Source organism: Salvelinus fontinalis, chromosome 40 (assembly GCF_029448725.1).
Source record: "Salvelinus fontinalis isolate EN_2023a chromosome 40, ASM2944872v1, whole genome shotgun sequence".
NCBI lineage: Eukaryota > Metazoa > Chordata > Actinopteri > Salmoniformes > Salmonidae > Salvelinus > Salvelinus fontinalis.
Window position 1 is genome coordinate 21776671 of NC_074704.1, and position 288358 is coordinate 22065028.

General features: G+C 44.4%; 11 protein-coding genes and 1 pseudogene across 19 annotated transcripts in view; 4 read left to right on the forward strand and 8 right to left on the reverse strand.

Annotated features, from left to right (window-relative positions):
• Positions 1-23365: 23365 nt before the first annotated feature.
• LOC129839757 (sphingosine kinase 1-like) lies at positions 23366-49519 on the forward strand. The gene is made up of 5 exons (XM_055907388.1): positions 23366-23905; positions 37778-37927; positions 43681-43775; positions 44098-44213; positions 45395-49519. The coding sequence occupies exons 1-5, from the start codon at positions 23473-23475 to the stop codon at positions 46320-46322; spliced, it is 1722 nt and encodes a 573-aa protein (XP_055763363.1). The 5' UTR covers positions 23366-23472; the 3' UTR covers positions 46323-49519.
• Positions 49520-49628: 109 nt separating this feature from the next.
• LOC129839756 ((E3-independent) E2 ubiquitin-conjugating enzyme UBE2O-like) lies at positions 49629-93130 on the reverse strand. 2 transcript variants are annotated; one of them, XM_055907386.1, is made up of 20 exons: positions 92647-93130; positions 74412-74471; positions 73918-74028; positions 72166-72263; positions 72006-72069; positions 71253-71396; positions 70984-71093; positions 68860-69001; positions 67085-67190; positions 66426-66768; positions 61469-61623; positions 59762-59874; positions 59361-59492; positions 59030-59128; positions 57785-58667; positions 57427-57563; positions 56959-57162; positions 56236-56293; positions 55014-55168; positions 49629-54069 (listed from the first exon to the last, which is right to left on the reverse strand). In XM_055907386.1, the coding sequence occupies exons 1-20, from the start codon at positions 93031-93033 to the stop codon at positions 53488-53490; spliced, it is 4083 nt and encodes a 1360-aa protein (XP_055763361.1). In that variant the 5' UTR covers positions 93034-93130; the 3' UTR covers positions 49629-53487. The 2 variants fall into 2 exon arrangements, with proteins under 2 accessions (XP_055763361.1, XP_055763362.1); XM_055907387.1 differs by having other exon boundaries at positions 59039-59128; positions 92647-93129.
• A 2562-nt stretch (positions 93131-95692) lies between these two features.
• aanat1 (arylalkylamine N-acetyltransferase 1) lies at positions 95693-98284 on the forward strand. Its single transcript, XM_055907102.1, has 3 exons — positions 95693-95986; positions 97427-97581; positions 97979-98284. Exons 1-3 carry the CDS (start codon positions 95821-95823, stop codon positions 98282-98284), a joined length of 627 nt encoding a protein of 208 aa, XP_055763077.1. The 5' UTR covers positions 95693-95820.
• Positions 98285-101561: 3277 nt separating this feature from the next.
• LOC129839451 (inactive rhomboid protein 2-like) lies at positions 101562-142596 on the reverse strand. 3 transcript variants are annotated; one of them, XM_055906922.1, is made up of 18 exons: positions 142467-142596; positions 134517-134673; positions 124950-125111; positions 123191-123345; positions 122464-122668; positions 117966-118178; positions 117400-117528; positions 113897-113997; positions 113443-113652; positions 113134-113245; positions 112882-112956; positions 110711-110872; positions 110331-110416; positions 110068-110131; positions 109654-109824; positions 109444-109544; positions 108349-108502; positions 101562-104310 (listed from the first exon to the last, which is right to left on the reverse strand). In XM_055906922.1, the coding sequence occupies exons 3-18, from the start codon at positions 125097-125099 to the stop codon at positions 103891-103893; spliced, it is 2508 nt and encodes an 835-aa protein (XP_055762897.1). In that variant the 5' UTR covers positions 125100-125111; positions 134517-134673; positions 142467-142596; the 3' UTR covers positions 101562-103890. The 3 variants fall into 3 exon arrangements, with proteins under 3 accessions (XP_055762897.1, XP_055762898.1, XP_055762896.1); XM_055906921.1 differs by having other exon boundaries at positions 101563-104310; positions 113443-113655; XM_055906923.1 differs by lacking the exons at positions 134517-134673; positions 142467-142596 and having other exon boundaries at positions 113443-113655.
• A 440-nt stretch (positions 142597-143036) lies between these two features.
• LOC129839251 (peroxisomal acyl-coenzyme A oxidase 1-like) lies at positions 143037-170161 on the reverse strand. 2 transcript variants are annotated; one of them, XM_055906558.1, is made up of 14 exons: positions 170043-170161; positions 168261-168420; positions 158403-158563; positions 156554-156661; positions 154645-154764; positions 154383-154498; positions 152744-152913; positions 151638-151800; positions 150224-150414; positions 148837-149013; positions 148462-148567; positions 148142-148285; positions 146832-147038; positions 143037-144862 (listed from the first exon to the last, which is right to left on the reverse strand). In XM_055906558.1, the coding sequence occupies exons 1-14, from the start codon at positions 170149-170151 to the stop codon at positions 144812-144814; spliced, it is 1983 nt and encodes a 660-aa protein (XP_055762533.1). In that variant the 5' UTR covers positions 170152-170161; the 3' UTR covers positions 143037-144811. The 2 variants fall into 2 exon arrangements, with proteins under 2 accessions (XP_055762533.1, XP_055762534.1); XM_055906559.1 differs by lacking the exon at positions 158403-158563 and adding an exon at positions 161964-162124.
• A 269-nt stretch (positions 170162-170430) lies between these two features.
• Positions 170431-171791, forward strand: LOC129839252 (CST complex subunit TEN1-like). Its single transcript, XM_055906560.1, has 3 exons — positions 170431-170531; positions 170806-170963; positions 171034-171791. The coding sequence occupies exons 1-3, from the start codon at positions 170443-170445 to the stop codon at positions 171195-171197; spliced, it is 411 nt and encodes a 136-aa protein (XP_055762535.1). The 5' UTR covers positions 170431-170442; the 3' UTR covers positions 171198-171791.
• Positions 171792-172176: 385 nt separating this feature from the next.
• Positions 172177-186651, reverse strand: LOC129839250 (envoplakin-like). The gene is made up of 22 exons (XM_055906557.1): positions 186439-186651; positions 183049-183148; positions 182775-182929; positions 182302-182425; positions 181870-182001; positions 181709-181750; positions 181226-181387; positions 180927-181034; positions 180632-180727; positions 180272-180385; positions 179454-179600; positions 178939-179093; positions 178716-178816; positions 178220-178380; positions 177557-177693; positions 177290-177428; positions 176805-176998; positions 176486-176636; positions 176286-176369; positions 176066-176173; positions 175822-175914; positions 172177-175702 (listed from the first exon to the last, which is right to left on the reverse strand). Exons 1-22 carry the CDS (start codon positions 186489-186491, stop codon positions 172313-172315), a joined length of 5946 nt encoding a protein of 1981 aa, XP_055762532.1. The 5' UTR covers positions 186492-186651; the 3' UTR covers positions 172177-172312.
• Positions 186652-191701: 5050 nt separating this feature from the next.
• LOC129839990 (signal recognition particle subunit SRP68-like) lies at positions 191702-208326 on the reverse strand. Its single transcript, XM_055907756.1, has 16 exons — positions 208174-208326; positions 207754-207820; positions 207506-207634; positions 207112-207307; positions 206759-206841; positions 206356-206465; positions 204051-204133; positions 203643-203783; positions 199020-199118; positions 198663-198724; positions 198323-198476; positions 197257-197351; positions 196908-197037; positions 196010-196085; positions 195775-195827; positions 191702-193372 (listed from the first exon to the last, which is right to left on the reverse strand). The coding sequence occupies exons 1-16, from the start codon at positions 208259-208261 to the stop codon at positions 193145-193147; spliced, it is 1794 nt and encodes a 597-aa protein (XP_055763731.1). The 5' UTR covers positions 208262-208326; the 3' UTR covers positions 191702-193144.
• A 3334-nt stretch (positions 208327-211660) lies between these two features.
• On the reverse strand, positions 211661-216722 carry LOC129839991 (DNA polymerase subunit gamma-2, mitochondrial-like; annotated as a pseudogene).
• An 85-nt stretch (positions 216723-216807) lies between these two features.
• On the reverse strand, positions 216808-223528 carry LOC129839989 (probable ATP-dependent RNA helicase DDX5). 2 transcript variants are annotated; one of them, XM_055907754.1, is made up of 13 exons: positions 223320-223528; positions 221892-222069; positions 221689-221785; positions 221457-221590; positions 221297-221362; positions 221060-221201; positions 220780-220940; positions 220130-220302; positions 219857-219967; positions 219703-219764; positions 219551-219610; positions 217849-218070; positions 216808-217608 (listed from the first exon to the last, which is right to left on the reverse strand). In XM_055907754.1, exons 1-13 carry the CDS (start codon positions 223358-223360, stop codon positions 217163-217165), a joined length of 1893 nt encoding a protein of 630 aa, XP_055763729.1. In that variant the 5' UTR covers positions 223361-223528; the 3' UTR covers positions 216808-217162. The 2 variants fall into 2 exon arrangements, with proteins under 2 accessions (XP_055763729.1, XP_055763728.1); XM_055907753.1 differs by lacking the exon at positions 223320-223528 and adding an exon at positions 222561-222701.
• A 2176-nt stretch (positions 223529-225704) lies between these two features.
• LOC129839987 (centrosomal protein of 95 kDa-like) lies at positions 225705-243772 on the forward strand. 3 transcript variants are annotated; one of them, XM_055907748.1, is made up of 21 exons: positions 225705-226433; positions 230127-230255; positions 230573-230680; positions 232323-232436; positions 233742-233859; positions 234529-234650; positions 236634-236869; positions 238943-239009; positions 239117-239184; positions 239395-239567; positions 239861-239993; positions 240344-240461; positions 240747-240943; positions 241066-241170; positions 241339-241492; positions 241784-241962; positions 242211-242285; positions 242481-242633; positions 242865-243011; positions 243181-243252; positions 243433-243772. In XM_055907748.1, exons 1-21 carry the CDS (start codon positions 226409-226411, stop codon positions 243607-243609), a joined length of 2670 nt encoding a protein of 889 aa, XP_055763723.1. In that variant the 5' UTR covers positions 225705-226408; the 3' UTR covers positions 243610-243772. The 3 variants fall into 3 exon arrangements, with proteins under 3 accessions (XP_055763723.1, XP_055763724.1, XP_055763725.1); XM_055907749.1 differs by having other exon boundaries at positions 239864-239993; XM_055907750.1 differs by having other exon boundaries at positions 225706-226433; positions 241066-241155.
• A 1931-nt stretch (positions 243773-245703) lies between these two features.
• The window catches only part of LOC129839988 (E3 ubiquitin-protein ligase SMURF2-like), a 72373-nt gene continuing 29718 nt past the window's right edge, over positions 245704-288358 (reverse strand). Inside the window, exons 2-20 of one of the 2 annotated variants that reach the window (XM_055907752.1) lie at positions 286663-286701; positions 283573-283681; positions 278920-279053; positions 275958-276023; positions 275278-275362; positions 274620-274703; positions 273372-273589; positions 270500-270584; positions 267190-267348; positions 266873-266962; positions 259646-259859; positions 255909-256012; positions 255455-255569; positions 254904-255082; positions 252967-253104; positions 252036-252156; positions 251575-251776; positions 248805-248880; positions 245704-248382 (exon numbers count right to left, since the gene is read on the reverse strand). In XM_055907752.1, coding sequence (XP_055763727.1) covers positions 248283-248382; positions 248805-248880; positions 251575-251776; positions 252036-252156; positions 252967-253104; positions 254904-255082; positions 255455-255569; positions 255909-256012; positions 259646-259859; positions 266873-266962; positions 267190-267348; positions 270500-270584; positions 273372-273589; positions 274620-274703; positions 275278-275362; positions 275958-276023; positions 278920-279053; positions 283573-283681; positions 286663-286701 — 2318 coding nt within the window. In that variant the 3' untranslated portion in view covers positions 245704-248282. Of the gene's footprint in view, positions 248383-248804; positions 248881-251574; positions 251777-252035; positions 252157-252966; positions 253105-254903; positions 255083-255454; positions 255570-255908; positions 256013-259645; positions 259863-266872; positions 266963-267189; positions 267349-270499; positions 270585-273371; positions 273590-274619; positions 274704-275277; positions 275363-275957; positions 276024-278919; positions 279054-283572; positions 283721-286662; positions 286702-288358 lie in introns of both variants that reach the window. The other variant, XM_055907751.1, reaches the window with a different exon arrangement.

Sequence of the window (288358 nt, forward strand, 5' to 3'; positions counted from 1 at the left end):
AGAGAAGAGACAGAGCCACAGAGTAAGAAATATCTCACCTGAAATGTTCTTTTCCCATCTCTCACCTGCACAATCTCTCTGTGTTCTGTCATCTCAGGCAAACTACCAACACTACATTGTTGCGTGTGTGTCTGCTACGACCTCTCTAAGGGTTACAACTATACCTCGGAAGGGTTTTACTCTTATGCTATGCTACCTTTACTTACGCTGTTGATCAGCCTCTGTATTGTATGCACTGCTATGTAGTATTTGACTGTGTGATGAGGTAACTTAGAAATGTCACTTCATCAAGACGTGAGACTTCTGGGTCACAAGAACCAAGGGTACGCACAGTTACTGGGGAGACATCCAGCATGCGGCTAAATGTTTCATGGCAACACGAAGCGGAAACGGCTCCCTTTGCAAAACTAGGTCTAGTGTGATAAAATGTGGCACAAAGAGATTCTGTTTGGCAACAACGTCTCGCACTCTTTGAATGATTCATGTCCTTGCGTGTCAGCTGCTTATCATCCCCTTGTCTGCCTGATCTCTCTTTTTCCTCTCCATCTCTACCTCTCTCTCTTTCACAGATGTGGGTCCAGGATGTCGAAAATGTCCTCAGTTCAATGGCTAGGCAACTGGTGAGTCGATCCAAGTCTCTGTGTGATTTTGGGATTACCACTACTCTAGCGGACATCTGTGTTGTTTGAAGTTGAATTCTGGAACGTGTTTCAAAGGACAACTTCGTCTTTGGCGATTCCCTGTACAGGGATATTTACACATTGATTTATCCTGTGTCAGCTGATGAAGACTTTGAACCATGTGGTAAAGGAGATATGTCTACAGCCTGAAAACTCCGTACTCAATAGACAAAATAGTTACAGTTTGTAGTAGTATCAAAAAATGTGTTTTGCAGGATGGTGTCGTTGCTTTTAACCTGTGTCACACCATTGTTGCAGACAGTAGCGTTAGTAAGTTAGCTAGTCAGCAGCTAACTTACAAACTAACTGCCCCTATCTTCCCTCTCCCAGTGTGCTTCCCTGGATAAATATCCTCGCCACGAGCCTGGGGATGGCTCAAACCACTTCTCCCCTTCCTTCCAAGACTGGTTTGCCTCCCGTCATCCAGCCCTTACTTACAGACAGCTGTAGGTCCTCTGCACCCACAGACTGAAGAGCCATGGAACATATTGCTCAGCAGCTAAAATGGACAATGGCGGAATGAAGCCTTCATTATTGATTGATTTCAAATGTTTATTGGTGTGAATCATCTAGAAACCACCATAGGTAGTGCTGCCTCAGAGGAGGAGTCAAAAATATTCAGTTATATACCAGAGCTCATGCAAATACATTTCTACCCTTGTCTGACTCTCTCCATTTCAGGGTATGCATTGAAAGCAAAGAGGAACAAAGAGGATGCAACTGTTCCAAAGCATGATGTCTACTCCTCTATGATAAGTTGTTGTTTGGCATTCTGGAGAGGTGTAATCGTATAAAGACACCGATGTTCTCCAAGAGTTGCACTCTAATAAAGGATGATGGAATGTCAAACAGAGACCAGAGTTTACAGTCTGGCCTTCTCTGGTCCAAGAGGCTAGAGACCAATTCTTCCCTCACGCCACCCTCCCCTCAATGAAATGAACTTGTGATTTATCTGAGCTACTCTCTGTTGTATCTTTGTCTGAAAATGTTGGAAATCTGCCAGTGGAAACAGGACACACATATCAGTCTGTACACCACGTTTAAAAAAAAAATAAGAAAAAAAGGCAAGTTCGGGGACATTAACTTTGACCTGCAGACCTTGACTAAGTATCCATTTGAGAAATTATTGATTCTATGGGATGCTCTGTGGCTTAGGAGGGAAATGGGTCTGTGTGGTTGGTAGTTGAATGATTTCTTGGAAGCAGATATGATTTGTTGTCTATATATAGGGTCTCAACAGACGGAGCAGTGCGACCTGTACTGTGTCAGCTGACTTCCTGGTCCCAAGTCTCCTCGGCCCCCAAATGAGATCCAAGACGCCATGCTTCCTGGCTGATTAAATAAATGATTGAATCCTTGTTGTTGCTGTTGATTTTCTCCCGTTGTCCTGGGGATTTCATTGGCTTGTTTGTTTTCGTCCGTCAGCGGCACAAAGGGAAGGTAAAATTAGTTTTTTTTACAAAAAAGTACAAAATGCATTGCCATAAAGGGATTTGGGCGGCATTTGGATCCACTCTATTAAAGGGACATTTTCAAAATCATCTCCAGTAAGTCGGACCCCAGTAAGACTAGCTGTCGCCATTGGCGTCGGCTAATTGGGATTCTAATAAATAAACAAATCTAAGCACCACCCCAACATTAACATATGTGAAAAAGCTGGCTTCTATGTTTTGTAGCAAAAAAGATAGCGGAAAGTAAGTGTTTCCAAGGACATCATCAACCAGTTAGTAGACAAATACTAGGCAATTATTAGGTAATGCCTACTTATAATTGCTTAAAATCACACTAGCTTCTGTCCTCCTCTGGGTAATTTGACTTCAATACAAAACCTAGGAGGCTCATGGTTATCAACCCCTTCCATAGACTTACACTGTAACTATGACAACGTCCGGAGGACGTCCTCAAACTTATCATAGCTCTTGCAGCATGAACTGACATGTTGTCCACCCAGTCAACGGATTAGGGAATGAATCTAGTACTGAAAGCATAAGCTACAGCTAGCTAGCACTGCAGTGAATAACATGTGGTGAGTAGTTGACTCAAAGAGAGAGCAAGACAATAGTTGAACAAATTAATGTCTTCCTAAATTAAGGAGAGGCACGAGAGAGAGAGAGAGAGATATTTGGTTGTATTTTTTAAACTTTCACTTTCACTTAGCTAGCAAATGCAGCACGCTAGTTTAGCCTACTCAAACACCCGGGTAAAACAGAGAGGGATGCTATGTTACCTAGCTGGCTGTGGCTATCCAACACTCGAACTATTCCAAGTCAAGGAAACTTTTTGGTTTTATTAATTTATTACTGCTAAACTGCTTTCTGACTGTACACTGTACTGCATGATTGTAGCGGGTTTTCTAACCCATTGGTTTTAGTAGTTCTAGTTGTGTAACGGCTGTCAATGTCGTTCTCCTCCTCAGACGAGGAGGAGCATGGATCGGACCAAGATGCGGAGTAGGAGGTATTCATGATTTTAATGGCAAACCAACAAACACTACAAATTAACCAAACAACAAACGTGACTAACCTGCAACAGTCCTGTGTGGCCCAAACGCTAACACAGGAAACAAACACCCACAAAACACCAGTGAAACCCTGGCTGCCTTAGTATGACTCTCAATCAGAGACAAACGATACACACCTGTCTCTAATTGAGAATCATACCAGGCCGAACACAAAACCCCACATAGAAATAGAAAACATAGACTGCCCACCCAACACTCACGCCCTGACCAATAAAGACATATAAAACAAGAGAAAACAGGTCAGGAACGTGACAAGTTGACTATGACATGACAACGATGTAGGCTGTGTGTAGCGGTTAGCGGTTCTAATATGAAGGTTCGGCTTAGACGTTTTTTTCCGCCTGGTCACAGAGAGTTGACGTGTTGTGCACTGAAGTTCACAAGCAAAGGGAAAAGGTAGGAGGAGGAGAGCGTGTAGATAGATAGTTGCGAGTAAAGTGATCATGCTGTTTTTATGTTGCTGCTATGAAAGTGAGCTGTTTTTGTGTGATCGGGGGTGTAGTCCTCCACCAATTCTGTTGAAAAAGGTTTCTTAAACAGAAGCAAACGGAACAGAACGGGGATAAACATACCTGAATTTGTCCAATAGAAACCTTCATTTGCACCTGTTGGACGAATGATTGTAACCCTAGATCAGCTAGATTAGCTAGCCAGCTATTTTCGTCCGCCGCGCTGCCGTTCCCCTACCTAGTCAATACTGCTAGTCAACACCGCTAACACTGCTAACACTGCTAGCTAGCCAACTTCTACCGAATAGCAGCACTGTAGAAACTATTACATTACAACGGAACGATTTGATTAGTGTAGTGTTAGCTAGCTAGTGTTAGCTAGCTACATAGTTGTCTTTGCTGTCCTTGTATCTAGGACAATTGTGTAGTTAGAATAATTATCTGGCCAGTTACCGAGGTTACCTAGCCAGCTATCGAGGCTACCTGGCCAGCTACACTTTCAAACAAAGTCAACAACGCAGCCACTGCTAGCCAGCCTACTTCAGCAGTACTGTATCATTTTAATCATTTTAGTCAATAAGATTTTTGCAACGTAAGCTTAACTTTCTGAACATTCGAGACGTGTAGTCCACTTGTCATTCCAATCTCTTTTGTATTAGCGTAGCCTCTTCTGTAGCCTGTCAACTATGTGTCTGTCTATCCCTGTTCTCTCCTCTCTGCACAGACCATACAAACGCTTCACACCGCGTGGCCGCGGCCACCCTAACCTGGTGGTCCCAGCCCGCACGACCCACATGGAGTTCCAGGTCTCCGGTAGCCTCTGGAACTGCCGATCTGCGGCCAACAAGGCAGAGTTCATCTCAGCCTATGCTTCCCTCCAGTCCCTCGACTTCTTGGCACTGACGGAAACATGGCTCACCACAGATAACACTGCTACTCCTACTGCTCTCTCTTCGTCTGCCCACGTGTTCTCACACACCCCGAGAGCTTCTGGTCAGCGGGGTGGTGGCACCGGGATCCTCATCTCTCCCAAGTGGTCATTCTCTCTTTCTCCCCTTACCCATCTGTCTATCGCCTCCTTTGAATTCCATGCTGTCACAGTTACCAGCCCTTTCAAGCTTAACATCCTTTATCGCCCTCCAGGTTCCCTCGGAGAGTTCATCAATGAGCTTGATGCCTTGATAAGCTCCTTTCCTGAGGACGGCTCACCTCTCACAGTTCTGGGTGACTTTAACCTCCCCACGTCTACCTTTGACTCATTCCTCTCTGCCTCCTTCTTTCCACTCCTCTCCTCTTTTGACCTCACCCTCTCACCTTCCCCCCCTACTCACAAGGCAGGCAATACGCTTGACCTCATCTTTACTAGATGCTGTTCTTCCACTAACCTCATTGCAACTCCCCTCCAAGTCTCCGACCACTACCTTGTATCCTTTTCCCTCTCGCTCTCATCCAACACTTCCCACACTGCCCCTACTCGGATGGTATCGCGTCGTCCCAACCTTCGCTCTCTCTCCCCCGCTACTCTCTCCTCTTCCATCCTATCATCTCTTCCCTCTGCTCAAACCTTCTCCAACTTATCTCCTGATTCTGCCTCCTCAACCCTCCTCTCCTCCCTTTCTGCATCCTTTGACTCTCTATGTCCCCTATCCTCCAGGCCGGCTCGGTCCTCCCCTCCCGCTCCGTGGCTCGACGACTCATTGCGAGCTCACAGAACAGGGCTCCGAGCAGCCGAGCGGAAATGGAGGAAAACTCGCCTCCCTGCGGACCTGGCATCCTGTCACTCCCTCCTCTCTACATTTTCCTCTTCTGTCTCTGCTGCTAAAGCCACTTTCTACCACTCTAAATTCCAAGCATCTGCCTCTAACCCTAGGAAGCTCTTTGCCACCTTCTCCTCCCTCCTGAATCCTCCTCCCCCCCCCCCTCCTCCCTCTCTGCAGACGACTTCGTCAACCATTTCGAAAAGAAGGTCGACGACATCCGATCCTCGTTTGCTAAGTCAAACGACACCGCTGGTTCTGCTCACACTGCCCTACCCTGTGCTCTGACCTCTTTCTCCCCTCTCTCTCCAGATGAAATCTCGCGTCTCGTGACGGCCGGCCGCCCAACAACCTGCCCGCTTGACCCTATCCCCTCCTCTCTTCTCCAGACCATTTCCGGAGACCTTCTCCCTTACCTCACCTCGCTCATCAACTCATCCTTGACCGCTGGCTACGTCCCTTCCGTCTTCAAGAGAGCGAGAGTTGCACCCCTTCTGAAAAAACCTACACTCGATCCCTCCGATGTCAACAACTAGAGACCAGTATCCCTTCTTTCTATTCTCTCCAAAACTCTTGAACGTGCCGTCCTTGGCTAGCTCTCCTGCTATCTCTCTCAGAATGACCTTCTTGATCCAGATCAGTCAGGTTTCAAGACTAGTCATTCAACTGAGACTGCTCTTCTCTGTATCACGGAGGCGCTCCGCACTGCTAAAGCTAACTCTCTCTCCTCTGCTCTCATCCTTCTAGACCTATCGGCTGCCTTCGATACTGTGAACCATCAGATCCTCCTCTCCACCCTCTCCGAGTTGGGCATCTCCGGCGCGGCCCACGCTTGGATTGCGTCCTACCTGACAGGTCGCTCCTACCAGGTGGCGTGGCGAGAATCTGTCTCCTCACCACGCGCTCTCACCACTGGTGTCCCCCAGGGCTCTGTTCTAGGCCCTCTCCTATTCTCGCTATACACCAAGTCACTTGGCTCTGTCATAACCTCACATGGTCTCTCCTATCATTGCTATGCAGACGACACACAATTAATCTTCTCCTTTCCCCCTTCTGATGACCAGGTGGTGAATCGCATCTCTGCATGTCTGGCAGACATATCAGTGTGGATGACGGATCACCACCTCAAGCTGAACCTCGGCAAGACGGAGCTGCTCTTCCTCCCGGGGAAGGACTGCCCGTTCCATGATCTCGCCATCACGGTTGACAACTCCATTGTGTCCTCCTCCCAGAGCGCTCAGAACCTTGGCGTGATCCTGGACAACACCCTGTCGTTCTCAACTAACATCAAGGCGGTGGCCCGTTCCTGTAGGTTCATGCTCTACAACATCCGCAGAGTACGACCCTGCCTCACACAGGAAGCGGCGCAGGTCTTAATCCAGGCACTTGTCATCTCCCGTCTGGATTACTGCAACTCGCTGTTGGCTGGGCTCCCTGCCTGTGCCATTAAACCCCTACAACTCATCCAGAACGCCGCAGCCCGTCTGGTGTTCAACCTTCCCAAGTTCTCTCACGTCACCCCGCTCCTCCGCTCTCTCCACTGGCTTCCAGTTGAAGCTCGCATCCGCTACAAGACCATGGTGCTTGCCTACGGAGCTGTGAGGGGAACGGCACCTCAGTACCTTCAGGCTCTGATCAGGCCCTACATCCAAACAAGGGCACTGCGTTCATCCACCTCTGGCCTGCTCGCCTCCCTACCACTGAGGAAGTACAGTTCCCGCTCAGCCCAGTCAAAACTGTTCGCTGCTCTGGCACCCCAATGGTGGAACAAACTCCCTCACGACGCCAGGACAGCGGAGTCAATCACCACCTTCCGGAGACACCTGAAACCCCACCTCTTTAAGGAATACCTAGGATAGGATAAAGCAATCCTTCTGACCCAAACCCCCCCCCCCCCCTTAAAAGATTTCGATGCACTATTGTAAAGTGGCTGTTCCACTGGATGTCATAAGGTGAATGCACCAATTTGTAAGTCGCTCTGGATAAGAGCGTCTGCTAAATGACTTAAATGTAAATGTAAATGTAGATGCAGGCAAGGTGGTTTTGAATGTGTCACTGTCTGTCACCTTGATTTCTCAAAATTCTCTCAACCTGTGCATCTACGTTTTAGGCTAGGTTGTAGCAACCTCATGATGGGTACAGGGGAAATTAGTGTATCATGTAGTACTGACTGGACAAACTACCAACTCCCAACCGTACATGGCACAACGTCAGCCGCACCCAGCAGAAAATAATTGGGATAATATGTACCCTGTGCATCTCCCGCCCGCCTGCCAAGCGCACATTCTTAATCCGCCTCTGTAATCAAGAGGATGCAGGACATGCATATCAGGCGGAGAGTGGCGATAGCACTGGATGGCACATCTCTCCATCTCGCTGCCGGCACGATGCTCCCTAGTGTCTCAAATTAAGAGGTGAAAGCGAGGAGCTTTTGTGCAGTGAGTGGAGCAGAGCGGAGCAGAGGCTCCTGTGGGTAATGAGCATGGCCTTCCTGCTCTCCTCTCTCTGGCTGGCAGACCTGGAGAGATAATTTAATGGCCAGAACTGAGGACAGGGCCATGCTGCTCTAATGGAACCTGATAGAGAGGGGCCAGGGGACAGAGAGATAGTTAGGGCCTATTATACTGTAAACTGGGTTATCCGAGGCCTGAATGCTGATTGGTATAACAGACCGTATACCATGGTTATTACAAAACATTTATTTTTACTGCTCTAATTATGTTGGTAACCAGTTTATATTAACAATAAGGCACCTCTGGGGTTTGTGGTATAGGACTAAGGGCTGTGTCCAGGCACTCCGCATTGCGTCATTCATAAGAACAGCCCTTAGCCATGGTACATTGGCCAAATACCACACCCCTCATGCCTCATTGCTTAAACAGAGTCTGCACAGCAACTCTCAAATCAATGTATGCCCAGGTACTGGAGCGCATTGCTGGTCACACGTCTCATTAGCCTAATATTTGCGTGGGTCCTAGCCCAAACATTGATAAACACAAACAGAGATGGAGACAGAGAGTTAGGTAGAGACTGGGGGAAAGAGAGAGAAAGGGATTAACTGATTGACCAGTAGGAGTTTTAAGTTCTCACCATGCACAATGTCTAGTTGCTTTTAGACATTAATAAGGCAAGTGCAGAGCACATGAAGGCACTGGCACACATCCCTCGGCCTCCTACTCACCCCCCTTTCCTCCGGTCCTCCTGGCCCCCAGGTTCCTCTCCTCTTCCCCCTTTTCCATTCCTCTATTCCTTTAACTCCTACTCCATTCCCTATTCTTCCTATCCCCAATTTCCTCTCCTCTACCCCCTCTCCACCCATCTGTCCCCCATTACTCCTGTCCTTGTTTTTCCTCCTATCCCCTCCCTCCCTCCAGAGGGATTAAGGCCTGTGCATAACCCATCTCCTGAGGTAATCCTCACAGAGTGGGGCAGCATAATGAACCCTGGGCTGATACAGCAGCCTCCCGCAGCAACCCTCAAACAACTGTCAAGAGGCTCTGCAGGCAATTACATCAGGCTTGAGGGCACTCAAAACACTCAGCCTCCCTCCACTCCGCAAGGGTCACAGGGTCAGGTGTCAGGGACTCATCCTTCTTCTATCCACAATAGCAAGGTATCCTTTCGATTCGGCTTTTCTTCATTCTCTCACTCATAGTTGCCACTTCAGGCACGAGGCAACACTCAGGGGCGCTGAGGAGCTGCATCTAATTGGCCTTGCATTAGCATAGAGAAATTACCCTCTGTGTTTGGCGGTGGAGGGGTTGAAGAAGCCTAGCTAACAACAAACGTTCCAACAACTTTACAGAATGTTCCCTCGTTTTCCTAGGAACTTTCAAGTGATGTGCAAGGACTGTTTCCAAAAGACCATTCCCTAAACTGTCAAACAGAACTTACCCAGAATGTGGTTACCATGTTCTCAGAATATTCAGTATTAATGTTCTTGTCACAACATCAAAACTATGAAATAACACATATGGAATCATGTAGTAATTCCATGTGTTAAAAAAAATCTAAATATATTTTAGATTTTAGATTCTTCAAAGTAGCCACACTTTTCCTTGATGACAGCTTTACACACTCTTGGCATTCTCTCAACCAGCTTCATGAGGTAGTCACCTGGAATGCATTTCAATTAACATTGTTAAAAGTTAATTTGTGAAATGTATTTCCTTCTTAATGCGTTTGAGCCAATCAGTTGTTTTGTGACAAGTAGAGGTGGTATACAGAAGATGGCCCAATTTGGTAAAAGACCAAGTCCATATTATGGCAAGAACATCTCAAATGAGCAAAGAGAAATGACAGTCAATCATTACTTTAAGACATGAAGGTCAGTCAAGAACTTTGAAAGTTTCTTCAAGTTCAGTCGCAAAAACCATCAAGCGCTATGATGAAACTGGCTCTCATGAGGACCGCCACAGGAAAGGAAGACCCAGAGTCACCTCTGCTGCAGAGGACAAGTTCATTAGAGTTACCAGCCTCAGAAAATGCAGCCCAAATACACGCTACGCAGAGTTCGAGTAACAGACACATCTCAACATCAACTGTTCAGAGTAGACTGTGTGAATCAGGCCTTCATGGTCAAATTGCTGCAAAGAAACCACTACTAAAGGACACCAATAATAAGAGGAGACTTGCTTGGGCCAAGAAACACAAGCAATGGACATTAGACTGGTGGAAATCTGTCTAGGTCTGATGAGTCCAAATGTGAGATTTTTGTTTCCAACCGCCGTGTCTTTGTGAGATGCAGAGAAGGTGAACGGATGATCTGTGCATGTGTGGTTCCCACCGTGAAGCATGGAGCAGGAGGTGTGATGGTGTGGGGGTGATTTGCTGGTGACACTGTCTGTGATTTATTTAGAATTCAAGGCACAATTAAACACATGACTACCACAGCATTCTGCAGCAATACACCATCCCATCTGGTTTTCTCTTAGTGAGACTATAATTTGTTTTTCAACAGGACAATGACCCAACACACCTCCAGGCTGTGTACGGGCTATTTGACCAAGAAGGAGTGTGATGGAGTGCTGCATCATATGACCTGGCCTCCACAATCACCCAACCTCACCCCAACTGAGATGGTTTGAGATGAGTTGGACCGCAGAGTGAAGGAAAAGCAGCCAACAAGTGCTCAGCATATGTGGGAACTCCTTCAAGACTTTTGGAAAAGCATTCCTCATGAAGCTGGTTTAGAGAATGCCAAGAGTGTGCAAAGCTGTCATCAAGGCAAAGGATGGCTACTTTGAATAATCTCAAATATAAAATATATCTTGATTTGTTTAACATGTTGTTGGTTACTACATGATTCCATGTGTTATTTCATAGTTTTTATGTCTTCACTATTATTCTACAATGTAGAAAATAGTACAAATAAAGAAAACCCTTGAATGAGTAGGTGTGTCCAAACTTTTGACCGGTAGTGTATATATCTAGTTGGTGGGGCTTATTACTCTATTTTAATGTTACTCCTTGATCACTATGATAAATAAAATAGTTTTTCTTGGGTGTACTTCAAAGTGCAAAGTGTAGCAATACAAGTGAAATCAGTCACTGGCACACATGGGGCTGTAGATCGGAATACTGTGAACCAAGAGGTTGTGAGTTCAAATCCCAGGTGAGGACATAGTAATTAATGTATAAATATACATGCTTGTCAAATATGTAAGTTGGAAGCAATGTTGGTGTGTGTGTGTCCTTAACCTTGCCAACAGACAAAGAGCTGTGAATAGATCACTGGTTCACCAATCAAATAAAGTCACATGTTACTTGTCACATGCTTCGTAAGCAACAGGTGTGGACAAACAGTGAAATGCATAAATATGGTCCCTTCCCAACAATACAGAGAGAAAGAAAATAGAGAAATAATAGAAAAGTAAAAATCATAATAATGAAAGTAATAATAGCTACACAATGAGTGATGAGAACTTGGTTATATACCGAGGTGATTTGTTGGGGTACAATGTAATTAAGGTAGATACTGTATGTACACATAACTAGACATAAAGTGCCTTGATGGGCTTACCAACAGTAACAATGGGCAATGTGTAATGAAATATATACAGTGGGGAGAACAAGTATTGGATACACTACTGATTTTGCAGGTCTTCCTACTTACAAAGCATGTAGAGGTCTGTAATTTTTATCATAGGTACACTTCAACTGTGAGAGATGGAATCTAAAACAAAAATCCTGAAAATCACATTGTATGATTTTTAAGTAATTAATTTGCATTTTATTGCATGACATAAGTATTTGATCACCTACCAACCAGTAAGAATTCCGGCTCTCACAGACCTGTTAGTTTTTCTTTAAGAAGCCCTCCTGTTCTCCACTCATTACCTGTATTAACTGCACCTGTTTGAACTAGTTACCTGTATAAAAGACACCTGTCCACACACTCAATCAAACAGACTCCAACCTCTCCACAATGGCTAAGACCAGAGAGCTGTGCAAGGACGTTCTTGCATGGGACGTTCTTGCAACATCCCATGAAATGTGTCTCGAACATGAACATTGGATATTCTGAGAACATGGTAACCAAAACATGCTAAATAGGTTCTCAGAAGGTTTTTGCTAACATAGAAAGAATGTTCCCATAACTAACGGAAAACAGGACACTCAAACATCAGGGGAACATTACAGGTAACATTACAAAAAAGTTTTCTCTACCTAGAATTGTTAGCTGGGAGGACCCTGCATGCGAACTGCACAAGCAAGTGCCCGAGAGGAAAGACTGTAAAATATGACTTGATCAGTGAACTAGGCGAACTCATTTTAGACCAAGAAAACAGTAAACACATAGAAGTGCTGACTTGGAATAACTGCATTCGTGCTTTTCCACTGAGAGGCACATTAAGTGTGCTGATGGATTCCGGCTTCAGGGCTCCGATCAACACATCACACTGGATCTGGCTGAAGAGATGCCACACATCAGCGATACCCACTGGCCGCGGGTCTCACATCGTTGCATAAACGGGCTGACGTTCAAAGAGTTAAATGGAGTCACTTTAAATGAAACAGGCAAGTCGGTGGCGTCATTTCACAAGACTGCCTCCCACTCATACAGCATGAGTCCACATGACACATATCAATGTGCATATCATCATTTTAGGCTAACCCCCACAAAACAACAAAGTCAGAACAACTCCCAACAACCAAACCAGGTCATGGGAATGAGAGTGACGAGAATGACCCAGTGCCTCTACCACCCACCCACACGCAATGACTAGTCATCCCCCACCTTGGAGGGGAGAGCCTGGGCTTCCCCTGCCTGTCTCCCCTGGCTGTTGTCCCCCTCCACATCAAGGGCATGAGTCACCCTTCTGGCCTGACTCATCCCTCAGGCAGGCAGCCCTGGTTGGGATGGATGGGTGGAAGAGTTGAGGAGTAGGGGGAGAGAAGGCTGAGTGTCTGAAGAAACAGAGCAGAATTAAGGGGAAGGGGGCGTCAGAGGGAAAGCCAGGACGACAGGCGGCAAACCCTCTGTAAGTCCTCAGAACTAAGAGGCCCAGACGGGGGACTTTGTCTTGGTTGACTTCATAACTGTAGAGACATGACAGTCTCTCCCTGCCTCCCGCTTTGTGTGTGTGTGTGCCTGTGTATGTGCACGGGTGTGCGTTTGTGTGCGTGTGTGTGTGTGTGTGTGTGTGCATGCGTGTTTCCTATAGCTGATACAGTGATCTGCCTCAATCTAAGTAACATAATAAAATAATCAGCAAAATCCCTCAATTTAAGCTAGAGATATCAGTCTCACCACTGCGGCTCTATCCACCACATCCGCCTTTGTCGGCCTTCCACATCCCCGGCGGTGTTTGTCAGACCATGAGACATCCTGGAAATCGGTCTTCTCATGAAAACGTCTGTAGCGTCAGAACGGCCTACAAACTGGCCTACATACTGTAATGACCTCTGTATGGAAAGGGGAGACTCACACGAACACGATGGTGAGCTACAAACTATTATGGTCCCACTATGGTAAGGGGAGACTCTCACAAACACAGTAGTGTTCTCCATTATGCTCTGCGACCTCTCGCCTGAAGGTAAACAATAGAAACGAATGGAAGTATGGAGGTAGTTTTGTGCCAACAAAAATAAGGGGTTAAATGTGTCTTTAAAACAACAACAATATTTCCTGAGCTTTCTTATATCTACTTGATATAGGACATACACTTATAAACCTTATTCTTTATGGTGCATTTTTTACTGTCTTTTTTGCCATCTATGTCACGATCGTTAGAATGATTGTCGGACCAAGGTGCAGCGTGGAATGGTTTCATCATCTTTATTCGAGTGAAACGCACAGAAAACAATAAAGAGCAAAACGAACATGAAGCTATGCAGTGCTCACAAGCAACAATACATAAACAAGATCCCACAAAAACCCAGTGAGGCAAAGGCTGCCTAAATATGATCCCCAATCAGAGACAACGATAAACAGCTGTCTCTGATTGGGAACCATACCAGGCCAACATAGAAAACAAAAACACCTAGATAGGAACACCCCCCCTAGTCACACCCCGACCTAACCAAAATAGAGAATAGAAAAGGCTCTCTATGGTCAGGGCGTGACAATTTATGAATGTTTTATTCAATGCTTTTCTATGGGCTGTAGTCGTAAAGGCCAAATTCAGTATTTTATCCAAAAAAAATGTATATACCTAAATGGTTCCCATCCCCTGAGGATTGAATTACAAATGGAGAATAGAGAAGTTCAGCCAGGTAAAACATAATGAGCTCTTGACATCTCTGCACCTTGGCAACCAGATAATGCTCCTGAGTTATTTATCCGAAATCCAAATCAATGAAATTGCTTTTGACCAATGTGGCCTGTTGTGGTTGAGCATAGAGTGCAAGTCTTCAGGGACTGACTATTGTGCTGTGACTACTGTAGCTACATCTCAGAAGTGAATTGGTGATTGAGGCCAAGGTTATCTGAGGAGAATGCATCTGCAGAGTCGTGACTGACAGAGAAAATAGAGCAGGTCATTAGAACGGTCCTCTCGTAAGACTTATAAAGTAAAAGGGGTTTGGACCTCCTGAAAAGGACTAGATGGGAGGCTGCGTCTCCCTTGGAGGCCAGCCTGGTCTCAGAGCAATACAAAATATACTTAACGTATTTCTGAGCACCTCCAAGACATATGATACCTACTAATTTACTTCAGACAGAAACGAAAGTAGGGAGGTTGGTCGGGGAGGATGGGTGGGCGTAATCTGAGACAATCCAAAGGTTGCATGTTCAAGTCGGGAACAACTGTAGCATTTTAGTTAACCCTTGGATTGAAAGTTACCTATCTAAAAGAACAGATGGTTTTTTCTCTAATGCAAATTCGATTGAGTGTGGTGTACAGCAGAGCAGCCAGCTTGGGCCATTTTTGTTTTCGGATTTTACTAATGACCTTCCACTGACCTTGAATAAAGCCTGTGTGTCTATGTACACTGACGACTTAACAGTTCACACATCAGCTACATGTTTTGTTTCCTGTTTGGACCCAGCTAATTGGGAATCCTAATAAAATACAGAAAAATACTAAATACTCAGGTAAATATAAATTCACCTACGTATTTTCACCTAACCTTTGTCATTTTAGCTCTGCTCTAACCTTTGTCGTTAGTTCCCCTGACTGGCAATGTAAATTCTCCCCGTAATTCTCCTTTGTTATTATGTGCAATAAGCAACCTGGTCTTAGATAAAGGCGTGCAATACTATACGTCCTCCAAGAGGTATGATATTGTAAGACCGCTATTCCATTCATAATGTAACCTAACGTAATGTAGCATATCATACTAAATAGAGTGTCACAGATTTACGTACAGAAGGATATGAATTGCCCTGAAACCACATTGCGGAAGGGCACAGGCTAGAAAGCTCACAGCTGGAGTGTTGAGGTAAAAAAGACTCAAGAGTTGCCATTTACAGCCCACTCAGAGAACTTCTCAGCTGCGTAATTTTGTGTCAATGAGGAATCCACATCTTCACGTCTCCCCCCCCCCCCAATTTCAAATCAAAAGCGTCTTTGTGGAGAAATTGATCAGATTCTGTGATCTATATACTCGCAAGCTGGGGAAACTGGCATGTTTCCAGAAATGTACACACACAAGCGCACGCGTACAGACACACACACACACCATAAAACACATTACATAACATATACATTTTGATATTCCCTTCCCTATTAACCTTGAAAGCATACATTTTTTAAACACTCACTATCCAAGCGGGAATGCATTTCATTGGCATCTAACCTTCCTTTCAGTGTGGATTAGGGGGGGACACAGTAGCTTTTAGTAGCACATCATGTGGTACAAGACTTGCATACGAATGAGATCATCTCGTCTCTCCTCTGGGCCCAGGTGTTTACTGAGACCCATAATTTCCATCTGCATAAACTCATTCAACCCTCCCTCCCACAGCAGGCTAGCTAGAGAAATGTGCCAATGGATGCCCAAAGCATGATAACATGGACTCTGATTTTCAAACAAGGGGAGGTCAGATTGAGGGAACACAACCTTGAGTTCAGTCTGCTCCCTGGGTGCAAAATTGTGTTGTGGCATCTAAAATTGTGTTGTGGCAATTCAGTAACCAAAAATGATAGTCTTTCAGTTGGCAAAGCATTATGGCAACATTAGCTTTGGTCTGTTCTCTGATCCAATCCAACACTGCCATCTGTTGGTGAATAGTAGACTATACTGTACCTCAAAGCACCATTAAACTATAACACTAGAGCCATGTGATACTGATATCAGTTACAGACTTTCAATTCCCTCAGTAAAGTGCTTTATTTTCAGTATTGTATGCGACTTGGTGTTCAATATCTCAGTGAGTGTGAACAAAGTATTTGGTGCGATGCGCGTGTGAGTGAAAGGTTTGAGTTAATTGTCTGTTTAAAATGTCCTGAGAGTTCTTAACATAAAGAGAGGAGATTAGAAGAATGAGGTGTCAAATATGTAAACAAGCACAGTACATAGGTATAATCAATGCTTTGAAATGGATTATGAAGATCCAAATGGAATAGGAAAGGGATGCAACGTTCCAAGACGGCGCCACAGACACAGTAAGCTAGCCTACATTTAGAACAAGCTATAATAAGCTTGTATAACGTTTTCATGTACACATTTGGCAATTGTTTTTCTATTTGAATTGAACAGAAACCATATTAGGCCTAATCATAAACGAGTAGGGGCCTACAGGTGTCATGAAAGTGGTGACAGATTTACGTCATAATGGCCAAGGTTCAAATTCCTAATTCTATGGACCAAGGCTGCAAATCAAATCAAATCAAATGCTACTTGTCACATACACATGGTTCGCAGATGTTAATGCGAGTGTAGAGCAATGTTTGTGCTTCTAGTTCCGACAGTGCAGTAATATCTAAAAAGTAATCCAACAAATTCACCATGACTACCTTATACACACAATGTAAGGGGATGAATAAGAATACTGTATGTACATATAAAGATATGGATACGCGATGGCCGTGCGGCATGGGCAAGATGCATTAAATGGTATAAAATACAGGATATACATATGAGATGAGTAATGTAGGATATGTATACATTATTAAAGTTGCATTATTTAAAGTGACTAGTGATACCATTATTAAATCAATTTATTAAAGTGGCCAGTGATTTGAGTCTGTATGTTGGCAGCAGCCTCTCTATGTTAGTGATGGCTATTTAACAGTTTGATGGCCTTGAGATAGAAGCTGTTTCTCAGTCTATCGGTCCCAGCTTTCTGGATGATAGCGGGGTGAACAGGAAGTGGCTCAGGTGGTTGTTGTCCTTGATGATCTTTTTGGCCTTCTGTGACATCGGGTGCTGTAGGTGTCCTGGGGGGCAGGTAGTTTGCCCCCGGTGATGTGTTGTGCAGACCACACTACCCTCTGGATAGCCCTGCGGTTGAGGGCGGTGCAGTTGCCGTACTAGGCGGTGATACAGCCCAACAGGATGCTCTCGATTGTGCATCTGTAGAAGTTTGTGAGGGTTTTTAGGTGACAAGCCGAATTTCCTCAACCTCCCGCTGTTGCGCATTCTTCACCATGCTGTCTGTGTGCGTGGACCATTTCAGTTTGTCCGTGATGTGTACGCCGAGGAACTTAAAACTTTACACCTTCTCCACTACTGTCACGTCAATGTGGATAGGGGGGTGCTCCCTCTGCTGTTTCCTGAAGTTCACTATCATCTCCTTTGTTTTGTTGACGTTGAGGGAGAGGTTATTTTCCTGACACCACACTCCGAGGGCCCTCACCTCCTCCCTGTAGGCTGCCTCGTCGTTGGTAATCAGGCCTACCACTGTAGTGTCGTCTGCAAACTTGATGATTGAGTTGGAGGCGTGCATGGCCACGCAGTCATGGGTGAACAGGGAGTACAGGAGATTGGTGAGAACGCACCTTTGTGAGGCCCCAGTGTTGAGGATCAGCGGAGTGGAGATGTTGTTTCCTACCTTCACCACCTGGGGGCGGCCCGTCATTAATTTCAGTTACCTTTGCTTTCTTGGGAACAGGAACAATGGTGGCCATCTTGAAGCATGTGGGGACAGCCGACTGGGATAGGGATTGATTGAATATGTCCGTAAACACATCAGCCAGCTGGTCTGTGCATGCTCTGAGGATGCGGCTAGGGATGCTGTCTGGGCCGGCAGCCTTACGAGGGTTAACATGTTTAAATGTTTTACTCTCGTCGGCCACGTTGATGGAGAGCCCACAGTCTTTGGTAGCGGGCCATGTCGGTGGCACTGTATTGACCTCAAAGTGCGCAAAGAAGTTGTTTAATTTGTCTGGGGGTGAGATGTTGATGTCTACGACGGGGCTGGTTTGTGTTCGGTCATGATTCCAGTCGCCTTGCCATGATTAAATGTGGTGGTTCGCGCTTTCAGTTTTGCGCGAGTGCTGCCATCAATCCACGGTTTCTGGTTAGGGAAGGTTTTAATAGTCACAGTGGGTACAATATCTCCAATGCACTTCCTAATAAACTCACTCACCGAGTCAGCGTATTCGTCGATGTTATTGTCTGAGGCTACCCGGAACATATCCCAGTCCACGTGATCGAAGCAATCTTGAAGCGTGGAATCCGATAGGTAAGGCCAGCATTGGATAGACATAAGCATGGGCGCTTCCTGTTTAAGTTTCTGCCTACAGGAGGGGAGCAACAAGATGGAGTCATGGTCAGATTTGCCGAAGGGAGGGCGGGGGAGGGCCTTGTATGCATCGTGGAAGTTAGAGTAGCAGTGGTCCAATGTTTTGCTCGAGCGGGTACAACAATCAATGTGCTGGTAGAAATTAGGTAGCCTTGCTCTCAAATTAGCTCTGTTAAAATCCTCAGCTACAATAAATGCCTACTCAGGATATATGGTTTCCAGTTTACGTCGAGTCCAGTGAAGTTCTTTCAGGGACGTAGAGGTATCTGATTGGGGGGATATACACGGCTGACTATAATCGAAGAGAATTATCTTGGAAGATATTGTGGTCGTCATTTGATTGTAAGGAATTCTAGGTCAGGTGAACAAGAGTCATTAATCATGAGGCATACAGCCCCACCCTTCTTCTTACCAGAGAGATGTTAGTTTCTGTCAGCGTGACGCATGAAGAAACCCGGTGGCTGTACCGACTTTGACAAAGTATCCCGAGTGAGCCATGAAACAGAGAATGTTACATTCTCTGATGTCTCTCTGGAAGGCGACTCGTGCCCTATTTTCATCCACCTTGTTGTCTAGAGACTAGACATTGGCGAGTAGTATGCTCGGAAGCGGTGGATGGTGTGCTTGCCTTCTAAGTCTGGCCAGGAGCCCGCTCCGTCTGCCTCTCCTGCAGCGACAACATTGTTTTGGGTCGGCCTCTGGGATTAGATCCAATGTCCAGGGTGGAGGTCTGAACAAAGGATCCGCTTTGAGAAAGTCGTATTCCTGGTCGTAATGTTGGTAAGTTGACGTCGCTCTTATATCCAATAGTTCTTCCCGGCTGTATGGAATAACGCTTAAGATTTTCTGGGCTAACAATGTAAGAAATAATACATTAAAAAACAAGGCGAGGCGAACATCTCCGTCGGCGCCATCTTGTCTTAATTGTACCACTTAGCTAAGCACACACACACACCTCTTCAGACCCTCTCGGCCTCTCAGGAGAGCTGGAGAGAGGAGAAGGGAGATCTTGAGAGGCGGATCAGAGCAGTCGAGAGAGAGTTGGCCGACTATAAAACCTTCGATGTTCTCCTGGAGGACATCAAGAAAGAGCAAGAACTCAAGCTGAACACTCTCCGGGAGACCCTCCGGGCCTTAGACAAAGAAAATCTCCATGCTGCCATGGCCAAGGAGGAGAAGTGGCTGGCCAGTCAGAGATGAATGGAACGAGAAACAAACACTCTCCATCAGGCCATAAGCTCCATACAGGCCGAAACATAAAAAATGATGCGGAAGCTCAAGCAGCAAGAGAAGGGACTTGAACACACAAATGGCCATTAAGCTACAGCTGGCTGAAAAGAGACTATAAACAGAAGCTCAGAGCTCTGTCAAACCATGGATGACTGGAAAAAGGATGAATCCAAAACAATACAAGCCATGGCCCACCTCGAGGCCCAGTCCGCCAATCAGGAGGAGACATGGAAATTAGAGAGAGAAGAGCTGGAGAGGTTGAGAGGCAGAGAAGGGATGGATGAAGAAGGAAAGCGAGAAAGAGGAGGAGGAGATCAAGTCCCTTGTGCTGTCCCCGCTTATGAATATCTGGATTTCAAAAAGCATATTGATTAATTTGTTAAGAAATTAAGAATTAAGACGGGCTTCTTTTGTAAGAATAGGTCACGGCTTTCATTAAATAGCAGAAAACAAATCATTCAGTCAACATTCATACCAGTTATGGACTATGGCGATATTGTCTATATGAATGCAGCCGCCACTGTATTGAAGCCATCGGACAGTTTATCATAGCGCACTAGGCTTTATTACGGGCGAAAGGTTCAGTACACGTCACTGCATTCTGTATCAGAAAGTACTGTAGGTTGGTCCCCTCTCTGAAGTCCCGTAGATCGATTCATAGTAATCGTTTTTTTATAAAGCCTTCCGGCATAAACTTCTGCTGTACCATAGTCCATTGTTAACAGAGATGGCTAACTATGGAGATCCCTTTGATCTCCACTGAGTTAGGTAAATCTGTTTTAAGTTGTTTTTTTCCACCTTACTTGTGGAATAATCTCCGTGGGTCCGTAAAATGTGATGAATTGGTGCCTCTAGGGTCATTCAAAAGGCTGATTGAGGACCTTTTACTGAAGAATGTGTTTGTTTTCTATGATTGTGTTTTTCTTGTTGTGTATTGGTGTGTATAATGTATTGATGTGTATAGTGTATTGATGTGTATACAGGGCTCATCTGTAAAAGAGACCTTGGTCTCAGCATGACTCCCTGTCAAAATAAAGATTCAATAAAATAAATAAAAATCCTTAAAACAGGAGTAGGATGGTCCAGCTGCAGGAAGTTCTGGAAGAAAATGTACAGACATTTACTAATCTTCCATAGATTGACTTATACATGAGAACTTCATTGAAACATGTCAAACAGGATGAGGATGGGGATGATGATGACCTGCAGTGTTTATTAGTGAGGGTAATACTGTGTCTCTGTTTCAGAACCGGAATAGCAGCAAAGTCTGTCTGAAAGCCCTCTGGGTCAAGAAGAAGACGCCGGAGAAGAAACCAGAGGGAACAGAGAAGAAGAAGAAACGGTTGACATAAATTAAGAGGGGGGTGGAGGAGTATTAACAGGAATGGTCTATCGTGTATCAACACTTTGATATGTCACAATAACGACACAAATTAATCAACAGGAATGGTCTATGGTGTTTTGATCCTTTGAAGAACTAACACAGCAAGAGTTGACTGTCCTAGTCAGCTTCGACCCTGTGCTGACGGGGTCTAAGCCAGTTAATATTAGCAGACATAAGAGTGCCCTATCTTAAAATGTACACGGTAAAAATGCTTTATACTCAGTTTACAATACACTTTGAGTAGAGTACTTCAATCCATCAGTTGAAAGGTTCTACCGAGTTATTAGGTTCTTCAACATCATTAGAGCCCAAATTGTCTTTGCTGTTTTTATCCACACAGTTTGGATGACTAATTTGATAAAGGGTAATTACACTGAGATAGATGTTCTCCCGCATTCTAACACGCCGGCGACGGGCAAGTGGTAGAATGAGTGTCTTGATGCCAAAACCAATTAGTCATACCTTTATCTCCAGCTGAGAGAGCGAGAGAGTTCATTATCAAATGAAACCACAGGCCTACTGTATGTGTGTGTAAAATATTACTGTTCAGATTTTTTATTCATAGACTTTAGATGTGTATGAAATTGTGTTTTGTTGCAAAATACTATATATCTATTGTTTAGATGGAATGTAATTTCGTGTCCTGTATGTTTGACTGTGATGTGTGGTAGTTTTACTGAGCCACAGTATCTTAACATGAATGCATTTAATGTAGGTTGCTCTGAATTAGACCATCTGCTTAATGCATAAAAGGTCTAATCTAAAATGTTTTTTTATACAGAGCTCAAATTACTTTATTTAAATATTGACATCAAAGGTATCACTTGTACATGTCTTTATTAAAAATGCAGTTATTTGATACATTTGACTGTAAAACTTGGCACTCTACTTATTTCTCTGAGAGTGAGACATATTGCATTTAGCAAAAAACATGGTTATTTGTCTATCTCTGAAAACGGATATATAGTGTTTTGAAATTAAACTCTTCATTTCTAGAGAAAGCAAAATTGGCCACTGAGGCGTTCACTGACCAAAACATTAAAATAACCTATGATACGCACTGGCAAGCCGCACTAAGTGGCAGCATCCTCCACTCCCTCTTTCTGGTTCTAGTGGTGGACCACAAATGGTGACAACACAAGCTCAGCTTCCTCCAAAGAGCGCGCTGTAGACACAGACCGTAAATAAGAGATTTTGGGATGAAGAGCTGAGAGGAATGTTAGACTGTTGCATTCTTTTCCCGGAAATAACTTCAGGACTGGGTGTCACGTTCCTCATAGTAATCGTAATGTTCCACATCTTTTAAATAATTGAAACTCACCAAACAAAACACAAACACAAACACAAACACAAACACAAACACAAACACAAACACAAACACAAACACAAACACAAACACAAACACAAACACAAACACAAACACAAACACAAACACAAACACAAACACAAACACAAACGTGCCACTACTAGTGTGCCCACAGGCAACTATCTGTAGACAAGATCCCACAAACACAATGGGGAAAATGGCTACCTAAATATGATCCCCAATCAGAGACAACGATAAACAGCTGTCTCTGATTGGAAACCATAACAGGCCAACATAAACCATTAAACACCTAGATGACCCAACCTAGTCACTATCACGCCCCAACCAACAGAGAATAAACAGCTCTCTATGGCCAGGGCGTGACACTGGGAAACATGTTCCGTTCAGTCTGTATAGATGGCGAGGCTGCCCAGTTTTACGCATGGGTTTAAAGTAGCCTAGGACCGTCTTCTAAAAATGGACACTTCAGACTAGTCTAGACAAATTTGGAATTTATCCTGAGATTCTACTGATATGACAAGTATGTTTTGCCCTCCACTTTTCCGCTCCCCATTTCCTGTGCGCTTGGTGCATTGTTTAGCGAAGAGAAGCCCATGTAGACTACATTCTTTCGAAATTACACAATGGTCATACACTTTGTAGACAGGGCCTGATGAAAAATTCTGAACATAATGTAATTCGTTGACAGGTTCAATGTGAAATATACTGTTACAAAATATATATGTACATCTTATTTCGTGGGCAAATCTAGACGATCACTTTTGGTACAGGCGCAGTGCACAACGCTTTAATTGTCGTTCCTCAATTCTATCACTAGAGAGCGACCTGACACATTTTTCAAAGGGCAAAAAAAGCTTAATTGCGTTGAAGTCATTCGCAGTCTCTTGCCCTGCGGACCGCTTGCTTCTTCAGCGGGTACATGACTGTGTGCGTCCCCCTATCACGCGCAAGCAGGTCTGCGGATCGCGTCCCTTCCTCCCTCTGCGCGCAGGATGGACCCGAAGATAACCGAATCGGACCCTCCATCATATCGCAACGGAATCACCAAGGTTCTGCAGTACGGGGAATTCACGGCCACGGGCAACCGAAAGGTGAGGTACGCGGTGAGTTTAACCGAGAGGGACCTCACCATTCAGAAGATCACGTCGACACCTGCGGGACGGAGCAAGGTGGTTTTCAACTTGAGGGACTGTGTCGGCTGCCGGGCTTTCAGCGCAGATGACAACGCGGATGCGGGAGCGTACTTCTCTGTCTATTTCTACCCTTTTAAAAGACGATGGATGAGCTCTGGGGTGGCCAGGCAACGGGTCGAGCAGTGCTTTCGGGTGGCCCTGTTCCAGGACCCACGCACCAACCTGGAGGAGGCAGAGAAATGGGCTGGCACCATCCGGGAGAACTCTGTTCGTCAGCAACATTTGAGAAATCGTGAGCAAGTTATTAATTAAAATTAGTTAACCATATAGTTTCGTATAATTTTCTCATAAGCGGTTGAGGAAAGTGCTCGTTGTGCTTATCACATTCATGTTATTTATGAAGTCGGTATACCTGTCTAGTGGACATTATTTAGTCTTTGACAAAGGGTTGTTTTTGCGTAATCTAGTCTATTGCTGTGGAGCAAGTTCCGCACTTATCAGTCATCTGTCTCAGTCTATTCTATTCCCTTTTTTAAAACCAATTTCCGTTAATGAATAAAATAGGCCTGGTCAGACACTCAAATTACAGAATGTTCACTAAGCAACCTTTAACAGCCCAAAGTAACAACAAAACAGTATACATTTACATTTAACATTTAAGTCATTTAGCAGACGCTCTTATCCAGAGCGACTTACAAGTACATACATTCATACTTTTTTTGTACTATTGTAGTATCTAGAATAACAATAGGCTAACCCCCTCAAACTCAACTCTGGACTTTGAATCCAGTTCCTCTGCTTTTTTCATGTTGATTTAAACCTGGGAATTAATTATCAGATACAACAGAACCAGCAGGCTCCAGACTTCGTAGGGTAAGAGTTGAATACCCCTGGCATAATAGAGAAATACTAACAGAGAAAAAAATATCTAGATCAGTATTTCCCAACATGCTTCTCTTCTTGTTATAACCCTAAACTGGTACACCTGATTAAATTAGTCAAAGGATTGATGATTAGTTGACTAATTGAATCAGGTGTTTAGGATTAAAACTAAAATGTGAAACGTCTGGGGGGGTTGAGAAATCCTGATCTAGACCAGGGCTGCCAAACCCTCTTCCTGGAGATCTACTGTCCTGTAGGTTTTCAGTCCAACCCCAACTAAGCATATCTGATTCAGTCTTGTTGAGCAGGTAATTAGTAGAATCAGGTGTGTTAAATTAGGGTTGGACTGAAAACCCACAAGAGGGTAGATCTCCAGGAAGAGGGTTGGGCAGCCCTGGTCTAGGCAATAGGCCTAAGAAAGGTATGAGTGCTAAGGGATATACGTCTATAATGACTCTGGTGGGGAAAAAAATCACTTTAATTGGAAAGTTCAGAAACAAGGGTCAGCCCACGTCATTGTCTCTTACCTTGTAGACATGGGAACAATGCAGGGAACCAATCGAAGATTGATCCTTTCAGAAGGGAAGTGCTACGTAAATCTATAGCTTAGTCATCCAATCACACTACCTTAACAGATTAAGGTAGCCTATAACCGAGGAGCTGGGAGTTCTTTAGAGAGCCTTTAGCAAAGGATGTGAGCTATAGAAATTCACCAGCAAAGTGAGGTATTTCTATTTGCGCGATACATGAATATATGCCTGTGTGCCGTCAAATCTAATGGTGGGGGAGCAGTGGGCTGCTGCACAATCTAACTACAACTGTTCAAACTGTCCAATGATCAAACTGTCCAATAAGCAAGATAGTGGAGAGATGAGCTGGAAGTCAACTTTGCAAGATACTGTACTATGGATATTATAGTTGGCTTTGAAACTCGACAATGATATCGCCTCAACGTTTACACAACCACTTTATTACCATAAAACAACGTACCATTTTAGGGAGCCTTACTGTCTGTTCATCTGCCTGTAAATCAACATATCCCGCGGCACCCATGTCATTACAGTGCATCTGTAGCGTGAAATGGATCTGAGTCCCAAATGGCACCCTATTACATGGGCTCCAGTCAAAAGTAGAGCACTGTGTAGGGAATAGGGCACCATTTGGGACACCATGCGGATAAATTAATAAGACAGGCATCATTGTCCCACATCTCAAGGGCCTCTCCTTTCAGCAACAAAGCAGGTCACTTCCAGCACACTCGATACCATTACTAATATCGTACCCAATGGCCCCTTCGACAAACCAGATGCACTGCATGGACAACCGCATGCATTACAATACACATTTAGAGAATTTGAGTATAGTAATGAACCGGGTGTAATCATACAACATAGCATATCAAATGTAATTTAATACGAGGATGACAGCATATTGTTATTATATAGACATCGTTGCACACATTGATACTCTATTGGAGTTGACTGGGTGTAATAATATACTATTGTATGTTATTGGATATTATCAATCCTGGATGAAACGGATCAATGTACCACAGATTCCCACTGCTACAGTTATTTTTTTATTCCCGATGCTAAGGGGCACGGTTCAGCTTTTAGTTCTTGGTTTTTCTAGGAAGGAAAATAGGTAGCATTCACTTCTCTGTGTTCATACATCTGTTCCTCTGCTTCAAAAGCAGAAGAGAAAGAGGGAGATGGAAAGTCGTGTGTGTTTTTTCACTCGGAGGCCCCAGCCTTGAGACAGCAGTCCTTTTCCCTGAGGACTCTTGTCAGACGTTCTCCAAGATGAGCCTTGACGTGCTGTCAAGACCTCTGACTAAGCCCATCTCTCTCACTTACACACACACACCTCTCTCTGGGGCCTTCCCTGTTTAGACCCATGGGCTCACAGCAGCTTAGTGTTTCAGGCCACTCAGTGAAAATTATAGAAAGAAAAAGAGGAATTACAACACACACACACACACACACACACACACACACACACACACACACACACACACACACACACACACAAGCTGGATGGAAAATCAGCAAAATGTCATTGTCACTCAATAATGTTGATAGGAATTAGGATCTGTTACACAGAACAACGTACAGCACATTGAATGAGATTTGAATGACGTCTGTATAGCAATGAAAAGAAAGTGGATGTCCTTGTACGTTTATGGCATGCTGTGTTCTTTTAGTGTTCTCTATTCGGCTAATTACACAACAATGCTTCAACCACGTTTCAACAAAGACCAACATTTATTTTTTTCACCTTTATTTAACAAGTTCTCATTTACAATTGCCAAGATAAATGGCCAAGATAAAGCAAAGCAGTTCGACACATACAACAACACAGTTACACATGGAGTAAAACAAACATACAGTCAATAAATCAGTAGAAAAAATAAGTATATGCAATGTGAGCAAATGAGGTGAGATAAGGGAGGTAAAGGCAAAAAAAGGCCATGGTGGCAAAGTAAATATAATGTAGCAAGTAAAACACTGGAATGGTAGATTTGCAGTGGAAGAATGTGCAAAGTGAAGATAGAAATAATGGGGTGCAAAGGAACTAAATAAATACAGTAGGGGGAGAGGTAGTTGTTTGGGCTGAATTATAGATGGGCTATGTACAGGTGCAGTAATCTGTGAGCTGCTCTGGCAGCTGGTGCTTAAAGCGAGTGAGGGAGATAAGCGTTTCCAGTTTCAGAGATTTTTGTAGTTCATTCCAGTCATTGGCAGCAGAGAACTGGAAGGAGAGGCGGCCAAAGGAAGAATTGGTTTTGGGGGTGACCAGAGAGATATACCTGCTGGAGCGCGTGCTACAGGTGGGTGCTGCTATGGTGACCAGCGAGCTGAGATAAGGGGGGACTTTACCTAGCAGAGTCTTGTAGATGACCTGGAGCCAGCGAGGGCCAGCCAACGAGAGCGTACAGGTTGCAGTGGTGGGTAGTATATTGGGCTTTGGTGACAAAACGGATGGCACTGTGATAGACTGCATCCAATTTCTTGAGTGGGGTATTGGAGGCTATTTTGTAAATGACATCGCCGAAGTCGAGGATCGGTAGGATGGTCAGTTTTACAGGGGTATGTTTGGCAGCATGAGTGAAGGATGGTCTATTGTAGTCTATGAGAGGGGCAGTCTCTCACTATATGGTTGTGGGTTTTCATGGTGGGTAGACAGCTTCCTCCACAGCTTTATTTGTAAAGTATCATGGCTATAATCTGCTGTTATGTTGCATGTTTACAGACAATGTACTGTAAGGCATGTAAGGTGCACATCTTTAGTTAAATCTAAGTGATAGAATTAAACTATCAAATGCGAAATTCTTGTCAGTTATAGGTTATAAAAATACGTAAAGTTTTTACTTAAGTCGTTTTTTTAAATTCAACACAGCCATCTCGCCCCACTGCCGAAGTTACCCAGGAGACACCACTCAAGAGGAGAATGACAGCCGGTGGTTAGATCCTCTCCGCTCCTCTCACTCACTTTGTCTCCTGCTGACTTACGCTCTATGTATCTTTATCTCCCGTCTCTCTCTCTCCATCTGCATCTTTGCCATTCTTTCTACCCTTCTTTATCTTTACCTCATCTCTCTCCCTCTCTTTCCCCTTTTTCTTTCCCCCCATCTTTATCTGAATCCCTTTCGCTATCCTCTCTCGCTCTCTCGCTCTCTGAGAACAAATCACCACACCAGGCATCTCCTCCCTCCGCACCCTTTGTGGTCGGTCTGGTTTGAGTCTCAGCTCAGCCAGGATCTGCTTACTCGCTCAAACACACTGCCACGCTGTTGTGTACAAGACTATTCTATTTGTGTTTGTCTTGGTGAGGTACCATCAGACGTAGATAAGATGCATTTAGTTTGGTGAGGGACTGTTCACGTAGGTACACAAAGACGATTTCAGGATCGATATGACAAAAAAAATGCGAGGGGGACTAAAACAGCCTACACAAGACACATCTGATTTGTATCTTACCAGCACAAATGCAGACAGTTAAGCTAACTACATTTAGTGGATGTGCTAGCCTATGACAAATCCATTCAATATCAAGGCTTTAACATCATATCACAATATTTTTGACAGTATGGCGGTATTTGATGTTTCTGAGTAATACAAGTTCTATATATGTTTTATGAGCAGTGCATGGCTCTAGGATGGCATCAAATGAATTTTAAGTGGTTTTAATTGCCTTTCTCCATTCTGATGGTTTAATGCTCAACAAAATATGGACAACTTTTTGTAGAACTTTCGTTTATTTAGCATTTTATCAAATGTAATTATAGACGGTATTGTAAAAATCTTTACCGGTATGTGGATTCATAACGGTATTACCGGCATTCAAGATATATCGCCCAGTCCTTCTCCATATTATACTTAAGATATGTGTTATGGCTGCTAGTGGCCAAATGGGTGATGATAACCTATAATCCAGAAATCCTTTCATGTGGAAACAGGCTTTTCTCGTGATGGGGGTTGGTCCAGATTTAGTACTACCTACATCTGACGTGTAGGAATGCATTGATGGGTACATGCAATAATTAAGCATGACTTGGCTTGCTACCATTGTACTATTTAAGAGTATGTTGGCGTTGAGCTTATAGGTTATGGTTATGTACTTACAGTATTATGTACTAACTCAGGAATTCTTGAAAGACGGGACAATCCTTGTTCGGCAGGGAACCTTTATTTTTATAGTTGGAAAATATATGATTTTGTTTTATTATTTGAGCTTAAAAATTACATTTAGGGGAATTTTACAAGGGGAGAGATTTTCGTTTTGGAATTTTCTAAATATTTTCAATATTATTCAATTCCATGTGGGCTCAATGCCAGGAAATGCCTTTGTCCGGAGCAAAGGCTCCCAATTTAAAACTCTCAAAGTGTTTAAAATTCTAAAACGGGCAATAATGAATATTAACTGAAAAGGATCTTGTGTAGTCTCTTGCAATAGCGCTCTCTGACTTTAAACAAAATGTATTTCAAAACTGGGATTCCTAAAAAATGTGTCTGGAGATTTGGTCAATTCAATTAATCATGAATGAACAGGGTCAGCGACACCATAAGGATGTTCATGTCCTCATTACATGTAGTGCAACAAGACAAATCCTGGCCTGTAAAGCTTTCTACTTTTGATAGATTTAAACAAACAATATTGAAATCACCATTGTCACAACCATAAACTGTCAGCTCCATTTGCCCGATGGATTAAGATAGGATATTAATTTTGGTGCAATTTTTTGCAACTTTGTGCAAATTTTGGTACAACTCCCCAAAGAATATGTCAAAGTGCTGAAAGATCTGATAAAATGGTTATATTTTTGAGGGTTTTCAAATGAATAATTTCTATATTTTACAAATATTTGTATTGAAGTCGTTTTTTTTATAGGCAAAAATATGTATTTTGAGTATTTGTTGTTAGCTCCATCAGTTGGCTTGTCAACTTCATCATGGATGGCTAACCGCCTTAAGATCCAAAAATATATATTTTAATCACTTTTCTGCAACATATGCTTCAAACTATTGACGTATTTGCGGAGCTAGATCCAATGCAAAATGTTTGCTTTCTAAGTGATGTTTTCTGTTCTGAATCTAAAAGAACATGCCAAAATGCTAATGAAATTAGCCCTGGAGCATGATACAGTGCTCGAAAACTAAAATAAGTTTGGAGATTTGCATTACATATATTTGAATAATCTAATGTTAAAATAAACATATCAAGGCCTTTAAACACTTGGACAATACATGTAAAAATCAAAGGCCTTTTATGGTGTCAGAATTGACAAATCCAATTTGTTGCATTTTATGAAGGAAAAAAAATAGAATTAGGAGGTTGTTACTTTACATTGTGTGATAGCTGATACTTTGGTCTATCAAAATATACAGTACCAGTCAAAGTTTAGACACAGCGACTCATTGAAGGGTTTTTATTTATTTGTACTATTTTCTACTTAGTAGATAAATAATGAAGACATAAAAACTATGAAATAACACATATGAAATCATGTAGTAACCCAACAAGTGTTATACAAATCAAAATATATCTTAAATTTGAGATTCTTCAAAGTAGCCACCCTTTGCCTTGAGAGCTTTGCACATTCTTGGGATTCTCTCAACCAGCTTGGAATGCATTTCAATTAACAGGTGTGCCTTGTTAAAAGTTAATTTGTGGAATTTCTTTCCTTCTTAATGCATTTGATACAATCAGTTGTGTTGTGACAAGGTAGGGTTGGTATACAGAAGATAGCCCTATTTGGTAAAAGACCAAGTCCATATTGTGGCAAGAACAGCTCAAATAAGCAAAGAGAAACGACAATCCATCATTACTTTAAGACATGAAGGTCAGTCAATATGGAAAACTTCAAGAACTTTGAAAGTTTCTTGAAGTGCAGTTGCAAAAACCATCAAGCACTATGATGAAACTGGCTCTCATGAGGACTGCCTCAGGAAAGGCCCAGAGTTACCTCTGCTGCAGAGAACAAGTTCATTAGAGTTACCAGCCTCAGAAATTGCAGCCCAAATAAATGCTTCACAGAGTTCGAGTAACAGACACATATCAACATCAACTGTTCAGAGGAGACTGTGTGGATCAGGCCTTTGTGGTCAAATTGCTGCAAAGAAACCACTACTAAAGGACACCAATAATAAGAAGAGACTTGCTTGGGCCAAGAAACACGAGCAATGGACATTAGACCTGGTGGAAATCTGTCCTTTCATCTGATGAGTTCAAATTTGAGATTTTTGATTCCAACCGCCGTGTCTTTGTGAGATGCAGAGAAGGTGAACGGATGATCTCCGCATGTGTGGTTCCCACCGGGGATTATGGAGGAGGAGGTGTGATGGTGTGGGGGTGCTTTGCTGGTGACACTGTCTGTGATTTATTTAGAATTCAAGGCACACTTAACCAGCATGGCTACCACAGCATTCTGCAGGGATACGCTATCCCATCTGGTTTGCGCTTAGTGGGACCATCATTTGTTTTTCAACAGGACAATGACCCAACACACCTCCCGGCTGTGTAAGGGCTATTTGACCAAGAAGGAGAGTGATGGAGTGCTGCATCAGATGACCTGGCCTCCACATTCACCTGACCTCACCTCAGTTGAGATGGTATGGGATGAGTTGGACCGCAGAGGGAAGGAAAAGCAGCCAACAAGTGCTCAGCATATGTGGGAACTCCTTCAAGACTGTTGGAAAAGAATTCAAGGTGAAGCTGGTTGAGAGAATGCCAAGAGTGTGCAAAGCTGTCATCAAGGCAAACGGTTGCTACTTTGAAGAATATAAAATATATTTTGATTTGTTTAACACTTTTTTGGTTACTACATGATTCCATATGTGTCTTTTCATAGTTTTGATGTCTTCACTATTATTTTACAATGTAGAAAATAGTACAAATAAAGAAAAATCCTTGAATGAATAGGTATGTCCAAACTTTTGACTGATACTACATATTTCAAATGTTAATATTTCGAAAAAATATTTGAAGAAAGGGTAGAGATTGTCCCGTCTTTCAATAATACCTGAACTGACAGTATCATATAACTGACAATAATGTACCAGAGTAGTTTTATTTGGTTGTATTTAGATCAGACTACTATGGTCATAAAGGCATATAGACACCTTGTATGAGTTATGACTGTGTCTGAAAACCACGTTTTAAAGGTGCAATACTGGTCAATATAATTTCTTCAGGTCAAAACAAGCCGATCTAAACAACTGTATTACAACCTGAATGTAACATACATTATAGTAAACCGTTTGCTATGAAACTGTGACGTCTGGCCCGTGACCATAAAGTGGCTGAGCCAAAGTGTTGAAAGGCTTAAAGGTGGAGGATGAGGTCCAATTAAGGTCCATTTAAGGAAGACTTAAAAAATGCATCTTTTACTTCCTCCCTACTTTTAAAGTCATCACTGACCTAACTAACAGTCAGATAGATGAAAGCAAGCACGCCTCTGCATTGCTTACACCGCTAATCGTGTTAGATCAGGGATTACTCCAAGGAAGGGAGGAAAGATACGTTTGAGATACGTATGTAAGATACGTATGTTCAAACATTGTTAGAAGTGAGCCTCGGTAAGTGAGGTGGGGGAAAGAGATAGCAGGATAGCAGAACCCCCTGTCCCCCTATCCTCTCCCCCCAGACAGAACTGCCAAAGAACAGAGTGAGCGACACAATGAGAGAGACACAATGAGAGAGACAGAGGAGGAAGAATGGCCACATCAGGTATTCATAACCACATAGACGGCAGACATAAATATATATTGGGCCCAGCCAAGTGTATAAAACACCTGGCACCCTGCCTTCCCTTCCTTCCTATAAAGACAGTTAGGCCGCCTCGGGCTCATTCAGCCGCAATTAACGCTGTGTCATACCTCCCCAGTTTCCACAAATAGAGAACTTGAGCTACAGTCAAAGTAGCGGCATTAGAATAAGTAGCTAATGCATAATTCAAAGGACGTTTTCGTTGGAAGTTCAACCGAAAGTCAAGGAAGTTCAACTGTGAGTCGTCAGTCTTTCACTGCCTGTCCCTGATATGAACATCATCGCTCAGGGGTGAATTTTTCCCCTAGGTACAGATCTAGGAACAGCTTCCTCTCCCCCAATCCTAACCTTAACCAGTCGAGGGAAAACTGACCCAAGATCAGTGTGTCTAGGGGCGACTTCACCCTACACCAACAACATCTATAGTCAGTCGAAGCTGTAAGCCGCCCAGTTCAGATTCGAGGAAAAGTGAGCGTTAGCTAATAAATAAACAAATGCTCCGTCTTCCATGTCTAAGGAGAACAGACACTTCACTGAGTCGCAAGCGGGATCTGTCACGCAATACTGTGCAAGTTTCCTATTCTAAGACGCTGTCCTAAGCCTAGACCAGAAAAATACTATTTTTTTCCTCCTTTCCCTTTCATTTCAACTGGAGTTTCCTGTGGCGAATAGCAGAGTAGTGTCACCGCACTGGTGAATTCAGTTGAAATGTCGCTCGGACAACAAGCGCTCCTTTGGTTTTGTTTGGTTTACCACTGTCAAGATGGTTCTACAGTAATCGGGTTTGGATAGTGCCTTTTAATGGCATCTTTAACCATCCCGAATAATTGTTTGTGGCCAATTTGCCTTCGTTGTTCTACAGTAATTCTATTGCCCTTTTTTATTGTGTCTTAGTTGTGTCATAATACATACTATCAGTGTTTATCTACTTAACCAAGGGCAACAGACTAAAACAGATAACAACGGACTATAGTTTTATAGTAGTCTGCTACCACTACATGTCGCAACCATAGGATGTTGAGGATTAAGAGATTGACCTTTAATGAGGATGACACGATTATGACCTTTTAAGGGCATGGCAAGTGTTGTAGTAACTTTATCAGAGCCCCGACCACAACAGGCCAAAACAAACCGAGAGCAACATCTAGTATCACGATTCATTAGTCACAATAAGGATTCTAGAAATGCAGGCTTGGCTTTCCCCCGGGTACAAAAGAGCCATTGTGGGGAGGTGAACACAATGAATAATGTCCGTTTTTATTTCTAACCAGATTGCTAATTTATTTCTCTCTGTTTGGGTGTGTGCTTTGTTGGTTTCGTTTAGATGTGTCATGTGGCAATGAGCCATGTTGTTTAGCTGATGGTGGGTTATACTGGTTGTTCCCCGATTTGACCAGGAAAACCTCCAAACCCTAGATATAGGCTGTAGGATACTAGGGCTATACTATTACTGGGGCCAAGAGCTTTCATGGCTAGAGACCAGTTTCACCTGGAAAAACTCCTGACCCTAACCATTGCACCTTGCTGACAACCAAGACTGTAGGTGGAGGTGGTACTCTCAACCACAGCTAGTTTGTAATGAAGGAATGTTTAGGAATGGGTAGGGTGGCTAAGAGGAAGTGTCAATGGGTCCAGACAAGACGGGCCTTGTGGGTAATGATGATGCAGAAACTGGGGCCCTTTCCAGCTGGGTTGGCACAGGTCCATGCCAAATGATTTATGAGGGCACTGCCCTGGGGCCTCATTTATAAACCGTGCTTAAGTACCAAACATAACCCCAAAATGTGCTTGTGCCATTTTTCATGCAAAAGTTGGCATTTATAATAAATGTACTTGATGTGAGAATGTGCTCACCTCTCCACAAACTCTAGACCATGTGTACACACATCTGCGAGCGGTTGAAATATTGTATTGCAAGCTGGCAAGTAAGTATTTTGTGCAAATGAGGGGGGTATGATGATAAATTGTATTCATAAAAAAACGGAATGCCAAGAGTCTGCAAAACTGTCATCAAGGCAAAGGGTGGCTACTTTGAAGAATCTCAAATATAAAATATATTTTGATTTGTTTAACACTTTTTTGGTTCCTACATGATTCCATATGTGTTATTTCATAGTTGTAATGTCTTCACTATTATTCTACAATGTAGAAAATAGTAAAAAAAAAAAGGAAAAAAAGCCTTGAATGAGTAGGTGTGTCCAAACTTTTGACTGGTACTGTATATTTCAAATGTTCTTCATATTTAGAAAACTATTTGAAGAAAAGTAGAGATTGTTCCATCTTTCAATAATCCCTAAACTGACAGTATCATATAACTGACGATATAATGTACCAGAGTAGTTTCATTTGGTTGAATATAGTAACGAGTAGGTATGTCAACTTTTGACTGGTACTGTAAGGTGACAGTGTGGGTAGGCTACAGTATTGCTGTGTGATGGGAGCGTAATATCATTGTCTGTTTAATCTCAGAGCCTACCAAGGCAGGACATAGAACCCCAATAGTCTATTGATAAACAAAATAGTGAACTACAATTCATCTGGGGGTGTGGGCTGTGGCGTTTAGCCTGCTTTTGAGTTGTTTGACTATGCAATCAATCTTGCAGAATGTGTCAGTGTGCGGACAAGCAGCATGCATGTTTAGCTTGGAAAAGTCACTGTAAAATGTCAATAACTCCCAATATTTTTGTGCGTGCACAGACTTTTCAGAAATGGAGCACGCAGACATTTCGTGTGATATTTACTCAGCGGTTATGAATGAGGGCCCTGCCATCTCCGTCCTCCCTGAACTTCGTTACTTGTTAAGAAAGGGTCCACATTTCATAGGAACAAGATCCATCAGGCAAAGACATCCGATAAACATCCAATTTGGTTGATATTAAAGTGGTAACAAACGTAAATTCAACTTGGAATGATTCGAAAACACTATTGTTGGTATGTGGTTAGAATTTGAGTTAGAATGAGACGTGAAAAACAGTGTGGCTTTTTTTTTTAGCAAATTCATGATGTTGACCATGTTGATTCAACCTATATTTTGTGTGAGGGTGTGTTTTGTTTTAGATGGAAGTGTATTTGGGGCCGCTACAAAGCTTTGTTATCTATATTGAACAAAGATATAGACAATTTCAACGATTTTGCTGAGTTACAGTTCATATAATGAAACAGTCAATTGTAATAAATTAATTATGCCGTAATCTATGGATTTCACATGACTGGGCAGGGGTGCAGCCATGGGTGGGGAGCCAGGACCCACCCAATGGGGAGCCAGGACCAGCCAATCAGAATATGTTTTCCCCCATAAAAAAGCAAATTTTAAAGTGGCCTTTTATTGTGCCCAGCACAAGGTGCACCTGTGTAATTATGCTTTTTAATCAGCTTCATGATATGCCACTTCTGTCAGGGGGATGGATTATCTTGTCAAAGGAGAAATGCTCACTAACAGGGATGTAAACTAACGTGTGCACACATTTTGAGAGAAATAAGCTTTTTGTGCGTACAGAATATTTCTGGGAACTTTTATTTCAGCTCACGAAACACAGAACAAACACTTTTACATGTTGAGTTGATATTTTTGTTCGGTATACGTCAAGCAAGGTAGGAAGCCTATCTAGGTACAATAGGCCATGTTAACTGAGGCCATGTGTCATCAAACACACAAGAAAACACGATGTCGCTTTAACTGCCTTGTGACAAGGCACTACAGCAGACACACCCCATTCCATCTTATGCCCTGTTACGCTAATTAAGTCAAAGCCCCGTGACCAAACTCCACAGATACCACAGATCTACAGTACTGATAGGTGGGGTTTCATAACCTAACCTGTGTTGTCAGAGGTTGCGTCCCTAATGGCACCCAATACCCTATTCAAAAGTAGTGCACTACTATAAAGGGAATAGGGTGCGATTTGGGACACACTCATAGTCTGCAATACACCGTTTACAGTAGTACAGATATGGTAACTCTGATAGGTGGTGTTTCCTAACTTGTAATGGTGTAGTCTGCGATATATGTTGACAGTAGCTCCAGTAGACGTTGGGGTCGTCTAGAAAAACACATCCTGCCAATTAGGTTTGATGTTGGTGGATGACCTCATCCAGGGAGCATCCAAAGCACTGTCCTTGTGCTCCACCCACAGCAAGTCATTCATCATCTGTCAAACTTGTTTATCTTGCTTTCCCACCCTCCGTGACTAAAATACTTTCATTTCCCAGAATGGTTTAGCTAGAGAGGACTGATGCAGAAAGTTAATAATTGGCAAAGAAGCCCTGAGTCATAGTTCTGAGTGTTTGTCTAATCAGTATATTCTGAGGATTAATGGTAGACATAAGGGACAGGAGTTTTTCCTGACTACCAATGTGACCTGAACAGGAAAAACTCTGGGCCCTAGTTATAGGGCCTGGTCATGGAACATGGTCGGGAAAAACTCCGGGCCTTAATAATAGTAACATCAAGCTTCTCCCTCCATTGCCTATTGTTGTAACGAAAGAGAAGAGAAGTCACAGATTGAGTCTATATGGTTTTATTACAAGTTGCAACAGGGACACAACACCCAGCACAGAAGTAGAGAAAATATCTAACTGGCGTCTTGGAGACAGGCCCTTTATGTCCTAATCCGACAGCACCAAATGTTCTGGAAACTCCAGCCCGAGAGGCTTGTAGGAAGTAAAACCCAAAAGGCAATGTCCGCCTGCTGCTACAGAATCACACATCAGTGTGCCCTCGATCCTTGTACCGCCAGTCTGGCGTCAATCACTATCAACAGACATGAGAATAATCCATAACATTCAGTATCATGTCTAGTGACCATCAACCCGCACCTTGAGTAAAACACTGGAAATCATGTACGTTACAGAAAGTGAAAAATATTGAATTAGGCTAAACATTGGGTTAAACACACTGAATATGCACTTTATAATTGTATAGGATTCTATGTTTCTGGGATTTTCTGCCAAGGTCATCAAAAATAGCAGGTCTAACATCTGTCATAACCTCTGTCCATGCATCTCTCTGTTCTAGATGTGCTTTACAGTGAGGTGCACCGTCCCTGCAGCGTCATGCTACTGGTGAACCCCCACAGTGGGAAGGGCCAGGCCCTCAGCCTCTTCACCGGACACGTCCAACGCATGCTTAACGAGGCCGGGGTCCCACACACACTGGTCATCACTGGTGAGTTTAGCGTACTGTACGTGCATATACACACATGCATGCATGCATGAACGCACACACACACACTCGCATGCACACACGCATAGAGGTACACTGCGCAAGCACACACACACGTCATCTCTGCTGAGTTAACCTGTGTGTCAGTGTATGCACATGCATTATCGCAGGTCAATATCCTGCACTAACACCTGCAATTACAGAATAACTTGACTGTCAAAGCACTGCACTACCAGCACCACTCGCACTAACACCTGCAATTACAGAATAACTCGACTGTCAAAGCAATGCACTACCAGCACCACTCACACTAACACCTGCAATTACAGAATAACTCGACTGTCAAAGCACTGCACTACCAGCACCACACACACACACACACATACACACTAACGCTCAGCCGCTTGGCAGACTGGACAAACAAAACAGAAACCATCATTCTGTGTCCCTCCACTCCAATTGGCAATGTCCCACAAAGCAAAGCAGCCAACCGCCGTCTCTCTCAAGCTGACCCTCCTTCTTTCTCTCCCCCCTCCATTATAAATCCTCTGGCTGTTTTCATCGCTAGCTGGAAGTCATTCATCTGCTGCTGGCACATATGTATGTATGTAGATCCATTATGTAATATGTTATGTTTATACACAAACCTCTGTAAATCTGGTTCACCATGATTTGATGTTATGGACCCTATTGATATATATATATATATATATATGTGTATGTGTGTGTAATGTATAAGCCACATTAATGGGGTAATCATTATAATGTGTGCTGCCACAGTCTGGGGACATTGTAATGATAATGTCCTGGTTTTGCATTGGGCTTCTGGTTCAAAGCTGATCAGATGGGTCATATCCATTAGGGCACATCGTAGCGAACCACTTTGCAACTGAAAAAGAAACGTTTGTTGTTGGACAAGTTTAGGCAGTCCCTACTATGTTTTAGTACATTTTCTACCGTTTGGTCCCTAATGAACATGATCCGGATGTAGCTTTTGAAACCCTACATTTCAGCCCTAGTTTTAGGTTATTGAGTTTCTCTCCCTCTCTCTGTTCTTAAATCACTGCAGTGTCAGAGAGCAGGCAAGAAAGTTAATCCCTTTTCCAAAACTGAGAGAGAAATCCTCTGAAAGCATTCTGAAATGCTGAATATAAAAAAAAAAGAGTTCAGAACTACCCCCGACTTTGGGGACACACTTTATGGGAAATTAATCCTGAGAACAAAGTCTGGATAGAATGGAGAATTTAATCTATGTAAAAGCACATTTATTTCTGAGAACAGTCAATTCCCCCATTGAAGAGAGCCCTTGTTCTAGTCTTATGCAGAAGGATGGGTGATCTAGCTTGCCAGATACAAGAGTAGATCATCTCTGACTTTAGAATCTCTCTAGGACATTGTCTATTGGGATGTGGTCATCTTTCTCCATGATCAGCCACAGCTCGGAGACGCTGGGCTTGATTCAATCTAAGATGCCAACACTTTTCAGAGTAAGACAAAAGGTTGTGCAGGCGTTAGTTTGCAAACAAAGATTCTGCATCACCATTGCTACACCTTTTAACACTACAGAGTCCAGCCGAGCCAAGCTGTACTGGGCTGTACTGGTTATCCATTTACTGGAACCATGCTGAAAATGTCAATGTGAAAGGAAAATATCAGTGGCTCTGGGTGCTAATCCAGTGAGGCAGGGCCAGAACTGTGCTAGCCTGGCGGACGGTTAGCATGGGGACGCTAATGAGCGAGGACAGGCCCATTATTGGAGCCCTGGCTGTGTTTGGTGCCAGTGGGAGGGGAAGGATGAGTTCACTCCCCAGAGGGAGACGGGGCAACTGGTCATGGAGGACGCTTGGCAACGAGGGTCTCAAAGGATCTCTGTTTCTCTCTCTCTCAATCTTTCCCTCGCTCTTAGCTATCTCCCACTTCTCTTCCCGGTGACTGTCTTCCCAGTGAGATCAGTGCAGTTGTGACCCATCTACCATAAGTGCTGGCTGTGGTGGTTTTGGAAGAGTAAAAGTCCATAATATAGCCTGTGGCCCGGAAACTAGATAGTAGAAAAAGCCAGTGTTGACTATTAAGAGTCAGTCAGTTTGAGACGTAGGAGAATCGATTGCGGGACGTTATCTTTCCAGTGCCGTTGTGACCTAGCTGTGGTTGGTTTTTCAACACAGTACAGTGAGTTCTATAGCCTGTGGTCTGTTCTCTATGGCTGAGGCGGTGGTTCTAGTGGTTCTACATCCCTCAGGCTGTCCCTGTCCCTGGGTGCTGACTAAGCTGCCACAGCGTGTCCTCCAGCTCCCAACCGGGTTGACTTATCTACACACACACACACACACACACACACACACACACACACACACACACACACACACACACACACACACCACTGCCACTTCTGCTCCACCTCTGTTAACCCAACGTCTCCAGTTAGACACACACTCGGCGTAGCCTTTGTGAACAGGTAGTCACCCACGCACACATGCGCACACGGCAATGAAAAGGATCCCTGCTATTACTGTCAGTGTGCATTATGGAGCCCTGGTGCGATCCTCATCGTTCCTAGACCAGTGAAAGGCCCCTTTTTTTAAATGTCATGTCTGTCATGTCTGTGTCCTTAGCCCAGCAGTATACTGTATATACCCTAGTGAGATGGGTTTGGAACCTCCTTTTGTGGGAGGCAGGGTCAGTGAGAGTGTGGCTGGGAGGAGGGAGACCGAGAAAGGAGAGTGAAGCAAAGTGAGTAGGGACGAGGGGAGTCTGGGGACATGAAACTGCACGGTGGCATTGGAGGTTAAGCCTCGCGCTCTTTCTTTTTTTTGGAATTCGAGTCTGAATTATGGCTTCTTTAGAGGGACAACAATGGCTGCCCTGAGAGACACATGTGCACGCCCACACACACAGTGCAGAGAACAGGATAGTTGTCCAAAACACACGATCATGCACACACACACACTGTAGAGAACAGGATAATTGGCCAAACTCACACACACACCTCCTCTCCACACAAGGGCCAGTGTAGAGCAGAAGGGAGTGGTGTAATGATTTAGTCTCGAGCCACAGAGCTGGGAAGAGGAAGAACAATTACTTTACAGCCCAGAGACTGAGCCGGTCAGTCAAGCTACACTACAGTACTGCCCTGCACCCAGTCCCAGACCTCTATATTTTACCATCCAACCCAACACCAAAACAAACACATAAAAATGACTAAAAGCACCAACTTCCCCCTCAGCTGTCTGTGTGTGTCTGTTTGTCTGTCTGTGTGTGTCTGCACTGCACCCATTCCCAGACCTCATATATTTTAACATCCAACCTTGCGCAAACACTCATAAAAATGACTAAAAGCACCCCCCCCCCCCCCCCCGAGCTGTTTGTGTGAATGCGTGTGAGCACTTTAACACACGTATGCTATCTCCCTCCCTTTTTGCTAGCGGCTACTATCGGCTATCACCATTAACAGTAAAGGGAGTGGGTTAACAACATCTCCTCCTACTTAGCAACCAGCCAACTTAGATTTTCCAGCTGCGCTGCCCTCCACCTTAACACTGACCAGTTATCTATACACACATTACGTTTACAGCCTCTGCGTATGCAAATGTCATGTGAGGAGACTGATGAAGGGAAATTGATTTTCCCTGCCTGTATATACTGTTCTCAGGCCCAGCAGGAGGGTAATGAATGAAAGGTCTCGCTGCATCTCAAATGGCACCTTATTCCCTGCACAGCGCACTACTTTTGACCAGAGCCCTGTAGGCTGTGGTCAAAAGTAGTGCACTATGTCGGGGGATAGGGTGCCATTTGGGACCTGGCTCAGTAATCGGATGCCGCCCCCGAGGCCTATGTTGCAGAGGGAAATGCTCTCTACTGCGGTGTCAAGACCAGCATAAAACGATACACCGAACAATCACACTACTGTATTGTAGACTACATGCACGGAAAGGAAAAATAGAGAGAGGGTATTGCTGTCGGTGGGTTTCAGATGCAAGGACAAACAAGGGAACATCAAGATCTACAAGAGTGTTTCCCAACTCCGGTCCTCCAGTACCCCCAGCGTTACATATTGTTCTCATAGCACCGGACAAAAACACCTGATTCTACTTGTCAAGGGCTTTATGATTAGTTGACAAGTAGAATCAGGTGTGCTTGTCAAGGGGCCACAACAACAATATGTACCGCTGGGGGTGCTGGAGGACCGGAGTTGGGCAAACTGCTATACAGTATCTCTAGACACTGCGATCACACAAGCAGCCCAAATCTGATGTTTTTGACCAAATTAGATCAGCTATGAAAAAGATCTGATGTGATTGGTCAAAAGACCAATTAGTGGGGGAAAAAGATCAGAATTGGCTGCCTGTGTAAACAGCCTTAGCGAGAGGTAGAGATAAGATTCCTTGGGGAAGAAAGAGAGACTTGGCTTCTGCTGTTAAGCTTGAGTGGCTACAACCAAAGAGCTCTTAGACGGTCTGGCCTTTTATAAAGAGTGTGTTTTGAGGAGAGAGGAAATACGTGTGTGTGTGTGTGTGTGTGTGTGTGTGTGCGTGCGTGAACGTGTGCACTTCTCTCTGAGAGCGTGCTGCTAATACTAACCTGGCAGAGTGTTAGGGAAATGTAGGGGAATAAAAGGTGCAATTGAAAAGTAATGGTGATGATACAGGAAGCAGTACCAGTCACTCACTATATATAGACTAGACAGGAGGTTGGTGGCAGCTTAATTGGTTGGTGGAACCTCATGGTAATGGCTGGAGCGGAATTGGTGGAATGTTATCAAATACATCAAGCATATGGTTTCCGTGTGTTTGATGCCATTTCATTCACTCTATTCCGGCCATTATTATGAGCCATCCTCCCCTCAGCAGCCTCCACTGATAGACTACTGCCCCCTAAAGAAAATTAATTACAGCTCTAGGAGCCAGCAGTTTACCCTCACCTGAGCATAACCTTAACCATACAGATGAATAACACAAAACTGACCTTAGGTCAGTGCTAGGGGAAACATTATCCTTCTCCTGGAGGAACGATGGATACAGTTCTAGGATCAGCTTACCCTCACCTAAGCCCAACCTTAACCACTGAGGGAGAAAGACGAAATCTGACCTTAGATCAGCATCATAAGGGAAACGTAATCCTACTCCTGTTGCAATGTACAATCTGCTGATTGCCCCAGTCAAATTTGATGGAGGGCCCTATAACGTAATTTGGCCTTTTAATCTCATTTACAATGTGATACTGCATTTCATTAAGGTGGCATATCAACTGTCCTCTCTGCCCTAAAGACATGTGCTGCTAACCTGGTCACAGGAGGTTGGTGGCAATGTCTGAAGTGGAATTGGTGGAATGGTATCAAATATATAGTTTCCATGGGTTTGCCATTCCATTTAATCCGTTCCAGACATTACTATGAGCCATCCTCCCCTCACCAGCCTCCACTGAGCCTGGTACTGTAGGTGGCATATCAATTGTCTTCTACCACTAACCTCCTGTGTAGTTTACATTCCATGTTCCCTTTGTTTTGTTGTTCAGCTAATGTATTCAAAACAGTTTGTCCGCTGAAGGGTCATACTTGCCCTTGTCATCTCATATTTCTGCACTTTGTCAAACCACACACCCTCTTGATTCCCAAAGTGATTGGAAAGTTAAAGGTCTCACAACTACAAAAGAGAGGGATTTTGACACTACAATTAACACACACACACACACAGTGGTTTTACGGCCACGTACACACTTAAACACATGTAAATGTACTCTTCTTCCTTGTATGTTTTCAGAGCGGCAGAACCATGCCAGGGAGTTGGTGAGAGAGGCTGACCTGTCACAGTGGGGTGCTCTAGTCATCATGTCCGGGGACGGACTGCTGTTTGAGGTGAGTTACAAATGCAATAATCCATTCCTGACAATAATTCAAATTTGCATTCTTACTTGACCTAGTAACTGTCTTGGAACTTTTAGTGCCTACGTGGCATCCATTTATCTTCTAAACCTCAAACCCCAGTTTGCTGAAATCCGTGGTTCTGCCTGACCTTGCATATTGTTGCACAGACACGGATTTCCAGCCTATTTTTGGAGAGTTTCCACTGAAAGTGCACTTCAGTTTCGACCAGGCCTTATCTTGGTCTGTGAAAGTGGCCCTAGATCTGGTGAGTCTCTGACTGTTGGGTGACCCCTGCTCTATCTGTTCCCCCGAGGTTGTGAATGGCCTGATGGAGAGAGAGGACTGGGAGGAGGCCATCCAGACCCCACTGGGCATCCTACCAGGGGGCTCCGGTAACGCCCTGGCTGCCTCCATACACCACTACTCTGGGTGGGTGACACACCAAGACCCCAATGTAGCAGTTAGTCCCAATAATGTACTTTGAAAATGTGTGCTTCCCTACTCCCTTTCCTTGAAGTATCTGGCATGATTACTTGTGGCAAGTAATGCATTGCTTTGATGTTTCCCATGTTGGATCAGTGATTACCTCAAAGAAGGGAATAATTCATTGAAAACCAATTTATCCAGTTGGGTGAGAAATATACTTCCAGGAAGATCGAGAAGAAGGGCCCACTATAGACAACCATCTACACCAGCACAGGGCCTACTACTGCCCATATGTTTGACAAACTGTATTGAGTAAATCCCCAGAATCAGTAGCGGAGAACAAACATACTGCTGCTGGCTCATTCTTTAACCACCACCGTACAGAACATCAACACAATGAATCACAATTACACAACCAGCATGCCCTCCTGTCTATCCATCTCTGCCCCCCCCCCCCCCCCCCCCCCCCACCCCCCCCACCCACCCCACCAGAAGCCCCAGTCAACCAGCCACACAATGAGAGGAAGGACCCAGAGTCTGTTTTGTTCTCCAGAATATGATCTGCTGCGCTGTTTTTGATCAACAGCGGCTTACTGTATCACCGGTTGTTCTATGTATATATGCTGGTCCCAGATCTGTTTGGGCTGTAGGCTATAGGACACAAACGGTAAAACGGGTCAGTTTTGCCTTGAGCAGTGGGATCGGATGACTCTAATAGTTTATAGTTAGAACCCCCTCTACTGGTTGTTAAGAGATGCTACACCCAGGTTCCCTTTTCAGTGACTAAGAAAATAGCTCAAAATGGTACGATGTTATTGTACATAAAAACAATGTACAAAAACCGTGATAAAAGAAAGCCGAACAGAGACCCCAATGGCTGTTATTGAATGGTGAGCCTAATGCCTAGGTTGAATATTGAATGCAAGCTGAATATGGATATGCTGCCATATGGACGTGACCCCAGTCGTATGGAACTCTATTGAGACGTCATTATCTAATAGGCTGTGATGAAGAAAAGACAGCAGGCTGAGTGGTAGATGTGGAGCTGGTGATCCCATGACCTCTCTACCCCCCCCAGCCTCCTCTCCCAGCTGGGCTTGTCTTTGTTGTCTGTCGTGTCTACCGCTAACTCCCCCTTCTCTCTCCCTCTTCCTTCTCCCCCCTCTTTCTCTCTCCTCTGACAGGGCCCAGCCGGTGTCAAGCGAGGAGCTGCTGGTCAGCTGTGGCTTCCTGCTGTGTAAGGGCCTGGTGTCTCGCATGGACCTGGCGTCCGTCCACCTGGGCTCCAGCCCCTCCAACCCCACGCGCCTCTTCTCCTTCCTCTCGCTGGCCTGGGGCTTCGTGGCTGACGTGGATGTTGAGAGCGAGAAGTACCGCCACGTGGGCGCCGCCCGCTTCACCATGGGCACATTGGTCAGGTTGGCATCGTTGAGGGTGTATAAGGGCCGTCTGGCATACCTGCCGGTTGACGAGGTGGATGGAGAGGAGGAGGATGGGCAATCGCCAGTCTCGTTGGAGATGACAAGCATGTCACCTCAACACCAACCGCCATCGTCTGCATTCTGCTCCTCCACCCTCCTCTGCCAACCTTTGAAGGACTCGCCGTGCCAAAACGCAGCCCACCACACCTTCCACAACTCCCGTAACTCAAACAACGCCTTCAAGGCGAAGAAGAGGGAACCCATGTCCGCAAATGCCACCCTAACAGGCCCGCCAGACTCTCTCCTGGTACCCCTGGACCAGCCGGTGCCCAGCGACTGGGTGATCGTGCCCGAGGAGGACTTTGTCCTCATGCTGGCCATGTACCAGTCTCACCTGGCAAAGGACCTGTATGCCGCGCCCGACTCTACACTTGATGACGGCCTCATCCACCTGATATACGTCCGAGCAGGCATATCACGCACGGCCCTGCTCCGGCTCTTCCTGGCCATGGAGAAGGGCACCCACCTGGCCAACAACTGCCCCCACCTGGTGTACACCCGGGTGCGGGCGCTGCGGCTGGAGCCCTACTCGTCAAAAGGGGTGATCACGGTGGATGGGGAGGTGGTGGAGTATGGGCCGGTCCAGGCCCAGGTACACGGCGGGATAGCCAGGCTCATCACTAGATTATAAACAAGATCCACTGGATGGATAGCTAGCGTTAGCATGATATGCTACACTAAAAGCATTTTCTGGACAATGCTATGCTAACAATTAGCATTAGCATTTTCTGCTCACATCTAAAGGGAAGGTGGGATTAATGGACTTTTTAGTCTTCTCTGAATTTCTGCTTTGAATTGGAAGTGCCACAAAGGAGTAACAAGCCTAGAACACAAAAAGTTCACAATGGGTACGTTTTATTCTCACCCCAATGCAAATCCCACCACCATACCCACCCACACATACAAACATTCTCCTTACCAGGGGTACATATGATGTAGTGTCAGTCACCGACCCTGTCCCTCACAGACCCTGGTCATGCTTTATGTCTATGGGAGGGCATTGCAACTTCAATTTTCTTTGTTATGCAACGAATGGGGTATGGATAGATGCCTTCACTGCTCTCTTCCGCTGTGACGTGGAAATACGGAAGATACATACAATCTCCGGGAGCCAGCATTGACATTATTAGGAACCAATTCATTTGAACTCAAGTAATAAGGGGAGTTGCGCCGATGCCGAAATCTACCCTCAACCGTTGATGCTCAATTACCACAGTTGTTTTTGATTACCTTGAAGCTTGAATCTTGAGGGTCAGTAGTTTATCCTAAGGCCTAGACCCTGACCCTGGACTACTCCATGACCGGTTTTTACATTTGAAAAGATTGGAGTTTATTTTGGATCAGGCATTGTTGTGATGAGCTGAAAACACACCGTACTTCCATGACTTCTTCAACCAGCCATCTTACATTGACATGCAAACAAGTATACTAAAGGAGACGTATCTTCACGGAATTTGATATGTGCTTGTTTTATACCTCACATTTCCATGAACCGCTAGCTTTAAAATGGCCTAGAGTGAGAGTCTATTTATTGTGCTGTGGCCTGTCCTGCAATGGACGGCATGCAGCACAGGTCCAGGTTACGTGACTGATGACTTGTAGTGCCTGTATCAGGTCTCCAACTGCAGTCTTTCCCCATACCCCTCCCCCATCCATCCATCCCCTCCTCCCTTTCTCGACACTGCAGTGCACCACAGGGCAGTCTGTCGCTTTTGTCTACCTGCAGCTACAGCTGACACCAACAGTACGCTACACACACACACACACACACACGGTACAGACCCCTTCCCCTTCTCAGCAATCATCACCTTTATCATAAAGCTTTGAAACACACACAGAAGATGAACTATGAAATGATGACAAGAGCCACCTAAGGCTAATGTGATGCTAATACAGTAGCTAGCCTGAGTTGACACTCGTCATAGCCCTCTTCTGGACTGATTCTGAACTCTCGGGAACGAGGGTGATTATTGTGCCTTAAAACACAAAAGGAAGAGAGGTGGCGCTTGATTAAACAGCACATTGGTCAGGGGATGGAAAAGAGGGAGGGATGAGGGAGAGTGTTGACTTGTTAAATGCTGCCTGAGGGACCAGCATTGTGTGGGGTGCATCCCAAATGGCACCCTATTCTCTATAAAGTGCACTACTTTTGAACAGGGCCCATATGGACACAGACATGGTCTTGGCACATAGCCCTTCTCCACAGATAAACATGATGCTCATTCTCCACAGCAGTGTAACATAAGGTTCTGACTTACACTGTGAATGTTCCTCTTGTTCACCTTAGGGGATGATAAGAGGTCATGGAACTGGGGGATACCCTGAATGTTATTGGGCCTCGGTTTATATTTTTTGGAGCCACGAAGTGCCCCTGATATGACTGAGTCCACATTTGAGCCACAAGATTTTCCCAAAATGCAAAAATGTCCATTTCATGTGATATTGTGCAATGACTGTGTTTTTGTTGTAAACCTGTCGTCAGGCAAGACTAAATAATTATAAATGGGGGAAGACCAAAATGACCTATTTAAAGAAATGACAAATGTGATTTTAGCTGCGCTACATGCAAAAGAAAGCATCTTGCATTGATGTTTAAAGTACAAAGATTAACTATGCTTTTAACACTTTCAGGGGCATGAGCTCATCTGGCGTTCCTCGCCCTACTGCTTGCTATTTTAGAGCAGCTGCACATGCCTTTCCGATCCTTACCGTGGTCGCGTTCCCCTGCTCAGAAGATAGGTTGACTGACAAATTGCTAGTATAGCATTTGTGGTTAGCTGATACATATCTAGGAGTTGTAAGCTTTGGCAGTCGTCGGCAACACCTGGGCAGAGGAACGTGCCCCATAGCATGCTAGGAATCAATGAGTCATGAAGCATTATGATGGGGAAATGGAGGTGAGAATATCAAAACGCACATGAAAGTCTCTTATTTCAGTTCCTCCATGAGATCAATTGTTGTTCAGACTCCATTGATTGTGACAGGAATATTCTGCTTCGCTCGGGCTTGAAACATGCTCCTAAAAATCCATTCCTTTAAGCTAGCTTGGGCCATGAGATGTTCCTGACCACTTCACTAGAAAACTCTGGGCCTTACTCATAGTCTATGCAAAGTCTGCCTGCCTTGCTGGTGATGCAGTCCCTGGCGCTTTCTCAATTATTACCCTCTTCATTTTCTCTGCTTGTTTGCACTGATTAGAAAATATTTGGCAGGTGAAAATCATCAGTAGGCTGGCAGCTCATCAGTAGGCTGGCAGGCTTTCACCTGCTCAGTTCTTTCAGATCAGAGCAATGCAGGAAAGGAAACAAGGACAGATTTTAGACAATTGAGAAAGAGCCCCTGAAACTGTTTGGTGTGCCTTGAACATGTTGCTCCTTAGTTGTGAGAAGAGGGGTGTGTACTGTTATGACGCTTAGAAGACTTGGCATACAACCCTGACACCGGTCCTATTCATCTTCAATATTTAATTTATGAGGAAACGGACCTACTCCAGTAACCCAGTTCCAGTTGAATGAGCGCTTGCTTAAGAACGGAAAAGGAGGTTTGATGAAGCTTAATGTCCCAGTTTGTGAAAACTCAGGCCCAGACCCTAATTTACTCCATTGTTGACACTTGAAGGTGTGTAGCTGAAGAACTTCAGTCTGGTACTTTCCCAAAGAGCTTGGTCTTACTGCTGCTGCTTGACTGTTGTCTTATTGACGGTGTATTTGGTGATGGGAAAGTAACTGTTCTTTTTACAAATCTTGATTGATATTCTTTGAGTTGAATACAGAGCTCTATTTTTCCACTTGGCAAAATGTTGAATCGAATAAAGTGAAAACCAAAACATTTGACTTGTTTCTTTTGAATAAACAAGATTACGTTGCTGTTGTCCTTTGAGTGAGGTCAACTGAAACAACTACTGCACAACCAAATTCAATCCACCACAAGCGACAACTTGTAACCATGGTACTGCTTGCAAAGTTTAATACATCACTTTAAAAACAGGTCTTGAAACGTAATGAAAGGAACTGTAAAAAATGACAAATCAAGAAGAAAAAAACCTGCAAATGCATACCTATGTCCCAAGCGTTCTCATGACCACTTACAGAGCTCAAGTTTGTTAAATAGAGGTATTTATAGTATAGTCATGACTTCTGTACAGAGGGATCAGGCTAAAAATCATAAGTTTATTAGTTACCAATACAGGCCACTGTGAAAATGTTCACATGGTACAGTCAAGTCTTGTGTCCGTTCAAGGCTTAAAGCAACATGTTACATGCTTTGGCTGGAAATCTCTCGCAGTAATGAATACGTCTGAATATAAACATACACAGAAAATTGTACATAACTTCATGTGCTTGAAATCCTTCATGTTTTTTTCCCTCGAGACCTGGCTTCACATTTTTTTTTCTGTAATAGTGGAGAAACAAGTGCATGAGCGAGAGAGAGAGATCTATGGTTGCAAACACAGGAGAAGGTTGGCGGGAACCAACCAAGGCTGCAACGCTACAAGTACTGCAGCCTAAAATGGGAAAGCAAAAGGAACATCCTTCAGGGATTACTGTACAGGCAGCAAAAGAGAAAAGAGGAAGAAAGTTGAGGAGGAAGAGAAGCAATGGAAGCCTGATTGCCATGCATGGTACAGGGATTTATATTTTTTTTTAAGGTGGAAGGAGAAAAATACAAATACAAAATCCCATTCACTTGTTCTTTTCTTCTTTACAATAACCAGTTCATCTCACTCATTTACAATGGCACTTTGTACTGTCACACACTCATGAACACTAAGCATTTAGCGTCTTTGTTCCACGCAAAAAGAATAGCCAACGCCCTCGTTTTCAGTTCACCGTAAGCACAAGGGGAATGGACCAACAGAATATCTGGCAAAAAGCAAGAGCATAATAATATATTTCAGATTATGTAAACAACAACGGTTCAAATAACCAAGGAAGCACTATCAGAACTAGCCCAGGTCCAGATCTGTTTGTGCATTCTTGGCAAAGACTGCACAAACAGATTAGGTACCAGGCTATATAAGAACCAGATGGCGTTAAATCGCTGCACTTTCTTCTTTCACAGTACTCCTTTTAACACTTGATCCTAAATCTGTTTGTGCTTTAAAATCAACTACCAGCCAAAGGAGTTGGTCAAAGAACATACAGGTCTGGGACCAGGCTTCTTTCATTCTTCGGGGCACACAATGGAACCACTGACCCCTGGTGGCCATACAGAGAAAAGCTCCCTGTGTTAATAAATAGAACACTCGACCATTTTTCAAGCAAGTATAAACAAACCAGCAATAATTTAAAGAAACATAAAAGTAATATCACAACGTACAAGCATGACAATGCCAGAGGCCATGTTGTCAAAAGTGCATCATTCACCCTTTAAATTGGGAAAATGAAAGAACGGGATACCACTCCAATCTTGGGAACAAACAGTGACACTCCATCATGCTCAAGGCAAAGAGCAAGAACAAAACCAAATCAGATATAAGCTCATCAAAACCTTCTGCATCCACACTCAATCTGTCTACAAACTCCAATCAATCTCCATCACCAAACAAACCGCAGTTGAGAGTAACATTGGAATACAGAGGCTGAAGCTGTGTAGCTTTACCATTCAACTTGTGGGTTGCCATTGTCAAAGCAGATCTGGGATCAGTTATTTTGTTTTATTTATTATTCGTTTTTTTACATTTTTCCTACCTCCGAATTGTTAAATTAAGCACAAGTCCAGGGAAAACTGACCCCAGATCTGATGTTAGACGGTCAACCTCTGAACACTGGAATGGGGTGAATGTAGTGGGTATCAGGCCGGGGTAACAAGCAGCTCTGTACATAGGGTCTGATCATATCTTAAGAAGAACAATTCAAGTAAGGCAACCTGTTGAGATGAGATATGACTCATTTAGTGATGGAATGGATAGCGGTTTTTACTTGCGTCATGTTCACGGTTGTGGCTCCCGCTTCTAGTAGTGGCCCAATGAGTGAGCAGAAGAGAGGATTGTGGGATAGCTCTGGAGGACCATGCTGAACGACCAGCCTTTAAGTGACTCAAAAGGGTCAATGAAAGCTGCAAGGAAGGAAAAACATCACTACCTTGAACATGGAGAAGGTTAAGAAAACGTAAGAATTCCATGGAGAAGCGTTCAAAAATAAAACGTTCATCGGACCAGCGCCAGACAGACAATGAATGGAAGTGAATGTTAACAGTACAGAGAGTTAGCCATCAAAGTGGAAAAGTACACACAACCTGTAGTGAATTTCAGCTAACTACTCAACAATCACATAAGCATAACTGTTTTAACTGTCATCCTATTCATTGAAACTTTTTTTCAAACGATCTACAGTCACTTCACTTGATTTCCTGACCGCTGGTCACGTTTTCAACGCCAATCCTGTCGCATCAGCAACTGTGCTGGTCCAATGAATGTGTTTATTTTCAAACGTGGTCTTAAACAGGGTATTTTCAACCTAGCCTTGATCCCTTGTAGAAAAAAACAAATATGTCAAGTTCAGTCTTAAGAGCGACATGGGTGATATAACTAAAAAGAAAAAGTCTGTACAGTGTCAGAAAGTTATCAAGTCTTAGAATGGAAACTTTCTACAGTCAAAGATATTAAAGAGCTCATTTGACTTTACCGAGAGGTAAGGTCATATAGTTCTGTGTAACTGCACTCCTCTATTCTAGAGCCAGGTCTCTCCTCAGGGATATACCGTAGGGCCTAGTAGTGTATATAACATCCAGAAGTGGTGATTAGTATGTAAACTTGTCACTCAAGTGTTTCTGCAACGACATGTTTTGGTGCGAGCGATTGGCGAGGAAACCAACAAGGGCATAGCAGAGTGAAGCTGATGTAGGAGGGCAGTTAATAACATTCAGATAGTGTGTGTGTGTATGTATCTCTAAAGCGAGAAAGAACAAGAGGAGCTGGGCAAAAAGCAAACAACCAGTAACATCCACGTTAAAAAGAAACTCAATACGTCAGCATGTCAAAAGGTGCCCAGCTCTGCCGAGATTGTCTGTTGATTGGAGAGTGCAGGGTGGTGCTAAGGGTACCCGCCAGGTTCAAAGGAGCCAGGCATACTGGGAAATGTAGTTCAGAGAAAACCCAGCTTTGAGAATCTGTCCAGGCTGACCCTGCAGATTCCAGGACGCCATGGCTACTGTAACAGTCTCCATTTAGTTTAGATCCAATTGACACGGCGGAGTAACATTTTCATTTGTGCTAAGAAATTGAATTTGTGGCGGCAATTCACAAAGAATGTCTCTCTTCAGGTAATTCCACTTCCCCTTACAGCAGCTATAGACGATGCAAGTCAATGGCACTTTTTAATTTTTTTAATTTTATTTTTTTAATCAAACCAGCTCTGCATCTCTCCTCCTCTCCTTCCTCGTCCGTCAGGGCCTAGGAGGGTCCACGAGGGGCAGACGTGTGGCGCTGCCTTCCAGTCGAGGCTCTCGCTTCTTGTCTGTGTGTCCATGAGAGCTCAGAGGGTCCAATATGAGGGAGGGCGCTTATGGTCCGTGGCTTAGATCCCCATAAGACACTCCCACTCCTCTCCCTTCACACCTGGCCTCTGTCTGGTCTCTGGACACTGACGGAAAAGCGCATACACCCAGTTAACTTATAGTGGTCTGAGGGAGGGGGCAAGAGTGCACTAGATCGATGGCTGAGGGGCAGGGGCACTGGGCAGCAGTTGGGCAAGGGGGATCAGAGCGTACGGGGGGCTATTAGGGAAATAATTTGGGGCACAGTGCAGCTTTTGGAGTGTGGGCTTTGAGGTGGTAGGCGTTGGGGGAGTCACTAGTCACTTGTCCTCTATGTGGTCGGGGATGGAGTTGGCGGCCAGGGCGGCCCGGTACTGCTGCAGCACGCTGCGCACGCTCTTCACAAAGCCCTTGGAGAGAGGAAAGAGGGGGAAGCCAATGTCCGGGTACCCGCTCCGCTCGGGGAGGAAGCTCCGGTAGCTCTTCCTGCGCTTCTTTGGTCGCACCGCCGGCTGGCTGCCGCCCGCAGAGTCTGAGGTGGCCCCCCTAACAGACCCGGAGACCACCACGCTCGCCCCGGCCACCTCACTGGCCAAGACGGCGCCGTCGCAGTCCAAGTTCTGGCTGAGCTCCTGCTGGGAGGCGGTGGTGGTGGAAAGGCTCAGTCCAGAGTCCTCCAGCTCTTCATCCCCGGTGCCCTGGTGCTTGTTGGGGGTGCTGTGGGCCAGAAGATCCAAGGGGAGTGTCTCGTCTAGAGGCCCCACTGAGGGAGGCATGTCCCGGGATGTTCTTGGCGGAGGGCCCCTCTCGGCTAGCTCGTGGAGCTCCAGCCAGGCCTCCAGGCGGTGCACCAGGCGCCAGCCGCTAGAGGTGAAGTGCTGCCGGATCTCCTGCTGGAACACCTGTTTGGAAACAGACAAAAGATAAATCATTATGGCTCAATATCCCCATGATCTGAATCATAACCTAGAAGAATAATTTATAACTTCTATAAGGCTTTTCATAGAATCTCAAAGCTCTTCAAGAGCAAAAACAAACAAGCAATATATCATGGCAGGTCAACCAATAGGAGCCAAGTCTTTAGTCCGAAGATGGAGAGGGTCGGTTCACGGCTTGAGCGGAGGGAACTGGTCAGAGGATAGTGATGGAGGGTCTTTTAGCCACTGGGCCTCTTCCACTCTGTGTTGCACCCACTAGGTTGATACCTCAGCAGCCCTGGGTGCCAAAAACTCAGCACACAGAGTTCAGAATAGTAGCCAGTCGTCCTCACGACCAACCCTCTGCCTCAGCACTGCTGTATGCCTCCATCTCCCATTCCTATTGAGCGTCAGGCAACTCCTCAAATTATGTTCAAAAGATCATGAACTGGCAGCCGGGTGAAACAAAAAAAAGGCCAGACACATTTTTCCAAAAACACAAAAACAAAAACACAAGCCAGCTAGCTAACAAGCCAAAAAGAGTTAACCTGCAAATTTGTGGCTCAAAAACACAAGATATGCAAAAAAAAATGTAAACACTTAAAACACAAATATGTACAATATTTACAGACCTCTACCACGACAACCACCCAACTATAACTCTCCATCACCACCTGCCATTTGTCCCCAACTCATCCAGTAATAAGATAAACCTTTTCTTCAAACTTCAGAAAATTGAAATGCGTCTTTGGCACTTTGACTTACAGGTTAAATTTGTACAGCAACTATCAGCATACAATAACCGCCCGTTTATTTGGAGGATTTTTACTGCGTTTTGTATTCACACAAATACAATCGAATCGTATACAAAATCTACACAAAACAGATCGATCCTATTTGATTTATCTAGTGTCAAACTGTATCCCGACCTCTATGGGAGTCTGCAGCAGCTGGGTCATGGACTGCACCATCTTGATGAGGGCCATCTCGTTGTAGCAGCGACTGTTCTCATAGCCCTCCTGCAGGCCCCGGTCACTGTCGAAACCTGCCTCATTGTAGTAGGGCTCGTTGACCAGGATCAGGCCTGGGAGAGACACACAGCACACTTTTTAGATTCTTCTAGACACACAATGAAGCATTAAAAAGGCCCAGCGCAGTCAAAAACGGGATTGTCCTGCATTTTATATACAGCGACTATACAAACGTCCATAACAGACTGACCAGGTGAAAGCTATGATCGCTTAATGCTGTCACTTGTTAAATCCAGTTCAAAACAGTGTAGACGAAGGGGTGGAGACAGGTTAAAGGAATTTTAAGCCTTGGATTGTATGTGTGTGCCATTTAGAGTGTGACTGGCCAAGACAAACGATTGACGTGCCTTTGAACAGGGTATGGTAGTAGGTGCCAGGCGCACCGGTAAATTAGGTAATAAACCATTAAGAGAATTCCAAACCTCTGCCAATAACAGCTAGTTTTCAGTTTTCCCCTCCCCACTCAGACCAATTCCAGACAGTCCTAGCAAAAATATTGCTCAAGAAATTGCTCTTCGCTAAGAAGCGATTTGTTTCCTTTTTGACCATTTTAATTTAAAAACAGACACAGTAAGGTGCTTAATTGTTAACCAGAAATGATTTGATATTGAGATTAAAACAGCTGCATTGGATCAGTAACGTTACAAAGGACCCAAATACCTTAGAAATCAAAGACATTCACACATTAACCCTTCATTCTAGTGTACGTAAAGACTCAAACTTTGGTTAACCACAAACACCTTTGACAACTCAAATGTATTTAGCCTTTTGTGGATTAACCTGAAAAAACCTATTAGCATAGTTTGAGAAGGCAACAAATCCTATAATTAGTCTCCAAAATCCTGAGGTGAATATTACTGATAGGAAGGTGAGGCAGTTTAACCACAACGGTCTTGTCAGAGGGTGATGGTGTGTGACACTCACTGTAGCCGAAGCAGACATGAGCAAATGAACGGCATGAATAAAACATACACTTCTGCTGCAGGGAAGACAATGGGGAGGGGTGGCCCTAAAGGACCCAAAACGGACTGGTAGAGATTCTGGATGAGGTGGGGGGGGGGGGGTGAATCTAGACTGCGCGTGACTAAGAGTAGGTCTAGTTAGGTCAGTTTAGACTCGCCTTGGATGGAGATGAGCACTTGCAGAAGGCTAGACTTGCTGGTCCACCTCTCTGTACCCTGAGGATGGATCAACAGGGAAGACAGTGTGAGGCACATTTTATACAAACAGATCATGTACAAAATAATATTTAAAAAGTCAAAGGGAAGGTAATGGGTGGTCTAATAACAGTCAAAGGGAAGGTAATGGGTGGTCTAATAACAGTCAAAGGGAAGGTAATGGGTGGTCCAATAACAGTCAAAGGGAAGGTAATGGGTGGTCTAATAACAGTCAAAGGGAAGGTAATGGGTAGTCTAATAACAGTCAAAGGGAAGGTAATGGGTGGTCTAATAACAGTCAAAGGGAAGGAAATGGGTGGTCTAATAACAGTCAAAGGGAAGGTAATGGGTGGTCTAATAACAATCAAAGGGAAGGTAATGGGTGGTCTAATAACAGTCAAAGGGAAGGTAATGGGTGGTCTAATAACAATCAAAGGGAAGGTAATGGGTGGTCCAATAACAGTCAAAGGGAAGGTAATGGGTGGTCCAATAACAGTCAAAGGGAAGGTAATGGGTGGTCTAAGTATTTGACCTTTCTATCCTTGATGTTCTGTATTATGTCATGTTTCATGTTTTGTGTGGGCCCCAGGAAGAGTAGCTGCTGCTTTTGCAACCGCTAATGAGAATCCTAATAAAATAGCAAAAATACCAAGTATCACACTTTTTTCGGAGAGGTCTACTTTTACCTTGCCAATCCAGGTGCCCAGCAGGCTGACGCAGACCTTGCCGTTGTCGTAGAGGTTGGGGTTGAGGCGCCCGCTGCACTGTGACAGGTAGCGGAAGAGGGGCGGCACTGACGGGTAAATGTTTGGCAGCTGGATGTCGAAGAGGAACAGGCCGTCCTCGTAAGGGGTGCGTGTGGGCCCCTTGATCAGGGCCGAGAACAGGTCCTATGAAGAGAGAGGGACAGGGTGAAGAAAGAGGAGAGGAATTGGGAATCACAAATGTCAACGAGAGTAGCACATGTTCACTATCAGAATTATCACTTATCTTCAAAAAATAACAGCATGAAGAGTTTTTAAATCAAGGGTTTAATGAGTGCAGAGTCACTTAAGCCACTGAAGAGTGGTCTGATGCAATTTAATACTTGACTGTAATCGACTACATTCGGATCACTTCCAAACGGCTCTCTTCTCAGGTGTCGGTGAGCGTACCATGCGGTCCTCGAAGGTTTTGACCATGATGCCGTCGGGCAGCGAGGTGGCCAGCAGAGCCATCTCCTTCCTCACGGTGCTGAAAAACTTCTTGGCCTCGGCCGGCTGGAACTCCATCTTCTTAAAGGTGTGGGTGTCTGGCAGGAGTCAGATAAATGGTTTGGTATTCCAACAAGGCATTTAGTGAGTATTTGAAAAGGCCATTTTAAGTAATGGACCAGTGCATTTAAATGAACAGGGCATTTTTGGGGGTATTTAAGTATGACGTGTATTCTTCTCCCTGTACTACTAGTTTAGTGGAGGTCTCAGTAACAAAGACAAACCATGACAAGCTAAAAGCGCAGTATTGCATCCTCACCTGGTGACCACTCCAGCACAGAGAACACCTCTCCCTTGGCACTGGTGAAGGTGACTCCGGGCTTGCCACCACTCTGTTGGCACAGAACAGGCGTATCGCTTGGCCACTCTGGCGCCGTGCCTGGCGTCTTCGCCGCTGCCACCTCCTCCTGGGGCCTTTCTTCGCCCCCTCTTTCCCCTCCTTCCGTACTCCCACTTCCTCCTGCCCCGCCCTCCACCACCGCCTCCATCCGCTCCTCCTCCACGATGGCCACATTGTCTAGGGTCTTCCTCAGGTTCTCCTGGAGCTTCTTGATGTCATCCAGGAAGCGCTTCTCCTTGGTGGGCTTCTCTGGCGTGATTGCAGTGGCGGCGTTGGCGTTAGTCCCGTTGGCGGCGGGCGCAGCACCGGACGTGGGCGAGGTAGGCGAGACGCCGGTCCATAGCTGCTCTACCGTCATGTTCTTCAGGCTCTCCAGGATCTTCAGGGCCTCCTTGAGTTCACGGAAGCCCCGCGGTGTGCCCTCTTTCCCGGGGAGCTTCTCTGCGGCATCACCCCCTCCTGCTCCAGGAGTGGTTCCCCCAGCACCGGTTCCTGGGCTGACTATAGCCCCAGCTCCCTCCAGGTCCTCTGAGGAGTTAGGTGGCTTGGTGGGGGTGGTGGCCCCTGCTTTGCCGCCCTCCTCTGGGGGGATGATGAAGGGGCTGGAGCCGGTGGGGGTGGGGGCCGGGGTGGCGGTGTCGTCGTTGGCGGGGTGCTGGTCGTCCTCGTTGGTGGTCAGGCCGTTGTCAGTCTCCCAGCTGTCGCTCTCGTCCTCCCACTCCTCCGTGGACAGGCCACTGCTGCTCTCCTCTACAGAGTCATAGTCAGTCTCCTCAATCTCAGACTCCACGTTGTACAGGTGCTAGATTGAGGGGGGGTTAAAGAGAAAAACAAAATCACCTCGTTCATACGCACTGATTAATCATTGCTAACACTCATCGAGTGCTTTTTGTGTCAATATCAAAATGTTGTTATAGAATAATACATTTTTAAAAGGGCAGCATGCAAGTCACTCTGCAGCATGCTAACGGCAACACAAATTCAGATTGAAAAGATAATTAGCACCAACACATAATTAGCATGAACAGAAACCGGAGCAAGAAGGTACAGCAGTAGCACACTTCATTGACATAGTGAACACAGAACATTAACAGAAACCAATAGAGCCACCGATTAATGACCACTACAACTACCGCATGTGAGGGACAGAAAGACTACAATTACCATGAGTACCTGTGGTAGGACGATGGTCATGGAGTTGTCGGCCCACACCACCTCCACCTTGCTGCTCACGTCCACTCTGAAGACCTGACCTACTGACGTCTGGGCAGGTAAAAAAAAAGATTCCAAAAACGGTATGTGATAATACTCTTTCTACACTATAGTACCATACTGGATGATATTTCCTTTCAGATCACGCTTTTAGCAACTATGGTGGATCTGTAACCAGGCCAAAGCATCGGTACAACGTGGACCGGCAAAGAACACTCCAAGCACCACAGGGAAAAGTTCTAACATGTCAACAACCAAAATTAAAGACATTTTTTGAACTTACATCGTTCTCGCACTCCGTATTCCGCCCGTTCTCAGAGTTCCCTATCCTGATGACGATATCAGTGGTACGGAAGTGGAAGTCTGGGTGGTCGGCGATGTCGTACACACTAACATCCTCCTCTTCTCCTGTGACCTAAACAAACAAAACCACCATCCATTACTGATATCATGTAGCTCAAATAAGCCACCCTGTATAGTGCACTGTTTTTGAGCAGAGCAATAGGACCATGGGGCTATTGCTTTGGCCCAAAGTAGCGCACTGTGGAATAGGGTAATGTGGAATAGTCATTTCAGATTTGCCCAATTCAATGTCTTTAGAGCTATTAATGGAATATAAAAATAAATAAAAGGTTGTTGTTCCCCCGGCGACACGAGCCGACCCACAATGCCCAGCAGACTGACCTCCACGTCGTCGCTGGAGGCGTTGAGTTTGATCCACTTCACAGCACACGTCCTGCCTTTGTGGTCGCCCGACTGGATGACCCCGTACACGCCCGGGTCCGTAGGGGCTTGGGCTGTGTGACCACACAGAGACAGACACACAGAGAAAGACAGAGCTGAAGTTACATTTTGTGCCTCAGGTTGCATAGCTACAATAGTCATGTGTGTATTTCTGATCAATTTGATGTTATTTTATATGGACCAAAAAATTATAAAAAAAGTGCTTTTCTTTCAAAAACAAGGACATTTCTAAGTGACCCCAAACTTTTAAACGGTAGTGTACATTTTTTGCTAAACCGCTTATAAAAGCTGATAGTAGCAGTATTTCGACTGAAATGTCTAACATGCTAATTGCTAACCCGTTAGCTATCATTTTTACCAATAATCACAAAATATTGGAGATAACGCTGTTGAATATGCCGATAATACGGGTTCAATGACACACACACAGTACAATACAGTCGGGAAAGTATTCAGACCCTTTGACTTATTCAATATTTTGTTAGGTTACAGCCTTATTCTAAAATGTATTAAATAGTTTCCCCCCCCTCATCAATCTACACACAATACCCCATAAAGACAAAGGAAAATCAGGTTGAGAAATGTTAGCAAAAAAATAAAATAAACTGAAATATCACATTTGCATAGGTATTCAGACCCTTTAAAACAGTACTTTGTTGAAGCACCTTTGGCAGCGACTAAAGCATAGAGTCTTTTTGGGTATGACGCAAATAGAACATTCAGAGGCTTGTCCCGAAGCCACTCCTGCGTTGTCTTGGCTGTGTGCTTAGGGTCATTATCCCGTTGGAAGGTGAACCTTCACCCCAGTCTGAGGAACTGAGCGCTCTGGAGCAGGTTTTCATCAAGGATCTCTCTGTACTTTGCTCCTTTCATCTTTGCCTCGATCCTGACCAGTCTCCCAGTCCCTGCCGCTGAAAAACATCCTCACTGCATGATGCTGCCACCACGCTTCACTGTAGGGATGGTGCCAGGTTTCCTACAGACGTGATGCTTGGCATTCAGGCCAACAAGTTCAATCTTAATTTTATCAGACCAGAGAATCTTGTTTCTCGTGGTCAGAGTCTTTAGGTGCCTTTTGGTAAACTCCAATAGAACGGAGTAAAGTACAATGAGATCCTTGATGAAAACAGGACAGACGGGGGTGAAGGTTCACCTTCCAACAGGACAACGCAGAAGTGGCTTCAGGACAAGCCTCAATGTCCTTGAGTGGCCCAGCCAGAGCCTGAAAATAGCTGTGCAGCAACGCTCCCCATCCAACCTGACAGAGCTTGAGAGGATCTGCAGAGAAGAATGGGAGAAACTCCCCCAATACAAATGTGCCAAGCCTGTAGCATCATATCCAAGAAGACGAGGCTGTAATCGCTGCCAAAGGTGCTTCAACAAAGTACTGAGTAAAGGGTGTGAATAATTATGGAAACGTGATATTTCAGTTTTAAAAAATGTATACATTTGCAAAAATGTCTAAAAACCTGTTTTTTGCTTTGCCATTATGGGTTATTGTGTGTGGACTGATAAGGGGGGGAGGGGGGGAACGAATCCATTTTAGAATAAGGCTGTAACGTAACAAAATGTGGAAAAAGGTCTGATTAATTTCCGAATGCACTGTACAAGGCCTGAAGACGAGTGTGAAGTGCGCTAGCTACTTACGTCGTTTGTCGACAACAAAGTCTCCGGGGCAGAACTCGTGGTTGTCCAGGTGCTGGATGGGGATGAGGTCATTGGAGCGGATGAGGGTCTCCATACGGCCGTCCTTCCAGAGGACGTCGGCCGAGGTCTTGGTGGACACCACCTCTACCGCCACCCTGACGGTAAAAAACAGGGAGACGGTAGATAATAGAACCAGTGACTTAGTAACTAATACTGGAATTTGTGTCTTCACTGACAAGGCCTAACTATTTCAGCAAGAAGTTCTTGTTAAGATTGGAAAATGCCTACAGGTTATAGAATGTAATGTTAAACTGACTCAGCCATATGCGCAGCAGCAGAGCCAATCAAAGATATCGCAGGGTGAGTGGAGCCTGATCTCCTCTGTCACGGTCTCCCTCCATCCATAATATAAACTCAGCAAAAAAAGAAAAGTCCTCTCACTGTCAACTGCGTTTATTTTCAGCAAACTTAACATGTGTAAATACAGTTGAAGTCGGAAGTTTACATACACCTTAGCCAAATACTGACAATTCCTGACATTTAATCCTCGTAAAAATTTGCTTTATTAAGTCAGTTAGGATCACCACTTTATTTTAAGAATGTGAAATGTCAGAAAAATAGTAGAGAGAATGATTTTTCAGCTTTTATTTCTTTCATCACATTCCCAGTGGGTCAGAAGTTTACATATACTAATTGAGTGTTTGGTAGTATTGCCTTTAAATTGTTTAACTTGGGTCAAACGTTTCAGGTAGCCTTCCACAAGCTTCCCACAACAAGTTGGGTGAATTTTGGCCCATTCCTCCTGACAGAGCTGGTGTAACTGAGTCAGGTTTGTAGGCCTCTTTGCTCGCACACGCTTTTTCAGTTCTGCCCACAAATTTTCTATGGGATTGAGGTCAGGGCTTTGTGATGGCCACTCCAATACCTTGACTTTGTCATCCTTAAGCCATTTTGCCACAACTTTGGAAGTATGCTTGGGGTCATTGTCCATTTGGAAGACCCATTTGCGTTCAAGCTTGAACTTCCTGACTGATGTCCTGAGATGATGCTTCAATATATCCACAATTTTCCTGCCTCATGATGCCATCTATTTTGAGAAGTGCACCAGTCTCTCCTGCAGCAAAGCACACTCACAACATGCTGTCGCCACCTCCGTGCTTCATGGTTGGGATGGTGTTCTTCAGCTTGCAAGCGTCCCCCTTTTTCCTTCAAACATAACGATGGTAAAGATGGTCATAAGTGGCTTCTTCCTTGCTAAACAGCCTTTCAGGTTGTCGATATAGGACAAATTATTACTGTAGATAGATACTTTTGTACCTGTTTCCTCCAGCATCTTCACAAGGTCCTTTGCTGCTGTTCTGAGATTGATTTGCACTTTTCGCACCAAAGTACGTCCATCTCTAGGAGACAGAACGCGTCTCCTTCCTGAGCGGTATGACGGCTGCGTGGACCCATGGTGTTTATGCTTGCGTACTATTGTTTATACAGCTGAACATGGTACCTTCAGGCATTTGGAAATTGCTCCCAAGGATGAACCAGACTTGTGGAGGTCTACAATTTTTTTCTGAGGTCCTGGCTGATTTCTTTTGATTTTCCCATGTCGTCAAGCAAAGAGGCACTGAGTTTGAAGGTAGGCCTTAAAATACATCCACAGGTACACCTCCAATTGACTCTAATTATATCAATTAGCCTATCAGAAGCTTCTGAAGCCATGACATCATTTTCTGGAATTTTCCAAGCTGTTTAAAGGCACAGTCAACTTAGTGTATGTAAAATTGACCCACTGGAATTGTGATACAGCGATTTCTAAGTGAAATAATCTGTCCGTAAACAATTGTTGGAAAAATGACTTGTCCTAACCGACTTCCCAAAACTATAGTTTGTTAACAAGAAATTTGTGAAGTGGTTGAAAAACGAGTTTTAATGACTCCAACCTAAGTGTATGTAAACTTCCGACTTCAACTGTATTTGTATGAACATAACAAGATTCAACTGAGAAAAACTGAACAAGTTCCACAGACATGAGACTAACGGAAATGGAATAATGTGTCCCTGAACAAAAGGGGGTCAAAATCAAAAGTAACAGTATCTGGTGTGGCCACCAGCTGCATTAAGTACTGCAGTGCATCTCCTCCTCATGGACTGCACCAGATTTGCCAGTTCTTGCTGTGAGATGTTACCCTACGCTTCCACCAAGGCACCTGCAAGTTCCCGGACATTTCTGGGGGGAATGGTCATAGCTCTCACCCTCCGATCCAACAGGTCCCAGACGTGATCAATGGGATTGAGATCCAGGCTCTTTGCTGGCGATGGCAGAACACTGACATTCCTGTCTTGCAGGAAATCACGCACAGAACGAGCAGTATGGCTGGTGGTATTGTCATGCTGGAGGGTCAAGTCAGAATGAGCCTGCAGGAAGGGTACCACATGAGGGAGGAGGACGTCTCTAACGCACAGCGTTGAGATTGCCTGCAATGACAACAAGCTCAATCCGATGATGCTGTGACACACCGCCCCAGACCACGACGGACCCTCCACCTCCAAATCGATCACGAGGCCTCGGTGTAACGCTCATTCCTTCGACAATAAACACGAATCCGACCATCACCCCTGGTGAGACAAAACCGCGGCTCGTCAGTGAAGAGCACTTTTTGCCAGTCCTGTCTGGTCCAGCGACGGTGGGTTTGTGCCCACCTGCCTTACAACAGGCCTACAAGCCCTCAGTCCAGCCTCTCTCAGCCTTGCCTCTCTCAGCCTATTGCGGACAGTCTGAGCACTGATGGAGGGATTTTGCATTCCTGGTGTAACTCGGGCAGTTGTTGCCATCCTGTACCTATCCTGCAGGTGTGATGTTCGGATGTACCGATCCCGTGCAGGTGTTTTTACCACTGCGAGGACGATCATCCGTCCTGTCAGCTGTCCGTCCTGTCTCAGGCATTTATTGCCCTGGCCACATCTGCAGTCCTCATGCCTCTTTGCAGCATGCCTAAGGCACATTCACACAGATGAGCAGGGACCCTGGGTATTTTTCAGAGTCAGTAGAAAGGCCTCTTTAGTGTCCTAAACTTTCATAACTGACATTAATTGCCTACCCTCTGTAAGCTGTTAGTGACTGTTCCATAGGTGCATGTTCATTAATTGTTTATGGTTCATTGAACAAGCATGGGAAACAGTGTTTAAATCCTTTACAATGAAAATCTGTGAAGTTATTTGGATTTGTACGAATTATCTTTGAAAGACAGGGTCCTGAAAAGGGGACTGTCTTATTTTATTTTTTTGCTGAGTTTGCATCTCATGTCGTGTCTTTTCTTTAAATCAATCCCCCACTAGAATTCAACCACTTTCCCCTTGCTCTGCCTCTTAACTTCAGTCACTACCTCCCCCTTGCCGTTTTATTCCCCCCATCAATCTTCCTCTCGCTCGCTCTCCCTCCCGCAACTCAATCTCAGCTTTTTTCTCCCCCTTGATCTCCCTTGCTCTTTTACCCTCAGTCTCCCTCTCCATCACCCTTTCCCCCCCTCTCTCCATCTCTCTCGCTCCGTCTGTCTCTTTCAATCAGAGGACCTGGATGTTATCTGGGCACACCTAAGCACATGCTACATGATTTATCAGCTGTCAGCTATATTTAACCACCAGATGTGATCTACAAGGCAGTTTAAAAGGAGGGAAATCACAGCCTTGGGCAGCATCTGAAATGGCATCATATTACCTGTATAATGCACTACTTTCAACCAAGGCTCTGGTCAAAATTAGTACACTACATAGGGAAGGGGTTGCCATTTCAGATGTGCAGCCTTGGAAAACCTGCCGCGTTCGAATGACGCCTGGTAGAATTTAAAGTACTTGAATTCTGCAATGTCTTGAGAAAAGGTTACATTGACCCAAACTTCAACCTATTTGGAAAGGTCAAACTAATGGTGCAGAGCTAGGCCTAATTGTGGGTACCGGTGTGATTTGGATGCAAGTATAACCTTTGGATTGTTATATGTACTAGATTCAAATTGGTACTAGGAAAAGTACTGGATTGGCACTAGATTGGTACTATATACTATATAGTGGTGCTAGACTGGTTCAAGATTTGAAAACAAGGCCAGGTCACACCGTCACTGGCAGCAGCCACACAGCCTAATAACAACAACCCGGGTCATTAGCAGACATCTGCTCTGAGAAATCAGCCTGAAATCGATCGCCGTAGTTAGTATCAAGCCATCAGAAAGTTCGTAAGGAGAAGAGGACATTTTCTGGGAGACAAGATGTTGGATCGATGAACACTGGTCCGTTCGGCTGGGGGACTGGGTGTAAGTTGATCGGCTCTGTGTGTAAGCGCCCCAAATGGAAGTGGCACCCTATTCCCCATGCACTGCTCTATTTTTGACAAAAGTAGTGTACTACATAGGGAGTAGGGTGCCATTTCGGGTGCAGCCCCTGTCTCTGGCCTAAGACAGAGGATAATGATGTGATTGTATATCTGTACAAGGCTGGGAGAGGCATGATGTGCCCTTGAGCAAGGCACTTCACCCTCATTTTCTCCAGGGGCGCCGTACTGCTGTGGCTGACCATGTAAAACAACACTTCACTGCACCTATCCGGTGAATGTGACCATAATAAATAAAAGTGACACTGGGTTCAAGGATGCAGCATTTTTGCCAGCGGGAAGCCGAATTCTTGCCAGCAAGCTATTGATCATCCTTTACACGTGCCAAGGAAAGAAGGGAAAGGCCAGGGAGGGGCCATCTCCTGAATGGAGAGAGAAAAAGGAAGGGCGCAAGAGAGGGAGGAATTGCAGAAGTTCAGAAAGAAAGGGAGTGCGGGAGGGAGAGAAAGCAGAAGAGGGGAGAGGACTAAATTTTGGCATAGCCTGCTACGTTTGTAGCCATTTTTATACAATTGTAGTCTGCTACATTTAGTCACATAGCATACCATGAATACAAACGTATTTGACTGATAACTGGCTCACCTGTCGCCGGGCTTGAACTCGCGGGAGAACTTGGTCCTCTTCTTCTTGTGCTTCCTCTTCAGGTTGCGGATGGACAGAGGGATGCTCTTCTTCCTGTTCAGGCCCCCCAGACCGCCGCTCTGCGACGACGCCGTGCTGCTCGCCGATGACGTCAGCGACAAGGTGTCGTCCGTGTCCTCCGCCCCAGCCTCGTCGTCTGCGTCCTGCTCCGTGGGCTCGGGCCATGGGTCAGAGGGAGGAGCGCACAGGGTCAAGGGCTGGAGGGCGTGGTTGGGGCCGTTAGGGCGGGGGAGGGCGGTGTGGTCAGTGGGGTCTGGGTGGGTGTTGTCTGGCTTGAGGTCACCTGGGTGTGAGGAGGGGGGAGAGGACACGGGTGATGGTCGTTGAGTTGGTTTTACATGCATAATTGACTAGTGGTATAAGCAGTGACTTGGGACTGAGCAAAGCATGAAGAATAGATTTTAATTGTGGGGCGAACTACCCTGCACAAGGCGTGCAGTTATCAGATGGCCAGTTATCAGGTGTAGACTGTATGGATCTAAAATGATTCTACAACTGGAGTTTGAGCTCGTCATCTGTTTAAGTGAGGATATCTGACAAAACATGACAAGGCAACATTTCTGATGACCAACAGACATAAAATCAAAATCAGCATGTACCGTAAAGACTGTCCGTCTTGTCGGTGGAGTGCTGGTTTGCACCTCGTGTCTCTGCATTCTCATTGGTCTTCTTCACTAACGACTCCTTCTTGAACATTCTTTTCAACTGCAGGAAGGACATTGTCATAGGACACTGACATAACACGAACCATGGCAAACACACAGTTGTTAGTGCATGCAACGAGGGAAGAAAGTTGGATACATGGAGTATCTCTGCAAATAGAGGCAACATTGTTTTTTAAAATACAAGATACAAAATGGGGACAGGCACGCACAATACCAGTCAAAAGTTTAGACACCTACTCATTCAAGGGTGTTTATTTTGACTATTTCCTACATTGTAGAAATAATAGTGAAGACCTCAAAACTATGAAATAACACATGGAATCATGTAGTAACCAACAACAACAAAAAAGTGTTCAACAAATCAAAATATATTTTACATTTGAGATTCTTCAAAGTATTCTTCCCTTTGCTTTGATGACAGCTTTGCAGACTCTTGGCGCTCTCAAAACCAGCTTCACCTGGAATGCTTTTCCAGCAGTCTTGAAGGAGTTCCCACATATGCTGAGCACTTGTTGGCTGCTTTTCCTTCACTCTGCGGTCCAACTCATCCCAAACCATCTCAATTGGGATGAGGTCAGGTGAGCCGATGCAGCACTTCATCACTCTCATTCTTGGCAAAATAGCTCTTACACAGCCTGGAAGTGTGTTGGGTCATTGTCCTGTTGAAAAGGAAATGATGGTCCCACTAAGCGCAAACCAGATGGGATGGTGTATCTCTGCAGAATGCTGTGGTAGCCATGCTGGTTAAGTGTGCCTTGAATTCTAAATAAATCACAGTGTCAACAGCAAAGCACCCCCACACCACCTCCTCCATGCTTCACGGTGGGAACCACACATGCATAGATCCTCCGTTCACCTACTCTGCATCTCACAAAGACACGGCAGTTGGAACCACAAATCTCAAATTTGGACGAAGAACAAAAGGACAGATTTTCACCCATCTAATGTCCATTGCTCGTGTTTCTTGGCCCAAGCAAATCTCTTCTTATTGGTGTCCTTTAGTAGTGGTTTCTTTTCAACAATTCGACCATGAAGGCAGTCTCCTCTGAACAGTTGATGTTGAGATGTGTCCGTTACTTGAACTCTGTGTAGTATTATTTGGGCTGCAATCTGAGGTGCAGTTAACTTATGAACTTATCCTCTGGGTCTTCCTTTCCTGTGGCAGTCCTCATGAGAGCCAGTTTCATCATAGCGCTTGATGGTTTTTGCGACTGCACTTGAATAAACGTTCAAAGTTCTTGAAATGTTCCAGATTGACTGACCTTCATGTCTTAAAGTAATGGACTGTCATTTCTCCTTGGTATTTTACCAAATAGGGCTATCTTCTGTATACCCCCCCTACCTTGTCACAACACACCTGAATGGCTCAAATGCATCAAGGAAAGAAATTGTTAATTGAAATGCATTCCATGACCTCATGAAGCTGGTTGAGAGAATGCCAAGAGTGTGCAAAGCTGTCATCAAGGCAAAGGATGGCTACTTTGAATAATCTCAAATATAAAATATATTTTGATTTGTTTAACATGTTGTTGGTTACAACATGATTCCATATGTGTTATTTCATAGTTTTGATGTCTTCACTATTATTCTACAATGTAGAAAATAGTTAAAATAAAGAAAAACCCATGAACTAGTAGGTGTGTCTGAACCTTTGACTGGTACTGTATATATAGAAACAATTCCTCTCCCTTTCCTCCTCACTCACACACCTTCCTGGCTACGGGGTCCTCCGGGAGTCCGGGGGCTCTGTCGGGCCACTCACAGGTGATGTCTCCCTTGGCTGGGAACACGTACAGAGCCCTCTCCCCCAGCTGCCTCTGGGTGTGGTCGTAGTAGCCCAGACGCTTCACTCTGGATCAGAACACACGTATGTAGGGGGGAGCGTGTTAATAGAAGGGTCATTAAAGCAGAAGAATGGGTGTGGCTAGGGATGAGCATCTCCATCTTGATACATGTGCTCTGATACAATGCACTAACATTTGTTGCATGAGCACATTCTTTACTTCCATTAGCCCATACAAATGCCTTGAAAAACAGATTCACTACATGGGAAAAAATAAATTTGTTCTGAAGTGTCTGTCCTATAGCAGAGATATAAGAAAGATGAGGAAACATGTATTTGTTTTTACATGCTTTTAACCCCTTATTTTTGGCACCTAACAGTCCAAGTACTGTCCAAGCCGTAAAAATTACAAATTGTATTTGGCATTACTGCTATTAGCCCATATTAACACATTTTTGGCACTAACAGTCTCCATATACACTACCGTTCAAAAGTTTGAGGTCACTTAGAAATGTCCTTTCATTTTAAAACGCTAATTGATCATTAGAAAACCCTTTGCAATTATGTTAACACAGCTGAAAACGGTTCTGATTAAAAAGCAATAAAACTGGCCTTCTTTAGACTAGCTGAGTAACTGGACCATCAGCATTTGTGGGTTTGATTACATTTGTGGGTTCGATTACAATTGCAAAAGGGTTTTCTAATGCTCAATTAGCCTTTAAAAATTATAAACTTGGATTAGCTAACACAACGTGCCATTGGAACACAGAAATGATGGTTGCTGATAATGGGCCTCTGTATGCAGATAGTAGTAGATATCCTATTTTTTTTTTTTTATCTGCCGTTTCCAGCTACAATAGTCATTTACAACATTAGCAATGTCTACACTGTATTTCTGATCAATTTGATGTTGTTTTAAAATGGACAAAAAAAAAGTGATTTAATTTAAAAAACAAGGACATTTCTAAGTGACCCCAAACTTTTGAACGGTATCGTATACTTCCATCCATGTTTTCAAATCGTACCGGGGGACCTTTAGACAAGTCTTGTGAGACCTGTGAGCGTCGTAGAGCAAAATAACCGACGTGTTCATGGGAATTTCACCTTTCCACAGAGGCCTCGTATTAATGTTGTTGCCCAAACTGCTCGGACGCTACACACAGAAGTTGGCAGATCGGCTGAACCGACTTCAGATGAGTCCCAAGATGCTTGAGGGGGGTCGTAGAGCAAATCATTCGGACGCTACAGACGACATTGTGAGAAGACCGATTTTCGGATGTCTCAGGTTGACGAACACCGCTCTAGCTCTGTCAACTTTCACCGGGGATGCGGAAGTAGTGGATCCAATGTAGATCTCAACCTTAAACTGACATTTTTTTTATGGGGATATTTTTATTATGCTAAATAAATTTCCGCGGGGGCGTGGACAGCGACTTTAGGGGGTCAATATCGCACAGCTTTGAATATCAGCCAGCTCAAAAGCGAATGGTTGTGACCGTTTGGAACTTCACTGAGAAGAGCTGCTCTTTCTCCAGCTTAGACCATAGGCTTACAGTGCAGCTCGCAAAAAATGACCGCGGCCCTTGTTATGAAATTACACCTTCACCCTGTTCCTGTAACCATCCAATTAAGACATGCATGCAAGTGTGAGATGTGATTGTGAGGTGTATATATAACGTGTGTAAACCAGATCACCAGAAACAGACTGTTCACACACTGTACATCTATAAAATGGAAAACTGCAGCCTCTATGCTCCCAAGTGTGGATGGATGGCAGAATGAATCTATGAATGCAGGACTCGACACAGTGCGATCATTTTACTCTCATATGCGGCTAAATATTTGCTGTGCCACCTGGAATTCTGAAGTGCCAGCGTACCTAGAAAAATGAAGGATTCTAGCTTTAATGTCTCAAATATTTTTCATTACACTCCTAAAGTTCTTTGTGTGCACCTACATTTTTCAACTTAGGCACACACATGCCCTTGTAAAAAAAAAAGGTCAGCGTAGAAACTTGAAATGAACAGACAAACGGGGTGCAGTACAGTACCTGCAGAGGTTCTCCTGTGAGATGGTGGACGGAGGGGGGTAGACGCTGTCCGTGCCCTTGGGGGAGTAACTCTTGGTGATCCACGTCACCTTCAGCTCCGCCACCTGGACCTATGGGGGGGGTCACATGAAAACACAGACGAGCATTGACATCACGCGTACTTCAGCAGCTAAGCCTATTATTAGGTGGTATGGTATGTGGTCAGTAAAAACCAGAGAAAACTCAGGGCCAAAGTTTTTGCCTGTGGATAATGTACTACTATATCATACCTCTTCGACCACCACCCTGAACTTGCTCTTCTTGCGGAGTACGGGCTTGACCCCGGAGAGCCACTGGACATTGGAGAAGACTTTGGCCGGCCCGATCAGCACCTGGCCTGGGTAGAAACCATAGGTCTCGTCGAAGAACAGACCCTACCAACCAGGGAGGAGATGCATCTTACTAACACACAGAGGCAGTTTCCCTTAACCAGTCCATTGAGAATCTAAAACAGGTCTGTAACATATCCTGCTGCTCATTGGTCGTTTCAACAAATGACAAGAGAACATAGCTAGTACTTGACAAGCTTGTGTTTTTAAAATATTTGTAAAATATTTTTAATAAGAGAAAGTTAACTGACTACGTAGAAACGGTTGTATTGTTTCTGAAATAACAGACAAAATGAACAGGAGTAACACCTAGGTATTCCCAGTCAAAACCCAAACAGTTTCCGAATGAATATTGGACGCACGCCACCTGCTACCTTAAACAAGATTAGGGTCGATTCCATTTAAACTCCATTTTCAGAAACCGGTTTCCTACACTGACCCAGCTCAAATGGAACTGACCCCCAGCCCTGTTACAAAGTATTACACACCTACCTACGGTCAATAAGGAGGAAGCGCAAGGCTGTGAGCAGTAAGTTCATTTCATACTGCTTCCACCTAGCCAGCCTTATCAGATCAGTAAAGTGCGGTGGACGAGGGCAGACGGCTACGTTTTCACACAGAAAAAAAACCCGCAGCTCGTGGCATTTCACCTACCGAGTCGCTGATGTGTGGACAGACGTCGTACAGCTTGGCGCCGTCCTCCACATTCATGGAACACCTGCAGTAGTAGAGAGAAGTTCAGGCTAAGCATGAAGCAGACCCATGTAAATGAAACCGTTTTGAATTGACACTCATACTGGGACAGATTTTGTACCTGGCGCCATTGGAAAGCTTGAGGATTATGTGGTTGGTCAGGTCGTACACCTTCCCTAGCCAGAAGTCGTAGGCTATGTAGTCCCCATACATGAAAGACTAGCAGGGAACACGCATGAAACAAATGATTGAAGCAGAGACATTGACGTGGTACACATACAGTTCCAGTCAAAAGTTCAGACACACTCACTCCCAGGTTTTTATTCATTTGTACTATTGTCTACATTGTAGAATTGTGAAGACATCAAAACTCTGAAATAACACATATGGAATCATGTAGTAACCAAAATATATTTTATATTTGACATTTTTTAAAGTAGACATCTGATGCTGCACGCCACTCTCCTTCTTGGTCAAATAGCCCTTACACAGCCTGGAGGTGTGTTGGGTCATTGTCCTGTTGAAAAACAAATGATAGTCCCACTAAGCCCAAACCAGATGAGATGGCGTATCGTTGCAGAATGCTGTTGTAGCCATGCTGATTAAGTGTAAATTGATTTCTAAATTTAAAAAAAAATCAGACAGTGTCACCAGCAAAGCACCCCCACGCTTCACGGTGGGAACCACACATGCAGAGATCATCCATTCACCAACTCTGTGTCTCACAAAGACATGGCGGTTGGAAACAAAAATCTCAAATTTGGACTCATCAGACCAAAGGACAGATTTCCACTGGTCTAATGTCCATTGCTCGTGTTTCTTGGCCCAAGAAAGTCTCTTCTTATGTGTGTCCTTTAGTAGGAGTATCTTTGCAGCAATTCAACCATTAAGGCCTGATTCACGCAGTCTCTTCTGAACAGTTAATGTTGAGATGTGTCTGTTACTTGAACTCTGTGAAGCATTTATTTGGGCTGCGATTTCTGAGGCTGGTAGCTCTAATGTACTTATCCTCTGCAGCAGAGGTAACTCTGGGTCTTCCTATCCTTTGGCTGTCCTCGTGAGAGCCAGTTTCATCATAGCGCTTGATGGTTTTTGCAACTGCACTTGAAGAAACCTTCAAAGTTCTTGAAATATTCCAGACTGACTGACCTTGTCATAAAGTAATGGACTGTTGTTTCTCTTTGCTTATTTGAGCTGTTCTTGCCATAATATGGACTTGATCTTTTACCAAATAGGGCTATCTTCTGTATACCAACCCTTACCTTGTCACAACAACTGATTGGCTCAAATGCATTAAGGAAAGAAATTCCACAAATTAACTTTTAACAAGGCACACCTGTTAATTGAAATGCATTCCAGGTGACTCATGAAGCTGGTTGAGAGAATGCCAAGAGTGTGCAAAGCTGTCATCAAGGCAAAGGGTGGATACGTTGAAGAATCTTAAATAAAAAATATTGTTTGATGTGTTTAACACTTTTTTGGTTATTACATGATTGTGTCATTTCATAGTTTTGATGTCTTCATTATTATTCTACAATGTAAAAAATAAAGAAAAACCCTGGGATGAGTAGGTGTATCCAAACTTGACTCGTAATGTGTGTGTGTGTGGGGGGTGTATATCTTTGCCAAAGAACAGAGGAGTAAATTATGTACCACCTTCAAGGCATAGGCTACCACGGGAGATCCTCGAGAAGGACAAGACAATTGAATATCCTCATTAAATTAGTATTTATAAGCAAATGGTTCATTAAAATAGAAATCCTAACAAGAACAAATTTAATTGAATAAATCACATGAAAATGCTTCCATCTTGCAACTCCTCTGTGGACATAGGATGGTCAAGGGAACATTATGGCATCTGTTTTTTTCTTACCCAGATGTGATGTAGGTCTTTACTGTTGACGGGGTACAGGACACAGTTGGTCCCCACTAGTTTTACAGCACACTCTATGTCGATGTTGGTCACGATGCCACACTGGTTGTCCTGGAAACCACAACCGCAAACAAGACAAGGGTTACCATATCGCCATCACCCTACGCTCTATCCAAAAACAATGCACCAATGTGTGTCGGTGCGTTTTGGTTCTCTATCACTAGTCAACTCAACAAATACCACCTAGGGACAGGTGTTGAATATTAGCATAAGCTACACATACGCCAAAATGTTTACTCAATATATCAGTGTGCTTGCATCAGTCGCCACCTTAACAAAGAGGGCATGTAAGCGCTTTCTGATAAAGGCCTGTTAGCACATTCTACATCAAACACCGCAGCCTGTACAGTCATCCTGTGTTGGTACTCCGGTCATGTAGGGTGTCATCAGCTAACACAGTGTAGTGATACGACAGGAGAGGGAGCTCGGCTTACGTTAGAATTCATCCGCCGCACAATGTCTCGGATAACGATGGATCGATCTATGAGTTTCAGCTGCAACAAAGGGTGGAGAAAAGAGAGCGGGGGTGAGATGAGAACATCATAGAATACAGAGACAAGACGGACAACTCAAGTGGTCTAATTTCAGCGGTCATTTTAGCATCTGGGTGGCAGCTGGGATGCCACTGGGACCTGGTTACCCAATCATCTCATCTGAACACAGTCTTATGACTGCTGCCTGACACCAATAGTGATATGGCAGCAGTGAGGTAGACTGTGCTAAATACTAGTCAACCTTTTCCAAACCACAATAAGCAGTGTCTGTAGGGCGCTGCACATAATCCCACCTACACCAAAAAATACATACAACACATTTGATGACGAGAACACGAGTGTCTTCAGAAAGTATTCAGACCCCTTGACTTTTCCCACATTTTGTTACGTTACAGCCTTATTCTAAAATGTATGTTTCCCAACCCCTCATCAATCTACACACAATTTACCCATAATGACAAAGCAAAAACAGGTTATACATTTTTGCTTATTTGTAATTTAAAACCCCCCACAGAAATCCCATTTACATAACTATTCAGACCCTTTACTCAGTTATTTTGTTGAAGCACCTTTGGCAGCGATTACAGCATCGTGTCTTCTTGGGTATGACGCTACAAGCTTGGCACCTGTATTTGAAGAGTTTCTCCTAATCTTCTCTGCAGATCCTCTCAAGCACAGGTTGGGTGGGGAGCGTTGCTGCACAGCTATTTTCAGGTCTCTCCAGAGATGTTCGATTGGGTTCAAGTCCGGGCTCTGGCTGGGCCACTCAAGGACATTCATCGATTTATCCTGAAGACACTCCTGCATTGTCTTGGCTATGTGCTTAGGGTCGTTGTCCTGTTGGAAGGTGAACCTTTGCCCCAGTCTGAGGTCCTGAGCGCTCAAGGACCTCTGTACCTTGCTACGTTCATCTTTCCCTTGATCCTGATTAGTCTCCCAGTCCCTGCCACTGATAAACATTCCCACAGCATGATGCTGCCACCACCATGCTTCACTGTAGGGATGGTGCCAGGTTTCTTCCAGATGTGACGCTTGGCATTCAGGCCAAAGAGTTAAATCTTGGTTTCATCAGACCAGAGAATCTTGTTTCACATGGTCATTAGGTGCCTTTTGGCAAACTGCAAGGGGGCTTTCATGTACCTTTTACTGAGGAGTGGCTTGCTTCTAGCCACTCTACCATAAAGGCCTGATTGGTGGAGTGCTGCAGAGATGGGAAAATCTTCCAGAAGGACAACCATCTCCACAGAGTAAGTCTGGAGTTCTGTCAGAGTGACCATCGGGTTCTTGGTCACCTCCCTGATCAAGGTCCTTCTCCCCCGATTGCTCAATTTGTCAGGGCGGCCAGCTCTAGGAAGAGTCTTGGTGGTTCCAAACTTCTTCCATTTAAGAATGATGGTGGGCACTGTATTCTTGGGGACCTTCAATGCTGCAGACATTTTTGGTACCCTTCCCCAGATCTGTGCCTCGACACAATCCTGTCTCAGAGCTCTACGGATAATTCCTTCAACCCCATGGCTTGGTTTTTGCTGTGACATGCACTGTCAACTGTGGGACCTTATATAGACAGTTGTGTGCCTTTCGAAATCAAGTTATAGGAACATAAACAGTGGAAAAAAAGGACGCACCTGAGCTCAATTGAGTCTCAAAGCAAAAGGGTCTGAAAACTTATGTAAATAAGGCTGTAATAACAAAATTATGAAAAAGTCAAGGGATCTGAATACTTTCCAAAGGCACTATATATAAACTCAGCAAAAAAAAAAACATCCTCTCACTGTCAACTGCATTTATTTTCAGCAAACTTAACATGTGGAAATATTTGTATGAACATTACAAGATTCAACAACTGAGACAAACTGAACAAGTTCCACATACATGTGACTAACAGAAATTGAATAATGTGTCCCTGAACAAAAGGGGGGGGGGGGGGGGGGGGGTCCTCTGCAGTCCTCATGCCTCCTTGCAGCATGCCTAAGGCACGTTCACACAGATGAGCATGGACCCTGAGCATCTTTCTGTCTTTTTCAGAGTCAGTAGAAAGGCCTCTTTAGTGTCATACGTTTTCATAGCTGTGACCTTAATTGCCTACCCTCTGTAAGCTGTTAGTGTCTTAACGACCGCTCCACAGGAGCATGTTCATGGTTCATTGAACAAGCATGGGAAACAGTGTTACAAAACCTTTACAATGAAGATCTGTGGAGTTATTTGGATTTTTACGGATCATCTTTGAAAAACCGGGTCCTGAAAAAGGGCCGTTTCCTTTTTTTGTTGTTGCTGAGTTTAGTACAAGGTATGAAAGTCGACTTTGACCGCAACTTCACCCTGCCTGGTCTCGCTCATCCGAATGACACACATTGTCGTACAGAGACAACGCACTGAGTTTATTCAGGGATCTCTGGGAAAGCGGGGATAAGAGCATTCGAGTAGAAGATCAACATTTGCATGTCAGAGGGTTCAGTTCAGTCTCTCTCGGCACACACACAGAGAACTGGGAAAATACTGTTGGAATGATGCCCTTGTTAATCTACAAAACGTCACAGAAAATAAAATACCACCACTGCAGCAGGAAAGTGGCAGTTTAAGAGAGGCACTACTAATTACAAATTACCTATATACCCTGGCAGCCCTATGTACAGCAATAGCCTAATAATAGGTTGGTGGGTAGATAAAGGGATAGACAGATGGATGAATGAATTGGTATACAGGGAAAATACTAAATGAAATCAGAATTTACTGGGTGGAAGTAATCAATGAGTGAATGGAGAAAGGAGAATAAATAGGGTTGGGACTGACTGGGTAAGGCTGTAGCTGGGTCTTGTCTAGATGAGATCCATCTTCTGCAAATTTGACCAAATATTTTTAAGCATTTTCGCTAACCCTAACCTAATTCTCCTAACCTGCTGCGTAAGTTCACCTAACCTGCTGCGTAAGTCCACCGAAAAGTCAATTGACAAAAGCTGCATCTCTTCTAGACAAAACCCAATAACTAAAATGGGGGGGGGGGGGGGGGCACAGATGCCTTATGAGGGGATGACTGGGAAACCCTATGCCTCCAAGCACCGTTCTCCTGTTAACACACTTGGTGAGATGAAATGTTCAGAATGTAGTAGGGAGAATTGCAATGAATAGAGCGGACATACTCCTTGAAAAGACAAATCATATCTGTTCTACTCCATACATTTCTGAAACAGACAATAGCTTTCAAAACAGATTCCCAATAAGATACAGTAACTCAAAATAGCCTTTCCAGTCTGTATTCCTCACAGTTTTAGCTATAATTTAGGCGTATCTATAATCATCCACCATGTCGATGCGGTAGACGAACAGGACTGGGGAATGGGAATTACACACAGTAGAACAAACAGACCACGCAACAACAGAACCACTCGAGAGTCAAATCAGCATCGTTGCGGCCTATTCCATTTTCCACGTGATGACACGTACTGTTCTCAAAATGTGGGGAGACAGAGCGCTCTTCAAAGGCAAGAGGCATTCAGTAAGCCAGGGATAGGCTAGTGGTGGGGTGGCAACATGCTCCATAATACTAAATCAGTGTAATGTGGCTAGCACTAGTAGCGTCAAGCTGCTCGTCCGGCTGGAGTTCGAATGGGTGGCAGCTGCCAGCCGGATGCCATCACCTACAATAGAATTCTGGAGGAGAGAGGAGGGAGGCAGGACGAGAGATGATTAGGAGGAAGAAGAGGAGAGAAAATTAGGAGGGAGGACGTGTGGTTATGAAGTGGAAGGGTGCGAGTGTGTGTTAGCCAAAATTGGACATTACGGAGATTTTTTTTAAAAAAGCAATTACTCTTGTACACACACACACACCACAATCTGATTGGGCTGCAGCTATCTCCATGTTTTCAGGCTCTGCTGTCTGGACTATAACCTTACTCCTGTAAATTGTGGGGCGAGGAGGAGGCGGGCAAGATAGGATCGACGCTCCATTTACACACAGCGCGTTCTTAGCAGTCACACCAGTTCCAGTGTAGAGGCTGGACACACTCATGCATGCACACTTACACATACACAGATAGGCCTACACTGAAGCATGCGCACACAGTCCCTTGTGTGTGTTCAGTGATTCTAACTCTGCCATGGAGAAGAGGGGTCAGGCAGCGTGCGGATGCACCAACTGTCTCGCTGCGTAGGAACCACGAGGCTAGTATCAATACATACTCAACCAAATATGACGGAAGCAACCATGTGAAGTACTAAGATATGACATTACAATAATACAATAGGGCCCCGCTTCCAGAAAGCATATTCTACCATGACTATTTTCTAGCTATCAAAAACACTGCAGTTTAGCTTAGTTTTCATTCATTATTCATAGTACGCTTGTAACACAGTTGCGGTTCCACTCCCAGAAATAGTCAGAGGGAGAGGAGGACAGGATGAGAGGGAGATAGCAGAGCAAGGGTATACAGTCACTGATCTCATATAGAAGTGCAGAGAAAGAACGGCATGAATACCTTCCCTCTCACTTTTCTAGTCTTTGCTTTTTTCCCTTCTCCCCCGGGCCACCAAAGGAAGCTATTTCCTAGAGATGTCACCACTGACTGTCTCATCTGTTGCCTGCCTGTTCACTGCTCAATGAGCTGATCTGTGCCTCGCCGCATCCTGCACAAATCACTGCTCCTCCTGTGGGCGTGGAACACACACACAGTATTCCATTTGTATGCATAATCAGATTGCGCAAATCCCAATTGCTCATGTGCATACATAAAACTATCACACATTACAATGCCTATGTGCAATACATAGACTATGGGAAACTACCAACAAAGAAAGCACACACACAGGTTTTCCCCTTGTCTCAACAATGATCCTAAAGCTAGAAATATCCAGGGGGAAAACGCTGAAAATATCCTAGGTCTGTGTGTGTCACATGTTGGACGACTGCCTGGTGGACATGATAGCGTTGCTCAGGAATTCAGTGGAAACACCTGTGTGTATTGGAAAGAAACCCCGGTATTGGTGTCTTTTGTTCAGGCACCAGTAACTGTCCAATAACAATGGCTGTTAGTCAGCAGCACGGCGTCAAGCGGCAGCCTGGAAAACAGCAGGCTGTTCTGTAAAGGTGTGTGGGGGGGGGGGGGGGGGGGGGGGGGGGGTCTTTCTGATACACACTAGTGCCAACACGCACACAGTGTACTAGAACACACTAACAAAGCGGACATCTCTCTGAAGGGGCGAGCTAAGCTGTCAGGCTAAAGGCTAACAAAGCAGATATGTTCCTTTGTCTCATCTCAAGGATGGAGAGTTTGTTGATGACAGCACCTTACTGTTTTACATGGTGTGGTTGCCACAAAAACAAAACATCTCAAAATGGGGTAACGGGCAAAAAAAAACTAGTTTGGGAACCCCTGTGATGGACAATGGAAAAGCCTGGGGCTCTGGCAAGTAGCCACCGCTTGCAGGTCTCGGCTACATGTTACCATGTCTCATCTCAGGGATTGAGAGAGTGCCGGTGTAATATAGACAATGGACTCTGATGACTGACAGACAACCTTGGCTGGCTGCAAACCCTCCAATCCCAAAGCACCTGACAACTGATGCGTCCTCTCCTTCCGTGTCGAACTAAGCCTGCAACTGTGTTGACAGTGATTGATCAACAAGTCCTTTTGCATGCTGAACAAACCCAGGCAATATCAGCTATACCACTGTATATAGACTTTTTCTACTGTATGTTTGTTATCCCATGTGTAACTCTGTTGTTTGTGTCACACTGCTTTGCTTTATCTTGGCCAGGTCGCAGTTGTAAATGAGAACTAGTTCTCAACTGGCCTACCTGGGTAAATAAATGTGAAATTAAAAAAATATATATATAAAATGGTCATTTACAACATTAACAATGTCTACAATGTATTTCTGATCAATTTGATGTAAATTCAAAATGGACAAAAAATGTTTTGCTTTTCTTTCAAAAACAAGGAACTTTTAAAAGGTAGTGTATATGGTCATTTTTAAATATACAGGGTGAAGTTTATTTCATAACAAGAACAATTGCTTTTTCTACCTTCACTGCTCGATCAGCGGGAGGAAAATAAAACGTCCAAATGGTCTAAACCAGAGCTGCTCAACCCTCTTCCTGGAGATCTACTGTCCTGTAGGTTCACTCCAACCCTCTTCCTGGAGATCTACTGTCCTGTAGGTTCACTCCAACCCTCTTCCTGGAGATCTACTGTCCTGTAGGTTCACTCCAACCCTCTTCCTGGTGATCTACTGTCCTGTAGGTTCACTTCAACCCTCTTCCTGGTGATCTACTGTCCTGTAGGTTCACTTCAACCCTCTTCCTGGAGATCTACTGTCCTGTAGGTTCACTCCAACCCTCTTCCTGGTGATCTACTGTCCTGTAGGTTCACTTCAACCCTCTTCCTGGTGATCTACGGTCCTGTAGGTTCACTTCAACCCTCTTCCTGGTGATCTACTGTCCTGTAGGTTCACTTCAACCCTCTTCCTGGTGATCTACTGTCCTGTAGGTTCACTTCAACCCTCTTCCTGGTGATCTACTGTCCTGTAGGTTCACTCCAACCCTCTTCCTGGTGATCTACTGTCCTGTAGGTTCACTTCAACCCTCTTCCTGGTGATCTACTGTCCTGTAGGTTCACTTCAACCCTCTTCCTGGTGATCTACTGTCCAGGAGGTTTAGTCCAACCCTCTTCCTGGTGATCTACTGTCCTGTAGGTTCAGTCCAACCCTCTTCCTGGTGATCTACTGTCCTGTAGGTTCACTCCAACCCTCTTCCTGGAGATCTACTGTCCTGTAGGTTCACTCCAACCCTCTTCCTGGTGATCTATTGTCCTGTAGGTGCAGTCCAACCCTCTTCCTGGAGATCTACTGTCCTGTAGGTTTAGTCCAACCCTCTTCCTGGAGATCTACTGTCCTGTAGGTTCAATCCAACCCTCTTCCTGGTGATCTACTGTCCTGTAGGTTCAATCCAACCCTCTTCCTGGTGATCTACTGTCCTGTAGGTGTTAAATCCAACCCTCTTCCTGGAGATCTACTGTCCTGTAGGTTCAGTCCAACCCTAATTTAGCATAATAAGTAGAATCAGGTGTGTTAAATTAGGGTTGGACTGAAAACTCACAGGACAGTAGATCTCCAGGAAGAGGGTTGGGCAGCCCTGGTCTAAACCTTAGATTATAAGCTTCAAACACTGAACCTGCAAAAATGACATTCCTTAGTAGGTGATGGTAATTTCAGATTAAAAGTGTGTGTGTTTGTGTGTGTGTGGGGGGGGGGGGTAGACACCCAGTTTCCCTTATGGCTCGGCAGACAGGCAGAGATCCGCTCAGACAGATCCAGCTCATGAGCTCCATCAGCAGAATATTTGAATTTAGAATGGAAAATTAAATGTAATTTATGCAAGAAATGTTAGTGCATCGAATCGTATCGCATTGAACGTTCCTCTAATCAAACCGAATCATTTCAAACTAAAACGTTTCGTTCCTGCATCACATCGGAGCCCATGTATCTAGATACATATCAAATCGCCTCAAAAGGGAAATATGCACACTCCTAGTTGAACAGTATTGGTTTTAGTCTTCCCGGGCTCATTAACACGAGTCCCACTCTCCAGGTGGAGTGCAGGAGGAAGGATAGAGAAAAAGGAGAGAGACTGCAGCCTTGGGCCACGCCTGTTCTCCATTCACATTGAGCATGTTGATACTTAAAAATGATAAAGATCAAATATTTATCTCATACTAGATTCACCCTCTCACACACACACACACACAACAGGGCCGTGTACGACACCTACACACAAAAGGATTCTACACACACACACCTCCCTACATTTCCCTCCATCTCCAGCAGACCAGCCATGTCTGACAGCGCTGGAGGTCCATTGATCCAGACAGTGGGAGCACACAGCTCCATTAGAGGGGCTTTGTAGTAATGCTAAAAAGGCGTTTACTCCTGTCCTCCTGAGGGGGAGGAGAACCAGGTGGTGTTTAGAGAACTGACAGTCCGGTATAAAACCACTATATACTTCTGGAACAACTGATGGGAGCTGAGGAAGGGTCAGCAGCGAGAGAGAGTAACTGGTTGAGAGTGAAAATAGTGGCAGGGCAATAGGACACAGGGAGACCGTCAGACGGATAAGGGGAGGTGGACGGAGAGGAGGGGTGGAAAGAGAGCGGGAGGGAAGAGCAAGGCAGAGGTGAAAAAAAGAACAGAGCGAAAGAGAGCCAGACACAGAACCAGCCTGTCTCCCCCACTGTGAGGTGTCAATACTGCAGAGGGAGAGAGGCTGCAGCCAGCCGGCCTTTCTCCGCAAGTCCTCAGTGGACACATCTACCACACACAGGGAAGCAGAGAGAGCGAGCGAGGCAGAGGGAGAGAGAGAATTAACTACAGGACAAAATACAAACCCTGCAACCCAAAAAAGCCTGTGGAGTTGATGGTATCCTCAATGAAATATACAGACCACAAATTCCAATTCACTATACTTTATCAACCTCAGCTCTGGCATATTCCTCAATATTTGGAACCAAGGACTGATCACTCCAATCCACAAAAGTAGACAAATTTGACCCCGACAACTACCGTGGGATATGCGTCAGCAGCAACCTTGGGAAAATCCTCTGCATTATCATTAACAGCAGACTTGTACATTTCCTCAGCGAAAACAATGTACTGAGCAAATGTCAATTTGGCTTTTTACCAAATCAGCATACAACAGACCACGTATTCACCCCGCACACCCTAATTGACAAAAAAACAAAGGCAAACACCTTCTAATTTTTTGTTGATTTAAAAAAAGCTTGACTCAATTTCACATGAGGGCCTGATATACAAATTGATGGAAAGTGGTGTTGGGGGGGAAAACATACAACACTATAAAATCCATGTACACAAACAGGCACGTGGTTAAAATTGGCAGAAAACATTTGTTTCCACAGGGCCGGGTGAGTAGGGTGAGACAGGGATGCAGCTTAAGCCCCACCCCCAACATATAAACAAATTGGCGAGGGCACTAGAACAGTACGCAGCACCCTGCCTCACCCTACTAGAATCTGAAGTCAAATGTCTACTGTTTGCTGATGATCTGGTGCTTCTGCAGCATCTAGGTCTTCTGCACAGATTGTCAGACCTGGGACCCAAAAGTAAATCTCAGTGAGACAAAAATAGTGAACCACCGTTGCTCTACTGCACACAAACTATACATACCTTGGCCTAAACATCAGCGCCACAAGTAACTTCCACAAAGCTGTGAACGATCTGAGACAAGGCAAGAAGGGCCTTCTATGCCATCATTATGATCTGGCTAAAAATACTTGAATCAGTTATAGAACCCATTGCCCTTTGTTGTGAGGTCTGGGATCCGCTCACCAAAAAAGAATTAAGAAAATGGGACAAAGACCAAATTGAGGCTCTTGCATGCATAATTCTGCTCAAATATCCTAGGAACTGTTGTGAGTGCAATGTTTACTGTTCCTTTTTTATAGTTTATTTCACTTTTGTTTATCATCTATTCCACTTGCTTTGGCAAAGTAAACATTTTCCCCATGCCAATAAATCCCTTAGAAAGAGAGAGCGAGAGAGAGAGCATCAGATACATCATCTAAGAAGGGGTGTGGTTGACAACAACCCTTCCACATTACATCACTGCAATCTCCAGAACAGAACTCCACAGGGACAGGGAGGAGGGAAAGAGAGGGATAGGAGGAGGAGGGAGGACAGCTTATCATTTCACATCTTTGTAGTGAGTTACCGAGGCGATTCTCTCGAGCCCTAGGCTATAGGGAAGGATGGATCCAAGATGACTTAGCTGCTTCTCTCCTCTCACCTCCACCTGCTGTAACGCCTCTTCACCTTCCAGACCTGTCACTTTCTCTCAATCTGCTGATGATCCCTTGTCCTGGCTGCTTGTGAATGTGTGACGTGTGAGTGTGCACTCTACGCCAAGGCCCTGGCACCTGCTTAACATTACTCAAGCTCATACACTCCCTTCTTACACTGAGGCTACTTGGCAGTGGCAGTGTGTCCCGGATTACTTCATTAATAGTCAACCACAGGGCCTGCAGCTTAGCCTATTCTCTGGGAACTGCAGGACTAGAACCAGGTTGCTAAGTAGCAAAGAGGCTAGTAACCAAAAAGCTACATAGCGCTAATTGCGTCAAAACAAACGTCATGACGACATGTCAATTACCATGTGAGAAGGCGTAACATCACGGTGGTGTCAGTCGTTTAGTCTTAAATGTAAGTCAATTAGGATCATCCGATGTCTAAATACAGATACCCTAATTTGTGATAGCCATTCCCTACTGAGGAGGCTTAAACTAACCGCTAATGGCAATTATTCAAGCACCATGCTAATGATTAATAACCTAATAACGACAAGATGGTTGATGTCTCAATGTGATTGGAGAAGGCTAGCTAGCTACTGTTATCAGCACATGTGGAGTGACTCGCAAGGCATCAACTGTATAGGCCAGGGCTTCCCAAACTCAGTCCTGCACCCCCGTTTACACCTTTTGTTTGTTGCCTTAGCACTACACAGCTGATTCAAATAATCAAAGCTTGATGAGTTGGTTATATGAATCAGCTGTGTAGTGCTAGGGCAAAAACCTAAACTGCACCCATCACAGAGATGGATCCTTCCAACCTCCCATACATCACCAGCAGACAGGCCATGAGACGGGGGGGATGACGGGGCAAAAAGGTGACAAATAGGACCATGGCTTATGTATGACATGTTCTCCAGAGGGGACAGAGCAGGAGAGACGAGGTCAGAAAAACAAAGCATGAGCCTTGTGCTGCTGCTTACGAGCCTCTAGAAAGCATACCTCTAATGCCTTTTCAGCTAGTCGTGTGGTGATACCTAATGTATATCAAACCACATTCCAGTGCCCAACACAGGCCGTTATCTTACGGAATACTCACTCATTACCCCGGATAAACCAGAGTCCTTAAACAATACGGGTCAATGTTGATACTCAGCATTTTAGCCTAGCATAGATTAGCAATAGCTGTAAACAGCATCCTGAAAGGACCGCCCTCTACCTTCCGGACAACAAAAGGAGACCAAATACTCCCAAGTCGGTATGTAAAAAGAGATATTGGCCTATTGAGCAAACTAAGGGGTTAGGCCTATAACTGCAACAGCTTGCAACAAGAAAACAAAAACCTCTAAAAATAGACCCTGGTAAAATAAGAAATTAAAGGGAAATAAGGGAAAAAAAGAACCAATGGGACAGAAGGGGGGGCCTTATCACTTAAGGACAAAAAGCTCTTCATTAGCATAGCAACCATCTGCCCAGAGCTAGCCCATCTCTTCCTCTTTCCCTCCCTCTTCTTGTTCCCCTCACTGTATCTCTCCCTCGTGCCCCCTCTCATTTCTCCTCATTCTCTTTCCAGCTCCCTTCATCCTCTTTCTCCCCTTACTCTCTCCATCCCTCTCCTCCCTTCTCTCTTCGTCCCCCTCTCTCTCTCGCTCCCTCTCTCTCTCTGCGGTAGAGTCGGCAGCAGTAGCCCCTGGCCACGGCTGCACCCACCGTCATTAGCAGCATCACGCCACACTCCACCCCTCCTCCACCCCCAGGGCCTAGGCGTCACGGTCACCTCAGACCCCCGTCCGACAGCTCCGTCTCCGAGCACAGCCTTGAATAAGGGATAAGAAGGTGGGAGGGAAACCATCGCCCCGACCTCAGTACCACGCCCTGCGTTCCACTGTCAGCTACCTGCTGCAGTCAGAGCCTTGGAAAGCCTATCAAAAGAAAGCTAGGGAGTGCTAGACAGTGTACTGCAGCAACGGGGCTGAGTTAGCTAGTGTCCTAGCAATGCTGCTGTGTGCTCAGTGTCGCTGTACTGAATTGTAGGCAGCCACAGGCTTCCACAGCATGAACCCTGTCAAAGACCTTCAATAGACCCCTTAACCTCATTGGGACCATTGAGAGACAATGTCCTTCGTAGTCAAGGGATGCACTATTTTCAGTCCTAGCGTCCTTGCTAGGCTAGCGATGTAATGGTTGCTATTCTGGAGGCACCTCCAGTTAGCGGTTATTCCATTTAACTGAGCCCAATATGAACAGCTTTTCACACAGGTCTTGATGAAGACAGCAAGGTTGAAACATGGGCTTCTTCGTACAGTTTATAATATGACTAGCCCACCATTGTGAGAGCGCAAAACGCCTTCCTATCCAATCAGGTTTAAAACAGGTAGCTATAGATTCTATTCAACTGAGCCTCATTAAAACCATTTCACTTTTAATTCTTGAAGAAAGCAAAATTGAAACATTGGGTAGTAGTCCACCTCTGATAGAACTAGCAAAGCAACGCACCTTCCTTTCCAATCAGGTTGGATGGAGAGATCACTATAGAGGAAAATGATTGCCCGCTCAAACAAAGGCGTCACAGAGAGAGGCGGTGTCCTTGACCTAGATGATATTTAATATATATTTTTAATTAACTTTTATTTAACTAGGCAAGTCAGTTAAGAACAAATTCTTATTTAGAATGACGGTCTACCCCGGCCAAACCCGGATGACGCTGGGACAATTGCACACCGCCCTACGGGACTCCCAATCACGGCCGGATGTGACACCTCACACCCATTATCTCTTATGAGGCTCAACGCAATGTGCCAAGCTTTACACATATCCCTCATATCTTTCACTGTCTCAGAGTCAGGCGGTGAATGAAATATGCAAAGCATGTTCTTGACCGGCTTGAATAATGGGGTTCTGGGAAGTGATTGAAACTAGAGGTCGACCGATTAATTGGAATGACCCATTTCAAGTTTTCATAACAATCGGAAATCGATAATTTTGGACGCCGATTTAACACCTTTATTTAACTATGCAAGTCAGTTAAGAACACATTCTTATTTTCAATGACGGCCTAGGAACGATGGGTTAACTGCCTTGTTCAGGGGCAGAACGACAGATTTTTACCTTGTCAGCTCAGGGATTCAATCTTGCAACCTTACGGTTAACTAGTCCGACGCTCTAACCACCTGCCTCACGAGGAGCCCGCCTGTTACGCAAATGCAGTAAGAAGCCAAGGTAAGTTGCTAGCTAGCATTAAACTTATCTTATAAAAAAACAATCATAATCACTAGTTATAACTACACATGGTTGATGATATTACTAGTTTATCTAGCGTGTCCTGCGTTGCATATAATCGATGCGGTGCGCATTTGCGAAAAAGGACTGTCGTTGCTCCAACGTGTACCTAACCATAAACATCAATGCCTTTCTTAAAATCAATACACAGAAGTATGTATTTTTAAACCTGCATATTTAGCTAAAAGAAATCCAGGTTAGCAGGCAATATTAACCAGGTGAAATTGTGTCACTTCTCTTGCGTTCATTGCACGCAGAGTCAGAGTATATGCAACATTTTGGGTCGCCTGGTTCATTGCAAACTAATTTGCCAGAATTGTATGTAATTATGACATAACATTGAAGGTTGTGGAATGTAACAGGAATATTTAGACTTATTGATACCACCCGTTAGATAAAATACAGAACGGTTCCGTATTTCACTGAAAGAATGTTTTGTTTTGGAGATGATAGTTTCCGGATTCGACCATATTAATGACCTAAGGCTCGTATTTCTGTGTGTTATTATGGTATAATTAAGTCTATGATTTGATAGAGCAGTCTGACTGAGCGATGGTGGGCACCAGCAGGCTCGTAAGCATTCATTCAAACAGCACTTTCCTGCGTTTTGCCAGCAGCTCTTCGCAATGCTTCAAGCATTGCGCTGTTTATGACTTCAAGCCTATCAACTCCTGAGATTAGGCTGGTGTAACCGATGTGAAATGGCTAGCTAGTTAGCGGGGTGCGCGCTAATAGCGTTTCAAACGTCACTCGCTCTGAGACTTGGAGTAGTTTCCCCTTGCTCTGCATGGGTAACGCTGCTTCGAGGGTGGCTGTTGTCGATGTGTTCCTGGTTTGAGCCCAGGTAGCGGCGAGGAGAGAGATGGAAGCTATACTGTTACACTGGCAATACTGAAGTGCCTATAAGAACATCCAATAGTCAAAGGTATATGAAATACAAATCGTATAGAGAGAAATAGTCCTATAATAACTAGAACCTAAAACTTCTTAGCTGGGAATATTGAAGACTCATGTTAAAAGGAATCACCAGCTTTCATATGTTCTCATGTTCTGAGCAAGGAACTTAAACGTTCGCTTTAGTACATGGCACATATTGCACTTTTACTTTCTTCTCCAACACTTTGTTTTGCATTATTTAAACCAAATTGAACATGTTTCATTATTTATTTGAGGCTAAATTGATTTTATTGATGTATTATATTAAGTTAAAGTGTTCATTCAGTATTGTTGTAATTGTCATTATTACAAAAAACAAAACAAACAAACAAACAAAAACAAAAAAACGGCCGATTAAATCGGTATCGGCTTTTTTGGTCCACCAATAATCGGTATCGGCTTTGAAAAATCATAATCGGTCGACCTCTAATTGAAACAGTGCCACGCCAGTGGAAGATCTGAGACCAATCACACGATTCTCTCCTTTTGGAGATGTAATTAAGATTCCATAGGGAAAATGTGGCATAGCTTATTACAGTGCAGATAAGATTGTGTCAGTCTGCCATTGTTGATGCAGCGGCCTGCAATAAGTTTCCACAGGGGAACTTGATGAAGAGTAATATGGTTCCACCTGAAGAAGAAAAAAACGACAGAGGTGACAGTGGGAAATGCAAGCTTTGCACCCCACGGGGATGCTTCTTTTTCTATTACGATGTCTCCGAGTACATTTGCGAGGAACTGAATGCGAGAGGGAATTAGTTCAACTTTACCTCACGGACGCATATGTCACGTTGAGACAACAAGTTACAAGACTGAGCCTTAGTCTCGACAAACAAGTAGACAGGCCTATGTTGTTCGCCTTCTCTGTCTTGAAGTAAATATCTGCCATACAAATCCTGAATAAACTCCTCATTGGTAAAAACCTTTGAGGAAGACAGTAGCAGTGAGGGAGACAGAGGCTGGTCAAGCAGGTAATCAGATAGCCAGGCTTCTCTAATAGGAAAGCCTTGTAAAATCAATGGCAGAAAGCAGCTACAAAGGGGTGGAAACCAGTGACGCCTTACAACACTTTAAACCAATCCCTTGCTTGGGTGGAGAATGGAAAAGGTGCCCACTAAATTAGTTTGTGCCGTAGGATCAACAGTGGTCGGGAATAGTTGATTAAAATCCCATCAAAATGTCGAAAAAATTAAATATGCCGTGTTTGTGGTTACTTTCAATTTCAAGAAATCGGAGACCGTCGGCAACAATTGATAAATAAACTTTTACCATAGCCTGTAAGTAGACACGTGGGAGAAAAAAAAAATTGTAGTGATCAAGCAGAGTAGTTGTAGTGCCTTCAACGACTCAATTTTATGTATAGAGCACATCTCTGGCAAAACAGAATTCCGTTTGTCCTCTAGGTTTTCTTATATTTCCTGCAATGTTACAAACTAGCATATGCAACAACTCTCCGCAAAATGTGTCCTACCCGGTGGGAAAACAGTGACTAACATAACGCAGCACCCCTTCCACGAGCACGTGGGGGGAGGTTCTTGAAATGTAAAATCCACTAAAACATTTGCACACCATTCTAGCCAAATCTTCAGACCTCCAAAGTCTGGTGTGACAACATGATTTGGATGCATGACTATGCAAAACTAGGGTTAAGGTACTGACTTTTCGTACACATTGACGCACCCCCTTATCCCAGTGTCCCCGGAAGTGTGTGAAAATGGGTATAAAACAGAGGAAGGTGAGAAATAAAAGCAATCAGTCAATCTAAGGACAGACTTTCTTGGAAATATGCCATTTTTGCATACTGCAGGAAGTGGCCTGGTCATGAATTATAGATGTGAATCTTTGAGTTGCTCAAGAGAATATGTGACTGAAGAAACACCATCTGAGCAGTAGGTAGACAGAGGATGCACACTGACAGTAGTGATGGGGGAAAACAAAATCGATACAGTTACATATCGGGATATTATTTGACGATAGATCATATTGTATTGACAATATAATTTTTGCACTAGTTCGGTACATCTGCATCAAAACTCCAGTCATTTCCCAACTCCAGTCATTTCCCATCTCCTTTTTAAAAATAGGTAACATATTTGTTTTCAGCACTTTTATTTCCATAACTGATCAAAACTAGTTCTCATGGCGCTCTTGTCCCTCTGCAGTAGACATATATTGAGCAATATGTTTGGAACAACGAATCGCAATAGGATGTAGAACCATGACAATCGCAATATTGTATCGTGAGGTCCCTGGCAATTCCCAGCCCTAACGGACAGCCAAACAGACGCGCACACACACAAGGAAGAAGAATACACACACAGATCAGGCTGGACAAACACAAACTGAAGGCAATGTTTAAGGCCTAAAACAAGCATTTGGCATTCAAAGTCACACAGAGCCGGGTCACCCTTGTGTGTGTAGGTAAACATCCCTGACCCATTGCTATCCCCACAGATACATGACTAGACCTTTGTCCTGACTTCCAGAACCTGACTCCATTGCTAGAACTTTACACATTTACTCCAGAGGACAAAGCAGCACTGTTAACCGTGAGTATCTTCTAGGCCCAACCCATCCCAGCTCTACTCCCTCAGTGACCCTTTTCCATAAGGCCCTGGAGTGAGCTCCCTGTTACTGCAGTACTGAATCCCATTATGTCAATACGGCAATAGCTCTCTATTTGGTTTGTAATGATACTGGCCCGACAAAGCTTTTATGTATGGGCTTTGAGAGCTTGGATACTCTGCTTAGGGCAATCTTCCTTTCGATTCACAATATTCATTCAATTGGACCCTATTTACCTTGATTTTTTTGTGATGGCATAGGTTATCTTTCCCTATGTAATATGATGATAGCCTCAACCTGCTTCCAACTACGTTTGGTAATTAATGTGAAATGCATTCACAGGCAAGGTTAAATACCATTTATAGCTTTGTATCGATGTATTATTGTTAATAATAAATGAAACGTCAGCAAAACCTATCCGCTTTAAATGTCAGTCATGCAAGATGCTATCCACTTTAAAACTGCCTTTGGCCAATAGAAAACTTACATTACACCATCAGTATCATTGATTAAACTGACTCCTCGTGTAGTGGAGGGTTTAGCATAGAATCAAAGATTTGTATAACTAACCCAAGATGGAAACAACAGGCTGTGGTCTAATGGGAGCAAATTAATAATAGTGGGCAGAACAAGCAAGAGGTGGGCAGAACCCATATTGACGCATTCTAGCATGTATTTGCATATTAGAGAAGGCCTACGCGTGTGCAAGAACTCAATTCGCCCTCCTAAACAACCGCCTCTTATGGGGACAGAAAACTGCATCGAGATCAAATATGCTTCATCAATGACAAAATTAGCATTAAGTCGGCCAAAATCCATCTCCTCCCACTGCCGGCAATTGGGCTTCCGCTCATCACATTTGGTGGTGAGTGGATACGTCAACCAGATGCTTCAGGTTTATAGATCCGGTGAAACATCTGGGTCATTGTTCTATCAGTGATATCATTTTAGCAATCTCATCTCATATGATTATGGGTCATGGCTAGCTTGAGCTGTCAGTGTCAGATACAGCATCAGCTAGAGACCACCTTACATGAGTCAGTTAAAGTCCTTTATCTCATTGTTTAAGCAGCAGTTTAGCAAGTGTTCCCTCTCCTACAAAAGTTGTCAATGATTCATTTACTGAAAACCTAAGATGCAAACTAGCTAGTTAATTGATCAGCAACGTGCGTTTAATTAGCTAGCAAGTTAGCCTAGCCAACGTGCCAGTTACCTAAACTGGTTCGTGGAGAACCTAAATAAATGACTAGCACACTAACTAGTCGTTTAACCAGTAAGCAATAATAAAAAGTTAGCTAAACAAACATGCTATTTCACACCCAGTTGTACAGCACATTTAAAGAAATGTGGGCAATATGCTGAAACTAGGTATAGTAATTGTAACAAACAAGTACACAAGCGCGCGAATAAAACGTTCGCAATGCTGGTTATAGCGTGCTAAACCGGTGGCGGTGTACCGTTACTAATTAATTGAATCAGCTAGCGTTAGCTGTAAATAACGGGAAAACACACCTTGTGTTGGAAGCGAGCTAACTAACTAAATGTTACCTCCAACGTTGAAAACATATTGTGTGGCTAGTTAGCTAACGTTAGCAGACAATTACCTTTGTTTCCCGTATGTCTTGTTTCCCTCCTTCTGGGTACCACTGCACCCGGACAAAACCCCTTCCCAGAGGTGCCAGGCTGTCCACAACACTGCTCTCGGTGTCCGAGTTACAGGGGATACAGCCACCACCACCACCGCCTCTACCTCCGCCATCTTCGAGGTCCGAGTCTGAATCAAACTCCTCCTCGCCTTGTATCATTCTGACTAGGCCGAACCGGACCAAGTCGCGATACCGACCTGACACCAAATCGTGGGAGAAAAGAAGCCGCTGGGAGCCGCCTGCAGAAGGAGAGAGCGCCATGGATGGAGGCTCCGAGCCCGGGCTTACAGCCGTAGAAAGAGCTGCGTCTGTTGCTATTGCGTCCGAAGCCACCGGTTCCGCCATCGCTGCAGTTGTCAGGGAATAATGCGAGAAAGGGGGAGAGATGGTGGAGAAGAAAAAAGAAAAAACTGTAACTAGGGAAGTGCACGTGTTTACGTCGGTAGGGCGCGCGCTGCGTAAATGCACTCCGAGAAGAGTCGAGGGTCTGTCAGATTGACAAAGGTGTTTTTTATTTCAGTGTTGGTTTGACTCTGAATAAATGAGTCTGAGACAGCATACACTTATATCACACCGTTATTATAACACATCTTTCTTTATATTCTAGTCACACAGGCAGGTGTTGCTAGCTACATGATGACACAAATGTATGATGTAATGTGGCCAATTTCGTAGGATTAGGGTCCCCCTTAGGACACAGCCTAACAATAAAGTTAATTAAATATCACAGCCATGATCATGGTATTTTTTATTAATATAATTTATTTTAGAAATGCAAACGTAATGAAAAAGAAGACGTCAATTTCATCAACAAGTCTGTAGCCCGGGCTCGAATAGGCGTTCTATGCCAATTTTCGCCACTTGGTGTCAGTGTCGAGAGCTGAAATTGGCTTATTATTGCAGACCATTATTGCATGGTTTCACAGAATTTTGGCATGAAATAACATATTTTATGCAGACCGTGCCTGACACTGTAGTTGTGTAATGTAGGCTAACGTGAGGGGGCATATGGGGACGTTGGTCTTATTTGTCAAGCGCAAAGATGCATGTATTAATCTATAAAAATGTATATAATGCGAGAAGCCTATTCTATTTTTTGCTAAAGGGATTCCAACAAATACAGACGCTAACTCTGTTCTATACCTGCATTTATCAGGTACCCAAAAAACAACAAGACTAATTTCGTATTGGTCAGCAACGTATTGCCAGCAGGGGATAAACTATACATTAAAACTGAAATAATGATCAACAAACTCTTACATGGGGGAAAAAAACATGAACCACAATCTCGAGACAATTGATGTACAATGGAAAAGTTTCCCTCATTTGAGTTACATGACGTTTGGTAAATAGATGAGGACATCCGATAAAATTCGTAATACAATCACCAGTAGGCCTATTCTATGCGGAAAATTCTGATAGAGTGATATTGATATCAAAATTTAAATAAAATAGCCATTTTACAATTACACACAGCCTATTTTCCACTTAGATTTGAAATAATACACTGAACAAAAATATAAACGCAATATGTAGTGTTGGTCCCATGTTTCTTGAGCTGAAATATAAGGTCCCAGACATTTTCCATGTGCACAAAAAGCTTATTTCTCTAAAATGTTGTGCACACATTTGTTCACATCCCTGTAAGTGAGCATTTCTCCTTTGCCAAGATAATCCATCCACCTGACAGGTGTGGCATATCAAGAAGCTGATTAAACAACATGATCATTACACAATGATGTGCTGGGGACAATAAAAGCCCACTCTAAAATGTGCAGTTTTGTCACACAACACAATGCCACAGATGTCTCAAGTTTTGAAGGAGCTGCAATTGGCATTCTGACTGCAGGAATGTCCACCAGATAATTGATAATTGATCATTTAATGTTAGTTTCTCTACCATAAGCCACCTCCAGCTTCATTTTAGAGAATTTAACAGTATGTCCAACCGGCCTCACGATCACAGACCATGTGTATAGTGTTGTGTAGGCGAGCGGTTTGCTAATGTCAATGTTGTGAACAAAGTGAGCCATGGGGGCGGTGGGGTTATGGTATGGGCAGGCATAAGCTACAAACAACAAACACAAATGCATTTTATCGATGGCAATTTGAATGCACAGAGATACCGTGACGAGATCCTGAGGCCCATTGTCATGCCATTCATCTGCCGCCATCAACTCGTGTTTCAGCATGATAATGCACGGTCACATGTCGCACGGATCTGAAAATGTCCCAGTTCTTCCATAGCCTACATACTCACCAGACATGTCACCCATTGAGCATGTTTGGGATGCTCTGGGATGTTTGGCATCCCATGTCCCATGTTTGGGATGCTTTGGGATGCTCTGTCAGCGTTTTCCAGTTTCAGCCAATATCCAGCAACTTCGCACAGCCATTGAAGAGGATTGGGACTACATTCCACAGGCTACAATCAACAGCCTGATCAACTCTATGAGAAAGACTGCATGCACGCTGCATGAGGCAAATGGTGGTCACACCAGATACTGACTGGTATTCTGATCCACGCTCCTACCTTTAAAAACAAAAAGGATCTGTGACCAACAGATGCATATCTGTATTCTCATTCATGTGAAATCCATAGATTAGGGCCTAAAGAGTTTATTTCAATTGACTGATTTCCTTATATGAACTATAACTCAGTAAAATCTCATGCATGTTCATATTTTTGTCCAGTATAGAAGGCCACTGAATTTTTAGACCTATATGTAAATTGTAATTTATAGATATAAATTAAATAACAAAAAATATGATACCTCGGCTTAGCCAAAAGCCGATCCATTAGTTGCATCTTTACAAGAGGCTAATTCCAAACACAAGTGACGAATATCCCCAATAAATCCGGGTCAATATGTTTATTGTTGACAGGTATTCTCTCAGAATTTGGTCATCCAGCTTGTAGGCTTATGACTAATAGCGCTTACTGCCAACGGTATAAATACACACGGCGCACCACATTAACCTCAGACTTTACGCACAACCCGTCTTCACTTGGAACACTTGAGTGGAGCAGCTATCGAAGAGACAGGCAGCCATTCAATACCCAAGTACAAATTATATTGAAAGTTCAACATTTCTATTTGATTTAAGAGCTTGGAACTTCGATCAGACACCATGTCGACAGTCAGCGCCCTGCCTTTCCTGAAATCTAGCCTCCTAATGCGCCCTCCCATGGGTTCCCACTCCCCCAGGCGCGGGCGTCGCCACACACTCCCGGCCAGCGAGTTCCGTTGCCTCAGCCCGGAGGACGCAATCAGCGTGTTTGAGATCGAGAGAGAGGGTAACAACTTTTAACTTACTAAAATGTAGAACTTGTTTTTACCCCAATACTGGTCGTTTTTCTTTACAACGTTGTACCTAGACATTAAAAGGTATATTGATGTTTTGTGAAAAAATATATGCTTTGTCATTAATTGGACTTGTCAAATGTAGACTACTTAATGATGAGGTGCTTTACGTTTAAAGTTTACTTTTAATTTTTTTTATAGACAAGGCTAATATATATTTTGGAAATAAATCTTTAGATACCAACCAAATTCCTGACAAACAAACAGTCAGTCAGTCATGATGGGATTAATGTCACCACGCATGTAAACTCAGCAAAAAAAGAAACGTCCTCTCACTTTTAAGCAAACTTAACGTGTAAATATTTGTATGAACATAACAAGATTCAACAACTGAGACATAAACTGAACAACCTCCACAGACATGTGACTAACAGAAATTGAATAATAAGTCCCTGTACAAAGGGGGGTCAAAATCAAAAGTAAGTCAGTATCTGGTGTGGCCACCAGCTGCATTAAGTACTGCAGTGCATCTCCTCCTCATGGACTGCACCAGATTTGCCAGTTCTTGCTGTGAGATGTTACCCTACTCTTCCACCAAGACACCTGCAAGTTCCCGGACATTTCTGGGGGGAATGGCCTTAGCCCTCACCCTCCTACCCAACAGGTCCCAGACGTGCTCAAATGGATTGAGATCCGGGCTCTTCGCTGGCCTTGGCAGAACACTGACATTCCTGTCTTGCAGGAAATCACGCACAGAACGAGCAGTATGGCTGTTAGCATTGTCATGCTGGAGGGTCAAGTCAGAATGAGCCTGCAGGAAGGGTACCACATGAGGGAGGAGGGTGTCTTCCCTGTAACACACAGCGTTGAGATTGCCTGCAATGACAACAAGCTCAGTCCGATGATGCTGTGACACACCGCCCCAGACCATGACGGACCTCCACCTCCAAATCGATCGCGCTCCAGAGTACAGGCCTCGGTGTAACGCTCATTCCTTCGACGATAAGCGTGAATCCGACCATCACCCCTGGTGAGACAAAACCGCAACTCGTCAGTGAAGAGCACTTTTTGCCCGTCCTGTCTGGTCCAGCGACGGTGGGTTTGTGCCCATAGGCGACGTTGTTGCCGGTGATGTCTGGTGAGGACCTGCCTTACAACAGGCCTACAAGCCCTCAGTCCAGCCTCTCTCAGTTTATTGCGGACTCTTGTTTATGGTTCATTGAACAAGCATGGGAAACAGTGTTCAAACCCTTTACAATGAAGATTTGTGAAGTTATTTGGATTTTTACGAATTATCTTTGAAAGACAGGGTCCTGAAAAAGGGATGTTTCTTTTTATGCTGAGTTTAGTTGGAAGTAAGCAAACTGAGATTAGACTAAACAACTACGTGTGTACTTGGTCATGGACTTGTGTTGTTTGTCTGCCCTCCTCAGCCTTCATCTCTGTGTCTGGAGAGTGTCCGCTCCACTTGGATGAGGTGTGTCACTTCCTGACGCTGTGCCCTGAGCTGTCTCTGGGCTGGTTTGAGGAGGGACGCCTCGTTGCCTTCATCATAGGATCACTGTGGGACCAGGAGAAACTAGCCATGGTAAGCCCCAAGTCAAAATGTGTTGAATAAGTGGGACATTGTCTTTATTATACTGAATGACTTTTGGTAGCCTACCCAATTAATCAAAAGACAAGCTTTGAGGATGTACTTCCATGTGGTATTTTATCAGTAGATAAGTACAATCATTTTTTTTAGCACAAGGACTTCAAGGTTTTTATATAAAACATCTCAAAACCAGAGAATGCAACCAACCTTACATCCACACAACCAAGCTTACATCCACATTAACCAAGCTTACATCCACACAAACCTGTCAATTCAGGGTTCAATAGAGTTGATCATGAAAAAATCTCCATGACAATGATAAATGGTTAGTCGGGTGATCTCACATTGCACTCAAAACTCAAAACTCAGCCTTCCCTCCCTCCTTTTTCAGGACGCTCTCACCCTCCACAAGCCCCATGGCTCCACGGTCCACCTCCATGTGCTTGCTGTCCACCGCACCTTCCGGCAGCAAGGCAAGGGCTCCATCCTGATGTGGCGCTATCTGCAGTACCTGCGCTGCCTGCCCTATGTGCGCTGCGCCGTGCTCATGTGCGAACACTTCCTGGTCCCTTTCTACCAGAAGTCAGGATTTAAAGTTCAGGGCCCCAGCGACATCACCGTGGGGCCCCTGACCTTCATTGAGATGATGTACCCTGTCCGGGGCCACGCGTATATGCGCCGCAACAGTGGTGTTTGAGGGGATACGAACCAAGATGGATGCCTCCTTCAATGGGGGGGGTGTTTGATCAACCTTCTGGCGCTTGAAGACGGCTACAGTGGCAAGAAAAAGTATGTGAACCCTTTGGAATTACCTGGACTGGATCTGATCTTCACCTAAGTTACAACAATAGACAAACACAGTCTGCTTAAACTAATAACACACAAACAATTATACGTTTTCATGTCTTTATTGAACCGTGTAAACATTTACAGTGCAGTGTGGGAAAAGTATGTGAACCCATGGATTTAATAACTGGTTGACCCTACTTTGGCAGCAATAACCTCAACCAAACGTTTTTTGTAGTTGCGGATCAGACCTGCACAACGGTCAGGAGGAATGTTGGACCAGTCCTCTTTATAAAACTGCTTCAGTTCAGCAATATTCTTGGGATGTCTGGTGTGAACCGCTCTCGAGATCATGCCACAGCATCTCAATCGGGTTAAGGTCAGGACTCTGACTGGGCCACTCCAGAAGGCGTATTTTCTTCTGTTGAAGCCATTTTGTTGTTGATTTACTTCTGTGTTATGGGTTGTTGTCCTGTTGCATTACCCAACTTCTGTTGAGCTTTAATTGGCAGACAGATAGCCTTACATTCTCCTGCAAAATGTCTTGATACACTTGGGAATTCATTTTTCCGTTGATGATAGCAAGCTGTCCAGGCCCTGAGGCAGCAAAGCAGACCCAAACCATGATGCTCCCTCCACCATACTTTACAGTTGGGATGAGGTTTTGATGATGGCGTGCTGTGCCTTTTTTTCTCCACACAGTGTTGTGTGTTCCTTCCAAACAACTCAACTTTAGTTTCATCTGTCCTCGGAACATTTTGCCAATAGTGCTGTGGAACATCCATATGCTCTTTTACGAACTTCAGACGTGCAGCAATATTTCTTTGAGACAGCAGTGGCTTCTTCTGTGATGTCTTCCCATCAACACCATTCTTGTTTAGTGTTTTACGTATCGTAGACTTGTCAAAGGAGATGTTAGCATGTCCCAGAGATTTCTGTAAGTCTTTAGCTGACACTCTAGGATTCTTCTTAACCTCATTGAGCGTTCTGCGCTGTGCTCTTGCAGTCATCTTTGCAGGATGGCCACTTCTAGGGAGAGTAGCAACAGTGCTGAACTTTCTCCATTTATAGACAATTTGTCTTACCTTGGACTGATGAATATCAAGGCTTTTAGAGATACTTTTGTAACCCTTTCCAGCTTTATGCAAGTCAACAATTCTTAATCTTGGGTCTTCTAAGATCTCTTTTGTTCGAGGCATGGTTCACATCAGGCAATGCTTCTTGTGAATAGCAAACTCAAATATGGTGAGTGTTTTTTTTACAAGGCAGGGCAGCTCTAACATCTCTAATCCCATCTCAATGATTGTACTCCAGGTTAGCCGACTCCTGACTCCAATTAGCTTTTGGAGAAGTCATTAGCCTAGGGGTTCACATACTTTTTCCAACCTACACTGTGAATGTTTAAATTATGTATTCAATATAGACAAGAAAAATACAATAATTTGTGAGTTATTAGTTTAAGCAGACTATGTTTGTCTGTTGTTGTGACTTAGATGAAGATCAGATCAAATTGTGTGACCAATTTTTGCAGAAATCCAGATAATTCCAAAGGGTTCACATACTTTTTCTTGCCACTGTATGTAAGCAGCTCGGTGAAACCTCGTCCCTAGTCTATTGCACAAAGTTTCTGGGAACGAGATTACACTTGCTGTGAGTTACATGTGGGATACTAGTGCAGTGGCTCGTAGGTGTTTGTCTGTGCTCACTGTTTTGTGTTGTGGCAGGGTGTGTGTGTCCTACGTGGTGGGTGTTACAGAAGATAGTTGACCCGTAAGAGACCAAGCATTTAAAAAAATATAATTTAGCAGACGCTCTTATCCAAAGCGACTTACAGTTAATGCATTCATCTTAAGATAGCTAGGTAGGACAACCACATATCACGGTAAGTACATTTCTCCTCAGAGTAGTCAAGGCAAAGCTAGTCAAACGTGAGTGTTCGTTCACGAAAGGCTTTTTTTCACCTCAAAGGATGACATGATCTTTGGGGAAGATATGGAATTACTTGCGTAATTAAGTGATTATAAATGTATTACTTTATTAATTTTTACAAAATGTCTTATTCATGATGACCAAATAGAATCTGCTAACTGCCAAAAATGCTAGGTTTACATTAGAAAAGTACATCAAGGAAAAGTGCAGCAAAGTACATATTTTCGTATAAAATGCTGGACATTTTTTGACTCATGTTAAGTCTGAGATTTTAGCAAACAAACTGCATCTTGATGGATGACTTGAGAATCTAACGAAAATGCAGATAGGGCTAGATTGAAGAAGGGTCAGCTAGCTTCTCTCTTCCTGTTAGCGTTTTGTGGCTGTGCTGCTTGTGTATCAATCCATGGCAAGCATTAAAACAGCATTAAATCAATGTCCCTTTTTCACTGTGGTCTCGTGAGCCAAGCAACCAAGAAGGACACTTTTAATCTCATTCTTCCTGTCTGAATATGCAACTTTATGGCACATCAACACCTGTGCGATTGCCTGGGACTTTAATTTGCTTTTCAAGATCACTAATGTTTTTGTTTATCCTTCTGTATTTATGCCTTTAAAATGCACTGGGCAGCTAAAAGAGCTGGGTCGTGACTTTTATTATCAATGGTATGTACCACGGTAGTAGTATTAATGGTAGTATTACTCTTTTAGCTAGAACTAGCAAAATTAGATTACCTTACCGATATACAGTATATCAGGGAGGGATATAAGCAAACCAGGCTGTGTTTGTTTGTCAGCAGAGACGCCAGTCTCCAAAGTAGACCAGTATTGCACGCCCCTCTCCCTGGGGCTATAGGGATTTATCTGCTAACGTGTCAATTAGCAAGCATTATTGTCGTGTAACTTCTAGGGATTTACGAGAATCGCCTATTTGCTGCTGCCAAGCATTTTAAACAAAGCTAGGCCTACTGTATTCAGTAAGCAGCATTACCACTAGAGGCCATGTCTGGTGGGTGTTGGTGTAATGACACATTTATGGGAATCCAATTAACAATATAGTATGGCGTTGTGAAAAATATACTTGTAGCTGGCACAGTATTTGAAGATAGACTTTATAGCATTTTAATGTTTGAAACGCAGCAATTTTTACCAATATCCCTCCCCGGGATTTTACATTCCCCTTGATAAATGAGTAGTCTTTTTCTCTGTAGAAAACCACCACCTCTACCTCCATCAATCTTGAATCAAGACGTTACTGATTTTTATAACATTTTGAAAATAAACTATTTTTCAAACATTTCTGTTTCTGACTGTTTCCCTTTCACTTGGAATGTAGAAATGCATTACACTGTAGGGTTTCTATGATTAACAAATGCCAGATTTAGAAGACAAAGCAACTTGTTTTCAACTTCTCAGTTTGCAAAAACTGGACCCACAGAGATTAAAGTTGTGGAGTAAATCTCTCTTGAAGAGGGTGAATCTACAACAGTATTTCTATTCCTAGCTTTTCAAGCACCAACACGCTACCCGGCTGAATGCGATTGTCAAGAGAAATAGTTCAGAAGCATAGATCCAAAGAAGTAGTTCCTCAAGCCATTTTCACAAAAGGTTACCGGTAGTTGAATCTATGAGCTCAAGACAGACAAGGGAAAACATTATGACATTTACATTTATTTTTAAGAACATCGTTTGAATTTGTACATACACGTAAGGGTAATATCTTAAAAACTGCAACAATAATATCACAATATCTCAGTAAAAGAGCAAATTCCAAAGTATAAGTACTTTTTTATTCCAATAAATAACTAATCAATTTGGTCCAAATGCATTTACAGACTTATGCATTTATGCTTGCCGATTTACAGACACTCAAATTCAAGGGTTACACACATTTCAGAAGGCACGGTGAATTCCTATGAAGAGGAGCAGACTGTGCTAAAGTGTTCATGTAAAAAGAAAAGAGGGACAGATTCCTAGCAAATGAAATGGGGTCACAACCATTTAAATGCCCAAATGACAAAACAATGTAAAACTGTACTCAACGATCGTCCAACCAACACCTGCGAAGAATTGCACGTTATTGACATAGTCGGCCATTAACGCCACCAGTTGACTGCTGGTGTGTAAAGTGACTTAACAAAGCATAGTAAATCCTGCTCAAATAATCCACATCACCGCAGTAATCCACCTCTCAGGAAACGTCCTAAGCAGTGAAGAGTGGACAGCTGCCAGAGGAGAGAGTCATAATCCAAGAGACCAGGAGCAGGCCGGGATGGCAGAAACTCTGTTGGCCATTTTGATATCTGTAAATGGCAAGAGTGACTAGCAGCCTTTCTTGAATCAATGGCCATTGATCAAGGCACACAGTACATGGATTCTCGTTCGCTTTTTAAATATATACGCATAACACATTGATAAGTAATTTGCTTTGATAGCACTGAAGTGCTATAATTATTATATATATATATTACTGTAGAGATATAGTGCAAGCACATCGTAGTTTGAAGTGAAACAACATGGACTTTCTAGTTTGCTCTATCAGATCACATACTGCCTTTTGGACGGTCAGTCAGATCCTATAATCTTACGATATTACGTTTAATTAACGTTTGCGTATCAAACCTATACCACAGTGTCCAGTGAAACGCCACAATTATGGCCAAAACAAGTCAACGTGTTTAATTAGTAGTGCACTTACACTGAAAAGCCTTCCGTAAGGCCAACCGCTTGTCTTTGGGGCAGTGACGCAGTTCAATTGGAATTAGTTAGATGTATATTTATCAAGCACCTACAGTTGCCATAAATAACCTAGGCAGATTGGAAGGCAGGATTTGGAAGGTCAGACCAATCCTTCAGATGAAGAACAAGCATCATTTACAGATACAATAACACTATTTTATTGACACTGTCTGTACGGTATAATTCATTGTGAAAGGTAACTGCTATTGGATGGAATTCTTAACACTTAACTGGTCCCCCCCCAAAAAAGTGCCATGGAAAAGTCATGAAAAGCACACAAAACTAGGTTCAAGTTGAAACAACGCTCCAGCCAGTGACAAACTGTATACAATACCATAGTGAAATGCTCACATGAACAGCTAATTCAAAGTATTTGAACATAATGAAATGCTATATCACGTAGTGTTAGATACATCCAGTGTTGTAGAAAATGAGTACAAAAGGTAACAAATAAGAGGCCTCTGTAGTATTAAGGTGACAGTTTATGAAACGACAGGGCAGGATATCCTCTGTCGTCTTCCAAGTCCACTTTAACGCCACGCTCAGACTGAGTCGTTCTCTCCAGAGGAACTAGCATAGCTGTACAGTCTTGAAGGCAATGTGCGTAGATACCCTGGGTGCTTACGGGCATATGAACCAGGTGCGCTCTCCCTTTAAGTTCCGTTTCCCTTAAAAGTATTTTCCACTGCGCTTCCTGTCCAGGTTCTAAAGCCAGCTCACATTAGCCGTTAGCGCTTCAGTGAATGTCCAGGTTCTAAAGCCAGTTAGCATTAGCTGTTAGCGCTTTAGTGAATGTCCAGGTTCAATAGCCAGCTAGCATTAGCTGTTAGCGCTTTAGTGAGTGCTATTCTAGTGCACCACATGGTCGATGTCGTACTTCTCGCAGAACTTGCCGGTGAAGGGCAGGCAGGTGAGGTGCTCCAGCCAGTGCCAGTTGATGGGGTAGATATAGAACCAGACAACCAACGAGGAGAGCAGGCCCAGGTAGACCAGCAGCGATAGCAGGATGAGGACACGCTTTCGGTACTTGTCGAAGTCGCCGAACGTCACGTAGGGCAGGAAGGAGAAGGAGAGCAGCAGGCCGCTGAGGAAGCCGAAGATGTGGGCGATGTTGTCGATCCAGGGCAACAAGCCACACAGGAACAGGAAGAAGACGATGCCCACCAGCTTGAGGAAGGCCTTCCACGGCTTCTCCAGCATCTGCCAGCCCTGGATGAGCTCCACAAACAGGCAGGCAAGCAGCCCGAACTGGGAGCCAGCTGGGCCAACCTGGATGATAACCGGAGAAAGACAGAGAGAGGGGGAAAAGAGAGAGTCATACATCCACCTGCTCTGACTAAACAAAATGGAGGGAGGGGATGATGTTTCACTCAATGACGATGCCACCACTGGATGAATGGGTGACAAGACCAGCATGTGCATGAATGAATGTCACTGTTGACCATAGCATGGGGCACATCAGCGGAAGATGCCAGGATAGATGCATGCATCCTGCTCACTGGCATCTGTTGAAATTCATATCAAATGCTAGTACATTAGCATGAAGGAAGTGGTGGTAGCATTATGTACTCCTTGCTAATGGGCAGGCAGATGACTGAGGCGGAGTTGGTATAGTCCCTTATAGCAGAGGACAATAGGAATCGGGCAAAATGGGAAGCAAGTGCACCAGCTGAGTACATTAAATGTTGACGTCTGTGTGTCATAGTGAATTTGGTCGGTATCCTACTGATCCAAATGCATGCAGCTCAGGGGTCTGGAGAGGTTCAGCCCTTCAATTAACTTCCTCTCAGCGGGGTAATTCTCTTTGGTATGATGTCCCCAAACAAATGTTGCGATCAATATATAAATTACACCATCAGACATTTTAACCATCTTCCCTTTTTTATGTCTACAGTGACGTTGGATGTTCCAAAAATGGGAACGTGTCATTGTTGGAGTAGTATAACAAAAGAGTATCACATTGTGCCTCCGTTCTAAACCTTACGACTTAATGTACATTTCAGTTGTAACTCCTCAATAGTTAGGTCTAGGTCGAAACCAACAACAATGGTTCTTTGGTCACTGGTTCTACAGCTGGCATCCTGATTAGATAGACGTCAGGGCTGTGGTCGGCGTACCGGGGCAGATGGCTAATCTGAGATTCTAACCTCCCAGAAGGACGGGCGAGGAGGAGTGAGGCTTTTCACACGCCCTAGGCACGCGGCCTACGCGTTCCAGACACGCTATATGGGTGCTCTGAATCCAATCATTCCCCAGCCGGCGCTCGACAGTCTAAGCTTTATTGGCCATTGAACACTTCGTTTGACAGGCTGAGCTTCAGAACGTCTGAACTCTCGCTGACTTCTGAATTCCTGCTCTCACGAGTGACTCAGAAAGTCTTTTGAAGAAGAACTAGAGAGTGTTACTGCTGTGACGTCTAGTTGTTTCTTTAGAGAGGCTGAGTTTCAGAATGTCTAAACTTTTGACTTCTGAATTTCTACATTGAAGAGTGACTCAAAGTCCTTTGAAGAAGTACTAGCGACTGTTACCGTTGTATCATTAAGCATTTCTGAAATCTGCCACCAGATACGTGACGCATTTAAAAAGGTTTGTCATTGGATTTCCTAGTGTCAATTTAAAAGGGGGATAATAAAGGATCCATTGAGCCATTGTAATGTATAAATGAGACAATACTGGTTTATTGAACACTTGTAACAGCTATGTAATTTCGGAGAATATATAGTGCATTTGTGAAACATATTTTGTACCTATGTAAATGGCTGATGATTTCATAAGAAAAGACTCATTACAAGTGACTTGAAGCCGTAGCCACATCTCCATGTGATTTATTTATTTATTTCTCCCTTTTCGGGGTATAACACAAACATTTAGTTTCCAACATCGTGAAGACCTAGAACTAATCCTAATTTGTGATGCGTTCAACCACAGTGGATAGAGACTGGTTCAACCACAGTGGATTGAGACTGGTTCAACCACAGTGGATAGAGACTGGTTCAACCACAGTTTATAGAGACTGGTTCAACCACAGTTTATAGAGACTGGTTCAACCACAGTGGATAGAGACTGGTTCAACCACAGTGTATAGAGACTGGTTCAACCACAGTGTATAGAGACTGGTTCAACCACAGTTTATAGAGACTGGTTCAACCACAGTGGATAGAGACTGGTTCAACCACAGTGGATAGAGACTGGTTCAACCACAGTGGATAGAGACTGGTTCAACCACAGTGGATAGAGACTGGTTCAACCACAGTGGATAGAGACTGGTTCAACCACAGTGGATAGAGACTGGTTCAACCACAGTGGATAGAGACTGGTTCAACCACAGTGGATAGAGACTGGTTTGGCCACCGCTTCTGGGTCTTGTTTACTCCACCAATGGGATAATCCCCTTTAACTCAAACGGGGCCCTAAGTGGCTTGAGATGAGGAGCCGTGCGTCGCCTCACGTCTCTGGAGCTATTCCTGTTGTGTGAAAGCCTGCGTCCTGCTGGTGCAGCAGCGGTGACATTTCAGAGTGCTACCTCACAGTAACTTCACACTAGGAGAGTGACAGACGTACCTAGCGCCAAAGACGCACAGCTGCAGCCACATACCTGCAGATTTAGAGCTGGTAATCTGGGGAAATGAAAAAAAGGAGATTCTTCCAGAAATAGGTACTCCTCGGCAGTACTAAACTCTGATCCATAATCTGTATGTAGAAGCACTGGAAGACCAGACCATTTCTTTTTTTCAACAATTGAACAAGAGCAGGAATCTGGATTAGTGTAGCAGGGACCTTTGTCAACCCACACAATATCCTTCGGGTAATCTGTAGCGAGCAAGAGAGTGCGTTTTACAGAGGCCAATTGGGAGAGGTTGGTTTGCGCCAATTAGGTCATCCACGACAGCTCTCTTCTCCCACTTGGCAACGCCCACGTCACAGACAATGCTTCCTGTCCACCACACTGAGCCTTGTCCTCGAGCACAAAACTGTAGCGCGCCCTCTTCTTTCCAGTAACATTTGCACTCTTCATTTCTGCAACCTAACATACCGGGACTACGAGTGAATCCAATTGTAAATCGATGAAGTTTGGCATGGACGGGCTATTACAGTCTGGTCATACAGAAAGGAGTCTGAACACCAGAAGAAATAGAACAAGGGAAAAACATTTAAGTAACTTGTCCACTCTTCCTATGCCAAATGGACAGCAATAGCCCAATGGTGAAGCTATAAGAGGAGATGACAAGGGAACAGGGTCTCCTGTCCAAAGACGCTCTGACATCACTTCCTGTGCCCTTCACATTTACCCTGCTGCTGATTCCGCAACCTGGACTAAATGTCCCTGCCTCTCTCGCTCTCTCCTTAACACGCAGGCACAATTAAGCCAGCTGCCTCACCTCAAGGGGATTGGACTAATTTACCATTAGCACATCACACACTGCAGAAGAAAAGGGCTTGGTTGGATTAGATCATGTGCAGATAACACAACAAGCACCAGCGTGTCCCGGTCAGGGAGAGGAACACAGAGAGCTGGACATTTCCTCAGTAGGTGAAGATAGGGCTACAATGGGAATGTCAGTGAATGACAAAACGTGTAAGAGTGTGTTTGTGTGTGCGACCACACTTGAGAGACTCAAGACATGGTCTGAGACAGAAAGAATGGGTCAACTGACTGGGTTAACACTCATTTGTGATTAAACATGAACATGAGACCCAGTTGTGTGTGTTGGACAAAGGAATGTAAATGTGTTGGATGCATGGAGCTTTACAGTTTACATGGAGTGAATTGATACTCCTTTTCACCACTAGGGGGACCCTGGCACACCACATCTGGCTGCTGCAGCCAAGGCTCTTCTTCTCAGGCTGTCAGAACGTCTCGTTGACTGTGCCAACCCTAGCAATTCAGCCAGTTCGCACAATTGCAATACGTTTTTGTCAATGGCATTTCTACCAATGCTTTGAGCATTCAAACGAATAGAGGATCTCGATGGCTTTCTCAAGCCACGTGTAATGGTTCTGTTCCAGCTTCAGGTGATACGGAGACAGGGCAGAGGCAGTTAAGTCCTGATCGTTTACCCTCCAGACGGGGTCACGTCCAGTCCAGTAATCTCCCTATCCAAAGCTCCTCCAGTAACCGTGCTAAGCTCAGTGGCTGCCCGGGCCTAGCTGAGATGTTAACGCTCTCTCTCTCTCGCCAGCTTTCCTAGAAAACACCTGACCAGCTCAACGAAGATTAGCAGTGGCGGTTGTGTTAGCTGAGCAGGTGTGTGTACGTGCGCTCCTGTGTGTGAGCCTGTGTGTGTGTGTGTGTGTGTGTGTGTGTACCTCAGCTCTGTAGGGGAGGAAGAGGGCGCTGGCCAGGTTGCCGGTGATGCCAGAGAGGACGTAGATGAGGGAGATGCGGACCCAGCCAGCCAGTTTCTCCAGGTCTCTCAGGATAGTCATCTGGAACACTACGGACACCAGGCAGTGGAGGAGGCTTCATAGGGAAAGGGAAGAGGCCAGTCAGAGGACAACGCATGGAAATAGGCTTATAGGCGCACATACCGTAGGCTTATGCTATATTAACACACACACACACACACACACACACACAAACCCCAGCACGTGCTGTAATCTCCTCACTAAGTACCCATATCTGAATCATGTGGGGGGAATCCTCTCGACGCAGTATTTGCTGTTAAGGCCATACTTAGGTACGGTGGGATACAATGGGATATCCCTGACCATACACTGACCGTGTAAACTGACAAGGAACAATCAGAGCCGTGTAGTAGTCTACAACTAGGGTTACACAAAGTATTAAAGGCCCAGTGCAGTCAAAAACGTGATTTACCTGTGTTTTATGTATCTATTTCCACACTGAGGTTGGAATAATACTGTGAAATTGTGAAAATGACGATAATGCCCTTTTAGTGTAAGAACTGCTGTTTTGGTGGGATGGAGTTTTGCAGGCAGTAAATGTGTTAATTGTTAATAGACCAATAAGAAAGAGAGTTCCAAAACCCTCTGCCAAAAAAAGCACATTTTAAGTTTTCCCCTCCCCAGACCCCTACCAGATAGTGTTAGCTAAATTATTGCTTGAGAAATTGCTCTTTGCTAAGAAGCTATTTTTGACCATTTCATTATTTAATATTTTTTAATCACAGTAAGTTATTGAATTGTTACCCGGAAATGATTTGATATTGAGATTAAAAGGCTGCATTGGACCTTTAACAGAGTATTACAGAGACTTTCCTGTTCAGGTCAATTGGTCGGCAAAAACCCATGACTCCACCTATGGTGTTTGGATTTGCACTAAGTACCGATGTGACTAGAGTCAGATGACCCGAGGTCGACATACTCTTAACTGTCAAGCACTTTAGGCTAAAAACAATATCATGTATAGAAAAGTACCATAGAAATACAGTGTAGGATTACCCTGCGTGTAGGAACAAGGAGAGCCACAGCCTGTAGACCTGGTCAGGGATGTCAGGGTTGAGGAAGGGCAGGAGGCCACACACATCATCCAGGCAGTGGATCTGTTAACGAAGAGAGACCACCGGATCAGATGGGGAGCTGGCTGTCATTAAACAAACCCTGTAGACAACGCCCACCACAGGACAGACAGACGGACACACACCCACCTACCTGGGAGCAGAGGGTGGCCTCCTCGTGGAAGTAACCGTGCATGAAGGAGCAGTACTCTCTCGTAGTGATCTCACACCGGCCCTTAGTTCCTATGCAGCAGGGTCGCCCCTTGAGGTTACAGTCCATGTGTCTGTAGCCTGTCAGGTTCGTCTTGCGGGGGGAGGTACAGATCTGGGATCAGATGGAGGGAGGGTGAGAAGAAGCTAGTGTTGGTTTCCACTGATCCAAGACCTGAGGTTACGATGGTTCTGTCACCTCTCATCCACTGCTTTATTTCAATACCGGGGGCTTACACTGTACAGTGGGGTGCAACATTCTGTAGAAATGGAATGCATGACGATGTCTGTTCACGCAATACATACTAGCAGGGCTGTCAGACGGAGCATAACATTGGCTGATCCTCCTGTCACTCACCGGCCAATGTGTGATGTCATCGGGCCAGATGTGAGGCTCTGCGGAGGCGGGCTCTTCACAGGTCCTGTTCCCAGCATGCATCAGGAAATAAGATAGCAGGAAGACACTTTATGATACTCTCTTGAGTTAGTTTTGTGTGTGTGTGTGTGTGTGTGTGTGTGTGTGTGTGTGTGTGTGTGTGTGTGTGTGTGTGTGTGTGTGTGTGTGTGTGTGTGTGTGTTACCACTGTAGTCGTTATAGTAGAACAGTATCAAAGACGGTACCTGGGGTCCTGGTGACACACAGAGCCTGACGACCTCAGAATGTCCACATCTTCATCCCTCCATTTCATGAAGGTGGCCAATGACTCCTTCACACAGACCAGAATAAACACAGCCAGACACAAGTTGATCAAGTTTACAATCATTCATCTTTAAGTGGCAGGAGAGAGTGTGTGTGAGCATAACACAGAGAGAGAGAGTGTGTGTGAGCGTAACACAGAGAGAGAGAGAGAGAGAGAGAGAGAGAGAGAGAGAGAGAGAGAGAGAGAGAGAGAGTGCGAGGGAACGTAAGTGGGAGTACAATAGTGGTTAGTGTGTATGTGTGTGGGTCTTCAATAATACATATGCATGTGAGCCTACTGCGTACGTGTGTGTTTGCGTACCGAGCAGTCGTTGCTGAGGGTCTGGACACAGCCTGAGTTGTCGTTCTGTACACAGCAGCCTGACTCTCTCTCCTGGTCCTTGGCTTTCTGGATGAGACTGACTATCTGGCTGTCCTTGCGGATACACGGGGAGAACTTGGCTCCAAGGTGGATTAGGTCCTCCTGGGAGGGGGGATAGAATACAGGAATACACTGTTAATCTGGCAACCAAACACATTCTTGACATAGCAACCAAAAATAGTTCACCTAACCTGGCAACCCCAGCACAGTTAACCTAACCTGGCAACCCCAGTACAGTTAGCCTAACCTGGCAACCCCAGCACAGTTAACCTAACCTGGCAACCCCAGCACAGTTAACCTAACCTGGCAACCCCAGCACAGTTAACCTAACCTGGCAACCCCAGCACAGTTAACCTAACCTGGCAACCCCAGCAGTTAACTTAACTGAGAACCAGGGCCAAAAAAAGAGTTAGGTTTACTGCCCTAGCCTCTGTTTTAGCTGGTCGTTAGACCTCTTTCCTGTATTGTAAGTAGTCAAGAGATCCTATTTTGATAGTCAACCATACAAAAAGGTAGCACCTAGTGCATCACAGTACAGAACAGACAAAGATAGTTTTCCACCAAAACCACAGCTACAGTTATTTGAGCTATAGCCACCCACTAGACTAGTCATGTGGGACCCTTTACACTCTTCATACTGTGGCCTACGTGGGATGACGTGGTGGAGCCATCGTCTTACTTGATCAGAAAACACCCACTTTTTCACACCCACTTTTTCACCTGACACCCTACATAGAACATAAACTGTAATGTGGGTTACTGACTGTCAGCCCATCACATTCTCTGAAATGAACATTCTGTATCACTGTCGAAGTGGATATGAACCTGACAAGTGTGAAGTTTCTCAAGGCAAAATTAAGTCAGTAAGTGTGAATGAGTCAGAAAGTCTCTTGGAACAGTCAGAAAGTACTTTTGTACAGGCAGAAAGTACTTTAGTACAGTCAGAAAGTACTTTAGTACAGTCAGAAAGTACTTTAATACAGTTAAAATGCACACTAGTACAGTCAAAAGGCACACTAGTACAGTCAAAAGGCACACTAGTACAGTCAAAAGGCACACTAGTACAGTCAAAAGGCACACTAGTACAGTCAAAAGGCACACTAGTACAGTCAAAAGGCACACTTGTACAGTCAAAAGGCAAACTAGTACAGTCAAAAGGCACACTAGTACAGTCAAAAGGCACACTAGTACAGTCAAAAGGCACACTAGTACAGTCAAAAGGCACACTAGTACAGTCAAAAGGCACACTAGTACAGTCAAAAGGCACACTAGTACAGTCAAAAGGCACACTAGTACAGTCAAAAGGCACACTAGTACAGTCAAAAGGCACACTAGTACAGCCAGAAGGCACACTAGTACAGTCAAAAGGCACACTAGTACAGTCAAAAGGCACACTAGTACAGCCAGAAGGCACACTAGTACAGTCAAAAGGCACACTAGTACAGTCAAAATGCACACTAGTACAGTCAAAAGGCAAACTAGTACAGTCAAAAGGCAAACTAGTACAGTCAAAAGGCACACTAGTACAGTCAAAAGGCACACTAGTACAGTCAAAAGGCAAACTAGTACAGTCAAAAGGCACACTAGTACAGTCAGAAGGCACACTAGTACAGTCAAAAGGCACACTAGTACAGTCAAAAGGCACACTAGTACAGTCAAAAGGCACACTAGTACAGTCAAAAGGCACACTAGTACAGTCAAAAGGCACACTAGTACAGTCAGAAGGCACACTAGTAAGTACACTGCAGTAAGTGAGTAAATAACTAGTTAATAAGTACCAGTGAGTCAGTCCAGAACTTCTTTAGCGTGTCCTGTTGAAGCCTAAGTGCGTCTCCCACCTGGCACCTACCAACACCACAGCAGACGTAGCCCATCAGATTCAGATATGGGTACATAGTGAGGAGATTACAGCACGTGCTGGGGTTCAGGTGTGTGTGTGTGTGTGTGTGTGTGTGTGTGTGTGTGTGTGTGTGTGTGTGTGTGTGTGTGTGTGTTAATATAGCATAAGCCTACGGTATGTGCAACTATAAGCCTTTCCCTATGACCCCACATGTAAGACTGGAAAGACATTCAGTATGTATGACATGTGTGATGGAAGGGCAGTGACTCACAGAGCCGGGGCCGATCCAGAAGTTCTCCTGCTGGATGAACTTGACGCTCTCATAGATGCCTTTGTTCTTCAACACCTGTGGAGGGAGACCAAGAAAACACAGTCAGGAGAAACAGCGCAATAGATCACCAAAGGTAGCCATTGTGGATCAAAAGAGTTATGCCAGAAGCCACCACAGAAACCACTGGATTACAGAAGCCATTTTGGATCCTATTAGGGGGTCCAGTTGCCTAGGCCCTATGGGTCTCCTCACCAGTTCAGAGGTGGAGTGTTGGGCGAACCCCACCGGGGCAAAGCCATAGGTAGCACAGGCCAGGATGGTGATGACCACGTGGACAAAGGTGATCCAGTAGGTGAAGTACGGTCTGAGGGAGACGACACGGCAGGGTCGTTTTACTTATTCGAATTGGATCATTTGAAAAACGATATCACCGCAGAGCGGAAATCACGTATGTGGTTCTCAGAGATGAATGAATGCCCACTAAGTGTGAAGTACTAGGTGTGGATTGTGTGTGTGAAAGTACTGTACGTATTCATATGCGTGTTTCCCTGCCCTCCTCACCTGTGGCTGCTGAAGTCGTCCAGCTGTTTCTGCACCTGGCTGCTGATGCTGCGGCGGTAGTGGCGGTTGAGCCAGTTTCCCACCACGCCCATGCCGTACTGCCGCTTGGGCTTGTCAAAGGCAAAGTGCTTGACCTGCGAGGCGATACGACGCCCCCGCTGCTGTGACCCGGCCTTCTCAATATGCATGGTGGGGGTTTTAGACACGTCCCTACTGGGGGACACACACACACACAGAGAGAAAGAGACGCAAGGAGAGAGACAGACACAGGGAGAGAGACAGACAGGAGGAGAGAGCGAGACGCACAGAGACAGAAACATGAGGCGAAGGGAAGGGTTGAAAGAGTGGAGGAGAGAAAGAAAAACTTAAAGTCAAATACTGTAGAAGCCAACGAGACTTCATCAATCTATGTCTTTGAATCACTCTCCCCATCCCTCTAATGGAGGCTACTTACAGGCTCTGGTAGGGCTCATGGTGGTCTCCGTAGGAAGCCGACATAGGGGGCGACTCGAACACATCATCAGCCATGGAGTATAACTCCTCATGGGCATCCACCTGAGAGAGAGAGAGAGAGTTGACGAGGGGAGAATGTTATTGAGAGGCCCACAGAAAACCAATCTCTTCTCAACTGTCTTAACGTAGAAAATGCCATCCACCATTCTGCACTAATCATTCCGTCTGCTATCCTCCCCTACACACCATCGTCCCCCTCTACCAGTCCATATAAATCACTACATACTCCATCACACACGTCTCACACCAACAGTACAAGGATCTGGCTTTCTTAACCTACCGTCCTCCCCAACCCTCATCCCACATAGCCCTCACCAGCCCATACATCTCTTCAGACTACACCCCTCCATCTCTCTCACGCCAACGGTACATCCAGCAGCCGGTCCGGTCCATCAGACTGTGATTAATCTGGTAGCACATACAGACTGCTGGAGTAGAGAGGAGGGGACCCAAAATAGCCACTTGACATTGTGTTAATTATCTCATCTGTGTGATCTAGCACAGTGGCTAAACTGAGACTGACTGCTTTCACCTGGAACACACAGCACAGACAGAGACATATAGAAGAGATAGACAGAGACATATAGAAGAGACAGAGAGAGACATATAGAAGAGACAGAGAGAGACATATAGAAGAGACAGATAGAGACACATAGAAGAGACAGAGAGACATATAGGAGAGAGAGAGAGAGGGGAAACAACAGAGACATATAGAGGAGAAAAGAGAGACATAGAAGAGACAGAGAGACATATAGAAGAGAGAGAGAGGAGAAAAAACAGAGACATATAAAAGAGACATATAGAAGAGACAGAGAGACATATAGAAGCGACAGAGAGAGATATATAGAAGAGAGAGAGAGGGGGGAAACGACAGAGACATATAGAAGAGACAGAGAGAGGACCCATAGAAGAGACAGAGAGAGACCTATAGAAGAGACATAGAAGAGACAGAGAGACATATAGAAGAGAGAGAGAGGGGAAACGACAGAGGCATATAGAAGAGACAGAGAGAGACCCATAGAAGAGACAGAGAGAGACATAGAAGAGACAGACAGAGACATATAGAAGAGACATACAGAAGAGAAAGAGAGACATATAGAAGAGAGAGAGGGGAAAAGACAGAGACATATAGAAGAGACATATAGAAGACACAGAGAGACATATAGACGAGAGAGAGAGGAGAAAAGACAGAGACATATAAAAGAAACAGAGACATATAGAAGAGACAGAGAGACATATAGAAGAGACAGAGAGACATATAGAAAAGACAGAGACATATAGAAGAGACACATAGAAGAGATAGAGAGACATATAGGAGAGAGAGACATATAGAAGAGACATATAGAAGAGACAGAGAGACATATAGAAGAGATAGAGACATATAGAAGAGACACATAGAAGAGATAGAGAGACATATAGGAGAGAGAGACATATAGAAGAGACATATAGAAGAGACAGAGAGACATATAGAAGAGATAGAGAGGGGGAAAGACAGAGACATATAGAAGAGACATATAGAAGAGACAGAGAGACATATAGAAGAGACAGAGACATATAGAAGAGACATATAGAAGAGACAGAGACATATAGAAGAGACAGAGAGACATATAGAAGAGATAGAGAGGGGAAAATACAGAGACATATAGAAGATACATATAGAAGAGAGAGAGGAGAAAAGACAGAGACATATAGAGGAGAAAAGACAGAGACATATAGAAGAGACAGAGAGACATATAGAAGAGAGAGAGAAAAAAAGACAGAGACATATAGAAGAGACAGAGACATATAGAGGAGACAGAGACATATAGAAGAGACAGAGACATATAGAAGAGACAGAGAGACATATAGAAGAGAGAGAGAAAAAAGACAGAGACATATAGAAGAGACAGAGAGACATATAGAATAGACAGAGAGACATATAGAAGAGAGAGAGAAAAAAGACAGAGACATATAGAAGAGACAGAGACATATAGAGGAGAAAAGAAAGACATATAGAAGAGACATGTAGAAGAGACATATAGAAGATACAGAGACATATAGAAGAAACAGAGACATATAGAAGAGAGAGAGGAGAAAAGACAGAGACATATAGAAGAGACAGAGAGACATATAGAAGAGAGACAGAGAAAAAGACAGAGACATATAGAAGAGACGGAGACATATAGAGGAGAAAAGAAAGACATATAGAAGAGACATATAGAAGAGACAGAGAGACATATAGAAGAGAGAGAGAAAAAAGACAGAGACATATAGAAGAGAAAAGAAAGACATATAGAAGAGACAGAGAGACATATTGAAGAGAGAGAGAGAGGAGAAAAGACAGAGACACATATAGAAGAGAGAGAGGGGAAAAGACAGAGACATATAGAGGAGAAAAGGCAGAGACATATAGAAGAGACAGAGAGACATATAGAAGAGACAGAGAGACATATAGAAGAGACAGAGACATATAGAAGAAACAGAGACATATAGAAGAGACAGAGAGACATATAGAAGAGACAGAGACATATAGAAGAGACATATAGAAGAGACAGAGAGACATATAGAAGAGACATATAGAAGAGACAGAGAGAGATATAGAAAAGACAGAGACATATAGAAGAGACAGAGAGACATATAGAAGAGACAGAGAGACATATAGAAGAGAGAGAGGGGAAAGACAGAGACATATAGAGGAGAAAAAACAGAGACATATAGAAGAGACATATAGAAGAGACAGAGACATATAGAAGAGAGAGAGGAGAAAAGACAGAGACATATAGAAAAGACAGAGACATATAGAAGAGACATATAGAAGAGACAGAAACATATAGAAGAGCCATATAGAAGAGACAGAGAGACATATAGAAGATACATATAGAAAAGACATATAGAAGAGAGAGGAGAAAAGAGAGACATATAGAAGAGACAGAGAGACATATAGGAGAGAAAAGAAAGACATATAGAAGAGAGAGAGAGAGGAGAAAAGACAGAAACGTATAGAAGAGACATACAGAAGAGACATAGAGACATATAGAAGAGAGAAAGAGGAGAAAAGACAGAGACATATAGAAGAGACATATAGAAGAGACAGAGAGACATATAGAAGAGAGAGAGAGGAGAAAAGACAGAGACATATAGAAGAGACATATAGAAGAGACAGAGAGACATATAGAAGTGAGAGAGAGGAGAAAAGACAGAGACATATAGAAGAGAGAGGAGAAAAGACAGAGACATATAGAAGAGAGAGGAGAAAAGACAGAGACATATAGAAGAGACATATAGAAGAGACAGAGACATATAGAAGAGACAGAACTAATACAAACAAGAACACACAGACGGAGGCAGCGAAAGCAGAGGGAGAGAAGAGAGAGACTGAGGCACACGGAGAGACAGACAAACCAAAAGAGAGACAGAGAAAGCAAGAGAAGGACACAGGGAGAAAGGTAGACAGAGTATCACTACCTTGCTGAAGAAGACGGACCCGTGAGTGTCTGCCGAGTCCACGGTGTCCTCCTCCAGCCAGCTGGGCCGGGCGAAGCTCCGCCGGGGGAAACTACGACCGGTCTGGGAGCCCACGAGACCCGAACGACCCTGAACCACACACACAACCAGGACGTTAGTGGGACAACATCAACGACTAGCATGTGGGGAGAGACAACTCAAATATGACTGTGAAGTAGAGTACAACATACACAGATCAACATAGCAGTCTTTTAAGCGATAGAAAAATCTGTATTCATGTCAGGAACGTAGATACACAAAACCATCAAACAGTCATATGTATTTCGCTCAATAGCAACACACATACTTTGGAATGTACACTCAAAGGTAGTCTAGTTTCCTGTAACGCTCCCCAGGGATGATCAGGTTGGAGAGGAAACCCCATCCACACCCACCCCGGCACGCACACTTCACCTAACGTCCCCCCCCAGTGCCCGCTCACCCTGAGCAGGTTGGAGAGGAAACCCCATCCACACCCACCCCGGCACGCACACTTCACCTAACGTTCCCCCCCAGTGCCCGCTCACCCTGAGCAGGTTGGACGCTGCTCGTATACTCATGCGAGCGACAGACTCCCTCTTGCGTTGGGGCAGACGGGCGTAGCCCCCCGAGCGCTGGGAGGTGAAGGAGGACAGGGAGGTAAACCCCGGGGTGACGGGTCCCGTGTGGGGGGTACGTGGAGGTCGGTCCGTCTCATCCGGGTAACGGAACGCTCGCCCCCGAGCTAGGGGGTCCACAATCTGGGGGGGGGGGGGGCAAAAGAGAGGCAGACAGACAGGGTATGAAACAGAAATAAACAAACGAATGAACTGTCACATCGTTAGCTTCAACACACAAAAAAGCTACATTGTAATGCTGAAATCCTCAAGGAGGGGACATTTAAACTAGCTGGAGGAAACGAAATCATGAAAACATTGCACTCTACAAGAGCTGACACAGAATTACACTGACAGCTCCACGTGAAACTGTTACTGATGGCACAATGACATTCACACATCTTTAATCCATCTACTAGGAGTGTTCTGAGTGTGCGTGTGTGTTTGCGTCTGTGTGTGTGTGTGTGTATAGAGGTGTCAGTAAGCGTGAGTGTAGACGCTCGTTATGAAGTCTTACCCGAGTCTTCATAGGTGTTGACAGAGCGCAAAGGAGAAAGATGAACAAAAAAGAGAGAGATTGGGAGAGAGAGAGAGGGACAGACAGAAATAAGGGGGCAGAGAGTGACAGACAGAAGGAGAGAGAGAGAGAGAGAGTCGTGGAGACGAATAAGCACCCAGGAGTGAGCGGGTGTGTTGGAGTCGGTGGAGGAGAGCGGAGTGTGTGGGGACTAACAGAAACACCACGTCTGGTTGGGGCTCAGATGTAAGCCTGCCTTCTGTCAACACGGTGCCCCGCTCTGCATTATTTAGGGCAGGCAGAGGGTGCACTTCACTTCGCCGTGAGTGACACTACCGCCACCCTTCCTCCACCTCCTCTCTGCGATCTCTCCATTCTGAGTAGAGGTCCAAAAGTGGAGTCTAATCGGATGTCGGACACCGAGACAAGTGACGATAGCGTCTTGTTAGGTCAAGTTGATTTGATTGTGCAACAGATACAGTGGCCCCGTCTACAAACAGCCCCTATCCCTCACTCCCTGGTCACTGCTAATACAGTGGCCCCGTCTACAAACAGCCCCTATCCCTCACTCCCTGGGCACTGCTAATACAGTGGCCCCGTCTACAAACAGCCCCTATGCCTCACTCCCTGGGCACTGCTAATACAGTGGCCCCGTCTACAAACAGCCCCTATCCCTCACTCCCTGGGCACTGCTAATACAGTGGCCCCTATCCCTCACTCCCTGGTCACTGCTAATACAGTGGCCCCGTCTACAAACAGCCCCTATCCCTCACTCCCTGGTCACTGCTAATACAGTGGCCCCGTCTACAAACAGCCCCTATCCCTCACTCCCTGGGCACTGCTAATACAGTGGCCCCGTCTACAAACAGCCCCTATCCCTCACTTCCTGGGCACTGCTAATACAGTGGCCCCGTCTACAAACAGCCCCTATCCCTCACTCCCTGGGCACTGCTAATACAGTGGCCCCGTCTACAAACAGCCCCTATCCCTCACTCCCTGGACACTGCTAATACAGTGGCCCCGTCTACAAACAGCCCCTATCCCTCACTCCCTGGACACTGCTAATACAGTGGCCCCGTCTACAAACAGCCCCTATCCCTCACTCCCTGGACACTGCTAATACAGTGGCCCCGTCTACAAACAGCCCCTATCCCTCACTCCCTGGACACTGCTAATACAGTGGCCCCGTCTACAAACAGCCCCTATCCCTCACTTCCTGGGCACTGCTAATACAGTGGCCCCGTCTACAAACAGCCCCTATCCCTCACTCCCTGGGCACTGCTAATACAGTGGCCCCGTCTACAAACAGCCCCTATCCCTCACTCCCTGGACACTGCTAATACAGTGGCCCCGTCTACAAACAGCCCCTATCCCTCACTCCCTGGGCACTGCTAATACAGTGGCCCCGTCTACAAACAGCCCCTATCCCTCACTTCCTGGGCACTGCTAATACAGTGGCCCCGTCTACAAACAGCCCCTATCCCTCACTCCCTGGTCACTGCTAATACAGTGGCCCCGTCTACAAACAGCCCCTATCCCTCACTCCCTGGGCACTGCTAATAGTGGCCCCGTCTACAAACAGCCCCTATCCCTCACTCCCTGGTCACTGCTAATACAGTGGCCCCGTCTACAAACAGCCCCTATCCCTCACTCCCTGGGCACTGCTAATACAGTGGCCCCGTCTACAAACAGCCCCTATCCCTCACTCCCTGGGCACTGCTAATACAGTGGCCCCTATCCCTCACTCCCTGGGCACTGCCAATACAGTGGCCCCGTCTACAAACAGCCCCTATCCCTCACTCCCTGGTCACTGCTAATACAGTGGCCCCTATCCCTCACTCCCTGGGCACTGCTAATACAGTGGCCCCGTCTACAAACAGCCCCTATCCCTCACTCCCTGGACACTGCTAATACAGTGGCCCCTATCCCTCACTCCCTGGGCACTGCTAATACAGTGGCCCCTATCCCTCACTCCCTGGGCACTGCTAATACAGTGGCCCCGTCTACAAACAGCCCCTATCCCTCACTCCCTGGTCACTGCTAATACAGTGACCCCGTCTACAAACAGCCCCTATCCCTCACTCCCTGGACACTGCTAATACAGTGGCCCCGTCTACAAACAGCCCCTATCCCTCACTCCCTGGGCACTGCTAATACAGTGGCCCCGTCTACAAACAGCCCCTATCCCTCACTCCCTGGGCACTGCTAATACAGTGGCCCCGTCTACAAACAGCCCCTATCCCTCACTTCCTGGACACTGCTAATACAGTGGCCCCTATCCCTCACTCCCTGGTCACTGCTAATACAGTGGCCCCGTCTACAAACAGCCCCTATCCCTCACTCCCTGGACACTGCTAATACAGTGCATTCAGAAAGCATTCAGACCACTTGACTTTTTCGTTATTGCCTTCTTCTAAAATGGATTAAATAAGTTTTCCCTCAATCAATCTACACACAATACCCCATAATGACAAAGTCAAAACAGGTTTTTGAAATTTTTGCTAAACTATTAAAAGTTAAAAACAGAAATAACTTATTCACATAAGTATTCAAACCCTTTGCTATGAGATTTCGATATTGAGCTCAGGTGCATCCTGTTTCCATTATTCATCCTTGAGATGCTTCTACAACTTGATTGGAGTCCACCTGTGGTAAATTCAATTGATTGGACATGATTTGGAAAGGCACACACCTGTCTATTTAAGGTCCCACAGTTGACAGTGCATGTCAGAGCAAAAACAAAGCCATGAGGTCGAAGGAATTGTCCGTAGAGCTCAGAGACAGGATTGTGTCGAGGCACAGATCTGGGGAAGGGTACCAAAACATTTCTGCAATATTGAAGGTCCCCAAAAACACAGTGGCCTCCATCATTCTTAATTGGAAGAAGTTTGGAGACTCTTCCTAGAGCTGGCCGCCCGGCCAAAGAGAAGGGCCTTGTTCAGGGAGGTGACCAAGAACCTGATGGTCACTCTGACAGCGCTCCAGAGTTCCTCTGTGGAGATGGGAGAACCTTCCAGAAGGACAACTATCTGTACAGCTCTCCACCAATCAGGCCTTTATGGTAGAGTGGCCAGACGAAAGCCACTCCTCAGTAAAAGGCACATGAGAGCCCGATTGAAGCTTGCCAAAAGGTACCTAAAGACTCTCAGACCATGAGAAACAAGATTCTCTGGTCTGTTGAAACCAAGATTGAACTCTTTGGCCTGAATGCCAAATCTGAAGGAAACCTGGCACCATCTCTACGGTGAAGCATGGTGGTGGCAGCATCATGCTGTGGGGATGTTTTTCAGAGGCAGGGGCTGGGAGACTTGTCAGGATCGAGGGAAAGATGAACAGCACAAAGTACAGAGAGATCCTTGATGGAAACCTGCTCCAGAGCGCTCAGGACCTCAGACTGGGGTGAAGGTTCACCTTCCAACAGGACAACAATACTCAGCACACAGCCAAGACAACTCAGGAGTGGCTTCGGGACAAGTCTCTGAACATTCTTGAGTGGCCCAGCCAGAGCCCGGACTTGAACGCGATCGAACATCTCTGGAGAGACCTGAAAGCGACGCTACCCATCCAACCTGACAGAGCTTGAGAGGATCTGCAGAGAAGAATGGGAAAAACTCCCCAAATACAGGTGTGCCAAGTTGTAGCGTCATACCCAAGAAGACTCGAGGCTGTAATCGCTGCCAAAGGTGATTCAACAAAGTACTGAGTAAAGGGTCTGAATAATTATGTAAAATGTGATATTTACGCTTTTTTATGTTTAATACATTTGCAAAAATGTCTAAAAACCTAAATTTTGAATCTGTTTTAGAACAAGGCTGTAACGTAAGAAAATGTGGAACAAGTCAATGGGTCTGAATACTTCCCGAATGCACTGTACTGACCCAGTTCTGTCAGACCTAGGGGCTAGGAGCCTACCTTGGGCATCTTGTTTGCGGCGGGTGAGTCCAGGCCCTGGTCCATGCTGATGGGGAGCTCTGGCTCTCTGTACTGGGCCTTGAGCTTGCCGTAGCGCTGGCTGCAGTGGCGCAGGCTCTTCTTCTGCCATAGTTGCTGCTTGGTCTCACAGTCCTCACCCACCCCGAACCAACCTGCTGCCTGGGCTGTAGCTTGGGCTGTACCCCTGGCAGGAGGGGGAGGGAGAGACAGGGTATTGGAAGAGCGGGAAGGGGGAAGAGGAGAGAATAATAAGAGAGAATACAACTTGATTATGTCCAACATTCCAAACAGTCATAAAAGGAAATCCCCCGTTATATGCCCCCCCCCCCCCAATTCTCAAAACCCATTGGATGAGAAAGCCAGAGGTCCCTCCCCTCTGACCTTCTTCTCCAATGGGGTTTGAGAAGGAGGAGAGGATGCGAAGAGTATGCAAGTGTGATTCTCCCACTGTCTCCTCTCTCGCTCTCCCTTCCATTTCTCTCTCTGCCGCCATCTTTTAATCTACAGCCTCTTTCCACCCCCCCATCCCCTTCTCATACAGTACCTCCCCTTTCTTTTTGCCCTCTTCCCTCTTCCTCCTTTCTCACCCACTGCCCCTGAAATCCTCCTATACACCCTTTCAGCTTTTTCTTCTGCCCTCCGTTAGTTTCTTCCTCCCTTTATTTCTTCCCACTTCTCTCTCTCTCCACCCCCCAGCCCCACTTACTTGCGTATGCTCTGAGACAGGGAGGTCTGTCTGTGGAAGGCTGCCCTCCTGTCCCCAACATTGTAACCTCCTCCACCACCACAATCAGTACCACTGTCAGACAGAGGACTGGCCTGCTGCAGGCTCTCGCTCTTCTTCAGGGACGAACGCAGGGGCTGGACAGAGGGACAGGGGAAAGAGCAGAGGGTCAGTATACAGGTAGACCTACTGAGCATAATCCTACCTCAGAGAGACAGTATACCGCAGGCCATGAACGTAAAGGGCACTTGAAATGGACTGGCTGAATATAAATGGGATTTACGCCATCACTGGTATACTACTGGGCTAAATCGTCCCTTGCGGTGTGTGAATAATTTGAAGATCGTGTAAATCGTGCATTGTCGTCAATGGAACATTTGGACAGAAATGCGTGTTAAGTGCATGATTGTTTTGTTATGATTCAGTCAACAGCGTTCCATTGCCTGTAGTGATTACAACTACCCGGTTTAGCTCAGATCAATCACCTTATTCCAGAACAGAAGTGTAAGAATGGCAAAGTACAGAGTTTTATTTTTCTGAGACTGCAGCAAAATGCACAAATATACATTTTTTTTTACAAAACATAGAAGTGATACTAGGGAAACACCAGATCATACTAAAGCGTAATATTTTTCCATTGTAATGTTATTTCATTTTGTATGGCATGTTCTTTCAAAGCCCATTCGTGTCTTTAACGGCGACTTGGCTAACGACTTGTGGAGTCACTGTGGAGTCAACGGAGTATTGTGAAAGGCATGTGAGCTGCCTGTGTGTCAGCCAGCAGGGGGCGTGCTTAGCTAGCCAGCCTGCCACCAGAGGCTCTTTGTTGGGGAAACACACCCACACACACACGCACGCACACACACGCATGCACACACACACAGACGCATGCACACAAATTAATGAGCACACACACTTGTGTCCTCACACATGCACTCTCAATCACACACACACCCACCCACACACCCACCCACCCACTGTCCCCCACACACACACACCCACCCTCATCCCATTCCGACACATCCGCTCTGCAGGCAGACGCCTAACAATGATGACTTGTGAAAGGTAATGGTGCAGGGAGTGCTTCATGTGTGATTGGAGCACATCATTTCAGGTAAATTAACCACTGAATCTGAAGGAGTCTCCCGGGGCCAGTCCAGACAGAGACAGAGATGTGAGTTAACCAGGAACATGGATACATGTACCCAACATCTAGCTAATGTAACTACATTAGACCAGAACAGCTTTCAAATGGCCATTTATGGGTCTTATAGGGGACACTAAAAATCTGGATTTTGGGGGTAATTTTGTCCAGGTCAGAAAAAACCCTGGCCCTATTTATAAAGGCCGACATGTAAAGACAGGAATGTTAACAGGGCATATCTCGGCTTTGCTATAGAGTAGCTAGTCGTGAGTGACCGTGCAACACTAGCATGAGTGGACTGGGGTGGGGTTGGGGGAGGTTTGGGAGGCTGGTTGGGATATGGCTGGCCCAGTGCCCATAGACACATTACATACTGTGTATGAAGGCAAGGGCGATAGCATTCTCCTCTTTAGTAAAAAGGTTTTCAGTTGGGGGCTGAAACTCCCCGACTATACTACCAACTGTAAAAGTTAGCTTGCCAATTCTTCCCTCTCCTATTGAAATGACCTTCATCAGAGCATCAACTGACATTTTCCAAGTACAGACCATGTTTCCATAAAGAGGGGTCAACATGGAAAGAGCATGTCAAAGGGGTACCTGCTTGACTGTTTCAGCTCCCTCTTCAACCCGCTCTTCTCCCTCTGGGGCAGGGATGGCTATGACCAGACTGGGCGGCTTCTTGCTCTTCAACCGGCTGTCTGATTGGCTGCCGTTAGGAGGAGGCTCCCCCCCTTCCTGTGACGCCATCCTGTCTGAGTTCTGAGGGCAAGCGAGAGTAAAATTGATTAATGGCGTGTTTGAGATGGAATCTTCTTCAAAGACAAAAGCGTGCATTTCTTCTTTCTTTCTTCCGTCTTAAAGAGATGCGAAACCAGCCGTGACCCTTTCTTTCCATTCCTCACAACCCTCATATCACCTCTATTTCTCAGTAGCCTACAGCTTCCACTTTCATTCTCAACTTGCGCAAATGTGGTTCCATTTACAAAGACTGACCTACTCAGACACGTCCTACTTTGAACTTTGAACCATTCCGGAACTAACTGAAGTAGCTACTTTAACACAAACATATTAGCCAAATGACAAATGACTAGAGGAACTCCTATCTGCAACAAGGAAGGACACATTGCCCTGCTGAAAAGAACCTTCCACACGTGTATAGGGAAAGGAAACCACTGGATTTGAATACCACCCTTTTCGCTGAAGCTTTGTTTTTTAAAAGCCCATCAGCTAAACCATTAAAAACAACACAAAAGTAGCCCACCACAGCACACACGAATGCAGCGCAATCACACTCCAGCGGTCCCAACACCAGAAAACCCAATGCCTGGACATCTCCATCTAACTTTCCTCAGAACTCTACAGATATAGGCTAAACAATATATACTGTATGTGTGCATTGGGCATGCTACTGTGTCTATATGAAGACTGGGTCAGTGGGTCGAGCTGGAAAGAAACCCTATATGATAACTCGTCACAACAGAGGCATAACCCTAGTCTCATTCCCCAGGGTAGCGTTCATTAGACACCAAACAAAAGGAAACGGACTGAAACAGGGAGGGACTACCAGGTTTTGGCCAATAAGAAACGCTCATTCTTGTTTTCTGTTGCAAAGCGTTTAAGCGTTTTCCTTTGCACGCCCTAATGAACAAGACCCAGCAATGTGAGGGAATAGGAGCCTGGCGCGCTAGCCTAGCCCCACTCTTGGGTAACAGTCGCTGACCGGCACTACGTAAACAATATCCATATCACTGGGGCCCAGTAGGTCCTGAGAGAGAAGCCCGCCTTTTCCGCCACATACATAACAATATCTATTGAAGGAAAACACTGCCTGTCCAAGCAAATATGCCTTAGAAAAACAGCAGGTGTTTTGTCCATGTTAGTTTGATGAGATCCTGGACGAGACCGCATAAATCAGTTACATTAGCAACCCTGTGTGTTAGCAACCCTTCTATGCAATTTAGTAATGTCACCCAAACACTTGTCTGTCTATCAGTACCATCATTCTTATTTGACAAGCAATTAGTTAAAGGGTTCTTGTGGGCCGCTACACTGAATGAGTTAACAATAGGATTTCTGCAGGGGCTGTGACCTCGTCTGTAGGACGCCAGCCAGTCATTGGATAGAAGCATCGTGGTAGGAGCTTGAATGAATGCATGGTGTCAGGTTTAGTTGAGACTGAGGTAACTGAGACAATGGCTTGTTCCTTGGCAGTGCTAGTGGGGATGTAGGCTGCAACATGTCATTCCTAGAAAGTTGCACCTGTCGGGACACATTTTTAGAGAAAGAGCGAGAGAAAGAAAGAAAGAGATATCGCTAGCCTTATAATTCTATCTAAATATATGTAACAGTTTAACTTTACGTCCGTCCCCTCGCCCCGACCCGGGCGCGAACCAGGGACCTTCTGCACACATCAACAACAGTCACCCATCGCTCCACAAAAGCCGCGGCCCTTGCAGAGCAAGGGGAACCACTACTTCAAGTCTCAGAGCAAGTGAAGTCACCGACTGAAAGGCTGCTAGCGCGCACCACCACTACCTAGCTAGCCATTTCACATTGGTTACATATACACCCCTATGTAATTCTTTGGTCAGTGAAGCTGAAACTTTAATGTGACTCCATACTGCAGCATTTTGGATTCAAGATCAAACATGTATGCATCTAGTTCTGTTATTAGTATTTGGACAAATTCACTTAGTGTCTTTCGGATGATTTTGTTTCCAAAAGAAATGAATGGTAAATCACGTATTGTGTAATTCTGGACTCACTTCTACTGTAAATAAGAAAACAATATTTTTCTGAACACTTCTACATTCATGTGGATGCTACCACGATTACGAATAATGATGAGTGTAACTTTCTCAGAGGCATGAATATCATAACCCCATCCCCCCAAAATGCTAACTTCCCCTGTTATTGGTAATGGTGAAAGGTTAGTATGTCTTGGGGGTATGATCTTTGTGCCTGTAACTTTCTCACTCATCATTATTCATGATTATATTACACTGTTTGGACTTAGACAGCCTGCCCAAGCATTTCCTGGGCAGGCTGTATAGACCTTCCAGCAAAGCAAACATCTTACATTTAGTGCAATAATTAATGGACTGACTGCCAAGCCATGTGCACAGGAAGACCATCATGAAGTGTTACATACAGTAACACCATGCAACAACTATCTCTGAAAGCCACCCTGAGTCCCTCATCTCTAAATGAGATGTTACTAAAGGACAACAATGGAAATAAGTCGTCAACTATTGTGTTCACCCTCGAAGATTCTGAAATCAAGTGTATCATTTTGTAGGTGTACCTTTAAATGATCAAATAAACTAAACTTAACTAAAAATACATTCAATATCAGTACATAGGCCTACCTTTCTTATCTGCTCAAAGCCACAACCATAATCATGCCTTCCTGTCCCCAGCTTCAAGTCTCCATTAGATATCGTTATCGGCCTCTGCAGGCTTTTTGAATTGTGTCATTGTATATTTCCATAGGCAAGTCAAGGCAAGATTGCAATATTCCTATAGCGGTATTCTCCCTGGCCATACGTGTCCATTATAGATCTAGTCAATGTCTTGAAACCTTGGAGTCGCTATACATCACTAGAAAAAAGGGACCTTGGTGTCAGCGTCGGGAACGGCAGCAGGAGGGAAATCTGACACCAGTCGAGTCAATGGCAATCAAGTCTGTGGCTATGGGAGCAGAATAGTACGGAGACTCGTTGGGGGATGGGAGAACTCATATGTTCCTATGGGACCGGGTCAGGCCCACACCCTTTCACATAATGAAATATCCAAGGCTTTCACTAATGGAGGGGTTTTAACAGTGTGGTGCCGTGCTTTAGTGGCAGACAGTCACTAACCGCACAGTCTGTCAATGTGGAGAATGCTTTTATAGTTTCCATCGGCAGACAGTCAAGGAGTGAGTCAGGGTGGTGTTGTTTTGGTAGAGTGGAGAAAGAGAGATCAGTCTCACTGTTGACATTGTCTCATTGGGAGTCTCATTCTACATGCATGGGCATTCGGAAATAATATTCTGCTGGTCTGTAATCTGCATACTTGATTGCCTATATTTATGTATACATCTTTGTGATATTAATCCTATATCTTCATCCATATCTTAACAATTATGAGTCAATCAATATCAATACCATCCATAACAGAAAATGTAGTGTGGAGATGACAGATTACCAGAACCAGAATAGCCAAAACTCAAAGGGCTTCCCAGATTGCTCACTGAGATTACTCTGTTGATGACAATGAGGGTTTTGACACATCTATTAGGCCCATACCTATGTGACTGGTAGCATGAATAACAGTCAACACCTATTCTAAACCAGTAGGATAACAATAGCCTGGTTGTCTTGCCAACAGATCTTGGATAGGATAACAATAGGTCAATGATCGACCTGTGATGTGGGTTGGGTTTTCTATAAATTGTGTCATCATAGTTTTTCCCCATCCACAGCCAAAATACATTTAGGGAGATTACCGAGCAACATAGAAGTGATTTTCAGGCAATACTGGAACACTGCGCATCATCATCTTCAGTCAGTTTCCTCACAGGGGGGAACTTTTGTGTTGTTGCACATTCAGATGTTGACTGAACATTTACCCAAATCATTAGAGAGCAAGTGAAAAACATTATAGTAGCTACTAGATGGTAGCATAAGGGTATGTTTTCTTGATCAATATGGAACATTTGTAATAAATGATTAACTGAGTCCAGAGGGAGTCCCAATCTCACAGTAGTCTGGGAACAGCAGATGTGACAACACAGCCCAAGGCTTCCACAGTAACTCCCAGCACACGAAGCACAGTACTGTAGATTGTTAGTCCTCAGTCTCTCACTCTCTCTCTCTGCCACTCAAATATCCTAAGTGAGTGAGAACTCAAACACAGTGTCACAGTAGTCTTGTAAAAGACAGCTCATGATGACATACATTGAGTGTACAAAACATTAAGAATACCTTCCTAATATTGAGTTGCACCCCCCGCCCCTTTTGTCCCCAGAACAGCCTCAATTCGTCGGGGCATGGACTCTACAAGGGTGCCGGCACAATGCTCCAATGCTTCCCACAGTTGGGCGGTGGACCATTCTTGATACACACGGAAACTGTTGTGGGTGAAAAACCCAGCAGCGTTGCTGTTCTTGGCACAAAACGGTGCGCCTGGCACCTACTACCATACCCCGTTAAAATCTGTTGTCTTGCCCATTCACCCTCTGAATGACACACATGCACAATCCATGTCTCAATTGTCTCAAGGCTTTAAAATAATTGTATGACCGGTCTCCTCCCCTTCATCTACACTGATTGAAGTGCATTGAACAAGTGACATCAATAATGGTTCATAGCTTTCAACTGGTCAGTCTGTGTCATGGAAAGAGCAGGTGTTCTTAATGTTTTGTCCACTCAGTGTACACTAATTCCAAGTCCCAGCCCAGTCACACATCCCAGTAATGAGTCACACGTGTAGTGACATACCCAGGGTGACAACCATAGTGCTCCTATCACATGACTCGTGTATCACGAGCTCCCACACTCGCAGTCTCTCTCTCCACCCCCTCTCTCTGTGTACTTCAAGAAATCTAAACGAATCTGTCCAGTTCTTTACATTGGGGCCAGTGTTGAGAGTGGAGCTCTTGAAGATGTCATGACATGCGAGCAGGGTCATTTTTATTAGGACACACACACACACCGGGAAACGTTTTGCAACTGAAAACGAAAACTTCTTATGGGACAAGCACCAGTTAGTCCCTCCCTATTTCAGTCTGGTTTCTTTTGATTGGTGCCTAATGTACATGACCCTGGCCTTAAGTCAATAGCAGATGAAGCGTCAATGCTTAATTTGCATACTTGGTGTTTGGTGCCACCGTGTGTTCCTGTACAAGTGTGTGTGAGTGTGTATCCTGCGAAAGTGCGTGTCTGTCACCAAGCCCCTATAGCCCACAGAGTGCTGCTGTTGCATGTTAACGTGACGCCAAGCACAGCTGCCACCCCACACCATAGCCCTGGACACAGGCAGACAGGAATGTGCTCGTTGAGAAATTGCTAGGTTTGGTTGCCACCGGTGATAGCTAGTTACAGTTAGAAGTGGTAATGGCCTAGAGCCAAGTTCCCAAACATAGACAAAGGCAAGGGCAGTCGGTCTCATCTTTCACTTTCTGTCATAGGCTTCAAAATTTTTCTTGTTTTATTTATTTATTTATTTTACCGTTATTTTACCAGGTAAGTTGACTGAGAACACGTTCTCATTTGCAGCAACGACCTGGGGAATAGTTACAGGGGAGAGGAGGGGGATGAATGAGCCAATTGTAAACTGGGGATTATTAGGTGACCATGATGGTTTGAGGGCCAGATTGGGAATTTAGCCAGGACACCGGGGTTAACACCCCTACTCTTACGATAAGTGCCATGGGATCTTTAATGACCTCAGAGAGTCAGGACACCCGTTTAACGTCCCATCCGAAAGACGGCACCCTATACAGGACAGTGTCCCCAATCACTGCCCTGGGGCATTGGGATATTTATTTTTTTAGACCAGAGGAAAGAGTGCCTCCTACTGGCCCTCCAACACCACTTCCAGCAGCATCTGGTCTCACATCCAGGGACTGACCAGGACCAACCCTGCTTAGCTTCAGAAGCAAGCCAGCAGTGGTATGCAGGGTGGTATGAACAGGTCAGCCCAAGTACAGTACAGCCTGGGTGAGTTTAGCTACAGTACCAGCCAAAAGGTTGGACACACCCACTCATTCCAGGGTTTTTCTTTATTTGTACTATTTTCTACATTGTTGAAAAATAGTGAAGACATCAACACTATGAAATAACACATATGGAATCATGTAGTAAGCAAAAAAGTGTTAAACAAATCAAAGTAGCCACCCTTTGACTTGATGACAGCTTTGCACACTCTTGGCATTCTCTCAACCAGCTTCATGAGGTAGTCACCTGGAATACGTTTCAATTAACAGGTGTGCCTTGTTAAAAGTTAATTTCTTTCCTTAATGCGTTTGAGCCAATCAGTTGTGTTGTGACAAGGTACAGGTGGTATACAGAAGATAGCCCTATTTGGTAAAAGACCAAGTCCATATTATGGCAAGATCAGCTCAAATAAGCAAAGAGAAACGACAGTCCATCATTACTTTAAGACATGAAGGTCAGTCAATGCTGAAAATTTCAAGAACTTTGAAAGTTTCTTCAAGTGCAGTCGGAAAAACCCTCAAGCGCTATGATGAAACTGGCTTCCATGAGGACCGCCACAGGAAAGTAAATGCTTCACAGAGTTCAAGTAACAGACACATCTCAACATCAACTGAGACTGCGTGAATCAGGCCTTCATGTTCGAATTGCTGCAAAGAAACCACTACTAAAGGACACCAATAAGAAGAGATTTGCTTGGGCCAAGAAACATGTGCAATTGATATTAGACCGGAAGAAATCTGTCCTTTGGTCTGATGAGTCCAAATTTGAGATTTTTGGTTCCAACCGCCGTGTCTTTGTGAGACGCAGAGTAGGTGAAAGGATGATCTCAGCATGTGTGGTTCCCACCGTGAAGCATGGAGGAGGTGGTGTGATGATGCTTTGCTGGTGACACTGTCAGTGATTTATTTAGAATTCAAGGCACACTTAACCAGCATGGCTACCAGAGTAGAGGTCGACCGATTAATCGGAATGGCCGATTAATTAGGGCCGATTTCAAGTTTTCATAACAATCGGTGATCGGCATTTTTGGACACCGATCATGGCCAATTACATTGCACTCCACGAGGAGACTGCGTGGCAGGCTGACTACCTGTTATGCGAGTGCAGCAAGGAGCCAAGGTAAGGTGCTAGCTAGCATTAAACTTATCTTATAAAAAACAATCAATCTTAACATAATCACTAGTTAACTACACATGGTTAATGATAATACTAGTTTCTCTAGCTTGTCCTGCGTTGCATATAATCGATGCGGTGCCTGTTAATTTATCATGAAATCATAGCCTACTTCGCCAAACGGGTGATTTAACAGGCGCAATCGCGAAAAAAAGCGCCTTTCTTAAAATCAATACACAAGTATATATTTTTAAACCTGCATATTTAGTTAATATTGCCTGCTAACATTCATTTATTTTAACTAGGGAAATTGTGTCACTTCTCTTGCGTTCTGTGCAACAGAGTCAGGGTATATGCAGCAGTTTGGGCCGCCTGGCTCGTTGCGAACTCATTTGCCAGAATTTTACGGAATTATAACATAACATTGAAGGTTGTGCAATGTAACAGGAATATTTAGACTTATGGATGTTAGATAAAATACGGAACGGTTCCGTATTTCACTGAAAGAATAAACGTTTTATTTTCGAAATGATAGTTTCCCGCTTTGACCATATTAATGACTTAAGGCTCTTATTTCTGTGTTATTATGTTATAATTAAGTCTATGATTTGAAATTTGATAGAGCAGTCTGACTGAGCGGTGGTAGGCAGCAGCAGGCTCGTAAGCATTCATTCAAACAGCACTTTCGTGCGTTTGCCAGCAGCTCTTCACAATGCTTCAAGCACAGCTCTGTTTATGACTTCAAGCCTATCAACTCCCGAGATTAGGCTGGTGTAACCGATGTGAAATGGCTAGCTAGTTAGCGGGGTGCGCGCTAATAGCGTTTCAAACGTCACTCGCTCTGAGACTTGGAGTAGTTGTTCCCCTTGCTCTGCAAGGGCCGCGGCTTTTGTGGAGCAATGGGTAACGATGCTTCGAGGGTGGCTGTTTTCGATGTGTTCCTGGTTCGAGCCCAGGTAGGGGCGAGGAGAGGGACGGAAGCTACACTGGCAATACTATAGTGCCTATAAGAACATCCAATAGTCAAAGGTATATGAAATACAAATAGTATAGAGAGAAATAGTCCTATAATTCCTATAATAACCTCAACCTAAAACTTCTTACCTGGGAATATTGAAGATTCATGTTAAAAGGAACCACCAGCTTTCATATGTTCTGAGCAAGGAACTTAAACGTTAGCTTTTGTACATGGCACATATTGCACTTTTACTTTCTTCTCCAACACTTTGTTTTTGCATTATTTAAACCAAATTGAACATGTTTCATTATTTATTTGAGGCTAAATTGATTTTATTGATGTATTATATTAAGTTAAAATAAAAGTGTTCATTCAGTATTGTTGTAATTGTCATTATTACAAATAAATAAATATTTTTCAAAATTGAAATCGGCCGATTAATCGGTATCGGCTTTTGTTGGTCCTCCAATAATCGGTATCGGCATTGAAAAGTTATAATCGGTCGACCTCTATAGCAGAGCATTCTGCAGCGATATGCCATCCCATTTGGTTTGCACTTAGTGAGACTATCAATTGTTTTTTAACAAGACAATGACCCAAAACACACCTCCATACTGTGTAAGGGCTATTTGACCAAGAAGGAGAGTGATGGGGCTGCATAAGATGACCTGGTCTCCACAATCATCCGACCTCAACCCAATTGAGATGGTTTGGGATGAGTTGGACTGCAGAGCGAAGGAAAAGTGCTCAGCAACTCCTTCAAGACTGTTGGAAAAGCATTCCTCATTAAGCTGGTTGAGAGAATGCCAAGAGTGTGCAAAGCTGTCATCAAGGCAAAAGGGTGGCTACTTCGAAGAATCTCAAATATAATATATATTTTGATTTGTTCGACCCTTTTTTGGTTACAACATAATTCAATATGTGCTATTTCATAGTTTTGATGACTTCACTATTATTATTACTTTAATACAGTGAGTAGGTGTGTCCAAACTTTTGACTGGTACTGTACATGGCTACATGCTTAAGAGTGTCAGGTTCCAATTAACCTTCCTTTGCGTTCTACGCTAAGACTCTTTAAGACTAGATTACCTATGCAGAAGTTTCACTTGTTGCTGTGAAATGCACGACAACATCCACTGAAGAACATACTGTCGCTTCAATTGCATCTTGTGCAGAGCAGCACAGATGCACAGCTGTACAACACATCCATTGTTCTCCATCACTTCTTCAATGAACTCTTGACACACAACATATACGTTTCAGAGTGCAGGACCCACAGCTGTTTCAAACAAATAACAAAAATGACACCAGTTAAATACTGTATCACCGCATATTTTGTCACTTGACATAATTGTCACACATTTGGAGCTGTGGAACAGCGTTCACACTTACTGCTCGACTCGCCTCCAGATATGGGTGTTGCCTGACGACCGGTCTCTGTTACCTCCGACCGCTCGCAGCAGGGCGAAAGAGGAATAGTCCTTCAGATGATTGCCTCATCACCACATCCTGTGACCAGTAACATCTCTACCGCCCTGATTACTGCAACCTGAAAGAGCATTTGAACCACAAGTCAGAACATAGTAGATAAGTACCCACCAAGAACTTCGAGAGACTTGCGAGAGACTCGAGATCTTGACAAATGTCAGACTTCAATAGATTTCAAAAGGACTTGTGTGGATTGCGCAACATGCCAATAGCATTCAAGATCTAACTTGCATGTGCATGGATGAACGAGCAAAAACAGTCATCTCTTCATACCAGGGGGCGAATCAATCGAATGGGGTAGGAAAGTAACTTCAGAATGCATCGATACATCAGTGTAGCAACTGAAACCACCCCTCACTCTTGTCTACTTAAACACAATGTGTGTGGTAATGACATTGCTCAAATGGCTAGTTCTATCCTTGTGATCAAATAGTTGAAGAACTTTAGTTGAAAAATACAGTAGTATGGCAGGTTATTTGACCTCAAAAGCTATGAGACCCTCTTTGTCATTTTGAGCAACTGAAAGCTTCTCAGAGAAACTACAGAATTCTTGTGAGAGATTTGTCACAGTATTCTTGGTTAGTGTTCTACTGTAGCTGGACGGGAAATGTGTATTCCATAACTGAAACAGAATCTGCACTTCACAGAGCATGCATGCAGGTCCAAACTTGCATGGCGGGAAGCTTCCCACAAGTATCACAGCTCCATCACCCTTACTGAGACCCCTAGCTGCCTTCAGGGGCCGTGAATGTTTTGAATACACAAGACACCAAACTCAAAACCTGGGCTACCTTTCAAACTAGATCCAACATAGACAGTGCTGATATTTCCCAGTTACATGGCATGTCATGGTTTTTGGCTTGTCGTGGGTGCAACCGCTTGAGAGAGCAGTACAGCACAAGGAGGAAGCCAGCCAGCTAGCCAGCCAGCCTCCAGCCTGCGGAATGAGTCTCTGGCTCACTCAGAAGATGAAAGCGATCTGAAGAAGACACAGCGGGATACTACGAGTCTGTGACACACATTCCCCCCATATTCGCAGATATTTAAGTCAGATCCCTTCCTGGATCAGTGCGCATCAATTACAAAATGGATGAAGCTTTGAACTTCCGATGCTCTGATGTTCATGAGAATCAAAGTTAACATGTCAAAGTGCCACTACCAGAGCAGCCTTGCGTCCTTTCAGGTTGAGGTTTAGGCCCTTTTCCTGTGTCGTGTCGAAGCAAAGGATGATGTGCCAGACAGTATGGAAGCTGAATTTGCATAAGTTGGCATTACCATGACGTAGCAGGAAAAAAATCCCAATGAGCCCACAGATACTACTGGGAAGAGGCCTGTCACTAGGAGAGACTCGAGGCTGTTTACTGGCAGGCATGTTGTGGCACAACAGCTGAGAACTGGAGCTGAAACCTAGGAGGGGCAGGGGGATTGCAAGCATGACTCAATAGAATCCAAGGGGGAGGAAAGACAGAATGGACGACTGTACGCCTGAATGGTCATTATCCAGTTTGAATTACCTGATGCATGAAAAAAAAATATTTACGACTGGGCTGAAATGGCAGGACAATTTTATAAATGTCGACAAACTATTTGTTTGTTCGATATGGTCTAGGATCTTTGTGTGTCGGTAAAATGTATTATGCTAGCAATGGCTGTGGAAACACCTTCGTGCTCAAATAATATAAAATATATACATGACAAGGTATGGGTGGTAAACAGAAGATCGCCCTATTTGGTAAAAGACCAAGTCCATTTTATGGCAGGAACAGCTCAAATAAGCAAAGAGAAACCACAGTCCATCATTACGTTAAGACATGAAGGTCAGTCAATATGGACAATTTCAAGAACTTTTAAAGTTCCTTCAAGTGCAGTCGCAAAAAACATCAAGCGTTATGATGAAACTGGCTCTAATGAGGACCACCACAGGAAAGGAAGACACAGAGTTACCTCTGCTGCAGAGAACAAGTTCATTAGAGTTACCAGCCTCAGAAATTGCTGCCCAAATAAATGCTTCACAGAATTCAAGTAACAGACACATATCAACATCAACTGTTCAGAGGAGACTGCGTGAATCAGGCCTTCATGGTCAAATTGCTGCAAAGAAACCACTACTAAAGGACAGCAATAAGAAGAAGAGACTTGCTTGTGCAAAGAAACAAGAGCAATGGACATTAGACCAGTAGAAATCTGTTCTTTGGAATCCAAATTTGAGATTTTTGGTTCCAATCGCCGTGTCTTTGTGAGATGCAGAGCAGGTGAACGGATGATCTCAGCATGTGTGGTTCCCACCGTGAAGCATGGAGGAGGAGGAGGTGTGATGGTGCTTTGCTGGTGACACTGTCAGTGATTAATTTAGAATTCAAGGCACACTTAACCAGCATGGCTACCAGAGCATTCTGCAGAGATACGCCATCCCATCTGGTTTGCGCTTAGTGGGACTATCATTTGCTTTTCAACAGGACAATGACCCAAAACACACATCCATGCTGTGTAAGAGCTATTTGACCAAGGAGAGTGATGGAGTAGTGCATCAGATGACCTGGCCTCCACAGTCACCCGACCTCAACCCAATTGAGATGGTTTGAGATGAGTTGGAATGAGTGAAGGAAAAGCAGCCAACAAGTGCTCTGCATATGTGGGAAGTCCTTCAAGACTGTTGGAAAAGCATTCCTCATGAAGCTGGTTGAGAGAGGCTGCTGTCTATATACATAGACTTGAAATCACTGGCCACTCTATACCGCTCTGACATTGCTCATCCATATATTTATATATTCTTAATTACATTACTTTACTTAGATTTGTGTGTTTTGGGTATTAATGCACTGCCGGAGCTAGAAACACAAGCATTTCTCTACACTCGCAATAACATCTGCTAAACACGTGTATGTGACCAATAAAATTTGATTTGATTTGAGAATGCCAAGAGTGTGCAAAGCTGTCATCAAGGCAAAGGGTGGCTACTATGAAGAATATAACATATATTTTGATTCGTTTAACACTTTTTTGGTTACTACATGATTCCATATGTGTTATTTCATAGTGTTGACATCTTCACTATTATTCTGCAATGTAATAATAGTAAAAATGAAGAAAAACCCTTGAATAAATAGGTGTTCTAAAACTTTTGACTGGTACTGTACATACATACAGTGAGCTCCAAAATTACTGGCACCCCTGACTGGCAATGCACAAACAATACTTTAAAAAATATAAACAATATAATTATAAAGATAAACTCAAAATACCAACATGTGAGAAATACTGTACTTTATTAATGTTTCAATGGAACCAACCAAAATCATACAATTATTTAATACAAAATACATTAACCAAAATCGAGGTTTCATAATTATTGGCACTCCTCATTTAGTACTTAGTGCAACCACCTCTGGCAAGGATAACAGCATGGAGTCTTTTCCTGTAATGTTTGACAAGGTTAAGGAACACATTTGGAGGGATTTTGGACCATTCCTCTATGCAGATCCTTTCAAGATCCTTCACATTCTTGGGTTAGCGCTTATCAACTGCCCTCTTCCACTCAGCCCACAGGTTTTCAATTGGATTGAGGTCTGGCGACTGAGATGGCCATGGCAGAACATTGATTTCTTTGTCACAGAATCATTTCTGTGTGGATCTTGAGGTCTGTTTTGGGTCATTGTCTTGTTGGAAAGTCCACATACGGCCAAGTCCCAGCCTTCTGGCGGAGGCAAACAGATTGTCAGCCAAAATTGCCTGATACTTGGTAGAATTCATTATGCCATCAATCTTAACCAGTGCCCCTGGACCTCTGGAATTAAAACAGCCCCAAAACATCACTGACCCCCCTCCATATTTCACTGTGAGTATGAGGTGCCTCTCCTTGTATGCATCTCTGTTTCGATGCCAAACATGCCGATGCTGTATCTGACCAAAACGGTTTTCAACGGTTGCATATCTTTATAATGTTTTTATAATTGTCCTGACAGTGCTCAGTGGTATATTCAATCGTTTGTGGATCTTCTTGTAGCCATTACCAGATTTATGAAGGACTACGACCATCTGTTTCTTTTGAACTGCCAGTTCTTTTGTTTTCTTCATGGTGTTGGATGACAAAGGGATATTGCATGTGTGTTACCTCATTTTTATACCCTAGTGAAACAGGAAGTGATGTAAATGGCTCAATATAGTTCCTTAAGACTTAGAAAAACTTAAATAAGTTGAATTTAATTTATGGTTTAATTTTAGTAGATGTTAGTTACAATAATCTTTAAGGGTGCCATTAATTGTGAAACCTTGATTTGGAGCATATTGATTTTTAATTAAATCAATAAATGATTTTCGTTGGTTCCATTGAAACATGAATAAAGTACAGTATTTCTCACATGTTGGTATTTTGAGTTCTATAATTATATTGTTTATATTTGTTTAAGCATTACTTGTGCATTGCCAGTCAGGGGTGCCAGTAATTTTGGAGCCCACTGTACATACATACATACCACACATACAGGGCATTAGGAAAGTAATCAAACCTTTTCCACATTTTGTTACAACATTCTAAAATGGATTAAATAGTGTTTGTCACTCATCAACCTACACAAAATACCCCATAATGACAAAGCAAAAACAGGTTTTTAGAATTTATAAAAAATAAGAAACTGAAAGATCACATTTACATAAGTATTCAGACCCTTTACTCAGTACTTTTGTTGAAGCAACTTTGGCAGCGTACAGCCTCGAGTCTTCTTGGGTATTACGCTAACAGCTTGGCACACCTGTATTTGGGAAGTTTCTCCCATTCTTCTCTGCAGATCCTCTCAAGCTCTGTCAGATTGGATGGGTAGCCTCGCTGCACAGCTATAGGTCTCTCCAGAGATGTTTGATTGGGTTCAAGTCCGGGCTCTGGCTGGGCCACTCAAGGACTTGTCCCGAAGCCACTCCTGCATTGTCTTGGCTGTGTGCTTAGTGTCATTGTCCTGTTGGAAGGTGAACCTTCGCCCCAGTCCGAGGTCCTGAGCGCTCTGGAGCAGGTTTTCATCAAGGATCTCTCTGTACCTTGCTCCGTTCATCTTTCCCTCGATCCTGACTAGTCTCCCAGTCCCTGCCGCTGAAAAACATCCCCACAGCATTATGCTGCCACCACCATGCTTCACTGTAGGGATGGTGTCAGGTTTCCTCCAGACGTGACACTTGGCATTCAGGCCAAAGAGTTCAATCTTAGTTTCATCAGACCTGAGAATCTTGTTTCTCATGGTCTGAGAGTCTTTAGGTGCCTTTTGGCAAACTCCAAGCGTGCTGACATGCGCCTTTTACTGAGGAGTGGCTTCCGTCTGGCCACTCTACCATAAAGGCCTGATTGGCGGAGTGCTGCAGAGATGGTTGTCCTTCTGGTAGGTTCTCCCATCTCCACAGAGGAACCCTGGAGCTCTGTCAGAGTGACCATTGGGTTCTTAGTCACCTCCCTGACCAAGGCCATTCTCCCCTGATTGCTCAGTTTGGCCAGCTCTAGGAAGAGTCTTGGGGGTTCCAAACTTCTTCCAATTAAGAATGATGGAGGCCACTGTGTTTTTGGGGACCTTCAATGCTGCAGAAATGTTTTGGTACCCTTCCCCAGATCTGTGCCTCAACACAATCCTGTCTCGGAGCTCTACGGACAATTCTTTCAACCTCATGGCTTGGTTTTTGCTCTGACATGCACTGTCAACTGTGGGACCTTATATAGACAGGTGTGCTTTTCCAAATAATGTCCAATCAATTGATTTTACCACAGGTGGACTCCAATCAAGTTGTTTAAACATCTCAAGGATGATCAATGGAAACGGTATGCACCTGATCTCAATTTCGAGTCTCATAGCAAAGGGTCTGAATACTAATGTAAATAAGGTATTTGTTTTTTTATTTTTAATACATTTGCAAAATGTTCTAAAAACCTGTTTTCGCTTTGTCATTATGGGCTATTGTGTGTAGATTGATGAGGAAAATGTTTTATTTAATCCATTTTAGAATAAGGCTGTAACGTAACAAAATGTAGAAAAATTCAAAGGGTCTGAATAGTTTTTTTGAATGCACTGTATTTAAATAACCATCATATGGAAGTAAACTTGCAGTTACACAATGATATGTTGTGTGGTCCTCCCACTACGACCCGGGAAAGCATGCAGTTTATTAGGCTACAGATTAAATACTGTAAATTACTGAACACAGGGTGGTGAAAGTGCACGGTGATGAGCTTGATACTCCTTTTCAATAAATATCAACTGTCTTATTTTCATGACAAGATGATCGATGCTTGGCTGCCGTTTAACAGATAAAAAAATGATATTGCTCTTATCCATAATAATCTCATCATGTAGGTAGCTTACCTGCACTGTATGTGCAAGCTGTTGGCTAGAGCACACAAGCCAAGACCAGAGTGGGCACTTTTGAAATATAATGCAACAGTTTGTGACAAAACCATCAGTAGAGTTGATTATGCGATGGTCATTTTATTTTGGAACATGGGAATTTGACCGCAAAAGTCACATTTTTATCCTCAATAAGTCTGTTTGATGGAAACATCTCTGGTGGGAAAAGAAGCATATTTTTTATGCAGCTTTTAGAATATTTGCATGAAAATCTGTTGACAATTGGATGAAAACCGAGCTATTGTATCACTTCTAAATGTTTGCTCATCTGGAAAACCAACCTTATTTCTGATTCCCAGTCCAGTCAACCATGACCATTTAACTTTTTCTGTTTTAAAACTGTGTCAACCTGCAACCTAGGCATTTACATAGGTTCCACTTCGCTCCACTATACTTTGTTAGCTTGACAACAGGTGCACTTGTGGTGTAACAGAACTTACAGTTCAAGACTACTGATGCAGATGTTGTGGGTCAGTTATCAAATTCCTATTCTTTGTTCCCTCTGAAACGCACTACAGTACACATAATTCAAAGGAAGAGATCTGTAAGACTCCATTGTTTGAAACATGAACGAATAAAAGAGCACTAATGATAGACATTTCAAAGATAGCCTGCCTTACTGCGGAATGTTCTGTATATGGTAGGCCTATCTTGAACTACTTATCTGCAGATGTCTACCAGTTTCTCAGCCCTGCAACAATGGTTGTTATAAACTAATGCTATACCAATCATTTCAGACTGGGTTAAAATGATATTTTAGCCTTTACATAAAGATATAATAGTCACTTCACACATTACTTTCTCACTATTTAACCCTATAAAGAAATGTTAACTCGTGTACATTAATCTAACAGTTAACAGTCAGTGACTGTGGCAAACATCTTCCGAACAGAATGTTCGCGTATTCATATCATAACTTTGGCAACAAGATAAGAAAATGATGTAGCAACTATTTAACAATGTTGACCTGCATACTTAGTTACAGTGAGAGCCTGCATAATTCAGCAAGAATCGATACAGTATCCTGTCGTGTCAACAAACCAAACCCTCCCACATTTCTGGAAAAATGGGAGACCAATGGGAATTCTAACGTGACGCCAGTTAGCGGGCGTTTGACGGAAGTTGAACGAAGGTTTGTGTGAAGATAGAATTGACACATTTCACTAAAGTTAATTGTTTTTTTTCCTGGGCAGCGAAACAATGGAATTAGAATACGCACGTTTTCACATTTTAACTGCGCGCGTAACATGATGTCGTTTGCGGTCCTTTGAGAATTCCAATTCCAATGTTGAAATAGTTCAATGACTTTATAATTAATTTAAATGTGACTTCCTCACGCCTACACCTTCCCTATTGTTTCGCTATCTGAAACTCCGACAAGAGGACTGGTAAAAACCACACATTGTGCCCACTTTCGATCATTAACACATTTTGAAAAAACTATTCAATGTTGGATGAGGAAAAATAGGCTACTCACATGTAAGGAAAAATATATACGTTGCTTTCATCAATGTTGCTCAGAATAAGATACAAGTTATGTTCCTAAATTTCATACAATGTTGCACCAACGTGTTACTTTCCTTCTCTCTCCAAATATCCTGATTTCGGCGAAGGTGGGCGGAGACTAGACAGGCCTAACCTATCTGATAACTGACAAACACACATAGAAGTCAAGAATGGTTTAGTAATAATATTAATATAGTACAGTTATGTCCGTAGCTGATGGACTGTAATAGTTGTATATATTTTGGTTATGTTTGCATGATTGTTGTTTGTGAAAGGGCATAAATATAACTTTATAATATTGCTCTTTGAGTCCCGAAGCTTGACATCCCTAAATGACGCAATGAGGGGGACATGAGACTTTCCCAGCAAAAGCAATAACTCCCCAAAAAACTAAAGCAAACTAACATGAAAGTAACCTGTGTTGCTATAGTAATATATGGAAAGGAAAAGTGTGAGAGCACTTCTTTTGACATTTCCACCCAAGCAAGAGTTAACACAATTCCAGAAGAAGAATCTCATCAAGAGAAACACTGTCCAAAGGTTTTAAATAAAATGCATTGATTTATTGTAAAAGTACAGGTTAATTTCCTAAAAAGGTACAATTTTCTGAATCAGATGCATTGCAGTGTTATAATCTAATGTGCTAATATAATCTCTAATATAGTCTCTTCATAATCCTATGAATGATTACACTCAATCCTTTATCCATTTGTAGAATTGGCTCTCCTAAATCTATGCCACTGAAATAAAATGTAAAAATGTCATAAATAAACATGGCTCTGACAGACTTTTTTCTTATCTGATTTCATAACACCATCTAGTGGTTGCTTCTGGCAGTCTATGAAATAAAGTTGAAGGAAACCATGAACATCATTTGATAGTTTTTTCCAGTTGTTTACTAAGATCATTAAGCATGACAAGTTATTCACTTTCAACTCAATAAACATAATCAAGTTTAAAACATATTCAGGCTGAATAGATTTCTTATACGATCACAAACATTTGTTAAACAAAAATTCAGTAGCTACATTGAAATAATAATCATACATCCTTATATTGCAACGGAAATCACAAAATAAATTGATAAAGCATATTTTTCAATCAAAAATATATGCATGGACCTTGTGTGATAATACTACCATGTTAGCTTCATTAAAGTAAGACAAATTTCACTGGCACATAATTCTCCCACACAGTAAATACTGCTTCGTTCCATTTGAAACTGTATCAATCTGCAACATACTGTAAAAGTCAACAGCAGTACAATCAACAGCTAGTAATCGAGTATAAAAACACTTATTTCATTGTGTTGAAGAATGTACTTGTTCCAAATGCCACATCAGGGTTTTATTCAATAGGCACCAAACAAAAGAAAACTGACTGAAACAGATGGGGGGGACTACCCGGACTTGTCCAATAGGAACCTATTTTTTTCTTTCCATTGCTAGACTTTTTACCAGTGTGCCCTAATGAATTCGACCTTGTTCTTCAAGCTAGTTTGATTTTCATGTAATTTCTTAGTAATTAAGCTCCACATGGTAGAAAAGATCCTCATGCATATATACTAGTGGTTTGTATTAAAGGGCAAGAATTGAAAGGCCCCTTTTCTCAAATCACTAGAATAGCTTACTCATAAACTCGTTATTCACTAATCATATTCGTTACCCCACAACCACAAACTCTCTCACACCTAGACAGAGACACGCACACCTTTGGTTCATTGCAAACCACAACTGACCCGTCACCCACTACTAAAGACAACCATCCGCAGTACATTAGCATCAAATATCGTGACATGCATGATGAGAAATTATACAGATTAAAAAAATGGGATTCAACATATCTCAACAAATCAAGTGATTTGCAATGTACATGATCCTAAGAGCTTGATTAGATCACAAGGATCAGTCATTAAAACCCCTTCATCTTTAGGCCACTTCGTATGCTAACTGCAATTTTTCTTCCTCTCCATCTTATGGTTTTCTCAGACCTTCGATTAAATCCATTAACAAGGCATGGGGGTATATTTAAACTCATAAACTAAGTACTAGTTTAATAAGTCCAGTAGAATGATTGATTCATTAGCAGCACATCAGTAGAGGTGGGGTAAGGAGGCTAGTCTCCAATGGTTCCCCTTTAAAAATGTTCCACCACCTGTGGTTGGTTAAACACAGAAGGGGCGGGTGGAATGAGCCTCTTCCAATTGGTGGACGGGCGGCGGCGGCCGTGTTGGGGTCCCACTGCTGGATTAGTGTTGTTAGTGCGCTTCCCGTCCCCTGTAGTGGAGGGGTCAGGTGAGAAGGCTCAGAGGTCATCTTACAGCTTGGCCTGCAGAGGTTTCAGGTACTTGTGGTAGGACTCGTGGACCTAGAAGAGAGGGAAGGAGGGTCAATTTGAGTACTCTGCAGGTAGTCTCTTCCACCTACCGGCTCCCTCTGTCGGTAACAATAGCCTTGGGACTAGAGGTCGACCGATTAATCGGAATGGCTGATTTCAAGTTTTCATAACAATCGGAAATCGGTATTTTTGGACACCGATTTGGCCGATAAAAAATAAAATAAAATGTTTACACCTTTATTTAAACTTTATTTAACTAGGCAAGTCAGTTAAGAAAACATCGTTATTTTCAATGACGGCCTAGGAACAGTGGGTTAACTGCCTCGTTCAGGGGCAGAACGAAAGATTTTTACCTTGTCAGCTCGGGGGATTCAATCTTGCCAGCTTACAGTTAACTAGTCCAACGCTCTAACCACCTGATTACATTGCACTCCACGAGGAGCCTGCCTGTTACGCGAATGCAGTAGAATCCAAAGTAAGTTGCTAGCTAGCATTAAACTTATCTTATAAAAAACAATAAATCAATCAATCATAATCACTAGTTAACTACACATGGTTGATGTTATTACTAGTTTATCTAGCGTGTCCTGCGTTGCATATAATCGATGCGGTGCGTATCGTTGCTCCAATGTGTACCTAACCATAAACACCAATGCCTTTCTTAAAATCAATACACAGAAGTATATATTTAAACCTGCATATTTAGCTAAAAGAAATTCAGGTTAGCAGGCAATATTAACCAGGTGAAATTGTGTCACTTCTCTTGCGTTCATTGCACGCAGAGTCAGTGTATATGCAACAGTTTGGGCCGCCTAATTTTCCAGAATTTTAAGTAATTATGACATCACATTGAAGGTTGTGCAATGTAACAGGAATATTTAGACTTATGGATGCCACCCGTATTTCACTGAAAGAATAAACGTCTTGTTTTCGAGATGATAGTTTCCAGATTCGACCATATTAATGACCTAAGGCTCGTATTTGTGTGTGTTATTATGTTATAACTAAGTCTATGATTTGATAGAGCAGTCTGACTGAGCGGTGGTAGGCAGCAGCAGGCTCGTAACCATTCATTCAAACAGCACTTTTCTGCGTTTTGCCAGAAGCTCTTCGCTGTGCTTCAAGCCTATCAACTCCCGAGATTGGGCTGGTGTAACCGATGTGAAATGGCTAGCTAGTTAGCGGGGTGCGCGCTAATAGCGTTTCAAACGTCACTTGCTCAGAGACTTGGAGTAGTTATTCCCCTTGCTCTGCATGGGTAACGATGCTTCGAGGGTGGCTGTTGTCAATGTGTTCCTGGTTCGAGCCCAGGTAGGAGCGAGGAGAGGGATGGAAGCTATACTGTTACACTGGCAACACTAAAGTGCCTATAAGAACATCCAATAGTCAAAGGTATATGAAATACAAATTGTATAGAGAGAAATAGTCCTAGAATTCCTATAATAACTACAACCTAAAACTTCTTACCTAGGAATGTAGAACACTCATGTTAAAAGGAACCACCAGCTTTCATATGTTCTCATGTTCTGAGCAAGGAACTTAAACGTTAGCTTTCTTACATGGTACATATTGCACTTTTACTTTCTTCTCCAACACTTTGTTTTTGCATTATTTAAACCAAATTGAACAGGTTTCATTAATTATTTGAGGCTAATTAATCGGCATCTGCTTTTTTTGGGGTCCTCCAATAATCTGTATCGGCGTTGAAAAATCATAATCGGTCGACCTCTACTTGGGACAAGGTTACTCTGCAGCAGACTTATTATTACAGCAAATCATTCATTAGATTGCCGTGTTTATGTAGGCAAACAACACAATGAACACAGATATAATTTGGCTCTTGATCATAATCTGAAACAAATCCTTGTAAATTGTTCTCAAATGGTCTATTCATGTTCTTAATAATGTACTAAGGTTTTTTAAAAAACGTAAAATTAACAGTAAATAAATTTTCTTAATCTTTGTCTCCTTTTTAAAGGCCCTCTCCATGAACTCTGACCTCTGTCTTGTTGAGAGGCGAGCGGCGGGCCCACTCGAACATGTGCTCATAGACATTGCCGTCGTAGCGTCCCAGGACGGAGTTGAGCATTTCATCACGGTAGTCGAAGGCGTCCACCAGGGCCACGGCGTTGGGCCTCAGCTGGGCCAGAAGCTCCTTCAGACGCTGGGACACCTGGGAGAGCTGGGGCACACTCAGGAGACCAGTCTGGAGTGAGGAAGGAATAGTCAGGTCATTATTGTTAAAGAGAATGTGTTCTCAATATATAAGCAATAGGTTAAAATATCCAAATGTCATGACAAACGAGTTAGAGCCTTTATATGTAAAATCAAATCAAACAAATCGGAAAGTTAGAGTAAGAAGATAACTGATTGCACCATTACCACAAAAATGGAAGAGGCAAGTGGAAAAGGGAGAAGGTAGGGAACTTGTTTGTCTGCCATATATTAAAGATACAAATTGGCTGAAAGGAACTGGCATAAATAGAAAAATATACCAGTTTCATCTGAGGACAGAAATGTTGACAGCTGTGCCATACAGGTCGCAAAATAAATGGGAAGAGATTTTCGATGTACTGAATCTACAGAGCTGAGATTGTTGTGCGAAGAGACAGAATCAATAGGTCACTTATTCTGGTATTGCCCCCATGTAGCTTGTTTCTGGTCACAGGTTCAGGAATGATTCAAAAAAATCAAGACATGCACTTAAAATTAACCTTGTAAATAGCAGTGTTGGTTGATTTAGAAAGCCATAGTCTGTCAAATAATACTCGTAGGAAAGGTTTCCATCTTTAACTCACAATCTGTGGACACTATACGATTAGAAAGGTTAAAACTATATAAAACGTCACACAGCACAATTGAAAAATATATGGCACATAGAAACCAAACGAGGGTGGTCTATGGTGATAGGTGGGATGGGCTGAGAGTGGCTGAGGGGTGGGATTAAAGAGTTTATGTTTGGTAATGTATTACGGTTATGTGACTGCTTTATATAAAAGTACCATGTATGTAAAATTTGTAAGCAAAAGCTATTAAAAAAAATATATATATTTGTCCTCCGAAGAGGGGTGGTGATGAAATATACAAAAATAAGATAATCTTCCTTTAATAAGTGATACAAGTACGAGTGTAATGCCATGTCTTGCTTAAAACATCATACATGACGTTATAAAAATGAATATAGACTTTGGTACGGGACCCACTTATAGGCGCATTGAAATTCACATATTCTTCTACTTGAGTACGTATGTCGTCCCTGTATTTTCCCCCTGGGAGTCTGTGATTGACAGTTGCCATGGTGGTGGTTACCTGGAGGAAGTCTCCGCTGTGCTGTTGGATGCCCTGGAGGGCATAGAGCAGGGCCAGGGTGCTGAGGACAGAGTGCACCCCCGTGTCCCCCGTCTCCCCCAGCTTAGCTGCAAACAGCTTCACCACCACATAGTGACAGTGGGCCTGGAGATGGAAAGGGAGGAGGAGAAGAGATGGATGAGAGTTAAATGAGGACCAGAGAGAGAGGAGGAAAAGGAAATTGAAAGAGGGAAGCAGAAGGGAAGAGATAGGAGGGATGGGGGGGGGCTCCCTCCCAAAAAACAACACATTCCATATCCCAGGTTGGTAAGGTAACTTACATCAGAGGCTCTGACCAGGTCTATAGCGCTGTTGTTCCAGGCATCCTCCTGACTGACTCTCTTCTGTAGCTCCTGCTGAATACTCTTAGCTGCCAACTCAACCAGCCTAAAGACACACAGAGAGGCATTGACATAGGAAACCTTCCAACAAAAACTGATGCATGGCTGTCCATAGAGTACAAGTACAATTCGTTGTGTGCTGAACTGGTGGACCATTTTAGCTCAACCCATTGCATTGCCTGGCACCAACTACCACGTTGCTCTGATTAAAAGTCTCTGCCATACAATGTACAGCCCTTTGGGACTTAACGAAGGTCAAATATCTAAACCGGATCTATTACTGTTCCATTTTGGTTAGCTTGTAGGCCCACTTACTTGGCAGCTCGTAGTTTGTAAGCATCCACAAGGCTGGCCAGGTCATTGACGTTGACTACAGTGGGTCGGGAGGACACAGACTGGGGCTGCAGGCTACGCTCTGACTCGTTCAGGTAGGACACGATGCCACTCAGCTGGTGGCCTGCCGACGCCTGGCGGTAGCTCTTTATCAAGAACCTGGGGAGTGAGGGATGCAAACACGTGAGCAAGACGGTGGATGGGCACGAAGGTCACACACAGACAAGAACACACACAAAGTAGAGATGGGCGATATGGCCAAAATATCATATCACTAGGTTTCTCATTTTTGGCAGTATTTTATGTTTTGGTATAATAAAAAGTTCTACGTATGCTTAATGAGTCATGCATGATCCTAGGGTGGCAACAAATACATTCTAAGTGGTTTTAATGGGGCTCTCTCTCTTCTGATTGATTGTACAAAACAAAGAAACCCAAAATAATTTCAGCCTTTTCATCAATTTCCTTCACTCATTTGCTATCATTTCCACACTGTAAAACATTTATTTTGTCTTTGTATGCCTCTTTGGTGAAAAGGTAACTTTTCCTTTATGAAAATAATAATTCTCCTCTGACCATGTATTTTCAATGGATTCCATGGCAGTTTTTACTTTCGCCACAAAGGGCATTGTGCTGATTTCTAAGGTGCTTTTGGCACTCCCACTGCCTCAGACACTAGCCTATTCATCACACAAAATGACATGCGCGCACCTGAAGCTCTTGCTCGCGAATAATCAGATCTCAACTGTTAGCAGTCTCTCACTGGCGGTAAGAACGGACAATTGCAATCATTTTTCAAGTTTCATCACTCAGTTATTACACTTAACAAGGCAAGCATTGAAATACCATTATGTAAGGTAAAAATCCAAACCGGTCCATGCATTAATACTGGTATATAGTAAAACGCTGTTTACCACCCAGCTCTAACTAAGTACACAAAAACTCATACACACCCATTCATTTGGTCCTAGTCTCACTCACTCCCACTCAACTCCTTTCCTCACCCTTTCCATTGTACACTTCACACTTAGCAGTGCTTACACTGAACACACTCCCAAAAACATTTAGACAGTTAGATCGATGCTTAGTTGATAATTACTACCTTTGATGTGCAGGGCGCAATATCACACAATAGCTTTTAATACTAGGCTTATGTGCCCTGACTTGTTTTGGAATACATCGCAATGTGTGTTTGTGTGAGCTGTATAATGTGACTAACTGCTGTTTTTGATTCAGCAAGGAAAGAATGTGTCATTTCAGGGTGTGTGTATGTGTCATATCTGTGTCTTATATTTGTGTGTGTGAGTGGGTGTTTGCGTCTGCATGTGTGCGTGCATGTGCAAGTGTGTGTGTGTGTGTGTGTACCTACCTAGCGGTCTGCAGCATCATGACGGTGTTCTCTCCCTCGTAGGTGCACGTGGGCACGAAGTTAACATAGATGTCTGGGAGGGCGCTGCAGCGGGAGTAGCCGTGCCCGCCGCACGCCATGCGACACACCTCGATGCCCGCGCTGGCCGTCCATGTGGTGAAGGCCTTCAGGCCCGCGGACAGGGCATGGAGCTGGGCACAGGTCAGACGACGGCACAGGGTTATACAATTATATTGACACGGGATGGTAGAGGATGGGCACAGGGTACAGTTATATTGGCACAGGATGGTAGAGGATGGGCACAGGGTACAGTTATATTGTCACAGGATGGTAGAAGATGGGCACAGGGTACAGTTATATTGGCACAGAAAAAGTAGCAAATTAAAAATGATGAAATTTGTTCATATGAATGAGGATCTTTCGTTTAACTCCCCAGAGAGCTGATTGACGCACCGGTGCGCCAGTCTAAGTTACAACAAAAAAATCCCCATTAAAATATCTGTCAGTTTAAGCTAGACATATGTTTTTTGCATTGGATGTGTCTCAATCCACCGCATCCTCCAGTGTCTCACTTCTGCGGTTGAAGGTTTCAGAGAGAGAGAGGTGTTTGTCAGACCATGAAACATCCCGAAAATCGGTCTTCTCACAAAAACGTCTGTAGCGTCCGAACCACTCTATGGAAAGGGGAGACCCTCACGAACACGTTCTCCGTTTTGCTCTACAACTCCCCACAAGTGTCAGAAGACTCGTCTGTAACGTCGATGTGTGGTAGCGTCCGAACCGTTTGGGCTACAGACTCGTTTGAAGGTAACCATTATCGGTTTAAAAAAACTAAATTCAAGTTTGAAGGACGTTTTGTGCCTACCCAAAAAAGGGGTTAAATATATAGAAAAGACAACTCGTTTCTTATGATACATTTTTTGACTATGAATGTGTTATTCAATGTGTTTCTATGTGCTTTAGTAGCAAAGGCCAAATTAAATATTTTAATCAAATAATTGTTTAAAATTCAAAATCAAATGGTTATACTATGAATCATTTAGCTATCTAAAAACTATTCCACATGTCTCCCTCCCCCAACATCTTAGACTAAAGAATTAACACAGACGAAGCCTGTTGTCAAAACGCCTCCATTAGACTTCAGCCGCTGAAACTGGATGAAACATTTCAAGACTATTCAGTGAGTGGAGTCTTTTCCCACTTTTCCAGGTCAGGTCACGTGGTTCAGACGAAGAAATACTACCTCTGGGCCATTGCCAGCCTTCTTTCATCATGTACTATATCAAGAGGAGCTATTTACTTAGCCTGGGTACCAGTCTGTTTAGCTATCATTCCACTCCTCGTATAGCATGACACGACGTGGAATGTTAGCAAAACAGATTCTGGATTTCAGGCTAGTATTTACTGTAAGTACCTCTGGTAGTTCACTGAAGTCTCCCTGGCTGATGTCTCCAGTGATGCGGTGGTAGACCTGGTTCATGTACTGACCAACAAACTTGTAGGCATAGGCTGTAGCCAGCAGGGGGAACAGCTTGTACTGTTGCGTCTGGTAGTCCATGATCTGGGGCTCCGGCTCTCTAGAGAAACCACAAAATAAGAATATAGACTTTGATGTAAGGTTAACGGTTCGATTGCCATCTTTTGTATGTTAGTCTTTGAAGAACATTGAGATACAGATATTATATGAGTAAGGCTTCCTAATATCTACCCAAACTCTATGTAACATCTACCTACATCAGCTCTCACACAATTAGAATAAGAGTATAGATTTTGTTAAAATGGTAAGGGTTCTAGTACTTTGCTTTCTATTCTTGTTTGTGTCTGAGCGTGTTACTTGTGTATGGATGTGCACAAGTATGTGTGAGTATTTTTGTAATTCCTTTGACTATTTACAGTGCCTTGCGAACATATTCACCCCCCTCGGCTTTTTGCCAAGAAACTGAAGATCTTGTACAACGCTGTGTACTACTCCCTTCACAGAACAGCGCAAACTGGCCCTATCCAGAATAGAAAGAGTGGAAGGCCCCGGTGTACAACTGAGCAAGAGGACAAGTACATTAGAGTGTCAGGTTTGAGAAACAGACGCCTCACAAGTCCAACTGGCAGCTTCATTAAATAGTACCCACAAAACACCAGTCTCAACGTCAACAGTATAGAGGCGACTCTGGGATGCTGGCCTTCTCGGCAGAGTTGCAAAGAAAAAGCCATATCTCAGACTGGCCAATAAAAAGAAAATATTAAGATGGGCAAAAAAGAACAGACGCTGGACAGAGGAACTCTGCCTAGAAGGCCAGCATCCCAGAGTTGCCTCGAGACTGGTGTGACCCTAAACGTTTTAACGGTAGTGTATTTTTCAGTAAATGTGTGTATCCAGGGTCTTGTTCATTAGGCACCAAACGGATGAAAACAACATAGGAAAGTTGTATCTGTACAATAAGAATTTCGATTTCCATCTCAAAACTTTTTGCTACAGTTTGACCTAATGAACATGACCCTGGTGTGTCCAGAGCTACAACTGACCCTGGGCGTATCTCAGACTGGTGCCGTACGGAGCTGTAGCGGATGGCGATGGTGCAGGACTTGGCGAGGGCGTGGGCCGCTTCCCCTACGATCATGGACCTGATGAACACCATGGTGCCGTAGGTCAGCTTGGCACTGGGAGGCTTCACGTACGTACCGTCTGCCTCCACCTGGTGGGGAGAATACATACTGTCTGTGGCAGCGGCGGCTCCTCATAGGAAGAAGGGGAGGACCATCCTCCTCAGTGAATATATATATATTTTTTTAAAGAATGAAACTATAATAAATATCTTCGCGTCACCAAATAATTGATTAAAACGCACTTTTTTTTAAATGTAGCCGCAACAGCACTCTGAAGGGTAGCACCATGGTGTAGCCGGAGGACAGCTAGTTTCTGTCCTTCTCTGGGAACATTGACTTCAATACAAAGCCCAGGAGGCTCATGGTTCCCTTCTATAGACTCACACAGTAATTATGACAACTTCAGAGCTCTTGCAACATGAACTGACATGTTGTCCACCCAATCAAACAATCAAATAATGAATCTAGTACTGAAAGCATAAGCTACAGCTAGCTAGCACTGTATAAAATGTGGTGAGTAATTGACTCAAAGACAATAGTTGAACAGCTTTGAACAAATATATATTTTTTTAAATGAAGGCGGAGAGAGAGGGAGAGAGCTAGTTATATGTCATTGTATTTTTTTTCACTTAGCTAGCTAATGCAGCTAGCTAGTTTAGCCTACTCAAACAGAAACAGATTCTATGTTAGCTAGCTGACTATGGCTATCCTATCCAACACTGGCACTCTTCCATGTCAAGGTAAGCTTTTGGTTTTATTAATTTATTGCCACTGGGGCCCACCAGTTTAACTGCTAAACTGCTCGCTGACTGCACACTGTACTGCATGATTGTAGCGGGTTTACTAAAGCGTTAGTTCTAGTAGCTATGTAGACTAATATGCAAGAAGAAATACAATAAGCAAAGTGATCATGCTGTTTTTATGTGGCTGCTATGAAAGTGAGCTGTTTTTGTGTGATCAGTGGTGTATTCATTCCGCCGATTCTGTTGAAAAATGTTTCTTAAACTGAAGCAAACAGAACGGGATAAAATACCTGAATTTGTCCAATATAAACTCTTGTTTGCCACTGTTGGACTAATGACTACACCTTAGATCAGCTAGATGCAGGCAAGAGTGTGCAAGGCGGTATTGAATGTGCCCCTGACCTTGATTACAAAAATGTAGCTCCACCTGTGTGCACCTACGTTGTAAACTTTCATTCATAGGATTTGTATAGGGAAAAGTCGGGTATCATGTAGTAACCTAAACCTATCGATGTTACATTGAGCTGGGTGAATGAAATATGAATGACAGTCATCCAATATGCTTTAATTGAAATAAGGCTCATACATTAAAAAATATATATAATTTAATCGTCCTCCCTCATCTTAAACGGCACAGACCGCCACTGGTCTGTGGTATACAGTTCTAGGACAATCAGGTAGTAAGTATACGCTCTCTGTGAGGAATATGCATACAATATAACTTCAAATCTAAGCTTTGTGACAGCATTAAAGTCAACCAAAAGAAACAAAGAACAGTGTCTCCTTGAAATGTGCTTAACTTCCCAGTCGCTCACCTTTGCATATTTCATCAGCATGTGATCGCGAGGAATTCGTACGTTCTCCAATTTCAGGTAACCATTGTCAACCTCATCAAAGCCGAACTTGGGTCCTATGTCCCCTACCACCACACCTGAGAGAGAAAGAGAGTGAGTTCACTAGACAGTAGGCTACCACCACACATGAGAGAGAAAGAGAGTGAGTTAATTAGACAGTAGGCTACCAGCAAAGCTACATACAGAGACACTCTTGATGCACCCACAGCAGTATGTACAGTACCTGGCAGTGGTATGTGTGTGTTCATACTGCGGAGAGGTACGATGAAGGCCTGCAGTCCGTGACACTTCCCCTGGGTGTGGAGCTGGGCCAGAACTATGGCGTAGTTAGACGTCTTACCCACTGGGGGGCGGGGGCGAGAGAGCGAGCGAGAGATTCTCACTATTAAAATAATTCTATTGAAATAATTTGGCAGTCATTTAAGTCTCTGGTCCACACTACAATGAGAATCAGAAGTAAATTGTTTGATCTAGTTCAGCAATATTGTGGAATGTGTTGAAGTCCACAGACTTAACTGGGGATTGGTTTGATTGTACAGTGCATTCGGGAAAGTATTCAGACCCCTTGACTTTCCACATTTTGTTACATTACAGCCTTATTCTAAAATGTATTTAAAAAAATAATCCTCAGCAATCTACACACAATACCCCATAATGATCAAGCGAAAACAGGTTTTTAGAACATTTTTGCACATTTTTGAAAAATGTTGTTACCTGAGTATTAGTTACATGAGTATTCAGACCCTTTGCTATGAGACTCGAAATTGAGCTCAGACGCATCCTGTTAACATTATTCATCCTTGAGATGATTCTACAACGCGATTGGAGTCCACCTGTGGTAAATTCAAATGATTGGACATGATTTGGAAAGGCACACACCTGTCTATTTAAGGTCACACGGTTGACAATGCATGTCAGAGCAAAAACCAAGCCATGAGGTCGAAGGAATTGTCCGTAGAGCTCCGAGACAGGATTGTGTCGAGGCACAGATCTGGAGAAGGGTACCAAAACATTTCTGCAGCATTGAAGGTCCCCAAAAACACATTGGCCTCCATCATTCTTAATTGGAAGAAGTTTGGAACCACCGAGACTCTTCCTAGAGCTGGCCGCCTGGCCAAACTGAGCAATCGGGGGAGAAGGCCCTTGGTCAGGGAGGTGACCAAGAAACCAATGGTCACTCTAACAGAACTCTAGATTTCCTCGGTGGAGATGGGAGAACCTTACAGAAGGACAATCATCTCTGAAGCACTCTGAAGTCTACACCTGCTGTATTCGGTACATGTGACAAATAAAATTTGATTAGAAATGATAGCCCGCTTGAAGTTTGCCAAAAAGGTACCTAAAGACTCTCAGACCATGAGAACCAAGGTTCTCTGATCTGATAAAACCAAGATTGAACTCTTTGACCTGAATTCCAAGCGTTACGTCTGGAGGAAACCTGGCACCGTCCCTACGGTGAAGCATGGCGGTGGCAGCATCATGCTGTGGGGATGTTGTTCAGCAGCAGGGACTGGGAGACTAGTCAGGATCGAGGTAAAGATGAACGGAGCAAAGTACAGAGAGATCCTTGATGAAAACATGCTCCAGAGCGCTCAGGTCCTCAGACTGGGGTGAAGGTTCACCTTCCAATAGGACAACGACCCTAAGCACACAGCCAAGACAACACAGGATAAGTCTCTGAATGTCCTTGAGTGCCCCAGCCAGAGCCCGGGCTTGAACCCGATCGAACATCTCTGGAGAGACCTGAAAATAGCTGTGCAGCAACGCTCACCATTAAACCTGACAGAGCATGAGAGGTTCTGCAGAGAAGAATGGGAGAAACTCCCCAAATACAGGTGTGCCAAGCTTGGAGCGTCATACCGAAGAAGACTCGAGGCTGTAATCGCTGCCAAAGGTGCTTCAACAAAGTACTGAGTAAAGGGTCTGTGATATTTCAGTTTCTAAAAAACAGTTTTTGCTTTGTCATTACGGGGCATTGTGTGTAGATTGAGGGGGGGGGGGACAATTTAATCCATTTTAGAATAAGGCTGTAACTTAAAATGTGGAAAAGGTCAAGGGGACTGAATACTTTCCAAAGGCACGTAGGCATGTATCGGGCATGCCCTGAAGCTAAAGTGTGTGTGTGTACTCACGTCCCCCAGGCCACCACTTGATGGAGGTGATGGTCGGGCTGTTCATGACAAACTCCTGGGTGGCCGGGTCATACGTTGCCGTGGTTTCAAGCCCCCTGAGGTGGGTGCCTAGGCAACGAGAAAGACACCAAGGCCCCCAAACACACAACACATAAAACCAAAGAAAGAGAGTCATCACTAAGTTATGGCAGGAGCACATTGATATTTTCAAATATTATGCAGTGCAAACCTGACACAATCTCAACTAATAATGCAACTTCAAACTTAGCTTTATCTTACAGCAGTAAATATATTATTTGTTGTGTCTAGTGGGTATACTTTGTCGATAATTATTTTTTGTTAACAAGTTCCCTCACACAAAAAAAAGTTGTTCTATTCTATAGTTGGAAAACCTTTGTAGGTGTTTGACAGATCAAAACCAAAGAAAATCCAATCTATTTCTTACAATTTGCATAACTAATTTGTGTACGGTTTAGGGCTGTCAAAGTTAACCCCTGACATGTTTTATGCTGTTAATTTTGCTACTGTTTTCTCTCTCAGGTCAAACGATTTAAAACAATGATCCCAGTTCTAGTAGCAGCAGCAGTTTGTGACTAGTTCATGAAGAACATGGATCAGTAACCTAGGCTAGATCTAATAGCTGTATTATATTCTACATTAACTCAGACCTGGCTGAGCTGTTGTTAGTCTTCTGTGGAACTCATAACATTGTTGGACAGATTTAAATGCTCTTTGTATCCACAGAGCCAGTTCTCCCCCCCCCCCCCTATAGTCAACCCTCCAATTAGAAATTGGAACGAATGAAGCGTTAACAGTACTTGGGTGTGTATGTGGACAACTGTTAAACTTCAAGAACATTGATAAGAGGGAGTAGGCCTACTTAAACATTGAGACTTAAATTGCCAGCTGTATGTTTCAGTGACTTTTGTGTTATGATGAAACATTTTGATACAGATCATTTTGTGTTTCTTTCCTTTACAATCAAAACATAGTATGCCTATAACTAACACCACTAACTCAATTCATTATTTGAATCGTTTGACAGCCCTATTATGTTTATACAGTGAAGGTACATGTGACGAAGGACGTAGGTTGTCTGTCTTTAAAATCAATATACTTCCAAACACTGTAAGGGGGACAAAAGGGACAGAGGCGGTGGAGGGTAACTGGTTTTGGAAAGGATGTCACTGAGGGTGCTTTACAAGTGGGTGCTTTACAAGTGGGCATGCACGTTCACCGTGGCTGGCAACAAGACTGTGTGAGAACCAGGGGCAGAGCACATTCCAAAGGGAAGCCAATGCGAAGCTGTTCGGCCACAACACGCACTCTCCAAACCAGCTAGTATTAGTGGTTTTAGTCAGCGTAAAGGCCTAAAATGTCATCCTGCTTTGGTGGGATGGAGTTTTGGAATGCCTGGTGACATCAGGCAGTAAATTAGTACCAAACATCTCTGTCAATAACAGCTAGTTTTTTGAGTATCCCCCTCCATACTCAGACCACTCCCAGACAGTGCTAGCAAAATTCTTGTTTGATAAATTGCTCTTTGCTAAGAATCCATTTTTGTTTATTTTTGACCATTTTAATTGAAAATAATCACACTAAGGTAGTTAATGGTTACCCAAAAACAATTTGATATTGAGATAAAAAAACGACAGCATGGGACCTTTAACAACACAAACGTTCTGTCTGGGGAGACGTTTTTACGCAAAATTCCCTAACGAGTATGGGAGAGTTCTCTGGTGGCTCGACTCAAATGTTGAAGAGGTTGGGCATGCATCTCTTGTCCACTCCACAGAGCATGTGGGTGACCGGAGGTTGGTGATCAGGTACGGTTTGTTTGGCATTTTACCGTGGCCCATCTCTGTCTGTGCGTAGGTGCCGATGATCTCCAGGTTCCAGGCGGGTATGAAGAATGTCTCCATCTGCTCAGGACTGGCCTGGTTCAGCAGGGTGGGCAGGAACATTCCCAGGTGGAGGTCCAGCGGCTCTGACCGCCCACGGTGCACACAGCTGGGGCAGCGCCAAGAGGAGGGGGTACGGGATAGGAGGGTAGTTTGAAGGGAGAAGAGGGTAAAGGAAGGATAGGACATTGGGGGGCATGCAAAATAAGGTATAGCCAAGGGATAATAATAGACCGTATAATGGGAAATGACAATGAAGAGATGGTTGGAAAAGATGGGAGATTAGTGTTGGTAAATAACAGAAAGGATGGATGATGGATGAATAGGTGAAGGGATAGGGGGGGGGGGGGGTGTGCAAGAATTCATATAAAAAAATTAACTGAGCTAGCCATGCAAATTGTTGACTGCGGAGAACTGATTAGAATCATAAGTTCATTCAAAATAACCTTCTCATGCATGATTGTTGCAACACGTCATTTACTTGCCTGAAATGATCATTTCCAAAAGTAGTGTAACCTGTACTCTCTCATTTCACTGAAAAAACATTTTCAATTTCAAATGAATTGTGAGGCAAACTCTGGGATGTGTTCATTAGGCACCCAACGGAAGAAAACTGACACAAGGGACAAACTGGACTTGCTCCATTAAGAAATGGCCAATTTAGTTTTCCATTGTAAAAGTTGTCATTGCATGGCCTCATGAACACAACCCTGAGGCAGTAAAATGTAAAATGTGTGACAACCAATACATCTTTCTATGCTACCAACTAGTGCAGTGCAACTAGCCGTTTTAAAGCAGACTCTTTAGTCCAGGGGTAGTCAACCCTGTTCCTGGAGGGCCACGGGGACCGCAGGATTTTGTTCCAAGTATGCACCACACCTGACCAATTGACCTAATTCAGTGATTGCCTAAATTCAACACACCTGGTCTTCCAGGTTGGTTAAATCAAAAACACGAAGTGCCTGTAAAACTCCAGAATCACGTTTGCCTACCCCTGCTTTAGTTTATAAAGGAAGGGTGAAGCAGTTGTAAGGGCATTTAAGGTTAAGACAATAGGCAGTTTTCCATTGACCCAGGATTATTCGACAAAAGCAAAGTCGCAAAAGAAATCTGTGCGATACGTGTTATGGAGACAGCAGGTAGGCTAGCGGTTAAGACTGATGGGTCAAAAACCGAAAGGTCACTGGCTCGAATACCCGAGCCGACTAGGTGAAACATATCTGCCAATGTGCCCTTGAGCAAGGCACTTTTGCTCCAGGGTCACTGTCAATAATGGCTGATCGCTGGCCGGGACCTCACTCTCTTAGGGTGTCGGAGGGAGTGTGAAATAAAAAGAAACAAACTAATTTCCAATTCACACATACGTACACACTTTTACATGTACGAAATAGGACAAACGTAAGCACCTACCTAATTATTATTAATAGATATAGGAGGCATTTTCTTAAGATAGGCAACATTTTTATAAGTTCGACGGGTGGATATTTATTTTGTCGAACGTTCTTCATTGCGACAAATGACGAAACCAGTGTTTTTCGAATAAATGCCGATTGTCACAAATTTGAAGGTACACGGGCATGTGACGTCGTCACGTAACTATACAAATAATGTTTATTTGCAGGAAAAGGATTATCCTGACTTTCAAGTGGGTCTGAATTACTTACACCTTGCTTTTCTGGTTGGCTGGCAAGTTTCACCATCCAATTATTTCCGATCTACAGGAGTGCAAGTTTCACCATAGCACGGACAGTGGGGATACATTGGCACATGCAAATGATTAGAATATGGTAAATATTTGTAAACTATTGCATTCTATTGATGCTGGCTTTCGCGGGCTACCTGAGACATGAAACAGATAGGTGGGAGGGCATACAGGGTGTTGCCAATGTGCAATTTGCCTAAATTGGGTAATGGAGACACTGACCATGACATTTTTATTCAACACTTTAGGGTTTTGCAGATTTTTTGTTGTTGAGGTGTGAGGTCATTAAATCCAGCTGTTTTTATTGACACAAGATAATTAAAATGGAAACGCAAGACAGCAGGCAATTGTATCTATTTTCTATGCAAACTTTAAAAGTTGACACAAAAATAATTTGAAAAGTTAATGGAAACCTAGCTAGTGAGTTGCTGAGAAGAAGTGAACCAGACCAGAACTCTGAAAAAAGAAGGCCTTCTGAAAATTCTTAAAAGCCAGTCCTAGACATTCCCTAGAGTAGTATTGTCATGGAAATGCCATGGTTACGTGATTGTGAATAATGTCCACTTCGCAGCGTCATAGAAATGAAACATTGGCAACAAGAGACATCTGGCATGGCCAAAATTGTCTTACATCGCACAGATTTCTCTGCTTTCAGATTAACAATGGGATATTCAGGGAGCTGAAACTCAAAATCACACTGCATGTTCTTTGGCAGGACACAGTGTGTCTTCTCTATCAGTTGAGACTTCAACAGACAAAAACAATTGTTAGGCCTATATTCATTCATCCAAGCTATAAATTCACAAACAGCATAACAATTAGGCCTACATCCATCCACTCAAATGCACAATTCAGAATGTTAGGTCATTTGCTTAAAAAAGCAACAAATTCTACAGTGTTAGGGTTAATCATTTGTAATGAGTAGACTAGATTCAGAGAAAATGGGGAGTAGGGGAAAATCAAGACTTAATAGCAATCAGAATTAACTGACATAAGCTTGGAACCAACTCATTAGGCTAATAGGCCACTACTAGCAGCAGGAAAGGAAATAAGAGAGGTTTGAGGAATGGAATGAAACTAAAAACTAGACGTGAATGGATTTTTTTATATTGTTTAAGCGCAATGTTAGGATTTTTTTTTTTGTCCTTCAATTGTTTCTTTTGTCTATGGTATTGGGCAGGTTATGAGGACTCGAAAAACAGACCGGCAATCATGACATTTTGAATCCTGCATATTAGTTTTGGCTATTCAGTTTAGCTATTAACTATTGAGTTATGCCTACAGTCTGGGCACATTTTGTCTACACAAATGTAACAGTTTAACTTTAGTCCGTCCCCTCGCCCCGACCCGGGCGCGAACCAGGGACCCTCTGCACACATCAACAACAGTCACCCACGAAGCATTGTTACCCATCGCTCCACAAAGGCCGCGGCCCTTGCGGAGCAAGAGGAACCACTACTTCAAGGTCCCAGAGCAAGTGACATCACCGATTGAAAGGCTATTAGCGCGCACCACCGCTAACTAGCTAGCCATTTCACATCCGTTACACAAACAACTACAGTGATGTCAAACACCTACAAAGAATCACTTTCAATCACAATGTCCACCCCATGATTTGAAAACAATATTAAAAGAAAATCCTACGTCAAGGATCGACAACTGTCCATCCCTAAGCATCCCTGTGATCCTTTTCATAATTCAAACATATACTTAGCTAGCTAGTTAAAACAATTGCACAAGTACTTTATGTCGTATAAATTGTGCTTTTACGTTATCATTATTATAAATTCTCTGTATGGGAACTGACCGTGCCCCATCTCTGTCTGGGCGTAGGTGCCCAGGGCCTTGAAGGACTCGGCCAGGGGGACCCACTTCTTGAACTGCTCCTTGTTACACTGGGTGTACAGGGTGGGAAGGAACATGACGAAGTGGAGCCCCAGAGCCTCGTGATGGTGGCCCCGAAACACGCTGAGGAGGGGGGGGGACAGACACACAGGTTGACGGATGGACAGACTGGGCGGGACCACTCAGCAGGTTTGTGGTCATTTTACTCGTTAAAAAAAAGGGGAGGTTCTAACTGAACTTGTCCAATAAGAATGTGCATTTTAGTTTTCCATTTCAAAGTGTTTTGTGCCTACTAAAAAAGGACCCAGGTTTAGGGTTGACACTAGTGTCAACATGACCTTACTGTAAAAGCAAGGCTTTTTATTTGTTAAAGGGATTCTGCAAGATTCTGGTAATCAATCATGGAAGTCTATAGGTACGCAAGCATAAGCTACTGTACCTATAGACTTCCAGTTTTGCACTAACGGTAGTTAGCGTTGGCTCTCAAAACGACCTCTAATGTCCTTCATGCTGCACGCAGAGACTTCAAAATAGAACCCACGAGTTTCTGACTCTAGGTAAGTAGAAAACCACTTAATTGACAGATTCTTGCAGTATCCCTTTAAAGACATGCTCTGGATCTTAGAAGACCACTAAGTATGTTTTTTTTTTAAACCTTCCCTTTTGGGCTAGATGTGTCAATGTGTAGTTCATACAGTTGAAGTGGGAAGTTTACATACACCTGAGCCAAATACATTTAAACTCAGTTTTTCACAATTCCTGACATTTAATCCTTGTAAAAATTCCCTGTTTTAGGTCAGTTAGGATCACCACTTTATTTTAAGAACGTGAAATGTCAGAATAATAGTAGAGAAAATGATTTATTTCAGCTTTTATTTCTATCATCGCATTCCCAGTGGGTCAGAAGTTTACATACAAATACTAATTGAGTGTAACATTGCCTTTAAATTGTTTAACCTGGGTCAAACGTTTCAGGTAGCCTTCCACAAGCTTTCCACAATAAGTTGGGAGAATTTTGTCCCATTCCTCCTGACAGAGCTGGCGTAACTGAGTCAGGTTTGTAGGCCTCCTTGCTTGCACATGCTTTTTCAGTTCTGCCCACACATTTTCTATAGGATTGAGGTCAAGGCTTTGCGATGGCCACTCCAATAACTCGACTTTGTTGTCCTTAAGCCATTTTGCTACCATTTTCCAACTTTGGAAGTATGCTTGGGGTCATTGTCCATTTGGAAGACCCATTTGCGACCAAGCTTTAACTTCCTGACTGATGTCTTGAGATGTTGCTTCGATTTATCCACAGTTTTCCTTCCTCATGATGCCATCTATTTTGTGAAGTGCACCAGTCCCTCCTGCAGCAAAGCACCTCCACAACATGATGCTGCCACAGTTCTATTTTTGTTTCATCAAACCAGAGGACATTTCTCCAAAAAGTCTGATCTTTGTCTCCATGTGCAGTTGCAAATCGTAGTCTGATTAATTTATGGCGGTTTCTTCCTTGTCAAACGGCCTTTCAGGTTATGTCGATATAGGACTCGTTTTACTGTGGATATAGATACTTTTGTACAGGTTTCTTCCAGCATCTTCACAAGGTCCTTTGCTGTTCTGGGATTGATTTGCACTTTCCGCACCAGAGTACGTTCATCTCTAGGAGACAGAACGCGTCTCCTTCCTGAGCAGTATGACGGCTGTGTGGTCCTATGGTGTTTATACGTGCGTACTATTGTTTGTACAGATGAACGTGGTACCTTCAGGCGTTTGGAAATTGCTCCCAAGGATGAACCAGACTTGTGTAGGTCTACAAATTTTTTTCTGAGGTCTTGGCTGATTTCTTTTGATTTTCCCATGATGTCAAGCAAAGAGGCACTGAGTTTGAGGTTTTGAAATACATCCACAGGTACAGTGAATTATAAGTTAAATAATCTGTCTGTAAACAATTGTTGGAAAAATGACTTGTGTCATGCACAAAGTAGATGTCCTAACCGACTTGCCAAAACTAAAGTTTGTTAACAAGAAATTTGTGGAGTGGTTGAAAAACGAGTTTTAATGACTCCAACCTAAGTGGATGTAAACTCTACATGCATAATCTATGATCAGAATTACTGTCTTACCTCAATTAGCCACGAAATCCCTAGTTTGAAAGCAACTGTCTACATGAAGTTGTGCAGTGCCATTTTACCCCACATGGGCCAGCCCTCTAGCAATTAGAGTTCTAGCCAATGAGCTTCAGCTCCTCACCATTTGAGTGACAGCTAGCAAGACACGTGCACACAGTAGAGTGACAGAGAGCAATAATATGGTGCACATGTGTGACAGTACACCATTTTGGGGGGTTTATTTTTGGCTCGTGAGCGCGCTACTTTCAGAAGTACTGGCTAAAAAGTATACAAAAGTACCAGAGAATCTCTAACACTAGAAAAAAATGGACATTGGACAAACCCAATCCCTTTAGTTTCACTACAAAATGTGCTCTAATTTGCCTCATCTCCAATTTGCTCATCATCGTCATATGGAGAAATAGATGTTATCAAATGAGACTTACAAAGAGAAAATATAGGCTCCTGGCTGAGGCCTTTAATATGTAACTAACGTCTGACTTTTATACTTGACTTGGGCTATTTAAGGCTAAACATATTTGATGAGGCACATTGGCAGTTTTTATAAGTGAAAGGGTAGGACATAGCGTAGCCTGTGACAGTTTTAATCTTGATGTGACCTTCGCTCTGCCTAGAGAGATGGTGCTGTCCTGTCACCCATTGAGCATATATGTGTACGACCACGTGTTCTAGTTCCTGCCAATATCCAACAACTTCGCACAGCCATTGAAGAGGAGTGGGACAACATTCCACAATCAACTCTATGCGAAGGAGATGTGTCGCGCTGCATGAGGCTAATGGTGGTCACACCCGATACTGACTGGTTTTCTGATCCACGCCCCTACTTTTTTTTTTTTTTTTTTTTTTAAGGTATATGTGACCAACAGATGCATATCTGTATTCCCAGTGATGTGAAATCCATAGATTAGGGCCTAAAGAGTTGATTTCAATTGACTGATTTCCTTATATGAACTGTAACTCAGTAAAATCGTTGAAATTGTTGCATGTTATATTTTTGTTCAGTATAGTTTCAGGTTACGACGTTTATTCGCCACGTGCGAATAACAGGATAAAACGGGTGTAATGAACAGGTACAATGAAATTCTTTGAGAGCTCTTTCCCAACAATGCAGTGATAATAGAATAAAAACCACACAAGAACTACATCGAGAGTTAAAGACGTCGCTGGATATTGGCGGGAACTGGAATACGCTGTCGTACACGTCTTCCCAGAGCATCCCAAACATGCTCAATGGGTGACATGTCTGGAGAGTTTGCAGGCCATGGAAGAATTGGGACATTTTCCGCTTCCAGGAATTGTGTAAAGATCCTTGCGACATGGGGCTGTGCAATATCATGCTGAAACATGTGATGGCAACGGATGAATAGCACGAAAATGGGCCTCAGGATCTCGTCACGGTATCCCTGTGCATGTAATTTGCCATCCATAAATGCAATTGTGTTTGTTGTCCGTAGCTTATGCCTGCCCATACAATAACCCCACCGCGGGTCACTCTGTTCACAACGTTGACATCAGCAAACCGCTCTCCCACACGAAGCCATACATGTGGTCTGCGGTTGTGAAGCCAGATAGACTTACTGCCAAATTCTCTAAAACGATATTGGATGCAACTTATGGTAGAGAAAAACATTCAACTCTCTGGCAACAGCTCTGGTGGAAATCTCTGCAGTCAGCATGCCAATTGCATGCTCCCTGTGGCATTGTGTTGTGTGACAAGACAGTACATTGTAGAGTGGTCTTTTATTGTCCCCAGTACAAGGTGCACCTGTGTAATGATCATGCTGTTTAACCAGTTTCTTGATATGCAACACCTGTCAGGTGGATGGATTATCTTGGCAAAGGAGAAATGCTCACTAACAGGGATTCAAACAAATTTGTTCACAAAATTTGAGAGAAATAAGCTTGTGCGAATTAACATTTTTTGGGATCTTTTATTTCACCTCGTGAAACATGGGACCAATACTTTACAAGTTGCGTTTATTTTTGTACTATTACTGCACTGTTGGGTAGAGCTCTCAGGTTAAGCATTTCACTGTACTTGTGCATGTGACAACTTGATTCTAAAATATAATTACCCCCCCTCGCTAAAAATGATACTTACAAGTATTCTAATACTAATGTTCAGATATTCAAATAAGCCTGCACATCCCTAACACACACAAACCTTTATAGCCACATGGGACTCATTACCTTTACCCTCAGCTTCTTTAGCAAGGTAGTGGTCATCTTGGAGGTGTGTTTGGGGTCATTATCATGTTGGAATACTGCCCTGCGGCCCAGTCTCCGAAGGGAGGGGATCATGCTCTGCTTCAGTATGTCACAGTACATGTTGGCATTCATGGTTCCCTCAATGAACTGTAGCTCCCCAGTGCTGGCAGCACTCATGCAGCCAAAGGACCATGACACTCCCACCACCATACTTGACTGTAGGCAAGACACACTTGTCTTTGTACTCCTCACCTGGTTGCCACCACACACGCTTGACACCATCTGAACCAAATAAGTTTATCTTGGTCTCATCAGACCACAGGACATGGTTCCAGTAATCCATGTCCTTAGTCTGCTTGTCTTCAGCAAACTGCTTGCGGGCTTTCTTGCGCATCATCTTTAGAAGAGGCTTCCTTCTGGGACAACAGCCATGCAGACCAATTTGATGCAGTGTACGGCGTATGGTCTGAGCACTGACAGGCTGACCCCCCACCCCTTCAACCTCTGCAGCAACTGGCAGCACCCATACGTCTATTTCCCAAAGACAACCTCTGGATATGACGCTGAGCACGTGCACTCAACTTCTTTGGTTGACCATGGCGAGGCCTGTTCTGAGTGGAACCTGTCCAGTTAAACCGCTGTATGGTCTTGGCCACCGTGCTGCAGCTCAGTTTCAGGGTCTTGGCAATCTTCTTATAGCCCAGGCCATCTTTATGTAGAGCATCAATTCTTTTTTTCAGATCCTCAGAGAGTTCTTTGCCATGAGGTGCCATGTTGAACTTACAGTAACCAGTCAGTATGAGGGAGTGTGAGAGCAATGACACCAAAGTTAACACACCAGCTCCCCATTCACACCTGAGACCTTGTAACACTAATGAGTCACATGACACCGGGGAGGGAAAATGGCTAATTGGGCCCAATTTGGACATTTTCACTTAGGGGTGTACTCACTTTTGTTGCCAGCGGTTTAGACATTAATGGCTGTGTGTTGAGTTATTTTGAGGGGACAGCAAATGTACACTGTTATACAAGCTGTACACTCACTACTTTACATTGTAGCAAAGTATCATTTCTTCAGTGTTGTCACATGAAAAGATATACTCAAATATTTACAAAAATGTGAGGGATGTACTCACTTTTGTGATATACTGTATATATAAATAAATAAAACAGACTTTGATCAGGAAGATACCAATAAACACAATGCAATTACTCATGGGGCTAATAGAAGGCAATACATTAGCATGGGATGTGAAGAAGACTTTAGCATATAGGTGAAAGGCTTAGAGACTGTTTGTGTAATTCCAGCAAATGCTGTGTTTTGCTTCAGTGTGTCCAAAGCAGCATCAATACAGCCATCTGCACTTCAAACCTCAAAACAAGCATGAGAGAAACCTCATCGATGTTTGTCACGCTGCGTTTACCATTAGAACTTCCTGTGAAATGTTAAGAAAGAAAAGAAAACATGAAATGTGTGATGACTGGAGGATACCGGGAAGTATGATATTTGCTTTGATCATCCCAAACCCTTACAGAATTCATACAGTCCATTGAAACCAAATCCTGCTTGTAAACAACAAAACTAGCCCAAATGATCTTCAATTCCTCACCTTTCATTACTTTCATCTGCATCGGTCAGTACACCTAACAGGTTAGCTGACAGGAAGACAACTCTATGGACAAAACCCTTTTTCTATTTTCACATTTCTAGTTGTGATTTGCAGGTCCATAGCATTTACACTGACGTCATTTAACAGACTCTCTTATCCAGAGCGACATACAGGAGCAATTAGGGTTAAGTGCCTTGCTCAAGGGCATATCGCCATACTTTGGGATTCAAACCAGCAACCTTTCGGTTACTGGCCCAATGCTCTTAACCGCTAGGATACCTGCCGCCCATAGCAGGTAGCTGGCCTGGGTCTGTGTCCCAGCCTTACCTCTTGTAGCAGTAGATTTCCTCAGGGTCTGAGATGCCATACTCTCTGAGCTTCAGGATCATCTGGGCACTCTTCTTCACGGCGGCATCGTATCGCTCGCTCCTGGACAGGAAGTTGAGGTCCTCACTTTGGAAGTCTGGGTCACTGATCACCAGTGACTCTGCAGGGGATAGAGAAGATTGGGAGATTAAGACCTCAGGGTAAACAGCGTCGGAAACCCAGGCTTTTGGAAGGGTGGCCATGCGAGACTAGGTCGAACATTATGTGCAAATTGGGTAGTATTACCATTGGATAAATAAATGTATGTAATATCATTAGCTACATTTCTATCTGCAACATAATACACCCCTGATCGACCATAGATCGGCTGTAGTGGAAAAATAAGAAACACTAGCCAGCTTCTCTGCGACTCTTTCGAGTGTAGCAGTGTACAATAACAGCAGGGCTTCTTTTGTGAAATACTTACGGCAGGTAGGTTAGAAGGCTGGGCCAGTAACCGAAAGGTTGTTAGATCGAATCCCTGAGCTGACAAGGTAAAAATCTGTCATTCTGCCCCTGAACAAGGCAGTAACCCACCTTTCCTAGGCGTCATTGAAAATAACGATTTGTTCTTAACTGACTAGTTAAATAAAAACTTGGGTTCAACTGTACCTGACTACTGTACATGAAGCCTGGCTTTTTTACTGTAAAGATTGGAACCATATCTTTCACTATGTAATAGGTCACTGCATCCATTATCTCCTTCCACCTCAAACGTTTCTTGTCATAAGTGATCACGTTTGAAAAGGATGCGGCTATGGTAGTTTGTCTTTTAGCAGACGTTTTGGGAATGACCGACTGGAATCGGCATTGCGTAGTTTCAGTTACAGGTGGTGGAAGGGGTTGGTTGTACTTCTGCTTTTCGTAGCAATTGTCTTTTGACACATTTTGCACAGGACATTCGTTTGCTGAACATCAGACCTCTTGAACCCGAACCACTTCCATATTACTGGAAAAAAAATATTGCTGCCATTTTTGGGGATGATTTCATCCCCACGAGAGGCTGAGCTAGCTTCCTCACGTTCCATTTTGCTGGAACTCCTACTGTTACACTTCTCCGGCGTGGTTACAATTTGTGAAAGCTGTCCAGAGTTGTGATTGGTGGATAACCTCTGTGCACGTGTTGTCACGCAATTGGGACATGATTCGACATTTTGCTGAGAAAGAGACAGTGAGATGTTGCATTTGTAAAACGTTACAACATTATAACAGAACCTCGATTCTTGCGATACAGGCATTTTCCAACTCGCGCTAAAACATAAACTCAAATATATCGAGAGAAAAAACCCGATATATCGCCCAGCCCTAGCAAGTGACCCTAACATGCTATCTAAGCAAGGTTGCTGCAAGCTGGCTATGTTATCTGGCAATGAACAAATCAGAGCCTCGTTTACACAAAACAACATGCACAAGTTACAATGAATGCAGAAATTGGCTTTAATCTTGTCATTGGCTCACAATTATAAACAACAGCTGACTGGTTATAACTACTGTTACAACAGATTGATAACCTAGCCTAGGCAGCAGATAAAGGCCGTGCAGATATAGCGACCACTATCGGTTGCCTAGCCTGTGTATAACCAACCTTCGCCAATGTAGGTCAGCTAGCTAGTTATGAACTTGTTTTGTTAGCTAGCTAGCTACTAGTTCAATATTTTGTTTACACTTGTTTCATGGTGCTTTACCTCGCGAGCAAAGATAGGCTACACATACGAGACACAATACAAGACATTCCAACCTTACCAATTTCTCTTCTTCTTTTGGTCTTCTCGATGCCTCCGTCCAGAATATGTGTGAGTTTCTCCACGTCAAATGTAGCGTTCTCACGCTCTCTAGTTATGTCAGGATTCATGGCGAAATAAATAATATTTTTCTTTGCAAAAGACGACGTTGCGTGTGGCAATAAAATGTGAGTTGTGTAATCTTAGGACTACATGAGCAAAGCAACAACTGGAGCCTGAATAATCATTGACGACTTCCTGAATGGCTAGAAAAGGGGGCGCGTAAAAAAAAATCACGTTATGTGACGTTGTGAAACATTACGGCCTTTAACAATTACGGCCTTGAACATTACGAACAAAACACTAATCTGGCATCTTTATAGTATTTGGCCTATTTTACCCTTTGATAATTTATTGAGAAGATGCTTCCAGCACCTGCAGTCTTTCATTTCCTTTGGGAAATCAACATTGGTGCAGTCAAGGAGGGAGATTCAGTGAGAACATTTGGAAGGTGAGGAGTGTCTACCGCAATTGTTATTAAGAAAGGGGTCGTGGTTATGACTGGAGCGAATCAGTGGAATGGTATCAAATACATGAACCGCGTGGTTTCCATGTGTTCGATGCCATTCCATTTGCTCCGTTCCGGCCATTATTATGAGCCGTTCTTCCGTCAGCAGCCGCCTCTGGTACTATCTTTAAAACACACCATGTATAATCGTAGTTTTTTTTAAATTATTTGTTATCCCTTTTGGATTGCATGGCTAACAGACTAGTTCATTTTCTAGATTGGTGAGTTACCAACCAGAGGAATCGAAGGCTACACTGTCTATCCAGCATGCAACAAGACAGCACCAAGTTGTTGTTCAGACTCCATTTGTGGAACCCTTTGACCCCATCATTGGAGCCCAGTACATAGTTCTGGGCGAGATTGAAAAAGCAGAGGGTAAGATTAGGTTTTTATTTGGTTTATATGCTTTGTAACTCCCAAAACCCACGTACCTATCTCTTCACAGGAGGTGATGGTGTGATGGTCCATGCCCGTGTGCTGAACTGTGTGGATGGGGTGAACCTAGCCCTGCTACAGAGAGGTGTCACTGAGCAGAGGAGCTACTTCAGAGAGAGGGGGGAGAGCAAGGGAGATGCTGCTACTGCTGCTCAGCCACGTGCTCCTCTCTGACCTGGACCCAAATAAGAATTCATCTGTCACAACTGCTGCACTGATATAGTGCTACTGGTGTAAAGTTATGAACCAGGTTGAATTTAATGTTCTTTTGTACATGTTGTAATGTTTATATGACCTCATTTATACCTCAGATGGATTGTGTCAAAAGGTCATATTTTATTATGGTTGGGCCATTTTCCCAAATAGCCGATTACATGGAGATGTCAAAGATTATGAGACTGTGCCTCTAGCTAATTTAGAATGGCGAAGGGTGGAATAATGCTATAAAAAGACTTCTGAGGAAATCCTGATTGATACATAAAAGCTGCTTGTTCTGGTGCACTGTGAAGTCCTGCCTTTGTCATACGATATCAGTTCTGGAAGACACCCTCTTCCTCCTGACAGAGTTTGGCAGGTTCACTGAATGTTGGGTCAGGTGTATGAAGTAGGTCAAGAAAATGCATACTTACATTCTTATTGTAGCTAATCTAAGATAAGAGAGAATGTTCGATGTGGCCATTTATGCAATGTTTACATTTGTGAGTGAAAACTGATATGTCGTTTGGAAATGTATCTTTGTGAGAAACATAAATTCTTGATTTGATATTAGATGTATTTGTGGACGAGGTGTGTGTTATCATGTTGCTTTGTTTGGTAGTTAATTCTTCTATTGTGTTGGAAATGAAGAAGCAAGCACACGTTGACAATCTAATCTTTAATAATTATTTTCTTGATACAGTATCAAGGTTGCATTTAAAAGGATCAGTGTCAGGAGAATAATAAGACATGGGAATAATAAGAAATAGACAAGCAAAACTTAGTCAATAACATTGCACCATGTCCCATCATCTCTAGTAAAACAATCATATCAAGGATAAACAAAAAAACAAAACTCCTTTGTGTCTTTCCTTTTTTAAAGTAGATTCTGCCATCTCCAAACAAATTTGGTAAACAAAAGCAACTCAGCAGCAACAATCATGACCTTACAGTGAGCTATGCAGTATTTTCAGACATAATTAAATTACACATTCTGGGTAGTATTGATATTTATGTTTATACAATATAATTTGACTTCATATTATTCACCCTAGAGACAACAATACCCTCTAAGCATACTATTAACAGGTCTATTATCTCGAAGAAAATCGATGAGAATTGTATGTAGGGGTGTAGCTGCTGACAGACACTTTGGAGGAAGCAGGTAGCATCAGTAGGCCAGACTGAGGATCTGTCTTGCAGCGGGCCATCGCTTGCTTGTAGTTGATTTTATCCTTTGTTGTGGGGTCGACAATTTCCTTGGCGTAGTTGTACTCGTCCTGAAGCTCTCTCATCATGGTGCTGTCAATCATTTTGGCTCCAATGGCCTCCTGTATGCCCACACGGTCCGTGTTGTTGGGATTTACCAGCCCTCCCGTCAGGTGTTGCACCTCCATGTAACGCAGGGCAGTTTCTTTGGGCATCCAACCTTTCAAGACGGCCTCTCCCACCGACAGGCGTTCTCTGGTCATGGGGTCCTCCACGCCAGTGTAGGCTTTCTGGGCGTTGAGTAGCCTCTGCAGTTGGCTCGAATCGATGAGGCCCCTCTCGGCTGCTTTGTGGACCGAGTATCTCTCCTTGTTGCTGATGTCAATGATGCCCCCTGTAGCAGCCTGCGCTTCCAACAGCTTTTGTGCCGTGCCGCTTTCGATCAGCTTGCGGGCCACTGCACTGCGTATGGAGACGCATGTGTCAGTGTTTGTGTCAATTACACCAGCGATAGGATATCTTTCCTTCGGGGCAGGAACAGGGGCACTGCTGGTAGGAGATGACTTTAGCGAGGATGCTGGCTTTGATGTGATTGAGTTGAACTTGGGCTGTTTCTCTTTTTCACCTGCGACAAGGAGGGCAAACTCTGAAATAGGCATTTTCCCATCCTTGTATTTTTGCAGATCATACTGGGTCAGTTTTCCATCTTTCAAGGCATTTTTGATAGAGTACTGCTTGCCGCTCTTGCGATCCTGCAGCACAGAGGTCTCCCCATCAGGTCCCATGGAAGTTATTTCCTCCCAATCGCACTCCAGCTCTTGCAGATGCATGTACTGGGTACGGTCGATCAGTCCCTGCAGGTAGGCTTCATATGGCGATAGTTCTTTGCCAGTATCAGGGTCCAAGATGGTGATTTTAGTGGAGACATTGGTCTCCTTTGACCGGGTCTCTGTATGGTCTTCCTTCTCCTTGTCCCTTTGGAGTTCCCTGATGGTGTTGTCTTTCTGGTGGATCGTGTCTTTCTCGTCCAGTATCTCCCTCTCCAGACGCTGCACGTCAGACTCCATCTTGACGCTCTTTTGCCTGTTGATCTGGCTTCTCTCGCTCATCAGCTTGGTCTGCTGCTGGAACGATACGCTGATGTCTTGCCTCTCAGACTCCAACTTCTTCAGCTCCCGGGTGAGGTTGTCTTTCTCCCTCTGCAAGGTGTCCCTGGCCAGAATGAGACTTGTCTCTTCCCGAGAAGTGCTTGACTGAGTGCCATTCAGTCGGTTGAGTTTATCAGAGAGTTGTTTGATTTTTTCCTCCAGGTCCTGCCTGGCATGTTTCTCCTGAGACACCAAGCCCTTCAGGCGGTATCTCTCTGCTTCTACAGCCTGGTCTTTCTCCACACGGATAACCTCTTTGTACACTGTCTTCTCAATGGCCTTTTCTCGCTGAAGGAGCTCAAGCTTGACATTGGTGTTCCTGATGTTTCTCTGAATATTCAGGACGTCATTGGTTTCCTTGTCCATGTCTGAGCGAAGACCATTGGTCATCCTCTCCAGTCTGGGGTCTCTCTCAACTTTCAGGACCTCCTCGACAACGATACTCTCCTCGACGGGCGGTGGGGCATTCTCAAGCTCTTTGATGCGCAGTTTGATCTGTTTCAGTTCAAACTCCACTTTAATCTTCCTCTGATGTTCGTCACTCTGCTTTAGGATGTTCTCCTTCTCCTCCACTAAGGTTTTAAGTTTTTGCATCTCAAGCTCTAGCTGCCGGCGGGACTTAACCTCCTCATCCAGACTCCTGCCAAGCTTATCATGCTCAACTATCTGCTTGGGGTCCTTCTGTAGACGCACCACCTCCTGCACCACCACTTTTTCCTCTGGCTTTTGTCTCTCCAGCTGGATGTACTTGTTTTGCAGGTCGAACACCATCTCCTCAGTGGTACGGCGACACTGTTGCTCTTCGCGTACCTCCTTCCTCAGCCGATCAGCCTCCTTCTCCAAGAGCGGATCGTCCTCATACTTGAAGATATCTTTGGTCGTAAGCTTTGTCTCCACCTTGGATTTTTCTGCTTTCCACTCGTCCCTCTCTTTTCTCAGGAGGTTAATTTGGTCCTCTACATTATTGTAAGTATGGTGCAGATGGTTCACCTGATCATTGAGCCTTTGTATCTCTCTTTCATTCTCAGGGCTCCTCTCCTCTTTCACCACGTCTTGGATGACTTCCTTCAGCTCCACCTTTGGCTTCTTGGAACGCAGGGCTTCCAGATCGACCATGACCAGAGTGATCTGGTCCTGTAAGTCAGAACGCTGCTTGTTCAAGTCTTGAACATCTTTCTTCAGACGCATTATCTCCAACTCTGTTTGTGGATCTATGCGGTAGATCTCATTGACGATTTCCTTGAGTTCGACCTTGGGCTTCCACTGCCCCACCTCGCTATACCGAATTTTGAGCTGAGAGACCTCCTTGACCAGAGAGTCCGTCTCAATTTTCTCTCCCTCTAGGCCTGATCGAATCCTCTTGGATTCGTTGATGAGCTCAGGGTCCTGTTCGACTTTCTTCACCTCCCTGGTGACCATCTTGGGCTGAATGGTGGGAATGATCCTCTCCAATGCATTGATCTGGCTCCTCGTTTGGAAGATCTCGTCATTCAGAGTCTTGCTCTTGTGGCCTTCATCTGCGATTTCCTTTTCAAATGTTTTAACAGCCTTGAGCATCTCTGGATCCTTCTCCAATCGAATCACCTCCTTTTTCATAACCTTCTCCCTGATGTTGGGTCTTGTAGCATTCAGGATGGTGACCTCTGTCTTCTGTTGAATGACTTCTCCCTCTTTTACTCGAACCTCATTCTTTATCTTGTAGATCTCATCTTTTAACTTGGAGGCTTCTACATCCAACTGAGGATCTCTCTCAAACTCTGTCACCTCTCTAGTCACCAGTTTGGGCTTGATGCACTTGAGGTCGTCCCCAAAATTGGCGATTTTGATTTTCACACCCTCAATCTCACCCTGGGTACGGCTGCGCTTCAAGGCCTCTTTGTGGATTTGGTCACCCAGATCTTTTAGGTCGGTTTCCAGTTTAGGGTCGCGGTAGTACTCGAGTACCTCCTTCTCCTCAACTCGATGCATCCCTTTACGGCTCTTCAGAGACAGCATCCTGGTCCTGAAATTCGCCACGTCAGTCTCAGCACGGCTGCGTCTATCGCTCTCCGCACTCAACTCTTGCTGCAGGCTCTTTATGTTTATGGTTGGTTTTAGGGTTGGTTCTATGGATTGTTTCTCATGTTTCTACAAAAAGTAAACAAAAAATAGGTCAACATTTTCAGAATTTTGTATCCTAAACACATTCAATTTATCAAAATTGGCAGTGGGAAAGCTGTTAGGTGCACCTAGATTTTCCAACTCACCTGAGCGATGAGGTTTTTAGCATAGCCCATCTGATTGAGCTGCTGGTCATTCTCAGCTGATGTTTTAGCATAGTGGTTCACCACAGCCTTTTCCTGTAATATACAAAGAAGCACAGACATCCTTCAGCTCACAGTGCTCAAGAAAACATGCAGGAAAACATGATGCGCCCTACATTGGTCTGCATAGAAGTGGATAAACATGAATGTAATTTGTGTCGATTGACTTCCATTCCTTATGTATTACCTGGTTCTGCACAGTATCAGCAAGGGTGGAGGTGTGACGTTTTTTGGAATCTTTGGCTCCCACATTGTCGAGGGTGCTGCTGTATTTGTCAGTGTTGACCTCATATTCCTGCACAAGCAGTTGAAATTAAGATTTTGTTATTCAATATCCAAATATCTGTTACACAAATAAAAGGTTAATCGTGATGCAGTAGGATAATGTAACTTAATCAGAGTCTTACATTGAGGATATTCTGCAAATCTTGGGAAAGGTCAACCACTCTATCCAGGTCGTCTCCCTTCCTCTTGATGTCTTCCACCACCCTCTGCAATAAAAATTACAAAATTAAACTTGATTGCAAAATATGTGTCTTACAATGATATTTTAAGAATATCGTCAACAATTTCAGAGCTTCTTGACACACAACACAAACAAACTGACCTTCTGGGAGGTCTGCTTGGAGTTGACCTGTGATAGGTCATCGCTGGGGCTGATCTTGTTGTCAGGCAGATTTTTCAGGAAGGAGTTCAGAGATTTGCTTGTGTTCTGGAATTCCTGGTGCTTGCCTGCAGCCTCTTGCAAGAGGCCCTCTCTGAGAAAGAAAAACGCAATGAAAAATACTTTCATGATGACAAACTGAAAACAATTATTCTGTTCATCTGACGTTCGAGCAAACAAATGGACTATTTTGACACCATATATTTGCAGACATGGTGTGTGTAGTCAACGTCAGCTAACAGACAAGTGGCCCTGGGCTCACCTCTCCTTCAGCTGGTTGTTGACATTAGAGTAGCGGTTCTGTAGTTGTTTGACCTGGGTCCCCTGGCGATGGATGTCTGGGCAGTACTCCTGGTAGCCCTGCTGCAGGGAACTACACAGCTGCTCGCTGGTCTCCAGGTCCTGGCCCAGCTTCTTCAGTTCATCCTGAGAGCCCGCCACGTCCTTACGCAGACTCTGTAGAGAACAGATATGATATATGTGTCCTGGTGGTGTGCATTTAGCTAAATTAGAAGGGATGACTGATATGTGCAGTCAAATGATACAGTCCTTTATTACTTCAAGTCAACTACTAGGGTATTCTCTGGTCCAATTTGTTCAAAGATACTGTAGAATCTATTTGGTTCTCTTAAGACAGTTGAGGTGTGTCCAAAATGGCACACTAATCCAAGGCAGTGTAGGCAATGGTCCTGGTCAAACGTATTTCACTATATAGGGAATAGGGTGCACTGGTAATGTCCCACCCACCTGGATCTCCTGGGTACGGGCCTGAATAGCATTGGGGACATCTGGGATAGGGCCATCCTTATTCAGCTTTTCCTCAAAGCCAGAGACGATGCCATCCACTTTCTTGATCTGCTTCTCCAGGTTCAGAGATGCATTAGTCCTATAGAAGAAATGACAACAAAAATAATATATAATTAACAGCAAGATCTGCTGTTTGATGCTATTTTCTGATCACATATCGCTAAGACAGGTGATCGGTGATAATGTATGTTTGTAAAATGGTCGTACTTCTTGTTAAATAGGTCGGCCAGGGCTGCGATGCCATCTTGCTTGTCCTTGGTAGCTTGAAGTTTGGCTGCAAGACCTTTGGAGACGTCCTTCTCCAACTTCGGCTGCTCCATAGCTGCCAGAGCATCTGCTGCTTTCTACAAGAGATACAACCACCGTATCATTAGGGTCCAGTACCATCCTCACCAACAATAGCATAACTATCATCATCCTCATCGCCATAGTCATTAGACTCATCATCGTTGTCATCATCATCTTTAGGAGGCACGAATCCATCAATGTCAATCTATAATTATTCAGATTTAGCTTGTCAACCAGCATGAAGATATATTGTACAGTTACAATGGCTGGTAGACATGCTTTCTATCTATCAAAAGTAGCTGAATAGGGTGCCATTTTGGATATCCCCTTAGACTGTGCCTGAGGCTGGTCTAGTGGGTAATGTGGCCTGCAACACATATCACTCCACAGCGTGGGTACGAATCCCGGCTCCACCTCTACTCTCTTTCTCCCTCCTTCTCCGTCTCCTTGCTCATTTCCTCTGGTATCGGTCTCAATAAAGTTAAAAACAAGACTTTCTCTCTCCTTCTCTGTCTTCCTGCTCACTTCCACTTGTATCTGTCTCAATAAAGTTGAAAACAAGACTCTCTCTCTCTCTCTCACCTCTTGCTCCTTCAGCCTCTTGGCCAGGTCGGTGGTGGGGTCACTGCGGTCAAGTGGGGCTCTCAGACGGCTCAACATGCCCTGCTTGGCTTTGACCAGGTCCTCATCCAGCTTATCCAGCTGACCGGCCACGGCTTTAGCTTTGGGGTTGGACGGAGGAGCTATGAGGGGAACACAGGGCAATGCTAATCTGGCCTTATCAAAAGTAGTGCACTATGTAGGGAATAGGGTGCCATTTTATCTGCAGCCTTGGTTAATTTCACACATTGTATATGTACACATGTCCCATAAATACCCTTTGGCTTGGGGTTTACATGACGTGATGAATTGAATGTGATATCACAATGTGGTCTAGGGACAAGGTTGAATCAAAAGTTAGAGAAGCCATTTCTCCTTATTTACAGTTAATGATCATAGCAGTAACAGTAGCAGTTCCAGAGTTATTTGGAAGGCTTTGTTTTGGGGCACTGGGATTAATAGAGCAACTGTTTCTCACCTGTGTATACGGGTTTCTCTTCGACACAACGGATCTTGTCCTTCATTGTGCCTAAATAAACAGCCCTCCTCTTCTTGATGTCGTCAAGCACATCACCGTGTCTGTGCACACACACACACAAAAATCATTAGAACTGAGACATTTTAATTCACAAAATTGACATATTATTGTCCATATGCATGTCATATAATTGACATAAATGACATATGCTCCTGTTGCTTACAGGTCTACGGTGGCAATGGCCTCTGGGTCAGGGGGTGGGATCAGGAAGCAGACCCCTGGAAAGGTTTTGGTTGCCCCACTGCTGGTCAATACGTCCCAGTTCTCAACGTCTGAATTCGACTTGAGGGTGAACTTGTCCCCTCGAGTGAGTTCAGCCTAAAAGAACACAGAGAGAACTTTCCTCAGAATGGATCACATGTAAATATTCCTTTTCATCTTACAAACACAATGCCCAATACTGAGGTATCTAGGAACTCTAATTTACTTTCGTGAGTTCCCTAGTTGCAGTAATGTTTGGTTTTGTGATGTTTACATGAGCCTACGTTACGTTGCATGCCTTGACACACCTCTCAGTGCAGTGGTAGAGCATTCTATTCTAGTAGTCACGTCATTACTTAGTAGCTTTATCAAAGATTCTACAGAGGTTTCGAACCCGCTTCATACCGTAACCTGTGGTGGAGGCTCCAGGACAGGGTCAAAGTTAAAAGGTGAGAGGTCAAGAGCAGCTGGTCATACCTTCTCAGTCTTCCAGTCACAGAGAGCGTCCACGGTGGTGGACCTGGTGGGCGGGTAGCGGCGCAGCTTGAGAGGGGCGATGGCGGTGCTCCTCTTCCTCAGGTCAGCCAGGAGCTGCTCGTTGTGTTGCACCGTGCTCTCCTCCGCCTGAGAGATGGAGAAAGAAAGAGAGAGAGAGAGAGAGGAGGAGAGAGAGTGGTAAGGTGAAATTGGGACCACCTGCATTGCATTTCAGCATAACCATTTTTCTTCACATTATTTAAATAATGTAGTATGGTAATGTCATGATAACGTTTGATAATGTGTGAAAGAAATGTAATGTCTTTAGAAGTGAAGTGTTAACACACACACTACCATTTATTTTTCTATTGTGGTGCAGGGAGTTAAAGCCCATAAATTGACACTGTAGAAAAAAGAATGGTCTTGAAAATGTTTTTTTCATATTTTTATTTGACATTGATAATAAATGTGCAGAGGTAAAAGCCTGAGTTGTATTTATTTGTATCAATGTGAAATGCAATGTAGCATCTTTATGATTCATGGGTGTGTTGAAAGTTTACTGCGCAAGTTAACGCCGAAGATTCAATGAGATTGGAACTGCATCCAGATGTACAATAGATGTCAGTGTTCACATCCTGGCATTACCTATATTTGTGTTTGCTTGTTTGTGTTTTTTTGTGTGTGTGTGTGTGTGTGTGTGTGCGTGCTCACGTGCATGCGTGTGTCAGAGATGTGTCAGAGATGTGTCAGAGAGGTTGGAAATAAGCAGAAGACAAATTTCCATCTAGTATGGACTAATAAAGGATATCTTCTCTTACCTCCAGTTGCAGAGTCATCGCTGAGCTACTCCTCCCAGTTGAGCCTTCCACTTTCTTCAGGCTAGAGTTGAGTTCACTCAGAGACTCCGATAGTGTCTCCACATCTAGTTGGTACTGAACAGGGACAGACAACACATCAGAACATGGTATCTTTTTCACATACAGTATCTTTGACCTATCCAGCTTACTGATCATGCTGTAGTTTGAATGTCTATGCTAATGTGCTTAGGGACATTTCTGGTTCAAAACCAAACAGAAGATACCCTTTCCATTCTGGCAATAAAGACGGAAGTCTGAATATTATTCTAAACTGATGTAGATACTAAGAAGCCTTGTTAATGTATTCTGAGTGACATTTACCTTCTTGAAATCCTCCATGTAATCCAGATGGGTCTCTTGGCAGATGCACAGGTTGAGGAACTTCTGCCACTCATTCCGCAAAGAATCTCTCTGAGCCTGAAACGAGTATAAAGATAAAGCCATCACGTAAAGGGAAAATCTCGATATCTTTCAGGAACATTGTAAACTTGGTGGACCTAAATGTAGAAGTCTAATCTACGGAAGAGTGATCGATTCTTGACTGAAGACAATGTAAAATGGTAATAGTCTACAAGGGGAGGTGTACTTAAAGTTGAAATTGGTTATTGGCATGTACCTCTATTGGGGTGCTGGCCGGGTGCTTCAGCTCAATGAGTCGATCTCCGTCATCCTGGAGTTTGTTCACTTCGCTCTCATGGGACAGCAGGCTGTTGTTCTTGAAGTTCTGATTGAGATCAAAAAAGAAATATGATGTCACTGAACATGACTCCTTCAGTAATGGAAAACTAAATGTACATCCATGCCAGAAACCTATGAAGCACCTCCTCAAGCAGCATTTTCATACTTTATTGTTATATTATTGAGTCTTATTGACATTGAGTGACACTCTATTTGACCCCTGAGATGGACTCTCACCTCATACTGTCTACGGACGTCCGGAGGGTCCAACATGTGGTCGCTCCAGTCCTGTTTCAGGATTTTTGTCTGTTCGTCTCCTAGATAGGCCAGCTCCTTGTTACAGCCCTGCATATAGTCATACAGACTGCTTAGGTAGTGGTGCCGCCATTTTGAATTGTCCTGTGGGAATAGAACAATATTATATAAACAACTGTAAAGAGTCACACCAAAAAGAGAACATGTGTTACAATTACTTTTTGGTTGAAAGTGAAATCCCATCAGAGGAGGATTGTGGGAGGAGCTATAGGAGGATGGGCTCATTGTAATTTGCTGGAATGGAATAAATGGAACAGTATCAAACACGGCAAACATTTGGAAACCCCGTGTTGGACTCTGTTCCATTTATTCCATTCCAGCCATTACAACGAGCCCGTCCTCCTATACCTCCTCCCACCAGCCTCCTCTGGATTTCATCGTACCCATATGATAACTATGACTCACCAAAAGGTTGTTGTATTGTTTCTTGATGACAGCATACTCCTCCTGAAACACAAATCAATTGTTGTCATGGTCACTAGCTACAAGACGTTTTCAAACACATCCATTAAATCCATGAACCCTGGAATTCATCGTCACGGAGAGGAGAGAGTTGAAGGGGTTACCTTGGTGCTGGTGGAGCTGCTGCTGAGCTGAGAGCTGTAGGCCTCGATCTGCTTGTGCAGTATGTTGTGGGCAGCGATCTGCTTCTTCAGGTCAGCCATGGTGGGCCCGTACTCTTCTGTGTTCACCTCCCTCTGAGAGACAGACACACAGAACGGTATGGTCAGTCATGGACACAATTAGACTCAGAAGAAAACTAAAGAGGGGTATCTTAAATGAACATAAACTGTAGGGTAACGATGAACTAAACGTTGTGTACTGTTGTGTTAGCTAAGTCAGTCAATAAATAGTACAACTGAAGTCAATTTCAGCTTGGATTGGTCAACAGAACAGTTTGTCAAGGGGAAGCGCACCATGCTTTAATAAGGATGTTTACAATATGGAGGCTTGGTCTTAAGTTAGTTGCCAAAGATGAAGAGGACACTTGATTTTACCTGTTTCTGATTGAGCACTGAAGCCCAGTCGATTCTGGGCTTCAGCTCCACATCGTTGACAGGCTCATAGATGGCACGATAGAAGGCACAGTCTTTTAGCCAGCGGTCATGGAGGCGACTGACACTGGAATGAACAAAAGGTTGAGGGAGGGAGGGGAAAAGACGTTTAGTATGTTTAGCATGAGCATGATAACAAAGAGAACTGGCAAGAGCAACACGTTTTAGTAAATAAATCCAGATGGACCTTACTGCATCCCCTAATGATCAAATGTCTTAAAGGGAAAAATGGATTTCTGCAGAGACTAATATTTTTGAAGCAGCTGAAGAGCCCCAATGATATCAGCGTTCATAAGAGATATACCACTGGGAACACTGGTTGAATCAATGTTGTTTCCACATCATTTCAATGAAATTGTAGAATAAACATTGAATTGACATTTGTGCCTGGGATGGGCCTAGAAGAGGTCACTCACTCGCTCTCTATCTCGCTGCTTTGGGGGTGTTTGCACTTCTTGGCCTTGTCCACATCCAGGAAGAGGTCATTCAGCAGGCCCTCAGCCTCAGACAGGTTGCTTGCCACCACTTTCTGGTGCTGGAGGGGCCGGTTTTTCTTCTCATTCTCTGCATCCTACATGGCAATGGGGATGAAGACAGTAGGTGAGTCAACAGAATGGTTAGTGGCCAGAATTGAAGTCCATGGACACACTATTATTTAGAGAGAAAGAAAGAGAGAGACCGTCATCTCACCACAGCCAGTAGCTCTTCGGCACGGAGGACATTTTTCTCCACCTGGTCGGAATTCTTTTGCATCCGTGCAATCACCAAGGCCAAGTCGTTGGCTGTGGACCTGTTTAGAGGGCAAAGGTTAAAGATCTGATTTAGAAAAATAGCAAAGAAGATACAAAATGCAAAGAGGAAAGAGGCAGAGAGAAGAATGTGGACATGGAATCTCTGTCTGAATCGAGCACTTCAGTTGTTGTCCTTGACTTAAGTGACCAATGAAGGTCAAGGTCCTAAACATTTAAGATGGATGCAGAGGCCATTATCCTTGTGGAAGCTATCCAATTACAAAACCTAACACGCAAAATCATTAGATATAAAACCACAGGCTAAGAATAGATAGCGACACAGAGTAGATGTGTGTGAAGCTGTCCTCCGTGAACTCCCTTTGTCCAAAATCAACACTTTGTCCAAGACTAACAAAAGTCCAAATGTATTGCTAGGACCAGGAGTTCTTATGTGACTTGACCAGAAAGAACTCTGGGCCATAGTTCGAATCTATAACTAGGGCACTGGGTTCTTGATGTTCAGGAAAAACTCCTGGCCCTTCATAAGACAACACTCTTGAACTGAAACCACGAATGAGTCCCAAAAGGCACCCTATTCCCTTCATACTGCAATACTTTTGACCATGTCTCCGGTCAAAAGTAGTGCACTATGTAGGGAATAGTGTGCCATTTGGGACTGAACCCAATGGCCTCTCTAGAGGTGACGACCTGGGATCAACAGGAGGGTGAATCACTTCCACTGCCCCACCTGAGAATTCCCAAAACGCTGAACATTCCATCATTCCACAACAACTATTTGTTTGTCTCCCTGTCACTCCCTCTCTGTGACTGTGACTACCTGTATTGCTCTCTATCTGCCGACCTAGTGGGTACTCTCCCAGGGCAGTGTTCAAGGTACCTAGTGGGTACTCTCCCAGGGCAGTGTTCAAGGCACCTATTGGTTACTCTCCCAGGGCAGTGTTCAAGGTACCTAGTGGGTACTCCCCCAGGGTAGTGTTCAAGGTAGAGCATTAATCTCCAGAGAGGGTTAGAAGTGTGTTGAATACTTTCCACATCTTTGAATCCAGGCTATTCAGATTTCCTGATAAACTGTAAAATACTGTATGTAACTGTCATCTTACAACTGTTCATCTGAGTTGGGATCAATTAGTTTCACCAATTCAGATGATATTCAGTGCATGTGTAGAAAATAGTCCACTATTTTGACTGTGTAGTTGAATTTGCTGAACTGACTACATTCGACGACCCCAACATTTCTGCCCATGTTCCTTTCTGCCCATGTTCCTTTCTGCCCACGTTCCTTTCTGCCCATGTTCCTTTCTGCCCATGTTCCTTTCTGCCCATGTTCCTTTCTGCCCATGTTCCTTTCTGCCCATGTTCCTTTCTGCCCATGTTCCTTTCTGCCCATGTTCCTTTCTGCCCATGCTCCTTTCTGCCCATGTTCCCATTTTGAAATGAAAGTTCTGTTATCAACAGTTAAACATGTATTATGATGTAATGAGATTACATATGCTTGTACCAGCAGCATAAGATGACCGATTCAGTAATCCGTAGATCTGTGTTTTCACGTCAACCTGCCCCTATGGACCATAGCAGCACTGAAGTTATGTCACAAACCTCCTCTTTAAACACCACCATCCCTCCAATGACAACTTCTACAGGTGATGGATTGGGTAAACACAATTCTTTTTTTTTTACATTTATTTCACCTTTATTTAACCAGGTAGGCTAGTTGAGAACAAGTTCTCATTAGCAACTGCGAACTGGCCAACATAAAGCAAAGCAGCTCGACACATACAACAACACAGAATTACACATATATAGAAAAATCTATATACAGCATGTGCAAATGAGGTAGGATAAGAGAGGTACGGCAATAAATAGGCCATGGTGGCGAAGTAATTACAATATAGCAATTAAACACTGGAATGGTAGAATGTGCAGAAGATGAATGTGCAAGTAGAGATACTTAAGTGCCTTATACACATTAAATGCAGGCCCTGGCCTAGATTTTACACGAACGTCCTCCTCCATAACTAAGATTGACCTACTATACTAAAGTATCTTCACTGCGATTAAATGCTTCATCAACAGTTGTACTGTGGCACCCTTCACAGTGCTGATACAGATGTTTCAGTTGTGTTTAACAGAAAGACAAGCAGTCTATCAATCAGACAAGGACTTTCCCTTTAAATATCCCATTTGCACCACCGTGGCAAGAGAGTGAGCCAACACCCATAGGCTGTGGAGAAACCAGCTGAACAGCACAGACAGAGGTCTTATCTGCCCTGATCAGCAGGGCCATCAGACACACTAGTGGCACTCCTCTCACTCTCTCTCTCTCTGAATGGTCATCCCCTCTATCTTTCATCTCGGTCCAGGTGTCGTGCATGGATACTATAAGACAATGATCAACTGACACACCTTCCATGTGTTCACGCTTCATTTTCATTCCTATCTTTCTCGTGGGAGTCTTTTCACCCGTGTTACACCCATAGACTTACAGGTTACATCTCCATTAACATCCGTCTCCATTGACTCAACATAAACACCATCCGTCCTGGTGCTAAGCGGTCTGTGCTGAGGGTGAGACAAAACAAAAGGTCAGGATGGATTTTCAACCTTAGGGAAGCTCAAGTGATTCATATTTTTCGAATCGGGTGACATTTGATTCATCGCTAATGTAGGCCTACAGGCTACGCTTTTGATGACGCATTGACATAGGAGTCATACTTGATTGAGGGATGAACATTGATAAAAATATGTGTCCCTATCTACCTTATCTAAGTACTGTATGTCCTACTCTTTCGTGGTAACGTAGAAATCTTGACCCCATCATATATCCCTCCACGGGCAATGTTATAATGACGTGAATAGTCACCAAATCAATGTGAATCTAATGAGTCGTACCATTTGATAACGCCATCAAATTTTAGAATCTGTTTTACGTGACCTGAAAACACACACACACATACACAAACAGGGGATTGAGCGAATCTGACCTAAGGCCACATAAAAACCCCGCAAAACCTACAATAACATCAAGACAACCAAAGAGACAAACAAAACTTCTCTTCATATCTTTACATAGAACAAAGTTGGTCTTCTTGACTACAACAACATGCCAAAACACACAGTAAACCATCTATCTTCCAATCTCCATTATCCAGGAGTTAGGAATGAAATAAACAAAGGAGATTCCAGTGGATTCTATGAGAAAGAGGACAACACAGCAAACACAGGAGATATGAAACAAATCCAAGTTTAGGAAGAAGGAGAGGAAAGGAGGAAGGAGGTGGAGTGGAGGGGGTTGCATGACCGAGTTTGCTATCTTTCCTTAAAGACTCACTTGCTGATCTTGCTGGACCCCTTCAAGCTATTACTGTCCTTCTTCTTGAACATCCTGGATCTTTTAGTGAGTGGAAGTTCCACTCCACGGACAGAACTCAAGTCTCTCTGGTCCCCTCACACTCTCTGTTCTTCTCTCACTGTCACAGATAAGACACACACTACCTGTGCGTATTTTACTGTGTGTCCCCGTTGGTGTCAGCACTGTGATTAAGCTGACTGAAAGAGTACTTGTGCCCCTCCCTGTTTACAATCTATTTAGTTCCACAGGACCGGGCCAACCTGTTCTTACACACTCCTTCTCCTCACTTCTGCCCTCCTTTACTCACCTCTAGTAGTTCAACCCTCCCCATTCCTTAGTTCACTGCCACTCATTGAGGTTTTCTAAAGTCACTGTCGCTACTTTGCTAGGGAGTCTGGAGAAACATTTGTTTCTGTAGAATAACATATGGGCTTGTGGGTAATTAGATACTAATAAGTAGTGGAGGTAATGTAAACTTTAAACAAGGCAAGATGAAGTACAATCCTATCTTAGTGGATGCCTGTGTACTCTGTTCCTATAGTGTGTGTGTGTGTGTGTGTGTGTGTATGTGTGTGTGTGTGTGTGTGCGCAGAGGGGCCATAAACAAATAGAAATGTTGACATTGTAAAACAGGGTTCCCCAACTGGCGGCCCACCAGTGGTTTTTCAAACTTTAATGGTTGGAAATAAAGGACTAAAAACACCAGAAAGTCAGCTCCAAGTGATTTGAATTGTGGAAATAAAGGACTAAAAACACCAGAAAGTCAGCTCCAAGTGATTTGAATTGTGGAAATAAAGGACTAAAAACACCAGAAAGTCAGCTCCAAGTGATTTGAATTGTGGAAATCTGTTTCCAAGTATTCCCACGCATAATAGAGACACACGCGATCATCTACAAATGTAAGAAATTTTTTAAATTATTATACTTTAGTCAAATATTATATCTGTTTGGGCTTTTTGCGGTCAATTTGCAGTTTATAAATTATTTGTAATTATGTTCCGGTCGCCCGATCATCCGCTCAAGAAAATAATTGGCCTGCGGCAGATAGATGGTTTCCTGTGTGATGATCCCCGTTGTAACACAATCAATTTCCAAGTATTAAATTGATTTTTTTAAAAGCAACAAAAATCTTTCTGAATTAAAGTTCAGAATGATTTAAAAAAAAGCAACAAATATCTTTCTGAATCAAAGTTCATAATGTTAGAATGTATCCAACAGAGAAATTATATTTGACACATTCCATAAGAAAATTGGGTCTGTTATATACATTACCGGTACATATTCCTTACAGTGGGCTTCAACCAAGCTAAGCTTTCACAAATGTGACCAGTTTTCTCTATGGGGGCTTATGTCAAATGTAATTGATTTTCTTTCGTTTTTTACATTTTATACAAACTCAGCTTCAAAATGTATTTCATACACTGTTGGAGTAAACATGGGAAAGTTATGCTGCTTTGAAAGTTGATAAACTTGCTATCCCATTTAGGAGAAAAAAGAAAAAAAGCTCTTTTTTGTGAACGGCCATTCAGCATCGTTCACACCCTCTTAAGCCCCACCCATCTCTTTAAGAATTCCCATGTAAACGCACAACCATCCCCATATAGCTCAGTGCTTTCTCCTTGGCTAAACTAGGCTCATCATTTAACATTTTTATTCATATTTATGGATCCCATACAAGTTCGTAATTAAGACACATGAAAGTTCACGTCTTCAAGAAGCCATTTCTGGAAACTAACGTCGAACGACCCCTTGGAGATGGCCTGTCACAAATCCACAATAAAGTTAGACATTATCCTCAATTACCTAGCTCTGGACAGGAGACTGCTGTGCACCTTTATAAAAACAGATATCAAAGTTATTAATGCTCTAATCAATAGGTCGACCAGAAATCAACAAGGAACAGGATAGAGGCCTAGAATGACTGTTATTGGGAGTGATCTAAGACAAGGGACATCTCAACTAGTAGGCCCACTGCAAAATGTTTAATCATACAAATACTCCATACATTGATAGTGTCCTTCTTTGCCAAACGGAAGACTTGTACATTTATTCAAGATTAGGGTTTCTGCTAAGCTTATCAACGATGGGAGATGGACAGGAATGTGGCTTGAAGACTTCAATTGCAAGAGAGTAAGATTGAGATAGAGAGCACACATTTGTTATATGCTCGGTCCCATTTTTATTCTGACAAATGGTGATGGAAATGGTGTTTTTCAAATAAATGATAATTGCAGAATCATTTTGAAGGTCCGCGTGGCACCTGAAGTAATTCTAAATGCTAGGTGGGAGGGCATACAGGCTGATGTCAATTTATTAATGCACAATTTGCCTCAATGGAAAATGGAAGACTTCACCCACTTCATTCTACATTCTACCTTGTGGATAAAACCCATTTGAAATGTGAAACAGTAGAGAGAGGTGTAACAATGGTTCTAAGTTGTTAACTTTCCTTGACTTTAATTTATGACAACTGGTTTCAGAGGACCGGATGGGTGAAAGCATTCCAAGTACATAGGGACATGCCAAGTCCTTTCACTAGATCAGTGTTCTTAAAGGAAAGAGGAAAGGGAAACCAAATGTACAGCTATTTTTATTGACACAAGACAGTTCAATGGAAACGTACCATAGCAGGCAATTGTCAATCTATTTTCTATGCAAGCTCAATAAATGTCATCAAAAAATAAGTAAATAATTGCTGAAGTTAATGGTAACATAGCTACTGACCCTTAACTTGTTCCCAACCTTAACCAAACCCTTAATCCTGACCCTAATCTTATTCTAATTTTAATCCATTCTGAAATTAAATAATCAGTTCGCACGCCAGCCACATCCCCTTCATTTTTCCTTTACTCATGTCATGCTGCGAAAGGACATTCACATTTTTTCTTTGTTGATAGATTATTTCCCCCATTCCTTTTGATGGCTGTTTGATTTTGGTTTACTATTTCTTTTATTTGATCTGCCTAGTTTGCCTTAATTTAATTACCAGTTGTTTACTGAACTTTTGATTTATTGAATGTTTGATTTGCCTTAGACGTTATCTAAATTGTTAAAAATGTTATACTGAAAATAATATATAAATGCAACAATTTCAACACTTTTATTGAGTTACAGTTCATACAAGGAAATCAGTCAATTGAAATCAATTCATGACTGGGCAGGGCCGCAGCTATGGGAGGGCATAGGTCTACATCGCAGTTGCTAGCTGTGCTACTAGAGATCCTGGTTTGTGTCCAGGCTCGGACGCGGCCCATGGGGCAGCGCACAATTGGCCCAGCGTCGTCCGGGTTAGGGAAGGGTTTGGCTGTCAGGATTATCCTTGTCCCATCGCGCTCTAGCGACTCCTGTGGCATGGCGGACCGGGCACATGCACGCTGACACGGTCGCCAGGTGTACGATTTTTCCTCCAACAAATTGGTGTGGCTGGCTGCCGGGTTAAGCGGGCATTGTATCAAGAAGCAGTGCGGCGTGGTTGGGTCGTGTTTCGGAGGACCCTTCGCCTCTCCCGAGTCCATACGGGAGTTGCAGCAATGAGACAAGACTAACTACCAATTGGATACCACGAAATTGGGGTGAAAAAGGGGTAAAAAAATGTAATAAAAATGGGACCAACACTTTACATGTTGCGTTTATATTTTTGCTCAGTATCGACTTATGTACAACCAAATAAAATTACTTTGCTCAAAACAGCCATTGGGGCCATTAAAGGGATTATTTGTTTTACTTGATGTCACATGTTCAGTCTGGTTTAACCAGGCTATTATTTGCCCATTGATTGATAATTACCGTTAATGTTTTTGTTTTGGAAATGCCCATTAGCCTTCCTCAAGAATGGCCATGAGGGGGAAAATATGGCTGCTGTTATCAATGGGCAGGGTTGTCAATTTCTTTATATTTGGGGCGGCAGGTAGCCTAGTGGTTAGAGCATTGGGCCAGTAACAGAAAAGTTGCTAGATCGAATCCCCGAGCTGACAAGGTAAAAATCTGTCGTCTGCCCCTGAAGAAGGCAGTTAACCCACTGTTCTTAGGCCATCATTGTAAATAATAATTTGTTCTTAATTGACTTACCTGGTTAAATTAAAAAAATGATATGTAATGCCATACCACATGACTGTCATAATTAGGAAAACTCAGTTGTCATGCTGTCATACCGTTTGGGTGGGGTACAAGGAACACCAGAGATAGGGGAAACTTGGAGGAACTGCCAGCCTCAAGGTTCCTATGGCAACACTTCTGCAGTAAGAGTGCGTGGGAATACATTAAACATAGGTGTGTGTATACAGTAAAGGGTTAAGACATCTACCGTAATACCACATTATTTTAGTACACACAAGTAGGATTGTGATTAGCCATTTTATATTGAAGTACATAACCCTGTATAGATATGTATACAGTAGAAGGAAAGTGATTCACCAGACAAACAGCACATCATAATCATCTACTCATACTGACTCCTGATCATGACCTATTATCACACACACAAAATGACCCATACGAGGTCAGAATGCATTTGATGGTGTCTGAAGTGTGCGTGGTGGAAGGCACATACCGGCGGCTCGTGATGACAGAGCCCAGCTGTCGGAAACCGATAAGGGATCAAGGGAAAAATGTTAGGTGGTGGGAAGAGGCTGGTTAGCTTTGAAAGTTGTTAACATGTATCACCTGTATGTCTGCCTGGAACAAAAACACACACCCAACACAGGCATCTCATGCTGCTCACACACCCACACCTGACACAAGAGCCTATGATCATGAAACTACACTAATAGGCTTATGTGAAAGTGCCAAAAGCACTACTATAACACTGTGGTTCAAGCCCTGAATGCTGATTGGCTGACAGCCGTGGCATATCAGACCGTATACAACGAGTATGACAATAGATGTATTTTTACTGCTCTAATTAAGTTGGTAACCATTTTATAGCAATAAGGCACCTCAGGGGTTTGTGGTTTATGGCCAATATACCACAGCTACGGGCTGTATCCAGGCACTCCACACTACGCCTAAGAACAGCCTTTAGCCATGGTATATTGGCCATAAAACACACCCCTTCGTGCCTTATTACTTCATTATAATAGCAGGTTTATAAAGTCTGTGTTATAGAGGTTGTCAATTGAAGCTACAGTATAAAGTCAGTATCAGTCAAACTAAAAAGTGAATGAAAATTACAAAAAGCAAAGTTATAACATCTTGAAACATTCAAGAGAAGTTAGACATGAGGAAAAAAAAGGACAAACTCTGGTCACGCAAATGTCTCGTTTATTAATTAGAAGCCTGGAAAATTCATAATTTCACACTACTCTTCAATACTCCACTTAGTTTTCAAATCATGTTTACAGAAACCAGTTTTCAGGCATCTTGGGTGACGATGCGTGAAACCATTCCAAAACGCATCTAACCCAAATCCTGTTTATTAACACATGACCACATTGGGAAACAAAAAAAGTTTTGAAATAAAACGTACAAGACCGATATCACCCCGAATTAAAGAGAAAACAAAGAGTTTGATTGAAGAGAAGACAGAAGGTAAATTGATAACCTGTAGTGGAGAACACAGTCATCATAAGCAAATGCGAGGTCCATTGAATAGCTAAAGACTCTTGATTACAGAACTGGCTTCGGTACTGGAAAAGCTGAAGAGGTGTTAGGCACTCAAAGGGTGCCGCTCCCTCCCATTTAAAACCTGTTGGAATAGGAGCCAACTGATACAATGAAGTAGTGTGTACTAAAATACTGTATTTCTAGACATACTAGGGTTGTTTTTGACAGAAGTTCATGAATGCTGCCTGAAGCTTTCGGGGGTGAGTCGAAAAGGAATCCTAAGCAGTCACCTTTGACCTCAAAGGTCATTCTGTCTTGTCACACACAGAACTTACATAAATGTTTTAAAAAGTCATATCATTAGAGAATATAAACACATGTTAGAGTCCGTTCCTGTACCGATTATAAAGTCATTGGCCACTGAACCCCATTGTTGTATAAGGAAATTAACAGGACCATTTCAATCCTGATGTCTAGTCTAACTTTAACTGTCATCCATGGAGAGCTGTATTGGTGCCACAATAGCATGCAGGACAAGACAGACAGATCATTTATTCTCTACATTGAGAACTTGTCTCACAATCTAGATATTAAAGTCATAAGAAATGTGAGGCAATACAGAGGTGATAGAATTTTGACAGCATGACCACGATCAGAAATTAATGTGTTATGAGACATCACGGCTTGGTCGTGGATTTACCCTGTGGGCTGCATTTATACGGTTTCTCCTGTTTGATAGTGATTGATACAACACTTACTCTCCCTCCCTCCTGTATACTGACATTGAGACTGGGTACATGAAAGAGCTTTTAAGAGTTGAAAATGAAAATAATTAAAGATAAGTCAATTGGGTTTGTTTCCCTCTGTAAAGTGTGTTGGGGGTTGTTGAAGGGAACAAACAAGGCAGGAAACCTCTAGAACATGAAGTCTCAAACTGGTAGCTTTTGAAATGACGCTCTATACCCTACGCAGTTCATTACTTTTGACAAAATTGTCTACTACATAAGGAAACAGGGTGCCATTTCCAGACAGACATTTTTTCCACAGTTCAGATGGATGACAGTTTTCTAGAAACCCACTCAGCCTGTTTATCAATATCTGGCTGCTTCCAACCTGAAGGCCTCACCAAAGCCTGGGACTCAATTTAGCTGCCGAAGCCGAAGATGCCCTTGATGTAGCCGGTCAGGCCGCCCTTGCCCTTCTGCTCCACCTTGTCGTCGAGGGGTGGGAAGGCCACGTGGTTGAGTGCCAGGTCAAAGAAGAGGGGCTTACAGGGGATTGGCTGGAAGTCAGGGGGAAACTGGACCAGGTTGGGCTGCTTCCCCACCAGGGTGGGGTCCAGGTGGAAGGTTTCCAGGCGCTCGCACAGAGGCTGGATGGAGAGGGGTGGTAGCCAAAAGAGGGGTAGGGGTAGACAAATTAGAGGGAGAGAAGGGACTGGTAAAAATAAATGACTAGAACCTGTCATAAGGTATGGCTAGTCTGTCAGCTAGCAGAAAACGTATGCTGTGGATCCAATGCAGGTCATTTTTCATGAACCAGCACTAGGTTCAGTAGTGAACAACTAATGCCTGCCATGTCGACATAGAAATGTCATGCTGCTATCATGAGCAGTGTATGACAGATTTAAGAGTGAAACCCGATCCCGTGTGGGATTACACAATGACATATATACTCAGCAAAAAAATAAACGCCCCTTTTTCAGGACCCTGTCTTTCAAAGATAATTCGTAAAAATCCAAATAACTTCACAGATCTTCATTGTAAAGGGTTTAAACACTGTTTCCTATGGTTGTTCAATGAACCATGAGCAATTAATGAACATGCACCTGTGGAACGGTCATTAAGAGACTAACAGCTTACAGACGGTAGGCAATTAAGGTCACAGTTATGAAAACTTAGGACACTAAAGAGGCCTTTCTACGGTCTCTGAAAAACACCAAAAGAAAGATGCCCAGGGTCCCTGCTCATCTGCATGAATGTGCCTTAGGCATGCTGCGAGGAGGGATGAGGACTGCAGATGTGGCCAGGGCAATAAATTGCAATGAGACGCCTAAGACAGCGCTACAGGGAGACAGGACAGACAGCTGATCATGCTCGCAGTGGCAGACCACGTATAACAACACCTGCACAGGATCGGTACATCCGAACATCACACCAGCGGGACAGGTACAGGATGGCAACAACAACTGCCCGAGTTACACCAGGAACGCACAATCCCTCCATCAGTGCTCAGACTGTCCGCAATAGGCTGAGAGAGGCTGGACTGAGGACTTGTAGGCCTGTTGTAAGGCAGGTCCTCACCAGACATCACCGGCAACAATGTCAACTTATGGGCACAAACCCACCATCTCTGGATCAGACAGGACTGGCAAAAAGTGCTCTTCACTGATGAGTCAGCTTTGTCTCACCAGGGGTGATGGTCGGATTCGCGTTTATCGCCGAAGGAATGGGCGTTACACCGAGGCCTGTACTCTGGAATGGGATTGATTTGGAGGTGGAGGGTCCATCATGGTCTGGGGCGGTTTGCCACAGCCTCATCGGATTGAGCTTGTTGTCATTGCAGGCAATCTCAACGCTGTGCGTTACAGAGACATCCTCCTCCCTCATGTGGTACCCTTCCTGCAGGCTCATTCTGACTTGACCCTCCAGCATGACAATACCACCAGCCATACTGCTCGTTCTGTGCGTGATTTCCTGCAAGACAGGAATGTCAGTGTTCTGCCATGGCCTGCAAAGAGCCCGGAACTCAATCCCACTGAGCATGTCCGACCTGTTGGATCGGAGGGTGAGGGCCCCCCCTAGAAATGTCCGGGAACTTGCAGGTGCCTTGGTGGAAGTGTGGGGTAACATCTCACAGCAAGAACTGGCAAATCTTGTGCAGTCTATGAGGAGATGCACTGCAGTACTTAATGCAGCTGGTGGCCACACCAGATCCCGACTGTTACTTTTGACTCCCCCCTTTGTTCAGGGACACATTATTCAATTTCTGTTAGTCACATGTCTGTGGAACTTGTTCAGTTTGTCTCAGTTGTTGAATCTTATGTTCATACAAATATTTACACAATAAATTTGCTGAAAATAAACGCAGTTGACAGTGAGAGGACCTTTCTTTTTTTTTGTTTAGCATGTCTGGCAGAGGTCTCCTGATATTTCACCCATCCCCCAAACATTTACATTTTTCCATGTCAGTCTGATAGTCAATACATTACAGAGCTGGAATGCTGCCTGAGGCAGGTCAGGGAGTATTATTTCCCACAGACTGTCCCATGTAAGGCAATGATTTGTGGTAGGCACACTCCTATTCCCAACACTACCTCCTCTCACAACTAACATACATACAGTAGTATTCTCTACACTTTTCATTTACTCCACCATTATCTGAAAGTAGCCCAGAAAATGGCTGGGCTGGAACTTGAGGTACAGAGGAGTCAGATTTAACCCAGAACTAAAGTACCACGTAATTGGTCAGCTGCGCAATTAAGTTCTGGGTCAACGTTAAGAGAAGAGATCAAGAAATGCTAGAATGAGGAGCGGAACGAGGAGCTCTACCCTCTCTTTGCAAGTTACGGCCGAATGTCCCCTTCCAAAATTCAAAAGATGCTAACACCTGCGAAATAGTGATTTGTTCAAATAACCAGTGACAAAAAACCCAAACACCGTAATGACACGCAGAGTCTCTCCACGACAGATTAGAGTTAGGACTAAGCACAATGGGGGTAGTTCGCAGTGAGACTTCGTTTTCATGTGGGAGGCTAATTTTGTTCGTTCTTACCGTGTTGTCTTTCACCTTCTGCTGAGAGGGTGCTTCAGGAGCATCCTCCGTGTCTAAAATACAAACACACCCTCAGCTTCATAACACAGGCAAAATAAACCAGAGACCACAAGTCTTACAAAACACATACCGGTCAGGTCACAACAATGACAAGTCAAGCAGAAAAGTAAATACAAAGATAAGTTGCCTAACCCTATAGAAACAAAATGGCTGCCCTTGCAAGTCAGGTACCCACCTAAGATGGCTGCCGCTTGAAGCGAGTATTTCTCAGCGTTGACCTCTGTGATCAGCTCCTGCACATCAGGCAGATCCTTTAGGCAAGAGAGACAGATACATCAGACAAAGACACTTTTAGACAGTCCCACAGTAGAGTATCATGAATAACACGTATGTTTACCGACCTGCAAACATTTCAATGACAAACACGCCCCCCCCCCCCCCCAAAAGATAAAAGAACACCAACTTTGTGGATATTGTCATGTTTGAACTCGGAGCCAATTGATTCTATATCATGAATAGTATTTGACAGACAAAGCTTTTCTTTCAACGCATGAGTTGTAGATACAGGTAACTGCCAAAATAATGGAAACACTTGAATGAGGGATACAAAGTATATTGAAAGCAGGTGCTTCCACACAGTGCCGAGTTAATTATGCTTAGGGTCATGTATAAAAACACTGGGAAGTCCATTATATTCGCTATCATGGCTAAGCAACCATTGGATGACAATGGCCCCATCCAGGTGGCACGAGCGGTCACGGAATGGTTCGATGAGCATGAAAATGATTTAAACCACGCGTCATGGCCGTCTCAGTCACCAGATCTCAACCCAATTGAAACCTTATGGGCGATCTGGAGCGGCGTCTGAGACGGCCTTTCCCACCACCACATTATGGAATGTCTCATGGAAGAATGGTATCACATTCCTCCAATAAAGTTCCAGACACTGGCAGAATCTGTCATGCAGAGGCGCATTGAAGCCGTTGTGACTCGTGTTGGCTCAATGCCCTATTAAAAGACACCTTATGTTAGCGTTTCCTTTATTTTGGCAGTTACCTGCGTGTTAAAAACGTTTACACACTGGCCAGAGTCAGGGGGTCGAAGGTTTTAGGTCAGGGGTCAGTGTCTGATACCTTGAGGCTGTTGTTGAGGCTCTTAGCCTTGGACTGGACCTCCTTGGCGTATTTCAGGACCCGTTCATACAGGACCAGAGCCTCGCTCCACTTCTTCACCAGCACGTACGACTGGGCTATGAAGAAACACCTGGGGGAGAGAGCGAGCAGGGACGTTAGTGACTGGTTTACGCTTCTGTTCTGGCAGAGGCGGATCACAATGGCAGGGGTCAAGCCAGCAAGTGTGTGTGATATAGAACACACAGTTCACTACATTTCTTTACTAGCTTATACATCAAGGCTATGAAGAAACACCTGTGGGTGTGTGTGCGCGTGGACGGTGTGTGTCCTCCGTCGGGTGAGCTCTGACCTGTAGGCCTTGTACACCAGCATCTTGAGGGCCACCTCCTTCTGGAACGTGTGATCTTCCTCTAGCCCCTGCAGGGTGGACAGCTCTGCCAGACTCTGTAGAAACAGTCATGAGGCAACATCAACAAGGACAAGATGACTCACTGCTAGAGGCTTAACCATAGAAATAGAATGAGTCAGAAAGAAACATGCTATTTCTACAGGCTTAACATTAGGGTTGAATGGCAGGCCTCCCTCAGACGATCCCGCTGGCGAAGACGTCGGATGTGGAAGTCCTGGCCTGTCCTGGTCTGTGGTTGTGAGGCCAGTTGCCTATACTGACACATTTTCTAAAGTGACGTTGGAGGCTTATGGTAGAGAAATGAAAATTCGAATCTCCGGCAACAGCTCTGGTGGACATTCCTGTAGTCAGCATGCCAATTGCACGCTCCCTCAAAACTTGAGACATCTGTGGCATTGTGTTGTGTGACAAAACTACACATTTTAGAGTGGCCTTTTATGGTCTGCAGAACAAGGTGCACCGGTGTTATGATCCTGCTGTTTAATCAGCTTCTTGATCTGCCACACCTGTCGGGTGGATGTTTGGAGAAATGCTCACTAACAGGGATGTAAACAAACTTGTGCTCAAAATTTGAGAAATAAGCTTGTGGTGCGCATGGAACATTTCTGGGATCTTCTATTTAAGCTCATGAAACCGCTACATGTTGCGTTTATATTTTTGTTCAGTATAGTTTATGTACTTGACCCTGGGTATGCGGAGTAAATAGAGGTATTTGAACTTTCTCCAACTCCAAGAAGGGTTCGGATGTTTTGTGGTCATGAAGCAGGAAAATATCTAACCTTTCAGTTTCACTATCAATTACTGTAACATTATGAGACGACAAGGACAGACATTTGGAATGTGCCAGACAATGGAATGTGACATCGTGTTGTTGTGTTATCAGAGGTGTATTCATTAGTGCACACAACAGCAAAACAGAAAGGTTTAATTGGACAACATCAGGTAGTACCGCACTGTTTTACTCTGTTTTGTGGCTACTGAATACGACCCAGGTGTGTGTTTGTACCTGGAGGATGATGTCGTAGAGACGGATGAGGTCCTGGGGGCGAGGGCCCCTTTTGTTCTCGTCCGCCTGCGGCTCCTTCAGCTTGGCCTGCAGCATGTGGGCCATGCTCTCGTTCCTCTTCACCACCGTCCACAGCTTGATGTAGGTCAGGTAGCTATGGAGGGGGGGGGGGCAGACACAAACACAGGTCAAAGACTGATTCAATGTACAGATAGGCTCTTATTTGATTGTATTTCTCATCTTCTCAAAACGGATTGGAGAAGACGGTCTGAGGGACCTATAGTGGTCACCATGCGTCTAGCATCCTCTGACAAATGTCAGACAGAATGACCTCTCTTACCTGTGCAGGAACTGCAGGTTGGACACTTTGCCACTGGCATCATCAGATCTCTCTCGCTGCTTCTGCAGAGTTGAGAAATCAGGGAGCATTTACCCATAAACAGATAGTGACAGAGTCTGGTACGGTCCTTGACCCTCCTACTCACTTTACTGTTTAGCCTATGAACTTTACTACGTCAGGTCAGTAAACCCACGTATCAACGTGAACCCCGGTCAGTTCGTAACCCTAACTGTCATGTCTGTAACTTCAAATGTATCAGTTCATAACCCTAACGGTCTTGTCTGTAACCTCATTTGTCATTCTGTAACCCAAACAGTCATGTCTGTAACTCTTTCGGTGTCAGTCAGTCATACATACCGCTTCAGTTTTCAGCTCCTCTCTCACAGCCTGGATGGTGTCTCTGCACTCGGCTAGTAGGGTCTCGTACAGACGTTCCTTGGTCTCCTCATTGGCTGCCTGTGGGGGACAAATGGTGATCCAGTAGAAATATGACATACAATATAAATTCATATTTCCATATACACCTCCCCTGACCTTCTCCAATGGGTATTGAGAAGGACATGAGGATAGAGGACATGAGGCATAAGCAAGAGAGATCTTCCCTATCCCTGAGCTGCTGAAATGCCTACGGCAGCATTTTACTCACATGTGCTCATACTTGAAATGTAAGGCTGTGACTGGGAGAGACAGGAGTATGCAGCAGAGCAGGTTGCTGTAGACATTCCTGTAGAAGGTGAATTCCTAGAGCTACTGTAGCTCAGGACCGATGTGAAAGAGAAGCTTTGTTCTTCACGTCACCCAAGATGTAACACAGGCTCATTGTGTACGTTACTGTCGGCTAACTTGCAGATTTGGGAGGCAGCCAAGTGTCGTGGTTTATATTGTTTATGACAAAGGTCAGTCGTTTTAGAAGATGAGTGAGTCAGAAATATTAAAAAGTATCGTCAATGACTCATGTCCTAGTTAGAACGTCCTAGCAGTGCCTATATTAAATAAAAAATAAAAAAATGCTAATAAAATGTTTGTTATATATTCACCTGCTGACTAATGATTGCTTGTGTTTTTGTCAGCTAAAACAGAGAAGACGCTGGCGAATCCTGAGATTTACTATGTCTCACAAGCATGTACACCGATTCAGAGGATAAGATGCGGCAAAATAATGTAAGATTGGATGGATTTAAGTGCTAAAACATGGCGGGGAATGATTGGGAGCGTTCTACTTCAAAATAGAAAATTCTGCCACTTTTTAACCTCAAATTCCTCATCTCCAGCACCATACCAGTGTCTACATTTCTGAAAACTGCACATTTATATGGATGCGTTTAAAACTATAAAAACGTCCTAAAAAAAATGCTTATCATTAAGCACGTTTCCATCCAGTTATGCGGGTAAAGTAACTGTATAAATAAAATAAAAATTTAAAATCACGACAGCTGTGATGAAACCGATGGTTTCAGTACAATTTTATAAAATGCCGAAAGATGGCGTTCATTCGACATGGTGGGATCTTTGTGTCGGTAAAATTCATTATGTGAGCAATGGTGGTGGAAACTCCTTAAATGCACAAATATTGACATTATAAATCCTTCTACTGGAGTCGTGAGATGACATGGTGTGTGGTCCTGCCACTACAACTCCGGAAACCATGCAGTTTAAGTAAGCTAGGCTACAGTTTAAATCATTTACGATGAACTTCACAGGGTGATGAAAGTGCACGGTGATCTTAATGCTCCTGTTCCAATAAATATCGAGGGTCTTATTTTGGTGACATGAAGATCGATGCTTGACTGACGTTTGACGATAAAGATATTCTCGCTCTTAATAGCGTCATGTTCAGTAGCCTACCCGCACTGTTAGGCTTGGATGGTATACCGGTTATACAGTATACCGGGGTATTTTGAAATACCGGCGGTATTGATTTGAACACCGGTCAAAAGAATAAGCAAACCAAATGCGTATGCTGGAGCCCTTAGCTGGATATAATTTAACAAATCTTAGATTTCGTTATAAACCGTGGCATAGCTCGCACCCACACACATTGTTTAAATGTTTATTTTATTGTACGAGGGTGCATGCTACGCCCCTGCTTATAACAATAACTGTTAGAAAGCTACGGGCTCCAGCTATGCATTTGGTTTGCAAACTTAACATCTAGTGGCTAGATGTAAAGATCAAGCTTCTGGTTTACAGCACAGACATTCAATCCTTCCCATGATCAAGCTCCCTGTTGCCTAAATTGTTGTGTGCAAAAAATACAAATGTATAACAGAAACAGTAGGACTATCAAAATCTGGATTACGCCCAACCCTACGCAGTGTATCTGACCAGAGTAGTGACAATTGCTATTTAACACAACAGTTTGAGACAGCTGAAAATGCGATGGAAACACATTTACCTTTCAACATTTTTCCCGGTACATGAACTTAAGAGAAAACGTACATTGTGTGCACTACGTCGTCACACACTGATTTTTCAAAGTCAGTTTTGTGGATTTTGGAATATCCGCATCAAAATCTGTCGCCGATTGGATGGAAACCTACCTTCTGACACACAGAGTAGGATATATATATATTTTTTTAACTGTTAAAAAAACCTTCAACGAGTTTCTAGCCAGAGGGATGGCATTTTCTTGCTCCCCACGTCACCATGAATCTGTTTGAAAATCCCTGTTTTTCAAATGTAACTTTTGATGTCATCGGGTGGAATGTGTTAACATAATATAATTTTCTTCAAAAAGTAGAAAAATCACAATTTTCCCATATGTAAACGTTACTGTGCTGGAGATAATGAAAATGAGTCTGAGAAGCTGTGAGAGTTGCCATTTAACACAAATTTGTATTGGGCAGACAATGAAGTAACATTCACTCCTCTCCATCCAGCACGTAGGGAGGGCGTCTTGTGGTGACACACAAACTAGTGCCACCACCCTGGCAAAGCCCCTAATAGAACTGGGAGAACCAGTCTGGTGTCTACTGTGCTTCCACAGAGAGAGGGAGGGCGCATCCCTCTTCAGTATGGCCCCTAGGGATTGCGCATGGCCTTAAATGGCATTTCCGTTGGAATGGTTGAGGGATTCCTCACGCACCCAGACAATTGTAATCCACAGAAGTCCTTTGGAGGAAGGAATGTTGACAGATACAAATGTCAAATATAAAAAGCATAAATGAGAAATAATAAAGTCAATAATAAAAAGTTGCCATATGAAATTTTGACCTTACCTAGGCCTCCATAATGTTTCATTTGTGTGCTACAAAGCAAAAACATACGTCAAATATAGCTTTACCCGCTTGCTCTGTAATAATAGTATTTTAATGTTCATACATTTATGAATATAGAAATATATAAAACATGAATATTTAAATGTTTTGATATTCTATATAAATTGTTCTAACATAATATACTCTACAGGCATATCAAAGATCCAGTGTGGGATCAATGCTACCTTTAGGGTTTGTAAGCATTACCAACATAGTGAATGTGAAAATGGATTCAAAACTGTCACACTACTGGTGATTTGCAGGATGTGCAACGATACAAGTAAAAGGAGGGTTGTGATTGGTTACATTGTCTACTATAGCAATTTCTCTGTATAAAATAGGCCATAACTTTAGACAGCTGAGGTAGATAAAGGGGAGTGTAGAAGTAGAGGCAGGACAGGTATGAGGGGGAATTTCTGACCAGACCCAAATTCAGCCTTACTTCAAAAGTGTAAGCACAACAATTACGTGTAATGCTATGCCACACTACATCTAACAGAAATGATGGTCCCACTCCCAAGCTGATAACCATTTAGCTCCGATGCTAGTCTGTCCATAGAGACCAGGGCTGATGGGTGTAGCCATGTGAGTGTGGGTCGCTATGCATAGAATGCAGTTTGACAGCACGAGCGGCAGCATGCCAGAGCCTAGTGCAGGTGGGTGTGACAGGTGTGGCCGCAGGGTGGAAGAGGTAGGACTACAGGAAGTCCGACAGGGAAGGTAAGAAGAGTCTGACAATAGACACCTGTCAGAGAGCTGTAGTGGAGCGAACGCCACCTACTGAGACCCAAGGTGAACTACACGAGACGATAGCCACCGTTGGACTCCTGACCTGCCTTTGGGATAACCTCTCCCTGCAGACTGGTTGATAACAGCTTGATACGGCTAAAGAAAGAGCACTGACTAGGCTGCGCCACTAAACCCCTGTTCACTGGTCCTCCTAGTTCACTAAAAGTTTCTCTAGTTCATAAGGCATCCTTGTTCACTAGGCTCATAAGTTTGCTACTAGTCCCGTAGCTACTTCACAATAGCCCATAATGAAGCAGAGGTGTCCAAGCAGAAACCCTTTTCAGGGCTTGACATTAACGTTTAGCCAGTTGTCAGTCGGACAAGTAGGACAGTTTCTTGACTTCTCTGAAAGCTCAAGTTACTGGTCACCCCACCAAATAAAAGGCCTTTAACGCCATAAGCCCAAAAAGGTGACTGATAAGCATGTTGTAAGAGGCAAAGAACATTAATAGGGTTTCACAGAATTTTCCTCACTAGTTAGTCTGAGGTCTATGATTATTTTAAAGGCTACCTGCTGCCATGTCTCCCTCTCTCTCAGGCAACGGCCCACTTGATTGAAAGACCGCTCGTGCCTGTCAATGCAATACAATATTTCTACTCAGATGCTCTCTGCAGAGATCGGGAAAACACGAGACAGCACATCTAGAAGACACTTAGATTAAATTCTAATCTGAGTAATTGTTTGATGTGTGACAACTAATCTATATTCTGCTTGTCCGATTTGTTGTTGTTGCTTGTCCCAGACAAGAGGACAAGCGTTAATGTCGAGAACTCCTTTTAACACTATCGTGCTGACCTGAACCGTACGGGCTCGGATATTCTATTTTCACATTGTCCTTTCTAGCAACTGCAGTGTATGAGAAACCAGACCAGTCAAGTTCTGCTTGGCTCAGTAGTGTGAAAATGTGACTAGTCCCCTGGTAGGGTCACTGACCTGGGCGATGGCGGCCTCGTTGTCTCCCAGGCCCAGCAGGAAGATGCGGGCCTTGTCGATCTTGACGGGCACCGTCCGGCCTCGCCACTCCACCTCGCTCATGGTGGCTGCCTGCTTGGCTCTCGTCTGTGTGATCAGGGCCTGGAACAATACCATAACCATTCAACAGTATGCTACATAAGACAGGTCTATTCCGATATCCACACTAGCCTACTACTGATATAGAGACCAATGTATTGAGCCTGCATTCTAAGTGGTATAACAGTATGGACAATGGAACAAAGTGATTCTCTCTGCACTTAACAAGTAAAAAAATAGATGTAGGGACAGATGTATGGCCATACTTTCCAGTAGGAAAGTAGTAGTTACTTTGCATGTGTTTTACAGTGAGAGGGACCACACACTGACCTCTAGTTTCTCAGCCATCATGCCCCCTCCTCCTCCTGCACTCAGCCTCATCTGCATCAGCTCATTCATGGCGTTCTGGTCACCTGGAATCAGAGGGGAGTAGGGTTGTTTAGTACCAGTCAGCTGAACAGGAATGAGTTGTGTGTGTGTGGGGGGGGGAGCAGTAGAATGCATATACTACCGTTCAAAAGTTTGGGGTCACTTAAAAATGTCCTTTTCCATGACAACATACATGAAATGAGTTGCAAAATGAAAAGGAAATAGTCAAGATGTTGACAAGGTTACAAATAATGATTTTTAATTGAAATAGTGTCCTTCAGGGGGGCCTCCCGGGTGGCGCAGTGGTCTAGGGCACTGCATCGCAGTGCTATCTGCGCCACCAGAGTCTCTGGGTTCGCCCCCAGGCTCTGTCGCAGCCGGACGCGACCGGGAGGTCCGTGGGGCGACGCACAATTTGGCTAGCGTCGTCCGGGTTAGGGAGGGTTTGGCCGGTAGGGATTCCCTTGTCTCATCGCGCTCCAGTGACTCCTGTGGCGGGCTGGGCGCAGTGCGCGCTAACCAAAGGGGCCAGGTGCAAGGTGTTTCCTCCGAAACATTGGTGCGGCTGGCTTCCGGGTTGGAGGCGCGCTGTGTTAAAGAAGCAGTGCGGCTTGGTTGCGTTGTGCCTCGGAGGACGCATGGCTTTCGACCTTCGTCTCTCCCGAGCCCGTACGGGAGTTGTAGCGATGAGACAAGATAGTAATTACTAGCGATTGGATACCACGAAAATTGGGGAGAAAAGGGGATAAAATTTATTTTAAAAAAAAAGAGAAAAAAAAAAGAAAAGAAATAGTGTCCTTCAAATTTTGCTTTCGTCAAAGAAATCGCCGTTTGCAGCAATTACAGCCTTGCAGACCTTTGGCATTCTAGTAGTCAATTTGTTGAGGTAATCTGAAGAGATTTCACACAATGCTTCATGAAGCACCTCCCACAAGTTGGATTGTCTTGAAGGGCACTTCTTACGTACCATATGGTCAAGCTGCTCCCACAACAGCTCAATAGGGTTGAGATCCAGCTGACTGCTTCTTCCCTAAATAGTTACTGCATAGTTTGGAGCTGTGCTTTTGGTCATTGTCCTGTTGTAGGAGGAAATTGCCTCCAAATAAGCGCCATCCACGGGGTATGGCATGGCGTTGCAAAAGGGAGTGATGGATCTTGAAGGAAGGCTCTTTTAGCCTTTACAAATCTCACACTTCACCACCACCAAAGCACCCCCAGACCATCACATTGCCTCCATGCTTGACAGATGGCGTCAAGCACTCCTCCAGCATCTTTTCTGCTTCTCACGAATGGCCTTTGTGATCCGAACACCTCAAACTTAGATTTGCCTGTCTATTACACTTTTTCCCCAAACTTCCTCTGTCCTGTGTCTGTTCTTTTGCCAATCTTAATCTTTTTATTGGCCAGTCTGAGATATGGCTTTTTATTTTTCCAACTCCGCCAAGAAGGCCAGCATCCGAGTCGCCTCGTCACTGTTGACGTTGAGACTGGTGTTTTGCTGGTACTATTTAATGAAGCTGCCAGTTGAGGACTTGCGTCTGTTTCTCACACTAGACACTAATGTACTTGGCTTCTTTCTCAGTTGTGCACCGGGGCCTCCGACTCTTTCCATTCTGGATAGAGACCGTTTGCGCTGTTCTGTGAAGGGAGTAGTACACAGCGTTCGTTGTACAAGATCTTCAGTTTCTTGGCAATTTATCATTGAATAGCCTTCATTTCTCAGAACAAGAATACTGACAAGTTTCAGAAGAAAGCTTTTTGTTTCTGGCCATTTTGAGCTTGTAATCGAACCCACAAATGCTGATGCTCCAGACACTCAACTAGGCTGAAGAGGTCCAGTTTTATTGATTCTTTAACCAGGACAACAGTTTTCAGCTGTGCTAACATAATTGCAAAAGGGTTTTCTAAATTATCAATTAGCCTTTTAAAATAATAAACTTGGTTTAGCTAACAACGTGCCATTGGAACACAGGAGTGATGGTTTCTGATAATGGGCCTCTCTATGCCTATGTAGATACCCAATACAAAATAATTAAAATAAAATAAATGTTTTTGCTAAAATTGTTATTTACAACATTAACAATGTCTACAGTGTATTTCTGATAAATGTGATGTTATTTTAATGGTTTAAAAAAAAGTGCTTTTCTTAAAAAAATAAATTTCTAAGTGACCCCAAACTTTTGAACGGTAGTGTATGAGAGGTGTGAATGCAAATGAAAGTGCAACCCACTGTCAATCTGAGCGACGGGATGCGTGTGTCGCCTACCTATGTTGTAAGCACAGTAACGGATGTTGGGTGAGATCTCCTCCACACGCTGGTGATACAGCACTGCCAGCTCCTCAGTAAAGGCACTGGCCAGCTTCTCATAGATGGTCCTGAGAGAGGTTACAATACAGACACATGGAATTGTCTTTAGTTCACAAGTAGCAAGATGGTGGTCCGAGAATACAGCTGTACGCTAAATGTGTTTGGATATGTTAAGCATACGCCTACACGTAGGTACCGCTTGTAAACAGACAACTTGACATCTGTCAACATACAATGTAGCCTACATTCTTGAGGCCTCATTTGCCCCATGTGAAATGATCTCAATACTCTAGATCAAAAGCTCAGCAATCAAAAAGGGCCACACTTCGGCCTTTAGGTAGTATAATGGGGTCAGACTCACTTGCACTTGTTGAAGGCCTCCGTGGCAGCCTTCCACTCCTGCAGCTCAAAGCGCACCATGCCACTCAGGTAAGAGGTGTAGGCCTGCAGACAAGTTGCTTTCATTATTATTCATTCAGAGGTCAACGGCAGCTATCTCAGCTGGGTTAGAAAGACAGGGCCCTGAAGTGCTCTTTCCTCAAGGACACACCCAGCTGCCTATACTGTTGGTTCCTCAACTGATAAATTTGTCTTTAAATATTAGTTTCAGTTAAATTGTTACTTCACTTGCACAGAACTTGAACCACATGTTGAAAGAAATGAAGGTGAAACAATAGGGAAAGTCACACTCTCCAGGTCAGGGCATTAGCATACCTGTGCTTCCAGTTTGGTCTTGGCATCCACACGAGGGCTCTCACACAGCTTCTCCAGCCTCTCTCCATGTTTGGCGGCCTTCCGCAGGCGGGACAGCAGGTGGAAGCGCTTGCGGGGCTCTGTGTTGGCCTCCTGCTTCAGCTGCATGGCGTAGCTCCACGCCCGCTCAGCCTCCATCAGTACCAGCAGTAGATACCTAAAAAGGGGATTTGTTATATTCAAGGGACTTGGGCCAACTTTAGTGCCTCTTTGCGCACTTAATGCATTATGAGTATTTTGATTGTAGTTCTAGAACCAAACGATGGTTGCCGGCAGCTTTCATGCATGAAGTATTTGGATTGTAAATCCAGTTGTACTTTAATACTGTTGTATGAACGGGATCGGGTGCTATTACCTGTTGTCAGAGTACCGGTTGTCAGAGAGCATCTCGACAGTCACTTTCTTCCCAGTGAACTTGTGCCTGTTGCCACACTTGAAGCCCAGGGTCTTGCGCAGACGACGCAAGCGCCGGGAGCAGTATCCCCTAGGACAGAGAGAAAGAGATGGGTGAATTTTACAGTGTGAAACTAAGAGCCAACCATAAGGTATAGTCTATGATTGTCAAACTCCCATTCGCTGCCATAGTCCAGTCCTCCATCTCACCTGTATCTCTGATAATCCCCGTGTCGCAAGCCATGTTGTTGCTGGGAATCCTTGATGATCTGGAGAACTGCAAATCTGCGTCAAGGGCCATTCTACTACATTCACACAGGAACCAATAGCTAGCTACATACACAGTGGTGCATGAGAAAAGATCACAGTAAATATACTTTAGCAGTGGATTTGCATTATGTGATGGATGTAGCAGGTTGACAATGTTTATTTACTTAAATACACATGATTTTAGCAATATTCTAATGACAACATCTGTAAACCGCTTTTCTAATGACACGTAGCGCTAGCCTTCCGGCATTACGTTAGCTAACTAACGTTAGTTAGGCAAGCCTACCTCCACCAAAAAATACTGGTGTCTCAAAATTACATATTGGTCCCGGGTCAGCTTTATAGCTTTAGAAAGGATACTCTCCAGTCCTATTCCATCTTCCGTTTTATTTTCTTTATTCTCATCCATAGGCAATATTTTTCCTTCATTTTGCTTGTCTAAGGCCATTTTTCTGCTAGCAGCACACGTCCAAACTGACCCGAAGAAATGCGCCGGAAGTAAACTCCAGCGTCAGCGTCATCATACCTTTTTATGCAATTCTTGCTATGTTTACACATGACACGCAACACTAGTGAAGCACATAATTCAAAACAGTTCAACACAAAATTAAAAAAAAACATGAACGCAACATGTAACAGTGTTATTCCCATGTTTCATGAGCTGAAATAAAAGATCCTAGAAAGTTTCCATACGCACAAAACGAAAAAACAAAACGAAAAACTGCACACATTAATTTACATCCCTGTTTGTGAGCATTTTTTCCTTTGCCAAGATAATGCGTTCACCATCTTCTTCTTCTGAGTTTAACAGCAGGTAACATCCAATATTCTGCATTACCGCGCCCAACTTGACTATAATATAAATCCATTATAATTTGTAATTTTTTTATTTAACTAGGCAAGTCAGTTAAGAACAAATTGTTATTTAAAATGACAGCCTAGGAACAGTGCCTTGTTTAGGGGCAGAACAACAGATTTTTACCTTGTCAGCTCGGGGATTCAAACTCGCAACCTTTTTGGTTACTGGCCCAACGCTTTAACCACTAGGCTACCTGCCACCCCAAAATACAAAATACATTTTTTTATTTCAAACTAATCCTACACTCTTTAAAACCCCACTACCCCATTCCACTACTTTGACCCTATCTACTCCTGCACCATGCCAACGGCCTGGGAGGACGGAACACCACCACTCAACACACCCTGTAACTCTTCTGAAGTAAAAAAATAAATAAATAACACTATTCTAAAGACAAATCTGACATACCCAAATGCTTCTCTGCAGCTGCCACCACATCTGTTTTCTGTGATTGACATTCCATTTCAGTGGTACAGTTGATAACCATTGCTATGAAGGCAACCTTACTGAAGCATGTCACTCATTGGCCTATTCCTCTGTTCTGACACAGATCTACTACTCACAGGGATCCTCTCAGGATCCCTCACCCTTGAATCATCCTCATCTACTTTCTTCACTACCTCAGCATACAACACCTTCTGCAATACTCTGACTCTAGCCACCTCAACCTCCCTCTCTCGCACCAGACACTTCTGATCCCCAGCAACATGGGCACCCCTACAGTTAACACACAAAATGTTATCCACCAAAATGACACAATCCTCTAGCCCATGCCCTCTTGCACACTTCCCAAATCTTGGAATCTCCCTCCTTCAAACTGCTGCAACATGACCATAAACATTGCACCTGAAACACCGCAGTGGATTCGGCACAAAAGCTCTAACAGGATAACTGATATATCCTAACATGGCTTTGTTAGGAGCACCCCCCGATCCACATCGAAGGGACACTAGTGGATAAGGTGGAAAGTTTTAAGTTCCTCGGCGTACACATCACAGATAAACTGAAATGGTCCACCCACACAGATAGTGTGGTGAAGAAGGTGCAACAGCGCCTCTTCAACCTCAGGAGGCTGAAGAAATTTGGCTTGTCACCTAAAACCCTCCCAAACTTTTACAGATGCACAATTGAGAGCATCCTGTCGGGCTGTATCGCCGCCTGGTACGGCAACTGCACCGCCCTCAACTGCAAGGCTTTCCAGAGGGTGGTGCAGTCTGCACACGCATCACCGTGGGAAAACTACCTGCCCTCCAAGACACCTACAGCCCCGATGTCACAGGAAGGCCAAAAAGATCATCAAGGACAACAACCACCCGAACCACTGCCTGTTCACCCCGCTAACATCCAGAAGGCGAGGTCAGTATAGATGCATCAAAGCTGAGACCAAGAGACTGAAAAACTGTTTCTATCTCAAGGCCATCAGACTGCTAAACAGCAATCACTAACTCAGAGAGGCTGCTGCCTACATAGACTCAAATCACTGGCCACTTTAATAAATGGATCACTAGTCACTTTAAACAATGCCACTTTAATAATGTTAACATATCTTACATTACTCATCTCATTTGTATATACTGTACCTTATACCATCTATTGCACCTTGCCGATGCCATTTGGCCATCGCTCATCCATATATTTATATGTACATATTCTTATTCCATCCCTTTAGATTTCTGTGTATTAGGTAGTTGTTGGGGAATTGTTAGATTACTTGTTAGATATTATTGCACTGTCGAAACTAGAAGCACAAGCATTTCGCTACACTCACATTAACATCTGCTAACCATGTGTATGTGACCAATAAAATTTGATTTGATTTGATTTAAAGACTGACTCAAAACTCAAAAGGATTGACAGTGACTCCTCTGCTTCACCACGCACACCACTGGGACTGCGTCGCACCAAACGGCGGGCATCACAAACACCAGGAATCTTCAACTTCAATTGCTCCACCTCCACACTTAACGCTTCCCCAGAAATCAATCCTTTCAATGGTGCCCTGTTCCTAAGAGCAAAGCAAGAAACAGATCTTGACCCAAGTTAGGTAACATGTAGCGCCCACTCCCTCTGGTCAGAAGAAACACAAACAAATATCACAAGTACACCACAGGTTACCTTAACTGATTCATCGGCACCTAACTTCTTTCTCACCCACCCTGAAACAACAAATAGATCCGCCAAAAGACAAGGATCCACATTCTCCAAAAAGTTCACTCGTACTGGACCAGATTCTTCTTTATCATGTCCATTGATGGCAGGCTCGGGCGCCAAGTTTTTCACCTCACTTAACTCACCCTCATTCACTTCCATTTCCCCTCCAAAACTCAGTCTAGCACCTAACTGGTGTGGCATATTAAGAAGTTGAATAAACAGCAACCACTACTAAAGGACACCAATAAGAATAAGAGACTTGCTTGGCCCAAGAAACACGAGCAATGGACTTTAGACCAGTAGAAACTGTCCTTTGGTCTGATGAGTCCAAATGTGAGATTTTTGGTTCCAACTGCCGTGTCTTTGTGAGACGCAGAGTAGGTGAACGGATGATCTCCGCATTTGTGGTTCCCACCGTGAAGCATGGAGGTGGTGTGATTGTGTGGGTGTGCTTTTCTGGTGACATGGTCAGTGATTTATTTAGAATTCAAGGCACACTTAACCAGCATGGCTACCACAGCGTTCTGCAGCGATACACCATCCCATCTCATTTGTTTTTCAACAGGACAATGACCCAACACACCTCAAGTCTGTGTATTGGCTTTTTGACCAAGAAGGAGAGTGATGGTGCTGCATCAGATTACCTGGCCCCCACAATCACCTGACCTCAACCCAATTGAGATGGTTCGGGATGAGTTGGACCGCAGAGTTTAGGAAAAGCAGCCAACAAGTGCTCAGGATATGTGGGAACTCCATCAAGACTGTTGGAAAAGCATTCCAGGTGAAGCTGGTTGAGAGAAAGTGTGCAAAGCTGTCACCAAAACAAAGGGTGGGTACTTTGAAGAATCTAAAATATGACATTTATTTTGCTTTTTTGAAAACGTTTTTGCTTATTACATGATTCCATGTGTTATTTCATGTGAGTGAAGACATCAACACTTTTACGATGTAGAAAATAGTACAAATAAAGAAAAACCCTTGAATGAATAGGTGTCCAAACGTTTGACTGGTACTGTATATACATGTATACACATGCACATTTGTGGCCTGCTGGAGGTCATTTTGCAGGGCTCTGGCAGTGCTCCTCCTTGCACAAAGGCGGAGGTAGCGGTCCTGCTGCTGGGTTGTTGCCCTCCTACGGCCTCCTCCACGTCTCCTGATAGCGCCTCCATGCTCTGGACACTACGCTGACAGACACAGCAAACCTTGCCACAGCTCGCATTGATGTGCCATCCTGGATGAGCTGCACTACCTGAGCCACTTGTGTGGGTTGTAGACTCCGTCTCATGCTACCACTAGAATGAAAGCACCGCCAGCATTCAAAAGTGACCAAAACATCAGCCAGGAAGCATAGGAACTGAGAAGTGGTCTGTGGTCACCACCTGCAGAACCACTCCTTTATTGGGGGTGTCTTGCTAATTGACTATTATTTCCACCTTTTGTCTATTCCATTTGCACAACAGCATGTGACATTTATTGTCAATCAGTGTTGCTTCCTAAGTGGACAGTTTGATTTCACAGAAGTGTGATTGACTTGGAGTTACATTGTGTTGTTTAAGTGTTCCCTTTATTTTTTTGAGCAGTGTATATATATATATAAATATATACATACGCACACACTTAAATCATGTTTTGTTGACCCGTAGAAAAAATTGCATATGAGAATTTGCTACTGATATGACAGAATGAGCGACACTTTGACAACAAAATGGCAACCACAAAGTGAAAATTATGAACACCTTTAAATAGTATCCTAGACAGTCAAATAGGCTTTGAGGTATAGTTCTCCAAAACACATGTAGACAGCTTTCCCGGTGCCCATGAGGGCCCACCACCCCATTCTTTGAGTCTCCTTTGACATTTTGCCAAATGTCAGCCGAACATGTCAGTTTTCAATCAATGAGGAAGTTTGATTAAGTGCACCAGGCTATGGCATGTGACGTGAATGGGCAAAGCGTTGAGGGAGGAGCGCCCTTCTCAAATTAAACAATAATCTACACCACTCGGTCATGTTGTCAACAAGGCAGCATCGTTCAGAAACATACACCATCTATTATCGTTGCTTAATCTACGTCACTTCTGTTGAAAATGCGGCACCTAGGCTCACGCCCGGGATGCAGCCAGGTTCAAAAACATATGTAATCCACGCTAACCCGGACATTAATATAACTCCCTCATTGGTTCATGTGTTCTGCGCAGCAGATATGTATCTAGCCAGAAAGTTCTTGACCTCGGAGATGTGCACGGTCTCCTTGATGGTGGTGTCGCGGCTGTGCACCTGCAGTAGGCCACTCAAGCATGTTGTCACTGATCACCACAGTGAACAGCACCCCCATCTCATCATACCTGGGCACAAAGGCACCAAACATTATATTTACATTAGGGTCCCCACGGGGAAACAGTACATCTTCTATCGAGATAACCTTCAGTGAAGTCAAACATCAGGATGTTACATCATTCTGTTACATCATTCTGTATCCACTAAATTGCATGGCCACTAAATGTGTGGCTTTTGATATCAGAATTCTATTGAACTCAGAACGCATCCAACAGTGGACAGCACATTAAATCTGTCACATGAAATGGGAAACCACAACATAAAGAAACTATAATGGTATGAAGAAGTTTTACTTTGCGTTTAGCAGCTCCATTGAGGTTGGCATGGTTTCAAGACATCCAGGCCATGCAGAGACTCCCCTTTCCAAGAACTCCTGCAGCAAGCTTTCACAAACCTAAGACGTAGAATATAAATGTTATAACTACAATCATAGTCTTATTGAATAACTTTGCGTATACCTCAATAGTTTCCCACCTGTCTTAGTTCCACAGTGCACCGGGCTCCCCTTCCCATGTCCAAGGCCACTTTAACTGGAGACAAAATAGGATGGAGCTTCAAAACCTACAAGGGCCACAAGATGTCAGTGTGTGTAGCACATTCTAATAATGTCCATTAGTTAAAAAAAAACAGAAGAGATGCTGGATGCTCAAGTTGTCACCCATGTTATCAGAGACGTAACCATACTAAAGCTAGTGTGGAAAGGACTTAGGTGTTTCACCTTTCTCTGCTGTAGCCTCTGTTTGCTGTCGACTTTCTTCCCTCGCCGGAGTGAGTTGTACAGGTACGCCAACAGACCTCGCTCTGTTTCCAGTTACGGAGATGGCATAGATGTTGCGGAGTTGACTTCCATCTCGGCACTGTGAATGACAGACAGAAAAAAAAGATGGAGCACTGATATTGAAGTAAGATTTTATTAACCATAACAAAAATATGTTTTGTTGTCACACACACCAGATAAGTGCAGTGAAATGTGTTGTATTGCAGGGTCAGTCATACTGTCATACCAAGCAAAAAGGCAGTACCTGCTCATAGCATGGAACTGAGAAAAATGGCTTTTATGTACCTTGGTTTCACAGTAACCTAGTGCAGTTACTGCTAATATGACCCCCATTTTCACCAAAACACAATACAAGAGAGGCTAGATACTTGTCCACATGAATAAGCATGTATTTAATGAAGCAATAATGATATTAACTCATGTCCGACCAAATGAGCAGTTAATGCCTTTTTTGCTTGGTAGGGCAGTATAGTAGTACAGCGCACTTGGAGCAAATTAGGGTTAAGTGCCTTGCTCAAGGGCACAGAGATTCTTCACCTTGGGGATTCAAACCAGAGACCTTTTGGGTTAACGAAATAACGCGCTAACCGCTAGGCAACCTGCCGCCACACAACTGATCACAGGCGGCCGCTGGCACCATAATTGGGGAGGACAGGCTCAAAGTAATGGCTGGAACAGAACTATTGGAATGGTATCAAGCAAATCTAACACACGATTTCCGTGTGTTTAATATCATTCCATTCCAGCAATTATTATGAGCCGTCCTCCCCTCAGCAGCCTCCTGTGCAACTGACATATTGTGAAATTTTTTAAAGATCTACTCCTAAGTTGTTGTATTGTGACAGCATGAGAGGGATAGGGTATTAACTGCAGTTTTGTCCCTGCAGTAGAAGGCAGCATTACACTGACCTGTAGTTTATTGCGAGCGCCCTTGTGCGTCTGCAGCAGCTCTGCGTCCCCTCGGGCTCAACAGAGTCTCCAGGGCCTCTGGGCCCCATGGGAAATTGTACACAATTTTCACACCACGAGACACCCTGCCTGCCAGCTCCTCTTCTGTTATGCCACTGCAGCTGAAGTCAGACGGGCACAGGGCAAACTGGATCATAGATGAACAGGATTGGATGGACAGAGATGAGATTAGAGAAAAGTACTTTGCTATCCACATTAAGTCAAGTTGCCTTTCAGTATTACAAATACCAACATAGAAACAATGTTGTTTCTATAGATTTAAAAATCAAGATTCATGTTCAAGATCCAGATTAATTTGCAGACAGAAACAGATATTGACCACAATGTATTAAAATTTGATCAGAAAGAGACCCACCTTTCTCCACCACTACAGCCGATGCCGTGCCCAGTAGTCCAGTCACTGCGAGGAGATGCAGGGCGAGCAAAACCACACTAAAGAGGACTGGGTAACTTCATCTGGGCTGCCAGGAATGGACACAGATTAGGGGTTAAAGGTAGACTTAGCAAAATGACTGCCACGAGCAGCACCGCAGATATTGAGTTGAGTGAGATGCAAGACTTTGCTCACGTATGATTTAGGTGATGATTTAGGTTAAATCTATGCTCGATTAAATCTATTTGCACGTTGAATAAACATAATGGTAAATGACCACAGTGCAGCTGAATGGTTCATGTGATTTGAGGGAGAGGAAGCCTCACCAACCAGGTCCACCTGATGGCTGGAAGCACAAGCCGGCAGCTTTCTGTTCACTAGTTCCAAAGAGGGCACATACTGCTTCAAAACACCTGGACAAGAGGGAAAAACATTGACAATGATAGCCTGGAAACCCAATGTTGAATTTCATTTAACTCTACGCGTTGATTTCTATGTCCTGAAGCATGCGCACATGTAAAAATAGCAGATGTTCAAAACAACATCCAATGATAGTTACCTTGGAAAAGCCTGGTTCGAACAGATGCACCATTCTGGATAAGGGGCTGTGGCTTCAAAATAAGTTGGTCCTTACTTAGTTCTCTCTGGGAAAGTATTTTATGTAGGTTCTCGTTGTTCATCCATCTCAGTAGTTCTGTCTTTACCCAGGTGTAGAGTGCTTATCCCTTACACCTCTGCCCTGGACCATATCAGAGTTCCACCATTGTTCAAGAATGTTCTTCCTAAGTTCCATACCAAGTGGTCCATAGCCACATTTGGTTCCACGCTGAAAATAATCTCTATGAAGTTGGCTAGTAGCTATGTAATAAGTTACCTGTCAGTGCATAACTGTGTTTGTGTGGTCAGAGTCCTCAGCGACAGACCTGGCAGAAGTTGCAGTACTGCAGTGCTGAAGCGCAAAAGCTATCCTGCAGCATAGTGACGTTTTTGGTATATTCTCACATCTCCAGATGAGTCGTTTAACACAGTAGGTGAGCATGTTTAGTGGTCACTCATTTCGTTATTGAAAAGTTGTTAAGCATGCGTCGAGCTGAAACTTAACTAACATTGTGTGCGCTCATTCCTAGGCTGAAATCACGTTAGAAAATTGACATTTGAAAGTGAATGCACTTGCCTGCGAATTAAACCACGAGTTTGGCAAAGCCTAACAACTTAATATAATAAAGTAACATATATATATAGACATACACACTCTTCTATTTCTAAAATACTTGCAACCATGTGTAATGCGTGGACTGGGAGCACCCGGAAGTAAAGCTATAATGTCTACGTCACATTCCGTAGCGACAAGAAAATGATAGAAGTCTTCATCCATTACCTTACGTTCTTTTACCTCACGGTTATACTTGTGCAACTAGTAATGTTTACTATATTATTTTGCGGCCTGATGTAATTGTTTTAATTGAATATCCACTAAGATTAAATGCTGGATGAGTAATCAGAATAGAACAATCAACCACCACAACTTCAATTGATTTGTTTTATTTGAAGGCCCATGCATGGGCCCCCAGGAAAGATCTTAACATAACACTTTAAACATACCACTAATTCAAAATCTGCATTACTTAGTAAAAATAAATTACTGAGGAATGTAACAAATAAAAACAGTCAAGGAGAGGTGCACCAGTTAAAGATGCACTTCAACAGCCCCATTGGGACTCATTTCAATGCTTGGGGTTACTGAAGAATTCCAACCCTGCTGTAAGCAAAACAAGTTAAACAGTACAAAGGATAATAATATTCATATAAGATTTAAAAAAGACAAGAGGGGAAAATGGGTGGTTTCGTTGTGAATTGTGCGCACAATCTACACCTCACCAGTTACTGTGGGAAAGGTGGAGCCATAGAGTAGGGTACCATGGATTGGGGTTGTTGGGGCTGCTGTGCCTGTGGGTTAAAGGGAAACGGCGGGCGACCCATGCCGTTTGGGGCGGCCGCCTGTGCGGCTCCAAACTGTGGAGGGGCCTGGAAGTTCTGGCCACCGAACGCACCCACCTGATTGGTGGCGCCGAAGCTAGCCTGTCCGTTGCTGCTGTAGCTGTTGCCGTAGCTACCGCCAGAGCTAGCGCCCTTGTCATAGGTGCTACCTCCGTAGCCCCCTCCGTTTTGGGTTTTTGCACCGAAGGCACTCTTTGGTCCCCCACCGAACCCCCTGTCGCTATCCTTGTCCCTGTAACTACCACCACCACCTCCACCGTAACTCCTCCCCCCAGAATACCTATCTCGTCGGTCATCCCTAAAGCCACCTCTTCCCCCCCCTCCACGACCTGGAAAACAAGACAAAAACAAGAGACAGGGCAGTGATGAGACTGGTAGCAGTGATGGGTGGCATGAAGACATTTAAACTAAAATGATAGTTGACAAATATGGCGAGAACAGGTGGGTCATCTTCGTATTTAACTTTTTAAGAACTTCTGCCCCAAAACCCTTCAAATAGATTTCTTATCTAGAAAATCTAAATGTCTGCAGATGTAACCACAGCCTTGTTCGCGTCTCATAGGAATTACCTCCTCTGGCCTCCGCCATCTGGAGGAGCTTGGGGTTGATAGCCTGGTTAGCTTCGCGGAGCACAGCTATGAGGTCACTGGCCTGTTTCATGTTGTTGGGGGTGAAGAAGGTGTAGGCGGTGCCCGTTTTTTGACTGCGGGCCGTGCGTCCAATGCGGTGGATATAGTCCTCAGAGGAGTTAGGATAGTCATAATTTATGACAAATTTCACATCCTCCACATCTGTAAAGTGTTGCAGTGTGGCAAAAAGGACGCCATACAGGATTTTGCACACCACAACAGCCAGACCAAATGACAAAGTTAGCATATAGAATGGAGAGCTAAAAGGTTCCAGTCTGGATACTTAACTGAGCTGCAAAGAACAGGGTTAACCAACACAATCCAAGAAATACATTCTACTCCATGGGAATACTACTGTGGGAAGAGAGAAACGAGATGCACACTCCATTTGCCTACCATATCAAAAAATCCTAAGGCATTCTCCCTCCCTTTTTTAACCAGGGGAGGAAAAGAACTGGATTTGAAGTCTTACCATTAAGGAGTATGCATTCACTAGTCCTTTCCCAATGCAGCGAACTCCCCCACAAATTGTCAAGTGACATCCAGGAGCTTCTACGCAGTAGGGCCGCTATGTGCACTGTTGCCTCCTCGTGTGCCAATATAGGACCTTTCAGTTGGTATGGGTTCTGAAGGTCCTTTTTCCCAGTACACACTCATGAGAAGCTTGCTAATAAAGGCCTCACTGCACGTCTTGCCAAGACCGAATAGACCAAGTACTAATTTGAGGGCGGACCCAAAAAAGAAAAATGAAAAAGGCCCAAGTATTGACCCCTGTGGTGCCCCTCAGAGAGCAGAGCACCCCGCCCCCATCAGTCTCGTCTAGGCAAGATCTTCCCAGAAGCCAGTGTTCATTCACTTGAGAAAATGTCTCTCGTTGGCAGGTCTCGACATGACTTTAAAAAGCAGGCGAGGGAGGAACTTTGGTTTTTGAAGCTCTTCTATTTGTCACTTTCTCTAGATGTTCCCATAGCCCCTTAAACACATGTGCCAGTTTCTCATCAATTTCAATTCGACAACAGTAAGTTGAAAACTGCTCTCTCCATTTCAAGAAAACCAGTGCTTTGAGTGAGGGAGAAAAAAAATACAGCAATGGAAAGCTGTGACATTTGCAAAACACCCATGCTTTTTGGGGGGGGGGGGGCAAGCTCCGCAACTAACAGAATCGCTCCAAATCTCAAACAGTGACTTGCAATACAGTGCCCTCTACCAAACGCATGCAAGGCAAATGGTCACATCAAGCGTTTGTTTTTGTGTGTGTAACGTTTGAGTTGGAAACGTCTCGACGAAGGCAAAATCCATGGACAGAGAACAAATAATGTCAAGTATAAAAATAAAAAAAAGATATCAGAAACAAGGCTTAGCCACACTGCCTTTTGACTTGAGGATTACTGGCACACAGAGCTTTCACCTCTCTAGGCCCACTGGGTGGCAGCCAGTGGGGCAACTTCATTTCCAATATGTCCTCCTTCCCCCTCGAGGCCTGGGACTTGTCATGCCTAGGCCCTGCCACAAAGACTGCACCTTTAGGTGAGAAACTCAGAAAATGCATAGAAGTTAAAGAAAGCCAAAACCACGTTTAAAAAAAAAAAAAGGATAAATATTGAGGAAAACAACCAGACGGTTTAACCAAAGCCATACTGACCTAGACCGCGGGATGCCACGTCGGTGGCGATGAGGATGGGGGCCTTGCCGTATTTGAACTCTGTGGAAAGAGACTTCAGTTAAAACGAGTCCATAACATTGTAGCGACAAAAAAATATAAAAAAATACTGTTTTTATTTATTTCAGGCATACCATTGAGAACCCAGTCCCTCTCCTGCTGGCTCTTGTCTCCGTGGATACCCATTGCTGGCCAGCTGTAGCAGACAAACATGGACATCAGAGGCATGACTCATTACAAGGAGAATGATGTCCCAGTTAAATGAGACACTATTGTGATGACCCTTACCCATCTCGTCTCATCCTCCTGGTGAGCTCATCGCAGCGTCTCTTGGTCTCGGTAAATATGATGGTCTTGTTCTCCTTCTCGCTCATGATCTCTTCCAGCAGCCGGAGGAGTCTTAGGTGTAAAGACAAGAGACCGGGTTCAAATTGGCATGACTCACACTTTAACCTGGACAAATTAATGACCAATTGAAGAGTTCTTCCGTTTGAATTCCTTCAATTATGAAGCAGTGTAAATGTGACGTTTGGCTTTGCGGAGGAGGAATGTGTCACTCACTTGTCATCCTTCTCTCCGTCGTTGCACACGTCCACTATCTGCAGGATGTTGTGGTTGGCGCTGAGCTGCAGAGCACCCACGTTGATCTGGACATACTGCTTCAGGAAGTCCTCAGCCAGCTGACGCACCTCCTTGGGCCAGGTGGCACTCCACATGAGGGTCTGACGATCCGGCTGAGAGAAGAACAGAGAAAACAGATTACTTGGCATTTCATCAAATCCTTCAAGCAGTCTAATGGCTGAGCCTACAGGAAAACCGAATCAAATTTTATTTGTCACATACGCCGTATACAACAGGTGTAGATTTTACCGTGAAATGCTCACTTACAAGCACTTAACCAACAATGCAGTTCAAGAAATAGAGTTAAGAAAATATTTAATAAAGAAGCTAAAGTAAAACATTTATAAAAAGTAACAATAAAATAAACAATACTAAGGCTATATACAGGGGGTATCGGTACCGAGTCAATGTGCAGGGGTACTGGTTAGTCAAGGTATGCAGACTCTGCACTGATTTGTCAAAGTCCAATGGGAATTCTGCCAATTGAAATGAGTTGCAAGTATTGGGTAAGTCTGCAAATCATTGCGGGAATGAGCCTTTATACTGAAGAACTCGCGCCAAAGGAATTGCGTTGAGTCAAAGCCACATACTCTAATTTGGTCCACAATTTTGCGGATTTGGGGCTCAAAGCCCATGTCCAGCATACGGTCAGCCTCGTCCAGCACAAGGTAGGTACACCTGCGAAGGTTGGTCTTCCCAGCCTCCAGGAAGTCAATGAGACGCCCTGGGGTGGCAATACAGATCTCAACACCTGGGGGGGGGAACAGACAACACTCACTCAGTTGTCTGCCTCTGTCACCAAAATGATTTAATACAGAACCAACGTACTGAGAAAACAAATTATAGAAAAACAAGGTGGTGGATAGATACCTCGCTCAAGGTCCCGAATCTGGGGTCCTTTGGGGGCTCCACCATAGACGCAGACTGACTTCAGACGGGAGGCCCTGCCATACTCAGCGGCAACCTGCTGCACCTGCTGGGCCAGCTCACGGGTCGGGGCCAGCACCAAACACTGAGAGACAAAGATAGAGAGAAGTGTTATTCAGCTGGACTTACCCTGTAAAAACTAAGGATGTTCTCTAGTCAAGAGGCTTATGGTGTACTTACTATAGGTCCGTCTCCATGCTCCAAGAATGGCTGGTGTTGAATGTGCACGATTGCAGGCAGCAGATACTGTGAGGGGGGGGGGGGAATTGAGTTTGGTTCATCTGCACAAATATGTACCAGAAAGAAGCTACCAAGAGTAGTTTTAAATCAATGTACTTACAGCGAGGGTTTTACCGGAGCCTGTCTGGGCGATGCCCACCATGTCTTTCCCACTGAGGGCCAGAGGCCAGCCCTGAGCCTGGATAGGAGTTGGCTCAGCCCATCCTTGTTTGGCAATCACATCCATCACATAATCTGAAAAATACAAAGTTCGATTACATATGAGATTCAATTCCACCATCTTATACGACCAGCTTGTTCTTAAGCAAAGTTGGAAGACAGGTTTTACTCACTTGGAAAATTGGCCTCATGAAACTTCATCATGGGCTTGGGGCAGTCTCTGCCTTTCACTGTTACTTCTTTACCTCTCAGGTAGTTCTCCACCTCTTGCTGCAATTAGACACATAAAAGGTTGTTAATTGGCAAAGACCATTTGAATCAAAAGGTGAAGACCACACACTCAAATCAGATGGAAAGAACTGCCTGGGTCACTTACAGGTGGTCTGCGGCACACATCCGGGTGCTCCTGGTAGAAGTTCTTCTCAAACTTTGGGAGCTCATCCATGTTCCAGTGTTTTTTACGCAGCCTTTCGCCTGGGTTGCCAAATTTCCCCTGCGGGGGTCCACCCCTACTGCCACCACCGCCGCCTCCAAAACGAGGTGCACCTCCATACCTGAAATAGTAGGGAGGGGGAACAACCTAATATTAGATGACTGAACATACAGTGGATGCTGTGTTGAGGTCAGATAGTTATGCCAACTACCTTGAGGAACTGATACCCCACATTCCCCTACGAGTTTTCATGGCTTGATGAGTACTACAACAGCTAACGTTAGCATGACATAAGTTAGGTTCCTTTAGTCCAATATTTGGCTAACGTTACTCCTTAGTGTTTATTTATGGGCAAATTGGCTCTGGAAGCCAAACACTCCATCTAAAAGTTAATTGGTTAAAGAAACAAATCCCCCTACTTTAATATCACAGTATATTTTATTTTTGCGAAATTATTTTAACTGTAAACAGTTGCAGCCATCAGTATTTTTTAGTGAGGTCTGTCTTCCGTTTACACAGGTGCCTGAGACGCAGACAGCTAATTAGTGCAGGTAGTCCACACTCGCGCTTCCGTAAACAAGCACTGTAACATGGCCGTGCGGGAACCCTTACCCAATAAATGTGTTTATCAATTTCGCCGATATGAAAGATAAGGTCCTTATGCTTCCAAACCCGTACCGCAATCGATGCATGTTAATGTTAAGACCGAGCGTCGTGGCTCTTATCTTAACACTCCCCTACAGAACGACGCCTTCATCTAATGACTTATGTGTAATGGAACTGGGAGCCACGATCAAGGGCTTGACAGTAGTGACTCGTTTGCTTACACATACAAAGATGTGGTAGGTCTTACGACATTAGTTTCTGCGTCACGTTTAAACCAGTTTAGCTGCCATTTTAATTCCGGCCGGTAGAGGAACAAAGGGAACCGGCCGGCATTTTGATTCGAAACAATTTGCTACATTTAAGATGACCTAACATTTCAGGGTTCTTACCTAACCAACATCACATACTATATTTTATGCGCCGATGTGCAAGCGTGGTGGATATCGTTATTATATCAAATATAGCATAGGCCTCTGATAATCTCCCATTGCTAACGCGCGTTATACCTAACTAGCAAATGTTAACGTTAGGTGCCAGCTAAACATTTGCCCGACTTGCTCGTTACATCAATTAGATCAGGCAAAATGTACTTTAACAATTGATTAGGGTTCAAAGAAGTCGCATTAACATTGCGCATCTAGCTAAAGCCAATGGCAGGGATAAACAAAACTTAACTAGCTAGCTACAGTACCGCGTTAAAACTAACCATCGCACCGTCTTTTCCTAGCTAACGACGTTAGCTAAACAGACATTCGCGTTACTTACCCCCTGTCTCTGCCACGATCTCTGTCGGAAAATCCGGGCATGATTAAGCAGAGTATGTAAGTAACAGACTGTATCTACGTCTATATCTCTAAACCAATCTATGATAAATACAAGTGGATAATCTACAAGTGCGACACACGAAAATAGAAATACCGGGGACACAAATGTCAATCAAACGGTGTACTAGCTCATAACACATTGGAACATATCAACGCGCCTGTGTCTGGTACTACTTTTTCTCCTTATTTGGTCACGGAAGTTAGTTGTTTGGCACAGTTTATGACGTAATTATTACCCCATTTTTACAGTAACCTTCATTACTTGAGCCAAATTAAGTACTAATGTATTCATTTATTCAACATGGACAACTTATAAATCATTTAAAAAATGAATGCAGGTAGTAGACGCAACATTGTTTTTACACAGGAACACTACGTTAGCTACAACTTCTACTCAATAGTCTACTGAAAGAAGCAACAATAACATTTCCCCCAAAATTGATGGGAATCAAATATGTACAAAAGCAAATAGTGATCACTCCCAACGTTTGCAATTAACACCTATCTTCAAATCAAATTTGACCAATGTTCATTTTAATGCAGTCAACAGATAATGGATACCAAAGACAGGCAGAAACTGCTTCTCTAATAGAAAACCCAGATCCCACTTGTTGGCGACGTTAAGGCGACTTTTGCTAGCTAAACTCATGCGCAGAAACACACGTCATCGGTTTTAACGGATTGCGCACGTGCAGGCGGTCAAATCGAAAGGCACTCCTTCCATATACAATGTTTGTTTTACGAAAATGGAAAAGTGTCAGTTTGTCGCTTTCAATCGGTTGGAGTAATAACATGTTCAACTACTTAACTACCTTCTATTGACACTGTTGACTCATCAGTAGGAAAGATTTGGCCCATTCAACAACAGAGCGATACGAACCTTGTTTCAGCAGGATGTTGTATCTATCTATACCTTATGTCATGCCTTATTGGAATGGATTTATTGGTAATATCTGTTGGAAAAAAAGTTTGGATGTTGCCACACACATACCTACTTGTTAACAAAATTAAGGAGGTTTCCTTTAAAATTATTCATAAATATTATCCTGCCAACCACTATATGAAGAAGTTTAAGGAAAACATCAATTCAAATTGCTCCTTTTGTAATGACCACCCAGAAACAGTGTTGCATCTTTTTTTGGCATTGTATACATGTAAGAAAACTGTGGCAAGACATCAGCAGATTTATAATTGAACACATTTATGAAGATTTTACACTATTGTGGAGAGATGTACTGCTTGGATTCTTTACATACGATAAAAATAAGATGAAACATTTTTATGTAATTCATTTCATTATTCTTTTGGCCAAATTTCATATACACAAATGTAAATTTACTAACAAAAAAACACATTTTCTTACCCTACAAAAAGAAATTGAACTGTATTTTAAGACTATTAAATACTCTACTAACAGAAAAGCTGTTAGAATTGTAAGTGTATGTATGTTCCTTAAGGTCCTTGTGTAATTGTAATGTGATATTGTACACCCTAGCTCGATTGTCCATTATATATCATATATATATATATACTTGTGTTCCCTTATGTACTTTCTGTATTGATTTGTTGTTAATAAAAAAAATATTTAAAAAATCAACTACTTAAGACATTGGCTCGAATCTAGATTATGCCTTTATATTTCTTGAAAATTAACAACTAAGGAATCATTTTTCACTTCTGTTTCCATAGACCCAGGTTTATTAACCCCCCAAATGTGCAACCTGTAATGGAAACTGTTGCGGCACTCGAGGACCAGGGTTGGGAAACCCTGGTTTAGACGGTACAATGATTATCTACAATGACTACTTGTTTTGTCACATAAATTGAAATAAGGCGAACTATTAGAATTTAAATGCACCCTAGCAGGCAATTGTTTTATTTGGAAAAGTTTTACCACATTTCCTTTAAAAACAGCTCATATATATTTTTGTATATCAGTTTATACATATAAAAACGGCCTAAAAGCATAAAAACAGCATTTGAATATTCCATTTAAATTTGTTAAAAAGTACATGTTGTTAAAAACAATAGAAACAACCATGAATAAAATTACTTTTCCTTGTAAAAACATAAAATCTGTAAAAGCCATTTAAACTGTGTACAAATGATTTCCCAAAAGTAAAACATTTTTAAGACATGAAAACATCAACAAAAAAAAAAACTAACTTTGTTAGCAGGCAATTGTTGCATCTATTTTCTATGCGAACTTGCTGAATATCGACACAAAAAAAATCCCTGTAGTGTAGAAATTAATTACTTCTCAAAACCCAAACCCAGTCCTGGTCTGCTTCGCTAGCCATCCCGGAAGTCTCGCGATGTTGGGCCTCTGGGCTTAGAAACTCTGGGAACTACTTTAAGATAGATACTCGGAAGAACACCCTGTCTACCGTGTGATATTTTAATAACAAATATGGTTAATTTTTTTAATGTATGTCCGGGCTATCTTGTAAAATAACAGAAGAGTCAACTGGACTAACTAGAAGAAAGAAAAAAGAGGACAAGGAACCAATTTTCCCGATCGTTTATACGCTACTTCCGGAAACAAAGTACCAGTTTACCATGGTCATCACTAGTTACCACAGCCACAAAGTCACAAACCCCGCCTATTTCTACAATGTATTTTCTTAAAATGTGATTTTAAACTTAACCCTAATATTGACCACACTGCTAAGCTCATGCCCAACTCCAACCTTACATTAAGGCCAAAAGTTAATTTTAGTTTTCATGAATTTTTTACAATATATCCATTTTGACTTTGTGTTTTGGGTAACTAGTGGAAACCGTTTACCACCCAATCAGAAAACACTTGCATTTTAAAATGTCGATTACTTTCTTGTTGGCAGCCGGCACCCTTTTTCATTTCTGTTCTCATGATGAAGGTTTATCAGTGAGTGATTAACCTCGACATTTGGAAAACGTACTGCTACTAGCTAGCAATGCGAGTAACTCTTTTCAGAGGTCAAGGGAGCCAGTATTGTTGCCAGCTCGACTGACTACCACACAGCTAGCTAGCGCGCTAGTTAATGCCTAATGGGAACCCAAGAAGATGAGAGAGGTAAGCTAACGACGGTTAATTTACTAGTTAAATAAGAAGAAATAGCACCTAACTTGGTGGCTACTGTATGTAGTAGCTAGCAATATCAATCAGGAGAATAACTACATAGTAGGCTATTTAAGGAGTTATCCAGTACTTTTCTTAAACCTAGCTATCTAGCTACTGTAACATACATAGCCAGTTTGCTAACTACAGTAGTGTTCTTTGCGTTAGTATTAGCTGGCTTACCACACTGTAGTTGGTGTTGCTAACATTTCTAAACTTAGCTACTGTAAAGTTAGCTAGCATACTGTGCCTGCCCGCGCATGCCCACAAATTAGCCGCCAATATGTCAACAATCATGTTGGGATGGTTGCCACCAACTGAGCAGTTTTGTTGTGCATTGTCAACAAACTGAATCAAATCACATGTATTTATAAAGTCCTTTTTACATCAGCAGATGTCACAAAGTGCTTATACAGAAACCCAGCCCAAAACCCTAAACAGCACGCAATGCAGATTTAGAAGTTCGGTGGCAAGGAAAAACTCCCTAGAAAGGCAGGAACCTAGGAAGAAACCTAGAGAGGAACCAGGCTCTGAGGGGTGGCCAGTCTTCTTCTGGCTGTGCAGGGTGGAGATTATAAGAGTACACGGCCATTAAGGCCAGATCGTTCTACAAGATGCTCAGATGTTCATGATGACCAGCAGGGTCAAATAATAATCAAAGTGACTGTAGAGGGTGCAACAGGTCAGCACCTGAGGAGTAAATGTAAGTTGGCTTTTCATAGCCAAGCATTCATAGGTCGAGACAGCAGGTGCGGTAGAGAGGGAGTGGGATTGGGAGAGAGAAAGGGTCAAAAACAGTAGGTCTGGGACAAGGTCGGACGTGAAGTGAACAGATCAGGGATCCATAGCCGCAGGCAGAACAGTTGAAACTGGAGCAGCAGCACGACCAGGTGGACTGGGGACGGCGACAGCCAGGAGTCGCCAGGTAGTCCTGAGGCAGTGTCCTAGGGCTCAGGTCGTCAGGGAGGAGAGAGGGAGATTACTTACATTCACACAGGACACCAGATAAGACAGGAGAATTTCACCAGATAGGACAGACTGACCCTAGCCCCCAGCACATAGACTATTGCAGCATAGATACTGGCGGCTGAGACAGGGGGGTCGGAGGACACTGGACATGATACCCCCGGACAGGGCAGGGCCAACCAGGCAGGATATAATCCCACCCACTTTGCCAAAGCACAGCCCCCACACCACTAGAGGGATATCAACAGACCACTAACTTACTACCCTGAGACAAGGCCGAGTATAGCCCACGAATATTTCCTCCACGGCATAAGTCCGTGGGGGGCGCAAAACCGAACAGGAAGGCCACGTCAGTGACTCAACCCACTCAAGTCGAGTATAGCGAAAAAATCCTGGCACAACGTGACGCACCCCTCCTAGGGACGGCATGGAAGAGCACTAGTAAGCCAGTGACTCAGCCCCCAAAATGTTCAGAGGCAGAAAATCCCAGTGGAGAGATGGGAGCCGGCCAGGTATAGACAGCAAGGCGGTTCATCACTCCAGTGCCTTGCCGTTCACCTTCGCACCCCTGGGCCAGACTACACTCAATCATAGGACCTACTGAAGAGACGAGTCTTCAGTAAACACTTAAAGGTTTAGACCGAGTCTGCGTCTCACAATGATAGGCAGACCATTCCATAAAAATGGAGCTCAAAAGGAGAAAGCCCCTGCCTCCAGCTGTTTGCTTATAGGGACAATAAGAAGGCCTGTCACTTTTGACCGTAGGTAGGAGCAAGTCGATGTAGCAAGTCCATGTAATGCTTTGTAGGTTAGCAGTAAAACCTTGAAATCAGCCCTAGCCTTAACAGGAAGCCAGTGTAGAGAGGCTAGAATTTGAATAATATGATCACATTTTTTGGTTCTAGTCAAGATTCTCGCAGCTGTATTTAACACTAACTGAAGTTTATTTTGTGCTTTATCGGGTTAGCCGGAGAGTAGAGCATTGTAGTAGTCTAAGCTGGAAGTGACAAAAGCATGGATTAGCTTCTCTGCATAATTTGGGGACAAAAAAAATCGATTTTGCAATTTTACAAAGATGGAAAAAAGCTGCCCTTAAATATTGTTGAGGGCAGCTCGGTGTCCAGAGTAACGCAGAGGTCCTTCACAGTTTCATTTGAGATGACTGTACAACCATCAAGATAAATTGTAAAATCAAACAGCAGATCTCTTTGTTTCTTGTGACCTAGAACTAGCATCTCTGTTTTGTCCAACTGTATTTTTTATTTGTTTTATTTCACCTTTATTTAACCAGGTAGGCCAGTTGAGAACATGTTCTCATTTACAACTGTGACCTGGCCAAGATAAAGCAGGTTTAAAAGTAAAACATTTGCCGCCATCCACTTCCTTGTGTCTGAAACAGAGAGATTATATAATGAAAACAATAGTGGTTCTAAAACAGAACCTTGAGGAACACCGGAACTTACCATTGATTTGTCAGAGGACAAACCATCCACAGAGATGAACAGATATCTTTCCAACAGATAAGATCTAAACCAGGCATAAACTTGTCCGTGTAGACCACGTATTCCCAAACTGGGGTACGACTACCCCTGCCGTCTTGGGTACGCCAAATAGAAATGTGATTAACATTTTAAAAAATCTTCACATTTTCAAACAGCACAGAATTTAATCAGGAGCCACTGCCAGATTTCTGAATAGGGCTGCGCTCAGTTTCTTGCCTTGGCAAATTGCACTGTTAAGACACGGATGCCCTTTGCAACCACGTACCTTTGCAAGAGTGGATTATCAGCCCTCACTAGCATGAAAACTAAATACAGGCACAGACTGTGTGTGGAAAATGACTTAAGACTGAGACTCTCTCCAATACAGCATTGCAGAGTTATGTGCATCCTTTCAAGCACACCCTCCTCATTAACCTGTGGTGAGTTATTCACAATCTTTGATGAACAAATATGGTTTTATATGTAAGATGGCTAAATAAAGAGCACAATTATTGATTATTATTATTTGTGCTCTGGTCCTATAAGAGCTCTTTGTCACTTCCCACGAGCCGGGTTGTGACCGCAACTCACACTCATTCTTATGTTTAATAAATGTTTCATATAGTGTGCGTGTGGCAGGCCTACAATGATGGCAAAAAACAACATTTGAGAGTGCGATGACCCTGTTGCTAGAGGGGGTACGCAGCTGTAGGTTGAATGTTTGATGGGGTATGGGACCATAATAAGTTTGGGAACCATTAAGGTTTCCAATCTCTCCAAAACAATGTGGTGATCGATGTTGTCAAAAGCGGCACTAAGGTCTAGGAGCACGAGGACAGATACTTGGTCTGACGCCATTAAAATGTCATTTACCACCTTCACGATGTAGTCTCAGTACTATGATGGGGTCTACAACCAGACTGGAGCGTTTTGAATACTTTATCTGGCTTCGAGAAGGCAGCGAGTTTCTGCTTAACAGCTTTGTCAAAACATTTTGAGAGGAATGGGAGATTCGATACAGGCTGGTCGTTTTAAACAATTTTCGGGTTAAGATTTGTTTTTTTCAGGAGAGGCTTTATTACTGCAACGTTTAGTTTTAACGTAGTCTAGTTCATAACTGCTCCAAGAAGTATGATCTACACTATGCACTTTATGAATATATTCAAGGTCTGCATTTAGTGTGTAATGTCCTTTTTTACAGATTGGGTGGACGTGGCGAATGATATCCTTAGCAAGTGTCACATTAACCTGAGACTGAGGAAGGTGACGGACTGTAACGCCAATGTTTTTGTCGCCCTGTATGAGGCCATCTTGGGGGAGAAAGTCCCAGGTAAAGTTTACACCAAACATGGCACAATAAACATGCCCACCAAAAGAGCAATATGTGTTTTTTGAGACCTAATCAACCGTCCCATGTTAGTTCATTTAAAAAAAGAAAGAAAATGCTGTGCTGCGTGCTGTTAAGGCCAAGAATTGAGTGCTTTAGAGGAGAGTATTCTTAGAATTTCAAGAATGCCACACAGTGCTACTTATGATCGTCAAACCTGCCAACACAAGGCTGTGTTTGTTAATGAGCTAGTAAGTGGCCAAAGTAGAGGCTGTGATTTGGAACCGTGTGTGTGTGTGTGTGTGTGTGTGTGTGTGTAGACTACATCGCCGCCCCGGGCAGTCAGGAGGATGATGTCCACAACATCCAGTCTGTGATCGACTCCCTGGCTCTGGACTACCTTCAGATCAGCCTTTCACACATCACAGGTTAGCGGCTCTTACTCTTGACTCACTATTCACTAGTTAATTAACTAGTAACTACTCCTTTATTCCCTAGGTATTCACTAGCTATTCAGTCAATCATCTGACCAACTCAAATGTTATTTGTCACGTGCTTCGTGAACAGGTGTAGACTAACCGTTAAATGCTTACTTCCAAACACTGTAGAGTAATAAATAAATACGCAATGAGTAACGATAACTTGGCTATATACACGGGGTACCAGTACTGAGTCGTTGTGCAGGGATATCAAATTTATTTATATAGCCCTTCGTACATCAGCTGATATCTCAAAGTGCTGTACAGAAACACAGCCTAAAACCCCAAACAGCAAGCAATGCAGGTGTAGAAGCACGGTGGCTAGGAAAAACTCCCTAGAAAGGCCAAGACCTAGGAAGAAACCTAGAGAGGAACCAGGCTATCAGGGGTGGCCTGTCCTCTTCTGGCTGTGCTGGGTGGAGATTATAACAGAACATGTCCAAGATGTTCAAATGTTCATAAATTACCAGCATGGTCAAATAATAATAATCACAGTAGTTGTCGAGGGTGCAGCAAGTCAGCACCTCAGGAGTAAATGTCAGTTGGCTTTTCATAGCCGATCATTAAGAGGATCTCTACCGCTCCTGCGGTCTCTAGAGAGTTGAAAACAGCAGGTCTGGGACAGGTAGCACGTCCGGTGAACAGGTCAGGGTTCCATAGCCGCAGGCAGAACAGTTGAAACTGGAGCAGCAGCACGGCCAGGTGGACTGGGGACAGCAAGGAATCATCATGCCAGGTAGTCCTGAGGCATGGTCCTAGGGCTCAGGTCCTCCGAGAGAGAGAATTAGAGAGAGCATACTTAAATTCACACAGGACAGCGGATAAGACAGGAGAAGTACTCAAGATATAACAAACTGACCCTAGCCCCCCGACACATAAACTAATGCAGCATAAATACTGGAGGCTGAGACAGGAGGGGTCAGGAGACACTGTGGCCCCATCCGATGATACCCCCGGACAGGGCCAAACAGGAAGGATATAACCCCACCCACTTTGCCAAAGCACAGCCCCCACACCACTAGAGGGATATCTTCAACCACCAACTTACCATCCTGAGACAAGGCCGAGTATAGCCCATACGAGGTAATTGAGGTAGATGTGTACATACAGGTAGGGATAAAATGACTAGGCAACAGGATAGGTAAAACAGTAACAGCAGTGTATGTGATGAGTCAAAAGAGTTAGTGCAAAAAAGGGTCAATGCATATAGCTAAATAGTTAACCAATAGCTACCAGGACTAACTATTTAGCAGTCTTAATACATGGGGGTAGAAGCTGGTCAGGGTCCTGTTGGTTCCAGACTTGGTGCATCGGTACTGCTTGCCATGCGGTAGCAGAGAGAACAGATGATGAATGCTGAAAGAAAATCAAGTGATCTATTTAGCTACAAGCAGAGGGTCTCTGGCTAAATTGCTGTTTAGATTTCAAAGCACAGCCTTGTTCAGAGCAAACACAAGCCTCTTTGTTTAGGAAAATTCACCGTAAAACGATGCAGACTGGTTGGATCTATTAAAAGGACAACAATGTGGTGTTGATTATAGTTCCACTGATTCATGGCTTGTCCTAATGGTTTTTTTCTCCCCGGCTCTAGGCGAGAACATTGTACGAGGGGACAAGGAGTCCATCAAGAACCTGTTGGAGATCTTTGAGGGGCTGCTTGAATACCTCACCGAGCAGATCAGTGAAGAGGAGTCGCAAAATGGAGGTAGACGACAAAAATCTTATTTCACTCCATTACCCTCTCAACTGTTACATTTAGGCTAACCTTTATTTAACCAGGAAGTCCTATTGAGGTCAGAAGACCTGCCTGATATCGCCCCTGTTCTTCCTGATCTGATATCACCCCATCTCCCTCAAACTTTATCTGTGTCACTGAGTGAGACAAAACTCTGTTTGGGTGAGATCACCCACACATGAAGTGGACATAATGGTCTTTCTAAACCCGGTTTAGAGGTGGCTGGCTCTGGGATTACTGGGAAGCGGTTGGCCCATTCAATTGGCAGCGCTCCGCAAGCCTTTGTGTCCGTCTATGGTGGAATGGTGGTCTGCTGACCCTCTCTCCCATCGCAAAACACCAATTAGACTTTTAATGACCGACTATCAGCTCTGGAAATTGAAATGACATGCATTGAAAGAAGGCTCTGGTGAAAAAGGCTGATTTATCAAAATTGACGGGGTTGGTGGCTTGCCGTGAATTCGAAAGGAGCTGTGAATGTTTGTCTGTGATGCTACAGACCGCGGTTCACCAATATTATCGACCGATACTGGCCTATTACAGCTATGTTGGTATTGGCGGATAATTCCACCGATAACCGATTATTCAATCTATAGGATGAAAAAAGGGACTCTCATGCTTACCTTAACACTTGCTGCCATTCTCATTTATTAATTTCACAATGTAAGAAATCAATATTTGAACCATATTTCTTAGACAATTGTTCTTTTGAATAGCAATTTATGCGTATACAGTGTGTGAAAATTACACTTTAATTTTCCCGGCATAAAACAGTATATCGGCAGATACATTGGTATCAGTAAGTTTTGCGAAACCGATATCGTACCCAGAATAACGTATCGGCCGGGCTCTAGTTTAAACCTGTTGATACTTCCAATTAGTGGGATAGGCTATGCGTGAGTCACTACAGATAATGTTACTGTCACACTCGATGAACTCTTCGATGCACTTTCACAGTGACATGGCGAGACCAGTTGCTTGTTTCACTTCAGCTTTCGGAAATGGGGTTGGATCATTACTGTGTCTATGAGCTCCAATGTCTATGGATCACTATGTCCCGAGTGCTTATTCTACTACTCTAACCGAGTGTGTTAATGTGACTTCAATATTTGTATAAGTACGGACTGATTGGTGGTCTGAAAGTCGACTGGTAGCCTGTTCGTTTCCCCGTTGCATCACAGCAGGAGCCTGTCAGCGTCACCACATTGCGGCACGCTGTAATCACCCATCTCTCTCTCCTCCCTTCTTCAAATCCTCCCCCTTTCCTCCCTCCAGACAAGGAACCAAACGGTGTTCCTGTGGAGGATGCCCCCTTCCCTACAGGGCCAGTGGTCCCCCAGACAGAGGAACAGATGTCCCTAATGGAGAGAGCCTCCCAGTATTCTAGTGTGCAGTGAGTGTTTCAAGATATTCCACGTAACACGTTCAATGTACATTTCCACGGTTTCAGATTCAGTTCCGTGTTCGAGCAGAGTTCCAGCTCTGTTGATACAACCAAAGACACTACGTCACGAGACAAGACGCTTGCGAATGCCATTTAGCAGATGCTTTTATCCAAAGCGACTTAGTCATGCATGCGTACATTTTACGTACGGGCGGCCCTGGGAATCGAACCCACTACAAATGCCATGCTCTAGCAACTGAACCAGACAGGACCACTTCAAATGTCATTGAGGAACACAACAGCCAGTCAGGGAGCAGCCACATAACACAAATGGCAACAGGAGCTGCGAATGTTTAGGTTGGACACGGAACACAAACATCTGTGACATCACTATGTCTACTCAGCCTGTCTCCGACGGCTGTCGCACCGAAAGGCTGACTGGAAAGTCAACAAAGCTGAACGAGTCATTGTGGGTGACGTAAACCTCTGTTAATAAACCAGGAAACCCAATGCACTGTTTAGAAACACGTGCAGGTTGTAGTTGTTCTGACTTGGACTGGTATCGCACGAACCAGACACACCGATGCACTTTCCATTGAACTGTTTGGGTGGGCTGTTCTTTGATTTACTTTGATAGTGATACATCTGTAACTTTACAACGTTTCTTTGCTCTTCCAGCTCTGCCGTCCAGTCTAGCAGCAAACCTTCCCTCCACTCTTGGAATGCGGAGGAGACGGGCTCGACCAATGAGCTCATCCTCCTGGGAGACTCCGCCTTCACGTTCACGGCCAAACAAGAAGGTAGGCGGGAACCGAAAGCTTGTTCCTGGCTCGTGACATAGCATGCTGAAAAAGGAAAACATTTCCTCTGTCTTTCTGGATTTACATTCAGACTCAAATCAAATCCCATTTTATTTGTCACATGCTTTGTACACAACCGGTGTAGAGTAACAGTGAAATGCTTACTAAACGGGTCCTTTTCCAACAATGCAGAGTTAAAGATAAAACACAAGGAATAAATACCCAGTGAATAACAACGAGTAAAAATAACATGGCTATATACAGAGAGTACCTGTACCGAGTTGATGTGTAGGTGCACGAGGTATTTACATGGCATTCAGACGCCCTTATCCAGAGCGACTTACAGGATTAGGGTTTAGTACCTTGCTCAAGGGTAAATCAACAACAAATGTTTTTTTATTTTTTATAGCTATGTAGCTAATTGAGGTAGCTATGTACATAAAGGTAGGGGTGAAGTGACTAGGCAATATTATAGATAATAGGCAGTAGCAGCAACATATGTGTTGTGTTGTGTGTGTGACGTCAGCATTCATGTGTGTGCGTGTTGTTTGGGTGTCAGTGTAAGTATGTGTGAGTGTGTGGGTAGAGTCCAGTGTGTGTGCACAGAGTCGTTGCAAAAAAAGGGTCAATGCAGGTAGTCTGGGTAGCCATTTGATTAGCTATGTAGCAGTCTAATGGCTTGGGTGTTCAAGCTGTTCAGGGTCCTGTTGGTTCCAGACTTGGTGCACTGGTACCGCTTGCCATGTGGTAGCAGAGAGAACAGTCATTGGCTTGGGTGGCTGGAGTCTTTGACAATTCTTTGGGGCCTTCATCAAACACCGCCTGGTATAGAGGTCCTGAATGGTAGGGAGCTCGGCCCCAGTGATGTACTGGGCTGTACTCCCCACCCTCTGTAGCGCCTTGCGGTCTGATGCCTTGCAGTTGCCGTACCAAGCAGTGATGGTGCAGCTGTAGAACTTTTTGAGGATCTGAGGGCCCATGCCAAATCTTTTCAGAGGTTGTTGACCTTGCAACACTGCCAGGTCTCTGACCTCATCCCTGTAGGCTGCCTCGTCGTCGGTGATCAGTCCTACCACTGTTGTCGTCAGCAAACTTCATCCACCTTTCACTTGTCAAACGGCACATGATGCTGATGAGGTATCCAGTTTTTCCTGTCTTTTTTTTGCTGTCTTTCCTATGGAATTCTTTATGGAGACAGTGGGGAATGTTAGGTTATTATGCGGTCAGGGGGTTAGTTTTTCCTCAAGTGGAAGTAAAAAAAACAACAAAACAACAAAGGATTGTGTCACCTTTTCCTTTTAAAAGCCCTCGTCCTCTCATTAGTTTCCACTAAGTCCCTCTCATGAGTCCCTACATCTGGTTTTAATGATAGTCTTCAACAACGGTTTAGCATACGAATGGCCTGTATGTGTGTCTTTGCTCCTCGGTATGGATCTTGTGAATATTCGCTGGACAATTTATTTATTTTTATTTGACCTTTTATTTAACTAGGCAAGTCAGTTAAGAACACATTCTTATTTTCGATGACGGCCTAGGAACAGTGGGTTAACTGCCTTGTTCAGGGGCAGAACGGCAGATTTTTACCCCGTCAGCTCGGAGATTCGATCTTGTAACCTTTCGGTTACTAGTCCGACGCGCTAACCACTAGGCTACCTGGCGCCCCACAATGCCAGGGTTATTGGCAAGGCATTAATAGCTAGGAGTACAGAACTGTATCTGAGAAAATAATTCAGAACTGTAGGCTACTTAAAGAACAGTGAACCAGTTAGAGGCAAATCTGATTTGTATAGAAAGAAAAATAATATTTTACTTGAACCTTTTGTTCAAACATCCTGCATAACCCAATTATAACATGACATGAATAGCCATAACATCTGTTAACCATGGGAACTTCAGTACTGAGCAGTGTACACATACTCCTACAATACATTACCTACAAAATCTACACCTCTAACAGCTACCTATTTTACCCCTCACTGACAGTGGAAGCCTCTTCACAAGCTCTGTGCCCCAGCACCACGGGTGCTCCGGGAACCCCAGGCACCCAGGCCACTCTACTGAGGGAGCCCCTGCGCTCGGCCATCCCCCTGCAGCCCCCCTACCAGACTACCCCCCACAGGCCCGACAGAGCTCCCGGCTCGGGTAGCCAGTCTCCCCCAGCCAACGGTCTCGGCAGCGGGGCCGCAGTGGAGCAGGAGGCACCCGCTGGCACCTCGCAGGTATGTCCATCTAGCCAAACATAACCATGCTGAATCGATTCAAATTACGCTTAAATCTTGTTCGTTGCTTCGTAATACGGTATCAACTTTCCGTTTTAATCAGTGTTTCAAAGCTCTCGGCAAATGACTGTGTTCTGAAACATGTTCTGAAGTGACCCCAGCCAAGTACAGTTTGTAGAACTCTGCTTCCTTCCTCCTCTGAAAAAGGAGCTTCCTTCCTCCTCTGAAAAAGGATGAGCTGTTGCCGACTCATCCAAAATGGCCAGGAGACGCATCACAGGAGTCACTTTTCCAACGTGTTCCTCCTCTCTCTTTATGGGCGACAACACTCCTAACGTGGGAATGACGTCACATCCCACCTGCATGCCTCTGGCTAGCAGTCCAGACACGCTAGCAGGGGCAAATGCTTTCCACTTGTTATTCCATTACCAACTGGGGCTCGCTCTGTCTGAAGACTAGCCAGTACTGTGATTGAGAAATTGGACATGGGTGGATCTAGAGTTGGAGAGAACTTTATGTTCTACATATACTCTGCCTGGCATACCTCAACAAACTTGGCTAGCTCTGCCTCTAGTCAATGAGTTGACTGAGAAACAGTTCTCCAGTCACATGCCATTTACAATATGACCCAGGGCCATATGTCCCCACCAACACAAGTTGTCACCCTAGAAGGAATGTAATGTTTCCACCTTCTAGTCTCTCAACTGGGATGAAAGACTGCATCAGTGGAACAGACCAGTGACGCAACCAAAGATATAGTCCCTGTCAGGATAGAAATATCCAGAAAATGATGTCATGGCTTTAGAAGCTTCTGATAGGCTAATTGACATAATTTGAGTTAATAGGAGGTGTACCTGTGGATGTATTTCAAGGCCTACCTTCAAACTCAGTGCCTCTTTGCTTGACTTCATGGGAAAATCTTTTAAAAAATCTGTTGATTTATAGGACTCGTTTTACTGTGGATATAGATACTTTTGTACCCGTTTCCTCCAGCATCTTCACAAGGTCCTTTGCTGTTGTTCTGGGATTGATTTGCACTTTTAGCACCAGAGTACGTTCATCTCTAGGAGACAGAACGCGTCTCCTTCCTGAGCGGTATGACGGCTGCGTGGTCCCATGGTGTTTATACTTGCGTACTATTGGTTGTACAGAAGAACTGGAAATTGGAATTGGAAATTGCTCCCAAGGAAGAACCAGACTTGTGGATGTCTACACATTTTTTTCTGAGGTCTTGGCTGATTTCTTTAGATTTTCCCATGATATCAAGCAAATAGAGGCACTGAGTTTGAAGGTATGCCTTAAAATACATCCACAGGTACACCTCCAATTGACTCAAATTATGTCAATTAGCCTATCAGAAGCTTCTAAAGCCATGACATAATTTTCTGGAATTTTCCAAGCTGTTTAAAGGCACAGTCAACTTAGTGTATGTAAACTTCTGACCCACTGGAATTGTGATACAGTGAATTATAAGTGAAATAATTTGTCTGTAAACAATTGTTGGAAACATGACTTGTGTCATGCACAAAGTAGATGTCCTAACCGACTTTCCAAAACTATAGTTTGTTGACAAGAAATTTGTGGAGTGGTTGAAAAACGAGTTTTAATGACTCCAATGTAAGTGTATGTAAACTTCTGACTTCAACTCTCTGTGTGTGTGTGTGTGTGTGTGTGTACCCCATGAGCTCACATATACCATTATAGGTGATGGTAAGGAGCTGTGTTATGGATGAAATAAAGCATTTACCCAAATTGACCTGCTCACACTACTGTTATTCTTTCTGTCCTTCTCGTTCTAATTCACTACAATGTTAAGACAGTGTACTACTTTTGTGCTACTGTATTCACTTAGCCTTGTCATTTAGCAGACTTACAGGCGCCGTGCCTCTTTTGTGTGATATGTCGTTAGCATCCGCTAGCTAGCCACTGAGACTCCTCTTCCTGCTGGGTTCTCTTTTGTCAGTTTGATTGTGAATTCTCCCTCCCCCATTGAGTGGAAATGCATCCACCCCTTTGTCTCTGTCCCCTTTTCTCTGTCTAATGAATGACTTTCTCTTCTTTTCTTTTTTTCAGTCCCCAAGGCCAGTGGCTGACACAGTTACCAATGGAGTGCGCTCGCCAGCCTTCAACCACTCACCCGGTGATGCACGCTGTTCAACGCATCAGAAAATAAATGTGTCGCACCTCCACACCATGTATCAATTTGACTTATTCAACCTCGTATTCCTCCATGCTTTTCATTTGTAGTCGAGAGGGAGAAGTCTGTGTCCAGTCAAACCAAGGCCAGGCTAGAGGAGGCCAAGGAGCAGCCGGAGGTAAGGCATGACGAACCGCTCGCCCTCTGGACTGTTGTAGTTTCAATGTCTCAAATGAGGGCTAATTCAATAGTTGAAGTCTACCTCATGCCCAATTCAAATCTAATTATTTGCTAATGCATGTCCAATTTATGCCCAATGTATGTTCAATCTACAGCTAATTTAAGGACTAAATTGTATAATTTTTAGCAAATTTCTCTTTCTCTATAGCCTACCAGTGTGGGGCCCAGGAGGGTTCTGTTCCGGACACAGCCAGACATTCATTTCCTCACCCTGCAGGATGAGCTGGAGGACAGGGCACCACTGGACACTGAGGAAGAAGTTGAGGAAGAGACCTTCACGCAGCAGGACAGCTGGGCTCACAGGGGGCAGACTGGGCTCAGGTAAGAACAACACAATGGGAGGTGGTTAGAATAGCATTATAGATGCATAGCGAGAGAAGCAATATATATGCACATAAGTTAGTTACACACAGAGGCCACTCAATCTAACATTCACCTCCCTGCTTCACCCTTTCTCTGTCTCTACTCTTCCAATATCTCTTTCTACCTTCCCACCCCTCCCTCTCCTTCCCCCTCCCTCTCTTTCCCCCTCCCCCGCTCTCTCTCTCCCCCTCCCCCGCTCTCTCTCTCCTCTCTCTCCCTCTCTCCTCTCTCCTCTCTCTCCCTCTCTCCAGCAGTAGTAGGGTACTAGAGGAGGAGGATTGTGAGGAGCCTCTCTCCTGGCGTAGACAGAGAAACAGGAAGGCAGAACAGGAGCTGCACCACATGTCTGAGAAGCTGTCCCGACGGCTAGAGGAGCTGGACCTGGTGAGTGGTACACTCGTGTGTGTGTGTGTGTGTGTGTGTGTGTGACGCACTTGTCATTATGTGGACCTTACTGGTTAGTCCAATGACTGTGTGTGTCAAGCTATATTTACATTGTGGGGATACGGGACGAGTTCTGAGCAGTCTCACCGCGTGTCGGATGCCTTACAGTCCCATTCACCCGGAGAATCATCCCAACCCGACGTGCTTTCACTTTGCGTGCTTCGTGGCTGACCATTAATCGCACTGTGTGGGGGGGAAACGAAGGTGTCGGGAGCTGGGATTGTGTCACCCCCGGCATCTCAGCAATGTAAATCTAGGTTTTAACGTGTGTGTGTGTTTCCACTCGTCAGATGTTAAAGAGAGCGCTAGGAGAGAGCGGAGATCCCGACGAGGTCAAGGAGGTGGACAAACAGTCCCACCACAGTGACAGTGTCATGGAGTGTCGCAGGCCCCCAAGGAGGCCAACGGGTACATACACTCCACCTCTTCAATCACGTCAGGGGCCGTATTCATACAGCGTCTCAGATCTTGGATCAGTTTAGCCTTTGATGTCATAAGGAATACGATTTGTATGGGCAGATCCTAGATCGGCACTCCTTCTCTGAGATGCTTTGTGCATACGGTCCCAGATTGCACCAAACTTCTCCAACAAAATCACCGTTGACTAGCCTGAATGTAGAACTACAATAAGTCATTATTGACCAATTTAACGTTTCCTCAGCTTTAACCTTTAACCTCTGACCCTTCTCCCAGGTACGCCGCGAGCACCCACATCCCCCTGTACCCGCTCCCTGTCCCCCTCCCCTCCCCGGGCCCGCCGCTCCCTTTCAGGTCAGCTAGAGGGCGCCACGAGAGAGGCGGTGAGTGGATGGGTCACACAGAGACACACCGCCGCCCGTACGCGCCGACGACAACTCCGCCATCTACAGCCCCAACACAAACACCGCCAGGTCAGAGGGAATTGCCACATCATCACATTGACCAACGCCATATTCAGTATAAAGATGGTCACTTTTTTAAAAAGAGACAAGTTGAACGGTCTAACATAGTTGGTGTACACATCTCTCTCTAGCTGGAAAAAGCCTATGAGGAGGAGCTGAAAGTGTACGAGGACAGAGAACGGGCTGCTATGGCCACGGAACGAACCAGAGCACATGAGGCGGTAAGAGAGGGAGAGGTGTGTGTAAACGGCATCAGACCTACTCATTGTAGCCCTGGGGAGCTGTGTGCGTTAGACAGCATGTGACTGTGTACACAGTAGCCCTCCGGCAGAGACTGCGATAGAGAGACTGTGTGTCCCAATATTATCTACAGCAGACGTTCTATGTGTGCTTCTGCCCTGTAGGAGAGGGAGTACAGAGAGGCCATACTGAGAGATGTTCCCCGAGCCCCCAAACCGTCCCAAGTGTACACCACAGCAGCCCGACACCGCTCCCCTAGGACCAGACAACCAACTCCGGGCCGCAGGCGACAGGACAAAACCAGAAGAGCCCCACCAAGTAAGACCCCCAAGCTGGAGTCTCTGCCAGTGAGATGGAGACCGTATCAACTCAAATCTAATCAAAGTACAAAGTGGCTTCCTCTCCTTCATTTGCCCTGAACTAAAAACGCAGCATTGGCCTCGGTGAAACTAATATGGAGGATGCCTACTTGGCTATCTATTCCATCCTATACATATGCCTTAGGAGAAAGAGCTTGATATGGATTTGCGCATTAGTCTAAGTGCACGGTATGGATTTGTCCCTCTATATTAACTGTTTGTGCTTCTCTCTCTCTCCCCTGTTTTCCAGTGAAGGTGAAGGACAACGACTTGCTCCCCCTGCTCCTGGAGGAGTTCCCCCACCTGCACCTCTCGCCCCACGCCCTGGGCAGGATGTGGCAGCAGCAGCTGGGCCAGGTGGACCGCCTCAACGCCTCTCTCTCCCTGGACAACCAGAGGCAGGGGCCACGCACTAAACTCACCAGCCAGGTGGGGGCGCTATAACACACTATCCACCATATAAACCACAGGGCGAACTGGGAGGGTTTAGCTTAGCTTGGCTTGCCAGTTGGATCTCTGTAAGTTTCCTACCTGTCTGTAACGTTAAAACAGATGTCTATGTGCGGAGCCTGTGATTGGGCGAAGACCCCATAATGACCCCCAGAGACCAGGGTTCACCATTGCAACTTTTCCACCTCGATCTCCTCCCGTTAACTCGTCAATATTTCTCTCTCCAGGTGGAAGAGGCTCAGAGGAGACACAACCTGCTGGGGGAGATCATCCACAAAGAGCAAGAACACAACAGACGCCTGGTGAGCCACTCAAAACATGCACGAGCTTCAGCATACATGTAGGCTAGACACACACACACACACACACACACACACACACATATATTACCAGTCTTATGTCTCTCACACATTCTCAAACACACATACACACACACCAAGCAATAATACAAACAGCCCCTCTAACTGTACAGCCGTCTCGCTCCTCTCCCCCTCCAGAGGGATTTTAAGGAGCGCATCCAGCAACAGAAGTCGACTCAGAACCGTCTGAAGGAGCAGAGGCAGCAGATCGCCAGGGCCAAGAAGTACCACGGTGACTACCACGTCCAGCTCCGCGCGCGCATGATGAGGGCCCGCACGAAAGAGGAGAGGGTCAGTTAGTGACGCCGCGCTGAGCCTCGATCCCCAACACGGTTTCAACTCTCCTAGAATTTCATGCTGCAACGCTTCACAGTACTTTCCATTTTCCACCCATGTATTTTTTTGAAGGGAATATTTGACACAATTGTCATGTATTTAGCTCCATTGTAAAGTAAACAGGTCATGAACACAATGACTGTACAAACACTTGTTGGTTGTATAAGTGTGTGTGTTGTGTTCCAGATGTTTAAGCAGGTGTTTGAGGAGGGCTTGGAGGTGCAGAAGGCCCGTCTCCGAGAGCAGAGGGCCTACGCCAAGGAGCAGCGCCAGGAGCACCAGAACAAACACAGAGACCAGATCCAATCTATGGAGAACTATTACAAGGACCAGGTAGAACCAACACACGACCCTCTTTCATATTAACACACACGCTATACGGAAGTAGTAAGACCAAGACCAAGACACGGCTTCCTGAACTCGTCTCTGTTCCTCCATCGGCACTGATGTGAAAGAACGGGACAGCTGAAAGCTAATTCCACGTTGTTCTGACATCTTTCAGTTTTCATTATTGGCCGAAACTCTCGCTATAGAGAGACGGGATATCCAAGTACGGAAGAAGGCCCAAGAAAAGGTAAATGCATGTTAATGCACACACAGTTTACCACATGTACCTGTACTTTGTCTGCACGTTTTGGGGAGATTGAGATGAATGCTCATACTTTACAGGTGAACTTTATTCAGGGTTCGCCATGTGACTACTTCATACATCCTACGGTATTGGGTCAGGATATTAAAGCGTTTCTCTCTGCAGGCCCTTCAGAAGATGAAACGAGAGCTGCGCTCCAAGATGGAGAGGGAGATAGGCGAGCTGCAGGAGATTATCGTCCAGGACGACGACGACGACTACTTCCACGGCCTGGAGGTCCAAAGGTTACGGCGTCGCGTGCAGATGGCTTCCTTCCAGTACAACACCAGCTGTCTGCACTGACCCCGCTAACGAGCTACCTACCGCTAACTTTCCTCCGGCTGCTAAAAACAAACTCTAAAGTCTCTAAAAACCCACGGATCGGAGTCCTACTCTTTGATTTGTTTTAAATACTTGATTATTTAATCATGTTAAAAATATATATATTTAAAGACTCCCCACTGTGCATTTTGTGTGCTGTCGTTTTGATTTTGTCATGTGGTAAAGATGTGTAGTCCAGTGAATTGTCTTTCACAACCAAACGGGCCCATTGTGAAAATTGGATGCAACACTAATTATGAATGTCATGTCAGGACAAGATTCTCTGATTCCATTTTCCCCCCTCTTCCTTTTAATGGTATGCAGGATTTGTCTCCCGTAGCGTTTGTAACAATGTTTATGAATTGTTTATTTGATTGTACTGTAAATGACCTATTAGTCCGGTTTTTATGTTATAGAACTAACCCGCTACGCTTTTTCAACACCAGAGAGCGTTGATAATCAGAACTCTGTAAAAGTTCCCTTTGCCATTATACTACCGTACAAATCAGACGGTTAAAAAGACATCCTAAGTTTACAAGGCCAAGGAGCATGAGAATAGGGTGTATGGGGCCGATTTCAGAATCAGGAAATGTATGCCTTTCCTATGCACTTCTCAGTAATTGGTATGGAGGCGTCTAAGGAGGTCTGCGGGGGCGGTTCCATTACACACTGAATACATTTGATTAAACCCCAGACAGCACACCCACTGGGTGTCCTACCAATTTGATCAGGGAGTTTTTTTTCTTTCTATTCAATTCTCTAAAACAATAAAAAAAAAAAAAACATTTGAAATTGATCAGTGCAAGAATTGAATGTAGAACCATGGAGAATGGTTCCGAATATCGAAAGATGGGCATGAAAACATGCATATTTGTCTCCGTTCAGTACCTATGGGTACATTTATTTTTAGGGAATGAATCCTAATGCCTACATAATTATAATAGTTTGGTATAAAACATATACTCTAATTGCCTGCACTGATCATTAAACTGAGGGCAAGTGCCAAGTCTTCAAAGTAACGGTTTGAGCTCCGTAATGATTATTAAGTCTATAGGTCCCGATTTGATTTTTACTACAATTTTCTTTTGGCCTTCATGAAATATTATCCACTACTACTTGACTCTCAATCACAAGGATGTGACTGTGTTTACAGAGGAAATAAAGGTAGGTTAAATCAAATGTATGAAGGGAATGAACACTAAATTGGCTGTTAAATATATTGCCCTACCTGGTTATTACTTATGGTCACTACCGATTGTGGCTAAGAATATTTAACATGCTATAGCCCACAAATGAACGGTAAGAGGAAAAGTCGGCGGGCATATGATTAAAACATTCTAGAGAGCGCAAAGGTTACATTTGATGTGACTTTTCTTGTCATCCAACTTAGTTTGCGTCTCAATCCCTACAAATTATAAAGCCATACATGAAAGATTCTGCATAACGACACAGCGTTTCATACTTCACTGTAGGAAAGGGGCATAAATAGCTCTGCCAGGCATGTCAGTTTCACATTCATCTCCAGGTAAAATAGATCTATAAGAATGGTCATTTATCCTATATTTACAATCCCCTTATTCAAATGGATTACTCATTGACCTACCTAGTATCAGTTTATATAATTATTAATTAGGACATGGAGATTGTGGTCATTTATATAAGAAAGATGCTTTTCCCACTTGAAACTGGCAGGTTCTCGACCTTATTCATGGTTGCGTGTAAAAGTGGTGGAATTAAGTTAAGGTCAGAATATGGAATATCTGTGGACACAAGCAGCCACACCTCCATTTCTGTGCTCTCCAACCTAAACGCCTACCTCACTGGCACTTTCCCCATGTTTAAGTTCAAATGCAAATGCTTTTGGGAAATGAGCCCTGGTGAAAGCCATCTTCATGAGCTTCCACTACATTGTTTTCACCTGTCAAATCATTGCAGATGAGGATGGATTTTGAGCAGGATTTTGAAATCGAGAGCCTACATGGTAAATAATTGGCCCTCATTTTGTGTGCAACTTAAATGAAATGTCTTACCAATTCCCTTCATTTTATGAGACCTAGGAAAGAAGAAACATAACACTTTATTCTATGAAACATTATGCTGTGAGTTCCAAACAGCATAGAGTTTATTGCTTGTTTTCTGCAAGGGTACAAGAGGTTTATAATTTCCGCTTTTATTTTTGCTTATTTACAGTGTCAGTTGAAGCTCACAGAGCAGCTGATGTGAAAAAACTATGAACACACTGTAATAAATACAAAATAGACTGAAAAATGAGAAATAAAAACATGTTACAATTTCAGACAAAAGTTTAGCAAAAAGAAAACAAATTTACACACAATACTTACATACACACAGAATAAAGGAAAGTGGGTTTTACACCATGTGAGAAATTGCACCGGTCGGCGACTAAATGTCGCAGGGCTCGGCTGGCAAAGCATGCTACAAGCAACAGTCCATATTGTCTGATCTATTATCTAGAAACAACTCCACCTCATCCAATACCATCTCATAAGACTGAGTGAAAGTCAATTCTGTTAGATGTAGATAGCAGGAAACAGTACTGTGTGTGTGTGTGCACTGGACATGAGCTCTGTGCATATCTACACGTGTATATATCTACATAAAAAAAAATCTGTCCATTAACTATTTTGTAAATAGATGGAAGTTGCTGATTATAACAGCAACACAAGTCTGCGTGTGCAAAAAAAAATCTTGTTTTTTTTAATACATTTTATTCATTTTCTGTCTAATTAAAAAGGTTGCTTGTGATCCACCACATGAACAATATCTTATACTGTACAAAAGCACAATTTCAGTATACTTGATAATTGTCTATCTGAAGAGAATCTGCTTTACCTTTGATCACACTGGATTGGGTCTATTTTATATGTACGCAGGTGAATACAGTCCATGGTCATAGTCCACGTCCATTGCTATTAAACAGGCAGTAAAACATTTTTTTTTTCGCATGTCAACACACATTTTGCTCAGAAGGGACAAATTAGCAAATAAATATTGTTAAAAAAAAGTCCATTCATGCAAGGGTTGTGGTAGAGGCTCTATTAGGGTCATGTCTAGATGGGATACAGCATGTCAAAAGGTGATTTTTCTATGCATTTTAGCTAACCTTGACCTTTTTCTCATAACCTGCTAGGTTCATTTTCCTCAACCTTCTACGAAACGTCAATTTTGACAAAAGCTGTATCCCTTCTAGACAAAAAACCTCTAGCAGGGAGAACGCTCTCTGGGCCCAACCTCAGTCTCTTAGTGGCCAAAAGGTTCAAGGTTATGCACTCAGCTCGCATTCAAGGAGAGGGTCACGGGTTTGACCTGACAACGGCTTCCATAACCAGAAGATAATCTCCCCTTTCACAAGTCAGCCTCACAAAGAAAGATGACTTCACCTGAGAATACAGAGGTCTGTGATAACACCAACATGCTAGCATGTACATGAATAGAAAGAGGAACAAGCCATATACAAAATAGGTATGTTTTTGTACATATATATACAATCAAAATTACAGGTAGATATACTTTCTTATCTGTATATTTCCATTGAATGCAGTATGGTTGGAATAAAACGTGGTATATTCATTTGAACTTAATATGAAGAAAGCACGTACTTTGTCGCCATTCAGTTTGTAAAGTGCTCTAGAGTGGCAACGGGAAAAAACATCCTGCCATCTTAGGTTGGATGTCACTTTTGAAAACCCCGACATCGTCCTTGAATTGCCTTCAACTAGCCTGGTCCCTGGGACAGAGTTCCACTCACCAGACAACGACCCACTGAGTGTTAGATAAGGAATTTCTATGGTGTGATTTAAAGGTACAGTGTGATATGATGATGTTTAGCATTAAGTTCAACTCAGACTTTGTAGCTGGATGGGGTTAGGTGTTCAGGTTAGCATGTCTATTAGCTTTTGATGTCAAGAGGTGGCAGGAAGTTAGCTGTGTGAGACTGTATTGGTCATCAGTAAGACCTAGTTTCTGCTGGTTAACTCATGGTCAGGAAACTCAACCTCCCTGGCCCTAGTCATCTACTCAGCGTGGACCTTCATATTTCTCTCTCCCAGACCAAAGCCAACATAACTTCTCTAAAATACTCTCATTGCAGTCTGGACCTTGGTATTCGTTCGCACCAGACGACCCACAACAACAACAAAAAAAAGTGCTTTCACGGAACGCACATACTAGGGACCAGAGTTTTCTTCGGTCAGGAAAAACTCCCGGTCCAACACAAAACTGGTTGTTCTGTGGATTTCACCATTAGAATTACATACAAGCTATTACAAGAAGAAAACTAAAAAAAACTAAATAAAAGCTGGCATTCTCACAGGGTTTCAAGGTAAGTAATCGTCACTCCTCTGTAGCAGCTGAAAAAGGAAGTGATATTTCTAAAAAAGAACGCAGTGAGAGAAGAGTTCCCGTGTGGTCTGCCTCTCAGTCTGTCCTTCTGCAGTCTGTCTCCATATTGTCCTGGGGAACTGGGCAGCAGAAAGGGGTGTGGTCACAATCCTCATGGGCGTGCCTGATTGTTGCAGGGTTCCCGTGGTGACAGCAGAGTCTATAGTCTTGCTGCGCTGACCGCACAAAATACACACACACACACACACGCTGACATACACACACACACACACACTTCCCCACTGATGTGTCACTCATTCCACCGCAAAGCCACACGTCTCCTCGATGGCTGTCAGCAGCTTGTCGTACAGCTTGTCATAGTGCTCGTAGGCGGGAACATCAATCCGGTTAAAGCTGGACAGAGAGGAAAGGCGGACAGAGAGGAAAGGGGGACAGAGGGGGAGAGAAAGAGTTTGGAAGAGAGAGGAGTACATTTTTAGTTTGAGTGGACAGTTTTGAAGCACCTTTATCTATCGATAAATGAATGACATTTTATTTTTAGTGTCAAATCGCCAGTTGGCAACCCAAACATTACAACAATTCTCTTTAAACTGTGTTACATACAAAACATTAATATTGGATTTGGACATGCATTTAAAACCGGTAAAACCATATTAGTTGGGAGATTGGACACCCTTCTCATGACAGGTGATTGTAATTAAGAATATATTGTTAATTGACTAACCTGTATAAAGGTTACATGTATAGGGTAGCAGTCTTGTAGCAGTGTGTATCTGTGTGTCTAAGTAGAGCAGTAGTACTGTAACTGTACTCACCAGGTGTGGGCTTTGGGTAGATTGTTGGTGTTGGCATCGATCTGGTGGATGGTGAAGAGCCTGGGCCCCGCGGCACCTGGAGGGTCACACACACACACACACACACACACAGAGAGAGAGAGAAAAAGAGAGTCATCATAAATTCTCAGGCTGTCCATCATTATATTTCTCTACACACAGAAGTCAGACAGTTCAGGACAGTTGACCAGTTGAACTCAGTTTAGAACGTGAACAAACATGGCTGCTGTTTTAACACAAGACTGGGTGTATATTTTCATACAGAAAGACAGCTGGGTTGGCCTCAGACACAGACAGACAGACTGACAGAGACTCACAGGCAGGCACACACACACAGACAGACAAACAGAGACTCTCACACACGGGCACGCACGGCTTGAACAGAAAGATCAACTCTCAAACACGCACACTCCGAAAAACACACAGCTGCACTCTGAGGTCTTCTGTTCCCCCAGGGCTTCCTGTCTGTCTGGATTTAACCAAACCCACTGAGGTCGGCCACGACTCAGTCATGAAGACGGGGTCAACTCCGGCAGTCTGAAACTCACACAGTGTTTTCCACTAGTGTTGGCTATATAGTCAGTTACAAACTCACTTTCAGCCAGGTACTTTTTCCACTTCAATTAATTAAGCTACTTTTTTTTTTTTTTTTTTTTTTACAAGTCAGAAAATACATTAAAAACATTCCAGCGATATATTGATAGGACAAGCCCCTGTCAGTCACAAAGTGAGCGATGACAAGGAAGCCCTGCTCATTTGATAATCTGCTGTCTGTCCCGCCTCCCGGTACCTGGGTGTGTGTGTGTTGTGTACGCTGTGGTTACAGTCAAATTTTCTTTACACAGTGGGAGAGAGCCTGATGCGCTTTCATTGTCTACGAGTCAATTTGCACGTCCCGTATAAAATCTGGTAACGATGAGTCAAAATCCACAGCATATTGTTTCCTGGCACATTCATATTTTTTCATTTTGCGTGTTTCATATGGAGCCACGAAGTGCAAGAGCACAGCCGTTCATCTGGCGCCCTAATTTGCATACCGGTAGGCTTTTAGGTCGATAATCTGCAGATCAATTATGAAAACAATCGATGAAGAATCCTATTCACTGTAGGTACAATTGTTAGGGTAGTGGAGCGATAGCCTCACTCTACACCAAAATATGATAAAAGAAAACAGATTGAATTGTTTTAAAAGCTAACGATACTTACAGTGCCTTCATAAAGTATTCACACCCCTTGACTTTTGACAGATTTTGTTGGGTTACAGCCTGCATTTAAAATGGATTAAAATTGAGATTTTGTGTAGCTAGCCTACACACAACACCCCATAACGTCAGAGAAATTTTTGACTAATTAATAAAAAAAATTAAAGCTGAAATGTCTTGTGTCAATAAGTATTCAACCCCTTTGTTATGGCAAGTGTAAATAAGTCCAGGAGTAGAAATGTGCTTAAAAAGTCACATAATAAGTTACATGGACTCACTCTGTATAATAAAGAGAGTGATTAACATGATGTTTGAATGACTACCTCATCTCTGTACCCCACACATACAATTATCCGTAAGGTCCCTCAGTCGAGCAGTGAATTTCAAACACAGATTCAACCACAAAGACCATGGGAGGTTTTCCAATGCCTTGCAAAAGAAGGGCACCTATTGGTAGATGGTAGCATGGTGAAGTTATTAATTACACTTTGGATGGTGTATCAATAGACTCAGTCACTACAAAGACACAGGCGTCCTTCCTAACTCAGTTGCCGGAGAGGAAGGAAACCGCTCAGGGATTTCACCATGAGGCCAATGGTGACCTTAAAACAGTTACAGAGTTGAATGGCTGTGACAGGAGAAAACTGAGGATGGATCAACAACATTGTAGGTCCTCCACGATACTAACCTAAATGACAGAGTGAAAAGAAGGAAGCCTGTACAGAATACAAATATTCCAAAACATGCATCCTGTTTGCAACGAGGCACTAAAGTAAAACTGCAACAAAAAAAAGTGCCAAAGAAATTAACTTTATGTCCTGATTACAAAGTGTTATGTTTGGGGCAAATCCAACATCTCGGAGTACCACTTCATATTTTCAAGCGTGGCTGCATCATGTTATGTGTATGCTTGTCATCAGCAAGAACTAGGGAGTCCTTGCCGACGCACTGACAAGATGCTAGAGGAAAACCTGGTTGTCTGCTTTCCACCAGACACTGGGAGATGAATTCACCTGTCAGCAGGACAATAACCTAAAACACATGGTCAAATCTACACTGGAGTTGCTTACCAAGAAGGCAATGAATGTTGCTGAGTGACCTAGTTACAGGTTTGACTTAAAAATCGGCTTTAAAATCTATGGCAAGACTTGAAAATGGCCGTCCAGCAATGATCAACTACCAACTTGATAGAGCTTGAATTTTTAAAATAATGTGCAAATATTGTACAATCCAGCTGTGCAAAGTTCTTAAAGATTTACCCAGAAAGACTCACTTCTGTAATTGCTGCCAAAGGTGCCTCTACAAAGTAGACTGCGTGAATACTTATGTAAATGAGCTATTCCATTTTCCATAACTTAGCAAACATTTCCAAAAACATATTTTCACTTATTCATTATGAGGTGTAGATGGGTGAGAAAAAATATATTTTAATACATTTTTGAATTCAGGCTGTACCAACAAAATGCGGAAGAAGTCAAGGGGCATGAATACTTTCTGAAGGCACTGTAAACACACCACCCATTCTCCATCACCCCCGCCAACACTTTTACCTTGTAAAGCCTTGAATCCCTGCAGTGGGACTCTAGATGACCCGGTAACAAACTGCAGCAGTCTGGCCCTCCTCTCCTCGTCGTAGGACTCCACGGCCTTCCAGAACCACTTGACCACGTTGCTGTCCGTGGTGCAGTGCTTCAGACGTGTGTTGCTCTTCCAGTCTGCTATGTCGATCTTCCCCAGGCCACAAACTATCAACTGGGGTAGGGGGAGAGGGGAGAACATAGCTGATTAGATGGTTTGAAGGGGTGTATATTCGTGGGAAAAAGTATGATAGCTGTCACCTTTCATTTCATTTAAAAAGTATATCCCAAGGTCTCAGATTCATCTTGGAACCCCCCCCTCCCCCTATTCAGGATACCCACACAAAGATGTATACTCTTGAGAAATGATGTCATGTTTCCAGTAAGTGAATCATTTCTTTCCTAAATCATGTTATATGCAACTGTCTACATACCTCTAGTTCCTTCTCGTCAAAGGACTTGAGCAGGTGCTGGGGGATGACCTCGTTGAAGCCCTTCTGCAGGGCCAGGAACTGAGCCTCGATGCCGTGGAGGAAACGCCAGTTCACATACAGCCTATGAAGAGAAAAGTCAACATAACATTGCAACATGTCAAACCACCACAGCAGTTCAACCAAAACCAGAACTGAGGGATAAGTATTTTTGGTGTGCTGGTAATCTTGGAAAGACAGAACCAAATTCAGATTTGGTTCTGGAGGGGAGGGTTGAGATGTGGCTCAGTGCGAGGGGCGTAGTCCTTTGAAACCCTTGGCCATCTATGAGCCAATTGAATCCCTCCCCTTCTGAAATTTGAAAGACGCCCGGTAACAACCATCTCCGCTTAATCGTGATTCGTCCAAATCAGTGACGCAAAAACCAGCACGACAGAGGAATAATTCCTCTTCACCCTCATATCCCTTATGTTCCAGATGGGGGTTACGGTTACGGATGGGGGAGAGACGCTGCTAACTGGCTGGCATGCAGCTGCTGTCTTGGTCGGAACAGGTCTCTCTTGAAAAATAGATTGTATCACAATGAGACCAACCTGGATAAATGAAGGTTTAATCAAATCAAATAATAAATGAACCCCATTGGTTGTAAGAGGAACGATGTCACTCCATCACAAGGTATGTTTCAGGTGTATACTTGAGACGTGAGGGGTGATGACGGTTGCTGTGTGTGTGTATCGCGTCGGCTGTGTGTGTGTATCGCGTCGGATGTGTGTATCAAATCAAATGTATTTATATCGCCCTTCTTACATCAGCTGATATCTCAAAGTGCTGTACAGAAACATGTCGGCTGTGTGTATCGTGTCGGCTGTGTGTATCGTGTCGGCTGTCTGTACACGCGTGCGTGGGGCCCAGGCGGCGGCCTCCTCCTCCGTACCTGACATACTCCTTCTTGGTGTCCTCGGAGACAGAGACAGTCTTGCCGTTGGGCTTCAGTTCGTGCTGGATGATCTCTCCGTAGGCATTGTGCTCCACACAGAACGTATGGTCCAGCACCCCCGTGATGTCATTGTCCCTGGAGGGGAGAAGACGGAAATGTTAGTCGTCGGACATGTTAGCCTGTCTTGTCAACAGAGGGCGCTAGTCTTGATGGGAGAGGAACTGGTTCATGGTGGTGTTTTAGTGGCATTTCATGGATACAAAACAACCAACATGTCAGCTCAAGGTTGTCAGCTCACGGCCACACGTGCAAACTCAAACATTACACATGCTATCCTGTGTGTATGAATATGTATGGCTGTGCTTGTACAGTATGTCTCCGGGGGTTCACGTAAGTTCAATTGTGTCTGTGTGCAAATGTCTGTATATGTATGCATCTGTGTGTGTGTGTGTGTGTGTGTGTGTGTGTGTGTGTGTGTGTGTGTGTGTGTGTGTGTGTGTGTGTGTGTGTGTGTGTGTGTGTGTGTGTGTGTGTGTGTGTGTGTGTGTGTGTGTGTGTGTGTGTGTGTGTGTGTGTGTGTGTGTGTGTGTGTGTGTGTGTGTGTGTGTGTGTGTGTGTGTGTGTGTGTGTGTGTGTGTGTGTGTGTGTGTGTGTGTGTGTGTCTGCCTCAACGCTGTGTGTGTGTCCAGGTCTATACAATTTATATATAAAAGTATGAGGACAGCCCTTCAAATGAGTGGATTCAGCTATTTCAGCCACATCCGTTGCTGACAGGTGTATAAAATGGAGCACACAGCTGTGCAATCTCCATAGGCCCACATTGGCAGTAGAATGGCCTTACTGAAGAGCTCAGTGACTTTCAACGTGGCACTGTCATAGGATGCCACATTTCCAACGGGTCAGTTTGTCAAATTTCTGCCCTGCTAGAGCTGCCCTGGTCAACTGTAAGTGCTGTTATATTGAAGTTGAAATGTCTAGGAGCAACAAGCTCACAGAACGGGACCACCGAGTGCTGAAGCACACAGAGCGTAAAAACTGTCACTCACAACAGAGTTCCAAACTACCTCTGGAAGCAATGTCAGCACAAGAACTGTTCGCTGGGAGCTTCACGAAATGGGTTTCCACGGCCGAGCAGCCGCACACAAGCCTTAGATCACCATGCACAATGCCAAGAGTCGGCTGGAGTGGTGTAAAGCTCGCCACCATTGAACTCTGGAGCAGCCTTTATTGGGCCTATATGAATTCTAGTTAGTTTTGAAGCACATGCATTTGTTTATCATAAAAGCTAAAATGTTGATACGAATCCCAGTCATTCAAATGACAAAGTCATTTGTGGAATATTAGGTTTTTACATTGTGTAAAAAGCACCGTTTCCTACTGGGATGCATTACATTGAAAATTGTACACTGTGTCTTTAAGAATGTCAGTGACGTTCTGGAGTGACAGCATGCAAATCAGTCATTCATTCATTGCTATGATCGTTGATCTCCTGAAGAAGATATCCCTTTTCCATTCTTTCTGTGCCGCCAAATGTTTGCATATACTGGTAAAGTTACCGGCTAGGTACGGTGTTAACAGCACGCGAGTCGTTTTAGAACGGCCCACGGTTTATGAATGTAAAATGCGTCCCGTCACTGGAGAAGCTTCCAGCTGCAGCGCCAACGCGCAATAGAGGGAAAAACATTGCGCAGGTAATACGGGTTACAACTTTTGAACAGTTTGCGCTAGAGTCAAAAAACTGTATTTTCTCTAGGCCACTCGGAAACAACGGTACAGTGAAGCCTAATCATTTCAACAATTATTATCTGCCATTTTTCCCCCTAGGTGCACTGGTGCTCCCAGATTGCAATTTCCAAGTCGCACAACAAAATATTTAGGAGCATACGCGTCAGAGCCCCTGTACATGTCTGCTTGCGTCGGTGTCTCCTACTCACAGGATCCAGACCAGGCTGTTGTGGAGGTCCGGGTCCACTGACTCCATGTCGTCCAGGGTGATGGGTTTCCCCAGCAGCTGTTTGTAGAAGGGCAGGGTGAAGCCCCCGTCTATGTAGTGGCCGTGGAACACCGCCATGCCCATGATACGGCCCACAAAATGGAAATAGGACAGGTGCTCCTGGAGGAAAAGAAGGGAGAGATGAGTTGAGGTTGGCCATCCGTGCTTATTTGTGGTATTGACATGTGCGAGTTTGGTCACTATTGGGTTGTAGAGAAAAGCGTGATATAAAATGTAGCTAATCGTCATTATTATACCGAGGTCCCTCCCCTCTGACTTTCTCATCCAATGGGCTTGAGAAGGTGGTGAGAGGACACGAGGAATCAAGAAAACGTCATTGAGATTCTCCCCGTGTCTACTCCTCCACCTCCTTCAGTCTACAAGAACCTCCCTCTCTTAGGAATTCTGTTGGTGGCTCGTTCTCCTTCCTCCTCTCTGTTATTATGCGTCTCTCTCTATGTATCCATTGATTCCTCTAGTCCTCCCTCTCACCGGGTTGACGGCGCTGTCTGGGTTGATCTGCAGGGTGTAGATGTCGTCTCTGGAGTACTGGAACAGGCCGTAGTAGGGGTTCAACATCTCATGGGACAGCAGGTACAGCCACTCCCTGTACGACAGACAGACATCTTGTTAGTCACATGACACCGGCATAATAAAAACACCATTATTTTGGGTTGCATGTTGGCCACATGCCCCCAAAAAATATTCTGTTTGATGTATCAAGCTTTTTGAATGTGAATTTCCACAGAGGTTGTTTCTTTCTGGACTACAGCCCTATGAGCAAAAGATGTTGAAAAGACGTGAAATATTTTTGAAAAGGCATCTTTTTGGTTGAAAAGACGTTGAAGACCATAAATTGACTGATTAAAACAATTTTGCTCACTGGGTTGACCTCGTGGTATTATTAAACAGTGTTTGAGCCTGGAGGTGTGGATGACTGAAGTACCTGGCCACTCCTCCGTAATCCAGGCCCTCCTCTCCTCTGAACTTGACCATCAGTCTCTTCCACAGGTCCTTGGGACGCATCTTCATCACCTGGCGGTACGACTCCTGCAACACAACAAACGAGCGCATGGGTCTGTTAACCTTGGGTGGATTCACTAGGAACCAAACGGAACCAAACAGGGAGGAACCTACCCGAATTGGTCCAATAGAAATTCATTTTTGCCGGAAACCTTTTTGCCAGGATTTGCACTTAGGAATACACCCCTAATCTTAAAATGTGCCAACCTGCAGGCCATTCAACTTGACCCTCAATCATGCTGTTTCTGTTCTAAACAGCGCTTGTTGTGTTCCGGATCCGAATTCCACGAATGATCATGTCAAGTAAAGTCTGTTCTTTTTTTATATATATATATATCTTTTTGAAGTGGGGCAGAGAGTACAACAGTATGCGGTCGACAATTTACCATTGTCATAATACTCCCTCAGATTAGTCAATTCACCATCCAGAATGGTTTGACAGCGCTGTACACCTCTCCTCTCTCTCTCCTGGTAGACTAGGCCCTAGTGGTGCCTGGGAGAAACCAGCAGGAATGCACCAACACCATGACATATCTGCCTGGGAAAGAGAGTGAGTGCATGTGTGAGTGGGCTTTACGTGCACTAGCTCCGTTTACATTACGTAAGGGCTTTCTCTCGCCCCCCCCCCCCCCCCCCTCGCTCTCTCTCACTCCCTCTCCTCTATCAGGGTCCAGAGTAACTCAGGAGGGCTGCCATCAAAAACAAACCTCCTGCCACCACAGCACAGAGCTGTGAGGAGTGTTGCAACTGGGAACGCAGCAAAGCACAGGAAGCAGGCTCGAGGAGAAGCAGGAGTGTGAAGCGAGGGTTATTAGTTAGGAAATTACAGTGCACTGGTCAGTGGCAAACAATGCCACCAGTCCCTGTTGAAATTGCAGGCAGGGCGCGCCACACACACACGGGTGCATGCTCGCTTTGCTTTCTTGCACATCGTGTCCCCGTGGCTGTTACGTCCCGAGGATGAAGTCATCTTTTTATTTCATTGCTCAAATTATACCGACGAAAGATGTCCGTCCCTAAAACTTGCCACTAGGTCCTTCCTCCCTTTCCCTCCTTCCCCCCCCACTTTTAACTGCTGAAATCATCCTGAAAGAATGCCTTGCCGTGGAAGAACAGATGATTGGAGGAGGCGAAAGAAAGAGGAAACTGGTGTTTGAAGGGGCCTTTTTCCTCTCTGGTTTTTACTGCGAATCGTAACGAATTTGGGGGTATTACTGCTCAGTTGTCGTAGGCCTTTTCTTGCAGACTGTAAATGGATGCAAAGCAACCAATAAATCGTATGGGTGTGCATGTTTGTAGACTTGAAACCGAGGGTGTTTAAGTGTGTTTTTATTTATTTATTCTTCCTTTCTTTTTCTTCTTCTTCAGTATAAGCGCTTGTTTGGGTGTATGAGCATAAAGTGTACAGTCTTGGCCAAAAGTTTTGAGAATGACATAAATATTATTTTTCAAAGTCTGCTGCCTCAGTGTCTTTAGATGGAATACTGAAGTATAATTACAAGCATTTCATAAGTGTCAAAGGCTTTGACACGGGGCGGCAGGGTAGCCTAGTGGTTAGAGCGTTGGGCTAGTAACCGAAAGGTTGCAAGTTCAAATCCCTGAGCTGACAAGGTACAAATCTGTCGTTCTGCCCCTGAACAAGGCAGTTAACCCACTGTTCCTAGGCCTTCATTGAAAATAAGAGTTTGTTCTTAACTGACTTGCCTAGTTAAAAAAAAAGGTTAAATGTAAGTCGCTCTGGATAAGAGCGTCTGCTAAATGACTTTAAAAAAAAAAAAAAAAAAAAAACATGAAGTTGATGCAAAGAGTCAATATTTGCAGTGTTGCCCCTTCTTTTTCAAGACCTCTGCAATCCGCCCTGGCAGGCTGTCAATTAACTTCTGGGCCACATCCTGACTGATGGCAGCACATTCTTGCATAATCAATGCTTGGAGTTTGTCAGAATTTGTGGGTTTTTGTTTGTCCACCCGCCTCTTGAGGATTGACCACAAGTTCACAATGGGATTAAGGTCTGGGGAGTTTCCTGGCCATGGACCCAAAATATCGATGTTTTGTTCTCCGAGCCACTTAGGTTACCTTTGCCTTATGGCAAGGTGCTCCATCATGCTGGAAAAGGCATTGTTCGTCACCAAACTGTTCTTGGATGGTTGGGAGAAGTTGCTCTCGGAGGATGTTGGTACCATTCTTTATTCATGGCTGTGTTCTTTGGCAAAATTGTGAGTGAGCCCACTCCCTTGGCTGAGAAGCAACCCCACACATGGTCTCAGGATGCTTTACTGTTGGCATGACACAGGACTTATGGTAGCGCTCACCTGCTCTTCTCCAGACAAGCTTTTTTCCAGATGCCCCAAACAATCGGAAAGGGGATTCATCAGAGAAAATGATTTTACCCCAGTCCTCAGCAGTCCAATCCCTGTACCTTTTGCAGAATATCAGTCTGTCCCTGATGTTTTTCCTGGAGAGAAGTGGCTTCTTTGCTGCCCTTCTTGACACCAGGCCATCCCCCAAAAGTCTTCGCCTCACTGTGCGTGCAGATGCACTCACACCTGCCTGCTGCTATTCCTGAGCAAGCTCTGTACTGGTGGCGCCCCGATCCCGCAGCTGAATCAACTTTAGGAGACGGTCCTGGTGCTTGCTGGACTTTCTTGGGCGCCCTGAAACCTTCACAACAATTGAACCGCTCTCCTTGAAGTTCTTGATGATCCGATAAATGGTTGATTTAGGTGCAATCTTACTGGCAGCAATATCCTTGCTTGTGAAGCCCTTTTTGTGCAAAGCAATGATGACGGCACGTATTTCCTTACAGGTAACCATGCTTGACAAAGGAAGAACAATGATTCCAAGCACCACCCTCCTTTTGAAGCTTCCAGTCTGTTATTCGAACTCCATCAGCATGACAGAGTGATGTCCAGCATTGTCCTCGTCAACACTCACACCTGTGTTAACGAGAGAATCACTGACATGATGTCAGCTGGTCCTTTTGTGGCAGGGCTGAAATGCAGTGGAAATGTTTTTTGGGGGATTCAGTTCATTTGCATGGCAAAGAGGGACTTTGCAATTCATCTGATCACTCTTAACATTCTGGAGTATATGCAAATTGCCATCATAGAAACTGAGGCAGCAGACTTTGTGAAAATTTATATTTGTGTCATTCTCAAAACTTTTGGCCACGACTGTACTATTGCATGTGTCATTTTTACATGTATGCATTTCAGTGTGTACACGGTGTACAAAACATTAAGAGCACCTGCTCTTTCCATGACAAAGTCTGCCCATAGTCTGATCCCTTATTGATGGCACTTGTTAATTCCACTTCAATCAGCGTAGGGGTGGAGTCAGGTTAAAGAAGGATTTTTAAGCCTTGTAGACATGGATTGTGTATGTTCGACACCTTCTAGAGTCCATGCCCCAACTAATTGAGGCTGTTCTGAGGGCAAAATCAGGGGGGAGGTGGGGGGGGGTGCAACTCAATATTAGGAAGGTGTGTGCAGCCTACTTTAAAAAGTATGCTTGATTTGTGGCGGATGAGTGGGTTACGCCTCTCAATGTAAAGCACTACCTATCTACATGAAAATGCAATCCATTACGATCCAGTATAAAATGAAGCCGTCAATCACACACCTGGACAGGGTTTTCACACAGGGTCCCCCCTCAGTTTACCTCAAAGATCTCCTCGCGGCAGACCTCGATGCGACAGTGTCCTGCCTGGGGCTGCTGATTGGACAGCTCCTGCCGGAGGATCTTGAGCTTCTGGACCAGGTCCCTCTTGTACTTGGGCACGGTGAGGCACTCGGCCTCCTCGGGGAGCTGGGCCGGGGACAACGCCGGGACCTGCGTGGGGGGCTGCTGCTCCTTCAACTGGTTCGACTGACGACTACTGGGGAGGGAGACGAGCAGAAATGCTCAATGTTAAACAGTACAAGATTGCAATATGAACTCAAACAAGACAATTGTAACACATGGAATGAAATGATTAACACCATCTTTCTCTCTCTATTGAGTACGGTTCTGGCAATAGTGGACTGTTCCTTTAAATGGCAAGGCAGCTCGTTTTGAATTTGGATAGAGAGACAGAGCGAGGTGGTGTGGACTGTGGAGAATACGGGGTTAAACGTGTGTATGGGTGCTGAACCCCTTCAGGGAAACCTTGGGACTTCCGACAACCCTCTAAGCACTAACCTCTAACTGAAACTTCATAGAAACCCCCCACCCTCATCCTCCACTCTTTCTCCTCCCCAAATCTCAGAGTCAATCCGAGCTAGGTCTTTGGCTAGACTGGGACTTCACTGGGCGTCAAGGTGGTATTACCACAGGGCCAAGAGAAAGAGAGAGAGAGAAAATAGAGGCACACAAAGGCAAGTGTTGTGAGGTGCTGGGTGCTGGCGCCTCTGGGCTCTCAGCTCGTTGTAGACAGAGGGAGTTGTGGTCTGTCTGTGCCTTCTGCCCTCCGCCACCACCTCCTCCTCCTCTCATTTCGGTGCTGGCAGACTAATTAAACACGCAGCCTTCGCTTTGTAAGACACCTCCGTTTCCTCTTTAAAGCCTCAAAGTGCCTTCAAAGTGAAACTGGCGCCTTTCGTCGGTGCCCTCTGCCACCCTGCCCCTGGCTAACCGCGGCTGGGGCCACAGCTGCCCTGGCTCTGTACCCACGTCAATCTATGCCCGTATGGGATGGTTACACGCCTGGGTGGGCCTCGTAAAAACACAATTCACCCCCCCCAAAAAAGGGCCAGAGTTTCCAAAAGGACGGTACAGAAGACAGAGGTCCTAATAAAAAGACCTACTGTCCAGTAGCAGTACAGTTGCAGCCAAACAAAGGTGGTTCACAGAGAGGAAGTTCTTTAACCCGGTGTCTGAGAGGGGAGGCCACAGGCAGAACAGAACATAGCCACCCAAACTCTCACACACACACACACTCACCCTGTCACTCCCTCATTCTTCAGGGGTGGAAAAAAGAAAAAATGTGTGTTATATTTGGAGTTCTCCAAACTAAACGGGCCCAGTGTTCCGCCGGTCCGTATCCCTGTATAATCAAGTCAGCTGGTATTTATTTTATTGGCAGCGTCGAGGCCCTTCCATGTCAAAGTGAGGGTAAGGCTCGGCTCGCAGGGCTGAAAACCACTTTAGGAAGACACACACACACACGGGAAAAAGAGGCCCTTTAACAAAATGGAATGAGTTTCTCTTGGCTCGGGTTAGGAAGCCCTTGAACCATATAATAAAGCATAATTTGAGCGTTTTCGTTGAGGGCGCGCAGTGTAATTAAAACTACGTTTCAGGCATAGTTCGCCATCTCGGGTTCCCGATTCGGAATGACCTCGGCATATTTCTAACTGTAAATATAGCAGTACAAGTGCGGCTCAGTCGAAAATCACTCTGGCGCGGAGACACACGAGGGGAAAGAGTCGAGGGTTCCTTTCTGTGACCAGCCTCGATGAAATACGACTATCCGGGTTGAAAGACAAACTTTCAAATTCAATCTAGGAGTATTATTGTTATTCCAAGGTAGAAGAACGAGGTGAGGCGAGAGCGAGCGTTGCCAGAACAGGATTCGCTGGACCGAAGCGGTCACAATCCTGTAGTTGGCACAGGTTTGGTACCCAAGGTCCCAGCGAATCAAAAGCTCCTTTATTGAGCTGGGCGTACTACCTCGCTATAACCTCCCTCTCCCTGGCCCTTTACACTTTGCCTGAACAGCGGGGAGAAGGCCCGCCAAGGGTCGCCCAAGCGGCGCTGTCGTGCTGACTACTACCCACAAAGGAGTGTGTGTTTGTGGCGCTGGAGCTCAACCCTTAAATCACCAATCATCTACCCAGGCTCCGGAAAGGAGGGGAGATGGCCATCCACTGCCAATGGGAACAAGTTCTCCCTAAGGGCAGACAAGGGAAGTATTGCACTATATAGGGAATAGGATGTCAGCCAATCACTACCCTAGCACCACAAAAGGTAGCTTTCACAAGCCTGGGGCTGCCTCCCCGTCTCACTCACACAGAGCCCCCATAGACACTGACAATAACACTCTGCTTACAGACATGATGTTTACAGTATTAAGGCTATATAAAATGTGTCTATACTTCACAAAGACACAAACAAAACATGACACAGACTAAAAAGACATAAAGACCCATCCAAAGACCTTGACAACACTCTGTTTACAGACACGACGTTTACAGAATCTAAGCGACAAAAAGGTGTTTATATGGCACACACCGCGATAACTTCAAATACATAAAGATCGCATCATAAAAGACATTTTATTAATTCGCTCACCTTCATTTCACCAGGTAAGTTCGACGCCCCATTGCACACCAAATATAAAACGACTCGCTTGATAAATACAACGCAGACAGTGACGTAATGCTGCAGAAACACATATGTGCACGTTTGGTCAGGAACATACATGTGAGAGACAGACGAACAGTGTGGCTGAGTGCAGACAACAGCAACGTGGATGTGTGAGACATGTCTAGCAGTCTGAAGGTCTTCTCCAGTCTGAGGCTGAACCAGCAACCAGTCAGTCAAATATAAACCGGTCGGTGCTGCGTTGACAAAACAGCAGGTAAATGCCACTCCACCCGATTATAGAAATAGCTTTTATTGTTTCTCTATTCTGTCGCTTATTTGTCTATCCCGTCGACCACCAAACCACTAGCAGTGGGCAAGTCTCATCGCAGTCTCCTTAATTATCTGATTACAATTAATTAATCTCTCAATTTTTCTACTCTTCTCCGTTACTCTTCTTCATTTTTTCATCCGTTACTCTATCATTTACTTCCTCTCCCTTTCCTCCACATCCAATCACACCCTACCTCTCTCACAAATCGCATCTCAATCTACCCCTTACTATTCTACTCCTCTCGCTCTCTCTCTCTCCACTACAGGATCCCTTCATTTCCTGGCCACTAGTCTAGGCAGGGTGGAGAGCACAGGAGCGAAAGAAAGAGGACAGTGAGATGGAGAGAGAAGAGAGCAAAGGTGAGAGAGAGAGCGAAGGAGAGAGCGTGAAAGTGAGCGAGCGAGAGAAGGAGAGAAAGAGGAGAGAAAAAGGAGAGCGAGAGAGAAGGAGAAGAAGAGCGAGAAGAGAGGAACCTCATTGCAGAACAGTAGTCTGCACTTTGGCGCATAACTCTCACATTCCTCTCCTTCCACATCCTCCTTTCTCTCTCGCATTCTCCAAATCTCTCTCTCGCTCTGGTATACAAATACGCATTCAACTCCTTCCCTCCCAACTTATTTTCAACCCTGTAAAGTGTGACAACTTCCTATGTTAAACACCAATAAGTGGTCAGGCTACCTTTGCCTTACATGGAATCAAACAAGAACAAGAAACCTCAATCAAAAACCAAAGCACCACTAACTAGGGGCTCCGTACCGTTCAGTTTTTCTAGGGGTGAAAAGCATACTGTCACCACACTGTCTCTAACAGCGAGGTAACGCTTGTCGTGAGGCCATCATCATCAGCATGTCCTCTCTGATAAAAAACTTAAATGGAACTTAAAAGGACTTAAAGGGAATCCCGGCGAAAAACATTTATCAAGCGTGTTGTGGGCTACGGAGGTTGTTGGGTGAAATATTCTGAAATCCCGGGGCTGATCGAAGACAGATGTGCTGCTGATGGCAGGACAAGCCTGGCTGCAGCACCGCTAGGCTAGCTAGCTAATATGTTTTCCAGCAGCTTAGCGCAGAGCGTTCTGGGATGGGCCAGTAGGGGTGTTACTGGAGCCCTCAATATTTGGAGGGGGTGACACACACACACAGTGATGACCCTCCCACTCTGACTGCCAGATTCTTTCTCTTTGCTCGTTTTCCTTCATAGGATGTTGGTGGGCGGAGCCGGGAGGGTCGTCAGCGAAATGGGACACACCTGTGCCCGGGTGTGTCCCGGGATAAATACACCTCTTCCCCCCCATTCATGGAGGAAACTCTCTCCATGCAGACATTTTGGTTGTGGCATTTTTGTGGCCGTTTTGGTTGTTTGCTTTGGCACCTTTCAACACCCCTCATTATCACATCTATGCACGCAAACACTCAGTTACACTACTGACTACGTACACCATTGTTAATTGTATATCGGTTACTTCAGTTATTAAATATATTTTTGTTATTCCTTGATCTCTACGTTGTCTCCCTTTTGGATACGGGCTTCGAGTCGATTTGTGACAACACTTACAGACACGTAAACATGCATACACACACTCAATTCATAAACAGGGTTCACACACACTTTGTCCTCCCTCCCGGTCCAAGATAGCTCACTCTCTTCCCCAGACAGTGCTAACGTCTCCATCGGACACACCCTTCTATCAGCTGCATCTGGTCTCACTTTGCCTGTTTACTTGCCTGTTGTCAGTCAGTACGGACTGTTTATAGTTCCGGCTGAGAACCAGTCAGCAATCAAACAAGATGTCCGTGTTCTGCTAAGTGCCTTTAATACCCAATAAAACACGATTGTGCGAGCGCCAACAAAGCCATAAAATAAAGAAAATGTTGCCTTCATAGAAGTGTGCTGACTGAGGGGGGGTGGAAGAAATGTTGCCTTCATAGAAGTGTGCTGACTGAGGAGGGTGTGGAAGAAATGTTGCCTTCATAGAAGTGTGCTGACTGAGGAGGGGGTGGAAGAAATGTTGTCTTCATAGAAGTGTGCTGACTGAGGGGGGTGGAAGAAATGTTGCCTTCATAGAAGTGTGCTGACTGAGGGGGGGGTGGAAGAAATGTTGCCTTCATAGAAGTGTGCTGACTGAGGGGGGTGGAAGAAATGTTGCCTTCATAGAAGTGTGCTGACTGAGGGGGGGGTGGAAGAAATGTTGTCTTCATAGAAGTGTGCTGACTGAGGGGGGGGTGGAAGAAATGTTGCCTTCATAGAAGTGTGCTGACTGAGGGGGGTGGAAGAAATGTTGCCTTCATAGAAGTGTGCTGACTGAGGGGGGGGTGGAAGAAATGTTGCCTTCATAGAAGTGTGCTGACCGAGGGGGGGTGGAAGAAATGTTGCCTTCATAGAAGTGTGCTGACTGGGGGGGGGTGGAAGAAATGTTGCCTTCATAGAAGTGTGCTGACTGGGGGGGGTGGAAGAAATGTTGCCTTCATAGAAGTGTGCTGACTGGGGGGGGGTGGAAGAAATGTTGCCTTCATAGAAGTGTGCTGACTGAGGGGGTGGAAGAAATGTTGTCTTCATAGAAGTGTGCTGACTGGGGGGGGGTGGAAGAAATGTTGCCTTCATAGAAGTGTGCTGACTGAGGGGGGTGGAAGAAATGTTGCCTTCATAGAAGTGTGCTGACTGAGGGGGTGGAAGAAATGTTGTCTTCATAGAAGTGTGCTGACTGGGGGGGGGTGGAAGAAATGCTGCCTTCATAGAAGTGTGCTGACTGAGGGGGGTGGAAGAAATGTTGCCTTCATAGAAGTGTGCTGACTTATGGGGGTGGAAGAAATGTTGCCACATTGCAGCCTTGTTTAAATGGAGTCTGGGGGTTAAATTCCAGGGAGAGAGACGATTGGCTCCTGACTAACTGCCATGTGAGGAGAATAGTAACACACACCTGTGCTCAGCACACAGGTGCTCAACACCCTACTCGAATCTACTTACACAGCTATATAGACAGCTCTAAAGCACTAGAATGCGATAGGGTAGTGACTAGTGGCGTAACACACTTCGAGGTACAACAAAGGCCTAGACAACTAAATAAGACACTATTGGATCTGACTGCGGCCACCAAGTGTATATTATGCAAGTCAACAGTGTGTGGGAGTTTATTGCTTTAGTTTGTATTGCTTTACTTTTCCCTCGTCTGTGAAGAAAAACCACATTTCAAGTGTCCAAAAGCAGCTTCTTTCAGAGTGCTGCAAATCTTGCCCTCAAAAGGGAATAAGACAGTGTTGTGCATCAGCGTAAACTCACTAAGCTAGCTCCACTACCGGGGGGGCCATTTTGACACATACGGATACTATTCGTGCCGAATGATCAGATGTTGATTTCACAAACACGCGTCTCGTGCCAGGCGCTGTTATTGCAAGGTTTCAACCGAGAATTCATATAAAAAATACTTTTTCTTATTAAAGAAAAAAAAATGACACATTCCTGGTGTAAGACAAGAAGTTCAAGCTCCCTATATCATAGCTGAGATTTACCTCGTTCCCTGGGTTTAGCTACTGCCCTTCACCTGGTCCCGCCGTGTCCACCTTACTGTGTGCAAAGCACCGTGGGTAATAGCGCGCGGTAACTGGACTGTTCCACTGTGGCGCACGGTACACGGTTGGTGTTTGAACAGCTGCTCGGGGGGGGGGGGGGGGGGGGGGGGGGGGACAGCATGCACGCGCCATACACACCTGCTGGCTTACTGCAGAGAGAAGTCTAGCCTAGAAGCATCTGATCCACATTACAGTGTCTCCTCAGTAGTGGGACAGCTCCAGCCCTAACCCCAGATCCAGCCCAGAGGCCTTTCAAGGCATGCCACTACCTGAGGTTCAGCTGAGGCAGCTCGCAGACAGACTGCCAGGAGTGTGTGTTCATGTTTAGTGAACCTGAATGGCATACGTGAAAATCAAGCTACACACACAGACGTGTTAATTAATTAGAACAATAATAACAATATTATAAGGCTAATCGATCTCACTACGACAGGGAGGGAGATGTCGCTAAAACATTTTAGTTGAGCCGAAATGCTTCAGAGTCAACAGACATTCAATTACAGCTCTAAAATCAATCAAGGATAGGGTCACACGTTGTCAGCTTACGCTGCTGTTGTGATGTGTGTTTGTCAGCGCTTGTGTGTATGGTGAAAGGTTGCCGAGTTCGCACAAACACACTTGTGAGGTTGAGTGGTGTGTGTCAGTATTGTTGTTTGTCACCCCCTGAAGAGTGGGGTGTGTGTGTGTGTGTGTGTGTAGGGTTACCTGAGGTTAGTGTTCTGGCTCTGGCTCTGGCTCTCCATGGCCACGCGGGAACCGTTTGGACTAGGACCGTTTGGACCAGGGCCGTTTGGACTAGGGAGGAAAAGAGGGTGAGAGCGAGAGAGAGAGAGCAACAAACCAACAGTGATATAAAATAGGAGATAAAGATCTGACGCCATCACACAGCAGATGGATTCACTAGCAGCAGGTAGAATGCTTCCTCTGCATTTTTGCTACCATGATATTTGACTAGATTAAAAGTAAAGACCCCAGCTCGAGTCAAAGGTCACAGCCTGAACGGTGACAGCGTTTGCACTCACTTGAGGACCAGGTGGAGGTTGGCGGAGAGGCGCGGGTCGGTGAACTGCGTGGTTCGGTTGTTGTGGTCCACAAAGTAGACGCGCCCCGTTGCCGTGTTGCGGATCTCCCAGCCCGGCGGCAGAGGACCCAGCTCCTCACAGTTGACGTTGCTCAGATCCCTGGGCAGGAAAATAGGACCACAGGAGTCCGTGAACACAACTAAACCATAACCACGTCAACTCCATCGCTCACTCAACCTAGGGTGCTAAAACAACAAGTGTATAAACACAATGAGTATAACACTACAGTATTTACTACTATTATCATCATTATACTTGATTGAGTATTAATCATCTAGGTTAATGAGAGTATGATATTTTATAGTGTAAGAACCAGGCTATTATTGTACGACTTGTAAACACAGTCACTACTGTTAAGACGTCTTTATTCTACCAGTTAGGTAGGATTATTGAGTGCAAATTGTCTTTCTAAGTATACAACAATCTTTTCTCCAAGTATAAAAAGGACACCCCAGAGGCGTGCCTAAATTCAACTCGGCAGAGTCGGATCGATCGCAAAACATCTGAGAAAACACTTTGAATAAATTCCCAAAAATTCCCTATCGGTCTCTACTCCCCCATGAGCCTAACATTCTTTTCTGTTGAAACCTAAAACCCTGAAGTGGGATGTTTAACTGTCCACTAAGGACTCATCGTTAAAGCAGTCTGCACATGCCTGGCTAAGCTGTTTCATGACATAATGGGTGTTCGTAACTCGTTCTGGGCCAAATGACCATGATTCAAGGTTGAATCTTAAGGACATTGAATCTCTGAAGATCAAGATATGTTCATTATTTGGGATAAATCGATGTGTGTGTGTGTGTGTGTGTGTGTGTGTGTGTGTGTGTGTGTGTGTGTGTGTGTGTGTGTTAGCGTATCACTGAACAAGAAGTACTCAGTGGAGTGTTCGATTGAACCTTTTGGGAAACAGTTAAGGAAGGTGAGGAAAGGTCAGGGCACACAACCAGGGTTGTGTTCATTAGGCATCAGAAGAAAAACGGACTGAAATAGGTAGGTCTACCTGGATTTAAGAGACATTTTCAAACGTTTTCCAATGCATGCCTTAATGAACACGACCCAGAAGACAGACCAAAAAAAGGCTAACAGCGAAAGGTCAACTGTCAAAGTTTCTAGTCTGTGTGAAGGAGAGAGAGAGAGAGGGAGTGACAGATTGTTATAGGTATGGTTATTTTGACCCTTCATTATTGTTATCACTGTTGTCCCGTTGACAATATAGATTATTATTATTTTAATTATGTCAATATTGTATATCTCCAAAGTAAGCTTTGGCAAATGTACATTGTTACAAGTCAATAAAGCAAATTGAATTGAGAGACAGACAGACACAGAGAGGCAGAGAGACAGGCAGAGAGACAGACAGACACAGAGAGGCAGAGAGACAGGCACGCAGACGGGCAGAGAGACAGGCACGCAGACGGGGAGACAGGCACGCAGACGGGCAGAGAGACAGGCACGCAGACGGGCAGAGAGACAGGCACGCAGACGGGCAGAGAGACAGGCACGCAGACGGGCAGAGAGACAGGCACGCAGACGGGCAGAGAGACAGGCACGCAGACGGGCAGGGAGACAGACACGCAGACGGGCAGGGAGACAGGCACGCAGACGGGCAGGGAGACAGGCACGCAGACGGGCAGGGAGACAGGCACGCAGACGGGCAGGGAGACAGGCACGCAGACGGGCAGAGAGACAGGCACGCAGACGGGCAGGGAGACAGGCACGCAGACGGGCAGAGAGACAGGCACGCAGACGGGCAGAGAGACAGGCACGCAGACGGGCAGAGAGACAGGCACGCAGACGGGCAGAGAGACAGGCACGCAGACGGGCAGAGAGACAGGCACGCAGACGGGCAGAGAGACAGGCACGCAGACGGGCAGACAGGCACGCAGACGGGGAGACAGGCACGCAGACGGGCAGACAGGCACGCAGACGGGGAGACAGGCACGCAGACGGGGAGACAGGCACGCAGACGGGGAGACAGGCACGCAGACGGGGAGACAGGCACGCAGACGGGGAGACAGGCACGCAGACGGGGAGACAGGCACGCAGACGGGGAGACAGGCACGCAGACGGGGAGACAGGCACGCAGACGGGGAGACAGGCACGCAGACGGGGAGACAGGCACGCAGACGGGGAGACAGGCACGCAGACGGGGAGACAGGCACGCAGACGGGGAGACAGGCACGCAGACGGGGAGACAGGCACGCAGACGGGGAGACAGGCACGCAGACGGGGAGACAGGCACGCAGACGGGGAGACAGGCACGCAGACGGGGAGACAGGCACGCAGACGGGGAGACAGGCACGCAGACGGGGAGACAGGCACGCAGACGGGGAGACAGGCACGCAGACGGGGAGACAGGCACGCAGACGGGGAGACAGGCACGCAGACGGGGAGACAGGCACGCAGACGGGGAGACAGGCACGCAGACGGGGAGACAGGCACGCAGACGGGGAGACAGGCACGCAGACGGGGAGACAGGCACGCAGACGGGGAGACAGGCACGCAGACGGGGAGACAGGCACGCAGACGGGGGAGACAGGCACGCAGACGGGGGAGACAGGCACGCAGACGGGGGAGACAGGCACGCAGACGGGGGAGACAGGCACGCAGACGGGGAGACAGGCACGCAGACGGGGAGACAGGCACGCAGACGGGGAGACAGGCACGCAGACGGGGAGACAGGCACGCAGACGGGGAGACAGGCACGCAGACGGGGAGACAGGCACGCAGACGGGGAGACAGGCACGCAGACGGGGAGACAGGCACGCAGACGGGGAGACAGGCACGCAGACGGGGAGACAGGCACGCAGACGGGGAGACAGGCACGCAGACGGGGAGACAGGCACGCAGACGGGGAGACAGGCACGCAGACGGGGAGACAGGCACGCAGTCGGGGAGACAGGCACGCAGTCGGGGAGACACATACAGACTGACAGACAGGCAGAGGCAGAGAGACAGGCAGAGACAGACAGAGAGAGACAGACAGAGAGAGACACACACACACAGACAGAGGCACAGAGACACAGGCAGAGACATACAGACAGACACAGACAGGCAGAAAGACACAGACAGGCAGAAAGACACAGACAGGCAGAAACACACAGACAGGCAGAAACACACAGACAGAGACACACAGACAGAGACACACAGACAGAGACACACAGACAGAGACACACAGACAGAGACACAGAGACACACAGACAGAGACACACAGACAGAGGCAAGTGGTTGTGTTCATAGTATTGTGTACCTGGGCACTCGGGGGTCGTGCCATGTGCTGACGCCCGTCTGGGTGTGGAGGAAGTACACCTGGCCCTGCTGCGTGGTTCTCTGCTCTGTGAGGGGACCCAGAAAGACAACACCGTGAGAAACGCTGAGGGAATCTTAAAAAATGGCACACCCTTTAGTTCTTCAATTCTTTCAACTTAAAACGACACACAAATGAGTGTTTATGTTGTAAAAAATATGGACAGGACACAACCAGGTATGTGAACACTGACGGCGACAGGGCACCGGTGCGTGTGCCTAGTCCATGCACATGTAGTCCCTCATTCACCCCCATTAACTCTCATTTCCTTCTGAGACAACACAACCACCCAGCTCTCTCACCTCTCACTCCCTCGGGTCTTGGGAGCCCCACACAACTGGTCAGAGTCAGAGACTGAGTCAAAGGAGAAAAACACACTCTGGCCTTAAGTGAGTCACCTCTGCCAACCTCGGCCAAGAACACTGGGCATTTTCAGGGGCATGGATCACCGCCATTCATCACCACCATTATCATTTCCTTCACAGACTCTCTGGTTCAGTTCTTCTACAGAGCTCAGTGTTGAGCCTTGAGTTTATGCAGCTCAACACAGAGGACCAAGAGCTCTGCAGGAGATGTACACCGAGTGTACAAAACGTTCCATGACAGACAGACTGACCAGGTGAAAGCTCTGATCCCTTGACGTCACGTGTTAAATCCACTTCAAAACAGTGTAGATGAAGGGGAGGAGACGGGTTAAAGAAGGATTTCTTTTAAGCCTTCAGACATGGATTGTGTATATGTGCCATTCGGAGGGTGAATGGGCAAGACGAAAGATTGAAGTGCCTTTGAACGGAGTACGGCAGCAGGTGCCAGGCGCACCTGTTTGTGTCAAAGAACTGCAACGCAGCTGGGTCTTTCACGCTCAACAGTTTCCCGCGTGTTTCAAGAACGGTCCACCACCCAAAAGACATCCAGACAACTTGACACAACTGTGGGAAGCATTGGAGTCAACACGGACCAGCATTCTCTGTGGAACGCTTTCGACACCTTGTAGAGTCCATGCCGCGACGAATGTTTGGTATACTCAGTACATACTCATCATTTATGAACTTGCTAAGTTGCGTCGTATATAAAAACAGGAGGTAGAAATAGAGGATGGGGAACTTCCACAGAACAGGATGATTGTGGTGGCCCGGCGCTGTGAACCAGTGTATTGCTGCAACATATCAACAATGGTGCAATACACTCGACTGTTGACATCCAACGTGTCAATGTTTTTGTTTTTAATTGTATCTTGTCCTCAGGCCAACCGCTATCACATATACAGAGAGAGAATTGGCTGGCGGACCAGACTACAAGAAAATAAGCTATTAAATACATAAATTAACTGTGTGTTGGTCTCGGGCTGTAAAAGTCAAACTGGTCCAACACTGTGTGCACGGGGTGCTCGAAATAGCTGCACTCCGTAGCAACAGCCTAGCAACCACCAGCCTGTAGTACTTAAATCTTATTGCATAATGTATGTAATACGTTCCATCTGCATGTATAATGTATACTAGACTGAGGCTGTACAGAGGGAACAATAATCATATCTGACGCTTCGACAAGGGCAGACGTGGGGTTGACCAGAAACACACAAATGAAAAGCAGTTCCCCTCGAATGCACCCTTTGCTGTCCTCCACATGAGGGAAATGTTCTCTCTCCCTTCACCTCAAGCGCTCTCCTCCTCTTGGGCTCACTCTCTCCTTCTCTCACCCCCCCCCCCAACCTTCCTCTCTCCGTCTCTCCTTTGTGGGAATATCACTCGGCACTGCGAGAACACGTTGGAGCGCTGGGAAGTGTTGGCAAACATGGGGAAGTGAGGAGAAGAGGGGTGAGGAGAGAAGAGGGGCCTTGAAAACACAGCCTGCGCTGATTGCAGCTGTTATAATGTGGTGCTGTGGGAAGAGGGAAGCTGGGAGAGGGAGGGAGGAAGGCGAGGGAGGAAGCTGAGAAAAATAAGGAGGGACAGAGGGATCTAGAGAGACATGGAGGGGTAAAGGCTGTGGTTATAGTAGCAGGGAGATTGTTGTACTACCCTCTCAAAGGCTGATAACAAAGCCATGTTTACCCTGGTATTACCCTGCTACATGGACACTGCAAGGTCCATTCATTCCTTTCACTGATACTTACAGTGTGTGCGTTCATGTGTGTGTGTGTGTGTGTGTGTGTGTGTGTGTGTGTGTGTGTGTGTGTGTGTGTGTGTGTGTGTGTGTGTGTGTGTGTGTGTGTGTGTGTGTGTGTGTGTGTGTGTGTGTGTGACTGTTGCTCTGAGTCAGGTCAGTTGAGGTGTGTTTATGTAAGCATGTGACTGCTTACAGAAGCCTTTGGCACATCATGCTGGCTGAGTGAGCGAGTGTCTCTCTCTCTCTCTCCTTGATAATGAGTAACTATACACATATTCCTTAGGTAGGTCAGGCAGAGGGTGTTGTGTGTCTGACTGCACCCCTGTCCTCTCCATATCCCTTGGGTAGGTCATGCGGCTTTGCAGGCTAGTGTGTGTGTGTGTGGGGTGCGGGTATGTTTCTGTAACCACATGACCTGACCACCATATCCCCCAGGTAGGTCAGGCAGTGTGAAAATGTGTGTGTATACATTAGTTATGTGACTGTGTGTGTGTGTGTGTGTGTGTGTGTGTGTGTGTGTGTGTGTGTGTGTGTGTGTGTGTGTGTGTGTGTGTGTGTGTGTGTGTGTGTGTGTGTGTGTGTGTGTGTGTGTGTGTGTGTGTGTGTGTGTGTGTGTGTGTGTGTGTGTGTGTGTGTGTGTGTGTGTGTGTGTATATATGTTTGTATGCAGGTCTTTGTATGTCGGTTTTGTTGTTGTTGTGTGTCTCACCGTATCCCTCTGGCAGGTCTGGCGGGGTGTGGAGGTGGGTCCTGCTCATGTAGTTCCTGTGTCTCTGGGAGCGGACGCGTCTCTCCTGGACCCGCGGGTCACTGCCACTGCTGGGCAGCACACCGATGGCCGCTCCGTTGGGTGTCATGACCGGCGTGTTCTCATCCACCACGCAGCTGAGGGGCCGCCCGGAGGGGCTGGAGTACTCAGACGCCGGCCTGGAAAGGAAGGGGGAGGGACAAAGGTTGAGACAATATCTAAGAAAGTGTGCACATTTGACAGGGTATTGTTTGTTTGTGTGTGTGTGTGTGTGTGTGTGTGTGTGTGTGTGTGTGTGTGTGTGTGTGTGAACATGTGATGAGGTCGGACTGTGTTTGTCCCCCTGCCTGTGTGTATGTGTGTCTTAGTGGCAGCCTAGTCCATGAGAGTGGCAGGAAAGCAACTGATAAGATGACTGGTCAAAGGGAGGAAAAAAAAGGAAGAGACGAGAAAGAGCCCCCCCCCCCCCCAATCCAGACCACTTTGTCTGTGTCTGGCCATCCAGGGCCACTGACGCCTTGGTTATCTCCTTCGACAACCCCCCCAAACCTTAACCCCTGCCTCACCCACCTCCTCTCCTCTTAGCCAATCCCACAGCACACCCCTCCCCAGCCAGCTTAAAGAAAAATAGGAAGGCCAGCTCCAGAGGGGTAATTTATTTGTTTGCTTAATTCCCTAAACGGCTCCACTGATACGGGGGCCATGTAAGGAAGGCGACAGTTGTTCCAGGAGAAAGGTGGGCCAAGCCAAACCTGGCTGGCCCTATTTATGGGACTGAGCCTTTCAGGAAATTGATAGGAACTCACTCATTAGGCTGCCCGGTGACTGGTTTGTTTTCCTTTTACAATAGTGCATGGACGGCAAGGCACAATATACTACCAGACAAGCTTGATTTGCAAGGGGAGGTTGTAGTTGTGGCATATAAGCAACCGTTTCCCCTTAGGACTTAGTTGGAGAGGTTGGGTGCCCTTTTAAAGGGCAACGTATGGAAGACATACTAATAAAACAGGCCAGAGGTGAAGAGGGAGGTTGATGATGTGTTGTATAAGAATGTCTGGACTGTTTATGTAAATTACAGATGATGGATCTGATCTTTGGTGCTCAGTGTGTGAACAAACTGTCTGCTGGATGTTGGCAGCCCTCCAGGGTCAGTAGCTTCCGAGGGAGATTCTATCCGGCGCAAAGGTGTGTGTGTGTGTGAAGACGTACCGGGTGGGCCTCTCCCATTGCGTGGTGCGTGTGATGTGGTTAAGGTACTGGATCCGACCAGAGGCTGTTCTCCGCTCCTCCCAGCTGATACAGACGGACAGACACACACACAGGAAGACAGACACCGTGAGCAACAGACCAAGGAACAAGTATTTCCATGTGCATTAATTGTTTTTTATCCAACCAGATTCAATATGCCCCTATTCCAACTAGATTCAGATCAACCTTCAAGCTAAACCTTATACAATAAAAAACAACTCTCTCTACATAAGAAAACGATCTAATAGCTGATTTAGGCTTGATCCGGCAATGCGGGCCGGAGACTCCATATGAAGGGTGTGAGGCAATTGCAGATCCTCCGGAGGCTTGCAGAATCCAAATCAAGCCCCTCAAATTTTCTAACAACGCAGCGGGTTCCGTATAACTTTGACATGACTGGTTGATGGGTAGGTGGGGTCAGGATGTCCTGTATAAATACAAACCCACTTCCTTGACAACAGCTCCGCTACACGAAGTGCAAGAAGTATGAAAGCCCTGACTTAAAATGCTGTACGGCCAATGCAGACGCCGGATTGGCCACGCAGAGCCTCTCTCATTGGATACACGCAAACTGGTACATAATGTAGCTTTAGTCAAAAGAAACATCCGGAGGTCTTACCCGTCAGGTAAATCATTATCAAACAGACGGCTGCAGTCCACCACGGGGCCTCCTGTGCCGATACGGTCTCTGGACTGTAGACTCACTGGAGACAACAGCAGCAGTTAGTTATACAGCATTGCATGATATTGGTCTAAGACCATGAGAATGAGATTATCCTAACCGTAACCTGACCAAGGGAAACTCTCGACCCTAGTTGAACTGGGGCTCCGAGTTCCTCCTGGTCAGGTCACAGTTTGGAAAAAATCCCCAACACTACAAGCAGTGGGTGGCGAGGTAAACCCAGAGTACTGAGACACCGGATCCAGAGAGCCCTGTCTGTGTTGTGCAAACAGACTCTTTGGAAACCTAAGAGGTCAAAGGTGGTTTTACTTAGAAACGAGACTACGAGCTACTCAGACAGACACGGCTTTCCTTTCAGACAGTCCGATGATGGTGGCGAAACATCCACCAGACCTGCGGTTGTGTCAGACAGAACCACACGTCTGCAAACTCGGACCAAAGTGTGTTTTTTTGTGTGTGTGTGTGTGTGTGTGTGTGTGTGTGTGTGTGTGTGTGTGTGTGTGTGTGTGTGTGTGTGCTTGCTTCTGTGGGTGTGCGTGCGGGGTTGTGTGTGTGTGCGCGCACGCGTACATGTGTCCACAGCACCGCGGTCCACAGCACTGCACAGATCTACTCACCAACTATCTGGCCTCTCACTGTGTCGTTGTCATTGGGGCCCAGCTTGTTCAGGTCCAGTCTCTGATCTGTGGGTTTACAAGAGAACAATATTCATGAGCAACGAATAACTTATCAAAGCTTTATTTTTCCCCAAGGGAATTTATAAAGCTTAATGGAATTATATCTGTCTGGCCTTAGTATTGAGTAGGGACAAGACAAACACTGCTATTACAATACCGTTATGTCATCACCACAAGAGGAACACCATTCCACGCAACACCATACCACGCAACACCATACCACCCTGCCTCCCACTGTGGGCTTGCCTCTGAAGCTAAGCAAGGTTGGTCCCTGGATGGGAGACCAGATGCTGCTGGAAGTGGTGTTGGAGGGACAGTAGGAGGCACTCTTTCCTCTGGTCTAAAAAAAAAAGATCCCAGGGCTGTAATTTGGGACGTTGCTTTGTGTAGGGTGCCATCTTTCGGAGGGATGTTAAACGGGTGTCCTGACTCTCTGTGGTCACTAAAGATCCCATGGCACTTATCGTAAGAGTAGGGGTGTTAACCCCGGTGTCCTGGCTAAATTCCCAATCTGGCCCTCATACCATCATGGACACCTAATCATTTCCAGCTTCCAATTGGCTCATTCATCCCGCCTCCTCTCCCTTGTAACTATTCCCCAGGTCGTTGCTGTAAATCAGAATGGGTTCTCAGTCAACTTAGCTGGTAAAATAAGTGTAAAAAAAATCCTCATACAACATTCCACTTTGCCTTCAAAACAAGAGGTGAAGAAAACTAATACCTTGGACAACAAGAGAAATATGAAAAGATGAAGACAGAGTCAGAAAACGACATCAAATCTGCCTATGAATAAGACCGTCAGCCAATGGGAGGAGGCCTACACTAGTAAAGGGATCTCCATTTCACAGTGCAGGTTAAGACCTGATCCCAAATCAGCCATAGCTGCTCTCCCTCTACTCATCCTAAAACATCCTAGACATACATGTCAGCTACCTATTAGCTAACTTTTTGGTCTGGGTCAGGGGGAGCAGAAAGTGAAAGCACACCCTAGGTTGTTTCCAGACTACAGGAGACAGGTGGGGGGGGTGAGACTTTCCGCTCCCCGGTCGTCTGTCCTGACAGACAGCACTGTGGATCTGTTCCGGATACGTGTCCAGACTAAACAGGGACGGTCTAGGGGTTACAAGGCCGGAATTGAAGCAGCTTTCAGAAGACGGGGAAAAAGAGACTAAGTGAAACTGGATCCTGGCCCTGCCAATATCTGAGGTGGATTTTTTAAAAACGAAAGGGTGGTGGGGGGGGGGGGGGGAACAGGCTCAGACGAAAGGAAAGAGCGGGGGAATACAAAGGGTACGGAAGCCAAAACGACCACAAAGAAAGGACACTGTCTACACAACATATGTAGGCTTAATTACCAGTATATCAACAGTATATGTCGCTCTGTATACAAGTCTTGCCACCCAGACAGTGCATAGCCGACATAATACTAAAATGACTGATCCATGTATACATTCTATACATTACTGTGCGCCAACACAGACGAACCAAAACCAGTTTAAATAAACTATGGGACAATAAGACAACAAAAAAAGGGACAGAATCCGGAGGCCTGCAATTTGTAACTAGGACAAAGGGCTCTGAGGTTTGTGTCAGTGTGTGTTTGTGTGACGCTACAGTAATTTACAGGAAGTTGTAGAGCTGTACCGGGCCAGACTGTTAGGAAACGGCGCGGCAGCAGAAGGAGAAGAGGCCCCTAGAGACTGTGGTGGCTGGACCACATACAGACAGGCGGGGTGGGGGGGGTGCCTTGCGACAGCCTGTCTCCCTTGTTGTCCACTTGTTGTCCACATCAGCAGCATCTACCCATACTAACTGGCTTCAGTACCACACTCTCTGACTGACAATTTCTAGAGGACTCTCATTGTCACAGCCAGTTATGGCTCCAATTCTAAACCACTTAGGGGGAAAACCGCTGAGTGGTATAGATATATATACTATAGACGGAGGGTGAGGAAAGTAGGGCAGTTAGATGTACAAATAGGCCTACATCACAGCATAGGCAATATACTGTAAGTGGAGCCAGCTTGTTTAACAGCCTAGCTAGCATCTTTAACTGTTAACTGTTATTGCTTGCTGAAAAGAGAAATGCTCTATACCTACGGTTGTTCACTGCTAATGCTAGCAGTCGGGATGGGACCCAGTCTGAACGCAGCAGCTAACGGCTAACAAGCCAGGTAACACAAAGGAAATAGACTTTCCAGTAAGTACTCATAATGAAGCAGTCACTGCAAGAGTAGAAAAGGGAGATGGCACGTCTACTTCACATACAGTTAAGTCTGCGTCTGAAGAGACAGCAGGACGTGTGTGTTTCCCTTCACGCTACAGAGGTGGAAACCCCGGGGAGTGTGTTTGAGCTGGCAGCGCCAGGCGTGGGCGAGACTCCCAACTCCCAGGAGCCCCCTATCCCGCTCTCGATGGCGTCCGTCTCACCAGGCCAAGCAGCGACCAACATGCTCCGGGCCCTAGCCAGCCAGACTGGCACCTGATACACAGAGAGGGAGCGGGCAGAGCGGGGCAGCGACAGCCTCCCAGATGGTCGTCAATCAATAGGGTTTAATGGCAGGTGTGTGTGTGTGTGTGTGTGTGTGTGTGTGTGTGTGTGTGTGTGTGTGTGTGTGTAATAGGGCCTTCTAGGTAGCGGGGCAGGACAGAAGCCTGTCTTGTCTTTGATGTGGTCTATAAATCAGATCATGCGTTCCGTAATAGGAGTGGAATAATAATGAATAGAGGGGGGAATGTATGTCTGGGTTTGAGTAATCGTTGTGAGTTTTTTTTGCTGTCTCACACCAGACTGAGACCACCTCCAGACAGACACACACTCACATTTGCTCAAAACGTGCACGGGAAAAAATGAATTATTGCTCTAATACATGCTTGAACGCGCGCACACACACACACTTACAGCCGGTGTCTTTGAGGCGGTTGATGGCGTTGGAGAGAAGGCGTACACAGCCCAGGAAGCCGGCCCCCTGCTTCTTGTGAATCTTCTTGTGATTCCACACACTGATGGTGATGGAGTCAGACTTCCCAATGTACCTGTGGAGGGCAAAGAGAGTGACACATTCCCTTTAATATGTGTCACCAAATTCATGACATCAGACCAACTGATGTGAGAGTGAGAGAATCTGAGCGAGCGAGCTAGTCTCTTTAACATGCACAATTTAAGATCTTTAAATGCATCGCTTACAACACTGAGTGGCCCTCTCCGTCTCATCACTGTGCTTTTGGAGTGCTGAGTCATTATCCCAGGGTAAGAGCAAAGCGATTTTTTAATGATTTTTTATTTTATTTCACCAGGTAGGCTAGTTGAGAACAAGTTCTCATTTACAACTGCGACCTCGCCAAGACAAAGCAAAAGGGTACGACATAAACAACAACACAGAGTTACACATGGAATAAACAAGCGAATAACACAATAGAAAAAAAAGAAAGTCTATATACAGTGTGTGCAAATGGCGTGAGGAGGTAAGGCAATAAATAGGCCATAGTGGCAAAGTAGTTACAATTTAGCAAATTAACACTGAAGTGATAGATGATCAGATGGTGATGTGCAAGTAGAAATACTGGTGTGCAAAAAAGCAGAAAAGTAAATAAAAACAATATGGGGATGAGATAGGTAGATTGGGTGGGTTATTTACAGATGGACTATGTACAGCTGCAGCGATCGGTTAGCTGCTCAGATAGCTGATGTTTAAAGTTAGTGAGGGAAATATAAGTCTACAGCTTCAGCGATTTTTGCAATTCGTTCCAGTCATTGGCAGCAGAGAACTGGAAGGGAGAAATGTACATCTCATACACACCAAAGAGCATGACCTACTAAAGAAACAAGTGTGTACACAAAGTCACATCACAGAACGTATGGATGGGGTTCTGAGGTCTAAATGACTCGGATTACAGTGTGCTAACTGTCCACGATGACGATGATGAAGCTGCTTGTCTGGCTATAAGGTCAGCCTAGTCATCATGAATCAGAAAGGAGAACACCGTCTCCCCTCTCTCTCCTGCACCACAGTCCCACAGACAGACAGCACTTACGGTAACACACACACCGACTGGTCTAATTACAGCTTTCCCAACTCAGCCCTCTTCCATGGATACGTATACATCATGAAGAGAAAGATGTCAAGGAGACGAGTTTCCCAGAGCGCACATAGAAAATGCACATAGCCCATACTGTTATAGGGAGAGGGAAGAGGTTGTCTAGTCAGTTTTCAAATTTGCTCACCTCACAGTGTCTCCTTTTGTCAATAGACAAGTCTGCTCAAATATCTGATACTCTTATCACTGGAAACTGATGTCTGTGGACAAAATAAATGCTTCCATAGAGGCGTATGTCTTTTTGCATTGTTCCGTCTTTAAAAGGAACGACGGACAGAAATGAAATAAAACTTTAATCTAAGCACATTAAATCTAAGCTGTTTTTTTTCTTCATATTAAAAGCCCTGCATTGTGGGTTGAAATTTCCGCCTGCTGTCTGATCTAGATCCGGATAAAGGCTTCAAACTAAGCCAAGTTACTCCACCTCTACACTGTGGTGGTAATGTATGGGCCAACAACATGATTTGGAGTGTGTGTGTGTGTGTTGCAAACCCAGGCTGCGTTTAAGGGGAAATGAGAGAGCAGACCAGACAGTGACCTAGCGTCTGGGGCTTTGAAAATGAGGACAGGTAAACACAATTTCCTCAGTCAAAATGACTTGAGGACGACACACGTGTACACACACACCGTGATAAACACACGTTCACACACAAGCGCGCGTGTGCACACACGCATTTGTGAACCCATGTGCAGTCTGGCTTTGCAGGTAGAGCCCGTGATTAGAACAGTACTTACCGCAGCAAATTAAGGAGGAGAAAAAAACCACAGAGAGAGAGAGAAGGAAACCCACTTGTCCGTGCATATGGCTAAGTATAGCTATATGATCACACCACAGTATGAGGTAAGTATTACTTATAGAGCCTCAGTCTAGCTAGCCGAAGAGATTTTCATTGTAAGTATCACAGATCTCGGATCAGTTTACTGATCCCTCAACCATTAGGGTGGAACACTCAACACTGGCCTTAGATCAGTTTATAGGCTGATGCCGCAACAAGTTAGCCAATTTACTGGTTTGTGACTAATGGTGACTGGTGAGCTGGGGTGGCACAATGGGAGACATCTAGTCATGCCAGTGGATGCCCAGTCACGCCAGTCTGACAGCTCAGACTGGGTTAAAAGTAATGAGGCTAGATATAGACATCTAGACTAATCAACGGTCCAGACAGACTGGCAGACGACACGGTCACACTTCCTCCACTGACGGCTGGCGAGACCAGCTCTGCCTTCTGGGATATGACAGCATGGCCGGCCACCTGCTCTGGGTTTCCTGGGCCGAGAGGGACGAGCGATTAGGGAACCGGGGAGGAGTCTGGTGAGGAGGATAGCGTGGTTGGTGCAGTGAGAGAAGGAGTGGGAATGGGTTTTCACCAATCAAGGCCTCTGAAAAATACAACCGTCAGTCGTATCAATTGGCTTTCTCTATAGAAATATGAGATACCACCTACTGTATAAATTGATCAAGGGCTCTAACATACAGTATGAAGCTAAAATGGGTCACGTCTACACCCAGATTGGTTCCTACAGAGGCAGCGAGAGCGCTTACGGGCCTTGTGCTCTAAAACAACCCCTTCACTATTCATGACATCTTTAGCTTGCCTAAGGGATATACAGTGCATTAGCATCACATTAGCATCCTGTTAGCATCCCATTGGGAGCTACATGACCTGCCGCTCTAATGCCGCCTGCCCTGCTGCAGACGCTGATGCAGCGAATAAGAAAACAGAGAGGGGCAGAATGTATGCTCCTCAAGCTCCAAACACGGTCTGAACTAATACATGTTTTGACTGCCCTCTCTTTTCAGGTTTAATGGCCTCTGTCTGCAAACGTGTAGCTACATAAGTTACGCAATAATTGCAAACTCACTGACTGTATTAGTGAAACCTGCAACGACAATGCTCAGGCTGAGTTCTCCAGTACACAAGCACTAGTCAATGGTTGTATGTCACACACTCCTTGACTGTGCCCTATTTCTTCAAAGTGTACACTCATACACTCAACCCAATGCATTTCAAACAAAAAGCATTGGATTGGTGTATTTCGTACACCAGTACAGTCCCTTCCATGAATATGCACATGCAGGGCAAATTAAGAATGTATTCTGGTGTAACGGTCTGTAGTCCAGAGGGGGTTAGACTACACTACAGTAGCAGATCCACAGAGAGTGGGCTGCTGGGTTGCCTGTGTGCTGAGCACTTAGCTTGGCCTGGTGTGGAAGAGGGAGGTGTGGAGAGCAGTGGCAACCTGCCAGCCAACAGGCTGAAGGCTCCATCTGTGGCTGTGCTCCTTGGCATGTCAGCCATTTCCTGTGACAGAGCCCTGGGGTCACTGGCAGGGGAGACTCCCTAGGGACCAGTGGAGAGGAGAGTGTTTGAAGACAAGCATGGGGTGGGTGGGGGGGGGGGGACAGGTGTGTAAGCACACACACAAGCATGCAAACACACAGTGAGAGACAGAGACATCTACATGTGTGCGCAAAGCTAGCAAATAGGTCTTCCCGCTGCAGTGCCCAACTTAATTACTTTTTTCATTTTTTTTCTTTCTTGGGGACCTAATTGATGATGTAACCCACATTCCCTGTACTATTCAATCTGTGCATAGTGTTTTGGTGCCAAGACACCAACATCTCTGCATAGTTTCCCAATGCTTTTGTAACACACACATACACCTCTCTTCTCCCCATGTCTAGCTTTCTCTCCTCTTCTCCCGCCCTCTACATCCCTCTCTTCCCCCTCCTGTAACTCACTGCCAGTAGGTCCTTTGGGTCCGGTGGCGATTACTCCCAAGAAGAGCACGTGAAGCTTGCTGCTCGACATTCACAACACATGGCTCATTTCAGTCGGACAGTCCCAATGGTTAGACTAGAGTTGCGTCAAATGGCACCCTATTCACTATATTGTGCACTACTTTTGACCAGGACTTTAGTCAAAAGTAGTGCACTAGATAGGAAATAGGATGCCATTTCAGACTAGCCTTAGAGCGTGCAGCAGCCCAGTCAAAAGGCCTCAAATGGTTTATGGTGGGTGTTCCTGCACATTAGCACGGGAAGGGAGGGTAACCTGCTGCATTCCTCGCACTCTTATCATAGCAGCGCATGGAGATCGGAGACGCCACAGCTTAGTCAATGAAACCAGAACAGTGTGACAATGTTGAAAACCATAGGCAACAAGAATGTGTTAACAGATGTCTGTGGTTCTTTGGCATCCATTTTAGGAAGTGGTTTCTTCAGGGGTTGACAGTGAGTTTCACCAAATCCAGACCCTAGTCCCTTACTTTCTTAGTCTCACACACCAGACGTTCTCCCTGGGGACGAGGTTATGCTACTACTTCCTACTAGGCACTTTTGTAGATCGGAAAGGATAAATTGCCGAGGCAAGCTGGAACTAGGAAGACATGGTGAAACAAGGGTTTATTGGTCTAAGGTGGTCCCCCCAGTTTAGAGACTTCCCTGGTGACTTACAGGTCGTAATGTTGGTTCCACTTGGGGTCCAGCGTGTTCCTTACGGTGTCTGTGGAGTGGCATTGCCCCGAGCCGTCCACCACCACTTTGGCAAAGGGGTCAGGCAGCCCTGTGGAGGAGGAGCCAAAATGGAGGATTGTATTCACAACTGTGGATGGCATAGAAACAATGGAGTCAATGGAACTACAGTCACAGTATGGTTCATTTATCTAGCATGGAAAATAAATGTTGATATGAAATGGAGATTATATGTTGCAATTGGAGACAAAATGGAGGACGTATGCCTGAATGAGTTGAGGTAACTGTATTCACAAGCTGATTGCATAGAAACAATGACTATCAGACAAATTCACATAATAATATTAAATTATCTAACATGAAGATATGTTCTAGCTGAAATTGGATAGAAAACATGAGCTGGCACACACCCAGAGAACTGTATTTTAAGTAGAGGTGCTGACTAACAGTGAATAAACTATAAGCTATAAAGAGAGAGTCTCACAACTCTATATATAAACTCCCAGTAAATTGGGTAAATCAACGTTTCGGCATCACTGTGCCTTCTTCAGGGTGATGTCGAAACGTTGGTGATTTAACCCAATAAATTACTGGGAGTTTATATACACAGTGTGCGACAATTTCTTATAGCTGAAATTGGAGCCAAAATGGAGGATATGTAGTTGCTCGTCAAAATGATAGCTGTTGTATTTGAATACAGTTCAATAGAAACTGAGTCATAAGACGGCATACAAAACATTCATTGTCAATGGACTTTATATACACTGTGATATTGTGTGTAGTTGTAGTTGAGCAAGCTGCTCAGAAGCATGTCGTTCCACGCCAGTCTATTATAGTCTTTGGAAATCTGATAAGGGACGGTACACACACCTAGGCAAGATCAACATATCCCGCCCGTTTCATGTATAGTATAAAGATATGGAATGGATTGATAGACTCGAGTAGAGTAATGATGTGCATTTCAGTTGAGCTTATTCAGTAGTACTTGGAAACAAAACATCGTTGCCAGCTATTCATATCGGAGAGTTACAATGTTGCAATCACTAGGCAGCCAACTGCCTATTGTAGGAAACAGAGTTCTCAATAAACAACGTATCACGTGACACGACCTCACGACAGTTCAAATTACGATGAAAATAACATTTATTAGCATCGCGCAGTAGAACTGTAAATAGAGATATCAGTTGAGCTTTGGAAACAAGTGCTTTCAGAAATGCATGGCGCGGGCCTCGTTTCGCAGGAGCATTGTAATAAGCTTTCTCGCAATGAACAAGCCTTAATAAATGTTGTCTATTTGCATATCGAATTTGATTGGTCAACATCAGCTTTAAAATTCCTGAATTTTGTGGCCGCCTAGCATGTCCTCTTTCCACTGATGTGGTGCTGAATAACAGCGGGAATGGGGAATGGTGCGGGCCGGCCCAGTCATGACTAGAAGGGATCCAGCTTTTGTCAAATTAACGTAAAAAGTTGAATTGTTTTGTATTTTAGCTAACCCAAACTTTCCTAACCTTAACCTAATTTTCCTAACTTGCTACATAAAATTCTCCTAACCTGCTACGAAAAGTCAAATCTACCGTTAATTTGACAAAAGCTGGATCGTTTCTAGTCATGACCGGCCGGCCCTGGTGTTCGTAGACAGCCATGTTTTGTTAGTTATTAGGCTTACTTAAAATGTTCATGCCTAGGCTGAATTAAATTAGAAAGGCTAGATTGTATTTGAAAACAGCTGTGTTTTGCTATTTATTAAATAAAGTGTTCATACAAATAGCCTATAGGTCAGGTCGTTCGCAAATTATATTCTACAAATATGATATTTTGAAGTTGTGTTTTACTTTGTAGGAGGCTTGTTTTTCTACACTAAATGTTTTAATAATTTTTTCAATGATGTTCATTGATGATTTATAGCAGGGATGAATACGCAATGAGTAATCTTTTGCTTTTCAATAAAACCTGTCATGTTGGTATAAGAACATTGTTCTACTTTATTAAAAACCCTTACAGGCCCTTTCCAATTTGTTAAGATGAATGACAATAATCTAAATGTGATTCTGAGCACCGTGGGTGGACACCCTAACGAGTTACGTATCCAATGCATATGGATGTCCGGGAAATTTAAAATCTTGCCGGTCACGTTGTTCGGCGCCAAATAGTCCTAACGGAAACTTGGTATGCACACACACACAGACTGTGCTCCATAGAAATGACATGCTGTGTGTGACAGTTAGGAGTGTGTGTGTGGCTCCAGGCAATGATACCACCCACAGGTCAAACTTGTTGAGTCACATTCACTCCAATGCCATACTGGCAGAGGAAGCAGGGACTTCCCTCTGCAGGTGTGTGTGTGTGTGTGTGTGTGTGTGTGTGTGTGTGTGTGTGTGTGTGTGTGTGTGTGTGTGTGTGTGTGTGTGTGTGTGTGTGTGTGTGTGTGTGTGTGAGAGAGAGTCATTTACAGGAAACTGTGCCTTAAAGCCCACAGTAATCCAATACACGGTCTCAAGGGAGATGTGCAACTGTATAGCCTAAAGAATGTTCCAATTCAGTTTTTTATCAAAACCACACACTATGATAATTCTCCTACGAAGGGGACGTGCCTGTGCTGTGTGTCCCATCAGAGGTATTTATTTGTGGTGAGTATCTCCGTCTCGCCATGATATAAAACTACACCAGAGCCTCTGGAATAAAGCCAATGTGAAGATAACTGTGAAGTTCCTGTATCTTACTTAACGACCGGTAGCCTTTCACAGTCAGCCTAATGACCGAGTAACATTAAAACTACATTAAAATGGCTCATCCGTGTCGGTCATAACAGCATGCGTCAGGCATTACTAGCTCATCACCGATGCTCTTCCACCTCATTGGATAGCATTGGGGGACAAGCGTCGATGTGCATCATGTGTTCTATCTGTAATCTGTATTCGTCAGCCAATACTGCAGGCAGATTGAGCTCCTATGGGACTCCATCTACAGAACACTTCAAAGCCAGCCAGCTAGCTGACAATCCCATACCAATGCACGGGGGGAGGACAGAAATAGCACCGAGGCAACAACAAAAAATGGGTTACTACTCACGGAAGAAGTCTTTCTTCGACAAGTTCTTCGCACACAGCACTGGAAGAGAAGAGAAGAATGAACGTTAGATGAGTAAAATGATCGGTGTGCTACAATGGAAGAGCAATATTAGTGAATTCTCAATTCAACGCAAAGCAGCTGTGGGGGGGGGGGGGGGCGGGGGGGGGGGACCCTATGAGCTTACATATTAAATAAAACAACCAAAAGCACAAGAGACAGCATGTGGGTCAAATTTGGGGCACACCTATATGACAAGGCAAAGTCCAGTTTAGGCCTACACAAATAGTCTAAGCTACACTCCATTTCAATCCTTCACTCCAGGTATTTGAAGTCCGACAGATATTATGAAATGAGAACCAACTTCAGCTTGGAATCTGATCCCTGCCAGTGGCTTAGATTCCTGCTCGGAATCCCAGTCCCCTTTTGCGATAAACCTCCCTTTTGGGTGGTGCTCCCTCAAAACGTTTGACAGCTCAATTATTGGAGGATTTCTGGCTTGGCTCTACTTTGTCGTCTTCATGGTTGCCCTGGGTAACCCCTGTTGTCTGTCAGTTTGTCCGCCCATTACGGGCCAGCAGAGAGAGTGGTTAGAGGCTTCCCTTGTAAAATATTGAGTAGACAAGCATTCTTTCCAATACGGAGTGAGTCCCTGAGGTAAGCATCACAGCCAAGAGCCAACACACAATGGCTTCCAGAAGAGAAGCAAAGATGAGTTGAAGGAGCACTATGCCTAGCTCTCTCGCTCACAGTTCTCTCTACCATCTCTGTAAATCTCTCTCCTGGTGTAATGGGGTCCAGGTGAGCCAAAGTGGGCCAAAGTTATGGAATGTCTTCCTAGTACTGCCAAGTTCTTTTAGGTAGCAATAGAACTCAGTAGGGTTGAGCGGTATACCGTATATACCGTATACTGGGGTATTTGGAAAAAGACACAGGATGTTTTTCAATACCTTTGAGACTATTTTAGATTATTTTTTTTAAATACATTTTAATATTTGTAGCTACTTACGTAAAATACCTGCAGTCAACTTGTGCAATATGTTAGGAGATAAAGAACATTACGTTCTTCATTTCACTTGTCACATTATGAAGCTTACCGGTAGTCCCCAGTCACATGGTGTTTATTTACAAGCACACATTGACAAGAGACCGGAGCCTTCCGTGTCACTCACTGTTCTGCAACATGCACCGGGTGATATAATTACAGTATGGAATCCACAACTAAATGTTTGCCAGCTAGATATCTTATAACTATTAGGTTAACTGTCTAATAATGTGCCAAAAATGCTCTGCGGTTGTTCATTTGGTTTGCTAATTTAGTAGCTAGTTATCCAAGTGGTTAGCTTCTTCGGAGCTAACCACAGAACAGCAGAGAATACCCTTGTAGATCAAGAGCATTGCAGGCTAATATTTGTTTTGTGCTTGCAGCAAACTGAGTAGCATTTTGGAGTTACTTGTATAGTACAGTTTCTGACCTAAACAAAATGTTGGCAATGCACTCATTAGCATTTTCTATGGGATTTTACATTTACTTGTTAGCTTTGATAACCTTTGGATTACAGAGTATCAGTAGGGTTTGAAAACAGCACCCCTTGTGTTCTGTGTGAATATTACAGAATATCCCAGTATGAAGGTATGACAATCTGGATACACACACACACACTACACTTAGTCCCCCCCCCCCCCCCCAATCTCCTCC

Coding starts and splice junctions, on each gene's coding strand:
- LOC129839757 (XM_055907388.1), top strand. CDS start 23,473: ATGGACCCGAAGATAACCGAATCGGACCCTCCATCATATCGCAACGGA. Junction 23,906..37,777: donor TCAGCAACATTTGAGAAATC/GTGAGCAAGTTA, acceptor TCTCTGTTCTAG/ATGTGCTTTACAGTGAGGTG. Junction 44,214..45,394: donor TCCATACACCACTACTCTGG/GTGGGTGACACA, acceptor CTCCTCTGACAG/GGCCCAGCCGGTGTCAAGCG.
- LOC129839756 (XM_055907386.1), bottom strand. CDS start 93,033: ATGGCGGAACCGGTGGCTTCGGACGCAATAGCAACAGACGCAGCTCTT. Junction 59,493..59,761: donor CCTCCAGCGACGACGTGGAG/GTCAGTCTGCTG, acceptor TTGTTTGTTTAG/GTCACAGGAGAAGAGGAGGA. Junction 55,169..56,235: donor AGTGCTCATCTCCATCCAAG/GCGAGTCTAAAC, acceptor TGTCTCTCCCAG/GCCTGATCCTGGTCAACGAG.
- aanat1 (XM_055907102.1), top strand. CDS start 95,821: ATGTCGACAGTCAGCGCCCTGCCTTTCCTGAAATCTAGCCTCCTAATG. Junction 95,987..97,426: donor GTTTGAGATCGAGAGAGAGG/GTAACAACTTTT, acceptor TGCCCTCCTCAG/CCTTCATCTCTGTGTCTGGA. Junction 97,582..97,978: donor ACCAGGAGAAACTAGCCATG/GTAAGCCCCAAG, acceptor CTCCTTTTTCAG/GACGCTCTCACCCTCCACAA.
- LOC129839451 (XM_055906923.1), bottom strand. CDS start 125,099: ATGGCGTCACAGGAAGGGGGGGAGCCTCCTCCTAACGGCAGCCAATCA. Junction 118,179..122,463: donor CCGCAAACAAGATGCCCAAG/GTAGGCTCCTAG, acceptor CCCCCCCCCCAG/ATTGTGGACCCCCTAGCTCG. Junction 109,825..110,067: donor ATGACATCACACATTGGCCG/GTGAGTGACAGG, acceptor ATCTGATCCCAG/ATCTGTACCTCCCCCCGCAA.
- LOC129839251 (XM_055906558.1), bottom strand. CDS start 170,151: ATGAATCCTGACATAACTAGAGAGCGTGAGAACGCTACATTTGACGTG. Junction 154,765..156,553: donor CAAGTGGTGGCCTGGGGGAC/GTGAGTACACAC, acceptor CCCGCCCCCCAG/TGGGTAAGACGTCTAACTAC. Junction 147,039..148,141: donor ACAGCGGAGACTTCCTCCAG/GTAACCACCACC, acceptor TCCTCACTCCAG/ACTGGTCTCCTGAGTGTGCC.
- LOC129839252 (XM_055906560.1), top strand. CDS start 170,443: ATGCTTCCAGCACCTGCAGTCTTTCATTTCCTTTGGGAAATCAACATT. Junction 170,532..170,805: donor TCAGTGAGAACATTTGGAAG/GTGAGGAGTGTC, acceptor TTCATTTTCTAG/ATTGGTGAGTTACCAACCAG. Junction 170,964..171,033: donor CGAGATTGAAAAAGCAGAGG/GTAAGATTAGGT, acceptor ATCTCTTCACAG/GAGGTGATGGTGTGATGGTC.
- LOC129839250 (XM_055906557.1), bottom strand. CDS start 186,491: ATGTTCAAGAAGAAGGACAGTAATAGCTTGAAGGGGTCCAGCAAGATC. Junction 182,002..182,301: donor CAGTGCTCAATCAGAAACAG/GTAAAATCAAGT, acceptor TCTGTCTCTCAG/AGGGAGGTGAACACAGAAGA. Junction 176,999..177,289: donor CCCGTACCCAGGAGATCCAG/GTGGGTGGGACA, acceptor TGTTCTCTACAG/AGTCTGCGTAAGGACGTGGC.
- LOC129839990 (XM_055907756.1), bottom strand. CDS start 208,261: ATGGCCTTAGACAAGCAAAATGAAGGAAAAATATTGCCTATGGATGAG. Junction 207,308..207,505: donor AACCGGTACTCTGACAACAG/GTAATAGCACCC, acceptor TCCCCTTTTTAG/GTATCTACTGCTGGTACTGA. Junction 206,842..207,111: donor AGACCAAACTGGAAGCACAG/GTATGCTAATGC, acceptor ACTTGTCTGCAG/GCCTACACCTCTTACCTGAG.
- LOC129839989 (XM_055907753.1), bottom strand. CDS start 222,640: ATGCATCGATTGCGGTACGGGTTTGGAAGCATAAGGACCTTATCTTTC. Junction 220,941..221,059: donor GATTCGGGACCTTGAGCGAG/GTATCTATCCAC, acceptor TCCCCCCCCCAG/GTGTTGAGATCTGTATTGCC. Junction 218,071..219,550: donor CGTGGCATCCCGCGGTCTAG/GTCAGTATGGCT, acceptor AACACTTTACAG/ATGTGGAGGATGTGAAATTT.
- LOC129839987 (XM_055907748.1), top strand. CDS start 226,409: ATGGGAACCCAAGAAGATGAGAGAG. Junction 241,963..242,210: donor GCACTAAACTCACCAGCCAG/GTGGGGGCGCTA, acceptor TTCTCTCTCCAG/GTGGAAGAGGCTCAGAGGAG. Junction 242,634..242,864: donor CCCGCACGAAAGAGGAGAGG/GTCAGTTAGTGA, acceptor GTTGTGTTCCAG/ATGTTTAAGCAGGTGTTTGA.